The 215000-nt window shown below is 41.4% G+C and overlaps 10 protein-coding genes across 24 annotated transcripts; 5 read left to right on the top strand and 5 right to left on the bottom strand.

The window, feature by feature from the left end:
• Window positions 1-16007: 16007 nt before the first annotated feature.
• On the top strand, window positions 16008-23516 carry LOC111655477 (E3 SUMO-protein ligase CBX4-like). 2 transcript variants are annotated; one of them, XM_087174140.1, is made up of 6 exons: window positions 16008-16387; window positions 16428-16604; window positions 16809-16852; window positions 17402-17467; window positions 19481-19547; window positions 20751-23516. In XM_087174140.1, the coding sequence occupies exons 1-6, from the start codon at window positions 16064-16066 to the stop codon at window positions 22245-22247; spliced, it is 2175 nt and encodes a 724-aa protein (XP_087030266.1). In that variant the 5' UTR covers window positions 16008-16063; the 3' UTR covers window positions 22248-23516. The 2 variants fall into 2 exon arrangements, with proteins under 2 accessions (XP_087030266.1, XP_023262677.1); XM_023406909.2 differs by having other exon boundaries at window positions 16012-16604.
• Window positions 23517-29596: 6080 nt separating this feature from the next.
• On the top strand, window positions 29597-33497 carry cbx8b (chromobox homolog 8b). Its single transcript, XM_023406872.2, has 5 exons — window positions 29597-29769; window positions 29900-29943; window positions 30173-30238; window positions 30370-30436; window positions 31854-33497. The coding sequence occupies exons 1-5, from the start codon at window positions 29701-29703 to the stop codon at window positions 32730-32732; spliced, it is 1125 nt and encodes a 374-aa protein (XP_023262640.1). The 5' UTR covers window positions 29597-29700; the 3' UTR covers window positions 32733-33497.
• A 1265-nt stretch (window positions 33498-34762) lies between these two features.
• cunh17orf67 (chromosome unknown C17orf67 homolog) lies at window positions 34763-38709 on the bottom strand. The gene is made up of 4 exons (XM_023406882.2): window positions 38575-38709; window positions 37196-37296; window positions 35845-35975; window positions 34763-35026 (listed from the first exon to the last, which is right to left on the bottom strand). Exons 1-3 carry the CDS (start codon window positions 38627-38629, stop codon window positions 35859-35861), a joined length of 273 nt encoding a protein of 90 aa, XP_023262650.1. The 5' UTR covers window positions 38630-38709; the 3' UTR covers window positions 34763-35026; window positions 35845-35858.
• A 2635-nt stretch (window positions 38710-41344) lies between these two features.
• On the top strand, window positions 41345-50240 carry dgke (diacylglycerol kinase, epsilon). The gene is made up of 11 exons (XM_023406883.2): window positions 41345-42026; window positions 42524-42683; window positions 42787-42906; window positions 42995-43138; window positions 43503-43660; window positions 44177-44225; window positions 44350-44463; window positions 44637-44708; window positions 45403-45530; window positions 45739-45850; window positions 46484-50240. The coding sequence occupies exons 1-11, from the start codon at window positions 41575-41577 to the stop codon at window positions 46703-46705; spliced, it is 1731 nt and encodes a 576-aa protein (XP_023262651.1). The 5' UTR covers window positions 41345-41574; the 3' UTR covers window positions 46706-50240.
• LOC111655465 (E3 ubiquitin/ISG15 ligase TRIM25-like) lies at window positions 50055-58164 on the bottom strand. Of its 3 annotated transcripts, none has more exons than XM_087174137.1 (11): window positions 58044-58164; window positions 56848-57532; window positions 56163-56258; window positions 55806-56039; window positions 55116-55284; window positions 54995-55021; window positions 54831-54896; window positions 53837-54040; window positions 52324-52359; window positions 51783-51818; window positions 50055-50670 (listed from the first exon to the last, which is right to left on the bottom strand). In XM_087174137.1, the coding sequence occupies exons 2-11, from the start codon at window positions 57445-57447 to the stop codon at window positions 50534-50536; spliced, it is 1605 nt and encodes a 534-aa protein (XP_087030263.1). In that variant the 5' UTR covers window positions 57448-57532; window positions 58044-58164; the 3' UTR covers window positions 50055-50533. The 3 variants fall into 3 exon arrangements, with proteins under 3 accessions (XP_087030263.1, XP_087030264.1, XP_087030265.1); XM_087174138.1 differs by having other exon boundaries at window positions 56848-57529; window positions 58044-58153; XM_087174139.1 differs by having other exon boundaries at window positions 56848-57473; window positions 58044-58150.
• A 986-nt stretch (window positions 58165-59150) lies between these two features.
• trim25 (tripartite motif containing 25) lies at window positions 59151-68373 on the bottom strand. 10 transcript variants are annotated; one of them, XM_023406903.2, is made up of 12 exons: window positions 68235-68373; window positions 67355-67946; window positions 66693-66788; window positions 64892-65125; window positions 63845-64025; window positions 63730-63756; window positions 63303-63359; window positions 63104-63199; window positions 62915-62956; window positions 62573-62713; window positions 62378-62437; window positions 59151-62280 (listed from the first exon to the last, which is right to left on the bottom strand). In XM_023406903.2, exons 2-12 carry the CDS (start codon window positions 67937-67939, stop codon window positions 61748-61750), a joined length of 2052 nt encoding a protein of 683 aa, XP_023262671.1. In that variant the 5' UTR covers window positions 67940-67946; window positions 68235-68373; the 3' UTR covers window positions 59151-61747. The 10 variants fall into 10 exon arrangements, with proteins under 10 accessions (XP_023262671.1, XP_023262672.1, XP_023262674.1 ...); XM_023406904.2 differs by having other exon boundaries at window positions 63857-64025; XM_023406906.2 differs by lacking the exon at window positions 62915-62956.
• Window positions 68374-69449: 1076 nt separating this feature from the next.
• LOC147819095 (uncharacterized) lies at window positions 69450-72407 on the bottom strand. Its single transcript, XM_087174145.1, has 7 exons — window positions 72102-72407; window positions 71681-71733; window positions 71499-71585; window positions 71107-71263; window positions 70612-70719; window positions 70452-70500; window positions 69450-70081 (listed from the first exon to the last, which is right to left on the bottom strand). Exons 1-7 carry the CDS (start codon window positions 72405-72407, stop codon window positions 69660-69662), a joined length of 1182 nt encoding a protein of 393 aa, XP_087030271.1. The 3' UTR covers window positions 69450-69659.
• Window positions 72408-76155: 3748 nt separating this feature from the next.
• On the bottom strand, window positions 76156-88338 carry rasal3 (RAS protein activator like 3). The gene is made up of 19 exons (XM_023406873.2): window positions 87511-88338; window positions 85055-85197; window positions 84834-84912; window positions 83462-83529; window positions 83276-83349; window positions 82142-82271; window positions 81919-82017; window positions 81168-81842; window positions 80899-81043; window positions 80660-80804; window positions 80302-80538; window positions 79993-80194; window positions 79083-79171; window positions 78878-78991; window positions 77719-77905; window positions 77386-77496; window positions 77093-77283; window positions 76738-76822; window positions 76156-76534 (listed from the first exon to the last, which is right to left on the bottom strand). The coding sequence occupies exons 1-19, from the start codon at window positions 88127-88129 to the stop codon at window positions 76424-76426; spliced, it is 3504 nt and encodes a 1167-aa protein (XP_023262641.1). The 5' UTR covers window positions 88130-88338; the 3' UTR covers window positions 76156-76423.
• Window positions 88339-92984: 4646 nt separating this feature from the next.
• si:dkey-237i9.1 (SEC14-like protein 1) lies at window positions 92985-124594 on the top strand. Of its 2 annotated transcripts, XM_023406886.2 has the most exons (17): window positions 92985-93311; window positions 94903-94992; window positions 111101-111250; window positions 111483-111614; window positions 112790-112918; window positions 113428-113701; window positions 113944-114053; window positions 114273-114462; window positions 115087-115175; window positions 115469-115539; window positions 116673-116844; window positions 117187-117321; window positions 117467-117601; window positions 118275-118526; window positions 118631-118809; window positions 119261-119287; window positions 121657-124594. In XM_023406886.2, the coding sequence occupies exons 2-17, from the start codon at window positions 94930-94932 to the stop codon at window positions 121760-121762; spliced, it is 2214 nt and encodes a 737-aa protein (XP_023262654.1). In that variant the 5' UTR covers window positions 92985-93311; window positions 94903-94929; the 3' UTR covers window positions 121763-124594. The 2 variants fall into 2 exon arrangements, with proteins under 2 accessions (XP_023262654.1, XP_023262655.1); XM_023406887.2 differs by lacking the exon at window positions 119261-119287 and having other exon boundaries at window positions 92986-93311.
• A 1611-nt stretch (window positions 124595-126205) lies between these two features.
• Window positions 126206-189656, top strand: LOC111655461 (endonuclease V). 2 transcript variants are annotated; one of them, XM_087174131.1, is made up of 9 exons: window positions 126206-126353; window positions 129562-129733; window positions 133328-133462; window positions 135430-135469; window positions 135872-135984; window positions 142142-142210; window positions 142409-142537; window positions 159790-159859; window positions 189290-189428. In XM_087174131.1, the coding sequence occupies exons 1-8, from the start codon at window positions 126310-126312 to the stop codon at window positions 159856-159858; spliced, it is 771 nt and encodes a 256-aa protein (XP_087030257.1). In that variant the 5' UTR covers window positions 126206-126309; the 3' UTR covers window position 159859; window positions 189290-189428. The 2 variants fall into 2 exon arrangements, with proteins under 2 accessions (XP_087030257.1, XP_023262647.1); XM_023406879.2 differs by lacking the exon at window positions 159790-159859 and having other exon boundaries at window positions 189290-189656.
• Window positions 189657-215000: the final 25344 nt, after the last annotated feature.

Below are 215000 nucleotides of genomic sequence, written 5' to 3'. Positions count from 1 at the left end.
ATATACATACATACAGTACTCAAGTAAATATACTTTGTTACCGTCCACCGCCTGCAACAACATCATTTGAAAGAAGTGAAGACAGGTTTGAAACAAAGTCTCAGGTCAGTCAACCTTGTTTGGAACAAAGGCAAATGTTCACAGTCTATCACAGTTTAGGCACCAACTTTGGTTGTATTCACTGTTCGTTATACCTCAGAATCGTTGCCATGGTAAGAGTAATAAACCAACAGTTACGGTAGTAAAAAGGCCATTTGGTTAGAGATAGGGAAAGATCATGGTTTAGGTTAAAAATAAGTTCTTCCTTAACATTAGAAGACCTTTGTTGTCATGGTCACAATAATAATCAAGCAGTTAAGGTTGTAGAACAGTCATAGATAAATGTAACAATGGTTTTACATGTCTCCTGTGTGAAAGTCTTATTTTGTTGATTCATCAACCCCGACAGGATAGACTTTCAAAGTAAAAGATGGAAATAATCAACACTTTCACCCTCTATGTAAAGTATACACTCTACTTTTGGATAATATAATACATTCGTCACACACACTTTCCCTCAAACAACCTGAAACACACACACACACACACACACACACACACAGTGATCCGTCTCATAAATCAGCAGGCTCTCTGAGAGGGCCGGAAACCCAAGGACAGCTCAGACACGTGGAGCAGACACAGCCAAGACCTCCTGGTCCCACGCCACCCTCTCACTCACTGTGTGTGTGTTTGTGTGTCTGGTGTGGTGTTTGTGGTGTGTGCATGTGTGTGTGTTTGTGTGTGTGCATTAGAGAGTGAGAGAGTGTCTGTCCATATTTATGGCTGCCACTGAATGTTCATTCCCATGTGTGCTCTCACAAGCATGTGCACGTTTCTGTGTGTGTGTGTGTTTGTTTGTGTGTGTGTGTGTGTGTGTGTGTGTGTGTGTGTGTGTGTGTGTGTGTGTGTCCGGTGAATGTGTGCTGCTGTCTCTGCTGCCAGTTTGGCCTCTTGTCTTTCTCTCTCTGGGCTGTGTGGACTTGCACAAGGCCTCTAAGTTATGAATCTGCAGACGGCCCTCCCTCTCTGGCCCCTCACCAACTCTCCACTCCCCCACTTGGCTTTTGTACATGCAGAGTGTTCAGTCGTGTGTGTGTGTGTGTGTGTGTGTGTGTGTGTGTGTGTGTGTGTGTGTGTGTGTGTATAGATGCTTTTGTTTGTGTCCATATTTTGTCGTTCTTACACTTGTGTCTTAACTCAGATGTTTATATCTGCTGTTTTCCCTGCGCTCATCCCGTCTTTATGTTCCACAGCAACACATGCACTAAACTCACACTTAACGAGCTTTTGATCCCCAAATGAGCCTGACCCCCGTTAATGGCCACCTGTTCTGGGCCTATGGGGAACATGTTGTAGCCAAACACTGTGTTGTTTAACATGATTAACACGCAACAATATGAGGGGGGCGGATGACGGTGGGAACGTCAAAAGGAAGCTATTGGTTTTTAATGATGTTTTTCAGCCTCTAACTGACTCTATACCTCAGCACAGAGCAGAGAGCATTGAAATGAAACAGCAGCAGGAGAGCGTCTTGTTGTCTTTTGTGTGTGTGGATGGGACTGTGAGTTATTTATGGGGTCTTTAACACACTGAGGGGACAGGGAGGAGGGCTGGAGAGGTGAGCAGAGTGCTGGATGGAGAGGACGGCTCATTCAACAGTGTCGCTGCCAAAGCAGAGCAGCTTTTCTCCCTCTCTCTTTACAAAATTCCTTCTCATTCTTAGCTCTCTCCTCCTTTTTTTCATCCCCTTTTCTATTTCTCCAATACTTTCCACAGATCTGAGGGATAATTCCAATTTTTCCTCCCTCAGCCTCTGAATCAAATCTAATTTCTCTCAGGTACATTCCAGCTAATTTGGCATTAATGCTTCAATCCTGGCTCCTTCTCCTCCACCTTCGTCGTCTCTGCAGCTCCTTTACCGGAGTGAAATTCAAGTGTAATTTTAAAATCTCCCACTGAATCAAATCTAATTTTTCTCTCTGTCTCTCACACTAATGTATATTTAAAAAGATCTAATGCTGTATTTTCTCTCTGGTAATCTCTCTCTCTCTGGTTATCCATCCCTTTCTTCACCACGTCTTCATTCTGTTTCAACAGAAAATGCTGAGAGCAAGACTGAAAGAGGAATTTTCAACATGTTGTGAAGAAGAGGGAAATTTGTAGATCATTGCAGAAACATTTTATTCAATTCAACTGATTATTTTTGACATTACATTTTGAGACTAAGATTTTAATAGATTTCTAGACCTGTTTGAATTAATCTCTATTAATAATTTGTCTCAAAACAGATTCATTTTTTTCACCCTGTTAATCTCACTTTCTTCCTCTCTGTTGTTTCCCATCTCACTCTTTCTTTTCTGTCTCTTTCACTCTTTATCCCCCCCTCTCCCCCCACCATCATCTCCTCCAGTGTGTAACCAAGGGTGCGAGATGTCTGGTCAGAGAAAATGTTCCCACATATCAAAAGGCTCCTGGGTTCTGAGTGGAAGTGGCCAAGAGAAGGAAAAGGTCAAGTTGAATACAGTGGGTGAGGAGAAAGGGATGAGGGCAGAGCTGTGATTAATACCAGCAGCTCTGAAAGGGCACTGAGAGCGGGAACTATTACCACACTGCTCTGTCCTTTATTTCCTCTTGGAAATATCCTTTCATCATACTTGTCTTATCACTTCTCTTTCAATGTTTTGGCAACATATTCATTTTTATTACATCAATCATTTTGATGCTAAATCCCTGACATTAGAAATCAATGCACTGGGTGTAAATGCTTTGAATTAGTGTTTTTAATGAGTACCAAAACAAAGAAAGATTTTGTATTAATTAGCACAGAAAAACAGCTATATTCTGAACAGATAGTAGGATTCATTTTTTGTTTGTTGCAGACTTTTCATGTGATTTTTTTACAGCAAGAAAAATATAGAATCTTCAGACTTCACTATTTATGGAAAAAAAATATAGTCAATTCTTTGAGGAGAGCATAAGAACAATTTCTCCATTTGCAGTGGAGGAAATCTATTTATTTATTTTATTTGTGTGTTTATTTTATTTGTGTAAAATTTTCTCCATAAAATGGCTCTCAAAATAAATCCCTCTCAGTGGCAGCCATTTTCATTCTCTTGTTCAAATTCCTTGTCTTGTTCCTCTCCTTCTCTCCTCTCAGTCTCATTTCAGTTCCCCAAACCACGTAGCACCCTCCAAAAAATAATAATAATTAAAATTCAATCACAATAAGCAAATTTGCTCCCCCACAGAACATCAAGTGGTGCAAGGTACTCCAATCAATGGCCTTGTTCCCTCAACACAGGCCTGGAGCTCGTAATTTGCATGACATTGGACGAGTTAGTAGTCTCTCTCTTTCTCTCTCCCTCTCTCTCTCATACACAGCCACAAACACAATTGCATGCATATTATGATCACACACTTATTGCACTCCATAACAGACAAAAGACAAGGATATTCACACTGGCACAATGCAGGCACACACGTGAGAGAGAGAGAAAAAATGCAATAGAAAAAGAGGCATGTTGTTCTTATGACACATAAATGTGAAGTTTCCATTGAACATAAATCCAACTTACTGCAGCCCTCATGTGCTGTGGTTCCTGTCTGCTGCTGATGGTGAGCGGATGTTGGTTTGTTTATGAGTGTTGTGTAATTTATTGTTCGCTAAGCCCCTCCCGCAAACAGCAATTGTCCAATCATAGCTTAATGTCTGTAACCAGGCACTGTAACTAACAGGTCTGTTAAGCTGTGGAGTTTTCAGCAGGACAAAGCTGTGTGCATGGTGCTGTAGTGACAGTGATAGTTAATATGCAAAGAGTTTGCTATCTATTTAGCCTTTCCAAAACCCAAATCATAACACCAGAAGTGTAAGGAATGCATTAAACAGTGTGTTTATCATCTCAAGTGTAAGCTAACTGGCAAACTAGCTTACTAGCAACCTGGTGTTACTCCCAATATCAAGGGGTAGAATATCATTATATCATTATTCTACCTCTTGACAAAGGTTGGGCTTGTGAAGCAGAGAGGGGAGCAGCATTTTTTGGACATTTGCACATGTGTATCGAGGATAATCCTGTGATCTTTGACAAACGTGCGCTTGTCAAACTGTCCTTGACTCAGCTTTCATCAGTTATGATTATACACATGCGCAGGTGTGTGTGGAAACTACAGGATGATGAGCCAGGAAAGGTTAATAATACTGAGGCAGGAAAATACAGGATTCTGCCTTGTCACTGGAGTTTGTCATTGTCAGTTAATGGTAAGTATTTTGAAGATTACCATAGAAGTGATTTTAAGATATTTTCCTCTGTACGGCAAATTTGATATTTTTACTGTCTGTTCAAAGGAATAATCTTATTTCTTCTTTAGAAGGAGTGCAGAAAGGTGAAGATGTCCAGTCTGAGAGCAGCGAGATGCAGGAGAGAGACTTTCAGCACAGGAGAGACAGGCAGCACAAAATCATGAGACAGAACAGGCCCTGATCTTAAGAGAGATTTGCTGTGAAGGGTTCTGGTTGTAGTTGTTTGTTAGGCTCTGCTTGCCTCTCTGCAAAAGTCACCGCACGCCACCGCATCAAGGTCCTGTCAGTGTGAGGGATTAATAATGGGTGCAGGTATTTGGACGTGTGTCATATGCCAGCAGTGTGTTTTTGCACTTATTACAGGTTAAATATAAAAAGCCTAATTTGGGACAGGAGTTTAGACTTTAACAACATTAGCAGCTCTGTCCTGCACTTTATTGGATTTGGGGAATTTTCCCAAGACACGTTTGGTAAAACTAATCCGTTATATTATATTGCTTGAAAATACTTGGATATAACAATGAAGCATGCATTGAGGCTGTGTTGCTTCTCCAGGAGTTGCCTCTGTAGCATCAAAATGAAACAGTTTGCTCATGGAGTTAATGATAATTAGCCAAATATGGCTGGTAAAATCTGTCAGCAACAGTTGTAATCAGTCTGCAAAATCAACATTCACTGGCTACAAATGAGTTACAAGTTTGTTTTTGTCTGCCTCCGTCTGAAATGAAGGACCCACTGTCTAAACAAGTTACTATTGAATGATAAATCGACCACTGTTATTACCGTTAGCTGCATAGGAGCAATTCTAGAGAAGAAAGCTTGACAGGCCTAGCAACAGTAACCAAGGAAGGTGGGGCCTAGTAAATATTACAGATACACAATACACACACGCGCGCACACACACACACACACACACACACACACTCCTGTCTTCCTCCTGTTGTCTAGCAGGTGAAGAGCAGAGAAAGGGTTTTGTGCACACGGCAGCTAAGTGGCTCAATGTGCTATCGACTGGCTCACCGTGGCAACCTGCAGAATTCCGCCGCCTCCCCACGAGCCAGACAGACTATCTGTTCACCCTCCTTTCCCTCCTCCTTCCTTTCCTACCTCCCTCCCTCCTTTCCTCCCTCTACCCTCTCTCCCATCCCCCACTCCAGCAGCTCCAGGGAAGCAGTGACGTGGGGGCTCCCTGCTCTGAGAACAGAGAGAAAGAAGCACAGACAGAAAGCCTGGTAGAGAGTGAGGATGAGGTGAGAGAGAAAAGACTGAGCTGCAACGCCACAGAGGTGGGGGGGGGGGGCAGAAAAGAAAGGGGAAAAAAAAGATAAAGATCCTCCCTCTCCCAGCACTCGTTGACAATGACACTGGGAGAGTCATTTCGAAGCAATGAGCCAGAAAACGCAGAGCTGCTCTGCCATTCACCCTCCGAAGCACGACACTCAGTCACCACCACGCCACAGTCACATTCATCTCCGAGGGAAGAGCACTGGCTTAATAAAATGTATGGCAGAACACTCGTATTACAAAAACAGCCATTTTGAATGCAGTGACTCATATTCATAAAAAATAATAGAGAAATGGATTGGGATGGTGCAATAAGCCCGGGCAGAGCTCTCCTGCTTGACTTACTCTAAAACTGATTTATGAGGATGATATATTTGTGTTTATACAATTACTTTACAAAAAGATAAGAAATAATATGTCATGTACAATTAAGTGTAAGTGAAATTAGAGTATCCCAAATTTAAACAGAAATGCAATAATGATAAATAGAATAAGTGAATTAGTTGTACTCATAAATCAATCATTCAAGATATTGAATATAAAATTAGACAGAAATGACTACTTCTTCTTCTCCAAGTAGGACATCTTGTAATTGCCTGAAGTGAATATTCATGTCCCAGCTACCAGCCCTACTCCACTTTCTCTCCCTTTACAAATAATCAAAAATACCATTCCATTTCCACCAATCAGCCCCAGGTCATGTGCTGACGCTGAGATGGAAAACACAGCGTGTCGTTAAGCTGCCAGCTAATCAGCGTCGGCTAGTAATCCCCCCCTTTTCCGTCATGTCTTCCAAACAGGCCCCTTCTCTCCCTCCACCTTCACTGCTGCTGCTGCTGCTGCTGCTGTAGTCAGCCTGCGAGATGGATGGCACAGCGCTAATCACCCCCTGCAGTGCACTGTCGGCATGGCTGCAGGCCGCTCTTAACATTTACACCACATGAACACATACGTACTCACAATAAACACAAACCAATAAGTGAGAGAATCTACTCTCACTCCTTCTCCTTCTCTGTCTTCCCGCCCTTCAGCTTCCAGCACCCTCCCTCTGCCCAAGGCCCACCATGCACCACCACTTCTCTCCCTGTCACCTTGGACGGATTCAGTGGGATGCGGCTATGTCCGAGGGGTTGAGGGAGGCAGTCCTCCTCCTCCTCCTTCTCCTCCATCTTCTCCTCTTCTTCCGCCTCCCCACACAGCACCTTCCTGCTGTTATCTCAAGGCTGGAGTCTCATCAGCCTGCACAGTAGCTCTGGCTTCCAGCTGTCTCATAAGCAGCTCCAACAGGGGAGAAGCCTGCCAGAAGGAGGCCGCTCCTATATCAGCATCCTCTCATGTGGTCCGCTTCAAGGTTCCTCTCAGGCAAGCTTTCAGTCAAGTCTACATTGTAGCACACACACACACACACACACACACACACACAATGGTTGGTATTCATTTTAAGAGTCTCAGGTGCAGCTTTTAGCACCATTCACCATTTTAAAGGATGTCGTTGTTTGGTGATGTATTTTCCTTCAGGGCAAATGTGGACAGCATGAAGTGATACTAAGATCAATCTTGGGCAACTGCAGTTGAATGTGACTGCATGAAAATCTGAAAACAAACAAACAAACATTAGGTTTGGAGCTTCTTTCTACACCATCGCTTTGACCTTCAGCATTCAGACAGGGCCGCATCAGTCAACAGGAGTCGGATGAATTCATTCACAATGAGTTGCCTCAAGCGACCGTGTCCTGTATTTATCAAATTTCTAAAAGTGAAATTTTGAACATAGGTGAAAGATGAAAGTGAAAAGCCTTCCTGAAGATCTCTGCTGGTGCACGCTGAAGACAGGAGGAAGTGGGACTGGAGAGGTGTAAGACATGAAACATAAAAACTGTAGGGAGCAGTACATCAGTGAAACACCAAGAAACCTGAAGAGATTGAATAAACACCTGAAATACACATCGACCATCTTTGAACACCAGACCAGAACCAGCTGCAAGTGTTTTGCCCCGGGGCCCCTGACAGGTAAAATGGGCCCTGATCTAAGCTTGGGCTTGGAGACTACAAGTAGTTGATAGAAAGCCTGGATGGGTTGTTTGAAAGACAAGGGCATTTACCAGGGAGAGGAAGTCTAATGAAAGATGCTGTAAAGTTGCATTATGGGAATTGTAGGGTCCAGCATTTTGACCTAAGCTAGGGACTAAAGGTTAGGATATCTGGACCTCTGTTGTTTCAGTATTGACAGTTGTAAGTCCTGCAACTTTCAATCACTGGAGGACCCCATTGATTCAAGCAACACTCTCTACCATCTCTTTCACATTAAAACAGTTACTCTGGTTTGATGAGACTCTAATGTTGTGCTAATTAAATACTGTATTTACCTGCTCTGCCTCCCTAAACCTTCAGCTCTTAAACATTAAACTGACTCTGGGTTCGTTGCTTAAGGTTACGGTGATTGTACAATCACAAAACATTCTTAAGCTTATGAAGTGTTTAACTAAAGTGCTCATAGAAATTATTTGATGAAATGTAAATTTATGATTTACATTGTCGCAGGAGGCTCCAGAACCTTCAGAGGGAACCAAAGTTTTTGAGTTTTTCATAGTTTTTGCTGATTTTTATGTCATTTAGATTTATCATCAACACTGATATTCTTCATAAAGAGACGTGTGATTGAAGATGAGTGGTAGTGTTTAAATTATAAAATAAAATGAACACACATTAATTCAACAGCTCTTCTTGCTGAAGTGCCTCTTCACACATGAGATATTTTTTATCTTCTTTTTTTACAGTGAGTGTGTTGTTTGCCACACACTTATATACAGCAGGTCTAATACAGAAATCATGACAGAAACACATGTACAACAGGTGACGTGAATTTTTATTAAACTTATGGCAACGTCACTGTTTTGTTGTAGGTGTAATATGAGTTTAAGAGAAACATCTGCCTCCAGCAGCAGGTACAGCGATCAAAGATCACTCTTTAATCTGACGTCCGCACAGTAGCAGGCATCAGAAAGAGCAGCAAGGTGAAAGCTGTGCACAGTTCACTACGTTTCATTTCATACCCAACAATCCCAAGCATTTAACATTTCTTTGTTTCGCTTACAACACTTACACTTTGTGATGTGTGTTTTTTTTTATATATAACACAGCTTGTGGACAGTAAATATGTTACTTTAAAGTGTGTATCACCTTCAGCACCACAGATAGTCAATGTGTGTTAACGCGCTCTGAAGCACTGCTTTGGGAAACGCACATAGACACGGGGACCAGGTTTTTCAACACTACAGGTTCAACCAGCAAACCACAAAATACTCAATACTGCAGATCAACCACTCCAGACCATGATATATCCGACCACAAAGCAGCAACGCACATCGAAAAACATCCCCAAACTCTTTTCAGGATGTTTTTCTATAGGAGCCACGTAGGAGGCCTCATGTGAGGGGCAGTGCCTCCATCTATAACCATGCGTGGTTTATTGCATAGAGCGTGTGTGGAGGATATAAGACTGGATAAGTTTCTCCTGTCCGGGCATCTTGCCGCCACAGTGGTTATTGTTGTTACGACACCTGAGAGCCCCTCTGCTCCGCACTCGGCACGCTTCTCAGCAGCCAGCTCCTGTTTATAGCACTCTTTCTTTTCAGAGCTGCTTTTTTTTCCTCACTCTTTAGGGAGGGAAACTGTTGAAGGCTTCCTCTCTGCAGACAGATCTCTCTGGAAGCTGATGGTGGGCCTTTGCACGGGCCTCCAGTGGTTTTTTCCACCCTGCTGAGGTCCTTCTCTTTCACATGTAGCTGTTCCTCAATTCTTCCTCATCTCCTGTCTTTTCCAACAATGGCCTTCAACCTGCTGACCTTCACGAGGATGAACTGTTCTTCTTTCCTTTTTTTTCCCTTCCTTCTTTTTCTGGCACAGTTTCTGAAACTCTTCAGTCCAAATATTCTTGGTCCAAACTCCCTGAGAGTACAGATTTTCTTGAAGGGTGGAGATCTGTTCGTCTTCCTCCCTCACCTCCTGTCAAGTCTCTCTGCACTCAGCCTCCAGCACTTCAGAGAGTTTTATTTGCTTCAGTGGTTCAGTGGTCATGTCCTCCGTGGTTGTCTGACAGTCCTGCTAAAACAATAAAGAATCCACGTCATGGATAATGATAAGCATGGGCCCTATTTCATTTTATTATTTTTATGACATGCTGTAATCTTTTGCGGATCTTGAGTGAAAATAGACACACACACACACATACACACACACACACACACAAACTGCTTAAAATTCAAGTTCTTGTGTCTGTTTCACTTGGCACTTCCTCACGTGCCTTTATTTATTTTATTTTTTCCAGGAGTTCTGCCAGTGAAATGAATTCCCTTCCTGTTCTGCCTGTGCTCGTGTTTCTTGTGTGTGTGTTTGTCTGTATGATGCATATACATGTCTGCTCCTCTCTTGACCTGTTGACCCGGGCATCAAAAGAAACCATGTGTACCTCTCCACAGCCAGACTCCAGACTGTTGTCTCTGTCTCCCCTCCAGCCTCCCCACCAACAGCACTGATGTCGCCTCCACCGGTCCCTGCCAGATACATAATTACGCTGCTTTCCATTGGCACCTTTGGACAACCAGGAGGTACAATGCCACTACACAGAACTACATCTCCCAGGATTCAGTTGGTGTGATTAATACAAGCCAGTAAGTACCAGTTTGTGGTTCAACCTGTTTGTTTTCATTTTCTGTGCCGGGAACTGAGCTGGTAATGGAAACTGCGGCTGATTGATGTCATGAACCAAACGCTGAAGTCAATATTCACGTTCATGAGCTCACATTGTCCCACACAGCTGATAGTGAGTGAGTCAGGCAAAGGTGGGAAAGGCACTGTTCACCGCAGACTGAGAACATATCACTGGAAAATTTGGAAAATTCATAGATTTGATAAATAGTTTGAATGTGTGCGTGTTTGCTTGATTTAACCCACGTCACTATCAGCGTAAGATCCATTATGTAGACCTTTTATGCTGTGAGTCAACGAGCACAGCGGTCACTGCTCAGACAGTCGTGACTGCTACCTGCCTCTGACGTACACACACACACACACACACACATCAATTACACGTCTAGATGAGAGTCTGTGAGTCACTGTGATGCCAGGGCTCGTCTTTTCTCCTCTCACTCTAAATGCACAGGAGACGCAGGCAGCTTGTGTCGTGAGCACGGGCACTGTTGACGTAAGCAGGAGGACTCTTTAGAGAGCTCAAGCGAAACCTCCCATGAGACTCATTTCACCCATGAGTCATGTGCACCCATTAACTTCTACGTCATTACATTCCTGATAAAAATAACTTCAATATCAGGGACTGCGTCTTGAATCTCTAATTGCATGCTGGTGATTTATGAGCAGGGTTTGCTTTGCGCATCCCTAAAACCTTTTGAATTATACTCAGCGGATGAGATAATGAGTGTGACTTCATGAATCCCAAAGAATTGACTCTGTCACGTCGGCAGGTTAAAAACATTTGTCACACGCCAGCACGCAGTGGGAAATGCGTTTTGTTTTATGGCTCACACAAAGATAAATCTCGGAAGTGAGATGTTAGAGAAAAAAATCACATGATTAAGTTTCGTGCCATCAATCATTTTACAAATGTAGATGTCACATCTCCTTGATAAAAATCTGTGTTAAAATGTGATAAATATATGTGTTTAACAATTTAAAGTACCTCATTTCACAGTTTTAAGAGTAAAGTCTCTCTCTCTCTCCGCTACTTCTACCAGAGCCAATAAAACACGTCATGAGCGCAGGCTGAGCTGCTGTTAAAGGTGCTTTAAAACCTGCTGGTAATGCAGCGGTGACACACGTGTTTGATCTTCATTAAAAGGTAGAAACAGTCGTTGAGAGTCTCAGCTGAGAATAATAGAGCAGTGAAACAGAGTAATGACAGTTTGGCTTGTTCATCCGTGACCATCGAGGAAACACAACTGTAACCTTTGCTCTGATTACCCAGCTAACCCTGCTCTGCTCAAACTGTTTGATTCTCAGGAAGTGTTTGAGAACGGTCTTGTTCCCAGAAGAAACCTCAGGCGTTTTGAGTTTACTCAACGGGTTTTCAGTCAAATTTTCTTATGACAATAGAAGAGCATGTGAACTGTCAGCTCATGTTAAAATATGGAAATTTGTCAGTCTTTGAATTATTTGATTTATATAACTGACTCCATTATTTTAGGGACTCATTCAGACTGTTTTCCTGCCTTGTTATAGAAATGCCTACTATAAAGAAACCTTTCAATTATAAGCTTTTAGTTGCAGGACAGCATTTTCTTTCCCATTATTTAAAGTGATAGTTGGTTGTGCTTTATGCCCTTTGTTTGCAAGGAAAAAAAGTCCTTTAGGGAATTATAATTGAACTTTAATAACAGAAAGCCTTTTCATTTCAGATTGTTAAATACCAATTTAGTAAATTCAGTTCTTAATCATAAAGGTCAGAAACTTTCCAGAGGGAATTTCTTTAAACAGTCTAGGTAATTTGAAACTACAGATCTACTGTCCACTCCTCATGAGCAAGATGTGCACTGTTACTAATCACATCCTTTCCACTGGACTTTGCTTCATGACACCTCGTCTCCCCTCCATCCTGCTGTTTTCCCTCCGCTGTCATTCGATCTGTAGTCCGGCACTGTGACGCAGGCAGAGCGTCACTTCTTCCTATGTGGAAATGTCATCTTAATCAGACGTCCCCACTCGCAGAAAGAGCGGTGGCATCATCAGTTTCATGGATCCAAGGATTTAGGTGCATAAACATAAGCTCCGTCCTCACCTGGTGCTCCTCCTCCCCGTTTGTGCAGTAAAAATCCCCTTTAATAGCTCTTCTCTGGGATTTTCAGTTACTCTCTGTGTCTACTATGTACTTGTGTATTTTTCCAGCTCAACACATGGAGCTTGTTGTAAACTATGTGCGTCATGATGAGACTTATTAAAGTTCTCCTGAAAATTTTTAAGACAGCAAAAATTTAGATTTGTGTCTCACTCATCTTCTCAGTCATGTCATCAACAGCTTCTCTGCTCCCCTCATGTCACTGTTGAAAATAATCACTTTTCCCCTTCACACTTCTACTACCTAACTCATCTGAGGCACATGGTCGCTATGCAGGTCTAAGTCATTCAGGGAGAAGTGAGATAATGCATACCTCATTGACTTATCTGACTTGTACAAGGTGCAGATGTAGAGTAAAGTTTGCTTATTTAAGACTGAACAAATGACTGCAAACTGTTACAGAAGAGCTACATGTGAAACGTCCCTTGTTTAAGCAATGATGGTTTATATTCCAGTTATAACTTCCCAACAATTTCATATTAATGGCAGGATATACAGTGTGAATATATATATTTTTTCTCCATTTAAAATAATCTTTAGAATAAGCTCTTCTCTCTGTTATTTACTGTGGATTCCTCATGTGTTGTATTTACTGAGAGAAAGTTCTGTCATATTCTCTAATTGAGTCAGTTTCACCAATGTGGCAGCTTGCAGCCTGTGTAAAAGATAATTTCATGTCCCTAAATTGAAGGGTGAAAATAGGGAAGTTAGAAAAATCGTTATATATATATTTTCAATTTCTGAGAAAACCCACAGCGACTTCAACGCACCACTGAATTTCTATTTTTAAAAGAAGACCTAAGGAGGAGTTCAGAGATAAAGAGGAATGCGGTTTTATCAGCTGTGCTCAAGAAACACCAGACCTGTTTGTTCGCTTCTGCTTGTCACATTTTTTGGCATTTGTTTGCTTGTTTATAAATGATTTCCCCTTTACACGATGCTGCATTTTTCATTAGATGAACTGTGCTCGAAACAGCTGGAAACAAAAGGGCAGAGCGTCGGTGCCTGAGCTGCTTTTCGTTTGTTCCTTTCTTAAATGATCATGTATGATGATGCACTTAGTGGACTGTGAGCGGGACTGTGTGTTTGTGTGTGTGTGTGTGTGTGTGTGTGTGTGTGTGTGTGTGTGTGTGTGTGTGTGTGTGTGCCGCTGTTCAGGTGAAGTTTCTTTGCGCAGGCTAGCATTAATGACACGCACGTGCGGCATCACATTCCACCACCCCAGCAGCACGTGCCATGTTCCAAAGCTGTAGACAAATCTGTCGCATGGGCGCTGTGCGTATCAGCCTTTGGCATCATCGGCCATTGTTCTACTGTTGAAATATAATATCTAATCAACATAATATATCATATATCACGACTGATCGGTGCTGTGTGTGTGTGTGTGTGCGTGTGTGTGTGCGTGTGTGTTGGGTGAAGGTGCAGACAGGTGACATTAGGACGATCTAGTGGTCGCCCTGATAAAAGCTTCCTGACCAGTTTCCTTGGGAGTAACACTTTCAACCAAACCATTTAGCTTCTAATTGACGACCGTGTTTCTTCAGCTCGTCGTTCATTTAGGAATGACGCAGCTGAATTGTATGAAGTGTATGCATGGCGCTGTGCCCCTGTGCGCGCGCCGAGGCTGCTGCACGCACAAGCCCCGCGGTGCCGTAGGGAACGAGCCGGTGAAGAATAACGGATGTTCAGACTTTCACTGCGCTCGTGAGAGGCTGCTTGAAGCAAATAGACAAGTGTGAATAGTGCCATGGTCGTTCATTTCATGTGATATTTCACCGCCGATTTGCACTCATTGCCTTATAAGGACAGGCAGTCGTGCCTTTCTGTAATAGGCCGAGCGCTGCAGCCTGGGAACACTGCACTTTAACCCCTTCACTGCTGAATTTTATTTGGTCCAAGCGCCTGATACAATGCAAGGATGGCTGCCTGGGCACTTCGACGTTTTTTTATTTTAAAATAAATGCTTCAGAAATGGACTCCTACTAATAATTAACAATAAACAGCTGGATGCATGAGCCAGTGGCAGTTAACAGCTGGATGTGTGATTTACAGCCCTCTCTCTGTCCAGTTACATTAAAATTAATTCTCAGTGTTCACTTAGGTGTAACCTTGGGCACGGCCATTTTCCAGTAAAACCCCAGCTTAGGTGCCAGAGGTCGGCGTGTCCCTTCAGGCCTGAGCTGCTACAGAACGTATAGACCGCGAGCCAAGTGATAACGGGACCGGCTGGTGCCGCTCCTGTCGGGGCTCCGCAGTCAGAAATAACCCCGCTGGAGTTAAACCCGGCAGGGCTGAGGATGCTGACCTAAATCGGCTGCCACTCAACCGGGGGGGTATCTTTTGACACCGTAAAAATCCACCAGAAAATCCCCACGACGCGGTGCCGTCTGAAATGTCATCTCGACGTGTGACCTTGACTCAGAGAGGATATGGAAATCTATTCAATGTGATGCGCACAACAGCGACTGGGCTCTGGCCGCAATTTAACGTCACACAGGCAATGACACGTACCGCATTATCCCTCTCACAGACGGCTTTATCCTACACCACAAGAGCATCGCGGTGAATTTGTTTTTCTATTTCACCAGGATTCCCGTATAGAAGAGGCCTTGTTATGGTGGCGGTGATAAATCAATGTCAAACACACTGTGGCCTTGACGGTGGTCGGGCCTAGGTGGAGGAATTCGTTTACGAAATCGGTTGCCTTGTAACTGCACGTCAACCCAACTGTATCATGCGCCTCAGTTCATACTGTAGATGTTGGTAAAGGACTGAGGACGCACAGATGGAACAATAGCCACACATAACGACCCAGGCTGTGATGTGTTGTAATTGAAAACACAACAAGAAGCGACAGGCCTCTCCCAGCTGCTAAATTCATGTCGGTGAGCAGCACATTCAGGCCATCACGGCTGTGGATAACAACGCTATCCTCTTTCACAGCACCCTCTTGCAGTTAGATCTCGCTTCACATCCAGTGAAGGAGAGATGTTGCCTTCCGGGTCTCGTCTCAGCTCGTACTTTTGACAATTCCTGTCACGCCTTCATTTTGTCACAAATGTACTTGCTTTTGGTTGACATTATTAAGGATATTATGTATGATAATTATCTGTGTAGTAATGAGTGGCGCTGATTCCTGTACCACATGCTGGTTTACTTCTAATTGTATGGTTCAAGTCTGGGCACACTGTAGTCAAGGGCAAATTATTTTAACAAACGTAGGCTATTCTCTTATGGCCAGTGGTTCTGTGTGGGGACCCCCAGGGGTTCTTTAGGAGGTTTCTGGGGGTCCCCGGCAAAAAGGGGAATAATCTACTTTCACAATGATTCCATCCATAAGTAACATAATGACAGAATATGTGACTGTTTTGGTCCTGGGTTCCAAACACTTTCTGTAATAAAACATCTAAAAACAAAAATCTTATCAGTTAGGGTCCTTGATGTGAAAAAGTTTGAGAACTACTGTTGTGGGCTACTGCAGCAGTTCAGTAAGTGCTGATACCTTTTTTTAGACATAGTATGTATCAACGTGAATGTTTAATTTATGTGGAGAAACTGACTAAAGTGCAAAAGGCTACAAATATCCTACAAAAATGTCAAACTATAAATTAGGCCACAATAAAAAAAAATTCGGATTTCATTCGCCAGGTGTTGCCATGGTTTCCATAGTTTTCACTAAATGTTACACTCAATCACTTTTTCCACATCTACTTATTTATTATATGTTCTTAATGGGCCGAGGAGAACACTTTTTTCCGACAGCACCTGAAATCAGCACGGGAACAACCCCCTCCCCTATTACCTCCCCCTCGTCTGACGTCACGTCAACGGCTATTTGCATGAAGTGTTTTGTTGCTGCAGCTTCAACTCGCCTGCAGAGCGAGTCTCTCCGAGGGGAAAGCGAGGGAAGAGGCGCAGTGAAAATACGGGGAGCGCGGCTCTTGTGTTTCACATAAGGGGAGCAGAGGGGGGAAACGGCCTGAACGCGAGGATAAAGGTGTGAGATACCAAAAGAAGAGAGGGAAAAAAACAACAACAGAGGAGCTGCTTCTCTTGTATTGGAAAATGGAACTACCCGCCGCGGGAGAGCACGTCTTTGCGGTGGAGAGCATCGAGAAGAAGCGCAGCAGAAAGGTTTGTCACCACATCGCTGAAGGACATGTTTTACACACATGCACATGGGAATGAGTGTGATTTTTCGTTTGATTTTCTCCTCTCTGGTGGAATACATGTTTCGTTTTTCCACTAGATAATTTCTTAGATGACGGTGCAATGCAGAGTGCATTTTACTGCGTAAAGTAACGTTAAGCTGATTACCCCGTTTCTCTCCATTCACAGGGGAGGGTTGAGTATCTGGTCAAGTGGCGAGGATGGTCTCCAAAGTAAGTATCCCCGTACAGCATTGCAGAAAGGCTCACTTACGAAAATACAACATTGAAAATAGAAGTGTGTGTGTGTGTGTTGATGTGTGCATCCGTACGAGCGTGGACGCGCATATGGGCGGTCGCGCGTTCTTGCTTTAGGCGCTCGATGCGTTGGCCTCTATGATGGATGTGGTTTTACCATGTATGCAATCCCCAGTGTTCCAATTAAAGGGGGACATGTCTCTAATTGAACCGATGTTTAAGAAATGCCCATATATCCACAGTTGAGCGGAGGCTGGGCCATTGTATCCCCTCCCCCCTACACCCGTGCGTAAAAGTTACTCATGATTTATTACACGTGCATCCACGGGGAGTGCAAGTGTTTCAGTTTGTTATTCACACAAGTCACAGTACTAATATGAGGTGTGGGAGGATTAACAAGTTAAAGACAGTAGAGGGTCGTTTTGGAGCAGAAATCATCAGCTGTCCTAAGCCATTGCTTATTAATGTCACCCACTTTTGAAAGGCAAGTGTGTCCTCACTGATCACATTCTTCCCTCTGAACAGATACAACACGTGGGAACCAGAGGAAAACATCTTGGACCCGAGACTGCTCGATGCTTTCCAAGACAGGTGAGTGTAGAACTGGACAAACCAGCCTCACATGTGGTGACGTCCACTAAATGAATCCCAGAATAACAAAACCACACAGGTTTAAATTAAATATTTCTTAATTTCTTTTTTGTCCCAAGTAGGAACTCTCTGTATGTTTATAGTCAGGAAATATGCAGCCTGGTCACACTATGTGGATAATCCCATGTTGATAAACTGTCCACACAATGTGACAGTCAGAAATTCAGTGCCTGGGGGGGTTGGATTAGGATTAACACTGGTGACATCAGTGGGTCAAGTAAGGGTTAAACTCAGGGCAGGGTTACCAGAGCAAACCGTGACACTTTGTCGAGCATCTCCTTTTTGTCACCTGATAGTTATTTGAGTGTCAGCATCAGGTTATCATGCTGCAGTGCTGCCTGCTGTCCCACCATGTGTCATCTTCCACAGGACACGGCAGCCAGTCATATTAGCCAATAACCCAAGTACTATTGATTATGTAGTTTTGTATGGCTAATTTTTGATTTTTCTTCTTTTTTTTTTTTTATTTACTTATGTGCACTATTATTTTAGTAGATACAAACTTTAAGACCTCCTTCAGATAAAAACTTAATTTACTTTGTTGAAAATTAAAACTCCATTTACTCATCTCTAATTAAAAAAAATCCAGAGTCTATGAATATGAAAAAGTTTAACTGCTGGACACAAGATGTTTCCTACTTCACTGAAAAGTCCATTCTCAGTATTTGTGTGTTGGAGGCTCCAAGTTTCCACATCACCCTTGTGTAAATTGCACACTGTGCTGTGTTTGGCTTCTAACTCATGTGTGATATCATACATTTTTGGTTGCACCTGTGCATTTTAAACTGAGATTTAAGCACAAAGAAGTTTTCTTCCTTCAGCTGATGAATGTGAAAAGAGTCGTCTGCACATACATCATTCTGCACAGTGAAGGTCAAACATCCAAGTGAAGGGATTTAGATTATGGTGCTCATCTTTTATTAATCTGCTTATGATTCAGTGGAAAGACATGAGGAAATGATGATTAAAGTAAGCAGGGAACTAAACAGTAGCTTAGTAATTGCCATAAATCAGAGGTGCATGCACCGTCTCAAACTTTAAACCAGAGAAACTTCCTCGTGGTCTTTATTAGTGAAGGGCCCTGTGTCCATGGTTTTCCAAGTGGCTACCATGGTCAAATTAGCTGCTTGGCTAATTGTTAAATAGTCTGTTGAGTGACTGACCAGACAGCTCCACATGAAGGACAGTGTAATTGAATTTCTTAAAAGCATGGCGTGTTAAACTGTCACTGGCTTTTCTCTGAGCCTCCCTCAGCTTTTGCTTACAGCAGCCTTTCAGGCGCAGGTCACACGTTAAAGCAAAACATCGACATCACTCCGCGTCTGTTTTTGCAATTACCTCTTTCTCGAAAGGGGAGAGATTTTATTGAAACTAATTGCGTGTCTCTCCGGGGAGCCAAAACGTCTGAATGCCAGGCTATGAAAATACACTGAGTCGTCATTGTAATTAGATGTGAGGGAGGAGGGTGGGGGAGGGGACTGACATCACTCCTGTCTGCGGTATTGAGTTACTGCCTCAGAGAGACTTGCGTGGAGACTGAGGAAAGTCAGACAGGAGAGAGGCCTTTATCTTCTGCTGGACACGCAGACATTATATGTTATCCTGGTGTTATTTAGGGAGCAGGAAACCTCAGTTGTAGCCAGTGTTTAGCCTTTTGTAGCGGTGACGAAGAAATGTAATGTGCTGTAAAACATTTGATGCCCCGCAAAAAAAGGTTAGGATACTTGTGAGAAGATAAATACTTAATATTAATAATATAAAATTAATGCTTCTTTAATCTGTGTTGAATGAACGTCACTTTGCTTCAGGAAGTGTAACTCCAACCTGTAACATGGGCTCAGTGTTTTCTAACTGAGCCTGAGGAGGACACCCGTGACGTTGTGTTGCCATGCAACGGCGACTCATCTCTGCCAGATGGTTTCACTGATTGGCTGCTGTTTTCTTCTTCCACAGAGAACGTCAAGAGCAGCTGATGGGATATCGTAAAAGAGGACCCAAGCCCAAGCACCTTCTGGTTCAGGTAAGAAACCAAGGACACTGTATATTTCCCTGTCATTCCCTGCATAATTCCCTCTGAAATCCCAGGAAATCCAAGGAAGCAAAAGAAAAAACTTAATTTGGGAGTCAAATGGGAGCTCCGGGGATTTAATATTGCACGTCCATGAAGCTCAGGGCCTCAGAAGAGAGATTTAAAAAAAAATGATTGTCAAAATTAACTCAGCAAAAGTCCAATAATATCCTGACTCTGGAAATGCAGAGCCCTACATTTCCCATAATGCAACTCAAAATCATCTTTTGTTAGACCTTGGTAAGCACACGCACCATCTAAACTTAGCACCTCCAGTTCGTAAAGCTTTATGTTATAACTTAAACCCGAGCTGAGATCTTTAGGGGTTATTTTGTCAGACTGTAAACAGCTCCTTCCAAAATCCACAGAAGACATAATGTGACTGTTTTTACAGGCTAAGTAGGAAACACCACCCACCCCCGACCCCACGATGAGATAACTGATCTACATGTTTAAAATCCTCACAGTTCCCCTTTAATTTAGGTGTTGGAAGTGCTTGCACATTTACAATTAAAATATTTATTACAAACAATAAATTTTATTATCTGCATTAAATTTTATAGGGACCAGTTCCCTGACCTAACAGCTGTAGCTAAATGAGTGTGAATCGTACATTTAGCGCATCAATCAGCGGTCCAAAAGGCCAGGGGAATCCCTCAGAGGAGTGTTTTTGTTCCTCTCAGGAGGGTGTTGGTGCTAACACATGGGACAAAGTCAATGACGGGACACAAAGCAGCCAGTGACATTCCTCCGAGCTGAGGTCACAGCCACAGGAGACACTTGGAAATATCACCCTGATGCCCGGGCCTGTGACTGAAAGAGCTGCTCAGGAACTGTAGGAGGGCTGTGTGAACACGGGCCAAGGCCCCTGAAATAAACTGTGCTTGTTCAGGCCTCATAAGGGCCCCTTCACACATTCCAAGCACAGCTCACAGCTCAGCTCATGGGCCCCAATGAGCCGTGGCTTTTTGTTGTGGCTTGAAACAGACACATGTATAGGTACTGTAGGCAGTTGCACCATTAATCAAATTCCCCACCCAGAGGGATGTCTTTATTTTAAATACTGGTGTAAACAGCAGAAATCCCCTAATTCTTCATGTTATATTCATTGAGCTGTATTTTCATGCTTTTTCGAATCACTGTCTTGTTTCACAGGTTCCCTCATTTGCCCGGAGATCCAGTATCCTGGCCGACCTTCATGAAGCGTCCCTGGAAGAGGACGGCTGTCAGAAGTCCAGCGCAATCCAGATGCTCCGTCCCCAGGGCCAGCAGTACCAGCTGAACAGCAAGAAGCACCACCAGTACCAGCCACTGTGCAGGGAGCGCGAGGCCGAGCAGCAGACCAACGGCAAGAAGTTCTACTATCAACTCAACAGCAAGAAGCACCACCACTACCAGCCGGACCTCAAGGTGCACGAGCCCATATTTGTTAAACCCCGAGACATCAGGGCCCCGGAGCTGCCCAACAAAGGGTACAATGTGCCCCCCATGTTGCAGCAAAAGTGGGTTCGGGACAAAGACTCCGGCTGCCTGACCAAAGTGAAGGATATCACTATGGAGCTGAAGAAACTTCCAGCTGACCTCAATGGGCACAAAGAGCCAGACAAGGTAAAACCTAAAGAGGATGCTTTGCCACAGTCTAACGGAGTCAGCAGCAGCAAGCTAAAGATAGTGAAGAACAAAAACAAGAACGGGCGGATTGTTATTGTCATGAGCAAGTACATGGAAAACGGAATGCAAGCAGCTAAAATTAAAAACGGTGACTCTGAAACTCCTGAAAAGTCGCCAAAAGGAACTGATAACAGCGCAGAGAATGACCTGGAGAAGATGAAGCTTGTCAAGAAGCTCGGCCTCATGAATGGATTTGCAAAAAACCCCAAAGAAAAACCAACCATTCCAAGTTCTGGTTTTAACGTAGTTTGCCCCAAAGAAAAGGAACAGTCCCCCAAAATGGAGCCAACTGTGACGGAACAGGATAAACATGTCGAGGTCAGGGGTCAGGGGCAGCTTCCAGCGGATCAGCCTTTACAATTGACAACCAAGCCTAATCTGCTCTCCCTGCCTTTGGATAGGGGAGTTTCCTCCCCACTGGACAAAAGAGGAGCCCAAGGTGGATTTCAAGGACTAAAGCGACACCTCTCTGACACAGACTGTGACGAGCATGGGAGTAATAAGAGGTTTTTAAGCTCCAGGAGTATCAGTGTTCCTAATACGGTGTCTTCACCCAGCCAAAGCATCAGCATCGACCAAAACGGCCACCAGAGTCACACTGGACTGCAGCTCTGTGGGTACGCAGACCAAGAGGAACCCATTGACTTGAGTATTGTCAAGACCAGGCCTAAAGCTGCAGCTTCCACAGCAACCCAGCCTGAAAGACACACACAAGCTGAAACTCTAACACAAACACAGGATGAAACGCACACACAAGCCGAAACACACACACAAATGGACACACAAACGGAAGCACAGCCCCAGACTGAAACACAGAAATCTGCAGAGAAGGTGAAAGTTGACTCGTTGTCTGTTTCTAACAATGAAAAGAGAAAAGAGGAGACATTTCCCTCCTTCCAGCCTTTCCTTGGGAATATAGTGATCACAGACATTACCACGAACTGCCTCACCGTTACGTTCAAGGAATACGTGACGGTGTAACAGAGCTGGATATCAACCATGTAACTGTATAGATGTACATTAGATATATTTGATTTTCAGATGCTTGAATGTACAAATAAACCGTTGATGTTGCTTTCATTTTGTATAGTTGAGACAAAAGAGTTGATCTTTTATCGCATTATTTGCATATCTCTTCTTATAAGCTCTATCTGTTGTTACTTCTGGAGATTTTATCACATGCAGTATCTAATTTCAGCGATTTCAAACTTAGTTTAAAAAGCAAAATTAGATCAAATAGATGTCGGAACTTTAATTGAAAATGCACTTAACTCTTGTAAATACTCTTCACTTTTCTATGGATATAATTTGATTTATACACTCGACTGTCTACATCTCAGATAACGTTAAAAATGTAGGCTATATGGGAAATTTTGTAAGGAAGAAAAATTATATTGAATCATGGTAAATTACACTGTGTCTGTGTGTGTGAGTGTGTGTGTGTGTGTGTGTGTGTGCGTGAACAGATGGACAGGTTTAAACAAGGATGCATGCTGCTTGGACACATTATGCCGTTAGGCATGCTTAAACAAGCAGATAAAGAAAAATGAAGCGTCTCTCTGTCAATAAATGTGATTTGCGGAGAAAGGGAAAAGGTGTTTTTTAAAGACTGCTAATGGTTAATGTTTGTTATATGCTCCTATTATTCAAAGTTCCGAGTGTTTTTGAGTCATGCATCTCAAGATCTAATACCGAGCACAAATCACTTCCATCGAGACAGCTGATTCTCAACCATATGACCTTATTTATTTTAATGTTTTGCAGCAGTGCAGTGACTAAAATGGCTTTTTTTCATTATATTGAATTATATCAGTCACAGATCTGTGTTAACACTGCCAGTTGAGCTGCGTAATCCGACAGATCATTACCGGCAGCTGGGTGCTCCATGATTCAGCTTTTTTCCATTTTCTGACATGTGTAAGACACACAGTTATGTGAGGAGAGTAAATGCGATTTTCATAAGAAAATATAAAATATTTGTGTCATATTTTGTGTAAGTTTTGCAACAAATTAGTAATTAAAAGTCTGTAAAAGCACACCTTCTTGTCATAATCAGATCTGTTCCCTGGTCATACATAACTCCTCCTTTCTGAAGAAATCCCTTTGCAGCACCATGTGACCTGAGCTGCACTGACCTGCTCTATGAGAAGAACATTGATGAGATGCACTTTTCATGTTTTATCTGAAGGCAAAAAAAAAATGAAGGCTTCCTATGATGTGTTTTGCAATAATAAAATTGTTTGCAAGTGATATATGGAATGTGTCTCTTTTTATACTTATACTTTTACACTTACATTGAAGAGGAACCACATTGCTGGTGTCCTACGTCACACGTGACCCTGGCTTCCCGCGGGGAGCTGAAGATTTTAGCAGGAAAAGGCGGCTGCTATAATGCTCTTAAATGGCTAACCTTACCACAGAAGATGCTAAATCTGTACACGGCTCTATTTGTGGCTGTGCGTGTGTGTGTGTGTGTGTGTGTGTGTGTGTGTGTGTGTGTGTGTGTGTGTGTGTGTGTGTGTGTGTAGGCTGCGGACCATGAGGATTATTACAGAGCCTGTCAGTTTATTTTCAGATAGGCATCTCCAGGCTTTGCCCTGTGTGCACACTGCAGCTACGTGTCAGGCCTGGTCCACTGTAACATATTGAAAGCCGTGCGTTTCCATTCATTCATAGCATTTAATTCAAAAGGCCACGGACAAACGTCTATCTACTGTGACCTGGGATTTGCTTTATGGTTTAACCAACACTTACATGTGTCTTTGACGAGGATATTATTAGTTTAAGGCTCATGATTTTGACCTGAGCAGCTGTTCACGTCAGATGTTTCATGAATAAATCCTCCTGACACGCAGAGAGAGGCGCAGCATGAGGCGGCTGGTTCCTCTGTCTGACCAACAGGTTGAGTTTAAAATGACAGAACACCAGTCTGTGTTGTGTGGTGTGCCGCTGACACACTGAGACAGCCGGTTGCTGTTCCTGTGAGTAACTGATGGGCGCTTTGAATTAAAGATGTGCAGAGGAGCTCTGTCCTCACCTGCTTCAGAAACCCCCGTCTGTGAATGTAACCTGTGCCGGTTGCCTGTCGTGGTGACAAGTGGTTGATATTCGCCTGTTCCGACAGTGTAGACACACGACTGGTCTGCAGACGCGGTGTGACGCGACGGCTGAGATGAGAGCAGCTCTCGACCCTTCCCGCCAACGCACGGCGTTAATGTGAGCAACGACAGAGAAAATGGCTGTCCCCTCTTTGCTCCATCCACCCGCTCTCCTGTCGCCTCGCAGCTGCTGCAGCAGACAAATAAATGCAACATTATGCTTCAGTTATGGCGGGAAATTCCTATCAGGACTGAAGCCGACATTGTCATATCATATGGCTTGTTTCCTTGTATCTAAGCAAAAACAAAAACAAACAAAAAAAAAAACCCGCCAAACTCTGAACAAGCCGGTTACATAATCACTTTAATAAAACAAGAACTGTGTGAAATAGTGTGCTAACACGTCTTCTTGATGATCCTCCGTCTTTTCCTCTTCCTCTTCTCTGCCTGCTCATGTTGAATTCGTGCATGTGACTGAGTCAGGCCTGTAAACGCTCTCTTGACACAAGATAAACTCAAAATCACAGTTAGTTTCGGAGAATATTCAGACTGCAGCTTTTACATGGGCATTATGTAAATTTTGTGTACAGTAGGCCTGCAGGTGTTTCCCACAAACAGCCTGCATGCACAGAAATATAATGTGCACGCTCTGCAGATTTTAAACTGCATCAAAGATTGCTGTATAAGGACAAAGACTGAAACAATTTGCAACAGCTGCAATCTGCAGTACCTTATTTAATTATGGTTACACTCATTTTAACTGTCAAGAGCTGATCACAACAACAGCCTTTACCTCTGTGAAATGGTGACAACGCACAAGTGCAAAACAGCCTAAATTGTGAAGTCAGCTGTTTAAACCTCTTTTATTTTGTGAAAATTAATTCATTCTGTAAAAGAAAAAAAAAAACAGGATCGCTGCCACAAAAGAGCCATATAGGTTCACAGTGAGAAAATGACACAAAATGATCCCTTCAGATCCGTTAATAAGGTGTACTGTAATGTTACTACAAAACATGTAAAAAGCGCCCACACGGTTCCGTCTGTATTTTCAGCCTTGTCAGGAGGTGGACGGAGAAACACCTGGACATAACAAAAAGGTCTGTGCTCAAAGCTTCATTTACAGTTACTAACCTGCTGAGATCACTCAGATCTATCCAGTATAGTGACAAACAAACTATTCCAGCGGTGACTGACGCATCAGTGCTCAACATGATCCAGATGCAGTAAAGACACAGGTGAGGTCCCGGTTTAACACGGGCCTGTATGTGTCTCTCTGTGGGGACACGACCAGCCACAGTGCGTAGTTCACTGGAGACATGTGTCCTCACTGCTCATTCATTCACAGAACAGCCAGTTGTCTGGTGCGATTGGATTTGGTTAATACTGAGGAATGGGAGCCTAAATTTGATAGAAGCAATGGAGGGATTCTGGGAAAGAAATCCCTGCGTAAAACCAGTTGCAAACAGCCCGTGAAGCACATTGATTACCTGTGTTTATGATATGACACCCTGACAGGTAAAAGCGCCCTGTCTCACCTTTCCATTAGCCTAGTGTTTATTTCCTATAAATAAGGAAAATAAATGAAAGTCCCGAAGACAGAAAAAAAGAGGAATACCCTTTAATTTAGTCAGTAACTGTTAATTATCCATCTGTAACTACAACAATCGAATCAAACTGGCTTAATGTGGATGAAGAATGCTCCAGCCTCTCTCTATCTTTGTCTTTGCATAATACTGTTTGTGCTACGGCCGGGTTTTCCCGTTTTTTGCGCACACCGGGAAACCGCGTCTTGCCCGGATACAAGCCAACCAATAGTGTTTTAAGGGCGGCAGCACTGCTGCACTGCAGGCGCGCCGAGACCAATCGCATCCAGAGCGTGAGGTGCGCCCATCTTCCCTTTCTGTCTGTGCTGACTGCTTGTTCCGGCTGTGCACTGGAATACGCGGGAGGAAAAACAGAAGCATTGAAAGGTGGACAACCCTTAACTACACTATTATAAAACCATGTCGCACACGTCTTCTTTCATTAGGAAATAAACACCGCAGGCTTCTAAAAGCAATGATGTAGCTTGAGCTTGGCTCCTCTTAACAGATATCTGGCATCTGTTCTGACAGTCTGTAGCTACCTTTATTATTTCACTGTGAAACATTATAAAAATGTGAATCTTCCAAAAATTATGAGTTTACTCTCCTGTTCTGTGATATTTTGTGTTACAGACTAAAGTGACAGTCTGGATTATTTGGATTAATAGTCCAGTTTTCATGTAGGCTAAATCAGCAGGACTGTGATGACTGCAGGTACAGAGCAGGAGTTTTACCGGATCCGTCTTTATTAGAAACGGATGTTAAGACAAAAACACTAATATGAGATCAATAGTCGCGTCTAATTGAAGATTTCTGAGACCATTCAATTCACCATGCTACATTTTGCAATCTTCTCGCACAGCAATTCATTAAAACATAAACCCGCAAATGGCAAAGTCCCTGATGTCGTTTGCACTGCACCACCTTGATTTTATGATTAGGCCTATACAAGTGGATTAAAGATGAAAAGAGTTGTGAGTCTAATAAATCACTGACCCTCAGTTACCCCACCGTGTCAAATGGCATGGCCTCTTAATAGATTTTTTTTCTCAGTTGAATAAAAATAGAGGAGGCTGAGTCTGTCCGGGTGACAGGTTGTTCAAATTGGGCCAGTGTTGTCGGCCCGGATCAGCGCCAGTTGTTCTCTTGAATTTAATGTGAAATGAATTTCATTATCTTTAGCTTCATCAGGCCAAAGACTTTATCATTCAATGACGGGAGACATGTCATTGGTTCTCATAAAATGCTGTTAACATCCTCTTGACAAACGTCAGCAAAGACGAGTTGTAATTATTAAGATGTTTAGTCCATAAATCTGGAGGTGCTGCACTCTGGTCCTCGGTGACTGACTAGCAGAGTCACCCTCGCCACTCAGAGGGGAAAGGACTCAGACCATTTAAATAGACAGGTTTCAACTAGCGGTGTCTTATTCTGAATTATATGCTTCATGCATTCTTTCGTTGACACTCATTAGGCTCAGCAAGAGTCTAAAGAGTCATCTATATGCATTTCAATGCATTTCTGAATAAACCGTCATATGACCTAAATACAATACTAACCTGACTACCGCTTTTAATCTATAGGAAAATGGTAATAATAATGATAATGATGATATAATAATAATAATAATAATAATAATGATAATAATAATAATAAAATTAATAACAATAATAATAATGATAATAATCTTGTGAGCAATGAGGCTGGAAAAAATATTGCAAGTGGTCACTGCAAGTGACTGTAGTACAGGAAATAGGCTAGTATAAAATAACAGGCGTATTTGCATCTAAAACTGAGGCCAGATTTCATGAAGAAGGCGTTTAATTAAACTTGTTTTTTTTTTGGGGGGGGTTTTTTTGTCATCTGTTGTTTATTGAAATTAAGTTAACAAATAGTTTAATGATTTAACAAAGAGAAACGTTTTTTTTATCACCCACCCCCAATATGAACGAGTTGTATTGCCAGTCATTTGTTTTCTTCTTTGAGGAGCCTGATTATTTTTAAAAATGGCTTAAATAAATGAAAACTGCCAGTTTTAATAAAATGAATTTTAGTGACATTGAATAATAATAATAACAACAATAATAATAATTATTATTATTATTGTTATAATATTATTATTATTGTTGTGGTTGTTGTTGTTATTATCGTATTAATAATGATTATTATAATAATTTATTACCATCCTATAGGCCTATAACAGATTTATCTGGACTACTTAAAGGTGTTTTTTATTTTTATCTTTTTTTAATCCTTATTCCTAAACAGTTTAAAATTGACCTGTCGGCCTGTGAATTGCAGTCTGATCAAAGCAGTGAAGTGACGGCGGCGGTCTTTGCTTTTTTTTTTTTTTTTAAAGAGCCCCAAATAGAAAAAAAAATAAAGATGTAGGATTTTCATGTGCTTTTTTTGTTGTTGTATTCAATCTGCCTAGAAAGGTTGAATATGCTAATATAATATTTTCCTTTCTCTGGTGTTTAGTTGTATTCTTCTCATCTAAATGTTTTGGTTGGTGCATTAACACATTAGGCCCAATGAAAGCCTATGCACGTACGCAGGTCACTTTGGTCGAATGGGCCTGATGCCGCTGCTTTGGAAAAAAAACATACCGTTCTGTTTCCGGTGTGAATAGCTCAGATATGACATCAGCAAAGTAAAGTGGTCTTTCAGAGTGGCTGCAAAGGTGACAGGTCTTTGCCATAATGTCAAAAATATGAAAAGCTTTCCTCGGCGTTGCCAGATATCTACATGCATCAGCTGATCTTTTGCTCATTGAGGGTCATAACAACAGCTTCGTTTCCCTAACATTTTAAAAATCACATTCACTACACTGAACGTCTTGCATAATGGGCAGTGACAGTAATCCCCCGGACTGTCCTTCCACCTGACTAAAGATGTTTTTTTAAGTGAACACTGAGTTCACCTACATCTCTGTGGATAACAGGTCTTGGCCCAGTGCGAAGATATTTTAAACAACAAACCAGTAGTATTGGCAAAAAATAGATAGCTACATATGACTTAAAACTTTGCCTTCAAGGATAACACACACAGCTGTTTAAACGAAATAATATGAAAATAAATAGCTTATAAATTTGACTGACAGAAATAGTACATTGATCATCTGTCTTTGGCCTGACACAGCAAGGAAAATGATGGATGCAGGCAGAAGATAAATTTGTAACGACATTGCATAGACCGTCACAGGCTGTGTGCTTATGGACCATAACAATAAACTCTGCATCAGCTGATTAATACAGTGCTGGATAGACTAAACGAAAATGAGGAATGTCTCATGTGTCTCGACTGTTTCCCGAGTGGTCAAAATAAACTAAAGAAACATTGTTATGTCCTAGTTCTATACTTGTGTGGCGACACTGTCGCATGTATATAGCCAGACAACTTTTGATACCACGTGCATGTTTGAATGACTCACATAACTTGCGCGAAATGATTCACTCGCCGCGCGGGGAAAAAAGCCACCATTTTCCCCCCCGAAAGAATTCACACAGGCTCACGCTCCTCCCCTCACTTAGCAACCCGAGCACGTAGCAACGGCTGGACCAATGGGCGTTCTTCTAGAGGTTCCACCGACTGCGGTTCCTTAGCAACGCTGTAAAAAATTGCGCTGACGTCCATTCTGTACGGGAGTATTATGGTCTGTCGGGAATTCAGAGTGGCTGGGACTGGAGAAAAATATCTGCTCTGCTAACGTTAGCGTCCACCGAGCTAACGGTAGGTAGCACTGGAGTAAACATGGAGCTGTCTGCCGTCGGAGAGAGGGTGTTCGCTGCCGAGTCTATTATCAAACGGAGGATAAGGAAGGTAGGCGTGGGATGTAACGTGCCCCTTTTCTCCCAGAGCGTTGAATATAATGCACCACTACCGCACTCAAATACTACTGTTGCCCTGCAAGCTAACGAAGTAATTTCTGTTTGTTTCTGATGGCATGCAGGGTCGGATTGAATACCTTGTGAAATGGAAGGGCTGGTCTCCCAAGTAAGTGCTGCTTCATTGTGTCTCTTGCATGTTTTCAACCCGCGGCTGTGGTGTCTGTACTGTGTCGGCTGTGGCTGTCGTTAGCTCACCAAAGCTAGCGAGACAGCCGGATTAAAACTGAGGTGCACAGCACGATGGAGATTGTAGCTGGCAGGCTAACGCTATGGCCATCCACATACTGTGTGTCAGCGCTCGCTTCCTCAATCTGACTTAATGTTTTAATTGTCAGATACAGCACTTGGGAGCCAGAGGAGAATATTTTGGACTCCCGCCTGTTTGCCGCTTTTGAACAGAGGTAAGATGTCTGGGCTGGCCTGTATGGGCAGAGGCAGTGAATGTTAACATGTCCAATAAATATATGGTGTCCTCGTTGCACTTTGCTCCGTGACACTCAAAATGGGAGTCTGCTACTATATTTTTTCACAGGGAGCGTGAAAGGGAGCTCTATGGACCCAAAAAGAGAGGACCAAAACCCAAGACATTTCTGCTTAAGGTAAATTTAGCAGCTTTGTTTAGTGTTTTCGTAATGAATTACATGGTCACGGCTAATTATCACGTCAAATTCTTAAGCCTTTTTTGTGTATATAATGTGTGTTGTTGTTTGTTAACTGTCTTACTTAAACCTTTACAAATGAACTTCGGCCTCATTGTATTTCACAGATATGCGCAAGGCTCCTTAATTATGCTAATTATGCATATTCAAAGTAGCGTGTATTCAGCTTGTGTTTAAGCTAATGGGAACTGTTGACATATTTAAAATAGCTTAACAAACAAACAGCCAGTCTTGTGCAGACGCTGCTGTTGAAGCGACTTGCTCAAAGTCCTTAATCCTTGTTTAAAATCCGTTTTTGTTACTAAATCCTTTCATTAAATTCAGATGCCGAAATTTTACTGCCGTATGTGAATGAAATCGGTTGAGTAAAGTGTCATAGCCTGATGCAGTCAGAAATAGGGTTCAGCTTTTCAGGACAATGGACCGTGAAAATTGCTAAATGACCGGCAGTTCATCTTGAACTAAATACCAGAATCTCCGTTGACAGGGCTGTTGTTTGGAGTGAGGTAGAGGAATTTCACTAATAAATACTGTGACCTGACAGGAACTGTTTTCTGTTGTAGTTGTTAAAACTTATTAGTATATGTTTGCAACTCCATTTCACTCATTTCATGTGTAGATGTGTAGATAAACCTGTGTGTCAGGCATGGGCAGTGATTGAAACAATCAGTAAGCCTGTTTCATGGAGTTGGATAAGTGAGTAGGAAAAGCAGAGGTGTAAATGATGGATGAACTGCATTTAGCTGCCTCAGGTATTGGTATTGTGAATGGTGGCTCACTGTCACACTGATGGCTGTTGGGCTGAGCTATATGACCACTATCTCATATTCTTATATAGGTCATTTAATTTCCACATAACAATACACACAGCACATCTCTTTAAATTCAGTGAATGCAAAAGACCACATTGAAAGGCCTGTTTCTTACTATGTATTTGAATTATATACTCAACAAATAAATGGTACTCACTCTTGCATGAATATTTTCTTTTATTTAGAACCTGCAAATTTTCAATTAAGCAAACAAAATATAAAATATTAATGTATAAAATATAAATAGAAAACTCTTAGTTGCAAACAAAATAAATATAAAACTATGAAAACCAAACGTATAATATAGTATCATAATCAGTAGAACTAGCCCCCTTGACTCATCAGAGTCCTTCTCCTGTTTGTTTTTCCATCATCACACTATATTTATCATCAGACAAATCTAATGGCTGTTCGACTATGACAAGTCAAAATGTTTGCTGTGAAAAAGGCCTGTTAAGTTCATTAAGGAATAACAAAAATTGAAGTCATTGTTGTAACATTGTTTTGAATAATATTTTCCCTGTGATTTTGCTATTTTCTAATAGGCTCAGGCAAAAGTTAAAGCCAAGTCCTATGAGTTCAGGAGTGAGGCAGTCCGAGGGATGCACGTCACCTACCCAACTCCAGAGCCAGTTGTCACTCCCAGGGCTAGAGAGGGCCTGAGAGCTGTTGTTCCCACCATCTTCCCACCCAGCACTGTCAACCGTGGAGAAAGTGTACGAGTCCGACCACCAGAACTTAGCACCCGAGAGCACCAGCAGCCTTCCCTTCAGCACAATAGCCCAGATGGACTCCTTCATGTACCTAAAAAAAGAGGCCCGAAGCCTAAGCCCCGCTTCAAGGACAGCAGCTACAGCCCTGCAGCCCCTGAGCCCCACAAGAGGAGGGCAGAAGAGCAGTTGAGTCATGGTCCTCACAAACTGGCCAAGCTCCAGGGGGTTGAAGAGATGAGGCTGTTCAAAGTAGCCCACAGACATCCAGAGAACCATGGTCACAGCCATAAACACCACCATCACCATCACCACCACCACCATCATCACCATCACCAACAAAACAGGGAACTTTCCGGTGGAAGCTCCTACAAACAGCTCTACTCAGACCGCAGCCTGCACCCACACAGGATAGACATCGATACACACAGGACTAAGGAAGGATCCAGCTACCTGGCACCCGCACACTTCAAGCACCAGCCCAAAATGAGCCAGAGCGTTAATCGCCCCGCTGAGCTCCCACTGATGGAAAAACCTTACTTCTTGGACAGGCCCTCTCCGACCCGTCTTGATGACGACTTGGATGAAGTTTCGTGGAGGCCATCTCTCGGCAGCGTGGAAAAGGTCCTGGTGACAGATGTGACCACCAACTTCCTGACTGTCACCATCAAGGAGAGCAGCACTTCTAAAGGCTTCTTCAAAGACAAGAGATGATTGTTTGATAGATTTTTTTTTTTTTTTTTTTTTTTACTCCACACTTTGTTTTCTCTGACTTGCATCAGAATCATTCTCATGTTTATAAGACATAGTGTGATTATTAAGCAAAACAGATTTTGTATGTAATGTATAAAGGCAAATTACATAATGTGCATATGTGTATATATTATAAAGTTGGACATCTATTTAATGTATTGACCAAATCAAATGAAGTCCATTTTGCTTCATGCATTGGTTAACATGAATGAGTTGCATGTTTCCTTTGCAGCAGCTGGCTACTTTCTGTACAGAGCTTGTGAGTTTTACTATTTTGCAAATATAACAAACTAGAATGTATTTTTCTTCACTCTGTTTTCAGCCTGAGCTCACGCTAGTAAACTGTGTGAGGCAAGATATTAAATCCAGTCTGTGGATTGAATATTTCTCTATAATTTGAACTGATTAGACTGAAGTTACCTTGTTCAACTCAATAAGGTTTATATTTAAAAAATTTACTCAAGCACTTTGAATTCAAAAGTATTAAGAAATAATCCGTTTTGTAGTGTTTAAAGACCTCTCTAACATTTCTAATTGTAAGATAAATTAATAAATTCAACACAGACACTTTAAAGGTTTTCCCAAGGCGCATATTACTACATTACAGTACATAGTTTACATCTTCAGAGAAAACCTTCATGAAGCTTTGATGTAATAACGCAAATTACAAAGTTGGTGTCAAATTGCTTTTTAGACGCTTTTCAATAAATACGTTGAATTTTCTCATTTCGTTGTGTTTAAATGTCTGTCATTTCTCATCACCTCGCCGTTGGCCTTGAACGCAACAACTAAACCCAGAAATGAGATCCTGGATTTTGTCCAACCCGGTGACACCGTCAGGCTGTAAGGCCGCCGTCTAAATCATTAGGGTTATTTTTCTTGCTTAGATTTTAATTGCCTAAATTTCTGTTACAGGTCATTGGAAAATTATGAAAAGTTGCATTGTTTTTATTTCCAACAGGCGAAAACAAGAATCCCTTCTATTATTATTACAGTTGAAGTCAGAGGCCTCAGACTTGGACCAAAACGTGTATCGTAATTGAGCCAACGTGAGGCTGCGGCTGCTGCTGCGGCTGCTGGAGGCCTGCACGCATTTGTGCTCTAACACGAACAACACAACAGCCCATCAGCTCGTGGCCCTGCTGTGAACGGCCTATTTAATTTGAATGTATGCGTCGCAGACGTCACGTCTGATTTTTACAGGCCACTTTGAGTTAAGAGACGTTTGAATAAATGAAAAGATTGTAACTAAATGCAGCTATCCAATTTCACAGGCCCCAACTCTGTATCATTTCAGAACCAGCGGCGACCAGTCTTTTGATTTATTTAATGTTTATTTCTAGAGGATCACATATAAACGAACCAGAGCCACATACCACAGCATTTATAATCTAAACTGGTTTGCAATGCCAGACCCGATTAAAAAAACAATATATAGCCTAGACTATTTTAAAAGCCCGTCCAGGGTCGAAGTGCGCAGTCCGGTGGATCAACCTGTCACCGCTGTTTGAGGACGCAGATCTGCGCTGTTGATCCGTCACACCTCAGGTCTGTATGGGTCCAATAAGCTTCAGAGCCGATTTATTCATATAGCCTATGACATATCGTGTATACACAAGACTGCGTTCTTTCTGCTAAAAATTACATAAACGAAATCAAATGTTTACTGTGCTTGAACCTTTTTAATTAAAGACCCGATCCCGGTGTCCATATCTAAAAAATGTAGAGGCACAAATATGATCATAAATGAATAAATAAATAAAAGGGACGTTTTTTTTTTCTGGTTAGCTGATTACCAAGGGGTTAACTAAAGTCACAACATCCATCATAATCACATTCAGATTTGAGACGTAGACCCAGTTTGACTAAAACCAGGATCCATATACAGTGAACAGTGAGCGTGTGGAGCCCTCAACCTCGGATCACCCTCCTCTTTCTAATATCAACGAAAAAATTCAATTCAATAAATAAAACACCGCCATTACCCGGTACAGGCTTCATGCTTTTTTATTTATTTTTGATTCACTGTTCACAAACTTCAATCTGTGATGATACATGATATAAAACTTCAGAAACTACTGAAAACAGCAAAATACACAGCTGTGATACAATAAGATTATATATGAATACCCACTTATTCAGCATTCTGCACATGGTCATTATATCTCAGGAGGGAGAGAGAAAAAGTCTTTCCATTCTGTTTTTCAAGAGTTTTCTGCTGTCCTTGAGTCCACATTGTCACCTCTGGTCCTTTACTGTGGAAAGAGAAAAGTAAATAAACTCAAAGATTGGGAAATTATCAGGTAAAGTAGTATATTACATATGCAGAACATTTTAAAAATAATTCAGGGGTGTTGTAAACAGAAGAGTATTAGCAACACAAGACAAAACACATAGTATAATAGTGTGTATCTATAGTGTAGTATTTTACATTTTTTAAGTTATTTTCTTGGATTTATCCATGTAAATAACTTCATACTCCTAAACCCATAATTTAAGTTTAGTTTTAGATTGTAATGTGAAGATCTTCCTGCTTTATACAACAATACTTGTGTGTGTCACTTGTGGTTTTTCTTTTTCCAAACTGAAGATGTTTCAGTGTTAATGAGTGTGAATGAATTTTTCAGCGGACATTCAAGGCTCAACAGTGTTGGTGTGACTCACAACTACACCAAGACGTTGAACGAACTTTACTGTACTGCTGTATATGTTAGAAATATTATATGATATATATTATTTATTACACATGAGATGATATGAGCCCGACTCCGAAACTGTAAGACAGGTTTCTGTGGTTTTTACATTTAGCAGTTGTGATAAAATCACAAAAGAACAGGAAGAGAAATAACACAACAGCACTGAGACATTTCCAGAACAGAAACAATTAATTCAGTATGCAAAGGAGACAAATACATGTTTGTGTAAGAGTGCAAAAATGGGTTTGCACGCTGCTTGTTTGTAAAATCTGACTTCAATGAAAACTGATGGTTATGTTGCCGTGTGGGTGCACATCTTTGCATGCATGCACAGTGCACGTTTGGCCTTTGAGGTGGAAGTGGAGACTTGTGACAACCTTTGTCATCATCTTCACACAGGGTATCCATAGTTCCTGTCACAGCGAGGGTAGCAGTGAGGGTTCAACCAGTGCTCCAGGTTGGTCTCCTGGGCCCTCTGATCCAGAGCCTGCATGTGGAGCAGATGCTCCTGGAGAAAGATGTGCACAGTTGAATAAGGAGGAGACAAAGACACATGAAAATGAATTGAAAGAAACAGAAAAAGAAAGAGATGAAGAAGAAAGCTGATAAACATGGACACAGTTTGCTGCCCACATTTGCATAAATGAAAACGAACACTGAACGGGGAATCACCAAGTCAGAATAAAACTCCACCGGCTCACCATGACAACGCATTCAAAGTGAAATGACAGAGACGAGTAGAGATAAACAGAGGGAAACATGTTTGGACTTGAATGATGATGAATGTCTGCATTCAAAGCAGCACAATGCACAAATGCACGGAGGAAGATTAGTTTATAGGTACTGCTGCTTTACTTACATTTCCCCCAGGTCTGAAGAGAAATAGAAGAAATAGTGTCAAAGGCTGATCTGTCACATGTTATTCAGCTAAATTCAATTAGGTGGTTCAGATCGTCATTCAATAAAGACACATTACGTACTTAAAAGGGCCTGAGCAAAGTGTTAGGCTCTGCTGTGAGTCATGATGTTATCTCCAGGACGACAGCTAAATCCCCTTCAGTGATGGCAACAGATATCTAATTCGTTTAATATATTGATTTAAAATATTAATTATGTTTGTATTTAGTAAGAATTATTTTAACTTACTTATATATTACTAATTTTTTATCGGTCTTGCTGACTTTTGCTTCATTGTGTTGCTCAGCCCGATCTGATGTTGAATTTAATTTTTACATGTCAGCTGTAACTAATGTTTAAAAAGCTACTAATTTAGAATTTACAAAAGAATTAATGACAGATAAAATGATTAGATTAAATGTTTTTAATATATACTGAAGTAAGGTGTAAATAAATATTTTGTATAAACATTCACAACAATCAACATCATTTTAGCATTTAGAAACATTATATATACACTTAATAAGTTTTTATAATATGCTAACAGATATACTGCTAATTCATGTTTTTGTCAAAAGCTTGAACATAATTATGAACAGTTTTAAAACAGCCTGTAAATGTGTATAAACAATTAACAAATGCTTTATGAAACACTTGTGTACATATATATGAGTTATTAAGCATTTATTACCACCTCATACATTTCATATAAATAGAGGGGGTTAAAATAAAGTGCTGACCAGAAAGCTATAGATCTCAGTATGATCAATAGTAGCAGGTTAATCTCTGTATATCCATGTGTCTGTGCTCTTTGCTCTGGATGAACCTTACCCTCATTGGCTCATCAGGGTAGCCGGCCTTCATTGGCCGCTCCTGCCTCTTGCTGCGGAGAAGCTGCTTAGCAAAGCTCTCCTTGATGATAGGGCCTGCATCTGAGGGAGAGAGAGAGAGATAAGAGTTTGACTGCAAAGAGATAAAATGTTTAGTCATATCTCATGTGATACACACACACACACAAATAGATTTGATAAAGCTGATTCACTGCAAATAAAAAAGATAAAAGACTAATTTTGTTCTAGTCTTGTACATGTGAGTGTGTGTGTGTGTTGGCAGTTTCCTCTATTTTTACTTCCTCTTTACGAGAGAGTCAGGAACTGAGATCGTCTGCTCTGAGTTGGACCTCAGCTTGAGTTAATTTGTTTTTGTGAGGAACATAACAGCTGTTTGCTTGGTGGCTGGGAACTGGCTAATCAGGATAACATTCCTCTCACTGAAGGCTGTGTTCAGACCCATGAATAAACCCCTCACCACTATCTGCTGCTGGTGGGCTGTAGCTGACCTGATCTGTTTAGTTAGTCCATGTGAGGCTGTTTATTCCCAACGCCAGCCCCGAGGGAGCTGCTCGCTCTCCCTCTCACACACACACACACACACACACACACACTGGCCTCTGCAGAGCGAGGGCACTCTGTCTCTGTCTCCCTCTCTCTAACCCAGGCCTGTATTGGGAGGCAGGGTATTTGGTGGAAGGTAACAAAGTGCCCATTCATCCTCCTCGCTCCCCAGGGAGTCGGCCCGTGCAGCACGTGACCCCATCAGCAGGCAGCCTGGCTGGCTCTCTCTTCCTCTGCTGCCAGAGGGAGCTGCTGTGGAAATGAACCCAGCTCTGTCAGCACAAGGCCAGAGCTGCTCCTGCTGCTCCTGCTGCTCTGGCCCTCACAGCGACGTGGCAAAAAAACACCTAACAGTCTCCAGCTGTCTCATTACAAAAGATGTTTTTTTGATTTTCAGAATAATTTGTCACTGTGAAGATCTGTGCAGTTTCCTCTTGTGTTTGACACAAGTGCATGCTGAAAAAAAAGTCAGTTATACATCTAAATGCATTGGCTTTGGAATGAAATACTGGTGCAAAAGAATGGTTGCAAAATGCAGCAATCGTTAAAGTAAAAATAGTAAAGAAACACCATTTCAGCATCCGCAATCTAATATAGTCATGCAGCAAAAGAAAGATACACTAAATTCATGCAAAACTATCTTAAGTGAGACCACCTCCAGTCTTCACTTTTCCTCTCTATCTCTGTCCTTCTCTGGTCTAATGGAGCTAAATGTACAGACTCATTCACTGTCACAGAAACAGGGTGCAGAAAAAAATGCAAAAGCTTATTCTTCTGATTAAAATTTCACCCCTCAAATCCCTTAGAGGTTCCTACCTGTGTAAACAGTCAGCAGGACCAGGCAGAGCAAAAACACCACCAGCTTCTTCATCTTCTACACTTGTTTTTCCTGTGCTAGCCTTCTCTGCTCTGAGGTCCTGACCAGAGTCCAGTGGGGGTGAAGGGAAAAATTCTCCTCCTACCTCCTCCTGCACGTCACCCACAAACTGTCACATACCTGCTCAGGTTACTGAGGGCATATTGAAAATAAATGACTATCAGTGGTGATACATTGGTTTAAATAGAAGTATAATTCATATAAATACATATTATAAATTCTAAAGTTGAAAAATGAATGGGGGTGAAGAAAATTAGAGCAGCTACTGTGTGAGGTGTACTGAGGCAGGTAGCAGTCTGTCCACTAGATGGCAGTGCACACAGTCATTTAAAGATAGGGAATACTTGTGAGGCAGCACCTTTGTGAAATGGTCTATACGAGCAAAACACTGCAGCTCAAATAAAAAAAAAAAATCAAGGGATTCAACTGTTTTAGCTGGAGATCTATTTATCTGTCTAATAAACTTTACTGCCCCCTCCCCTTTCTGTGGCTGTCCTGCAGTCCTTTGGTAAACATTCCTCTGTGTGTGTATGTGTGTGTGTGTGTGTGTGTGTGTGTGTGTGTGTGTGTGTGTGTGTGTGTGTGTGCGCGTGTTTTTTAATAAACATCCTCAATATTGAGGATATTCCTGCATTGTGAGGTCATTTTGGCCGTCCCTTGGATGTTATAACTTGCTTCGAGTTACAATCAGGTTTAGGTTTAGGACCAGGACCAGGACCAGGGTTAGAGTTTAGGAGGGCTACAATAATGGCTGGGGTTTGGCATTTAGTTGTGCATAGCAGAGACACACAATATGTGTGTTTGGTCTGATGTGGTTATTAACTCCAAAATAAATACCACTCACACTCTTTTGCTAAACAACACAATGATCTAAATGCAGTCTAATTTAAAGGGAAATTCCACAAATTCTACACAGGAAGTTCAGTTTGCTTATCTAGAGGAAAACTACTCAGCCTGTGAAAACAGTGTTGGGAAGTTTTTTTAGTCTGAGAAAATAAACCAGGTGATGTCATTGGGGTAATCTTGGATTGGAATTGGTGACTACAAATCTGTTTTAAACTGGGGATATAGAGTTTAAAAGATGCAGATGCTAACCAGAGATGAGATGGATTATGGGAGAGACTAAATGGCAGGATATCTTATTGTTTGCTGCTTCGATTTTGACCATTCTTTTAAAGAAGCTCCCAGCTTCATGGGACTACAACAGTACATCACTGAATTACCCCTCTGACACTAAGAAGGCTCCCCGAATGTCATCTTTGCTTACAGCTCCCAAAAGGTCAGAGTAAAAAAATCAAATCTGAAATTTAATGAGTGAAAACAGTACTGGTGAGTTACCACATTAGCAGCCAAACTCTACAACTAACGCTATTCATTTTAAATATCAACATTGTTTTGATTTTAAAGTTTCTTTGATTGGTTAAACACATACTGCCAGAATATATTTGATCTCGTGATTTATTTATTTCTTTCATAAACGTACTGGCGGACTGCCAGTGACATCTGAGGGAATACGTCATCGTGCGTCATTCTTTCCGCTTCCGCTTCCTCCTATCCCTTGTGAAATAGGCGTGTGTCTCCATCACTGTGTAGATTTTAATAATAATTTCTGCTTTGATTAACTCCTGGGGCAGAGAAGGCTTTTGTTCCCTCGTGTGATTATTGAGGTTGTAATGCAGCGCATGGCGCATGCGCACTGAGAAGCAGCAGTCCGCACATCAAGTGCTCTGAAATCAGAGATGAGAAAAAATAGAGATTTAGCCTGTACGTACTTCCGTGTTCGCTGATGACGTTCGGCCCCTCGTCTTTTGCTCCTCAGAGAGAAGGCAGTCTGTGCGTTGCAGCTGAAAACATAAAGGCTGATCTGCAAAACATAATCACCGGCAGTTCAGTTGTACTGTCAAGGTAAACAAAGTGTAAGTGCATTCAGTCCTTGTACCAGCGGTGGAAACTAACTTCAAAATGCTGTACTGTACTTTGATGTACTTGTATTTCCATTTTACGCTACTCTATACTGCTACTGCACAACATGTCAGCGGGAATATTGCGCATTTTTACAAAGACGTCAAATTATCCAATTAAAAAAAAGAAGCAAATATTAAAGTGTAAAAACGGAAAACAGATTTGTGTGTCAGAACCATTCATCATCTGATGACCGCTCAGATTTACCTTGTTATACTTTGAAGGAGTCTGACTCCCATGGAACCACTGGATTAAACTACTTCTGTGGTTGACAGGCTACAGTAATAAACTGCTGCTTACACATCGATGCATCCGTAATAAGAAATCAAATAATGTCATATATAAAAATATTTCAGCGACAAGGGACATTTCCCTGCAACACAAATGCTTTTTTTGTGCAAAGTCTGTGCATTTAGCTGATAATTATTTTGCATTTTTATTTAAATTGCACTTAAATTATCTGAGTGTCTTCCAACACCGACAGACAGAGGTCCTTTCCTTTTCTGTGTGGATGTTGTTGCTAATTCGTCTGTAATTTTACTTAAGTCGTTTTTTTTTAATGCAGGACATTTACTTGTAGTGGAGTATTTATTATTGAGAGGTGTACATGTGTAGATGAAGTGAAAGGGTTAGAAGGATTTGAATACTTCTTCCACAGCTGGCTTCTGCGGCAGTGCAGCACTGTTGAGCGCCTGCGCATTTTCCCTGTGGGTGAATTATCTTCACATGTAAACACTCTCTGCTGAAGCTAAGTTAGCGAGGTAGCTCGTGGGTTCAACGTCACATCGCCGTCTCCTTGTTTACAGCTGGTTGTTCTTAATGTAAAATCTTAATATTTCAGTTCAGCTCAGCGGCAGCGTCCTGTTGGTGTGTGTGAACATGAGAGTCGCAGGGGAACCGTGGAGCGCGTGCTGTCTGCTGTCACTGTTGTTTACATTTTACTGATTTCCGCACATTAGCATCACCGTCCAGCAGCGATGTACAAGGAGGGGGACGAGGTGCAGGACGACTGCGGCTCCCGGGAGGAGTGGACGCTGCTGTTCTGGACCTCTCTGGCCGTCATCGTCCCGGTCATCATCACGCTGTGGTGCAGCGCGCAGCGCTCCAAGCGGAAAACGCACATGAAGGATTTCTTTCGCAAAAGCAAACACGGCTGGCACTACACAGACCTCTTCAACAAGCCGACCTACTGCTGCGTCTGTTCGCAGCACATCCTGCAAGGGGCTTTCTGCGACTGCTGCAGCGTGTGCGCCGACGAGCAGTGCCTGCGCCGGGCCGACCGGAGCCTACCCTGCAAGGAGATCATGGCCCCCTGCAGCCCCGATGGAGCCATGGAGCACCGCTGGGTCCGCGGAAACGTCCCCCTCGCTAGTTACTGTGCAGTGTGCAAACAGCAGTGTGGAACCCAGCCGAAGCTCTGCGACTTCAGGTAGCGTTCGTGGTTCTGCAGCTGCAGCCACAAGTGCGGAAGACCCACTTCAGTGTGTGTCCAGCAGATGTGACGCTGCTTTTGTGCGTAAAGAGATGTGGTTTTGGTGTTTTTGCTGCCTGATGAGCTCCATTCATAGAAGGTCACCTAAACACTGTCATACCTGTGAGATATAATAGAAATAATAATCCAGTTCCCTGCACGAAAGGCTGCTGCTCTGCACGTCACTACGTCATTTTAATCCGTCTTTAATTTACTCTAATGGACTGCTGCTGCTCTGTGGGAGTGCAGGCACTAGCTGGTATAATCTCACACTGTCAGATAAATTACTCTACTAATCCTAAATGACCCTTTCACCCCGCCCACCTTCACAGGTCAGAGGTCAGTGTCAGAGACAGACCAGCACCCCTGCAGCTAGCTTGCTCCCGTCAGCAGGACCTGCTTTGTGTGTTTTATTACATCTCTAACAGGCTGGTGTCCCTCTGCCCTTCCCTCAGGTGTGTGTGGTGTCAGACCACAGTGCACGACGACTGCATGGACAGCCTTGAGGACGCAGACCAGTGTGACCTGGGCGAGTTCCACAGCCTCATCATCCCTCCTCACTACCTCTACCGTGTCAACAAACTCCGCCGCAGGCACCCGGACGAGTACAGCAAGGTGCTGAGGGTCTGTCGGGGCTGTTTGGAGTCACAGTGTGTTTTCTGTGATGTCCCAGACCTGACATATGAAACGTTGGTGTTATGTGCTTTTGTTTCTGTAGCTGGCGTCTTCCTGCGGCAGTGGCTGGACTCCAATGTTGGTCTTGGCTAACACACGCAGTGGCAACAACATGGGGGAGGCTCTGCTTGGAGAATTTCGCACCCTCCTCAACCCAGTGCAGGTGAGTCTGCAGCTTATGTCGGTCACACTGACTTTTTTTCTGCATAAAACATGACTGAAACTGGTCTTTCCTCTCCTCTGTCTTCCAGGTGTTTGACCTGTCTGAGCTGAGCCCCTCCAAAGCCCTCCAGCTGTGCACCCTGCTCCCCCCCGGCAGTGTGCGGGTGGTGGTGTGTGGAGGTGACGGCACGGTTGGCTGGGTTCTGGATGCTATCGATACTATGAAGCTAAAGGTGAGATGGGGCTGTCTGTGTGCAATGAGAGGGATTTTTATTTAATTCTGTTTGAAATGTAGTATTGCCTCTTTCTTCATTTTTGGGTCTGTCTCATTATCCACACTTGAAGAATTAGAGAGTATTAAAGTGGCTGCTTGTGTGATGTATTTTCAGTAATTGCCAGAGTGCTCAAGCTCCCATGAAGCATGTGGAGGTTTATCAGAGCTCACTGGGGCACACTAGTCTGTTACCTGGAGGTGCGTGAACTCGCTCTTTAGTGCTCAATGCTGCAAGTGTGGGTGTTTGGGGCAGACTCATTGTCTCCACCTGTGTGTCACCACTTCTCTGTGTAAATAACTGCTCTTACGTTCTCCTGTGTCAGGGCCAAGACCAGTTTATTCCGAGGGTGACCATCCTGCCCCTGGGGACAGGAAATGACCTTTCCAACACTTTGGGCTGGGGTGCAGGTTATGCTGGAGAGATCCCTGTGGAACAGGTTCTCCGTAACATCCTCGATGCCGAGGTGGTCAAAATGGACAGGTGGGGCTTTGATAGTGTGATATTATTCCATCAGCTTATAAATTGTTCTGTTTCAGATGTGTTTTTATGCAGTGTTCCTCAGTCTGAAGCCTCAGAGGACCGTTTGACATGTCAACAGCTTCAGAGATCTTTTGTGATGAAATTCCTGCTGGCATTAAGTCTTGAGTTGAAGTTGGAGGAATTTGTGTGTGTATGTTCACGTCATCTGTGCTATTACCTTCATTTTTCTTCTTGGAATTTCTGTTTTTTTGGGTTCCAGTTAAACTTGGTGTAGTTCAATTTTACAGCAGTTAGACCTAGAGAAATAGAAGTCAGAGAAAATACAATTGAACTGAAAAACAATTAAATGAAAAATAAAATAAAATTTACATTTTTTACAGACTTAGTTTTTGCTGCCTGGTCATACATTTCTTTCCGAGGGGTCAGGGTTTCATTGGGTGACATGGACTCATGGCCTTGGTATTTCTAGATTGTGTTTCTTTTGTTCCTGCTAATTATCTACATCATTATTTTCAGATGGAAAGTGCAGGTGGCTTCAAAAGGCCTCTACTTTCGTAAACCAAAGGTGCGTTAGTCTCTGATGAGTTTTAGACTTTTCTTTTTAGTTGCTAGTAATTTATTATTGAAGTGATGACAATTTGCACATTTACACACTTAGTAACACACTGTCTACTCCATGTCTTCCTCAGGTTCTGTCCATGAACAACTACTTCTCTGTGGGACCAGACGCTCTGATGGCGCTGAACTTCCACACACACCGTGAGAAAACACCCTCCTTCTTCTCCAGCCGCATCATCAACAAGGTCTGAACCACTTCATTTGAAAACATGAATCATGTGCAAATTTTTACTGCATTGAGTTTGAATATTAATGCAAAGGCATGGCCTCTGAACGTGTCACCTGTCTGTTTCCTTTTGGTCAGAAACATCAGAGAAACAAAGTGCTTGTATTAATGTCTACGTTTCCCTTTCCCCAGGCTGTATATTTCCTGTACGGCACTAAAGACTGTTTAGTGCAGGAATGTAAGGATCTGGATAAGAGGATTGAGGTACAGTAGTTTTGTTCCTGCTAATTCTGTCATGGAAGCAGCCGACGTATGTGGTCTTCTTGGCTGAGAATCACTGACGTCTGCCCTGCGCTCTGCTTCTTACAGAGCTGTCACTCTGCAAGTGAATTTGTTGTTGCTTGACTTGTTTGGTTAAAAAATGCCATTAACAAACTACAGTAACAACATTGCATGTGTTTCCATTCTGTCTGGGCCTGCTCAGAAATGACAGTTACTCTTTTGTAGTTTCTGAAAATTGGGGCTGAACCATATGCAATAAGAATCATGTTGCAATTATTTTGGCATTTCATTTTCACTGAAAGAAATATAAAAATGATGATGATGTGATTTTTGTTGGTGCTCATACCAAAGAAGCATGTTCCGCAATGCTACATTTATGGTATGTTGTGACACATTTTACCTCTATCAAAAAAATTGCAGCGATTTGGATTTGGATATTGCTCTTGACTATATTGTGTTTTCAATAATATTTCGATTCATTTTTCTCATTTATTTGAAAAGGACAGTGCACATTAATTAACCTTTCTGTAAATGTGCCAGTGTTAGCCAACAGGCTAATTTTCAACTGCATTGTGCAGCCCTAATGAAAATGATCAGTAGTGTGTGTGTGGTTGTGTGTGTGTGTGTGTGTGTGTGTGTGTGTGTGTGTGTGTGTGTGTGTGTGTTCCCACCACAGTTGGAGTTGGATGGGGAGAGGGTGGCCCTCCCCAGTCTGGAGGGCATCATAGTTTGTAACATTGGCTACTGGGGTGGAGGCTGCAGACTCTGGGAGGGTATGGGGGATGAACCCTGCCCCCCCACACGGTAAGACCTGCACCTGCAGGACAACTGGAGAGAATAATACCGTGAGAATCAGTGTTTAGAGACAAAATCCCCATAGAAGCAAAAGATTATCTGTAGTTATGAATCTCTAATCTCTTACAATCCTTACTCAAATGTTTGTATCAAGTGCTCCAGGTTACCATAGCAACTAACAGTGAGCAGCAGTGTTGTTTCTGGTCTCACCCTGCAGACTGGACGACGGCCTGCTGGAGGTGGTGGGTGTGTTTGGCTCCTTCCACTGTGCACAGATCCAGGTCAAGCTGGCCAACCCTGTACGACTGGGACAGGCCCACACTGTCAGGGTGAGGCAATCACACACATGCACACATGCACGCACGCACGTACACAGAGCTGTGCTGCAATGCTTCCTGTTTACCTCAGTAAGTGGGTGTGGAAAAAGACAATGTGGGTTCAAATTAGTTTTCACTGCCATTACTTGAGAATCTAATTTGAGCTAATCTGATTAAGCACACACCACTCAGCTCCTGCATGTGCTCATATACTTTGCTTGCTGTAATCTTAAGCCCTTTAGGACAAAAATCACTCACTAAAAAAGTGTTTTTTACTATAAGGCTGCTTTTACCAGTTATAAATGGTATTAACTCATTAGTAAGATTAATGAGTAGTAAGCATTAACCTGATCTTGCCAAATAGTGAGCCTGCATCAATGTATGAAAACTGTATTATAACTTGTTTATTTATTAAATTAATAATAACCTAATTATAAACCATTTATAAATCCTTTATAAAGGTAGTCATATTGTAAAATGGTACTGTTGGATGTAGTTGTAGCCATGGCAACAGAAGTTTGTCCAGCTTTTGCAAATCAAAATACGGACCAGAGGCATCACATGAGGGAGAAATGTGGTGGTAACGGCTGACATAGTTGGTGAGACACTTAATGGTTTGGCATACTGTATGTCACTCCTCTCCAGCTGGTTCTCAAGAGCTCCAAGATGCCCATGCAGGTGGACGGTGAGCCGTGGGCGCAGGGCCCCTGCACCATCACCATCACCCATAAGACCCAGGCCCTCATGCTGTATCACAGCACAGAGCAGACGGACGACGACGACGACGAATCCAGCGCCTCTGAGACAGAGAGCCCCACCCCTCATGACTCGCCCAGGCCCCCAGGGCCGGCCTCCGCCTGTGCATGACCCACCCCACACATCATGTGGTCTGAAGCTCTTCTTATCTTAGGTTTCTGTCTTCTTTCTTCAGCCCAGTTTCTATTAATCCCTCATCTGCAATGGCACCTAGTCATCCTCCTCTAAGATTTCTGAACACACTTTTTCCTCAAATCATGTTGGTGAGAACAGGTTTTATTATTTTCTCCTGTGATTGTTTCAGATCTTTTCTGAGAGACTGCAGGGGTTAGACAGGTTCGTTTGTTATTGGGCTGGTGGGAGTTGTTTTCGGTCTTTTACCTCCACACTCCACATATATTGTAACCCAGAGCTCAGGCAGTTCGTCCCCCTCACGCGGGACGGTCAGGAGGAGGAGAATGTTATGGAGAAAGATTGCTGTTTATTTGCACTGATCCCTTGTGCCATAGATATCTTTACTCAACTATAATGTATTTATTACACTGTATTTACAATTGAATGCCTAGTGCAGCCCTGCAGGTATCAGTGAGCCATTTTTAACAAGTTGCCCAGGTTCAATTGAAAAAACCCCCTCAAAGCCATGTCTACACCAACAGCAGGTGGTGATGCTGTAACACAGGAGAGAACAGTACTGTACTGTTGAGTGTCAAGTGGACGCTACATGCAAAGCTTTATTGTCCATTAATGAAATTGCATTACACAAAAAGCACAAACAACACACAGCAAACACATTTTCTGGAAGCCAGTTATTGTGAGTGCTGGGTGAAAAGTTCAACTGCACAAAATATCTGTTAAATTCCACTTTCGGCCTCCTCATCAATGTTGGTAGTTTTTAGTGTCTCCTGCATTTGTCATCCAAAGTAAGACTTTGAAATGTGTACGTAGGCCAAAAGGTCTGAGAATCTCTATGGAGCAAGGGCTCCGTTACACCTGTAATGTTCTGTCAATCACTGGACGTTTGATGTTGGTTTGTTTACTTCATGATGCACTGTCTCGAGTAGCTCGCCAAACTACTGGATTGTACTAAGATACAGTCTTGAAGCTAAATTTAACTTTGCTGTAAGAGCCACAGGAAACACGCCGACTGGTTGAGGTTTATTTTGAAAGTTCTGCCAAGTATCTTGTTTAGAGGATCCTTTCTGTCTTTTCCCCTCTTCTTTCCTCCTGTTGACATAATTTGTGTTGCACTGTTTTGGCACTTACGCTGATAAATACCTTACACTGCATAGGATGTAGGTTACATACATGAAACCACAATGTTTCTACCGATAGTGATGACTGCTGATGAGATTATTCTGTGTCGTGTTATGTTAGTTTTCTTGCATTCGTGTTTTACCACAGTCACCACAAGGTGGCGACTAAAGACAGTGTTTTCTGCAGACATGTCAAGGAGAGTTGATCAACTGCTCAAACCTCTACTGCTACATATTAACACCATCACATGTATGTACTTTTATGTGTGGTGTTCGCGGGACATTGATCTACCTGTTGAGTTTTATTGGTTGCATATTTCCTGCATTCTACATAATGTGTGTAAGAGGTCATCTGTCTGTATGGAAGCTAATTTGCGATTTGAGGTGGTCCTGTTTATTGCAGAATTCCGTGTTGCTCACAGCCATATGAGAAAAGTCTGTAGAATGTAAGTTTATGCTTTCCAATGAACCTGCTGCTCATAAGGCTGAACAGGGATCAGTTTTTTTTTTTGCCGCGTGATGCCTATGCTTTTGAAATATGCACCTCCTTGGCAGGTAACCAAGCCACATGGTGTCATCACCCTCTGTTTGTTTGGTGAATGTCTTCTTGCTCAAGGACACCTGTTTGACCTGTTACCTTATCCTCTATCTTTACCAGACCTGTTTGTCTTGTGTTGTGTTGCACTGAATTTTCTTAAATGTAACTGGGGTTTATTGTCAGGTTCTTAGCCACGTTAGCCGCATGGCTCTAGGTCAAGACACTGTTGTAGAGTGAAATATGTCAGTAATTGCGGGAGTGATTGTTGTGCAGTTTGGTGCAGATACTGATGGTCCCTAGAGAATGAATCCTGATGATTTTTGTTGAATATTGAGTATTTTATTTGGGCTTATCAAACACTTCAGTTCAAGACATAATACTCCAAAACACAATTGCTCTCAGCCTCAGCTGTAGTTTGAGATTAATGCTAGATAACATGCTAATATGCTAAATTATTATCAGCATACTGCATCCCTTTCGGCACACAAGTCTGCAGCCGCTTAGAGCCAAACTTATAAATATTTTTAGGTTTGTATGTGTAATGTAATGTTGGTTGCTCATATTAATGAATCCAGAAAGAATTATCACTAACTTCAGATTCCCAGAGATCTTTAGCATCTGTCAACTGATTTTTTATAGCCTGCAACTTCTCTATATCTACTCTTATTAATCTTGTTTCCAGCAGCAGCAGCAGCAGCAGCACAGCAGCAGCAGCAGCAGCAGCAGCAGCAGCAGAAGATAACTGTTTAGGCAACCCTTAGGCAACAATATGCCCACCACAAATGGCACAAAGACAGAGTAGCTGTGTAGATCAGAGCCAGGGGATGATAGAGACCAAAATAGCTAGATAGAGATTTGTCAGATCGGCATGTTTCTGCCAATTCAAATCAATCAATCAAATGAATGCCAAAGATGCTTCTCATCTGCAGGTAGTGTGCAGGTTTTTGTTTGCTAATATATTCAGCAGAGCAACTTCATAAGGAATTCATATATTAAACCTAAGGAGTTATGCTCCATAGAAGTCAAATCAAAACCTGATGAAGACAGCTTTGAACTGTTGGAAGTTGACAGTGTACCGCTGTACCCTGACAAGCTGAGTGACATGTGCAAAAACACAGTGGATAACCTTTGTGACATTATGTAACATGGCTTTTTCTCTGGCACTGCCAGAGTGGTGATAAGGATTTAACAATACCAACACCGTGTCGTAAAACAAATATGTTGCTAGCGTGGCTAATGACTTCTACTTGTTTTACTGTGTGTGGTGGAGGCACGTGACCGAGATGTTATACGTGCTTTTGAATATTGTCAGTTTGTTACCTGTTAGACTGCGGCAGATATACAACTGTATTTCATAGACTCAATTTGGCAAGAGTGAGTGAAACTGTCACATTGTTATCCTTGACTGACATCAGACCATTAGCACTCGGCTTCTGCATTCAAAATCTAGTTGATCCTCACCTTTCACTATGTTGTGTGTACCAAAATGCTTTCATTATTACTAATATATATTTGAATACGCTTACTTTTTTTGTTGTCATATGTGTAAAAATAAGAACCCTGAAGGCTGATGAGAATGTGCAGGAAACATGATTTCATACGACATGGTCCTAAGAAGAAGCCTGATGTGGCCTCTGCTGAACTCAAAGGTAAATACAGAGGAACTGTGTCTGGGAGGAAATAAGCTTTTATTGGTAACAGTCATGTAAATCGAAGCTGTTTACAAAGATGGTGGGAAAGAGGGTTTTGGTGAATTTGCTACTGTAGGTGACAAAAACCGATTTTGATTGAACTGAATGTAATGAAGCAACATTTTGAATTTGAAGACATTCCCATAAATATTTTCATATATAAACCTCATGTCTCTGTTTTTAATTAAATTAATCATAAAGCCGTGACCCTGACGTAATTAAGGATGTGTTAATCATTTATCAATGTAACAAACACTGAGCACAAGAGAGCTGAATAATGGATGTTGTGTTCATTTCCAAAATAGAAAGTAATGCAAGTAAGTGCCAAAGGCTAGGTCGATGCATGCGTGTATACTGATGATTTAAGCAACAGGATAGTATCATTTCCTACTGTGTGATTGACTGATAATCTCTACATTTTTATGATGCACATATCTTACAGTCCCTCGTTTCAGGACTAATTTTTCTTGGGCCGTGGATGGTGTCCGGCTGGTTTCTGTGAAGGAGGATGACCTTTGGGATTATCTTTCCTGGCAGGTCCTGTTGCCCCTGGTTTATTTCCACCTGGAGTACCGGGTTTCTTTTTATCTTGCTCTGAAGGAAAAATATACAGAAAGGTTTCATTTATAGTTTGTCCTTATTCTAAGAGATATAAACTCGCCAACCTGACTTGAATTGTGCGCTCAAACTGAAGTGAATTCTATCAAGCTGAAGTAGAATTAGAACTATGGAAACACCTGAATTTGTGGTTATTACTGAAAGTTTTAAAGCCAGATCACTAACGCACCTCACCAGACAGCTTCAAAAGTTTGCCAACATCTGGCACAGGTAATGCAGGTAATGCAGGGTAATGACAAGCATAACAAGCTGTAGTTTTATAACTGGAAAGCTCCCTGTGAATTTCAGTCCATAACTCTACTGTTGTCCTAGGCGGGGCTGCAGACAGGCAGGTGCCAAACCTGTGACACATGGTAACTACCGGGCAAACTAAACTAATACAACATATTAATCTGAGAAACTCAGAACAACAACACACGTCAAACTAGCCAAACAGTTCAGAACACAAATTCAGAACAGGATTTGAATTGTTCTGGTGTGTTTCAACCAGTTGCTCAGTTTACAACAATCTGCCACCATTTAAGATTCATGGTAAACTAAGATAATCAGTTAAACTTACATACAGACAGATTTCGTTGTAGTGTTCGCTGTTAGCTTAACCAGCGCGATGTTGTGTAAAAGACACCAGGAGAATTCAGACAAGATGGATGAAAATATCTCTTTTCTGTTTGTTGCTTGTTGAACAGGTGATTTTGATAAAGTTCTTATTGGTCGTTTACTTTTCATTGCAGTGACAGCAAAGCTCAGTAGTAGTTGTTGTCGTGTTTGTGTGTGTGTGTGTGTGTGTGTGTGTGTGTGTGCGTGTGCAAGTGCACTGTGTACCTGCAGCCCCGCCTCTCCCAGAAAGCAGTGAGAGCAGAGGACAGAGAAGCAGTGTGGCCATAAATGACAAATAGAAAATAACATGGCGGTTAATAGTGGCTGGTCGCCACAAATAAATCAATGTATTTATGGGAATATAAAATATTTATTATGTCAATAAAGTCGGAGAAATACGTCGACCTTGCCTGGTGATGAGTGTGCATGACCAAAAGAAACTATATTCATGAAATAACATTTTCAAATGAACGTAAGGGTAAATGACTCACTGTGGGCCGGCTGGTGACTGCTGTCACTTTTTTTGCCTGTATGAGAGAAAAATGAAAACAGCAACACACATTTAAATACATGACTCACATTTGTTTGACTTAATACAAACAAAACATTTTAATGGGAGTTGGTAGTAGAAGCAGCTCACTGCGCTGCAGAACAGAGAGGTTCAGCAGATAATAGTTCAATAGTCCAGATACTCAGTATCAGGCTGTAGAACACCTCAGCCAAAGACAGTGACCCATGACCTGGACTACTGAACTATTATTGTTTATTATTAAATATTATTATTACTAGTAATGAGCCGCCGGACACTTCAATTTCCCCTAGGGGATAAATGAAGTATCTATCCATCTATCTGGTGTTATATAGAGCCTATTGTATTATTTGACAGATTGTAGTATGTCAGTATTGTAAAATCATTGAATCCATGTACACTTAAGATGTTGGTGATAAGTGTGCATGACCAAAAAGAAATATATTCATCACATAACATTTCAGAAGAAGGTTTGTAAAAGACTGTAAGGGTAAGTGACTCACCGTGGGGCGGCTGGTGACTGGTGTCACTTTTCTTGTCTGTATAAGAGAAAAATGAAAACAGCAACAAACATTTAAATACATGACACACACGTGTTTTACTTAAGCAAACAAAACATTTTTATGCTTCATGCTTTATTGAAGTCGCACTGCAGCTCTTTGAATGTGTTGGCGAGTCCATCATCTGTAGATCCAACACTTTGATCCAAAGTGAAATATTTGACTTAAAATCTGTCAGATTGAAATAAAGTTTGTTACTTATATGACTCCTGATGACTCAGAACATTTCCAGTAAAACAATGCACCTCAAACGAGCTCTGCACATCCTGCAGTGTGAGTATTGCACACGCTCACATCATGATGACGATACTGAAATTACATGTTGTGCAGACCTAGTTTACAGTGGCCTCTCGAACATCTCACTGGATAGAAAACAGATATTTATGATCTCAATTTCCAGGTGAGCTCAACGGTGACCGTCAAGAGATAATAAAAAATATATGGCAGGAGAAAGGAGTTCTCGTACCCCAACTTTAAAATTATAGTAATATAACATGAGTGACCGAAAAATGTACAACGTGAGCAATGGTATGAAACGGTTCAGTCACACCAACCAGTACGAGTCTCAAAGGACTTGTTTTCTGAGTGTGTGGCTCCTGTCTCCAGCCTCGTTCAGGATCATTAAAGAGCTTGCAGACGGTTTTCTCCTTTTTTTCCGGCTACGTTTTTCTTATGACTCCAATCACAAGAAGACTTTGAATTTTTTTTTAAAAGACTTAAGACTCACATCTAAAGACAATGTGTCATAACTAAATGAGTTTTTAGTCTCACACTCTAGGATTTTGTGAAGACTGGGGATCTTCCAGGATCACTATTTGCAAGACTAGATTACTTTGAGATTATTTCCCATCATGCTCCTCGTGGAAACCGTTTTCCCAAGACATTTTTGTTCTTTGATATTCTACATCATCATCATAATCATCATTATTATTATTATTGTTATTATATAAAGTTAGGAACTTTGTATTTATAATTTCCTGTTTTATTTTGAAATTATTTTCCTTGTATTAGATTACCCTCGACTCTCTTATGCGTTTAATGTCAGCCGTACACCAGATGACCCACATCTTCTCCAGAATTGCCTTCCTTGCTCACCATCAACCCAGTTTCCTGCTTCTTGTTTGGTGTTGCAGAAGTTGACCGTGTTCACACCATTGAACCACTATTTGTATGAACCAAGACTAATGACTTACAATAATATTAAACATATTTTATATATCATCAACATAAAATTAAGAAGTGACTGAAGACAGCTCTGCCGACCACCTTACACCAAACTGTCTAGATGACGGGAGTGAGCCGCAGCTCTAGCAGAACTTATGATTTTATTCTGAGATTATTCTGAGAGAAACTGAATAAACAGTCGTCTGGTGCGAGGCGGGCATTAGTAGTTTCTCCCTCCCAACTTCTGAGGGTCTGAAACTTGAGTATGATTGCAGTTTTTTATCTTACTTACGTGTCTTCTGTCCAGTCTTAAAGGGAGGAGCCCTATTAAAATTGGGTGCCATGCCATGTGAATACTGGGATTGATTCCAGCCTGGCTGTGAGCCCATATAGTTAAACATAGGTACAGGAACCGGCTGGAAGTATGGCTGAATGGGTGGACAACCTGGACTGTGGGACCTGGGTGGTCTTCTCTGCTCTGGAGGCTCTGATGGTTCTGAAGCAGAGAGGATGAAATAAGATGTTGTTTTGTACCATGGAGGGTCAATGACAAGAAATCACTTAATTTACACAAGACAAAACCTTTTCTACCGTCCAGCCATCATCAGTGTCACAATCATGTAGTACAGCTGCCATCTAAATAGCAAACACTCTCTTTAAGATAATTAGTGCTGTACCTGGCAAGACAATCAAATACATAACATTCTATGATCATCCAGTATTGGAACAAGAAAGAATGAAGAAACTAGTTCATTACAGAAAAATGTGGGGTCGGTTCAATGGATCCACCATCTATTTATTTATTTTTTTAACCTGTATAAATGTCAATAGGAATTCCAATGATAACAAGATACCACGGTTAAACCGCTAAAACATTGTCTCTACATATTTACATTAGAGTTTAAAGGAGAGAAGGACGTGCAACATCTACAGGCTCATAGTAGAAACTTCTAGGGTCTAGTAGGTACAAACAGGAGACATCAGGCGTGCAGCCGTTCATCTAACAGTGAACTGCTCTGTTTCCAAACAGTCTTGTGTCAGAAAATGCTTGTTTCACTTCTTTTTTTCCCCTATCAAAGCATGTAGGTGCTATGAAGGTATCTTATCCTCAATGATTCAGTATACACACTGATTAGTAGAGAGCTTTCTGGGATTTCAAAGCTACTCCATGTGAAGATACATGCATGAATGTTTATCATACACATATGATGTCACACAAACATCATTCAAATATTTATAGCTACTGAATTTTGATGTTTTGCTATAGTTCATAGAGATGAACGTACCATATTCTGGCTGAGATCCAGTTCTTCCATAACTTGCAGGTCCAGAGACTGGAGCTGGTTTTTCACCTGTGAATGGTAAATGGACTGTATTTACAGTATATAGCCCTTTAAAGTTCGCCATTCACACAAACACAAACACACACATACCCACAACACAAACTCACCAGATGCGTAGATGCCACTGTTCAGTTCTGCAACAAAATAGGACATGATTGGCTTTGTTATACTTTCATAATACATGTCCAAATGTAGAATCCCCCTCTAAAAATGTGCCTGCATATTCACCGGGTTTAATTATTGGCAGCCTGGCCTCAACGGGCTGTTTAAGGGTCTCTGTCAGATGCTCCTTCAGTGCAACAGCAAAGGCCTGTGTCGCTGTCACCTTCTTGGAGTCCAGGCTGATTCGGGGAATGTAAGGCTCAAACTTTACAACCCAGGGCAAGTCGAATGAAGCCTGTGAGGAACAAGGGGAAGGAAATAGTTTTGAATGGGGTGTGTTTTTGTTGGTTGGCTGTAACAGGTGTAGGGTAGAGCATCATCCATTGCTCTCCTCCTGTCTGTCTTCTGCCAAAGTCAGAAATGTTCAAATTAGAGCTACAATTAATGATTATTTTCAATAGTTCATTTCCTGATTCCTTTCTCAATCAATTAATTTGTAGATAAAAAAAAACAAACAATTTACTGATTATTAGCATAGTTGCCAATAAATTTTCTGTTGATCGACTGAGCAACAAATTGTTGCAGCTCTAGTTAAAATTCTACAAATTTGCTTTAATTTGAATTGTGGTGATGAAACATGACATACACCCAAATTACATAAAGGCCAATTCCTGTATTTTTTTAAGAGGGGCCCTTTAATCATTGACATCAGTTGTTATCTCTGTCTGCAAAGTTTATTCTGGGTCCTTTGTCTTTAGGCTAAACATTCTTTGTCCACTCTCTCCTCTTCTTCATCTCCGACAATGATCATTTCACCTGTAGAAAGGATGGCGTCTGGGACTGACTCAGCAGACCGTTGATATCTTCTCTGGCCTTTCTCATCTGTACAGCATTGTCAGTAAACTTCTTCATGAGGTCCTGAAGTTTTGCCTGACCAGTTTCCAGCTCACGGTCCACCTCATTTTGGGACTCCCGCTCCTCTTGGGCCAACATGTCCCGCATCTGCTGATACGCAGCCGCCAGTGCTGCCTTTCTTTTGGCTGCTCCATCCTAGGTAAGGAGAGGAGCCACAGACAAACACAGGGACAAGTCAACAGATAAGACAAACTGACATTATGTAAATGCCATCACACTTTTTAACTACTCTTATGAAACGAAATGTGTAAAAATTACCGTCAGCTTGCTCCGCATGTCATTCATTTGAAATGTAACGGTGTCAGTCTTCTCAATCTTCCCGTCCAGTAAACTCAACTTGTCTCTGAGTTCGGACTGCAAAGACGGATATAAAACACAGCTTCATTACATTGCTTTTTGAATTGCATGTACACCATCTGAATGCAACATACTCTCAGTTAACATGTTTTTATGTTGCTAAAATTGATTTAGAACAGCAGCCTAGTGTGAAAGTCTTCTGTGATGTCATCAGTGTGGATCTTGTTTTTGCATGAGCTGACCTTAACAAAGAACTTTTTCTTTCTGGATAAATCTACTTTTACAACCACTCCCTTTGGAGTGCTGCCTCTTCAATGCCTATGTAAATAGACAGTGGTGGATATGATGGAATCATAGTGAAAATAAATCATTCCCCTCTTTGCTGGGGACCTTCAGGAACCTCCTCAAGGAGTCAAGGGGGTCCCTGGACCCCACTTTAAGAACCACAGGTCTAATGTAAAAATTTATGTTAAGCTGATATCTTATTGTTCTAGGTTTATGTAGCAGCGGCAAACACTTAGCTTAGTTTAGCATAAGGACTGTATTTGTCAAAACTGTGTGACACCCATGACTCACACACACACACACACACACACACACACACACACACACACACACACACACACACACACACACACACAGAGACCTCTTTCAGGTTCCTCTGCTCCTCAGGGGAGATGAAGGAGCAGCCTTTGTGCACATTTTGGAGGCAGAGGCTGCAGATTGGACGGTCATGCTGGCTGCAGAAGAGCTCCATCAGCTTGTTGTGTTCCGGGCAGATGCGCTCCGACAGGTCACCGACGACATCGCTCAGCTGGTGGACAGCAAACTTTGGGTTTTCCCGGTGAGGACGAAGGTGCTCCTCGCAGAAAGAGGCCATGCAGGTGAAGCACGTCTGGGACGCCTCTGCTTCCATACATGTATCACACCGTATGACATCCTCCTTTTCCTCGGCTTCTTTCTCCTCTTTAATCAGGCTGTCTTCGGTCTTGTTCGAGCTCAAGTTGAAAGTCTCTACGACGGCGCTGAGGACCGTGTTTTTCTTCAGCTCCGGCTTGCTGGGGATGTGTGTCCGACACTGAGGACATCTTTGGGTCTCCTCCCAGGTGGCGAGCAGACAGTCCTGGCAGAAGTTGTGTCCGCAGGGGATGGTCACCGGACAGTCAAAGGTGCTCAGACAGATGCTGCAGGTCAGCTCATCCTCCAGACTCATCAGAGATAACGTAGTCTCCGCCACGTCGGCCATGATCAGATGAGGCCGTAAGGCTGCGACTGACAAAAACGAAACTTAACTGGAGAAGTGCGTGTTGCCACTGGATGTCAGCCCCCTTCTGGTTACAATTGGCGAAAAGCAGAAAAATTCAAACTCTCACAATTGAGCTTATTTTCTTATTAATACGACGCCATACCGTTCTGACCATAATGTATAATCCACTGCGCACGTACTTAGTGGAGTTTAAGTATAAAGCAGCACGAAATGTAATTACTCAAGTTGCATACAAGTACCTCAATATTATACTTAAATTCCTGAGCGAAAACAAAGGGGGTGACCTATTATAGAAACTAATATAAGGTAAAAAAAAAAAAAAAAGTAACTAAAGCAACACAGCCACTAAAGGACTATTAAAAAGAAATAAACTATATTGGTGTCAAAACTATCTAAACATTTTATTTTGGTAATGAAATCACAAGCCACTATTGGCAATGAAAGGGCGCGCTATCAGCTAGATAACATTAGTTAGCTAAACTGTGACTTAGAGCAAAAGTTAGAAACAAGCTAGAAACAAGCAAACATTACTTAGTTAAACTGTTACTTAAAATAAAAGTTAGAAACTAGCTTACATTGGCATTCATCCGTAGATACTTGTCCCAATCTAAATCAGAAACTTTTAAGGTAAGAAAGCAAAGTGTATCAAACTAGCTAGATATTTAACTGCTGCTACTTATGTTTACAGTGTCGTCATTACGTGAGTGTGGTAGGCAGAAGACGTGCAGCCAGAGACGGCAGAGAAACCGTAACCGTAGAAACTGAATAGAGGATCTTTGGTTCAGCTAACTTCAAGGTTTAGAAATAGTACGGTCCACTTTAGGAGTGTCTGGAATCCTTGTAGAAAGATCCACGCATGGATATGGTAATTATATCTTAATATTTACAATTACAGGCAAATAGGATAAATGTTTCAATCCGTCTGAACTGTTCCCTCTTTTTGGGCGGGCCAAGTCTTAATCAGGGGGGTCAGACCCCCCACCCCCATAATTTCAACCCTGGCTTGACCACGTCCAGGCTATTTGTCAGCCGAGTTCAGCACTTTATCTTTTTGGCTCTCTCCTCCTCTCTCTGCTCACATATATAGTATATTAAATACAGCTGTTCTTTCATTCATTAACATTTTTTTCTGTTTCTGTTGTCAGACAATAGAAAAAGTATGAAATAGTGACTGAAGGCAGCCAATTGAGACTACATCAAAGATCTTCTATACAGAAGATACCGCATTACAGGCAGCACCAATGGTATGAATTGGGACACAGTTCCGATATCCTAAGTAGGTGTTGTTCCTCAACCCCTCCCTCAAGCCAAGGCGACTGGCATGATTGAAAATCTATCCCTGTATAGACTTACCTCTCTGCGTCTTTTCGGGAAGAAAATACAGATCCGTTTTTCTTGTTATTACAGCCTATTGCTGCACAAAGCTCAGGCATTTTTAACACTAATTTATGGATTTCTTTTCCCTGCCAAAAGAATACAACAATAGACGATACAATACAAATTTGTGTGTGTGTGTGTGTGTGTGTGTGTCTCTCATCAGGCTGCAATGGAATCAGTTATCAGCTGCATTATGAGAGTTAATTTTGATGCTGTTACCTGTAGAAAAGAGGGCAAAAGAGAATATATCTTAAAATGTTTGAGAGCTCTGTAAACCACTTGTCCCTTAAAAAGAACACAGTATCTCAGAGAAAAGAACATTTATTAATAGAAGTCACATTAATTTGTAATAAACAGATATTAGTTATATTAAACATAATACCTATTAATTTTTTTTTTTAATTTTAAGACAGTCACACATATATTCACAAATTTAACCAATGTACTACACTGAAGACACAGATATGAAATAATCTATCAACTAGCACTTAGATTTACTTGTTTCACAAACTGAGCACAGGACAATTGAACAATGAATTGAACAATGAAGGATTATACAACAGCTGGTTCAACAAACAGCAGTTTGAGTAAAATTCAATGCACTGGAATGCTTGAAAATATTTGATGCAAAGAATAATGAACTACATTTCAGTTGAAGATCAGCACGGTACAATCAACAACAGATCAACAAAATCATGTGTGAGCCACTGAAGTCTGCGGTTGGTCCATGATACATTTTACGAGCCAAAAACAGAAGCAAGAAGCAATAACCAATAAAGACAAATGTTGCCAATAACACAACTCTTCCTTGATTTTACTGAGTACGGACACCACTATAGTATTATTTAGGACTCAACAAGTGTCAACACAATATCAGGACTTTGGCACTCGTTATGGTTTGGTAAAGCTCTCTCAATTGTGAAGATAAGCAACGGCAAATAGTAAAAACAGCGGAAATCACTGTTCAGGTTCAGACGTTCTGTGCAATAGTGCAACACTGCATAGTGCCTATTTAAACCAGCATGTAACCTCATACAAAAAAAGGCCCATACATGAAGTGCACTTGCAGAAATATCTCACAGAGATGTTTTCACTTAACCATCAGTTAACCGATGTCTGAACCTTCACCAGTTAAATCAGTTAAGTCACTCTGGACAACAGTGTCTTCTGTGCCTCTGAAATGCGGTGAAGTTGGTATTTAGACCGCCTTTGTCAAGACAACAAAGAGAACCATGTTCAAATGCCTAACTTTACTGTTCATGTACTATACACTGTGTAGACAGATCTATACTGCTTGACACCCATATGGTTTGTCATTTCACATCTTTTAGCACCTGCAAGACGAGCACGCTCACGTTACATCTGATTGAGAGTGATCACTATGGACACTGACCAACCACTTTACCACCTGATGGACTCCAGTGGTGCCACATCAGGAAATGAGCCGCGGTAACTGATGTCACCAAGGTTCAGCAAACACGTCTTACACGCCGGGGTAAACTTTGTATCAAGCAACAAATAATTTCCCCCTGTGAAACTACACAGTACATCTTACTACCTTCCCGCCACCTAACGAAAAGCCAACAGAGCATTCAGATGACTTCTTGTTTTTGTGTCCCTGCCACAGATATAATATGTACAGCTTGTTATTTGCATGGGTTATACCATGCAAATAACATCCCAAGTTCAAATCTGGCCTCGGAACATTTCTGCTTATCATCCTTTCCTATCTCCACCCATTATTTCCTGGATCAAACCTCCACCAATAAAGGCAAAACGCCATTAAAGTATAAAAGGAAAAAATAAGAGACTGTGAACTTGATACAAACAGAGTCTATGTGACGTCTGTTCTCTCATCCGCCAAACCAGTCAAAGAGTTCAGGAAGTAGGAATATAGGGCTGGGTGAAACAAACAATATATTCACTGATCGATATGATATAATGATTTGGTGATAAAATTATATGAAAATGAGACACTTCAATAGGTTGTCTGTGGGGAACACTGCTTGTGTACATTAGATAGCATCACAGAAACAGCGGATTTTCTATCCAATCACGTGGCAATCCTTTAGGAAAGGACAATTGCACAAACAGGGATAGATAAAGTATGATAGATGGAAAACATGAGCGCTCTTTCAGAGGAAACTTTTGAGTGTCAGCAGCTCCACAGCAAACAGGACTTCACATGCAGGATTTATAAGAATTTATACTGACAAGCTTTTTTTTTTTTGTTTGCTGTCCATTAGTCGTTTTCACAATCTGAATCTTTAAGGTCACCAGAAATGACTCATACCATGACACAATATCAAGAGTTACTGTGACAAATTATTTGCTGTATCGCCCAACCCTATAACTTTGATAGCCACACTAACTCCATAACAATCAGGATTTTTTCACATGCAGCCTTTATATCAAAACACGGTACTGATGTGTGTGATAACATTCACATCCATTACCATTCTACAGTGTATAATAGTCTGCACAGTTGATGCAGGGCACACACTGGCATAAACAGGCTGTACAGTAAGTGTACAGTGAGTTATGCGTGTTCTGTTAAACTGTAAGTGCATCACAGCCACTTGGGACGCAGTTTATGCAAGTTATTTTACCAGAGACGGACGCTCTGCCAGCTTTATTTTTGTGATCTCATAACCACAAATTCTGCCGGTGTAAATCACAGCTAGCATAGGTAGAGGTAATAGCTGTTGACATTGGCTCTGTTAACTCTTGACATCCATTTCAGCTGTGACACTCCAAGCTGTATGTGTCTTTTCAGAATAACCACTAACATATTCCTTTATTTTCTTGGTTCGTTGTGTGTGTGTGTGTGTGTGTGTGTGTGTGTGTGTGTGTGTGTGTGTGTGTGTGTGTGTGTGTGTGTAATTATATGTGCATATGCTCCTCATGCCTGCAGCTTGCACAAAGAAATGGATGAGCCACTTGAGAAAATCCAGAAAGCTGGATACACAGCTTCAGCAAAGGGGAACACAAAGGAGTGGAGGGGATACGCCCTGTCTGCCACGTTATAGAACGTAGCCATGCCCCCCTCACAATCCAACAGCACCCCTACACGCTTTGGACTGGGATTTTGCAGCACAGTCTCGCTGCTGTTATGCCAAGCTGACAGCTTGACGTTGAACCACTCAACACACCAGGACTGAGCGTTACGGCCCAGCCGACTGGTGGGACCTTTGCGGTCAATGCTACCATAAGCTAAACCTATGCCAATGAAGTTGTTGCTGCTCATACGGACTTCCCAGTAGTGGCGCCCTCTAGAGAAACCCTTGGAGGTGAGAACCTGGGAGCAGACAGCAAAGCGTTCAGGGCAGTTGGGGTAGTTTGCGTGCTCATCTGATACAGAGGCCTTCGTGAAGTCCTCACTCAGTATGATGCGTTTGTGGGCTGTCCTTGGATCCAAGGTGAGCACCGTTCCATCTAGAAGGTACAGAAGTAAGATAAAGACCATTCAAACAACAAACCTGGTTGCTACTAGCATATGAGACTAAGATACCTGCTACACTCAGACACTTACATTTCAGAAGCTCGGTTCTTTTTTCAGCAGATAGAATGTTTGGAGGAATGTCTGTAGTTTCTGCAACAGAAGACGACAAAAGAGCCATTTGTCAGCAGGCAAATGGAGTGCTGCTGCATATGTTAAAAAAAAAAATAAAAAATTAAATAAATAAAAAAAAAATTGTATGTTGTGGCTGCAACAGGAGCAACGTACCTGGTGTCTGATTGGGTTCACCTGGATGAGGACGGCCTCTGAGTTTGTCTTTCACACCAAAATCCCGCAGGTTTTCCATTGACTGGGCTAGTTTTTTTCTCTGGATGTCTTCAGCAGATTGTGGAGGTTTTTTGGTTTGTTCTAAAGAAAAAAAAACATTTGTTTTATAGCTGAAGAAAAAAATTCAGAGCTGTTAAAGCCTGTGAATACTTTATAACATTAAATATTCATAAGAAAATCAGCAACAATCAAACAAGCAAAAAAACAAAAACACTCTGCAAAGTCAGATTTGACGATCAAGACAAATTGTGGAAAAAGTGGAAAAACAAAAGCTGTTCTAACTTTGGAAGAGTGAGTTCATCTCCCATTGGTGTGAGTAGGAAGCTGATTGAGAAAGTAAATTATTCAAGTGTTACATGACAAATAACTGCAGCCTTCAAAGTGAACATAACGTAAATGAACTCCTCTCTACGACAAAAACTGAACAATAAACTGGTGATTGAGTTTCTTAAAAATTGGGCATTTCCTTACTTGGAGCTTTCTTCTTTGGGCCTGCTTTTGGTTGGGAACCTGGACCTGGAGTGTGGGACATGGGAAATCCAGGAAGCCCTGAAGGGCACTGAAACTCTGAAACAGGAACAGGCATTTTATGAAATGTCATATTTCATAAATCCTTGTCAGTTTTTTTTACACACATCATAGAGCATATGTGCTGGAAAGACAAACATACCAGGTTCCTGGTGACGTCCAGGGTTCCAAGGTGTAAATGCTGAGGCTGCTCTTTCACCTGAGAACATGCCAGACAGTGTCATTACAACTGTCTTTTTATTTATTTATTTTTTAAAGTATATTTTTTGGGGCTTTTGTGCCTTTATTGGACAGGATAGTAGAGAGAGACAGGAAATGGGGAGGCAGAGAGGGAGAATGACATGCAGCAAAGGCCGTCCGATGCAGGACTCGACACATGGGGCGCCTGCTTAGACCACTACGCCACACGACGCCCCTGTCTTTTTATTTTTTATCTTTATCCAAATGACTTTAAAACAGTTACCCCAATATCCCATCACCACCCAATTCAGCACCAATTTGAGAAATGTCTTTAGATTATTGTTTTGATTAGATTTCTGTTTTCACCAATTCTCGCATGACACACTCACCAGATGCAACAGTATCAATGTTAATTCCTGCAACAAAATTGAACATTATTGACTTCGCTATACTTTCTTGATGCATCTTCAACTGCTAAAACTTCTGCTTAATTGACAAATGTACCTGAATATTCACCTGGTTTAATCATTTGCACTCTGGCCTCAACAGGCTGTTTAAAGATCTCTGTCAGATAATCCTTCAGAGCAGCACCAGAGGCCTGTGTCGCCATCACCTTCTTGGAGTCCAGGTTGATTCTTGGGGTGTAAGGGTCAAAGTTTATGGCTGGGGGCATGGTAAATGAGGTCTGTGAGCAGAGGAACAAGATAAAGCTGTATTAATTTATAATGTGGAAGATGGCAAAAACTGTACGTTATCTCTCATTGGAATGATCAATGAAGTTGTCTGATTGAAGTTCTGTCTCATGTTTATTAATATGTTATTGCAGCCTTTAAAAAAAAATCTGTTTATTTTATCAGTAGACTTGAAAATCCTCCTTCTGACACATGTGATCTTGAATTCTCAACAACAGGTCAATTATGAATTAACTGAATTCATTAATAAATGCTTTCAATTACAACACAACAAAATGAGAGGAGTGACCAGTGTCAGTCTCTGACAAACTGTTTACATACAATATATAACTTGGCAAATTATTGAGACATGATGTTCTCTGTAGTCACAATATGCAGAGCTCAACTTATACTTAATGTAAAAGATAGTTTTGAAAACATGTGACCCTATCGATATTAATGTTTTTTACTCCAGTGCAAATTCTGAGATACTGCATGTATGTGTGTGCAGGCAAGTCTTGTTAGAGGAAGGCTGGCAAAAGAAGATCTCAGTGTTTTTGTTTTGTCTGTTATTTAGGGCAGGCAGGCAGAAAGAAATAGGAACAACTGGTGGATTAAGGTTGGACTCAGCTAGGAATGTAGTTTCATTTGTTAGACAACAATTCCTCACCTGTGCAGAGCATTTTATCACGTACTAGCTAACCTTGCTGTATTGTTCCACATTTACATGCGTTTTCCCTACTGTCTATGCAGCTTTCCGTTTCCATACTAAATTACTCAAATCAGCTTTCAGATATCTAAGATGAGGCAGATGAGGCATGTGGGCATCATGTCTGCTTTTACTGCTGACAAGTTATATAATCATTGTGTGGTAACTCACCTGTAGGAAGGCCAGTGTTTGGGACTGACTTAGAAGACTGTGGATATCTTCTTTAGCTTTGCTCATGTTGTCAATGTTCTCAGTGAACTTTTTCATGAGAGTCCTGAGTTTGGTCTGACCACTCTCCATCTCTCGATCGACTGCAATCAGACTATCGCGCTCCTCTCGGGTCAACATGTCCCGCATCTGCTGATAGTCAGCTGCCACAGCTTTCTTCCTGTTGGTTGCTGAGTCCTAGGGGAGAGGATCCATGAACAGATCAGTAATGAGACAGGTTCATACAGGGGCAACTTATTAAAATACAATAGCCTTGTAATAAAAAACATTTTTTAATGTTCAGCATGTCTCAGGTAGGGCTGCGTATGGTTTCAAAACTTTTTAAATGGGTTCCAATAAGAAACCTGGGTTTTTGTACCGATACCGTAACAATATTTTACATATATTCATATACAAGCACACAGCTCTGGTTTCAGCCCATCTCAGTGACCACCATGGACCAGCTGCATGCACAGTGGGGAGGCATTAAAAAGCCAAGAGAAATCAGCCTGCCACTGAATGTGCTTCTCTGGCTAACCAGAGCACTGTGGAAGGGCTGGTTGGGGTTGGGCAGCTTGTTTAATTACCTGCTCTCTGATACCATTGTGGGGGGGTCCAGCTCCATGCCAAGTACAGCACCGGCTTTCCTCACAAAAACTCATCATTGCACCCAAATATTTCATTGTTTCACCAATGGAGAATTCTGCCTAGATAAAATATAGTCTATAATTAAATATCTCTCCTAATTTAGATCATTGAATATGTGATAAAGGAATAGATTCTTTGACATGTTTACCTAACCAATTAGTCACCAACTAACGATACCCAGTGACAGCTTGGACTGACAGCTGACAGGCAGATTTTTTTTTATAAGGGAGTTTTCAAGGCAACATAATCATAGAATAAAAGGATATTTGCTTAATGACACCATACCACCTAAAATAAAGACCACCAAGGAGCTCGTGGTTGACCCTGTCACTATAATGATGGGTGTGGAAATGGTGGACACCTACAAGTTTCTATGAGTGAAACTCAACAATAAACTGGACTGGTCAGACAACACTGAGGCCCTCTACAGGAGAAGAGAGAGCAGACTGTTGTCTCTCAGGAGGCTTGGGTGTTTCACTGTGCTGTGAGTGAAATTTCCTCTATCTTATGAAAAAGGAAGAAACAACTGTAGCAGAGTGAGATTGATGAAATGCTCCTTTATTACTCTTTTTAACGTGCACACAGAGGATACTGTTACACACACAGCACATGTGCAAATGACTCTTATATACAGTCAACACCACCTTCTGGTAGAGACCAAATATGGTCTAACTGACACATCTTTCCCAGAACACTCGTCCCAGTTGTTACCCAAGAACCGGTTGCCACATCACATTAACCTCGCCACACTTGATTTGTCAAGGCTGACTTGATTCAGCCAGACAAATGTCCCTGCCAAAACATTCTTGGCTTACACACAAACATTGCACATGTGTTCACAGATAGATCTAATTTATTGTATATTCTATTCCTATTTTATCTTTTTTTAAACTCATTTCTAATGTATAAATATTTATGGACATTTTTTCCTTTAATTTAACAACATGCCCTTGTGCTCAAATTAAATTTAGCAAACGGGGGATCAATTAAGGTATATCTTAAGATATAAAGACATAATGTAATAATGTACGCTTTTGGGCTTTCAGGCCATTAATTTCCCATTGGTATTTATCTGGATTACAGTACAGTACATTTCAAAACAAATGGTGAGACTTACCTTCAACTTGTTCTGCATGTCCCTCATTTGATTTATAACAGTCTCATTCTTCACAATCTTCTCATCCAGCAAACCCAACTTGTCCCTCAGGTCAGACTATGAACACAGACACATGACACATTTAAGTTATTCTAACAGAGACACACAGTTCACAGGAGGTCATGGTCTATTTTCCACAGAGCCCTGTGAGATGATTGTGTTAAGTGGTAACTTTGAAAGTGAAAAATAAAGTTTAAGACCAGAGTGTGGGTGTCTGTCAGGCCTCAACAAACATCAAAAATCTTGACAAATCATTTTAAAATGCCACACTTGAGAAAAAATATTTCTATAATACTTTGAATGAGCAAGGCAAATACAAACAAACAGACATTTTGTTTCACAGTGAGTATTTTAGAAAAATAGTCCAAAAAGTGCTCTCAACAATATATTCTGCCCAGTTAGATCTGTGAATGGTTCTGTGGTTTAGTCAGAATATTAAACACTGTACCTGGAAAACAAGTTGTTATTGATTTTCTTAAAAACACAATTTTAAATGCCCTGAGCACAACAAACAAATCATTTTAGAACCCAAAGATGAATATGACAAAACGTAGGAAATTGTGCCAAAACTATCAGTATGGCTAGATACCACTACAGATAACCAAGTATTTTGACACACAGACCTCTTTCAGGTTCCTCTGCTCCTCAGGAGAGGTGAAGGAGCAGCCTTTGTGCACATGTTGAAGGCAGAGGCTGCAGATTGGACGGCCATGCTGGCTGCAGAAGAGCTCCATCAGCTTGTGGTGGTCCGGGCAGATGCGCTCCGACAGGTCACCGACAGGTTCGCTCAGCTGGTGGAGACGGAAAATTGGGTTTTCCCGGTGAGGACGCAGGTGCTCCTCGCAGAAAGAGGCCATGCAGGTAAGGCACGTCTGGGACGCCTCTGCTTCCATACATGTATCACACCGAATGACCATCTTCTCCTCGGGTTTTTTCTCCTCTTTAATCAGGCTTTCTTCGTTCTTGTTCAACCTTAGGTTGAAAGTCTCCACGACGGTGCTCAGGACCGTGTTTTTCTTCAGCTCCGGTTTGGTGGCGAAGTGGGTCCGACACTGAGGACAGCTGTACGTTTCCTTCCAGGTAGCGAGCAGACAGTCCTGGCAGAAGTTGTGTCCGCAGGGGGTGGTGACCGGACAGTCAAAGGTGCTCAGACAGATGCTGCATGTGAGCTCATCCTCCAGACTCATCAGAGAAACCATTTCGGCCATGATGAGGCTGCGAGAGAGAAACGAAACTTAACTTGTGAAATGCACGAAAACGAAACTACAGCGCTTCGAAATTAAAATGTACTGTTAATGTCGACGGTATTATTTAATTTTAGTGTATTTAACTGGCAAAATAGCAGTGTTGAATAAAAAATGTGTGTGTAAAATGTAAATAAACGTTTCTAAAGATTTGAACATTCAGTGCGACGCCGAGCCTGACGTTCATGTTGTGATCCACAACAATGACCAATGTTTCGGCAAGTAAAAAGATATATTTAAGACAAATGTCCCACAATACCTTGAGTCCTCAAGCGTGCAGTAAATGCAGGGTAAAGTAATCCGAGTCGCTTGGTATTGACCTACTTCAGCTTCCAACTATCTGTGGCGGTGCCGTGAAGTACAACCGTTGATATCAAGACTGATACCAAACGCGTCATCATTATTCAGGCAAAGGGGGCGTGGCGGGGCGTGACTCGCTAAATGTTTGATATCTGGATATCTAATCTTTGATATCTTTTTATATTCTTTTGTTATTTTATTTTACTTTACGACTATTCATTTCAAAATATGTAGTTTGAATGAATGAGTCAAACATGTTCTGATAAATGTCATAAATCATACTTTGATAAAGAAAGAGTCACACACTCCCTTTGCCTACAGTATTGGTTTCTTCCGCGGTTTCCTTCAAAAGTTGCAGCACTCGCGCAGCGATCTGTTTGAGCATCAGTACCGGAGGAGATGAGATGCAGGTAACAGACTGGCGGTAAGTTGTTGTCTGTGTTGTTGGGAGGCAGTGAACCACATGTAATTAACTTAACTACATTTTGCAGTAGCTAGTTTGGCGGTAGTTCAGATACATCCATAGAGATTCAAGTATTTTTTTGTGTAGTTAACTTGTGAAACTACAAATCACTTTGGGCCGAAATGTGCCCCAGAGTACTTTTGTGACTTTTAATTATCATCAAGTTTTCAGCCAAAGTGAAGTGCCTTAGAGTTTATTTCGCATCAACCCGTAAGAGACGCCAGCAGATAACACATCTGCCCATGCACGACCACCTGCAGAGAAGCCGACCAGAAATGTGAAGAAACATTTCAACCTCACTCTGCTGCCTAAAGGCTCTTTTACATAGACTGTGATTTTTAAGTTAATTCATTTGCATGTCATTTAAAAACATTTATCAAAATGTAACAACATATAAAAGGCTGCTGAAATCCAAGGGAGAGAAAATGGATAAATGACAAATACATAAATGACTTGGCTAGACTTGACATGTTTGTTGAAGATCCTACTCCTACAACGTAAGGAACATAATTGTTAGTCTTTACATTGTGTGAGTCTGAAAAACTCAAACTCACTCACATCAAGTCCAGTCAATATTAGAAGTTATCTCAGGGCACTTTTCATATAGAGCAGAGGCCTGTACTATGAAGCATGTTCAACATTCCCAGGATGACTTTTCATTATCTGGCTTAAAGAACCTAACATTTGCCATCCTGGATAACCTGCACTACAAGGCTGGTTATCAACTGGCTCAGTTAACCCTGGGATTACCTGTGTGGCCACGAGCACGTTCATGTGAAAGAGGCAGAGTTTTTAATTATAAGCAACATAGTCAGAACCATGAGTCAAGTGATTTGTGATTTGAGAAGAAATGCAGTAGTAGTATTAGTAGTAGTAGTAGTAGTAGTAGTAGTAGTAGTAGTAGTGGGGGGGTGGGGGTCTTCAGTCCAGATAGAAGAAGTGCAGAGGAGAGCAGCTGAAGCTGCGTAGTGAAGGGTGGGTTTGTTCAAGCTGCTCCATCATGAGTGTGTCCTCTTTTCCATCGCTGGCCGGGTGGGTGGACTCTTTACAGTACAGTGCTGAGGACATGCACGCTTCATACATCCTTAGCAGTTCATCAATGTCACACACAGGAACAGTCACTGGAGCCTCCATGTAAGGAAGCGTCACACTGACACTGTGACCTGTTGGCCTGTGAGGAGCCTCCGTCACCAGGACTGGATCCTCCTTCACTACTGCCTGTGTGTGTGGAGCTTCTTTCTGGGCTGTCTGGGTGGTAGAAGGCTCCATCACCGCTGGTTCCACTGGGGTCAAACACAGAGTCATGACTTGCTCCGTCACCTCCTCAGGTCTAGATGCAGATGCTGCAATAAAAACGAACCAAAAGACTGATCAGTCCATTGAGACTTCCAAAACTAGATGCTGCTTCTTAAACATGCGCTGACTAATATTTTGATTGATACCAATATCAATAAAGCTGCATTTAATTTCAAAACATCACAATTTTTGTTGTATTTCTTGCAAGTTATGAACTTGTTTGTAAAAATAAAAAAACAGCTCTTCAGCTGAAGATAAAAGGAAGTTCTGAACCTCACTGTTCTTCTTCGCTTTGTGGGGAAGTTGTTTTGTGGTGGTCATAACTTTAATTTTTAAGTCAATGTCAATGTCACGTAATTTAGTTTCCGTTGCATTTCACATGAAAACACACTGAGATCCACAGAAATATTGTCCTACCTTCAGCCGTGGTGGGAGCCTTCCTTCTGATCCTCTTCCTCTTTTTGCCCTACACAGAAGCAAACACATCAGACTTTCCATCTGATGTCGGTTGATAACTGCATCATCTAGTGAAATGATGTAACTATGTATGAGTTGTATGTGAGCATCGTGTGCGTACATAATTGGCGCTGCATGACCACTGAGGGAATTGCTGAGTGTGCAGCTGCTTCTCCTTAATTGCTTGTTCATAATATTTGGCCTGCTCCTCCTTCGACAGCGCCCTCCACTGTGGACACATGACAGCACACTGTCAGCACACTGTCAGCAGATAGCGACACACGATGATATCCAGCTACAGGCTGACTACAGCACTAACACAAGCATCAAACAATATCAACAGATACACACAGATCCACATTAATATGTGCAGGCCCAGCAATGCAAAGTCCCACAGTGTATTTGTGTCATAAAATGCTTGAAATCCTCTTATTTAAATTTACGTTTGTTCTCTGGTCATGTGACTTTAAATAAAAATCATTCTCTTTCACAGAAAGAACAAAAATGACTTTAGAAGGGTCTTTGTCTTAGACACTGCTCGATGCATGACTGCAGAAAACTTTGTTTGTGTGACACTGAGCATCTCTCAAGTGTCTCACAGAGCGAAGACACTTACCCTCTGTCCAAGGACAGTATTTACTGCTGCACTATCGCTGATGTTCAGTTCTGTGACAACGTTTGGCCTCTGCTCCTTCCTGAACAGCATGAAGGCGTTGGGCGGCTTCTTAACGTATGGCCAGCCATCACCTTGCTGGCTCTCACGCTTTCTCTTTCTATGGGAAACATTATAAGAGCATGTATCACCACTGTGTAAAACTGTGAGGAGACAAGTATTTTAGAAAACAGTCAGCTGGAATCTTGGTAGACAAATAACAGACACCTGAAATCAAACCCCAGCTGCAAGAAATGAAATATGAAGTGACTGTGATTTGATATGAATCTGGTATTGTTTTGGTCTCCCAGTTGGTGACAACTGCCACAGATCAAGAGCCAACCAGGCTGACTTACTGTGACACGGGTGTGTTACTTGGAGGAGCAGTTGAAACAGTAGGAAGCAGTCTCTCTGCTGGAATCCCATACATCAGCTCTCCATTGCTACATCAATAAAACCAAACAGATGCATCACAGAACTCAGGCTCATATATGTGTACACTCGTGTGTTTGTTTCTATTCATGTGCATGTTACTTACACTACTCCAACAGGAACCAGGCTCTCCATCATGCCTTGGGGGAGCCTGTCATTCTAGAGACACAAACACACACAGAGCAGGTGATCAGAGAAGCTGCATCATTAGCTGTGTCATCTGTCCACCGGGTGTCAGAGTTTCCCCTCCCTTTAACTTATAGCAACCTGTGGAGTAAAAACATAACACTTTCACAACAATGAGTAGCATAAATCATTACTTTTGAATTATGATTAATTGGCATTTATTGATAAGCAGAGCCTCACAGTATTGTTGCATAACTCAATACATTCAGCAACATCTGGAATAACAGAGTGGGCTTAGAATAGAATATTCTGTTGGCCTAAAGTTTCAACCATTAACAAGTATTTTTTTTATACACTTATTGGTAAATTCTAATTTATATCTAACCTATTCTTAGTAGTACCTGGCTGTAAGCACCTGTCTGGCTGTACAGGTGACCTGGTTGCATGGCATTTTGCTGGTACAGTGGATCCTGGTAAATAGTGGGAGCAGCCTGCCCAACATCTGCTCCCTGGAGGATGCACTCCCCGCATCCTCTTTGCACTGGCTGTGTGTGGGCGGCGTACACAAGCTCAGCAGGGACAGCGGGTGGAGGTGGAGGGTTGGGTGTATTTCCCAACATGTCACTTACCACCGTCTGGAAAGTGTCAATCACATCTTCCCACTCCATCCCCGCTACAATGTGTTCAAATGCTGCTCTGAGATCCATCCTCTTCACAGTCATCTGTGGCTCTGTCCCTAAAGCTTGTCCTCACTTGAACTCTGATGCTTTCTTACTGAGCTCCTGTGACACTGATAGGAAGCAGGTTTTGAGGCACTTTCACAGGGAATAGCATCAGGAATAAAATTACCAAGTGACAGTCAGAGAGCTAAAGTACTACTTACTTTGTAGGTAAATATTTTATGAAAATACACCTCAGAGTTAAAGATTAAACTATCCAATAATGTATAATAATTGGTTATAAGGATATATAACTTTAGATGAAGCCAGTAGTTAATTTTAAGCAATTTTGCTGTACCTTTAGTTCAGGAAAATTTTGATTTATTTGAAAAATATTTACATTGTGGTATTGGTAATTCTCATTGAGTAAAGGACCTGAATGACTGTATTAACCATCAGCCAATATCCCAATAAGCTGAGTTTTATATTGACAACTAATAAGCCATAGAGGTGTGTTTTTAGGGAGTCGAGTGCATTTAAGTTATGACTACTGAAAACTAGATAATTTTACTGTTTCTGCATTTGAAAACAATTAACACATGCAATGTTAGCAAAAAAAAAAAAAGCAACAAGCTATCTGAATACTTACCTTCTGCGTTCACTGACGGTTCAGAATGCAATCGACGTCTTTCTGTCTTTAAATGTAAAAGTTTGCACTTTTCTTCGAGAAGTGATGTTAACACTGTGGAGTCTACAGGTGAACTGAAGCAACATTCGTGTCACACAATATACTTATTGTGTGTCACGTTCTATAGAATGTCATCGTCATAGATGAATTTATATATTCTATTCCACGTGCAAATCATACAGGATCACTGCCTCACCCATAACCACTCCATAAAGTTTACTGATAACCATTACAACCTCTATCAAAGTCCATATCAAAATGTAACTAAGTACATTTACTAATTTTCGAGGGAACAATTTTGAAGTAGTCAAAGTAAAAGTATTAATACAATAATGTAAAAATAATCCTTTACAAGCCAAAGTCCTACATACAAAAAGAATTATCAGCTAAATGTATCAAAGGTATTGAAAACAAAAGTAGCTGTTGTGCAGTAAAATTCCCTCTGTGACTAATATATTTTTATACATGATAATATTAGATTGTTAATAGCTACTATGCAACAAGCAGCTCTTCACTGTTGTAGCTGGTTGAGGGAGAGTTAGTTGTAACTGTAAGGTAGTTTAGTCCAGGGGTTTCAATCTATATGGTCAGACACACCCAAAAGGTCACAAGATAAATGTGAGGGGTACTGAGATGATGAACTGGAGGATGAAAGAAGTATTTATACAGTGTTGGGGAATAGTGAACTACATGTCATTAAACCAGTTGCTTGATTGTAGTCCTCCCAGTGAAGCAGTTATTGTAAACACAACCAAAGCTGACATTCCAGCAATTTCCCATGAATAGGTTAGATTTTTCTTTCTTTAAATTATTATGACCTGTGAACAAGGAAGCGGTTTTTGCAATAAATTGGCTTGTGACTTCTTTGTATTATGCCAGGTTATTTCATTATAATTTTGTATCACATGTATATTTTCAATTTGATCATTGTTTTACAAAGTTGTTTGAACATTGTAAAGCTAAAGTAGCTTTACTCAACCTAACTAGTTTCTCCCTAGAGTAAAGCTTTGCAGTAGTTCAACTTCTTCCAGTGTAACGTAATTGGTAGCTTTCAAAGCTATAATTCCCCAACACTGGTTATCGCTTTTTCAAATGTGTGAAAATGAAATGCAACTAGTTATACACACTTAATTGCATTTGAGAAATGTAGACATCTTTGCAAGATAGTTGGACCTGCTAAAGTCAATGGCCATCACTCAGTCTAGTCATTTTGCATTCTAACTCACTAGTACTGAGTCTTGAATTGTGATAGCCTAGCATTTCATCGTATTTAATACTGGTACGGAGGATCAATGTGAATCTTATGGCGAGCTAGTTTTTACCACCACTATCACAGTTTATAGTTAGCAAAACACTCAATGCCATTTGATATCTCCAAGATGCAGAGTGAAATCTCATCATTCTTGAAAACAAACAAACAAACAAACAAAAAAAAACAACAACAAAAAGCCTCAGCCCTGTCCTCAGTCAGGAGGTTGATAGTGCAATAGGTATGTTATCTTAAGTGAGATTTATAGTGATAGGTTTCTCTCATGGAAGTGTATACAGATTTAATTGAAAGATGTCTTCCGTCTTTCATATGATAATTTCAGACCAATCAAGTGATGATGATGATGATGATGATGATGATGATGATGATGATGATGATGATGATGATAATGATGATGATGATCAAGCGGTTAAAGCTTCTGATCTGTGTGAAGCAAGTATGAAGATAAGTAAATAACCTAAAGGTGGTTCTCACCAGAACAACATGATGATTATCATCATTATTATGATAATACTAGTAATAATAATAATATTGTCAAAGTGCTGTGTTAGAGGCAGTCAATTAGTCTATTTGCCAGTAAGAGAAAAAAAGTCGTTTGATACACAAAAGCCACAAAAACAAAGACATTTTAGCAGCTAGAATTAGGGAAGGAATTTCACATGATTTAATGAAGGTTTTTCTCAGACTTTCAGATTGACAGAGAAACTGTTAAAGTCTTTGGGGATTCTTCATGTCCCTCCACAAATGCTAATCAGGGTCAAAACAGTGAGGCAAAGTAAAACTGTCAGGTAGAAGCCAGCACTGTTGTGACATAGTTTGATGCATGATGTACATTCTGCATATATTCTTTCTACTTTCTCAGGAAAATGCTGATTTTATTATTCCATGTAGGTGTATGGCAAGGACAGTTACACAAGGAGAGGGCCCATACAAACTGAAGAAGAAAGGTATCCAAAGACTTTAATTGGAAGTAACAATCAACAAAACATGGATAAAAAATGGTTTATCCATTTAGAGCTGAGACAATTAGTTAGCCAGTCAAATCAACTTTTGATTGTCAGTTAATCATCAAAGTCAGTTTTAAAAGCAAAGATGTAAAATGTTCTTTCCATGGGTCTGGCTGTAGCCAGAGTGTGTTGGTAAAGCTGTCCATGACTCAGCTTATATCGTTCTAAGATCAGTTATGATATTGCATGCATTATACACATGTGCAGATGCGTGTGGAAACTAAACTTGCGCATTAAGCTTAAGAGGCTGCAGTAACAAGTAAACAAGCAAATTACACAGATTTATCATCTCTTTGCAAGATCTGCTGTAAGTTTGAAAAGTTTGAGACAGAATATTGTTACAGGAGTAGAGCAGCTCCTTTCAGGAATAGCTCAGGACGTAGGATGTGTGCATAGAGAGAGAGAGAGAGGTGAGGCTGGCGACTTGAGCAGTTAGCAGTTAGCTAGCAGCTCTGAACTAGCAGTGCGATGTGTGAGCACTTTAGGCTGTTTGCCAGTAAATAAATGCTACAACTCAAGGCCCTGAGTTTAATGATTATCAGTGATTCATAATTAATATTTTATAAGCTGGTCATATGTTTTCATGTAAAATCTTAATTTGTGAAGTAATTATTGCTGCTAAGTAGATTTAGTCGAGTACAAAGTACATTTCCCTCTGAAATGTAGTGGGGTAGGAGCATAAAGCAGCTTATAGTGACAGCTCTCAATTAAAGTAGGTTACCTCAAAGTACCTCAAAGCCACACTTGAGTACAATGTTCGAGTAAATTCAAACACTTTCCACCATTGTTGCACTTATAATGACACACTATAGAAAGCACAGAGAGAAACACTTCAGGTTGTATTTCTTTTATTTATCAGAAAGGTTTTAAAGTGAAAAGCATCTGTAGCGGAGATACGTTAAAAGCTGAAATGCAGACAAATTCTGTAGTTTTCATGTTTACCTAAGCCGGAGTTTGCCCACTCACATCTATTTGGAATATGTTCTTAAAATAAACTTACATCTCATTAGGAAACCAAAATTGTAACTTCAGGCAGTGGTTTCTACATGAACATTATATATGTATTTATACAAAACTGTGAAGGTGAAGCTATCAGGGTTCAGTTGCTGTTGATGTGTGGCTTTTCAGGATGCTGTATGTTGTTTTGGCCACTGCTGTAGGCCTCACTGAGCTGGTGAAGGTCCTTCATAAGGCCTGCAAACTGCTCCTCCTGTGAGCACATAGAAAACAGTCATCAATATGTTTTATTCATCTCGTTCATATATGGAATTGAACACTTTCTTTGATGGTTCTACAAAGTTCAGTACAGTTTTGACTGAAATGAAGTTAAATAGATACATAAGTCCTTTAACAAAGCATTAGAAGTGCATTTCACTTCATCTCTGTTTGATAGTTGGCTTTCTGTTTTCTTACCAGTACGTTCATCCTGTCAGCTGCTGCAATGGCAACACTTAGCTTCCTCTCATCTTCCTCCCTTTCTTCCTCAATCACACCCAGCCTGTGACACAGATACAAGATATACCCATATAGACAACAACAGAACACTTAAGTTATAGATGAAAACATAAAATAATTTAATGATAATTAATAGTAACAATTTTAACACAGTCAAGCCCACTAATCTCTGCATCTTAACCAAAAGACATAATCAACAGTTTAATTAATTTTATGAGATTCATTAAAGTATACAGTTTGAAGTGCATAGAGTACTGAAAACATTAGCTGACAAATGGAGAGTGCACATTACTGTTAAACTGCACAATGTTACCTGAAGGTGGCACTGGCAAGCTGTTCTTCTCGCACAGCCAGCAGATTCCGGAGTTCAGTCACCTCAGCCTGCAGCAATGCATTCTGGTCCTGGCTTTGGTTAATGAAGTCCTCCAGGCGCTTTGCCATGTCCAGCTCACGCTCGGTCACCTGCTCTATCCCCAGACGAAGCTCTGACAGCTCTTGAGCGTGCTGGTGTGTAAATGACATTGACATTTTATGAAATGTGATAATGAAATCATGCACTATACAGCCAGATTTAGGTCATTTTAGTGGGTAGCAGGTTTGACATACCCTATCCAGTAAGTTGAACTCTGCGTTCTCAGTCTTCATCTCACTTGACTCTCTGTTGTGCATGTCTTTGATCCAGGGAACTATCGCAGGTGGACGTTTGATACTGGCACTCTGAATCAAGATGAAAGATTGTGTCCATTATTCCTTCTAATTAACTAGAGAAGGCCTTACTCTCTCTCTGTGTTCACAGTATTATGGATTTTAAAACATACAATATTTCAATATAGCCTACAAGAAAAAGGTGAAGTATTTACTTCAGTGGCATGAGCACATGACCTGCTGAGCGCAGTAGCCAAAATAGCTGAGCTAGACTCACAGATCCTTTGTACTCACAGTTTTTGGTGGTGAGATAAGTGGCTGGTTGCTCTCGAGCTCTTGCTCCGGGTCAGGTGTCGACAGAGCTTCAGAACTTGCCTGCCTCTTAATGGTATGTTTTGCATTACCGGGTCGTCTGTGTGGAACACTCTGAGCTCTGGCGACTGGTTTCCTCTCTCTCATACTCCTCCGAGTTTTGCCCTCCCTGTTGAATGAATAAATTTATTAATTATTAATGTGCCATACATCAAATGATGGCAACTGAAAAATCTGTAAATCATTTTAGCAGGTTAAAGAATCCTATCTCTGTGTTGTGTACTATGTGTATGTGTATATCCAGATCTGAGCAAAGGTACTTTCCAACCAGTGTTGTCTTCTAATAAAATGAGATAATATGATAATATGAGAGATTTATTGCAGGAAAACATAGTGAAATTATACTTTTTTTGCAGGGAGTCAAAATCCTTGACTGCTTGTGTGGTTTGGGATGAGGAACATCAAATTTATGTTATTGTTAGAGATTCAGAAACCAGCTAATGAATTGACAGTGCCTCTTGCCGGGATTAGCTAGCTGTGTTAAGATGAGAGAGTAACCAGGCTTTAAACAGCTCTCTCCTGTTTCATTATCGACACAACTATTTGTATCAATTTTCATGAGTACAGTGGGGTGCAAAACTAGGAATGCTTCCCAGGAGAGACTGTCTTATAATGTTCGCTGTTATCCACATATTTAAACAGATGAACTTATTGTGATTGAGCATGAACACATTCTTATATCGGCCTGTCTGAAGAGCCCTTAATTACCAGTTGATCTACTTCCAACCGCGACACAAGGTCATGAGCTCTGGGTAGTGACAAGAATATGGACCTGTGTGACTGGATAGAGTGAAGAACTCAGACATCCCGAATAAGCTACTCCTTGGCATTAAGAAGAACCAGTTAAGGTTATTTAAGACCCAGAATCTGCTAGAGGGAAAACATATCCCATTTGGCTTGGGACCACCTATGGATTTCCCAAAAGGATCTGGAGGACATATAGTAGCTGGAGGTCTAGCATCTATGTCTGTCTGGCCTAAAAGCAGAGGAACTTATGGGGCAGTCAGAAATCGCCTTCATGATTATTGACATCCAAAAAGCATCATTGACCAGTCCAGTAACACATATGCAACTATCATACTGTTCTCGGAGGCTTTTGGGATCCACAGGAAGCTGCTGGAGAGATGACTGGTGAGGGCTGAACTTGCTCAAGTCTTTTGGAGGAACATACACTGGCTTGGCTTGTCCCATTTGGCTGCAAGAAAGAGCCTGCTTAAGTAACATGTAACAACCCTTTTTATCACATTTTGCTGGCAAGTCAAATAAGATATAGGCCTTCAACATACCTAACTCTGATCCGAGTTGCTTCAGGGCCGAGCGACTCTGTAATCTGGTTCAGAATTGAAGGCAGAGGGTGAAGCTTGTCAATGGTGTTCTGAGGAAGAAACAAGCTGCATGTTAGGCCCCATTCATGACATGTCTTCAGCATCTTGATACCTTGTATGAATAAGAAAAACTGGCATTAATGAAAGCTGTAGCCTACATATGCAAACATCAGTCAGAATGTAATTAGCTGTTCCTAACTACAGCTAGAGCTGGTCTGGGAGGTTGAAATGAAAATGCCTAATTGCAAAGTAGGTCTTTGTCCAAATAATATCAAGACATTTTTAATATCAGGCGTAAGTTAGGCCTTTAAACAGGCAATAAATGTGTAGGGGTGTAATGGTACTCTACAATGTGTATTTGTATTTGTTTGGTACACCCTATGAACTGAACAAGTTCTGTCAACTTTGCCTTATACACTCTAACTAGGTCTATGTCTTATCACATGGAGATGGGAAAGTAAGCATGATTTCAATTCTATCTAGCTACCCTTTTTTAGCTTGTAACTAGCAGTGGCTGACACAAATTCTCGCTCTCTGTGCTGACAAGCTTACAGGTTTATTTAACCCCACCTGCCGTCCCCACAAGTTGACATGATTGGTTCTTTATGTTTGTTTCGTATGAATCCCTGGCTGTCTGAATCTGTTTTTATGAGTCATTGGTTCACTGCACTTCAAGGTGGAAACACTCATGGCGTTTACTGCTTATTTTGCTCATGATACTATATGTCTTGTATGATATAAAATGTCCACATGGACATGTTAACAAGATTAATAACTTGATTTTCGTCAGGGGGACTTTAAATTCAAGTACACATAAATTATTACATTTTCAACTAAGTACCAGAGTGGACTCATTGGTTTTCCATCCTACCTGGTCCCTCTGATGTATGATGTCTACCAGCAGGCCATGGAGCACAGCCAAGCGCAGAGGCAGATCCACATAGCCATCAAAGGAAGTCATTGGGATTTCGGCATCTAGACTGGACACTGTTTGTAGAAAACCCCTCATTCCATCCCAGTGCTGCTGCAGAAATTCATTCATAAAGAGCATGTACTCTTCCTTATCACCAAACCTGAATCAGAACAAAAAATTCAATTGTGTCAAAAAATATTTTGCCAAGGGTTCATTGCACAAAACTGATATATTCGACTTTGTGTATGCAGGTAAGAAGCTGCTCACAGGGTGAAATTGGCCAAATTCTGGATGACTTTGGCAGTTAAGGTGAGGGTACGCAGGGTGTTTGGCTCTGGATAAGGCTGTGTCAGACCAAAGAGAGAAGGACTTAGGATAGCAGGACATAAGAAGCGAAGGAAGAGGGAAGCGGAGATGAGACGCTGGCCAATCTCTGGTCTGTCCTGGTCCTCACACAGCTCCACCCAGCTGGAGAAAATCTTGTTTAACTCTTCAGGAAAGGGTCTGGAGGCAATAAAACATGTCAAGCATCAGCTCTGTGAATTCCACTCTTACACTACTGCTCACCTAAACATTTATCATTTGTTATTTCAAGTCTTTTACATGATACGCTCTCTTCTCTCACCCATGGATCTCAATAATCTTCTGCACCACTTCGTCACAGGCTTCCCTCAAGTGCTTCTGGTTGTTTGACAGGTCAGAGGCAGGGCATTTACGAGGATCAACTTCACAGTTCTCCACCGAGCCGTACAGACGGGTGATAAAGTTTCCTGCAGTGAAAAAGAAAAGCACAGAGTTTGGTAAAAACAAAGCACCAAATGATACCAATTACATCAAGCCATCTTTACCACTGAGTTACTTTACCTAGTGTGTCAATGAGGTACTTCTGACCAACGAGCTTCATATATTCATCTATGGCTTTAGTGGCCAGTGTGTTCTCTCTGAAGATCAGTGCCTCTTTCTCTCCAAGACGCTCCACCTCTGCACCACCCAAATCAATGAGGAACTCCTGAAGCACACACATTCAGTTAAGAAAACGTTATTATTCCTTATTATTATAATTTTTCCTTTTTGTTGTATTTTTACAGATTTGTGGGATTTCAAAATTATGATGCAGTTAGCTCATTTTTCACCTTGGCTTTGCCGATACTCTGCAGTACATGGACCAGAGCTCCTGCCAGCTCTTCCTTCTCCTTGACATTCAGAAGTGGCTCCAGATTTCTGCACATTTCCACATAATCCACCGTCACATACTCAGCAAACTCTTTGTATTTCTCCATGGGCAACACCCGCAGATTCTGAAGACGGGCCTTGATGCGGAGTGATGCTTGTGGCCCCAGCAGCTCTTTGTTCCCCGCTGTGCCTGAGGCCTTGTATGGAGTGATTGGATACCACTTCTCCTGGTAGGTCCTCCCTCGGATATCAGCTAAAGGTATAGCCACGCTGCCTAGTGGGTGCAGGCTGACCTCATCTCTGGAATAGCGCTTTTTCTTGGGGTCCTCTTCACGGAAGAGGTGCAAGGTGATTTGGGAGACAGATGGCAGGTTGTCTAGCTCAAAGAATTCACCCCAGAATAGTTGACACCCTCCAGCCACGCCTCCACTGGTTCCCAGGCCTCCTGAAGACCCAGTAGAGTTGTCCCCTGCCAGGCTGGAGCGGTTAGATTGCTTGCCAACAGCTCGGCTGCTTGTGCGGGCGAAGAGGGTCCCATCCAGGTGTACCTCGCAGTAATAACGCCGCTTGGGTGGCAGATCCTTAGCTTCATTTACCCACAGACTTAGGGAGTTCTCTGTACGCTCAATGTTATCCTGTGAAAATTGATGCCTTTAGCTCTTTTTGATTTTATATGAAACATTTTTAGAACAAATGGATAATAAGGCTTACCTTATTGGGCTGGGCAGCCCGTCTCAAGTCCTCAATCCAACGGTCACGTTCGGCAGCTGAGGAGCAGCCAAAGCAGTGGGTGTTCTCGGAGCTTATCACCTGTGAGTACATTTAAACCATCAGGATGCTGTGAGCCTTACTTGGATGGGAAGTTTCTTTTGTTTGACTCAATGGAGGACACCATATGATGCCCCCTAAGGAACTTGGAGGAGTGAAGATCTACCTCAAAGCAGTACTTCTCCCCCAAAATGGAGCTGTGGACCGGCCTGATGACAGTGCTGGTGTCTGCACTCAGATCTAGACTCCCCATTGCGCCAACTGGAATTGACACAGACTCCCGGGAACCATAGTGCCTTAAAAATAAACACAATGGAAATTATAAAAATGTTAAAACTCAATTTTTTACACTTTTCCTGTGTTTATTTGAAGTGTTGATCCATTAGAAGATATATTTGTGGTTTTAAGAACCAAAAACCATCTCAATCTTCTCTCTCAGGCTTCTTTCTGGAGCTCTAGTAACAACAGGTCAGTGAGCCAATCAGAGGAGAGGAGGCTCTGAGTATCTCTTCTGATTGGCTGACTGTTTTCTGAGTGATCGGATAAAAATATAGCAGATTTCAGGAAAACACTCAGAGAAACCAAATCCTGCAAGGTTGTATGGGCTTGGGACATGGCTGAGAGAGGTGACTGCTTTTGTTGTGACATCACTAAATTACAAAAGTCCTGACGGCTGGTTTCAAGGCTCACTTTCCGAATGCAGGCTGTGTACATTTCTCTGTGGTATGATTAATATAGTACCTGCTTTAAAATAAAAAAAGACATGGAACTCTCACTTTATACAATATGGGACCTTTAAGTGTCAAATGCAATGATTGTTAGAGTAACAATTTATTTAAACATTTTACTACCCATTTTTCCAACAATGGGACACCAGCACTATGGGGAACTCTCACAGACTATTGATACTATGACAGGTTACATGAATACATGTGCATGTGATAAATATGTACTGATAGATTAGAGTCTTCTTTCTTGTCATTGAGGTACTTTTCAAATCAAAGGAATTTTGGTATAGTCATTCAAGTTCCCCTCAGGGTGATTTGTGATAAGTTTGTTATTCCTCTGTTGTACTTTGTGTTTTGTGTGAATCAGTGAATGTTAGCATGCTAACAGATGTTGAACATTATACCAGATAAACATTAGAGTGTTAATGTAACGTCACTGTGAACATGTTAGCATGCAGGCATTAGCATTTAGCTCAGCGTCATTAATTGGTCCCCACCCCCAATTCATTTTAAATATTCCACGTCAGTACAGACTGTACTGTCCTTGTCTTTACATATACAACGTACTTTACCTGCTTCCTTTGGTTAGTGGGTGTATTTGGGTGGTGGTATTCTTGGCCTTCTCCAGACGTCGCCTGATCAGTCCCTAAGGGTGAAGAAGGCAACCATGGTGTTTGAGGGCAATTATGTGTTACATCAACAGGAAATGTGGAAGGCAAATAGAAAAGGCCGTTATCTCTTATGTGTAAAATACTCACCCTCACACCACCATCTTGGTTCTTTGGTCGTTGGCCACCTTGCAGGCCCACATGGTCGGGGCTACATTCTAAGTATCAGGACGAAACAAACAATTTGATATTGACAAGGAACTTAAAAAGTCACTTTTACGTCCATGTTTTCCAATATTTTAACACACGTTAGCTTTAGAAATATATTTTCTTTTTTTTTAGCGTTTGCTGTCCACATTTTGTATCTTACTATTACATTTTTCTGAGTAATTTGTTTCCAGGCGACTGTTTGATTTGCAATCCTTGACTTCAAATCTTTTCCTTAAACTTCCTAACTGCTCCAACTCCACTGGCAGCACTCATGTCTGCGCTTCAAGTGAAGAAAGATTAAACTCTCAAAATATTAGCCAAGACTGTAGTATTGGCAAATACAACCACATTAGCCCATACAGGATGTGGTTTTCAGCAGGAGCCTCAGCTATGTGAGTGAAGTTTACCAAGTCTACATACTTCAACAGCAGACATTCTCATGAGTGAAATCTATTTAAAATTTTGCAGAAAATAAACATAAAAAATCACAATCTGCCATAATTTCCCCTTGATTTGTGTCACTGGTTTTAACCCTCCAGTTCTAAGGTAAAGACAGTCAAAAATCTGAATGTACATGTTCACAACACAGAGCACTATCAGGTAGAGTCTCTCTCTTTTTTGCTTACCCAAAGCCCCACCACAAACAAACCAGCGTCTAAATCCCATCATTTAGTCTGCAGGTGTGCCACAGTCCTGTTACTTCGACCTCTGTCCCATTAACATTCCTCTCCTCTCTTCATTAACATATGTTGATGGTGACACCGAGCCAATCAGCCAAAATCTGTGCAGGGTCAGTCACTTCTACAGAGCAGCCTCTGAGCTTCTTCTGAGTTGAATGGAAGCAGATACTAACTGTGCTCTCTCTCTAGGAGCTTTCATTTGACTGGTAGAACACCCAGGCGTGATGCTATCTTCCTCAAAAAACGTAGAGGAAACAATTTGACAGTCACTCGCACGCATAAACATTCAGCTATTTCCTCTGTAGCTGTCTGCAGAATCATAGCTAGTATGGCTGTGGTGTCAGTAGCTGTTATACTGGTCATGCTTGTCCTGTTTCCTGGGGGTTTTTCCATAATGTGCACTCCATTTTAGAATACATACATTTGTTTTTTATTTTGCTTGATTTGGATGTATTCATACTTTGTGTGTGTGTGTGTGTGTGTGTGTGTGCGTGCGTGCGTGTGCGTGCGTGTGTGCGTGCGTGTGTGTGTGTGGGTGTGTGTGAGCGTGCGTGCGTGCGTGCGTGTGCGTGCGTGTGTGCGCGTGTGTGCGTGCGTGTGTGTGTGGGTGTGGGTGTGGTCGATTTATTAACCTGTGTCGATATCTACAAGGTTCTGCAGGCTGAGATTGGACAGGCAGCTGCTGACACGGTTTCGGGTCCACGTCATTGGCTGAGAAAAACACACACACACACACATTTATGTCACTCCATCAAAATAAAACAATTCTAAAGACTTGGTGGTAAAGGGGGAAATAGACTTTTAATGAACTGTGGGGAGCTGGTGAGTGGTGTGTACGTGTGAGTGTTGGTACCTCTTCCTCTGGGGATATGAGGATTTGTCCATCTTCAAGCATACAGTTGCTGATGTCCCATAAGGGGACCTCCTGAGGCGGGGCCCATTGCAGTCGGGGCAGTTCAGTGGGTACAGCTGATGCCACTTCAGCCTCTCCCACATCTGCCACACAAGCGGACATGTGCACACACATTACATTGATATTCATCACTTCACAGCTTACAGAGATGTGGCACTGCCGTAAGCTCTTTCTGCACAAAATGCAATTGCAAACCAAATACAGTCCATAAAATATATAATAAGAGAATGGTTTCTCTTACTCTGCAGAATCAACCATATCCTTTATAACATACGGATACTGCAGGAGTGTAATTGCAGGCACATGTTGGCCCTTGTTTGTTTTTTATATTTGGTAATTATGGCATGATGGCACTTATCTCCCGAAGCACTTGTCCACTTCCATTTGTGGAGTTGCTGAGGCTACAGATGCTATCACTCTCTTGTTATGACACAACATGAGCTGCGCACATCCTGTGGATTGTCCGTAGTTTGCTTGATGTACACGTCTTTCAACATGTATTTACACAGTGCTTCGGCTTTAAATTTTCTCCTTTTTAACAGGCTTCGCTGGCGTGGTATTCTATGGATTTTACAAACAGTTGAGGAAATTCAAGTAGAAATGAAATAAAACCTATGATCAATCGTTTTCTTCTGTAGGAGAGAGTAGGATAAATAGGTAATAAAATATTCTAACACTACAATATCCATTAGTCTAAAAGAAAAAATAAAGAGATGGCAGCAGGAAGTGACCTTTTCTATAATGTGCAGAGAAGAATCTCTCTTTTGCAGTCTCTCAGTCTGCATGTTGTCATTGTTTTTCTCTTTCTGTGGTTTCTTTGTGATAGTCTGTCATATACTGTCAGCTGACACCCAAATATGTAGCAAGTTTTTGTTGTGTGTGAACTTTTGCAAGACACAATTCTCTGTTGCTGTCCTTAAGTTTTCTGATGTCACTATACGACAGGTCAGCCAGTCTCAGTACCAGCAGGCTGAGTGAGCTCCTTTTTATTTTTAACCACTGTATTGGCGGCACAGGTATTTTTTAATTACTCTTTTATGAATACTTGAAAGCAAAGAATATCAAATTAATGTTTTCTTTTTCTTTGTACACCTGTGTAGGGTTTTCCTTGCATTTCTGCACCATTTTGAGTGGTCATTTTGTTATAAGAAGCCACACACCTCCATGCCATAACAGTGCAACGAACAAATTCATTTTTTCTAATCTGTATTGCTTTAGCTTTGAGCTCCTTCTCAGCAGAGCAGACGTTTCCCGTGGGAGTGGTTTGTAAATCTAGGTAATTGTGGGGGTTGGTTTGTTGTTGTTCATTTACGTCTACTTTAAATTTCTGGGTAATTTCTCTGCTGTTCTGACCTTTTTTGGAAAGTTACCTTGGGACTTTGTTCACTGTGATATTATAAAGTCTGGGTTTTGTTAAAATCTTTCAGATTACAGATTACAGTGGTTCAGATTACAACGGCTCAGATTACAGTGTTGCCTAATGAGCAAAATAAAAGCAGTTATTTTGTTTTATTTTGCTCATTATTTCTTACAGTACATATTAGGGTGAAAAATTAATGAGTTGAGCATATTAGTTATCAGCTTCATGAAGTTACCAAGTGCTCTGATTTGTTGTCAGATGTTATCACACTCTCACGCCAATTTACAGGGTCAACCCAAGCTATAATTCAATGACCCAGGCATGTCTGGTAACCTTTCTTTTTTTTTTTTATAGAATTCTTTAAAGGTTCTTTGCTTGAAAGTTTGAATTTTCTCCATTAGTTTCCATTAATTTTTGATTAGAACATACACCACACTGTAGCTTTTATTTGTAAATGAATGAATTCCACTTTTTCCAAAACGTAACCACAGAATTAGTTAATTGTAACTATTTCTGCACATGATGTGCTTTTTTGTTTCTTTTAATTTCGAATCCCTGCCAGCCTTCAAGTTCCCTTTTCGTGTTGTCTTATGTATGTTATATTTGTCGGTTTGTCTGATATGAGTCTAGACGCTGAAATACTCGTACAGTAATACATCTGTATTTGTCACGTGTCATTGTGGAGAATGTCACACATACCCCACCTACTCATGTGTGTCACTGATCCTTCAAACAGTAAAAGGGAATCATGCATGAACCACATGGAGTAACAAGTTTGATATGTGAAAACAAAAATGTTGCTCAGTGCATCTTATATGTTGGGATTCACATTTTACCATAATTTGATGTGTTTATCATATCAAAATATATCATTCCAAATATTGAAACCTTTGTATGAATGACGTTATTGTATCATCTCCCATTGTACAATGCAACTATTGTGCTAATCTCAAACATGAAAGTGGAAGACTGGGTAAATGAAATAATTAAATAAACCGAGTACACGTATAAGCACTGTCAGATTATGTGGCCTTACCTGACAGTAATGTCGGGGTGCTGCTCCGACTCTGCAGCTTGGGCCTCTTGAACTTCTGGGAAACGACCCTCATGTACTTTTTTAGGAGCGCCCCTCCCCCTCCTCTCTGTGAGGGGTCTGTGGAGGAGACCCCTGAGGCCTCTTCAGCAGCTGAGGATGAAGCTGCATTCGCTGAGCCGGCTGCACTGGAGGCAGAGGTCGAGGTTGCGAACAGTGACCCCGGAGGCTCGGACAGGGCCCTTCTGAAAGGGTTCTTCCTTGCTCCACCGGTGCCTTTATCCAGTTTGGCTCCCTCTCCACCTTTCCCTGGATTTTTATCTGCGGTCTCCTCACTCAGGGCTTTGCGCCAGTTATGCATCTTGTTCCATTTGTGAGTGGAGGCCTTCTGGATCTTATTGATTGTAGATGCGGAGGAAGCTGCTGATCCTCCTTCTTCTTTCACCTCATTGAGCGTTCCCTTGGAGCCGGTATGCCACTTGTACGTATTGAGGGGGTCGGTGGTCTCAGATGTTTGTCCTGGAGGTGGCTCCACAGAAGATTCCTTCTCCTTCTCTGGTGATCGCTGCTCCTTCGGTGCTTGTTGAGCTGGGGGCTCTGAATCTATCTCCTCAGTGCCCATTTCAGATTTTTCGGGTGTGACTCAAGTTTTGCCTCTTGTCTCTCAAGGATGCATCAAACAAACCTTATACCTATAATACCTTCGCAGGAAAGCTTGCGTGTTCCCCTTCTGATTTACCACTATCTTGGAGATTGTTGCCCGTCCTCAGGATGACAGGAGTCGTCTGTGCCTGCTCTGGCTCTGCCTCGCTGCTTCTCTAGTTTCCTGTCTTGCAAAACGTCATCCTGCAACAACATGCGACTCTGTCTGTGGTTACTCTGCTGCAGCGCCCAACTCCTCTTAACTCATAGGGTGTTTGCTTCCTCATTAGATGACAGAGAGAAGTTCACCCACAGTATTTACAGAAATCTCACTATTTCTGTCTCCTCTTAATGTTTTCACTTAATACTTCCCTTCTTCCTCACTTCCTGTTCTGCTTTTATGTCCAAGATTTTCCTCCAAAAGAAACTCTGTCTGATATATATTAGTATATATATATATATATATATATATATATATGACCCAACATTTCTTGAAGAAATCAGCCTGTTGGTTGAGCGTTAACTTAACTCAGAGTGCGATAAGATGGAGGCCTGCTGTAGGTAGTTATCAGTGCCACCTTTGCCTCAAAGGAAACCTGCTTGTCTGTCAGCTGAGTCACTTACTCTGTTGCAGTATGAGTATGAGAAATGTGGTTCTGCACTCTGAGTTAATTCAAATAATGGCGTTTAAGGGACTTGTTCTCGTTCTTCTCTTATTTAACAAGATACTTAATGATTGAAAGAATCTCGTAGATTAATCCTTCAAACACAGTAACTGACATTTATGTTCTATGTTTAGATGTGTGGTAGTTAGAATCACATCAAGAATCAGGGACAACATCTGTTTGTCTAACAAAAATAAAGGATGTGGAGTTTGACTATTACTGATATTAAGACCATGATTAATAAAGCAGAGTGACAGTGACAGTATCCATCTGTTATCAGCTACCTGTGGGAGTATGGACTGTTGACTGTTAAGATCAGTTTCCTGTCAAAGCGAGGCTGCACTTCCTGCTGAGTTTGGTTTTTCAGACTCTGAAAACCACTTCCTGCTCTCAGGCTGCTCTCTGTTTGTACGCACCTGCAGGATATTGCTGTGTCCCACTGGGGGAAAGATGTTACCAGTAGTGTCAGTCGTTCTGTGATGGTAAAATATAAGTGGACAGTGGGTTACTAATGCCACTGTAACACTCCGTATATTACATCTACTCTCTGGACATTCAGATGTAAAAGCAGAACTGTATACTACTTGTTTCAAAACTGCTTTTTGTGCCTTATCTGATATGCTTCTTGCTGTCAGAGAATATTGCTGTGAACATTCATATATTCATAAAAAAAATCAGTTGTATAAGGCTCTGGAAGTTAATCAGGGCCCTCTGGTGGCTGTGATGATATTGATATTGATAGTGATATTCAAATGATATTGAAAATGTAGAGCTGCAATGATTAATCAACAAATCGTTTACTCAGAAGAGAGAAAATGAATCTGATGTTGATGTTTTGTAGGCATAATGTTCATTGTGTTCTCCATTCTGGTTTAGGATGTTAGCATGCTGACATTTGTTAATTAGCAATAAACACAAAGCTAAGACAGGTGGAAATGTTACCAGTTTTGCAAGGTTTTGCTCATATGCACTAGACAAATAAAAAGTTTGGCCTGTCCTGCTAAAAAGTTAAAGGATCAACGCAGTGATTACAATTCATTCTTTGGGAGACAGGAATTTGATGGCGAACATCCGCTACTTGTTGAGACCTACAGCTCCACTAAAAACCAAAAGTGTCCGTCTGGGAACCATGAATGTCTTTTGTGTCAAAGCGTTTTTTTTCTGTTTCATCGCAGTTATGGACACAACTCACTGAAAATATCAACCTTTGTTGTAATATCACAGGAAAAGTCAGTGGATTACCGCGGTCCTTGGACCATAAACGTAGGAGTGTCATGGCAAATGGCAATCCATCCAATAGTTACTGAGATAGTTCAGTCTGAAGCAAAGTGGTGGAACGACTGGCCAACACTAGACCTGTGCCGCTAAAACATAAATTGGTTGATCTCTGAAGACTGAATGACAAAATACACACTGATATATTTTGTACCTTTATCTTTGCCACTACTGTAAGATATGAGTACACAGAAAAATATCTGCTTCGGTTTGTTATGATAGTGAAGATGGTGAGGAATGTCAGCTGGAAGGGAAAAGAGAATCATCTTTGTTTAGGAGAACAGGAACTGTAGCCGGTTCTACCTCTGCTGTGGAGAGAAAAGGGAAAGTTCATTATGCCCTGCCAACTAGTCAGTAAGAATGTGCTATATAACTTCTGATGCAGAAGGTTTCTGATTTGGCCTTGCTGAATGTTTTATAAAAACCACAGAAATTATTTGAAATAATTTTGTGTGTCTGGTTGCTCTGACTGTTAATAAGAAATCACCATGTCAGTCCTGTATGCTCTGGAGAAAACATGTTGTTGCTTAAACTTCAGCTTCGGCCACTGAATTAGCAACAGCTATGAACTCTTTGTGCAACATATTAGTTTCATGCCTTGTTTTGAAACAATGTTAAATTGCATTGTCCCTATCAAATAAATGAGTAAACTAAATTAAACATATGGAATAAATGTTCAATTAAAAGTGTTTAAATGAGGTGAAATGATAGTTTGCTTGCTTCATGACTCAGGCTCATTTGCCTCCTATTAAAACGTGTTGTAACTGCAGCTATTGCCCAGTAGAGGACACTGCATATCCATTGAAAATGTGCTCAACAAACATACAGTATTTTCTGTTATCTGCTCTTCAGTGATTGATCCAAGGTGGCGTATCAGCATGTGCATCAGATGCTACTGTCTTCAAACTCTGCACACAAAGTATCAGCAGTGGTTGCCTGTTTTCACCCCTGCTAGATTTGAATCCAGGACTTCACAGTAACAGCGCTGAGCCCACTGCACACCCCACTTAACAATGCCTTTGCTCTATTTTCACTCACTGAAGGTGGCGTTCACCCCTGCACTGAATAACACTCAACATGACGACCTTTTGCAATGACCTTGATGGAATCTGAATCAAAGCTGTGGTATTCACTGCTACATCCTGTTCTCATGGTAAGGCAATGAATGGTGTATTACTTTGTTGTTAATGGATTCACAATGGACCACACTCTCCATAAAAAAATTCTCCAGCCTGTTTGCCTTTTTAATGTAACTGCTGTTGTTCTTCAAAGTTTGGTGGAGAAGCAGATATTGGTGTAAGCTTCACAAACTTAACTAGCCTGCCCTTTGAAACACAATCGCCCTAATACAATCATCCACTGCCATCGCTGCTAAACCTCTTATATAATTAGGATGTGAGTGTATTTAACCCTGAGAAGTAAACAGAAGCTCATAGGCCACAGCAAAGTCCAGACATTTGTGCAACAACAGAGGAAATAAACACTGATTAGTGAAATACATGAGCTTGAAATGAAGATAATTTGTCAAAAAAATATTTTATTAAAACAAAAATTGTGTAAAATTAAGTATTTGTATATTTGATGGTTGTGATTGTTGTGAGTTCTGATTTTTTTTTAAATTTTGTGCCAGTTATTATCATACCATGTAAGAGTAACATTTACCGTAACATTTCACATTTAAACTCTGTTTAAATTTTTTACAACAGTAGGTGTTGCATTTCAAGTATGTCAAGTAGCCGGTTCATACTGTTTGTAGTATAGTACTTGTTTGCAAAGCTCATTTTACATGTCAGCGATTCTGTAACTATCAGATTCCAACAGCAGCAGCATTGATTACCGATGGCCTAAAATGGCTCACACTGTCTCCATGTACACAAGTTGTTTGGGGGTTTGGCACCTCGCCAAGGTCACACACTCCAGGGTGGATGAAACCAAAGACACTCTCCTGGGAAAGACATGCCACTCTGTTATTTTGAACAGCCAAAAGATAACACAGTGGTGTGTCTTAGATGTAACCCAGTGCACTTCATTATCTTATCAGCAATGGAAGCTTTAATCAAGACCTGCACAGATAAGGCGGTATCATATCATTTTTGAAAAATTGTACAACAACTTTACAAGTAAGGGTTAGTGGAGTAATAGTTAAAACCATTGTATAATGTCTTCTGTGGCTCTGAGGGAGCTTCCTGATGTCGGCACATGAGCTTTCCCCATACTCCCCACTCAAATTCAGTATCATTGATACTTCAATTCAGACTAAACTTTTCAAAATTTGACTCTTATGACTCTCCCAACTTTAGGAAAGTACAATACTATATTGCTGTGGTATCCTTGTGAGTAAGCAGGTTGACATCAAGTCATATACGCCTAATATTAATGCACAAACTGATAGTGTATGTATCTCAGTTCCAACATATAGTACCAGTCAAAGGTTTGGACACACTTTCCCATTCAAGTGGATGGGAAATGGGGTATATTTTTCCTCTGCTAATAATAAAAATATAGGCAAACACACTATATTGCACTAGAAAACATATGATATTAATCTGGTGACTGCTGCTGAGCTGGTTGCATAATAAAACTGCAAATAAGCTGTTCACTAGCCCCACTTATTTCTGCAGTGTATCATGGCAATTTCTTTTGAAATCAAACAGTAATGCCGTGACGTGAAGACTAGTTTTTGTTTCGGTATAATCATCTGCATTACTAACAGATGATGTTCCTCTGGTGTTTGGCCTTCACTTGAACAGCTGTGGTTAGGCAGCGGACAGTTCACAACGCAGCACTGCGCCGCCCTGAGAGGTGGAAAAAAACTGAGTTTAGGAAACGGGGAGGAGCAACGGCATCACAGGCATGACAGAGAGAGGAGGAGAGGACTGAGAGAGGGATACAGTCCTCCCCTGTCGACACTTCATCTGTCTTGGCGTGATTGAACAGTGGACTGTTTAGATATTCAGTGTATCGGTTCTTCTAGGCCCGTCGGTGTCTGGCTGTTAGACTTGTCCAACGGTTAGCTTGTCAGTTACTTACTCTGACTACATGGCCAGCTAGCACGATACAGCTAACTATTGTTAGCTACTGGCTTCAGCTCGACACCCGGACCCGGCGAAGTGAAGAGCCGAGGAGGGCAATGGCAAGAGTTCACTCGGATAGCCCTTTCAGAAGAAACAACGACTAACCAGACTGAACAAGTCCAGATTTCTTTAGTTCTTTGAGTCACCGGTAAGCACCAGTCATGAGATTTATGTTAAGTTAATAGCGATTTGTAAACTAAGCGCTAGCTTGCTGGCTAGTCTCAGTTAGCCAGTAATGTAGTGTAAGCTAACGTTAAGAAGTCGGCGTGGAAAATGTTAAACACTATGTAGCTGATTGTATTGAAATAACAATACCTGCTATAAAGAAACATTTGAAAATTTAATTTTAACCCGAACATAACAGTTGGTGATTCAGAACATTATATTTCTCCAGGTGTGGGTACGTTAAAACTGTAACGTTTCAGCCGAAATCCTGTTACAGGGACACCAAAACAATTCACTAAAGACGACAAGAAATTAAAAAAATGAAATTATTCAAAACGTCAGAGGTTGGCTAACTGATCCAGTGTGAAAAAAAAAAAGTGTACACTTAAACAGAAGGTAAACATGGACTGTTGAGAAGATAATTTGATGCGATTTTTAAATAGCAGTTTTCAATCATTTGTACTTGATCGTATTCATTACGATAGAAACTGCTGAAACATGTTTAGAAATGTCTTATCTTAAATGTATAAAACATTCTAAAATACTTTTCTTGTTTTGACGTGTTTTTGAACTTGCTGGCAGATCCTGAAGCATGACGGTAATTGTATATGACAGTAGAGATAGTTAGATATGTGTTGTTAAGAGAGGAATACTATGGCGACCTGTTTGTGCTCTGTCTGCCCTAGCCCGGTTATTATTAGTCTGCCTGCCCTGATCCCTCTCAAAGTAGTGCTGGGACGTTAGCTTACACCCCTCCTTGCAGCCTTGTTCTCATCACAGCATAGCAAGAGATACAAACATGTATCAGCATGCTGAACAAACACAGAACATGAAGTTCAAGCCACACATTGCACTCCTGCTAAATTACCTGGAATTAAGGAGTCTTTGTCCTGCATCACATTTTATTTGGTTCATGAAAACATATGTGCATTTGTCTTTTACTACTAGTAGTGGCTATAAGATTCCTTTTATTGATATGGTTTTACTGAGTCTCATCCTGTTTTCTAGCCTCTGCTCATATGCTCCACCACGTGGACTGTGCTGTTTACACTATAAAGAATGATGAACAGCACCTGCCTTTTTTATTGTTACGTGAAGTGACATTGTATATAGTCATGAATTGTGTTTCTGCTGAGACAATAGTTGAACTTAGTTTAGTTATTTTCACAATAGCTTGCAGGTAAAGTCATTGCAGTGATACAGTCTGTTTGATAAATGAGCAGGAAATGCTGCATCCACTGATCATTGAGATCCTCGGTCACGGCCCAGGAGAGCTCCCTTCTGTGGCCCATCACTATACATGGTTTTCTAATTGCCACCACACGAACGCACACACACCTGGTGTCATTCAAACATCATGTCAGCCAAAACACACCTTTACTTAATTACATGGTGACTCTCCTGGTGTGGGGCCAGATGCTGTTATAATTGTGTAATTTTGGCACTCGGCACACAGTTATTGTGATGATGCCAAGAGGGAATGAAATGCAACCGTATATCCCAGCTTTTCTGCCTTTCACAAATGCCTGTGATCATAGCTTACTTTTTTCTTTTCTGATTGATTTGTTCCTCAGGTTGTTGGTGTTACTGTAATCCCCATCATGGTGCAGAAGTACCAGTCACCCGTGCGGGTGTACAAGCATCCCTTTGAGCTGGTGATGGCGGTAAGTGTTCTTACCTTTACTTGCAATCAGCCCCTCTGTCTGTATGAATATTGCATGCCATAGATGCAGAGTTATGTAATGCTGGCTAGTGGGCGCTTCAGAGGTCACCGTCAGAGGGTAGTCATTGAATTACACACCTGGCTTGTTATTTGCTCACACATTCAAAATGCTATTGCTGAAAGCAGACTCCAATGTACACAGTTTAGACTATGTTCCCGCATCACCGTTGCACTATACGAGTCGTTTCTGACCAGCACTGCCAGCATAAACTTGTATTAATTAAAACAGCCATCACACGCACATATGTTTCATGTAGAAACTGAGTTGAAGTTGAATTTTTTTAGTTGCTTGCAGTGTGAACACACTTACATTAACTTAAAACCAGTGATTTACTAGCTGGAATGAGTTTATATCCCTGCGACACACACCACATTATCTCATGTCATATGGGCTATTGAAATGGCCTACTCCATCTAGCTTCCTGTCATCTTGAGGTTTAAGATCTCTTCGTTGTTCACTGAGGTGTTGAGCCATATTGCTGTACATCTGCACACTCAGTGTCTGAATATGCAACATGGCTGTGGCGTTATGTCAAACAGAGGTTCTGTCGCAGACTTGGCGGTGTTAGTCCACTTGCACTGTAAAAAATTCAGTGCCTAACATGGCTTTTTTTAGCGAGCGACAGCCTCGCTGCATGTTTTTGTTCACTTTCAGGCACGAGTGCCCGTGTCGTGTGCAGAGGGAGTGTGGATTTGCATGTTCCTCTCGTTTCCTTCTGCTCTGTTGTGAATGGCCCTTTTAGAAGTGTTCTGGCTGCCGTTTCTAACTGTGAATTTTGGATCTTGTGTTAGTTTCTGATTTTCTGTATCTACTTTACCATATGTAGCTGCCAGTCATTCTTTGCCACCGTGGTGCAGGATGTCAGAGAAGATACACTAGCTCAATGCTTTAGCAGCCATCACATGTAAAACACTAATTGATTCCCTGTAGTGTAGCGTCTCTGTATTGTGTGAAATCTATTTTCTTTTTAAAAACAGTGGTAGAAAAAGAAGCTATACCAAACTACACTTGGGGCTATGAACACAAATTGTGAATGGATGGTTTCATATTTTGACCTCAGCTGCTGTTTGTCAGTAATGTGGTGTTAGTACACGCCTGCAGAGTCCTGGCCTGATTATACAACCGTCAGTTTCAGCCAAACAGTTGCAGTAGTCAGAGATGCTTTATTGCTGCGCTGATCATTTCTGCAATGTATTCTTGCTTCCCTCGTTTAAATGACCTCCGATAACCAGGAAAGTTAGTTGGGAATTACTTTCTTTTAACACTGTGTCATGTCTTTTTAAGCCAACTTCCAGACAGGTGCTCTTTTCTTTAAATGGAAATCAGCTTTCTATACAAGCATGAAGGAGGACGCAGGAAGACTAAATCTCCTTAGCACAGACTGGATTGAGCACCGGGCAAACAGATGGTTATAAATAGAGGGCTGGTACCTACACCTGGGTCTACACATGCAGCCAAAGGGGGGGGGGGCATCCTGCTTACATGATTTGTAAGCAGGAGATGACCCACCTCATGGGCTTTTTGTAGATGGGACAGGTTTACTTTTGCAAAACTAATGGAGTTGCCCTGGGTGCTTTTAAACTAGGCCAGCGACAGATACGGAGGATGCGGAAAAAAATTTTTGCTTTTCATCTTATGGTGTAGTGGTTAAGATGCAAGCGATGAGGACAGAGTCTGTAGTGAATTTTTTGAATAAATAAGTGGCTAAAATGTACAGTTCAGTCTGTTTGAAGCTGAGTTTGGTGCATTCGGATTCATTTCCCTTTTTGTGACTGTTCCCTGCAGTGAGCATTTTTTGCAGACACTGCAGAGCAGACTTAATGGTGCGTCACAACACTTGCTGGCTCTTTTTTATTGAAAATCCAATGAAATATCTTCCCCTCTCACTTCCTCTACATCAGGTCTGTCACTATTGCAGTTTAGTAATGTTACAACATCCTGTGGCTGTGGGAAACCATCACGAAGCACTGATGCAGTCTACTGTTTATCTATCTGTGAACTGCTTCTGCTGCTTCTTTGTGTCAGTAATACTTTTAGCTTTCACTGTGAATAAGGTGTATATGTTGAGCTGACAGGGCTATGCATTATGCAAAGTAGTTCAAAATAATATGCACATTACTATACTTGGCCAGGGCTTAATTCAACCTTGTTATTCCCCTCTCCAGTTTCAGGTGTCGGAAATATTTGCCAGTAATGGCTTCTCCCTTTCGTCTATTGGGGGATCATATTTGATGTTTTTGGGGTTTTTGTTTGTTTGTTTTTGAGGCATTTGGTGCTCTCTCTCTACTTGACTCTGTTGTTTGCATACCATCAGTTCTTTGAAATACTCATTTACTCTTGTGAGGGTAAAAACCAAGGTTCAACATTCCTCTGTTCAAGCCTTTAAATGCATTCCTTTAGTGTAGATGAAATACAGCCTCTCCTCAGTTGGCCCCTAAGAGCCACTCGGCTCACTGACAGGTGCTATCAAAGTATTTCAACCTCTGGCTAACACTGTGGCTTGAATGTAGTGTTGCATAAGACAGGCCTGGATCTCAGATCCCCTTCAGCTGTTTTTGTTCTGCAGCAGTTACTGTACCAAGCTTTGAACATGGTTTTCTCAGTGTTCCTGTTTTTTTGGCAGATTTGACACTCCTCTCATGAATTGGCAGGAAGTTCAATCTAATGTTTTTAAAATCTGTGTTTCTTTTTATAGATATACCTGCTCTAGATAAGAGTCTACCAGTATAACTCTGAGTTTATGGTAATCACGTTTTATCGTTAAGAATGAAGTCACCTGTGTACCAAAATCCGGTCATCAATACCAAGAAAATACATTTAAAACATACTGTTAATAGAACATTGTGTATTGTTGGGTGTTGTCCTTTTACTTAATTTAACTTTGGCTTGATGATCACTTTGAGATTGCAACACTAATTAAGAGCTGTACAAGTAAACCCGACAGGACTAGACTTGACACAACTGAAAATTCTGCTGTAATGTTCCTGTAAGGGATTTATTGCATAAACGATGTTGAGGATTGCATGTCACAGACACCAGCTCCTGAAAGTACTGACGAGATTAGAGTGGCGCCAGAGTGAAACACACACCACGGCACCTTTAGTATGTACCCTAATAGGAAACCTCCTTTGGAGATGTACTGTAAGTAAGATAAGTAAATTCAGTCAGCAATACTCTGGAAGCTGTGCCTATTGGTTGCTGTGTGCCAACAACAGCTGACTGGGTTTGTTTGAGCTGCCCAAAAGCACACAATCACCCTTATGTATTCGTTCTGACCTTGATAGCCTTTTATCACTCCATAAAGTTGGTTACTTTTTTTTAGGGTTAGGGTGTATCACTGAAGTAAGGAAGTACAGCAGTAGTTTGTTTTTTTGTTTTTTTTCTTCAGCCACAGCGGTCCCTTGAGTCTGCTGCCACATATCAATAACAGGAAATGCTGCTGTTGCTGCTGTTATCGCAGCAGTCCAGTCTCAGAGCCTCTGTTATATCCGCGGGGAGTCACAGGAATGTCCAAAGCACAACACAATACCCCTCTCGCTGTTGTTTCAGGCCTGAAGGGAGAGTTGCATCTGGCACACATCCAATGATGAAGAATGACTTCAGTGGCCACAAGAGGAATAAAAACTTGGCTGACCCTGGAATAGTAAATAACTTAATGCTTTTTGTTACAGTTGAGCATAAAAGACAATAACTATTCCTAAAGCCTCAACTCTCAGATTAGAACAAATGCTACAGTGAGAGGGTATTAAGTGAGTCAAAGCCTAAACTGCTCCATGGAAACGTATGGGTCCGTACCTAATCCACAAGGACTAAGCGCTTTGGTCCTGCCCCTGTCCCAGTAGAGTTTCTACAAAGGAAGGAACAGGATGTGCCATGCTAGGGTAATGCTTGCTGAACTTGTAGGCACCATCAACGTCGGGGGACGCTTTCTTCTTTGTGACTGAATCCTTTTTATCAGTGGCAGGAACACAAGCGAAATACATAGACTTAAGATACTAAATGTTTGTATGGCAACAGACTTGAGTTTCACGAGCAAACTGGATTGTCTTGAAATAGTGATCAGAAATTTGTCGTTGGTTGGTAAAATGTTGACTGACTCAAGCAAGTAAAGACATACAGTGTGGTAAAAAGAACACTATTAAAAGGAATTGGTTAAAAGATGAGGAAACAGGGCTGTGTTCACCAGAACTCGCAGGTCTAAATGGAAATGCCACTAGGAGACATGCAGAAGGGAAGAGAATGAGAGGCAGAGCGAACCAGAATGTGTTAGGCTAAGTTATATCAGCCTATACATTAGCCTCTGGCCTACAAACGTGCAACATCAAATTCTCTGAATTTCACTTTCCCTTTCCATGGGGCCCACACACTGTTTAACTCAGTTGAAAGCAAAGGGTGAGTGAGTGCACTGCTCCACCTCCTTCTCAGACATATCCTTTCACAAAGGCAGACTGGAACCTGTTGTTTGCTCTTTAACAAGTGGTTACCAAAGGCTCATTAAACCTCAGTGTATTACTAAAATGAATTGCTTAATTGTCGAGCTCAGCTCAGGTGTCCTCTCTTCTTATTGCGTATGTACAGTGTTTTTTCAGGTGAATGAACCAGCACTGCAGCTCATTTAAAGTGTTTGAATATCGCTTGGCCAGCCTAATCAGATGAGTCCTCTTCACACGGACACCTGTGATAGTTGGCAGGGGGGGGCTCATCTTTGAACTGTTGTTACTGTGTTTAACTCCACCTCTGTGTCAAATCATGGCAAACATATTAATAGCTCCGCATTTGACTTCTATTGATGGTGTGCTAGCGATAGTGTGTTTTAGTTTAGTGTTTGTTTTTTTAGTCTTTGTCTCTATAGTCTCTCTCTCTCTCTCTCTCTCTCTCTCTCTCTCTCTCTCTCAAAAACTGGTTCATGTGTCATCCTCTGCCAACACGCCATGTGAGAGTAGCTTTCACACTGGATCATGGGGGACAACAGGAAATGTTTCAGAGCCAATCTGAGCCAATCCCTCATGCAAAATAGAAATAGGTTGGTGAGATAACGGCACCAAATTCCACCTGTTTAAAATATCAGAGCTCACTTCATGCTACAAAGAGCAAAGACTGTTTCCCACAGAATTAGATTCTAATTATGTTAGCTGACGCGGTGGAGGTTCATGTTAACATGCTACTGTTAACAGTAGCATAGCAACAATAGCTGTATTACACTGATTATTAAATCATACCATATATAAGATGTTCCACTGCAAACATTTTGTTTACCAAGTATTTTTCAACAAATAAATTACTGAACAACAAATGCAGCTCCACTGCTTCACATTGTGGTAAACAAATAATAAATCATGAGTGGCCATGTCCTGGCACATGCATGCACGCTCTCATGCACACCCAGGCACACCCAGGCTCACAGAGAGCGCCAGTAAAGAGACAGACAGGGACAGTAAAAAAAAACTTGAAGGATATTTTTGACGGTCCACCGGCCCACCATGCTCCTGATGGCCAGTCGTTTGTGACAGATTGTCTGTTGTCAATGTGTTTGTGAGCGGGTCAAAGAAAAGCAAATCAATGCTCTGCTCATGACTCTCTTAATAAATATATATATATAATATTTGCTGCTGCAGCAGTCAGGAAATCCAGTCATCTACAGTGTAAGTTACAGTGTTAATTTAGTCATCTTTTGCATCGTGAACTACTTTGAGCTCCTCGTGCCTCCTATATCAGTCCACATGTAGGTCATCACTAGCATGTTTTTCCAAGTGTCAGACCGCCAGCACATTGTTTTTGTGCCTGTTTACTGCCAGACAGTTTTTCTAAACATGGCTCATCCTGCTGCCCCCCTTCCCTGTGTCTAGCCTGGCTCAGTGTAAATCAGCTATGCCAGGATGACGTCCTGTCCCACCATGTCCTGACCCACTTCTGGCCAGGTTTGGTTAAGGCTTTTGCAGCCCAATTCTCTCGCGGCAAATTATCGCAGGCCTTACTCTATTGTTGTAATCTGTCAGTGAGCTGCTGGCTTGTCTGTCACTCATATATCACTTAATGGTCTCAGGTCTAGAAGTGTGAACTTAAACAAGCAAAAATTCTCCTTCAGAGAAATTGGGTCATCTTATTATTAGTTGTTTTTTGTCATTGTGGTCCATTGAAAAAGAGCACAGACAAATAGAATGAAACCTGATTCCACTTCATTCATATTCGTTATTCAGGCAAAGCTCTTCAGGGGTGAAATTTAGTATGCCTGCTCCAGTGAAATGTTTGCTGATTTAGCTGTTTATGTATGCTTTTCTCATTATCGTTTCTCAGCATTGCACCTGTCTGTTCTGATTCAGAGAATTCCCATCCACTCTTCTCAATGAGCCTGTCAGAGCTTTGCCTGCAGCGTCTAATTCACTTACTCGGCTAGATGCTATTTGCCAAAAAGAGAGGAGGGGGAGAGGAGTTTATCGTCCGGCGTGCTGCTTCAAATAGAGGACCGTACCTCCACCACCACGTGACTGTGGGAGCCTATGAGAAAATTCTGGAGCTGATTTCATTCACTGATCGCCAGGACACTCATTCACCCTCTTTGCTGCAGCAAGGTCGAGATGCTGCCCCAATAGCTCCCCTCCCCCACTCTGCTTCGCTCTGCCAGACACAGATGAATGTGTACACACATACTCTCTCCCAATGACCCTTTAGCGTATTTTACACTGCAATCGTGCTACAGTGGGTAGAGACTCACATCTATGCGGCAGCTACGTGACATGAAAAGGAATTGTATACAGTATATTGTGACAGTCTTTGCATGTATGTGTATGTTTGTCACCATGTTTTTCTACCAAGATGTGTTTGTGTTTTGGGCTGGTTAAAGCTAAAGTAGGTGAAATGAGCAGCAAGGCTAGAATGGCCTATTTTTGAGCGCAATTAATGGCAGAAAATGTATCACTCAGTCAGTCAGATTTATGATACAACCCACGTACAGCTTTATTATCCTTCCCTGTTACAAATCTGTTTCTTTTTTCTCCATACGCCCCATACTCGCTCATGGACACAACAGTCCAGCATCAGTGATCAGAAATGACCAGTGACTCCGACCCCCCCCCCCCCCCCCCCCCCCCCCCCCTCCCTTCAGCTGTCAGCTGAAAGAAATAAGATGCTGGGGAAGCTCCAGCTGTTTTTTTTTGTTTTTTCCGTAACCATTCAATAAGAGGTTCATCACAGTTGATAAGATAACTGAATCTTGTAAAGTGGTGGCAGAGCAGGCAGTGAATATGATGTGCCAGCACCTCTCTTTACTGTAAAGCAGCAAGTCAATAATACTGCAATTTCCTGTAACTTGTTGCTCATGAGGAGTAGTTGTATATGCAGAGGTTTGGTCCTGTGTAGAGAACAGGCAGTGATGAAAAATCTGTTACTAGGGGTGTAAGGACACAGAACACCCAGTCACTTACACTGTGTAGTAACATTTGTGTCATTTAATTTCCCTTTAAAATCAGAATTATTATTGTGGTATGCTATGTTTTGTAAGTTATTCTTCAACTAACTCCCTCCAAACTGCGTCCTCAGAAATTGGTCCATTGCATCACTTTGGAGCATGATTATCCCAGCTGTTTCTCTGTTTTTTAATGCGCTGACGGAGTAGGGCTTACTTTGACAGAGTAGTGTCTCAATAAGCCTTACACCAGCAGAAATGTGTATAGTCAGCATTTCTTGTTCTCATTGTGGTGACTTTTTGATGGCCAACAGATGGCCATCCTGCTGCTTTCTGTTCCCTGGTGCATACATATCCAGTCATGCATGCATAACCCAGCACTACAGTTTAGCATATTGCATGGCTGACCAAAAATTTAGGACATGACATTTACAGTGCATTCAAAAAGTATTCAGACAACTTCACTTTTTTTTCTTTTTTTAAAAAGAAAAACAACATTTTGTTATGTTGCAGGCATTTCTAATCCTTTTTTTTCTCTCATCAATTTACACTCAATACCCCATAATGACAAAGCAAATTGACAAAGCTCTGTCAAGTTGGATGGGCATCAGCCATTTGTGTTCAAGTGAGAGCCCTGAATGGGTTGCTCAAGGATATTCACAGAGTCGTCCCTAAGCTGCTTCTGCGTTGTCTTGGCTGTTTGCTTAGGGTCGTTGTCCTGTTGGAAGGTGAATCTTCGGCTCAGTCTGAGGTCCTAAGTGCTCTGGACCGAGTTTTCATTAAGGTTATCTCTGTACTTTAATCTGTTCAGCTTTCCGTCTACCCTGACCACTGTCCCTGTTGTCTTGTTGTGATGGGCTGTGCCTGGTTTCCTCCAGACATGATGCTTAGAATTGAGGCCAGTTCAATCTTGGTTTCATGAGACAAGAGAATCAACACAACTCTGTCTCTGAGCTCTGCAGGTAGTTACTTCTCCCCATGGCTTTGTTTTTGCTCTGATATGCATTGTCAGCTGTGAGACTGTCTATAGACAGGTGTGCGCCTCTCTAAATCATGTCCAATCAATTGAATTTACCACAGGTGAACTCAAGGTGTAGAAACATCTCAGAGATGACCTAGGCTAAATTTCAAGTGTCATATTTATGTCAGTGTGATGTTTCAGTTTTCTGAAATCATGTTTTCGCTTTGTTATTATGGTGTACTGAGTGTAGATTGATGAGGGAAGAATGAATTGAAATGATTCTAGCATAAGGCAGCAACATAACAGAGAGTGAAAAAAGTGAATGGGTCTGAATACTTTCTGAATGCACTGTATATAAGGTCTGTGTACTTGGCAGATTGCCCCCCTCCTCTCTCTGAGTTGGCCGTTCCAGGCGGTTCTGCCATTACAATGCACACTGTAGCAGTGAGATCAGTGGAAGGAGAGAAGTGGGTGGTATGGCATGCGGAGACCAAAGGCTCTATTGTTGCATCTTTTCAATCAGGAGATTGTTCTCTCTCCTACCCCATATCCAGTCTACACCTAAGCTCAGATGCTTTTGGACCTGATGGGTGGAGAAACTTATGTATGCTTGCCTGTCTTTCAGTGGTGTTGTGATCACCCTTGATTTTCCATGATGAACCTTTTTCATCCCACTAACCTATATCTTGAGTTCTCGCTCTTTAGGTATGACAGCGGCTCAAAACATTTACGTCTGTTTAAGTTGTTAAGCACTCTACAAATAGAATAGTATTAGGAGTACACCAACACGGCAGGCTGCAGTGTAAAGCTGTTTAACTGGTTGGCCCTGCTGTGGAGAACAGAAACATAAAAGTTCTTGATGCATTACAGGATCTTTTCCAAAGAGTGGTTTCACCCACTTTGGCTCACACGAGCGTCTCCCTATTCAAATACTCAGTCTGTACACATTGGATGAAATGATGAGTCATAGTGAAACTTGTCTCTTTCAAAACCCTATTGGACCAAAAACCAAGGCCCCTCCAACATTGTTTGTATCATATGACAAGGATAATTGCGTTACTTAATCAAAGTTAAGAATTTTACAGTCCAAAAATGTATTAAGTGACAATAAACAAAAAGGGCAAGCCGTAATTTACGTCAAGTAAAATGTTTCGTTATTATTCAAATACCCAATTTCCTCGGACTGGGGTGTGCTGTGTATTTTTTTTCTTTTAAATTGTGATTTTTCTTTTGGTGTCATTATTATACCACTAATGATGAGACTGTTTCATTCCTCTCGATCATCACCAGTACCCTGATAAACCAGAACAGCCTGTCTCAGTTGAAACCTGCCAGTTCTCATGTATAAAGATATTGTAAGCAGTGTTATTTTTTTCACACTTTGCCTTCGCACTTGAGTCAGAAACCCAGAATTTTTAAGCTCTCTTCTCAGTAACCTTGCTCCTGCTCTCCCCCCGTCCTCGTCAATGACCTAGTTTGGAGTTTATAGCTTAGCTCTCAGAAATGAAAACCAGGAGGAATTTTCCTCTCCATATGCCGTTCTCTATAGCTCATTCTCTGCTACCTCTTCACCTCAAATCATACAAAAAGATGCCAGCAAGGTTTTGTGCATCAGGACCATTATTTTCAGAAGTGTGGTGAAGAGTCGTTTCACTGCAACAACCAGTCTCATCAATGAATGTGACATCATCTGTCATTTGTTGTCCTACTGGTGGCCAGTTATAGCAAGAAGTGAATCACTAATCTGGAGGCCGAATAGTCTCAAATTTTTTTGTGACCCCAGTTGTCCACCAGACCAGACCAGCATCCTAATTGTTGCAAGCAACATCAAATGCGACCCAGTGGGGCCAATTAATTGTTGGCGTGCACAAGGTGGACAACAACAAAAGTACAAATATGTGACTGGGCTAGCGTGTGATCTCAACCTCTGTAATGACGTCCTCAACTGTTCAGGTCCCAGGACTGTGCGCGGTGGTGGGTGGGAACTCGTAATGATTTTTGCCACCAAGCATTGGCTAAATGACGTCACACTGCTGCCACTGGCGCTCACTCAAGCACTGTTTTGTTTGCATCTGATGTCAAGGGTGCTGTGTAGTCAATATACAATTTGTATTGGGTCCTTTAAGAGGAAACATTGGCGAACAGCCTCAGAGAAAGACTGAGGTGTGACGGCACTCCCGATACTGCAGCCTGTTGTTAGTTGTCTGTGGGCCTTATTTATCAGTGTAACTGAATGTGTGACTGAAAGATGCTAAATGATAGATGGAAAGATTTAGTGTCTCAGTCTGCACTTGCTGATTCATGCTGATAAATATTTGTGTACTCTACAGTGTGTGTATGCAGCTGATTTATGACTGAATCCAAATGTGTAAGTCATTCTGACTTTTTTTTTGTTACTAGAGATACACCAGATGTAGTTTTCTATTTATACATTGGTATGAATGAACCCTTGAATAGAACATCTCAACTCTTTTCTTATAGAGCACTGCCGTTAGTCACTTTTCTTCCTGTGAATTTCCTCTGAGTACTTACAAAATGCAGCATCTCAGGCCTCTGCGTACTTTGTGTGTTTACACTTCATCTCAAAACTGTCCTCATCAAGTATCTTAATCTTAAAAGTGCCCACGACCAAAATGTTCCCATTTTCCCAGCCACCAGAAAAGCCAGCTGATAAAAATAGCAGAGGTTGACCTCTGGGCGGCTGTCGTCTCTATTACGCAACCATTTTCATAAGCTCCAGAGATGTGACACTGCTACTGAGGAAGTCGGAGGTGTTCTCCGGTCAGTGTGTTGCACCCAGGGGACCTACAGACCAAGGATTTTTATCTTACCCCCAGCAGACTGACCCTTCTCTCACTTTCAGGATTGACTGCTTAAGCAAATGGTATTATCTAAGATGTAACACACCCAGGAAGTGGAACTAAAGGTTTTTTAAAGCCATATATTGTTTGGCAGCGACAGAGAATAGTTCAGTCAAAAGAAACAAAATAAAAAAACTGCTAAGTCTTTGTGACACTTTGTTCATGGTTGTTTCTCTGAAGTCTTGAAGGCTGTATAAAACTTGACATATTGGAACAGTCCACCTCCTGTATCCATCATTTCAATTTAAAAGTCCTCTGCTGAGTTGTGTAATTGCAGCTTCATGATATCGCGGCGTCGGCTATAATTTTGCAACAGCGGTCTGCCACTGCAAAAACACAGAAACACTGCTTCCAACTGCGTGTGTCACGTGACTATTTTTGGTCCACTCGTGATCAGGTAATCACTCCTGTGGTAAAGGTTAAGCTAATTTAATTAGCTCAAGATGGATAAGAACCCTGAGATTGCAGATCCGTACGAGCTCATTCAAATCAGCAGTGTGGCAATATTTTGGATTTTAAGACAGTTTTATGGCATGATTAGTTAGTTAGTATTAGTTTTAAATGATTTTTGCATCAATCTGATGATACCCTGATGTTTGGGCTGCAACTAACAATTATTTTCATAGTCATCAATTAACTGGTTGGTCTATTAAACCCAAAGAAGCCAAAAGTCCCAAACCAAAAGATACTAATTTTAGAATGATATATATAAGAGGTAGAAGCAAAAAATCCTGGAAGAGAAGCTGAGAAGCTGGAACCAGAGAATTTTTGACATTTCTCCTAGAAAAATGTTTTTAATAATTAATTGATCGTAAAAATAGCTGAAGGTTGATTTACTGCTGCTGTAGAGGTATGACACTCAAACTTAAAATAACAAGATAAAAAAAAAGCTTGTTATGTAGAGAGCACTGTTTCCTGTATTTGTTTGGACTGTGTTTGTAGCTATATTTAAGTTATTTTTTTTAATGCCAGAAGGTCAAACCAGATAATGGCTGGGCTGCCTGCCAGTACTCTTGTCTTCTTGCCCTGTAGTACGTTATACACGTATACAAATACCACACAGCCCTTTGTGGTCCTTAAGTGTATTATGTATCCCTCGGAACTACTGGATTTCCTGAATCTCCCTCCTGAGCAGAACAGATCTTATTTTCCAGACCCATGTCCTTATGCACTCTGCCTGTTGTTCCAGGGAAATGTTTCCTCCGTGTGCAGGAAGGGTTTAAGGAATCATGTATTGTTTTTATATTTTCTCTCATGCGCCCCTGGAAAGCACAAACTCTCTAGCCACATTCCAGAAACCATTACTCACGGCTTGGCCAGTTGAGGTGTGTCCGAACACGTCCTATCACCATAGCAACTGTAAGACGATGTTCTCCCAGTCTTTCTTAGACATGCACTGGTTTTTGAGCTAGACTGGAAACTGGGATCGGTTTTGTTTTGCTATATTTTTTTATTGTCTGTGTGCTGAAGTGTTCCAGGAAAGAGTTGAAGCAAGGGACAAATGAATATTTACTGTAGTGGAGCTTGGTTTCCATGGCTGTTTGGGTTGATGTGTCATCAATGCCTGTTCCTGATCCCAAAGACTAAATGAAAGGGTGGTGTCGTGAATAAACAGAAATGTTTGTTTTCAAACTGCTGCTTTGGTTGCCCACTGAGAAATTTCATGGAAATCTGGTTTAAATGTAAGAGAGAAGTGAATATATTATCAGAGTCAGGTGTCAGGTGTACAGCTTATTGTTGTGAAGCTATAGCTTGTTGTTTTTTTGGTGCACCTGTCTCGTAATGTTGGAACCATTATCTGGTGTTGAATTCAATAGATTCAAAAGCAGGTTCGAGGGCTGTATCCTGCCTTCCAAGTTATCAGTACCAGTTCTCTCTTTAATAGTGGGGAAGAGGAGGAAATAATGAAGAGACAGCAAACAGTGTGGAAGTGTAGGTCAATATAGACTGAAGTAATTAACTCAATGCCAGATGACCTAGATATTGTCTCAGTGTTATTTTACCCGTGTTTATCTGTGTATGGTAAGTCATGCCTGCAGAACACTCCATAACATGATGGATGACTGAATGAGATTCTTTATAGAGCGTCAAAGGACACGAATGTATTCACAATCCTGTTAGAGGTGTGTTGACACACCCTGGAAAGACTAGCTTCAACGTTTGTTAATTAACTTATCCAAACAGCCACTAATATACTGGTAGACCTTGACCCTTGGTTCCTTGGGATAAAAAAATTTAGGGTTAAAATTTCAGAGTTTGATGTGACAAAATTTGTATGATTGAGTAGTGTATATTTGCGAATGGACATTATTTTTCAATTATTGTAGGTTGTTTTCAATATTAGTATCATATGTTGTATAAAAGTCATTTATTGTATGTATGGATGCTACTTCCCTAATTGCAATGGATATTTAAAAAGCCTCAGACAAACAATTCATTCACAGTTAAACTTTGTTTATCAATGTTTTTTTTCACATAATGATCAAAATATTCAGTGTAATACAACTTTATTGGTAAGAGTGTGATCAAGTCAGATGATCAGATGATCAGATGATCAGATGTGGTCAGATTAGGTCTGGTTTCCTTTGAAAAACCTAGCAGCATGCCCTTACATTCCCTTTTTCAAGAATAACTTGGAATCATGACCTTCCCATTTCCTGTTTTTAATACCAAAACAGTCAGGCTGTTTTCTGTGCTCAAGGCCCAGATAAAAACTGTTTGTTTAGTTTCATCTGTTTTTTTTTTTTTTCATGAAGCAGAACAAGGCTCTGGTGATGTTTTTTTGTTCCTCTTAGAGGTTCATTACGACTCTAAAGCAAAGCCTGTGTTTTGAACAGTATCCAAGCCTATTGTTTGAGTGACGTGTCGTGGTGTTTTTGACGGGACGTGGCATTTGTGGTTGAGTTTTTGTTGACGCATGGTTGTTTTTAATGGGCGAAACTAATGTTTACAGTCAGTGCCATTGTGCTGACAGCAGTACAAAGCCTGCACCCAGTGTTCCAGAGCATCAGGGCTGAAAAACAGAGCACAGAATTCACTCAGTCAGTGGACAGTAGGCAGCGGAGTGGTTCAGCAGCCCCTGGCAGCGGTATGCCAGGAGCAGCTGAACCCCACTGACTCCCTATTCGGACACAAAACAATGGCTGCTGCTGCTCGACATGCTAAACGTTGTTTGTTTGTTTGTGTGGAAATGTTCTGAACGAGGCAATTTTGTCTGAACGAGTAATAAAGATTAAAAGCTTTTATTAATCGTAACATGCAGACGGATCAGTCATTTCACATGGCTCTGGTTAAGGACATCTAACTTCAATTTTGTTTTCGGATTTGTTGAATGTTGAGCCCCATCTTATTTCACACTGATCTCCTGTTTTCGTGGTTTTCAAAGGACCCTCAAGGACATGGATGGTCCTGTGCTCCACAGAACACAGCGCCTTTATCAGCAAGGCTCAGCTGACGCTAACTCCGCTAACCTCAAAAGTCTTGTGAGAGGCACTGCTCTTTCTTGCACAGCCTGTCCCCGCTGTTGCTCACGCTTAAATCTCAGCTGGCACTGTTATTGTCAGGCATACTGCATATTTCCAGTCTGTGTCCCCGTTGAAGAAGTGCAAGATCTGCAGCTGATAGTTTTGCTATGTGGCATTCCCTACAGTACATCTTGTCCAAGGAAGACTAGATGTACTGATGTGTCTCTGTTTGTGTCCGTCTTTGCTTCCCTGATCCTTTTTTTTTTTTTTGAATAATCTCTTTCTTCCTCTCATTTGCTTATTCACTCACAGATAAATGCATACCTACATATTCTGGAGACTCAAGTTACTCAAGAGGAAATATCCTGTTGGTTTATTCAGCAAGGATACATGACATAAGAGTCTCAGACGAGCTCAGTGTTATGACTAACTTTTATCATGAACATAACTCTGTTTAGACTTGCCAGTTATGCAGCCACGCCAGTCAGATCCAAGATAGGAGACTGGTGGCATCAAAAGAAGGAAGAGATGGGCGCTGCTGCTGCACATTGTGCCAGCCACAGCCTAGTTGCATAACCACTGGCTGGCCTCTGTACAAGTGCTGAGTTTGCCTATGTTTTCCATTTTATGAGAACACATAATTTGCAGTGTTGCCCCAGGGCACAAAGCCTGTTATTGTGTGTTGAGCCCTTTGTTGTAAAGGAATGAAAAAATACTTCTGCTGTGGCTTAACTCAAGTGAGAAGTTTCGATCGGAGCTTTTGTTTGACCTCACTTGTTTGCTGCGCAGAGTGATTCTCTTGGTACTTGCATTTTTAACTTTTTTTTCTAATGAATTTTATATAAGCTGGCACTTCAACACCCATTATAGCTGTGTGGTATTTTTTTTAAACAAAGCTGAATTTATCCTTTCAGTCATATTTATCAAACTAAACATTAGTGTAGTGTTTCTAAATAAAAGTTTTTCCAAATACTGAAAAGAGCCCTACACAAGAATACTATGATTATGATGCAGTTTAAAAAACTTTACTCCCTTCAGAAAAAGCCTTTAAAATTTGAAAGTGTATGGTTTTTTTTAATGGGACATCAACAGCTATATGATGTTAGTTACACAGTTCAGTTTTGTTTAGACCCAAGCATTTTCTTTGAAGAAAAGATTTAAACATTTTGTCACTTGCTTTATCTAAAACCCGTTAAACTACAGTCATGAATACACTGATACAAACGTCTTGTTTCACGATAACGGAAGACGGAACTTTCTCCTTTATTCTCCAGAATGAAACTTGAAACCTAAAAATATTTCTTCCCGGAGTGAAAACCACTGTGTTAACTGATCTTTATGTTCCTCTTTCCTCTTTCAGGCCTATGAGCGCAGATTCCCCACCTGTCACCTCATCCCCATGTTTGTGGCGAGTGACGTGGTGAATGAAGAGACCAGCGAAGACGAATCCACCCACAGGATCGAGCGCCGCTGCGCCCTGGATGTAGATGCCCCACGCCTGCTCAAAAGGGTATGTTCTTCATCAGATCTGCAGTTAATGTGTCGTGAATGTGACTATTATGATTTTTTTACCAGCTCCTTCTCATTGCTTGAGAGGATTAAATCGTTTTTTTTCATTTGTTTACAAATTTTTCAACAATATAATGAGCTGCAACGCTACATTTTAATGTGGTGTCTCATGTCAGTTTAGTTTCTTGTAATGTAAGTTGTTGTGTGTTGGTGTGTGTGTGTGTGGTTTCCAGATTGCGGGTGTGGACTACGTGTACTTCATCCAGAAAAACACACTGAACCGAAAGGAGAGGACACTGCACATTGAGTCTCATAATGAGACCTTCTCCAACAGGGTCATCATCCATGAGACCTGCTGCTATTCGGTCAGTTGCATACACACACCGCTGTGTTGTTAATGAAAAGCAGCTTATAACACACGAGTGTGTGTATTTTTAGCACAGGTGGCGCCAGAGCGGGAATCAAACCTTGATCCTGGTTGTTTATGTGACATGCCTTAACCCGCTGTGTAGTACAGTCACTTATCTAACGAGCAAACACTCGCACGCTGGTTGAAGCTGTTGTTTGGCTGCTGAATGGAAAGCTGTGGCCAGCACACACATGTTAATGTTTGTGCTTCCTATAATCTCTGCCCTGCTTCCTCACAGAAAAAGCCATGTTTAAACCAGCACTGAGCATACTGCCGGCTCTCGTAGCTCATATCTCTGTGAATTATTCAGTCCTCTACGCTCTGGCTGAATGCTCTCAAATACTGATCTGAAACCAGCATGTCTTCCTTTTTTCTACCAGCTCCACTTGTTTGCACTGCCTCCAGATCTGTCTATTCATGAATGGATGTGCTCTGAGTTAATGAGGTCAAGCACACTGTATTAGCCTCTAACCAGCTAGTGTGCTAATTTTAGGTTCTTATTGTGTGCTAACAGTGACCAGGATGGACAGCTCTGTTACATGGAGCTAATGGACCTGGCTAAAGCTGAAATATTTTGGTAGCCAGGGGTAATGAAGCTACCAGCACACTGGCTTTAACATGGATTTCACTATTTTTTATGCATAGAATATACCAAAATGAAAATGACAGTGTTCTTGTGTTGTTATATTTTCATGTCATGGGGGAGCTGCCACAGCAGTGCTAGAATCAGCTGTAATCGTGCTTTACAGTGCAGGTCACTGATGAGCTCCTTCAGTTTTGTCTGAAAGTGACTCTGCTCTGTGTTTGAGATTTGCCTTCCATAACCTTTACATCACTCCAAACTGATGATGTATCAAGAGCTGGCTAATTTTATATTCACAGACTGACATGCAGGCACGCACGCACACACACACACACACACACACACACACACACACACACACACACACACACACACACACACACAAACAAACACACTCCTACTTGACAGTGCACAGTGTGAAAATTGCTCTCTGCGTGCGTCATCATCTAGTGAAGCTGGGTGTGTGGTTGCCATAGTGACATGGTCATCTTGTTTCTGCATGTGTAAACAGTATAAAATACAGTATGTGCTTGTATGTGTTGCTACAGGTTCACCCAGAGAATGAGGACTGGACGTGCTTTGAGCAGACCGCCAGCCTGGACATCAAGTCATTCTTTGGCTTTGAGAGCACAGTGGAGAAGATTGCTATGAAGCAGTATGCCAGCAGTATCAACAAGGTGTGTGTGTGTGTGAGAGAGTTGTTGCATCTAATAATGACATGTACATATTCCTATGTACTTCCTCTGTATGCACAGAAACATGAGTTAACATCAGATTATTGGTTGTGAAGTGCAGCATGATGGGTGTTGCATGGATAATTATTATGTGAAATCTGGTGTTAAGAGGTTTCTGGAGCATGAGTCAGTCAGTCCAGTTCATGCTGTAACTGCAGAAAAATAAGCTTGCATAATCTCTTAGAGTCGACAGGGGTCTTCTATTATGGACCCAGTGAGTCATCCACCTTCATTTAGGATGGACGTGGGCCATGTTGAACGTATTCCTTTAATTTTCCTCCTCCGCTTCCATCACCTAGATTGAATAAAGTACAATGAAGATACAGTATCATGAGCACTGTTGATCTGTATTCCAAATTTCTCTGTTAAAACACATTTCCTTGAATTCACAGCCTTTTCTGCTTCGCTCGCCATGATTCTCACACCTCTTTCTTCACTTCTGTTCCTCACAGGGGAAAGAAATCATCGAGTACTACCTGAGGGAGCTAGAAGAAGAGGGGATCACCCGGGTACCCCGCTGGACTCCCTCATCCCTTTCCCTGCCTCCCCCCAGGCCAACCAGCCTCTCCACCAGCCCACCTGACCTCCCAAAGCTCGTGGTGACACCCGCCGTTTCTATTCCACTGCCTGCCAACGCCAGGGACGACATCTCTGAGGACGCCAAGCAAGACAGCAGCGTGCTTCAGGCAGACAGCCTAACTGAGATTCTGGCTGGTACACCTGAAGGTCTGTTCCTACAAATGATAGAAAAATGGATGCCAGCACTTGTTGTATAGTTACAGCGATCTTTGTAACAAAGCAAAAAGAGTAAACAATAAAACAGTGTTTAAAGAAATGGGCACAGAAACAACAGGATATTATTTGGTTTTGGTTTCATTAAGGGTGTGTGCCACATTATTTGACAGTGGTGACACATTGACGTTTGCCTGGATTATTTTAATTTGAGATGTTATGTTTTTGCCTTGCAGACAAGCTGGATGCAGACTATATCAAACGTTACCTAGGCGACCTGACCCCCATGCAGGAAAGCTGTCTGATCAGACTTCGCAAATGGCTGCAGGAGACGCACAAGGGGAAGGTGATGCACAATTTTTCCAGCGCCAAATTTGATCATTATCAGGGAGATCTGCAGAGCTATACAACACAAACATTCGGTTGTTTCAGATTTTGTGTCATATCTTAGACTGATTGCTACCAGCTACTTTTTTACAAACTGACAGTGACATTGGTAGTGTTGTAAAGGTTTTGTTTTTTTGTTGTATTTTCTTTTATTTAACGCTCTCCCCTTACCGCCCAGATCCCTAAGGACGAGCACATTTTGCGTTTCTTGCGGGCCAGGGACTTCAACATGGACAAGGCCCGTGAGATCCTGTGTCAGTCGCTGACCTGGAGGAAGCAGCACCAGGTGGACTACCTGCTGGAGACCTGGAGTTCACCGCAGGTCCTCCAGGACTACTACACTGGGGGCTGGCACCACCACGACAGAGGTAGGTTTGCATCTGCAGCCACACTCAATGACAGGTGAACAAGTTAACATGCTGCCAAGATGTGCACTTTTGATTTATGTAGGCCATCTTGGAGATTGCTATGCTTGTGCCGTTAACTAGAGGAAGATCTCAGTTCTCCAGTTTATTACGTTCTTAAGTTACACACACACACACACATACGCACCAAAGTAATTCTTAGTAACCCACAGCCTTCAGCCATGGACATGAATTAAACATGAGACCAATTTGCCGGCACTACTTGGTTACCCAAATAGCTTACACATACTCACACACAGTCATATTCTTCATTTGGATATATGCTGTGGATTCCTTATTTACAACAGAGGGTGACTGTTGACTAAATAAAATCAAATTTAAGTGGCTTTTATGTTCCCACATCAGTGAACAGTTAATCTTCTCATTTCAATCTCTCCACAAGTATTTACATGGGATCAACAGGACAGAACATGAAAGCATTTCTCAGTATACACAGTCACTTATTGTCTTACACAACAGAAGAACACACAGGCAAACAAGGCAGTGCAGACCCTTCCACTTAACACGCGGGCTTGCAGAATGTAAACAGTGTGATGGATCATGTAAATATTTGTTTTATTCCTCTAGATGGTCGTCCTTTGTACATCCTGAGGCTGGGCCAGATGGACACTAAAGGGCTGGTCCGCGCTCTCGGAGAGGAGTCTCTCCTCAGACATGTACGTGACACAAGCTGCAGCACACTTCAAGTTTGCATGTATCAATGTGGGTCAAAACATTTATAGGTCAGGCAGTTGGTGGTTGGATTACAGGTTAGGGAATTAATGTGCAGTGGCATGTCCTGACGAGTGTATTAACACCAGGATGTATACAGTATAGGACGTGTATAAATAGTGTGCTTATTTATAATGCTGCACTCACTGGAAGTCGCTGGTTGTGTGAGAGTGTCGGAGCCAAATGCTTGAAACGTAAAAACACAATAGACTGCTGAGTTCCTATTGTGTCATTTTAGGTGCTGTCTATCAATGAGGAGGGTCTGAGACGCTGTGAGGAGAACACCAAGGTGTTTGGTCGACCCATCAGGTAAACCTTCATTACTGGAGAGAGAAGGCGGTTCAGTGGATAGACTGAAAATGAAGCAGTAATTTTCCTAATCTGTTAATCAGTGAAGACATTTATCAATCAAAAAATGTCAACACTCTTTAATTGCACTTTCTCAGATTTGTGGATTTGCAACTGAATAGTTTTAGATTTTTGAACTGTGGGTTGGACAAAACGAGCTATTTGGAGACATCTGGGGCCCTGGGAACTATTTTTTGACATTTAATAATCTAAAATAAATTTAGTATTATTGTGTTTTGCTCTTGAGGCTGTAATAAAAAGGCAGAGTGAAGTAAAAAGAACAAATTGGAACAAGTGTAAAAATAAGCAAATGTACTGGAAGGAACAAATGATTCACAGAGGCCAGTGTGTCAGACAAGACAGAGGGAACAAAGTGACAATTAATCAACGATGATAAACCAAAGAAAACGTCTATCTAACAATCAATAATAAAAATTATCATCAGTTGTAGCAATAGATCAAAGCTAATTTCTCAGTAAAAATATATGAAAAGCTTTAAGTGTTTTTTTTTTTTTTTTTTTTGTTATCACAAAGCAGCACTTAAGCTATTTGGATATAGTTCAGCAGTTGTTGCCTGGACACAGGTGCTCACACACACACGCACGCACGCACGCACGCACGCACGCACGCACGCACACACACACACACACACACACACACACACACACGAGTGAGACCAGAGGAGTGTTATCAGCTCCAAAATGGAAAGAATGCGTGCGGCTTGTTTCTGAGTGCACTGATTCAGATGGCGAAGGACAGAGTGGGAGAGAGTGAACCAAGATGGAATCTGTCATCTGTTAGCCCTTTCAAACAGGAGGAAGTGGCTGGGATAAGAGCCACGCAGGAAGGCATGTGAACTATGAATTGATGTCACGTCACAGCTCTCAGCCAGAGCAGATAGAGTGAAAGGGAAGATGTGATGGGATCCAGAATTAGCAAGTTTTGCCTTCACCACTTAAGCTTCACTTCAAGGTGACAGGTGCTACATGGTCAGAAAGAGGCTGTAGCACAGTTGTGTGTGTGTGTGTGTGTGTGTGTGTGTATGTGTTTGTGGCGCGCATTTGTCCACACTTCTCTCGCTTCCTCTCCTGTAGTTGTTGGACGTGTCTGGTAGATCTGGAGGGGCTGAACATGCGTCACCTGTGGCGACCAGGAGTCAAGGCGCTGCTGAGGATCATCGAGGTTGTGGAGGCAAACTACCCAGAGACTCTGGGACGGCTGCTTATCCTGAGAGCGCCCAGGGTCTTCCCTGTCCTCTGGACACTGGTGAGAACCAGGAGGGACATGCACTAGCTCGAACAATACATTTCCCTCCTCTGACAGTACAATGTGGTCCATCCACATTTTCATACATGCAGAACATCATAAACGTCATCATATCACAGCACACTATAACAATCCCTATTGCCTTAAAAATAAACTCTCTCTGTGTCTCAGTGAGCATACACAAGCTTTACAAACCTAACTCTGTTTTTAACCACACAAAACACACACAGTCTGTTCTGCTCTTGTTATTACAGTAAATTCATATATTTTTGCCCTGTAATATTTAGGATCCAGCCATTTTTAATGTTACTGACCCATATCCACTTCTGCCACTGGCCATAGGTGAGTCCATTCATTGATGAAAACACCCGCAAAAAGTTCCTCATCTATGCAGGCAATGACTACCAGGGTCCTGGAGGTCTGGTAGACTACATCGACAAGGAGATCATCCCTGACTTCCTGGGAGGAGAGTGTATGGTGAGTATCTGATGAAGATTTAAACTTGTAGGTTATATTTTGAGAAAATGATTTAATTCTGAACTTTCTGGGACACGACACCACCCACACTGTGCTCTCCTTTACTGACCCAATTCGCATACGTGCACATGCTTTTTCTCTACAGTGTGAGGTACCCGAAGGCGGCCTGGTTCCCAAGTCGATGTACCGCACAGCTGAGGAGCTCGAGAACGAGGATGTCCGCCTGTGGACGGAGACAATCTACCAGAGCGCCAGCATCTTCAAGGGAGCTCCACATGAGGTGAGGCTGAACACAGTGCACCTAAGTGGGTGGTAAAGATGATCAGTATGTGGTGATGTTTTACATGGATGTAGGGCAGGAGAACAGAGAGCTGCCTGGTGTCTTTGATGGAAGTTTTGTTGAAAGGTCTGCCACCTAGTGGTTGTAACTTGTAGATGACTTAGTTTCTGAATTCAGATGTGGACCAAATGCAGCAGAGCTTTCAAACATAATCTGATGTTACTGTAACGTTACATAATTTATACCACAGGGAGAGATGCGTCGTCACATATAATGTATAATCACCCTTCTGGAAACAAGTTTTGATTTCATGGTAATAAGCCTGCAACCATCACAAATGGATGTTCACTGCTTTCTCACTGTTTTCCCTATTTCCCTCATTTCCCGGTACTTAAAAATGGAGTAACATGAAAATAATAAAACAGTATGAAGTTAATTTCTTCAAGTATACCTGAGCACTTTTTTAAATGACAGTGATACAGAGTGCAAGGTTGCCATAGTGCGTTGGCATTATTCCTGTCAAAGAAAAGATGTGTGTAAAGAAATATAAGAGAACAAGAGCTAAAGAGAAAATGTTTCTCTTTACTGTTGTTAAGTTCTTGTCTTTCTTTCCTGGAACATATCTTAATTACCGTTTCTGTCTTCCTTCCCTCTTCTCTCTCTTTCTAACCAGCTGCTGATAGAAATCATTGACGCCTCCTCAGTCATCACCTGGGACTTTGACGTGTGCAAAGGCGACGTCGTTTTCAACATCTACCACTCCAAGCGGGCCCCCCAGCCGCCACGTAAAGACCCCCTGGGAGCCCACGGCATCACCTCTCCGGGTGGCAACAACGTCCAGCTTATCGACAAGTCATGGACGCTGGGGCAAGACTACAGCATGGTGGAGTCCCCACTCACCTGCAAGGAGGGAGAGAGCGTGCAGGTGAGGATCCAGGATCATGAATAACATAAGATTTTTTCAAATATATTTTCCATTGTTTTGTTTTTGCTTGTCAGTCATTAACACTGTTGGCATCCTCTCCTCAGGGCTCCCACATAACACGATGGCCAGGCTTTTACATCCTCCAGTGGAAGTTCCACAACATGCCGGCCTGCTCGGCCACCAACCTGCCCCGGGTGGACGACGTGCTGGCCACCCTGCAGGTCTCCTCGCACAAGTGTAAAGTCATGTACTACACCGAGGTGCTGGGCTCTGAGGACTTCAGGTTGGTAAATCTGAGAGAGAGTGTCTGTGTGAGTTTGAGTGAAAGACAAAAACATACATTTGTGTCCATGCTAAATACATGTAGTGTGTACGTGTCCATATTTTTTGCTGTTTTTCAGGTGTTTTACCATGATGTTATAATTTCTGACATTATTCCTTTATGATTGCTCATTTTTCACTCCTGTCTTCTTTCAGTTTCCCCCTCTACAACCTACTACATAGTGACACGTATGACTTATGAATAAATACATAATGCTGCTAAAATGACCTTATGAAAAGCCTTAAGAGCATCATGAGTTGTTTAAGCCCAGAGATTTGAAATGAGGATGCTTCCCTGCCTGAGAAACTCCTTTAATCCACCTTTTTCTGTCCAATCCGCTCCTGTTCTATCTCTCACAACCCCCTCCTCCTCCTCCTCCTCCTCCTCCTCCTCTTGTCTTCTTCCTATGAAGAACCGCTTGCTGTGATGTGCAGAGTTTGTAAGTGGCTCAGTGTTTGCCCCTTTTCCTTTAGCACAGCCTCATCATCATTGCTGCTTTTGGCTGCTGAGCTGAATGGCGCCCTTCATGGCAGTCACGCTTCTAATGCAGCAAAGAGATGCTTGTTTGCGTCTGTTCTTGCTTAAATTTTGGCTAACCGGAAGTTGTTGCTTTATTCACACTGAAGAAAGTGTCCTTGCACTGAAACTACAGTCTAACTCACTGGCTTCAGTTACCCTGCTTGCATCACTAACAATATAAGAAATCTTAGATTGGGTTACGTTCAACACACTTGTGGTCAGCTGCTGTATATCCAAGTTTACGCACACACCCCAACATACCAACACATGCACCTGTTTACCCACCTCCAAAGACATTTCCCGGCATTGATATTTGTTTTTCAACACTCATCCATTTGTACTACCAAGCTACTGAATCTCACCCTTTTGTTCAGTTAACGTGCTGTTTCATTTTACTTTACCTTCTAAAACAGCCTTGAGGCGACCATCTAACTCATTCTTTTAGTATTTTACGGGATGTTTTGCTAATGGTTTAATATTTGGTTTAGATCTGAAAACCCAGCACCCAACAATTTAGGTAGCCCTTTCTTTTACCATGTCTGTAATTTATTATAGATGGCGGCATAGCAACCTATAAACATGAAATGCATTTTTTATGCAATACGACAGGGGTTCGTAACTTTTTTGTGCTCATGACCCCTTAAAACTTCTTGCATTAGTATGGACAAAGTTATGAGCTGTGCAATCTAAAAACTATTGAACTGTGTTATATATATGTATATATGAATTGTTAAATTTGAAGGATTGGATTGAAGGAAGGTAAAAGAATTGAAAAAAGTCTTAACTGAGGATTTAATATTATAGCAATACATACTGAAGCATTCAGTAACCCCCTAGGTGGCTCCCGGCCCCCTAGGTCAGAACGACTCCATCCACTCTAAGATTGCTAATAACAACAAAGCATTACAAATATGATCATAATACAACAATATACAACTGAAATGATGAGTCATATGACCTCAAAAAGTCATTTATGAAGCAAAAATGTATGTAAATGTACAAATATATTGGCAAGTTGCCGCTCTACGTACTACTGATAATACTTTCCAAGGTGAAGTATCACACTTGCTCATATTCACTTAAACTGTTTTTAAGTCACTTTAAAGTTTGTAAGGTCTTACAAACGTCATGCTGCTTTCTTTAAATATAATGAATGGAGAGTGTCTCTCCTGTAAGACTTAATAAACTTGAATAGAAAATATGGAAAGTTATAATACTGTTATATTGTAATATAAAAAATATTATTATATATTATATTATATATTATATATTAGTCATATTTGACTTTTTGAAGTATTATGATTATATTTGTGTTTCCTTTTAACTATTAATACAAGACATTCTAATGCATTATCATTTGTTGTCATGCATTATGTAGGTATACACTCAGTTAGCAGTTTATTAGGTACACCTGAATAAACCAAACAGAGTCTAATACAAGAGTCCTCCCTTCATGAGGATTATAAAGTTCAGTTTTCGTACTGTAAATTAAAAGAATGGAGTCTGCAGTTTGTGGTGTTGGTGTTGTTGAACTGTATTGCATTATACAGAGACATCCATATAAACGGGGTGGACAAAATAACACCTGTCCATGCAGTGCAATACAATTCAACAGCACCACAACCTGCAGCAGGACTGTTGTATCAGACTGCATTAGTTTTAGCTACGTGTATCTAATAAACCTGCAGCTGAGTATATATGATACATGGGCTTCAGAGATAGTCTTGTCAAAATGTACATGTTGACTTCATATTAACTTTTTGACTCAAACAAAAGCACCAAGCAGCCTCCTACTACATACTTTAATAATACTTGTTTTTACGTATTGATGCAGAAGTTGATACAAAAAAAGACACAAATTTTTTTTTTTTAAAAGTCCACGCTTTGCCATAGGCAGCTAAGCCTTTAAACATGCATGTGAGTGGATCTGCTTCTGTCCTCAACAAAACACCCTAAACTTCAAGAAGAACCATTTTCCCAGAAAGTTCTCCTGAAAAAAAGTTCACTGGAACAAGCAACAAGTATTTGGCATTTGAATATCCTGTCACACACATCCTAATTCTCTTTTCCACACACTCTTGGTTGGTGCAGCCTATGGCATAGCCTGAGAGATATGTGCCATAGTGTAAATTCATAGTCCTCCACTAGGTTTGATTTGGCTGCATGGTTCTGCATCATGAGCACGAGTTGTGCACTTATAATGCACTCAGTTAGCAATTAGCTGACGTGTGCCACCCCACCCACCCCCCCTGCCTCACATGTAATCTGGGTCTCTCTCTCTTCTCTCAGGGGTTCGATGACCAGCCTGGAGTCGAGCCACAGCGGCTTCTCTCAGCTCAGCGCCGCCACCACCTCCTCCAGCCAATCGCAGTCCAGCTCTATGATCTCCAGGTAGAGAACGGAAGGAGAGGATTTCAATCCCCCCCACTGCCTTTACCATCAACACTGAAGCCAACTCTTCTCCTGTCCCCCCTCCTCCTACTCCTCCTCCTTGTCTTTGGACTCTGTTCCTAATGCACAGCCAGTCTGTATGGAACTGAAGCATGCTTGCACAAACAGAAGACAAAGAATTAAACAAATCTGAGGCAAAAAGAAAAAAAAAACAGACTGTGTACAATTTAAAGGGCTGATTTTTTGCACAATGGTCATATATTTCTCGTGTCTGGCATCTCTGCCAGGCCGCAGTTTGAATCATCAAACATTAGCGGAATGTTTGTTTGCATCAGGTCGTGTGCAGGGTGGAAAGGTTAAAGGTCGAGGGCTGGGTTGAGGTGTCTTTGCGGCACTGGAAGCTGAAAGAAGCAATATTCTCATTCTGGGAGCGACGGGACCGGATGACGACACTGGAGGCCACTGTTACATTTATGCATTTACATGTACATCCACATAAACTGTACTGAGGCGACGCATACCTCATTCATGTGCGTTGGCCGAAAAGACTACATGTACTGTTACATACAACAAAACACCACCAACACAAAAACATACACCTGGACATTTAATGACTTGCAAAAATTTAAAGTGTTTGCCATATTGTTACCAGAGAGGTTTGTTCGATCTGGTGAACTGTTTATAGGTCAAGTGGGCGGGTGGGGGAAAATCTTCAGACCAGGGTCGAATATCGCCTGCAATTTCTTTTTTTCTTTTTTTCTTTTTTCTGTATGGAATTAACGGAGTGGGTGGAGCTCACTGAATCATGACAGTGCAGATGGTGTCAGCAAAGTTGCCAGTTGACAGGAAGATAGAGATGCGTTCCTGTGGCTGTGTGAGCTTTTTGGCATTCATGTTGTTGTCTTATGTGGCAAAGCCCACCCGTCTGTCTCACGAGGGCTTTATCACACCTTGAAAAGCATTTGACTATTTGACCTGGGTCTGACTCTTGGCGAAGTAATCCGCTAGAAGCAATAACACAAGTTTGACTTTCTACTGTGTGAAATATTTCTATTTATCATTCAGATGTATATGGAAGATCATGGGTGCTGATTGCAGATGACTATTTTGTTGTGTACAGGCAGACAAGTCAAACTGAGCCAGTAAACCGCTAAACTCTGTGGCATCAACATTATCACTGATAGTCTCCGTTACCATTATGGCAGGAGAGACACAAAAATAACTGGTCAGAGTTTCTGCTGGGCAGTTTATTATACTCTTACATTGAAAACTTCAGTAATCATTACCTGGAATGACCACACTTAGTTTGCTTTATGTCCCAGCGTCTGCACGATTGAGGACCTCGAGTCAAAATCAAGTCATCATGGACATGCCTTGTCACTGATTTGTGAATGTGCTACTGATTGGTTAGCACTCGCTAACCAATGAAATACCTGAATTTGGAGGGTTGTGGTGTAATTGGGCAGAACTGCCACCATTGTCTACTTCTTTTTCAGAGTGATGTCGATTTCAGTGTGCATTGGGGATGAATGTTAATTTGTGATTATCATTTGATGGCGCGCCAGTAGACAACATATTGAAACTGTACATGTGCTTGGTTGGAGTTTCTTACTGTTTTTCAGAGGAGTACTTGATGGGGTGAAGCAGTGTGGTGTGTTGCTGCATGCTCACGTGGTGATTGGGTTTACAGATTTATTATTTAAAAATTTTAAAAGATAGCCATTCTAAGAGCCATGTGTCAATAAATACCATTTTAGCCTTTGTAAGCATTACTTAGAAACGTACCTGCTTTTTTCAAGGTCACCACTGTAATAGATGAGCGATTGTGAATTGAATGAACATTTCTAAATGCAACACATCCATGCAACAGTTTTTTGTTTTGTTTTTTAATACAGTTTATTTGGTTAATAAGCATTGATGACTTCACATAGATCGGACTCCCTGTAGAGGGCAGAAATGATCACCATTGCCAAGAGTCATCGGGTGCTGTTGCCATGGTAAACGAGTGCAGCTGCCAGCAAAAAGAAACAAAATAAATGAAAAAAACACAGATAGGACGGAGGCTTTCTCCTGTAATTACTGGCCCTGCCTGATGTTGTTTTTTTGATACATGAAACTGCTTGTTTTTAACTGTAAATGAAAGGTCAAGGGTTAACATGTGGTAACTATTTGTCATTAACTGCAATAACATGAAATGCTTTATTGAGATAAAGGACCTCCTCAGATTGAGGGATATTAGGTGTGTATGATGGTGTAAAAGAATGAATGTTAGGAACAGTGGCATAAAAGAATTGCCTGTAAAATGTGTGTAAACACTCTCTCTGACCCTTAGGGCAGGTGTGTTTCTCTATTCTACTAGAACCACACAACTAACCTTTCTTCACCTGGTTATTTATTTCTCCAGTATACTTGATTTCCTTTTCTTCAATGGTTCAACTGATGAAACAACAAACAGCATCACTTCAGTCCGAACTACTCTTATACTTCCTTTTCTCTCTCTATCTACTCTTTATCACTTGTACACTCCGGTTTTGCAGTTTTGCTTTCAAACACCTCATTGTGTATATCTTAGAAAGCAGAGTGGACCTTTGATTGAAGCCATAGGCATAAACACTGACCACTTTTCATCAAGATCTCATTGACAAATGAGGGCTATAACTGTTCGTCTTGACTGGTCAACACATTTGTCTGTGTCCCTGCTTCCTTTTCCGACATCGTTGCATATCTTCTCTTTACCTTGATGTGAGAAATTATGTAAAAAGTACATGTTTGAATTAATGAGAATATGGCGCCTTTACATGTTTTGAAAACATTAAACTTGAATTATCAAAAAATACATGCGCTTGTGTCAAATTCATTCATGTTTTTACCTGTGACTTTGCTAGTTTTCATTATGTGATCATGAAGTAAGGTACATGTTATCTTTCAAAACATTGTATGCAAACTTTGAATGACCGCTAAAAGTAACACTGCACCGTTTACCAAATTTGGAATCTTATATTTTGCGTTGTTTAATGATATATTGTTGTTATATTGACATAAATTGGTCAATGTGTCCTACATTTTGTAACCACTATGCCACCGGCTGCATAAATTTTTTTTATGACTTGATGAGAATCTTCAGGTTTGCACTAATGCAATAATAATCTGTCCCCACTGACCTCAGTTTCTTCAGGTCACTTCAGGTCAAATCAGTGTTACTGTATGTAGGTTGACAAAAAGCATACCTGGTGATTTTCTGAAGTGCATATCAAAGGATGGAGAAGGACCAAAAGTAAGACTAAGGTTCTTGGCTGATAAACAGTAAGAAATACTATTATCTGATTAATAACCTGATTTTAAAGAATTTAGAAGCAGGAAGTTTTGTAATATCTGTTTTTTACAGCAGGCGGGCAAGCCTTGAATTTCCTATTATTGTTGCAATTATGAATATCATCGGTTTAGTTGAAATTTATTCCATAACTATGTATAATTTGGCCAAAAGGCGAGTTAAAAAGAAGAGCAGAGGACAGAAAACATACCCTGAGGTACACTGTATTACAGACATAATTAAGACGAAATATACCATGAAAATTTAACAGGTAAATTAAGTTTGTTGTAGTTTCTATGCTGTAGAAATGTAGTATTTGTTTAATCCTGCTGGTTTACACGCACATGTATTTACACATTTGCACATGTCTATCACAGATACATCATCTATGTATCTATCACACTGTTCCATTAGATCTGTCTGGGTTTTATCTTTAGGAGCTTGTTGCATCATGATTAGCCAGTATCCCGTCTCTGCTGGATTATTCTCATCAGTGGACATGTCAGTCTTGGTCCAGAATTGGTGCAGAATTCCTGTCTTGTTGCCGGGTAACTTTGGTATTCTCAGCATCCTCACCATTCACTTCATCTTCCTTTTTTAAAAATGTTAATTTTGATTTTCAACTCTTTGTGCTTAATTTGAAAAGACTGTAGATCATTCAGTTGAGATTTTATTTGCAGTGGAGTCAAGTGTAACATGTTCCATTGGTTCCATTTTTTTTTTGGCTGAAGCAGTATTATTATCTGTCTGTCCATGTTATCATCAGTCAGTGTCATCTGTCTATTATGACGAATTGCAGTGATCACTTATTTCTCTATATCCATGAAAGTTTCTCTATAACTCATTATGTTCTTGTTATCACAGATCAACCCAATGATCATATTTTGGAGACTTACTGGGACTGACTCTACTCCTGATCCAGATGACATCTTCCCCTTTTTTAAAATTAAAAATAATAAATAAATAAAATTAAATAAATAAACAAAATATACAGCAAGCTGCCTGTCAAAACTGCCAGTCAGTTTTGCTTATCGGTGTAATTTGCCCTTTGAACCACTAGATGACGGTATTTACCCTCATAACACCGCACTGACACAAGCGCAGGCCCCGCCTTCCCAGTGACGTCAGTACACGGAAGCAAAACAGCCTGTTTGGACTTCACGTTGCTTGTTTCAATTGAATTCCACTTAGAAAAACCATCTTTCTACGCTGAGAGCGTCTTCTCCACCAGGCCGACACTGATGTCTGCTCCCCCCGCAGAGGATCTGGTCAAACAATGGGAAAGGTCAGACGCTATTCTGTCGTTTATAGACCTCAACTTTATTCAGTAAACTACACACAGCACAGTTACTATCAATGGCACTTGTTTTCTACAGTGTAGCCCCTTGTTATCATTGGCTAATTTCAAACAGGAGCTTGTTATAAAACAAACCAGGGTCCATAAGGCGTTGACGGATGTTACTACAAAATAAAATATGTTTGTGACCCTGTGGCCCTGTTGTAACTCTGCCAGCAGCTCTGGACCTGCGCCACCACTCCTCAGCAGCCATTGATTTGTGAGTTTGTAATGACAAGGCCACTGATAACACCGTGATTCTGTATTATGTCCTCATGCCGCCTGCTATCTCCACCTCAGATTTGTTAGTGTGTGTGTGTGTGCGCGTGTGTGCGTGTGTGTGTGTGTGTCCACAGCAGTTGAGAGAGATATCATCAGTGTGTAAGCCATGAGCTTAGTTTATTTTACAGGTTTTGTCACCAACAATCTCATTGTCTACTTCATAATCCCTGGTCTCAGAGTGAAGTGGTCTAACTTTTGCGTGGAAGAAACCTTACACCTAAAACCTACTGTAAGAAAGTTTTAGCAAGAGTCTTTTTTACTCTTTATTACAGTTTTTCTCAGTCGCTTTGGTACATTTCTCGAATCATCCTCGACATTTGCAAAACAGTGAGTGAATTTCTCAAAACAATTCGTACAAATAGCCAAACACCATGGATTACCTGCAAAAGCCAGTCTCTTGCTCAAAATCCTTAGTTCATCTCTCAAAAGTAAATATCTGTGTCAATGAACATGTCACTGCCATCAGATGACAAGTCCTTGTGTTATTGTGTACGGATAAGAGTCAAATTGTTTAGTCGTGTTGTCAATATAACAGTTTACTCTGGAGGGATGTTCTGATGTAAACTATGGCTAAAGTTTTGGTGACAATTATTGTAAATTGTAAGTTACACCTTAGTGTATTGATTGCAAGAGACTGGACAAGATTCACATTTACGCTTTTACTGTTTGTACTGTAATTTGTTGACAGACCATGTCATTGCGATACAGAAAGGCCTCTTCTGCCTCTTCCTCTGTTTTGCCTCCCAACTCCTCCGCCACGCAGCCTCACTCCTCTTCCTCTTCTTCTTCTCTCTGGCTGTTGACCCCGTCCAATTCCTTGTTCTTCCATTTTCCATTGTCAGACATTGTAACATTGTGTTGTGCTCCGGCTATATATATATATATATATATATATATATATACTTGCCAGTTGGTTCATGAGATGCACCTTTGAGCTATTTCAGAAAACTGGTTGATCATTTGTTGATCTAATGCTTCACACATTTCTCTTCGTTAGAGAAAGTCAAGATTCACCTGGAAGCAATTTACCAATTCAGGACAGATTTAGAAAAAAAAAGTCTAATGGAAATGTATAGAGATATGCTTGACATATTATGACAACTCGTTCAACCATTTTGCATGTAAAGATTTATGCGATGAACTAATGCCTAAATGTTGTGGTGTAACATCCTCCTCATGTCATGACCTCGGTGTCATGAGTGGTAGCTACAGTGTTGTTTGACTTTTTAATGAAAAATCTACATGTAGTTTTTTTTCAGCGGACCATAATCACAGATCTGCAAATCTGCCCTGCTGTTGACTTTTATTAATATTACTGTGTAAACAAATCTCAAGTCAAGTCAGTTCTTATGTATAGAGCAGCAAATCACAACAGAAGTTATGCCAGGGCACTTTTCATAGAGAGCAGGTCTAGAACGAACTCTTTATAATACTGATTACAGAAACCATACAGTTCCCACCATGAGTCACATACAGTCACATAACCAGACTCCACAGCTCTGAAGACAGAAAGGCCTGCAGAGAGCAAACAGGACGAGAGAGACAACAAAGCACAGAACTACGAGAGAGAGAGAGAGAGAGAGCGATGAAAAGAGAGGACAAGAAGAGAGAGACAGGGACGAGAGAGAGAGGCACTCAGCCTGGGGACCCATGTGCTTGAGGGTGTAAACAAACAGTGATGCAGTGGTTTTCATAAAGTTAACAGTCATCATGTTGGCAGCACCACATGGACTATACTGTATGTACTTGGTGTAACTGATTCAGTGAGACGAAGCCGAGCCGCTGGTGCTGGAATGGTAACAGGTAAAAAGCCTGAAATAGTAGAAGAATAAGTTGCTAACTGAAAGTTAAGGCACAAAATAGAGTTTTAAATTTCAGTTTGAAGGCCTCGACAGAGTCATGTCAGCAGGGAGATTATTCCAGAGGAAGGAGGCCTTATAGGAAAAGGGTCTTTTTAACTCTGTGGACAGACAGGAGCTCTGTGTTTTGAGAACACATAGAACGGGATGGGATATATGGTTTAAGGAAATCAGACAGTTATGAAGGGGCCTGCCCATTTATGATTTGTATGTCATAAGAAGCACCTTAATGTCTGATCTGACAATGATAGGGAGTCAATGAAGGGAAGCTAAACTTAGTGTAATGAGGTCAAAATTTCTAGATTTAGTTAAAATTGCTGCTGCAACATTCTGAACCATTTGAAGACTTTTAGTACAATACTTTTCGAACACGTAGCAGGCCTGAAAACGAAACTTTACAATAATCCTGTCTGGTTGACACAAAGGTGTGAATTAGGATTTCAGCATCTGCCATAGACATAAAAAACAGAATTGTAGCTCTGTTACGTAGGTGAAAAAAAGTAATCTTGACGATATCGTTAATGTGCTGTTCAAACGAGAGGGTCAGAATATATGTGACACCCAGATTCTTGGCTGTCAGCCCGTGAGAAATCACACAGTTGTCGAGGGTTACTGTGTCTATGTCGGGCCAATGACCGGTATCTCAGTTTTATCTGAATTTAGGAGCAGAAAACAGACCTCTACCTTAATAATTCAAGAGCAGTTGTCAGCCTTCATAGACGCATACAGCTGGGTATCGTCAGTGAAAATTACTTCCATGAGGTGTCTTCAACCAAGTGAGAGACAACAAATTGGTTTTCCAATTGATCTAGGAGTATGCAGTGATCTATGGTATTGAAAGTGGAACTGAGGTCGAGTAAGAGAAGCACAGAGGTGGAATCCGAATCCATAGTAAGCAGAAGATCATTTGCCACTTAAGTAAGTGCCAAGGAGTATATTGTAGAATGTGTGTAAATTTGTACGTGCTTGTGTCCAGTGGCTGCACAATACTACTACAACTACTGGTGTTTGTGCAGTGAGCAGGCCCGTCTGAGACAGCAGGTGGTGGAGGAGGACACTGAGGACTGGCAGATAAGTCCAGACTTCTCCGGCCTGGAGAGAGTTGGTGGAGTGGATCTCTCCTTCATCAAAGGGGACGACATCAATGCCTGCGCCCAGCTTGTGGTACTCAGCTACCCCGACCTCGAGGTGAGCTATTACCTCACTGCAACCTGTAATTAAAAATGAACTAAGAGCTTTATTGACCTTTAGTGTTGACAGTGGAAACAGCAGCATCGTCATTTTATTTTGGCCATGGTCTGAGCAGAACAGGGGGATCAACAATATAGAATCAAGACAAATGTTCTTTCCATAACAGGTAGCAAGTATTAAGACATACAAATGCCAATTAGACTCTAATATTAGATCTCCCCTACAATAACATGAAGGAATTATGAAATATGAAATAATGGGAAAGAAGTTGCTTGTCAAACCAAACCAAAAAAGAAAAAAAAAAATCACCCTTTATCTTCATCTGTAATATCAAAATAGACTTTAGAATTGGTATTGGTTCATTTTATAAAACTATCCTCTAATCACTTAACTTGTGCCTCCTTTGACAGGTACAATAGATTTTAATATTCTATGCCAATAAAGTGGTGGATGTCTAAAATAGATTAAATTGTCAACCTAAGCACTAAGTGGACTTGTCAAGTATAGAAAGCGATGTCGATTCACAGCAGAGCTGTGGTTTAATCTACAAAACAGCTCAAGGTCGAGTGTTGTTAGAGCGGCTGTTGTCATAGTGACCTTGGCAGTCCCAATTTTCATTTCGTTTACTTCTCTGTGTAGCCTTTCACAAGCACTTCTCTTTCCTGCTGTTTATCTGTGCATTAACAAGGGCTGCTGGCACCCTGTTATTATATAACCCATTGTAATTAATGACATTTGTCAGTGCACGTTGTTGATACATGGACCCAACAAGGCTAATGAAATGTTGCTCAGAAATGCTGCCCAATAATGTGATTATGTTCCCTGCTTGCTTTCAGTTTACTCCAACACTGCCACCTAAGGCCATTTGTGACACAAAGTAATACTGGTAACATGATGCACATTTAGTTTGAGTGTCACTGCTACTGATGTCTTACAGAAAAAAGGCAAAAGTAGGGTCAAACAGAAGCTTATCATTTTTTAAAGTGTGAATTGTAATAAATATATTTTAAATGTGAACAGCCCTAGTTATAGAAATTCTTGGTGTCAATACTTTCCCACATAAGAGGCAATATTTTACCACTGCTATTTAGTAGAGAGGTCACAGCTGTCAAAAATACAACACTGACATATCCCTGAAAACCTTTACCTGAAAGGTAGTTAACATTTCTGATAGCTGGGTCTATTCAGAAAACATCCATGGGTCAAGACTCTGTGGGCTTGTTGCTTTGCACAGTCGAGATCTTATGCATGTTTTATTTGTAGCCACTGCTCGAAGCCTTGACAAAAGATGTTTGTGTCTAATGTTACATCATCTGAGACCGTGGAGCGTCCTTTCGCTGTGAGCACAAAAAGATTTTTCAAGCTGGTCAGAAAGTAGTTCAGCAACTTGAGCACAAGAATGTTGCAGCTTCTGGTCTCCTGAACCCTGTTAATACTCAGTGAGATACTGCAATGAGAAGGTCATCATGGGAGATGTGCTTACCTGTGATGGTGCACACCTAAAATAGATAAAGATGTTGTGTAAAATGTGCATGCAGCCTGTCAATGTGTATTAACTGTTAAAAACATTACTGTATAATTTCAGTAAAGCCAAGGAAAATTTAATCGTTTTAGGAATCCAGTTCATGAATCCAGTGAGAGTTTAAAATCTCCGTTTAAGACTCTTTATAACATTGGTTTTCATATTTAGAAAAAAGGAAACTGTTTACTCTTGTCATCATCTTACAAAATGCATGTACATATTCACAAACAGCAGGGCTGTGGACTGTGGTGCATTTGGCAGAGCAGACAAGCAGTAAACAGATGATATGTGAGGTATTAAGGCTATATCAAAAACATGTGGCTCAGAAATTACAATACAATCACAGGAACAAGGAAGAACATACAAGAACATACCTAGTCAGTGTTTAGTGTATTTGAGTATTTGAATAAACAAGAAAAAAAATTATAAATTTTAAATGGCAATAAATTTAGTGATAAGTACATACAGTAATGGCTTGTTTAGTATTTGAAACACACGACTTGCAAAGACTTCATAGCCAAGACTTAAGCCTCACTTGTGACTTGCAAAACAATTACTTTGTCCCACCTCAGTTGACTTCTACTATGCTCACAAATAGTATAATAGACATTTTGATTGCACGTACGACTAGGGCTGTCATGATATCAGATTTTAACAACACGATCATCATGACCAAGAGTCCAAAATAACAATATTATTGCATTATCAATAAAAAATGTGTAAAACAAGTGCTATCAGTCAAATTCAACTTTATCTTTGTTTATTTTCTGTTTTTTCTATTTTTTGTCAAATAAATTCGACTTAAATTTGAGTGTAGGGCGGTGGAGAAAGCGTATATAACCATAACACTTACACTTAATGGAGGAAGTCAGATGAACTGATGAACAAAATATCCACAAGGCCTATCATCTGCCATCATTTGTGTATTATTAACACAATATCAATATTTCATTTTTTAAATATTGTTATCCTCAATACCGGTATATTGTGACACCCCTGCTTACAACGCTACATGGATGCTGGCATTTGTTCTGTCTGTAGCTTGTAAAACCACGAGTACAACATACCAATGGACAGAGTCTTGTCAATCTGCCATTTGGATGATAAGATTTGAAAATGGAACTAGTGTTTTTGTTGATCTACTTTTAGTTGAAAATAATCTGCTAAGAATTTTTAAATGTGTTGTTAATATCTTTTGTTTCTGAAAGGAAAACGATGGAGATAGATCTCAGAAATGCTCATTTAGCCCTAAAGCCTCTTAGTGGGCGGGCCACTATAGGTGTTTGATTGACAGCTGAGCGAGCAGCGGCATTGGTGACACAATGTAATCAAATTCGTGCTTGCTAACTGTAGCTAAGGACAGACAGTGTTTTGTTAGCAGCAATGGTGATGAATGATAACGACCACACCCTTTAGCATCATTGAAACTCTACACTGACTGATGTTGACATTTGCAGGTTAGCTTTCACACTGTTCAATGTGCTTCACTGGATAGCAAGCAAAGATGCCACTTGAGACGTGTGTGTGCTTGTAGATGAGGAGATATTTATGCTGCAGCACACAAAAACCATGCAATTTAATCTCAGTTCAATATTAAAGCTGGATAACCTTAATTTGACAGTGTCCACTTCTGGAAACAGGAGGTAATCTAAATATATTAACTTTGTCTGATGTTCGGAATATGTTCATGGCCTTTAATCAAGTAACAGATGTTTCACTTTGTGCCAGATGGGGGATGTTAGTGACCATCTTAAACGGCTTGTGTATGCGTCTGTGGACTTGCCCTTACACATACACTGCGGTGCACGCATTTGTCCAAAGCATGCAGCCCCTGAAGCCAAACACTGTCACTGCCTGAGCTCCATTCAGGAACACACATTTTTGTATTCAAACTCAGTGCTGTCATTACAGTGAATTGACAGTTATTAAGGGTTTTACTCATGTGTGGTTTACAGGACACAGATGGATGTGGATGGACATGTGTAGAAATACAATTTTTTCATCAGCCACTGTGCTGCCCTGAAAAAAAGTCATAAACAAAACCCTGTGTTTGTGTCCCCTCCTGCCAGGTGCTGTATGAGGACAGTCAGATGGTGACCCTGACAGCCCCTTACATTGCTGGCTTCTTGGCCTTCAGAGAAACACCTTTCCTCCTGGAGGCTCTGCAGCGGCTTCAGAGGAACCAGCCCACACTTCTCCCTCAGGTCAGCTTCTGCACACATATATAAGTGGAGTGGAGTGGAGCCAACCGTAGCAGTGGCTGGAATACTGATTACACATGTAATGTGGATTAAAATATGACTTAATTGGAATAGTTCAAAATTTTGTAGAATCCATGTATTTGCTTTTTTCCCAAGAGAGAGATGAGAAGAATGATACTCTCATTTCTGTGAGTAAGCCTGACTTAGCATAAAGACTGGAGGCATATGGCTCAGAAATGCTGCAGTTAAAATCTATACCTAACTAATAAACATGCTATCTCAGTTGATTAATCTGTGCACAAACCTCAATGACAATTTGTACTTACAGACATATCTGGCGACCTGTGTTATAGCCGGAGAAGCTGCACAGACGTACTGGGTCTGCTAAATTGCTAGCTAAACTGTTGGCTACATGACGTAACACTTCTAATACTAACTAATCATTGTTAACCCCAGCTCCTGTCTTATGCTGAGTCATTATTAACTGTGGTACCACAGGAAAAGCCATGTTGTGTACTGTACTTGTATTAGTAGAACTAACATACCGACTGCAAGCATGCTAACGTTAAATGCTAAATTGAGTATTTGAAGCTTGCAATGCTAGTGTTAATCTTAAATTAATTTTGCTCATTCATTCTTGAGGTATCTGGGATAGACTGAGGAGACGAGTGAGTGGACATTTTGGACTTTGAGTTATAGGTTAGTTACACAGTGAACAAGTCTGATAACTTATTGACATTATTGTTTGTTTTAATGGTGTAAACCTTACTTTACTTCAGGCACATGTAAACACACTGAATGAATTGTAGTTACTGTGACAAAGCTCCTCTGTTCTATGTCCCACTGTTTCTCAAAAGTGAAGTTTACAAAGAAGTGCTTTGGCACGGCTGGCTGAGCGGAGCTATCCATGGTACTGAAATGGTGTTTATAATTCTGGCATCTGGACAAGGCATGGGAGTGAAAATGTCATGCTAGATATTATGAATTAAAGTTTTAAAAAATGAATGAAAGTTTTCCTGAAAACACAGTGTTTAAGTTCATGTTCTGAAATTGTTTTATTAAAGCTCATAATTATCCTGTAAATGTTACTTTAAGAGCTTCATAGTCTGTATAGACCCTCTGTGCTTCGTGATTTAGTTTCATGAATAAAAATGGTTCAAAAGCACTCGTGTGTGTGTGTGTGTGTGTGTGTTTGTGTGTGTGTGTTTGTGTGTTTGTGTGTTTGTGTGTTTGTGTGTTTGTTTGTGTGTGTGTGTGTGTGTGTGTGTGTGTGTGTGTGTGTGTGTGTGTGTGTGTGTGTGTGTGTGTGCAGGAACACACTTGCAGCCCTCCCCAAACACACACACACACACATACACACACACACACACTCAGTTTTACTTCAACTGCAGTCCCTTTATCTGAAACCTTTTGAAGTGAATTTTTCCTGTGACTTACGATTCACTGCAGGAAAAATGTCTGCAGAGTCCGCTTCAATGTCAAGAATTCATTAGTGTGTTGGAGCTAGAAGAGTTAGAGAATCAGTTTGAGGATCGTGTTTAACTTTTGAAGCTCAGGGTGAACGCTATCTCACTCTACATCTGCTACATCTGACATTTTATCAGTTGTAACAGTCTTAGTCGTGACCAACTTCAGCTTCAGACATTTTAACTTGTCATATTAGGGGGAGCGCAGGTGGGACTAACAACATTAACAATGCCTCTGCTCCACAGCCATCGTCAACATTATTCATCAACATTATTCATCAACATTATTCATCACCCCTGTGCTTTTCTTGCTATGACGTGTCAAAGTGTCTGCTGTACAAAGACCTGAAGTGTGGCACAACAGCTCAGGCCAGAGCTCACAGGGCTTTAGAAATACATATTTTACTTCACCTTTGTGATGTTTTAAAAATGAACAGGTAACAGCTTTTGTGCTATAGATAAATTAATTTAATCTATGTATGTGTTGTGTTTCCTGCCCTGTAGTTGGTGTTTGTAGATGGGAACGGTCTCTTCCACTACAGAGGTAAGTAAAGCTGGTCTATACTGACCTAAATGTTTATTAATCCGCAGCTGGTTCAAAACAAATGCACTAATGACTTGTGTTTGATTAATGCTTTTTAAAAACCACAAGCCCCATGAATTAATAGGCCCATTTATTTTTGAACAAATGAAACTATAACTGCACTGTGATGTCATTTGATTAAATCAGCTTGTTGAGCAAGAGATCAATTAAGAGCGAAGATTTCAAAGTGAGCCCAACAAGTTGTGTAGGTCAGTGGATACAGTTTGCCAGCTGTCTTGGTGTTCAGCAGAGGTGCACAGTCTAGTATCAGGTGGGTTGAACTGTAGCCTGCCTGGACTCAAATCTATTTTATATCAGTGCTGACTCCTTGTTTTTGTTCCTGTCACTGTTTGGCCCCCCCAGAGTTCGGCCTGGCGTGTCATCTGGGAGTGCTGTCAGGGCTGCCGTGTGTGGGTGTGGCCAAGAACCTGCTGCAGGTGCAGGGGGTGTACAAGAGTGAGGAGCACCAGTCACAGGTGAGACAGTCACTTCTTTGATGTTAAGGCGTTTACACACCTAAAGCTTGTTTGCTCTGGTCCAATTGAGTTGATGAGTTGGTAAACCTTATAGCATTTTCCCCTTGGTTTGGTTTGCTTTCACACAGAGAAAAATTCAATCGAACCCAAAATGCATCATTACAAACCACGTGAGAACGTTCACTCCTCTTGGCTGGAGCAGGACAGTAAACACAGGAAGAAGGTTATGGGAACCGTCTAGCTCAAACCTGTGAGTTCACCTGCTAGTGGGCTCAGATCCAGTTCAGAACTCTTTCACAGCAAAAACAAACGCTCCAGAGTTCATTTGGGACCGGACCAAGACCACCTCCTCAGAAGGGTCTTGGCGCGATCTCGAGTGAGATTACTGTTTTCACACAAACGAATCGTACCAAAGGGGAAAACGAACCAGGGTTTGGTTTAATTTGACTAAATAGTGCAGGTGTGGAAGCACCCTTAAACTACCCTTTGACCTGACTTGAACCAGCGCCTCCGCACTGGTAAAAGTTGTGGTCGTAGTCATTATGTTTTCGGGTTGTCTGTTCGTCGTATTCTTGTGAACACTTTGGGGGCATATCTTTAAATTAGGGGCAAAGATTAACTTGCTCTAAAGGATAAACTGATTAGATTTTGGTGGTCAGAGGTCAAAGGTCAAGGTCACTGTATCTGATGTTGAAAAGCTGTTGTGCTGCTGAGTGTTTCTTTCAGATGTGTACAAAAGCCTCTCCTGTAAGAGTCGCCAACCTTGACAAGAGTCAGTAGATTAATTATTTAAGTTTCTAAAGTGTGTAATCACTTTTTCCTGTTGTGTTTATTGCTCACTGTGTTCTTAAAAAAACAAAGAAATGTCAGAGAGGGACGAGGCAAAGGACAGAATCCTCAATTGCTTTTTAGTGTGTGTGTGTGTGTGTGTGTGTGTGTGTGTGTACACTGTTTTGACAGTGTGACTTTTATTGCAAGCCAAGGCCTCCTTGTGTAGCTAATGCTAATGTGACTTTTTGAATACAAATCAAGCTGGAACAAATACCTGTTGGTCAAAGTATACCTGTGGGACAACAGAATCTGGATGTCGTTAATATGCAAATGTTCAAGCTCTTTCAGTCTGGAGCCTAAGTGACCTGTTGAGGAAAGAACAAAAACAAGTGGAAGTTAAGTCGGCTGCCGTCTGAAACAGAAGGATAAACATAGTAAATATTGTTTTTTTATTTAGAAAGGCTTATAAGAAAAAACTAACAAAAGGACACATTACAATAAAACATGCGTAGTGTTATGCTCTGTCATGATATGCATCTGGATTATATTTCCACTTATGTCTTTGCTATACACATGAAAATCTGGACTGTCACACTCTCCATTTCTGAGCTGGATTTCTATTAAAAATATTTAAGAAAAGATTTGTACATTTACATAACTTCCACATGTGGACTGTAGATGCATTTACACGCAGTGGTGCTAATGCATGTGTCATCCCTCTGGAAGATGGTTAAAATGGGAATGTCAGTGTTTGGGGAATGTAACCTGAAGAAAACCTACACAAACATGGCTAATGCAGAAAAAGAGCCCTGTTTTTTTTTAATATGACAGTGATAATAATTGAGCTTAATTGCTTTTCAATATGCAAATTCTTTTTAGATGATGTTGTTCTGCGGCAGAACAGTGATGGGCACTTCCTGTAATGTTGATGACAAGTGCTTCTCAAAAGGGAACCAGAATGGAGGCTCTAGCAACCGTCTGATCCACTGCTAACTCAATTAGCAGGCCATACACCCTCTGTTTATAACCCCAACAGTCTTCATGTAGCCGTGTAACATGCTAATCAATTCTCTGCAGGAGTGTATCCATCTCCCTCAATTACTGTTTGTGGCTTAGCGTCAGAAAATTGTCTCCGCTGTGGGAAGATCTGATCTCTTTGTTCACGCAGAGCACGGTCACCTCTGACAACGCAGTCACACACATCTACTGATGCAATCAAGGACAAAATCCTAGCGGCTCGGACATGTCCATTTTAGGTATCAGGTAGCATCGGCATAACACGCCCATGCTGCGAGTCAAGCGATGGATCAGTTGCTGTGCATGAAATTTTAGAACTCCCTTCCCGTCCATATTGATGTAATTGTCACTCCCTGGTGCTCCGTCTAATTTGTCTACAGGCACGCAAAGACATGCGGCGCCTCGAGTCAACACCATCTTTGGCGTTTCATCGCTTGGTGGGAAATTAGTTTTGAAGTAATCTGCGGAAACACAAGCCATATCAGGCTCGCCACCAAATTTCTACAAAATCTGCCGTTTAGAAATAAGATTAGCCATAACCAGATCTACACGCAGACCGCCTCATACCACTGACAACTGATACGCTGCCACACTCAATTAGATGTCATCGAGTGTATCTGAAAACATTTCCAGCTCACTGGCAGATTTTAAAAACCAATATGCTGTCTGAGAAGTGTCTCTGAAAGTTTCAGACACAACTTTCCCACTTTTGTGGGAAAGTTGTGTAATTAAATGTGCAAGTCTCAAGAGTGAAAGTTTGTGTGTTTGTGTGTGTGTGTGTGTGTGTGTGTGTGTGTATGTGTGTGTACTTTTAAGCAAAAGTATTGTGTGGTTCTATATTACAAATACGCAATTTGTTGCTTGTCGTGTATTCTCCTGTATCCACAAAGTTACAGATACATTATGTGTGTATAAGACGTTGATCTTAGCAGCTAGTTTAAGAGATTCTTAAAAGAATAGCTCAGCATTTTAAGAAATACTCTTCTTCAAATGTCTGAGAGTGAGATGAGAAGATCGATATTAATCCAGACCTGGAGTCAGGAGGCAATAAGCAGTTAGCAAACAACAAACGGTGCTCAGAGACTCTCCCAGATCTTACAGTGAGGTTGCTGAGTACGTCAGAGATTGTATCTATACATTCGCTAATACTAATGTATAGGTATGTTTATGTGTGAAATAATAAAAATCCAATCCAATCCACTTTATTTATAAAGCACAATTTAAATAAACACAAAGGTTCCCAAAGTGCTGTACATTTAAATAGACATAGTGAAAGACAGAATCATTAAAAACACAATAAAACATAGTACAAAATGGCTAAATTATCTGTGCACATAAAATCAACAACCTAAGCAGTGTTAAAAGCCAAAGAAAAGAGGTGCGTTTTAAGAAGATATTTAAAATGGGACAATGAAGAGGCCTGCCTAATGTGCAGTGGCAGTTCGTTCCACAGTTTCGGGGCGGCAACAGAGAATGCTCGGTCCCCTCTGAGCTTCAGCCTGGTGGTGGGAACCCTCAGGAGCAGCTGGTCAGCTGACCTGAGAGATCGGCTAGGTGCATAGGGGTGCAGAAGCTCAGAGAGGTACATTGGGGCAAGACCATTTAAGGCTTTAAAAGCAAATAAAATGAGACCAAGTGTCTGTGTGTCATGCCTGTGCAGTAAGTTCGAAGCTGGAGTTGGGACGTACGAAGAGTCCCAACACATAATTCCCCAAACAAGATGCATCGCACTGATCGGTGAGCCTTAGAGGTGGGTAGGTTGGTGTATTTCTGAACTTTGAACAGAAACTTCCAGTCTCCACCACGTTCTGACTCTAGCTCTTCTGTAGCCTACTCGTGCTGCATCCCCACAGTGTTGGCAGAACGAGAGGAACAGGAACACATCCTGTTATTCAGGCGTGGGAATTTTCAAGCTTTCTGCCAGCCTTGTTGTCACATCATTTAAATAAATGAGCTAATTTAGCCTGAATTAACTAATTTTGCAGAATTACAGATTTGGAGCCGCTCTTTAACAAGTGAAAGTTGGTACTAACAAACAGTGTACTAATAGCTTCTTTCAAATGAACTGAGTCAATTGTACTAGTCTTACTATCCAACTCACAGACGAAAGACAAATGCAGCTTTAACGACAGATGTAAGAGCGGTTTTTATCTTCTCATCTCACTCTGGGAAAAAATAGTAACAAATGAATTTCACAAGATTCAAAGTATTCCTTTAAATGAGAAAAATGTAGCTGTAGTTTGTAGCTTGTGATGCCTGGAGTTAAAACTAAACAGGGTGAAATGGCGTTTAGCCACGATGCTGCTGACTGCTGGAACCAGCTCCCACTGGAGGTGACATCTGCCCAAACTGTAACTGGCTTTAAAAAAGAAGCTAAAAGCTGCACATTTGCCTTGCATGGCTTACTTTACCACAAAATAATGGACAAGATGCCTTGATAAGAGGAAACTTCTTTGCAGTGTATTCTCCTCAACAGCCAGTGTCTCCATTAAAAGACGAGCATGCATCCTTTTGAAGTGCCCTCGAACAAAAGCCTTCGTCTCTACCTGCTCTCCAGCCGCCCTCTCTTACTCGCAGCTGAATTCCCACAAGATGTAAATGTAATGTGTCTGTACTTGAGCAGAGACAGGGGAGTGCAGTGTGTTTTTGTCTGTGCCAAGTCTGAGACAAAACAAACAGTTTCCTGTTTGTCCTTGATTCAGTTTTAGAAAATTACACCCTTGTTGACGTTCCTCTCTTTTTACCTCCAGTGTCGCTCTCCTCCTCTCCTGCTCCATCCTCTTTCCTCCTCTCACTTACTTTTCCTCCCATCTCATCTCTTTTTCTTTTTTCCCCTCTCTGTTTCTCATTGTCTCTTTCTCTTTCTCACTGATAGTCTGGCTGTAACTCAAACTAGTGTGTTATTGATGACTTGCTCTGTGTTTCTGCTGTTCTGGCTTCAGTCCTACACTTGCTTCTTAGGAGCCAAATCTCTGGCACACACACACACACACACACACACACACACACACACACACGCTCTCGCACACTGTTGGCCTCCTCCCAGCCGGGATCAGAGGCCCTGTGCGGCCCCTCCTGTCTCCCTGCTGGCTGCTTGCTGTAATCAGTCATAGTAGAGTGGACACCCCATCCATCACAGAGGCTAAGCTCCCTTCATGGCTCTGGCCCATAACCCACAGCACACCTGTCAACAGCGGTCCACATCTCTGTGTCTGACTTTGCACTGTGTCTTCAAGTGTGAGAATAAAAGTTTAGTTCGTACAGAAGAAAATGAAGGGGTCATTTCAGAATAAAGTTACAGTGAGTTCATCATCCTCCAATCATAAGTATGAGGTATCAATCTTGTCTAGTTTGTGCTTTTATTAAATATCAAAGATTAGCCAGTCAGTTTATGTAGTGATAATATTTTGACATCAAATCTGAAACAGGTATTAGCATTGTGTCTATACTGTTAAAGTTGCCATATCTTTAGAAATATGTTGCATCCCTCTCTGAGAGTGTATACGATCTTTTCATTTGTATGTATTGTATGTGTTGTGTGAGCTATGAGGAGATGGGAATCTGTATATATATATATATATATATATATATGTTTGCATACTTTATTTAATCAGAAAGTCACACTGAGATAGAGATCTTGTTTTCAAATGAGACCTGAGAACAGAAAATAAAATAAATAACAAAAAGAAACACAATATTAATAGAAGGGATACAAAATGTCAGTGATTTAAGTATACATTCATATATGTAGCCTATTTATATAAACTACGATCAGAGTGTATATTTGAATGCATTTAAATATATTTGCATTCGAATACACAAGCATGTAGTCAATAAGATGACAGATTGTACACATAAGTGCATTCTGTAATAGTAGTTAAAAATAGATCATGTACAACAGTTACACCAAAAGGTCAGTAAGACTTCTAAGCAGATTTTTTGAATTGGCCTGTCAGTGTCAACGTGCCAACTCTCAGTCAGCTCTGTGAATTATTCCAGACAAATGTGGCGTGATATCTGAAGGCTGTCCCACCAACATACTGAGCCCTAAAGCAACACAACATCACACAGACAGAACACATGTATAATAAAAAAAAGATAAAAGTTGACAACATTTTGACTTTACTCTTGGAATCTACTCGGACAGTGAAAAAGACTGTTTGGATTAGAAGACTGGTTTGTTCCCATTTTAGAATTTCGAAACAGCTTCACTTGGACATGAAAGCCGAGACGCACAGAGGTCAAAGAGAAAGAAAAGAGAGTGTGAACCTCTCCAGCAGGTTAATAGTTTGTTTCAGTTTGCTGCTGTTTGCTCTGCCCTGCTGTACATCTCTTTTTGACTTTGATTTTTGTTTCTTTGCCTCCACAGATAGCTGCTCTGCAGAAAGGAGGAGACAGCTTCCCACTCACAGCCGCCTCAGGCAAAGTGCTCGGAAAGGTGCGGCAAAGGACAGACGCACAGAAATAGAAGCAAATAGTTTTCAGATCAGTGTTGTTTTGTTGCTGCTGACTTCAAAGAACGCACGCCGTGCTAAAAGTCAAACTCGACAAAATGTGTGTGACGATTACAATCAGGGAGAGAGAGAGAGAGATAGAGGTGGATGTTGAAAAGTTACCAGAGCTTCTTTGTGTCCAGGCGCTGCGGAGCTCTGACAGGAGCTCTAAGCCGGTGTACGTCTCCGTGGGCCACAAGATCAGTCTGGACACAGCTGTGCGCCTCACACACTCCTGCTGTCGCTACCGAGTCCCCGAGCCCATCAGACAGGTACATGCACACACACACACACACACACACACACACACAAACACACACTCCCACTACAGAGCTGCTGAAAGGAAGCTTGCCATAGCGAAAAAAGGCAAATTCAAAAGACTCTGTGATAAGATGTAACAAAAAGTTGAACTGTGAGGCAGAGCGCTGTGTTGGAGAGCGAGCAGTGATCATCACTTGTGTAACAGCGTCCTGCTGTGAGGCAGGGAGGTGTGATCATCACGCTGTGTGCGCTCTGCAGCAGAAGGGCCTGGGAGAAATGGAGGGAATAACATATGCAGTCAAATTAGGGATTTCTACCAGAACTAGCGCAGATAACCATGGAAACAGTTTTGGACAATAACATGATGTCAACTGTCAAGAACTGATCCAAGCAACAATGTGAGGATTTTTTTTCCAGCTCCATAGCAGAAAAACAATCCTTGTTCCTGCCGAGGAGTTTACTGGCTGTGCTGTATCTGTATCTGTATCTGTATCTGTATCTGCTGCTGCTGCTGCTGCTGCTGCTGCTGCTGCTGCTGTCATATTTAGATAAACTGTGTGGACAAGTGAAGGTTTCAGTTGATGAATTAGCCTGATTTTTCACACGATTGCAGCGCATATCTGTGAGCAAAATGCTAAAAAATCGCCAGTTATACATTTGCTTTGAGTGTTGCTTCGTGTGTATCATCCGTCATTGTTTAGGTCCACGTTTCTGCCATGCACAGTCAAATTTAAAAAGCCAACAGGCTGCAGGATAACAGAGCAGGATGATTGATGTTTCAGCAGGTCAGTGACAGTAAGCAGAGAACACAAACGTCCGCTGAGCACCCGGTAACTCGGAGGATGGAAGATACAGATAGGTGACAGATTAAAGGAAAAACCTGCATTAATGAGTGGAGAAACATGACAAATGCAGATCCTTCCAAACAAGACGTCAGGAGCTCACTGATGTTTGATGAGTGTTAAAAAGCATTGTCACCAGATGAGAGAATTGTCTTTTGGATGAATGCTGTTTCGCCACACAGTGGAGTTCAGTCCAGTGGACTGGGAGAATCTGCTCTGGAGGCTCGTGCTGGACCATCACTTTACTCACACACTGTATGAATCCATTTGAAAGTTTGTGGAATTATTTGAAAATCATATTGCTCTCTGAGGTTTAATCATGAGGTTAAAATCCTAAATAAAGTCAGGGAGGCTGAATAAGGCCTAGAAACAGACAAACCCATTCCTCCTTATCTTATATGTGAAGTAACTGAACAGCTGTCCAGAGTGAGTTAGATTGCAAAAATAGAATAAATAGGACATAACGTTACATTAGATATGAAAAAACTCTGTAGTTCTGAAGTAGAACAGGTGCATTTACTCTCATGCACCACTACACCACTTACATGAACAGATTTGTTTGCGGCACATGGTGCAAAACTTACGTTAATTTTACATTTTCTCATATTTAGAATTTTCTCTTAGTTATACAAAACTCATGAGTGGTCCAGGCACGTCACAGCTACAGCTAGTTTCCTAAATCTTGATGAATTGGGAGATTAAACTTGTAGCCAAAATCAGCAAGAAACAAAACTGACTGACTGCCATTGGAAATTTAACATTCTGTCCACTGTTCACAATGGGATGTCCATCATGGCTGCTGGACACAACATGTCTCCTACCTCACTGAGAAGCCCACTCTCAGTGTGTGTGTGTGTGTGTGTGTGTGCGCTGGAGGACTTGTGGACTTGTGTATGTTGCACACGGGACCATCGCTGGCTTCCAAACTATTGAACTCCACCAATTTTATTTATCAAAATATGTGTGCAGCAGAACTACTGCATATGTGAAAAGAAGTTGTGAAAAGACTTTTTGTCTCCAGAGGGATCTTTGTAAAAAATTTCAGAAGTGTCGGTTGGTGATGAAAAAAATCTGTGTGGAGTTAGAAAGAAGTGAGCTCACCCAAACTCTGTGGCCTGCTCTCAATTCTGCTTGAGGCTACTAGAAGCTCAAGGCTACGTTAGCCACTGCTAGCACAATACACCTGGTGTTGGTGGTTGAGTTGCATTTTGGATAATGTGGGTACCAGGTTTGACAAGGTAGAAGAGTGTGTGGAATAAAAACAATTGTGAGTGTGGTGGAAAAACTATTTTAAACTTAGATTCAAGGATGAATAAGAAAACAGCTGTGAGCGGAGGATTGATTTTCCTCGTCGTGTTCAAACATCACAGAAAAACATACCTAGGTTTAGCAAAGGAATATGGAGTAAAGTTGCTGTCCATTCTCTGTGTCTCTACTTTGTCAACAACAATATAGTATTGACCCAGAGATGGTGAATAAGATCACCATGACCTGTTGTCTCATGTTGTTCAGCCACAGCGTCGCCTTCCTGGGGTAGTGGGTATTGAAAAGTAATTTTACAGCCTTCACGAGACCTGTTAACGGAGTAATAGCTTTGACAGTGTTTTGCATGTTCTTTATAAAAAGTTGAGTCTTAAAACATAAAAAAAGAAAAACTTGACCTGAACCCGTCCTTCCTCCTCTTCCTCCCTCAGGCTCTTTTCTTCTCTGCCACTAGGCTGTGCTGTGCTTCTGCTTTTACTTCCACTGCACAGAAAACACACACACACAAACGCACACAAACACACACACAAATACACACACACACACACACACACACACACACACACACACACACACATCTCAAAATCAGTTTTTCACCAAGGGAGCTGCAGTAGCAGCGGCTTACTCATCCCCTCCTGTGTGTGTGTTTATTTCATCAAAGTGTGGTGCGATGTGTTTAGCTGGTGGGAGAAGGAGGAGGAGGCGGAGGAGGAGGAGGAGGAGGACGAAGCAGCAGGGACTGAATATGGACAGGGACACTCACCTTCCTCTGTCCAATCACTGACACCTCTCTCTTTATCTTTCTCTCTGTCCAACTCTTTTCCTTTTCTCCGACGTCCACATTCCCTCTTCACTCTTTCGCCCTGTCTTCTCTCTCTGTCTCTGTCTGTCCCACAGATCTTACCTATTCTCTTTATTGCTGACATCACACAAAAACACTCCTCACAGATCCAGTTCTGGTGAGTGTCATGTTCGGAGCTGAACTCTGCGTTTACGTCGCTCTTTCGCGGGCCGAGCGAGATCCGTGTCCCTCTGGCCTTTTGAAACCTCAGTCACAACTTGTGGAGAAAAATTCTCAAAAAGCCGTCGATCTGACAGGAAGACTCTGTGAATTACGTAACAGTCGTATTTTTGAAGTTTGAACACAGCAGAAAACAAGCTGCAGTATCCTCCCCTCTGTCCAGACACTCGCCGTGAACAACAACAGGAACAGGCCAGACAGGTCAAATTATAGATGCTCGAATACATAATATTGTCACATCTCTCTGTTGGTTGTACAGACACACACACACACACACACACACACACAAATACACTTGTACACACTTGGCCAGACTCAGCAGCTAAAGGTTGCCAGGGTGTCTGTGGCAGACATTGTGTTGCGGTTTGTGTCTAGTTGTGGTTCACTGCCGGGACACACACACACACACACACACACACACACACACACACACACACACAGAGCAGCGGTGGGGTTTGTCAGATAAGGGCACAGCTGACACATCAGACTGTGAAAAAGTACAAAACAAAAACACAAACACTCGTCTTGTTAATGTCCACAGACCGTCATCAGGTAACTCATACAGTGTGTTTCTAAATATGGTATATGTATGTGGTTTGTCTATATGGTTTTTACCTGATTGCGAAGGTTCAAAGATGAAACGTGAGAACCAGTACCAGAGTATATTCATGTTAAATTATCAATAACATGGAAGAAAGCAGCAAAATTTCATGTTTGACAAAGTAGGAAAATAAGAGAAAAGGGAGAAAAACATTAATCCTTTAAAAATGTTTTTTCATTGATCAGTGCTCAACTAATCATAATAATTATCTAAATCCAAAGCAATTATTTCAGATGAGGCCGTCTTAATATTCTACCATGGTGGACATTTATTAAATTTCAGTTGAAAAATGAGCAAAATCCAATTAGATATTGTAGAAGGTTTTGGATTAGCACATGGTGTCAGGTGTTACTTACAGTTTTAATAATCATGACTGACAAAGGTAAAGTGTCACAGCAGCTGGGTGTTCACCTCCGAAATCTATGAATTAACCCTTCACTCTGCCGTGTGTTCTTCCCTCATCCTCCGCCCCCCCCTCCTCCTCACCATCTAATAAGATCCTCTCACCTTACATCATGAGTCAAGTAAACCCCTCCTTCCACAGCCTGAGAGATTCAGAGAGAGGAAGATGAAAGGGAGAGATGACATCATGGTTGGATTCTGCGGAGAAGGCTGATGTGTGAATGCACTGCAGCAGAATCCTATGTACCACAATGGAAAAACTGAAACACACACACACACACACAAACGCAGAGAGAGAGAGAGAGAGAGGAGCTCAGACTAATTCGCGCCCCATCTCAGCCTTGCTTCCTAACACCATTAAATTCTCACACTCCTTCTGTGTCCCACGCTTCACTTGATAAAGCCTAAGAGAGCATGTGATGGGAAGTAGAAGGCGAGCAGATACCTGACTCTTTTATTGTACTCCGCGGTCACTGTGACAGTGAGCGAGGTTAGAGGGAGGGAGCTGACACATCAGGGGGATGTGTCATCAGTGACCCGAACACAAATCACTAATCTAATCCCTGTACAGGCATTTACCTGGTTTTGAGTCACTGTCTCAGAGTCATCTGGTGTTTGTCTTGGCCTGCTGCCATCATCTGAGGTGGAACTGACTCCTGTGTTGATGTATTAATTCTGATCAGAAGAGTTGACTTCAAGCTTAAAGCAGTGTTACCATACATTACCTCATATTGGCAGATTTAACTACAAGCTGCAGGACAATTGATGAAGTAAGGCTCAGTTGTTCTTGAGTTGCAGGAACAAACAACACAGAATACATGTATTGTTAAATCTGTTCAAGGGATTAATGTCTGTGCACTTTTGACTTTTAATTTATTAAGGTGCTCTTGTCTAAGCTGAGCTGTTTTCCTGCATGGCTCTGTTTTGACATTCACAGATCTTTGTGTACCTACTGTCGACCACTGAGCAGCTCCACAGTAACAATACACTGTATTTTACACGGCCATCATTTGCTAATAATCTCCTATGAAGTTTTATGGAAAGAACAACGTAACTCGGCACAAACTATTATAGGTAAAATCAGGACACTGTTCGACTGGAACTGTCCAGTTTGTCTATAGGCAGGCGTGCAGTTCACTGTATTACTGTATATGAAGGATAAAGTTTCCAACAACAAATTGATCAAAAATAACTTTTTACTTGGGCATAAATGGAGCCGTTTTCTGAAGGAAATTCCTCTGAATCACAGTGAAAAACCTCACCAGTGTTTACAGAGAAGCTGGATTAATTATCTAAAGAGAGGACGACAAAATATTTCCGTTTTCTCCTCCTTTAGTGTGGAGTTTGGAGCTGAAATGATAAGTCAGTCGAAAGGAAACTGGCAGCTATTATTGACGATGCTGTAGATGAAATGTTTAAATAATTTTTAAGCAAATGTCAAATATTTGCTGGTTCCAGCTTCTCCAGTGTAAAGAGCTGCTCTGCACGTCATTGTCAACTGAATGTCTTTGGGTTTGGTTGAACAAAACAATGACAAACTGGAATTCTTTCCACTATTGTCTGACATTTTATGGACCAAATGATTAATAAAGACAATAATTGGCAGATTAATGTATAGTAAAAATAATACAAGTCCTAATGGACTTATTCCATGGAAGGAAAGGGAGCGTGCACTCGTCAAATGATAAACAGTCGTCATTTGTTCAAGTCAAGTCAAGTCAATTTTTATTTGTATAGCGCCAACTCACAACATAAGTTATCTCAAGGCACTTTCCAAATAGAGCAGGTCTACACCTTCTCTTTATGATATTATTGACAGAGACCCAACAATTCCCACCAAGAGCAGCGCTAGGCGACAGTGGCAAGGAAAGAGACAGAAACTCATATGGATGTTATTGTAGTTCCTTATACTTATGGCTAATAAAGGCGAGATTGTAATTCATAATGAATATTTTTCCCTTGTTTACCTTTTGGGCTTTTCCAACCTTTTCAGCGTGATGTTATAAATATATACTGTGTATATATATATATATATATATAATACTGTGGTTGTGTGATAAGATGTTTCACCCAGCATTTATGTAAGAGACAGTCGTGATGCTTGTTCATGTTCTTTATGGAGGTCGTGTAGACCGAACCTTTAGAGGTAAATGTAGCAGCAGCAAAAATGTTCACCTTTATTCCGGTTGTGCTGCCGTCACAGCCACCTCACACATTCATGTTTTTTCTTGCTCTTTTTTTTTTTTTTCTTCCTCTAAAGAAATTCCTGTTAACTGAACTGTTCTATAACTATCAAAACTCAGAAATGTGTCTTTATTGCTCCTTTCAATCAGTAGCTGCCAAACCACTATATCTTTTCCTTGGAACTAGAAGAGAAATGATCAGGAAATAACAGATGGAAACGATGGATACAATAAAATACAAACAGAGCAACTTTCTCACTTCTCCCTCCCACATGTTCAGCTTTGAAACATGCAGCCCTGTGGTCAGAAGCTCACTCCTCTGACCTCTCAGCTCAGACATGCGGTGGCCTACACATATAAAAAAAACATGTGCACACACCGGCCACACACACACACACACACACACAGGCACATCCCCAGCTCCTGACTTCCTTTCCAGTAGTCAGTTAAAAGCGCTAATGGACAACAGTGGAACAGAAACCTAATTTTCCTCAAGCTAATGTTCCTTGACAAACGCAGTAGTATCCTGTCAGACCTGCTCACTTGGGATTAGCAGGCCTGTCTGTTGGCTCTTGATCAAATAGGTACAAAGAATTATAAGAAATAGAGTGGTCATGAAGGGTTGCAGTTTCAAGTTCTATAAAAAAAATGTCACTGTTTTACAGTGCATTTTATTTTGTAGTGCAAATATTAAGATGTATAATAAGACGTTTCATCAATCATTCGATGAACTGTTACAACAGTATCTCTACAACTGACTCATCACTACTATACGTCCTGTCATGTGGTTGACGCTTCATAGGCAAGTCTCATGCTTGTTTTCACTCAATAGGTTTATGCACATTGTTGTGTCATGTGTGTAGTCTTGGCCCATGTTCAGTCCAGATCCATTACTTCCCACCCCACCACCACCTCCTCCTCCTCCTCCTCCTCCTCCTCCTCCTCCACATACCCTGATGGGAAGACATCCACTGGTAATGGGACTCTGAGGAGCTGGCTGAGATGTACAGTAACAGCTTGTTTCCAGACCTCTGTCTGAGTGCTTTGCACAGAGAAGGAAGTCACTAATTACACTCCCTCTCCCTGTGCAGCAGTCACCTGGACACTGCTGACTCTCTCAGAGCCGCCCTGTACTGCAAAACCAAGTTCATGAAGGACTGTGAGAAGTCACAGTGCAGTCTAAAGTTTGTCTGGCTTTCTGGCAAACTGTTTCCTGGAAGTATCAAAGGGGTTTAACTTGTGTTTCTGTGCAGCCGACGTTTATCCGTTGTTACATAAAACAATCTCCTGCAGAGCCACGCATGCTAAAAACAACCTCCTTTACAATACTGTAGAGCTCTCTGGATATCGGATGTATACAATTTCCCTGCTAAGAGGCGATAAATGTGGCTCCATGTTCCAGTCTCCATTTTGTATCTCCAAGCCCCCCCCCATCCCCCCTCTGTAGGAAGACAGGAAATGTAAAAGCTCCACAGCTGCACTCCCAGATTGCAAAAACAGATGGAATTTCAATGTGAGTGATAGGCGATGGGGAGCCTGCATGCATAGCATAAAAGAGATTGAGCAATGCATTCTGTGTGTGGCTACGGAGGAGGAGGCATGCAGTGTGTCTGTGTGTATGAGCGGGAGATATTGCAGATGCATATTTTGTGTGCAGATATTGAAGACGAGGATATATTTCTGTAAGAAACAAGGACTTCTGTTTTTTGTTGTTTTGTTTTTAGTGTGACAGTATGCAGATGCAAGAGATCATCCTGTACAGCCGGCCAAAACAGAATGTATGTTGTCGTGTGTGTGTGTGTGTGTGTGTTTGTTCTCTCTTAAGTCACCAGCCCAGTCCGGTGTGTGTGACTTTCTTTTGATAAGTCCCCACTTTTTCAACTTTTTCTTTCAACTTTCAACCTCCTTGTTCTCCTCGACTTTGTTCGTCCTCACTGTTTTTCTCTTCTCTCGCCGCTGTCTCTCATCCATCCATCTATCTCCACCCAACCCCCCCGCTGCTCCGTCTCCACTCTTTGAATAATTCAGGCCTGCAGAGCTAGTGTATTTTTGGTTGTTGTCACCTCTGCAGTAACATAAACACAGCCCATATCAGTGAGCATACACACACACACACACACACACGCACGCACTCATGCACACGCACACACACACAGACACACACACACACACACACACACACACATGCAGCCCTGCACACGCAGAACGTCACAAAAATGAAGATGCCAACAGCAAAGAAAAAAAAAGAGTGTGTGAGCCTGCTGAGACTCACACCATCACTGTGCTCCGCCCCATCTCTGCTTCGCTATCCCAGCAGTGACTAATAATATGTCTCACTTTTCTGTGTCTTCCAGAGTTACACAAAGTTTGACTGGAGCAATGTCACATGGATCCTCCTTCACTTGTTTTCTTGCAAGGTCCTGAGTTTTGTGTTTGGACAGTTAATGGAGTAAATTGAGGAGTCATTATGAGCCACACTCTGGTTTTTATCAATTTAATCATCATTTCCCTTCATTATTCCTGTTGAGATCAAGAATCTATCATTAAACAACCTGTAAAATCTGCTGAAGACAGCAGCATATTTACATAGTAGTTAAAGGCCAGTTTTGAATCTGTAGACAACGCGAGGCTCCACTACATCCTCTGGGCATCATGCATCAACAAATGCTTCTTTTAAAGCTGCATAATTGATTTTTTTTTTTTTTTTTGGCCACTTGGGGACAGCAGAACCATCTGAAAACACAACACTGACCTCACATTATAAAGCTGTAATAGTGAAAATGTTCTAGAACACACAGAGCAACATTAGCACTCATTTGAAGTCGTGCTTTTGGTCGTCATGGTCCTGTTGTGTCTCGGGCGATCTGATCACAAGTGGTCAGTTCACACCTGGCATTAACATGCGTCTCCAATGCATCTCCAGTGACCACTTCCCCGCTCTATATGCAAATTAACACGAATGTGATGCTGTTTTTAGCCAGTCCGACAATGACAGACGAGTCCATTGTGTTTGTATGTGAGACAGCGAGAGAGAGAGGGAGAGGGAGATGGAAAGGCATGGAGGGGTTGAGCAAATCACTGAGCACAGCTGTATAATGAAATCAGGTTTTAGTCATTTGAAATAATAAAATGTTTTTGGTTGGTTATGAAACTGTGTTGGGGCTAATCAGACTGTGACAGAGGACGTCAGTAGAGTAGTTGGTCCTTGTGTCCACACTGTTAAAAGAATGTGGACATGTGGCTCAGAATGTGTGATTGGCTCTCGAATGCTTGGGTGTGTTCACACCTGAACTGAAAGCTGTACACCTGTGATCAGATCAGCTGAGATGGATGTTAATACCAGGTCTGAACAGGATCCATGATGCATATACATCTAATATTCACTCTCCTTTTAATTCTGTTTTGGTCTCCACCAACTTCTGAGGAAAATACCTGGCTCTTGAGCTGCTAAATGATTCACTTTAATCACGATGTCACAACTAATTACCTGGTTTCTTGTCTCTGCAATTTGATACTGGTAGGTAGCATACAGTCAGTTTATCACAGCTTATTAGGTGAAAGCAAGGTACCTGTTGCATCTGGAAACAGTGTTTATTAGAGCAGAGTTTGTGGCCCGGAGGCCAGGAAACCAAAACAATGAGCTAAAAGAGGCTGAAAGACTGAAGATCTGAGGGGAATTGCAGTCAGTCATTACACACAGTCAATTTATCCTTAGCTAATATAAAAATATATATGTGCACGGCAATGTGCGTATGTTTAGAAAGTTACTGATATTAAAAAAGTTCATGGCTCAATATAGAGTGGTTCATTCATTTAATAAGGTAGTTGATACTGGTTGTCTTCTGCTGTGTTGATTCATTAAAATAATAAAAGTGTAATTTATACGTGTAGGATACCAAGATATTGGATAAATGGAAATTTAGATTTGCTGGAAGCAATAGTAGAAAGGTCAGGAGATCACCAATGTCATTATGATTCCTCCTCTGTGACCAAATTTGTTGCCGATTCATCCAATATTTATGGAGATATTTCACTCCGGGCCGTGGTGGTGAACCGACTGTTTGACTGAACGACACGGCCCTCAGGCTCTCAAATGTGCTCTTCTTTTTTATATCTTTGTAAATTGAACATCTCTGGGTTTTGGACTGTTGGTCAGACAAAATGAGCAGTCACAGTACATCACCTTAGCTTCTGGGAAACTATTTTCTGACGTTTTCCAGAACCTCCGAATAGACATTCACAACTATCAACAGATTAATGAATAATGTAAATAACTGCTAACCACACTGATAGCAGTGATACACATCACTTCCCCATTTGTTCCTCTTTTAAAATAAAATTCTCTGGAGCGGCTTGAATGTCGCGTTGACTTGACAGTGATCGCAACACAACACAATGTGTTTAGTGAAATCTGAAGGATAGATGAGTCTTGTGAGAGAAAGACAAGGTTGCACAGTCATAAAACAGTCATGTTGTACAACTGACAGGCTAAAACATCGGTGAAGAGTGACACCGCTGCTCTGCTGGCGCCAGCTGTACCAGTAGGCTTGTGGAACTTTTCTGAATATGCCGAGAGGATGTGACTGATTTAAAGTGGAGCTCCCCTTTGGGCCCCGAGGCTGTGTAAATGTTAATATATGGCTGTCTGACATTCTAGTGCTGCTGCCACTGGACTCTGGACCTCCACAGAGAGATTGGAGGAAGGTTGGAGAAAGACGAAAGAGCAGCCCGTGGGTGGATATGAGAGATAGAGGTGTAGATGAGAGGTAAAACAGAGGTATGAGGAGGTAGGACAGAAAAGGAAGGAGGGAGATCTGGAGGAAAAAGTTTAATGATTAGAGTGATAAAAAGGATTTGGCTTGAAAAAAGTAGACTGGCATAGCTGCAGGGCTTAAGAGGCTTTGGGGGGCTGGAGGATAAAGACCTGCCCCAGGCCACTGGACCAAAGCCAGGACTCAGACTCCTCTCTCTGTATGTGCGTGCGTGTGTGTGCCTGTGTGTGTGTGTGTGGCCTGAATGTACCAAAAGCCGGCAGAGAGCGAGCCCTGCACATCTGTTCACCTGTGCATTCCCGCCCTGCCAGGGACTGTGGCCAGAGGAAACAAGATCTGAACTGATGGAAATTCAATGAAGGGTTTTCTTTGCTGTGCAGCAACACAACTGTCACTTTCTCCTCAGTTTGTCACATTTACTTTCCCTCTATTTTCTCTTTGTCAGGTACACACAGTGTGATAATTTATGGTGCTACAGACCAGAGTGGGAAAATGTCTTTACTGCATTTGTTTTACAACGCCTAATTACAAACCAACCAGGTTTGTAAATAAACGTCGTAAGGAGCTAAGAAGTAGCTGCTTTATTGGACAGATTTTTGTCGGCTTGCCAAGTAAGAGTATTTTGGTGAAAAGACAAGTCTAAACATTTGGGTTTTAAGTTTTAGGTTCCTCTTGTGCAGCTGCTTCAGTTATGTTCTCTCTTGCTTTAAAGGGTTGTTTTGACATTTTGGGATATTGGCTAATTTACTTTCTTACTGAGAGTTTTTAGAGAACATGAGACTGTATAACTTGCTGAAAAGTAGCCACAGTAGCTACATGTGACAATTACAATATAATGATAAATGAAAAAACATAATATACATAACGTATGACACAAATTCCGAGTGCACTGAATTGAGCAAGGGTGTATATTTATTTAATCGCTCATGAATTTAACTTTTCATTTGTAGCAGAAGAACAGAGTTATTTCTCATTTCAAAAACTACAAAATCTCACTTGAGAGAATTTGAGTTCAAGTTGACAAGCTAGGAGAGCTGTCAAAAAGTAGTGTACTAATGCCTTCAGCTGTCTCCGACTGTCACGTTCCCTCACCGTGCAGGTCATAGCAGTCTGTTGTGAGTCTCCCATCTCCCGCTATGATTGACACACCGTCCAGGAAGGGGATAAAATTTCAGAGTGAAGCTTTAGAAACACAATAGTCATGATTTAGCATGCTAGGATTTGCTAATTAGTAGTAAACGCAAAGTACAGCTGATGTTTATATGGCGGTAGTTTGTAGTATTTTTACTATTTGGTCATAAACCAAAGACATTAAAAATTTTACCTGATGATGTTAAATGAGAACTTAAGGGATCATCAAGTTTATTACAGTTCTGATTGGAACATGAATGTCTGCACAAAATGTCATGGTAATCCATCCGGGCGGCCTAATGACGAGATGGATGGCCCCGTGTTACTGTTGTTGTATCTGCTCTCTTTGTGTGTGCGTGTGTGTGTGTGTGTGTGTGTCTGCATGTAAACACAGCTCAAGCAGCATTGGGGACTTTTTTCTTTATGGCACTATGTAAATGAGGAGTCTCAAACCTGCTGTTCTGTTCTGTTCTGTTTTGAGGTTTTCAACATTTCTCCAGCTGTAGCTTCTGCCTGGATCTTCCTCTCCTCTCTCAACTTGAAGTATTTTTACCCACAGGGGAGGGAGCAGCGATCTGAGCAGGGACACAAAACACTACAGCAGGTTAGCTTGTTGGCCACTGCAGATTTAACATGGTTTGCTACGCTAATTCAGATCCCCACAGGCACTTTACATCAAGAAGCTTGAATGAAATATGCAGCGTAATGACCACGATTCAACATTCCCAGACAGAGATGAGCTGCTGCTGAAGTTAGTATCTCAAGCTTAAAAAAGCACTGACATCATACTTTAAAGTAGGTGTATATTAAATATGACTTTGGCTTCACCTTAAACATAAAGGTGTGTGTGTGTGTTTGTCTGTGTGTGTGTGTGTGTGTGTGTGTGTGTGCGTGCGTGCGTGCGTGCGTGCGTGCGAGTGCGTGCGTGCGTGCGAGTGTTGATTCGTATTTATTCTATCTGACATAGCAGCTAGCTTCATTGTGAAGTGTTGCTCTCTCATAACACAAATACTGTCATGGAGATGTGTGCAGACATTCGCACACATACTCTTCACACAGGCACACACACCCACAAACACACACACACACACACACACACACACACACACACACACACACACACATGGGTCCTTGCCAGCAATTCACATCTAAATTGCATAACTGGTATCAAATGACTGTGCAGCAGCAGAACAGTTTGATCAGTGGAGACCAGGTTTATGAACTCAAACAGCTTCACTGAACAAAGCATTGATCAAAAGCTGGTGGCAGAAATAATCAGACTGGGCCTTATTTCTTCAAGTATTTTTCATAATGACCTTTAATAGCATTTGCAGAGATTTGATTGATTGATTGATTTATGGCTCTTCAAAACACACAGATCCAAGGGATATTTGTTGAAGTGAGAACTCGGATCATCTGACTACAGTATTTAGTCAAGGCACTGTACATAAACACACACTTAAGGCATGCTGAGTATGGACCGTTGTTGTCTGTGAATGCAGACAGTCAAGGATATACCCAGTGATGATGATGTACATATGATGCAGCTTCTGTTGTTCTGCCCTGAGCCGTACAGGCAGCACTTCATCATCCTCACAACCAGCATGAGTTTGAGAAGATGCTTTCAGTAATTTTGCATCACCTGCAACTTGTTCCTAAATTTAAATGGTCAAACGATCATATCAAGTGGAATGGGCATAATCAAAATAAAGGATGGTTCTTACTTGAAATTGAAATGGAATGGTTTACTGGCACTCTTAGAAAATCCTGTTATTCCTGAATGTGCAGCAGATGACTGAGATACAATTTCAGTTCTGTAACACACAGATTCTAATGTTAATGTCTCTTGCAACATCCTCTTAGTTGCAAATATGAATGACTTAGTTATACCCAAATGCACTGAAAGCTAATTAGCTACGAGCCATTCTCTCCCACATCCTAATTCTGCAGTGATCTCATTCTTACTGATATCTTTCCCAGAAACCAGTAACAGAACCCATTCACCAGAAGCTCGCCTTTAACTGTGGTTCAGGGCTGTTGCCTAGGGCGCCACCAGCTGGAGGAGCCAGTTGGTAGAAAGCAAAATCCTGGAGTGACTGTTGAAAACGTCCACATGAGACAACCACTGCTGACAGTCAAAAAATGTCGCATTTTGTTAATAATGAGAGTCGAAATATGTGGAAACCCCACTTCTGCAACAGATTTACAACGGGTGACAGGTCTTGTATATGTGATAGATGTGTGGGATACAGCTTCAGTTCTGTGGCACAATTTTTTATGTGTTTGTCCTTTGCAGCTTCTTCTTAGTTGCAAGTAAGATTGAGTTTCTGGAATGACTGGTTCCTGAGTATTGGTAACTCCATGAATAGGATACAAAGCACTAAAGGACACTTTACAAAATATTATAGGAAGCCATCAAAGAAAAGCTGTGGGTGATATGGGTTATATTTTCTTAATGCAGAGCTATTAAGCTGTCAAACATCCAAGTTGCTTGAGTAATTTTAATGCGGGCCTAATGCATGCTAAATATGCACTGGAAGCTGTGTAATTTAAATAGAACTCCACAATATATTGGATAATAAAATACGACCAGGACATTTATAACTATAAATAAGTATAAATAAAAGAAAATACATGCATTTCAGGGCAGAAATGACAGAGAGTTGGTGTGTGAGTGAAATGACACACCTGCACACATGATCAGAAACTTAATATTAGAATATGAAAATCCAGGTTGCTTTTGTTCCATATCCCATCCCAGACATGATTAAAATCAGGATAAGAGATTACAGGGAGTAATGTGCATGTAAAGGCACTAATATGATGATGATAGGACACAGAACAGAGGTTGAGGTTGAAGCTAAATGAACTTGAAATAAACTAAAATGTGATTAAATTATTCTGCAGCGGTGGGTGTGCGGTGGCCTATAGGGCATCAAAATGATCAGAAACAGCCCTGCCTGTTATGGTATCTATGTGTCTCTCCCATACTGTTTCTGCTCTCCTATCTTGCCTTGTGTTACATATGTGTCTGCCTGGGCGTGGCCCTCCGGTCCCTTCCCCCACATGCTGCTCATCACCTCATTAACTCAACAAGCACCTGTAGTATTTAAACCCGGGCTGCGGTCAAAAAGTCAAAATAATCTCCTCTCTAACCACTTCTCCTCAACCTCGATGGAAAGTGTCATGAGGTCAAGGAAAGATGTGAAGGAGAATTCATAAGGACTTAGGAAAAGGCAATTGCGGTGCGGAGAGAATCCGACTGCATTTACACTAAGCTTCTTTTTTTTTTTAAACTAACTTGGAGGATAAATACTCCTTCCCTAACCACAAAAACTAAGCAAACAGGAATGAAATTTTAAAATAAGATGACATGAAAGAAATATACAAATATAGAAAGCTGTGTCAGTAAAATAATAATTAAATAGAAATAAGGGACTGAGCAAGAAATCTGAAGAAATTATATTCAGACATAAGTGTAAAGTTTCCTGGCATAGAAGCTTTTGACATTTCTATGCAATTGTTATAGAGAAAATTAATTTTTAGTGAATTCCTCAATGGGAGGGGATTTAGTGAAATGACATTTATGTTTAGGCTATAATGTTTTGTTATGATGATCATATTGTTAACTAGAAATTCAATATATTTGTTTTTCATGATGACTTCTAACTGGACAGATTTGAAAGAGAAGAGATATATTATACTATATTTATGGATTTCGGCTTCAGTCGATCAAACAAGGATTTCCATGATTGTGTCACAAACATAAAACAGCTGCTCTGTTGTTTCTACATGTGCATGGGTCTGACGAGGTGAAAATTCAATGGTGTATTGCTTTAAATGTTGCAGCTGCAAGGAATTATGGGACGGCATTTTATCCTTTCCTTTCATAAAGGAAAGTCCAGTGTTTCCTTTGCTAAAGGAGATAAGATAGGAAGTATTGAAGCTCCTTTCCTTATCACTGAGAGAATATGACCAGCTCTTATCATGGCTGCCGCTGAAATACTTCCAGGTCATTTCACTGAGTTGGGAACCTTCGTAAGTAAAAAAGACTTTTCGACCCAAACTCTTCCCTCCAGTCTTCAGCAAATTGCTTAGTTCATCTACGTGCTACAACTCTTCAGCCAACTTGTAGTTTTTCTCGCCTGAATACTCGTGTTGTCTTTTGAACCCAGTTTAGCTTTTGTCTGCTTGCATCTTTCAGCAGTTCACACCTCCTTTGATCCTTTTGGATCCTGAAAAACTTTCTAAATCATAACACTGCTGCAGCTGCCATGTAATTAATCTGTAAAGATAAGAGAGGCCCTAATATTGAGCCTTGAGGAACCCCACTAATATCCTTAGCCTTTGACACAGTCCCAGTCCCATAGTCCATGAATGATGATACAAACCAAAGTTGTACCAACTTCTTGAAATGACAGCTGATTGGATCATAAGCACCAAATGAACAGGTGAAGGGTTCATTCATGAGTACTCTCCATGACAGCAGGGGGTTTACCATCCCAGTCTTCATGTCATGTTGCCTTTATGGAGCCTCATCTTCACAGCATGAGTTTTGATTTGTTAGTACTATTTAGTGAGAGTAACCTACAGCAGCACTGTGATAAATAAATGGTAGATTTTAAGTCTTAAGAAGAGATCACAACAAAGAATATTTAAATGACCTGAGTATGGGTGCTGTAATATCCTAATGATGTTTAGATGGAAATATTGCTTAAGAGACATGTGTACAAACACCTCACAGATAATGATTTATGTTGTTTGTCAGATTTGGCACCAACCACAAGAGCTCAGTTTATTCTGTGTAACTTCAGCATCGAGGGACTTAATTTTCATTTCAAAGTTCAGAGGAGCTTGTTAGGTGTGTAAGGGCGTTCCTGCTCACCTCTGACAGCAGCTGAGCAACTGCAAACTGTTTGTGACAACTTGTTAAATGTGGAATCTCTCCCTCTTTTTCTCCCTTTTTTTCTCTCTGTGACTCTTACTGTCTGTCTCTCTCTTTCCCTTGTCCCTTCTTCTTCCTCTCTTCTTCCTTTCCTCTTCTGTAGGCCGACTGTCGCTCCAGAGAATACCTTTGCATACACTTCCCAGCTGCAGATACAGGAGTCAAAGAATGAGGCAAGTGACAAATAATATATATTAGACCTTTGTGTTCTCACACTCCAGTGCACACATTCGCACATGCAATTACACAAATAACTTGTTTGTGTGGTACCTTGGCACATGGTGAGAGGAGTGATTTACACAGTCTTAAAATAGGATTAAAAGCCACTGCAAGTGACTCATTGAGGAATTTCCCCAAATCCTAAAGTAAAGCCAAGTTTCTTGGTAGAAAGCTTAAACATTCTTATCTAATTTCCTGTTAAGCAAATTTATTGTAGAGGAGCATAAAAACTCTGGTAACTACAGAAAACTGTTTAGAATAGACAGACTCTGAAGAATTGTTTTTGATCAAAATATCTTCTTCTTGCCTTATTAGCAGGCACACATGTGGAGAAAAGGGAGTGAAGTCAAATTAAACCCATACATCAGATCCAGTGTGTGTGTGTACATGGCATGTTGGTATGGTAATTTCTTTTTAGCTTTATCTCGTGTCAGCAGGGAGGACTGAGGTCATGTATGAGCACTCCTGCAGCTAGTTGAGATTCCTCATTTTATTTTAAGATGAGAGCTTGAACCCAGGCTTCCTGTTTCAGTAATAGTACACAACTCTGCTGCAGAGGACGTGGAAAGTTTAAGAGTTTAAGAGCCTTTGACAGCTTCTCTGCATTTTCAGAGGGGTGTGGAAGGGGCAGAGGTGAGCCAAGGATGCCTGAGGTTAAGCAGAGACACACAGGCAGAAAAGGAGAAGTAACGATGAGCAGAGAAAAAGCCTTTGATCCTGTGATTCTCATCTGAAATAACAGGCAGCGCCGCTCAGTTTGGCCCTATCTTCCTCATTACCAGTCAAAGCTGCAGACCGTTAGCACACTAAGATGCTTCAGAAATGTATTTTCAAACATGCACAGAATTGAACATTCAGCACCCAAGTGCAGCTGCTTGTGTGAGCTGACACTTATATGTTCATTCACAGTGGCTCACACACAGGCACACTGGTGTGTGTGTGCACTCTAACATCCCTCAGTGTACCCCACTGGGAAACATAATGGGGTGTCCGTGCTGATCTGCTCAGAAGCTCCCTGACGTGGTGAATCCTCTGAGCGCGCCCCTCTCTTTGATCAGCCTCTCTACAAAGAGACTGAGACAGGGAGAGAGGCTTTGTGCTGAGTAGGCAGCGCTGTAGCAGGTTCCTCAAGGCCTTAACCCAGCTTTACCCTTTCACTCACTCAACAGGCTGCAGGCACATTCGATCAGACCTACTGTACATTAGCAGTTAGAGCTGGTGAGCTTTATGCTACAGACATGTGATCCCATCATTTCTAATATTTATGTTTTAACAGGACTATAATTTGTATCTGAACATCATTGGTGTTTGCTGTGGATTTGTTAGGAACATGATTATTCAGGTAGGCTTGTCTGTCTGTTCGCAGGATATCCCAAAAAACTACTTAAAGGAGCTATTTGTAAGTTTTGCTACAGCCAGCATTAGCATTAACAGATGTTCACATACCAGTCTAGAACAAACATGAGTTCAGCATCATACTTAATGCCTTTACTCAACAAGAGCTTTCCCCAGAGGTAGAAAGCAACTCTCTTGTTTTGGTTCTATTTCTCTCACTTATTTTCTTCTAATGAAGTTAGCATGCTAACCAGCTAGCCTTGGTCTGGTTGGACTGTCTCGTTATTCACTGATACTGAGTCACTGTAGTGTCCAGCCTGCCCTGAAGAAGTAGCGCTGCTCAGAGGATGTATTTTAACCTCTTGTACTATAAACAAAACGATGGCTGAAGCTCTTGCCAATACTGGTAAGTAAACAGCTGTTCATGCTAATGCTGGCCATGCAGCAATAGCAAAACTTACAAAGAGCTCCTTTCAGTTATTCAATGAAAAGTGAGCCCACGGGCCAAAGAAGATGTAATTAGATTTGTTGCAGGTGGTGCCAGCATGTGGTTATTTACAATGCGCTTAATGTTTTGACTTGTAATTCCTGAACCCTGCAGTAAATGCGATTGCTGTTAGTCATAGCTTAAGTGGTTAAAATAATAAGTTTCATTTAGGCACAATTATATAGTTTGTATGTATACATATATATGTGTGCACATATATACAATGTGAAATTCCACATTCTTGTTTGTGAACTGCTTTAAGTCTTAAAAATGCGCAGTTGTGACAAATTGTTCTGTTTCTACTCCAGGTGACCCTGCAGAATTTGAGTGCATTTCACCCATGCAAAAGCAACGTGGTAAATTTGAATTTCCATTACTCAGACGTCATGGCTTATTTTGAATATTGAATTATTCAGAAGAATGAAAAGCATGGGAAAACCTCCAAGTTTGTAGTGGTAACACATAATTGCCTTTGAGTTACACCAGATAAAGGGAAATGAAACCTGAAAGAGACATTTTTTTGCAAATTACATATTTCTAGTGGTCTGAAACCAGGTTTTTTCATTAGCTAAATAGATTGTGTCAGTGTTAATATGTTTTAGATATAGCTGCATCCAGTTTTGCCACCGATTTGCTTACAACACATGTACAAAAAATTCCTGATATCTTGGACCTAGACTTACAAAAGGATGAGGACATGAACAGTTTTCCCACTTGGTCGCTTACATTTGTGGACAGTGAGATTTGACATAAATGACAGGATTTTTGGTATTTTTTAAAAAGTCATATCCATCATCCAGCTAAGGTTTGTCTGTCACTTAATAGCCTACAGTCAGATGCAGATCCATCTTCACTTGCAGATTAATCATTTATCAACATTTTCTATCATCTGTGTTTTGTAGGCTGAGTGGCCTTGATGGAGACAATTCCTCCCTGAATGCTTTTTTAGTTTTCACATAATGTTGAGTGTGTGGTGTTTTAGAGACGTTCATGCCTCTTGTGCCCAAAGAAACTCAGCCTGCTACAGCAACGGTAAAATGATTTTGAAGGAGGATATTAGAGTCGCTACATGTCACATTCCTGGCATGCATCTAGAAGTATGTACGTTTGGTTTCTTTACTGTAAATTATTTTGTCTTTTGCTTTCGATTTCCCTAATGAGCTCTCTATATGCAAGCAGGCAATGATTGTTTGCATGTTATCACACAAATTGTTGTCTCATGTCAAGATAGTTTGATAGAAGACCCTGTTTTTGGACACAGATTAGTATCTCTATCTGATTTAAGACACATAATCTTGTCAAGACTGAATAAGAAGGTTGAAAATCAGCCTTTTGCTCCGAGTTCCTCAGTACGCAGCTGAACTCATTGCGGTGTTCAGCTGCAGATAGGCTCGGGGAGCGAGCGGCCTGACAGCGGACTGTGGTCCGTGTCCCTGGGTGGCAGAGGAAGAGAAATAAAGTTTCTGTCTCTGTCAAAGACAGAGGAGAGACACATGAAAGATGGAGCAGCAGGAGAGGAGATGAAGAGATCCCATGAGGAGGCAAACAACGGGGTTGCAGAGGGAGGGAGGGAAAGAGCAAGAGTGTGGAAAAATCAATGGCTGCGTGAGAGAGAAAAAGAAAGGAGTCAAGGCAAGAGGATAAAAAGCTATCAGTGGTTAGAGTGACAGAGTGATATGCTGGTTGTCTCTGGATTTAACTTCTTGTATGTACTGTTATTGATTGCTTTTATTGTTGTATGGTGATACAATATCTGAACTAAAGAATACTAGAATACTCAAACTGATCTGATTTCTTCTACATTAAAGCCAAGTGAGGCAATAATTGTTTTGGTGTCAATGGGCAGAAATCACCCATCAGCATATTGCATTTGAAGTGGTCTGAGAGTAAACCAGACGTGTGCACCCCCTCTTGGCTCCGTTTCAGGAAATCAAGCATGTGACCGGAGACTTTGGCCAATCACAGGTCTTTTCAGAGAGAGAGAGAGAGAGCGCTCCTATTGGCTGTTCTACTAATGCAGATGCATGTGCATTTTTGACATTTTTGCTTTTATTTGATTGAAGGATATTGTAATGTGACAGGAAACACAGGAAGAGCAACAATGACAATTATCAATGCTGCTATGTGTGAGTTATATTTAAGTTTTAGTACCATGGTAACACCGTGGTCCCAAACTATCAGCAAGCCATCAGGAAACTATTTAGTTTCGATTATGAAGATTGTTTCAATCAACTTCATGCTGTTATTCAAACTGTACTGCCCTTTTCAAAAACTAAAATGCCATGGAAAATGTTGTGGAAGCAGTCGGCCCAAGGTTGGACCAATGAGCTCTGTCGGGAGCAGCCGCTCTCATTAAAAAGTTATAGTGGTACAAGGACACAGCTTGTTGCTGGAGGTACTATTCAGTGTCAGTATTAACTGGAGGACTGAGCTGCAGAGGCAGTCATTGTTTCATCACCCTCCTCCGCCCCAGTCTCCATCTCAGAAACACCAATTCAACCGTATCACTGACTGTCGGCTTGACATTTTTTAAACACCATCACCCCAACTCACCTCGTTGTGGACTGATTCATACACAGTGTGATGCATATACATGTGTGCTGGTGTGTGTGTGTGTGTGTGTGTTAAAGGTCAAATGTCAGTTTGGACTACGGGCGGATTGTTCGGTCAAGAACAAAGTCGCTGTTCCCACTTTTATTTCTACAAAACCTTTTTTATACACATGCACACAAATGAGTAATTTGTATTCATCAATGCAGTTTTCGGGCAGTTTTCTTTTGATTTTGGACAAAGAATCATACATATATTTTTTTTTGTGTGTGCATGTGGTTTTGATTTGATTTATCATTTGGGATTTTGTTAAACTGATCCCATGTAACTTTTGCTGAACATTGGCACCTGTTGCAACAAGGAAAGTGGGATAATGCTAAAAGCTAAAATGCAGTTTTGTTTAAGTAGACTCAGCAGTCACAGGAGACAAAGTGAGGCTGTAGCAGTGTATTGAATTGAGTAATGGTGCGTTTTCTTGCTCATGTATTCGACTTTTATTTTTTAACGGTAAGAATGTGTTATGATATTAATCTGTTACAGTTAAAGAGTAAATATAGGTGGACATAATATATCAAACTCAAAGTTTGCTAACTCAATGTGTGCGTGCGTGCGTGCGTGCGTGCGTGCGTGCGTGCGTGCGTGCGTGCGTGCGTGTCCTGAAGGACTGTAGCCTCTGGCTGTGTGTATCAGGTGCTCGGCCCAGTCTGACCCAGACCGTGATGCAAACACTTCTGATGCCAACTCTGCTTCTAAGGGACAGCAAATAAAACATGTTAAGGTGACTCGAGGGCACAAAGCTTTAATGATATTTTTTTCTCTCCATCTGTCTCCAGCTCTCTCTCTCTCTCTCTCTCTCTCTCTGTTCTCGGCTCTTGTATTTTTCTCTCACACACATATATTTAGAATTCAGAAAATCAGTTATGTTAATGTGGAGAATTAAGATTAATTGATTTCTACAGGGTGGAGAAATATGAGGATATGTACAATGCCAAAATCTGCTAGTCCATTTACAGAGGTGCACACTGACTTGTATGACTTTGCCTCTTATTTAATACAATTAAAGAATAACACCAGGTTAATTGCTGAGATCTGGGAACATGGCAAAATCATTAGAAAGAAATCAGATGGGAAAGAAACATGAGCAGTGGGGCAGGTTTTAAACAAGCCCCCAGGTTAGTCAAATTTACTTGGAGGATATGCAACTATTAACACCATGATTCCAGGTGTCTGGTAGGTTTACTACCCGTCTGATGGTACGACTGCTGTTAGACCTTGCTGTACCACTGTAGCATTCAATATTTTTGTATTTCAACAATGTATAATGTAAAATGTGTCACTCTTGGCAACAACCATACAGGGATTTGTCATCCGACTCTGCCATTCCCGGCACCTCTGTGAGGCTGTTTAGCCTCTTTTAGCGCATTGTTTTGGTTTTATGGCCAGATAACCATTTTGATTGAAAGGCTCCCTCTGCGGGAACAAACAACAAACAGAAACAGAAAGGTTAGCCACTAGCTAATGAGCAAAGTGAAGATTTTTTAAAGATATTTCCCTCAGGGTGGGTGGTGGAAACAAAAAAATAGCTAAAAGCAGTGTGAATATTGGACTTAAATTCATCAGATGGTCAGAAACAACTTCTGCTGGATGTGTAAATAGTATAATAGTAGAAAGCCATACTGTGTCAAATGTGTGTGTGTGTGTGTGTGTGATGGTCAGCTTGTTGTGGAGCAGCCAAAAACACAGACTGATGCTGCTGTAAAATGTGTTTTAAAATGGGGCATTTGTGCCGTTGACGCTTGTTCTCTGGAAGTTCATGATTGTTGTAAATCAACTGATACTTTTGGCCAATAGTGGCAGGGACTTTGGTGCGTCTTCTGAATTCTTGCATCATAGACATTATTACATCCTGTTTGAGTGGGAAGTGCAAAGAATTTTTAATGTCACTGCGTCACTACTACTTGGACTGTTTCTTCCACAATTTGTCTCCTCCCTCTCTCTTTTGTGAGCACGAAGTATGAACCTAAAACAAAGAAAAGGCTCCCTGTTCAATTTGCTGTTGAAATCGGAGCTGGAGTTACAATAAAGCCATTTTGCTCCACTTAAGAATCTCTGAGGGCTTTACTTCTATTGTTCTCTTCTTTCCTCTTATCTGTCCTTGTTTCACCATTCTCGCGTATTGTTTCTTCATTATGCCTCCGTGCCGCCGACAGTCACAGCTGGAGACGTGATGTTTTCGGTCGTACATCTGTCCGTCCCATTCTCCTGAACATATCTCAGTAACGCCTTGACGGAACTTCAAATTTGGCACAAACATTCTCAAGGACTCAAGGATGCACTGATTAGAATTTGGTGGTCAAAGGTCAAAGGTCACTGTGACCTCCCAAAACACGTATTTGGTCATAATTCATTCTTATGCTGATTAGCACACAGTTTAAAACAAATGATGACATTTTCCAAATTTGTAGGGTTAGGGTTAAGTTAACCTTAACAAAGGTCAACTTCAGTGTGACATCATAATGCAAAAACACCTCTGCCCATTATTCAACGCTGTAACTCAGGAAGGGGAGATTGTGACCATATTTCCTGCAACTTGGCGGGTTGGCAGAGGCAAACAACTGCGAGGCAGTAATTCTAGTTTGTTACAGTTCCACTGGTTTGGCTTCGTGAAAATGAGTTTGCACTTCATATTCAACTCTCTCTAATCTGTTCTGTGTGACTCCTTCCTTATCTGGCATTAAGATGGAGGCACATTCTCCTTTTTGTTGACATATTAGCTGATGGAGTCATCAGTTATTTAGAGCAAGTGAAGGACAACTTTCAGTTGAGAGCTTTTGGTCTTTTTTTGCTTTTTTTTATCACTTGACCCTCCATCGCCTTTATGCCTCTTTCCCTCCCTGCATTCCTCCCAGTAGAGCGAGCTGCACAGCTGCAGGCATTCAGCGGCACCACAGCAGTGTATGTGTGTGTGTACAGTGTCTGTGTGTATTTGTGTGTTTATGCATTGAAGTGAGGCATTGGGGGGAAGAGATGATAGGGAAGGAGATAAATTGCGAAAAGGTCAGAAAGTGTAAGGGTGGCAAGGGGGTGTGTGTGTGTGTGTGTGCGTGTGCGTGTGTGTGTGTGTGTGTGTGTGTGTGTGTGTGTGTGTGTTTACATGCTGATTTAGGGGGTTGAGAGCAGAGATGACAGGGAGGAAGATAAATCAAGAGATGGTTTGAAAGTTAAAGGGTGGGAGGGAGCGAGAGGGAGAGTTGACGTGGCATCATTGGACTGTGAAAGAGTTTCTCTCCCTCTTCATCCTCTGTTTCTATCAGTATTCTGTCATCTGTTTCCACGCCAACAGAGATTTAGAAATTGCATAGGAAAAAGGGAAACAGAAAAAGTGTGCATTGCAAATTTGTAGAGCAAACCCTGAAAGACTGACTCCATGGGCCGGGAGGGGGAGGGCGGGGATGGGGATGATGTGGAGGGCGTTGCTGTGGGAGAAAAGCAAATGCTTGATGTGGAAGAGGAAGCCTGCAGATCGAGGAAAGACCCTTCCCTCTTCCCTCCCCTCTCTCTTTCTTTTCCTCTCTTCATCCATCCTCCCTCCTGTCTGTGTGATGCAGCAGAGGAGAAACCGCATCCATTTCATCATGCCCGGCCTCACACAGAAAACCCCTCAGTGTCGAGTTTTTTGCGCCGCCTCGCCTCGCCTCCCTCTGCCTCCCTCTGCCAGAGTGCCGCCATGTGCTGCACAAGTGTTGATGAATTGCCACCACCTGCCTCATTTTTCACCACCGCCATGTCGTCGTCAAACACACTGACACAAAACTACCGTGCACTCCTCAGCGATAACAAGAACAATCGCCGAGCCCCGGGAATGAGAGACGGGAAGACAGAGAGAAAGGGCAAATGAGCGAGTGGATAAGTGGGTGGGGTGTGGGGAGGGGGCAGATGAAGAAAACATTGCTTCATTTAGATTTTGACAGACAAGTAGGGATACAGTTTGCCAGTGACAAAAAAATCAGTGTGCTGAAGAGGAAGAAATCAGTTTGAACGAAGTTTGAACAAATATCAGTACTGTTACACTTATAGTTCACTGGCTGCACTGAATCCACACAATCCGGGATTTCAGTAAACCAGGGAAGCACTGACACAGGTATGAGAAGGTGGAAAGCAGGAGTGTTACAAAATCCCTTTAGCTGCTCAGCAGTTGTGTATTCTAACAACGTCACTGCATCAGGATGCTACAAACAACAGTTTCGTTACCTGCCAACACCCTAACGACACTGTCATTTCCAGCAGCTGTGTGACTGTAAATCACCCTGAGGTGGTTGAGTCGCGAGGGGTTGAATCCTGCCATTCACTGATGCAGGATACTGCTGCTGTACAGAGGGTACTACAGCAGGAGAAAGGTCTGGATGTGACTCAAACATGTGGACAGACACACGAGTTAATCAATAGAGTTTCCACTTGTCTGTTTCCATTTGCTCCCATCATGCTCTGACCTTTTCCTGCGACTGTTTCTTTTCTTGGTGGATGATGTTAGTGAGAAGCATCATAGTCTGAGGGTTTAATACACTGATGAACCTCTGACAAATCACCTGGTGGAAAGATCTTGTTTGTACGTTTGTTAGTAAAAAGGTGAATATGCAGTATCCTGAAGCCAGGTAGTGTTTTCAACCCATTTTTATGAGCATTTTCAATTTGTGCATAAAAGAAAACCTGAATACAAACCCAGGAAAATGAAGGGAATATTGCAAAAAGGGAATATTGCAAAAAAGTTTTTAAACCTAGCTGAGGTGGGAAAAAATGGTTTATAGACAGAGAGACAATGTGTTGAAGGAGGAGACCGTAAAAGATTTTTCAAACACACCTTCACATTCCAGTACCTGCGTCTGCTCACTGTACTGTAGACGCTCACTGTCAACTGCCTCCACTCCACCAGAGAGGGCGTAGAATAAAGAATCAAGTCCAAACAGGGGCTCTCGTTGTGTATCACATGGAGTGATAAAATCACTGGATGAAACACCATCTGAAGTGGGAAGCGGTGATGAAATATATCAGAATTACTGGTTATGTTACTAGTCACATGTTCTTGAATATATTTGTTTAGTTGATGGAAATGCTCTCATTCAGATTTTGTTGCTCTTGGTAAAGCTGGTTACGTCATGTCCATGTAAATATAACTACAGGCAATGTGAATATGGAAATGACAGTTTAACTTTATTATATGCGGAGGTGACGTGATTGTTATGTGTCCTGTTTTAAGGCTGTAACTGATGATTATTTTTGTAATTGATAATCTGTAACTTATTTTTTGATTAATTGTTTTGTTTATTTATTAATCAGAAAATTGTTGAAAAATATTTTCCACAGCTGAGAGCAGGAGGTGATATTGTGACATGACGTCTTGTTATGTCCAACTAACAGTCCAACACCTAAAAATATATAATCAACTTTAATGTTAAAACAAGGAAAAACAGAAAAAGTTCACAATTCAGAGGCTTAAACAAGAAAATGTTGGAGTTTCTAACTTTAAAAATGACTGGAATATTCATCTTTGTACATAAACTTACACTCATGCCTCTTTTCTTTTCATATGTTAAATTATTCATAAATAATGATACAGCTGAGAATGGGGAAAAAGCAGCAGGCGAAATTGTGAATACGATTGTATAAGTTGCTGAAACAGAAATAAAAGTTTAAGAAATTACTTGAATAATAAATTATCAAAACAGAATAAATTTTCCTGTCAGTCGACGAACTGATTAATCAACTAATTGTTTCAGCTCTAGTGCAGTTATATATAGTCTATATAGTCTTGACAGAAAACCTGCAATATAACCTGTGGGCATGGAGTTTATAGTGGCCAGAGAAGGTCTAATGAAATTTTATATCGAGTTGCATTATGGGAAATGTAGGTTCCAGTGTTTTGATACTTGACTCATACCTTCGAATTTGGCCATTTTTAAGATTGTTCACTTTGTGGATGTACAATACTAAATCACTGCAGTAACCTTTAAAAAGTTGCATTTACATTTTAGTTCATAATGATGGATGAGTCAGTGTGACATGTCACTGGGATTTTAGTTTTGAGAAAACGTCTAAACAGGAAAACACACAGGAACCGTGAGTGTTTTCTGTTTTGTATCTTTTCAAAAAAGTGACAAAAAGTGTCCCTGTGGCGAAGTCTTATCTCCACCATTGACAGCAGCCTCTTATTCTGTTGTGGCATCCTGGTGTGTGTGTGTGTGTGTGTGTGTGTGTGTGTGTGTGTGTGTGTGTGTGTGTGTGTGTGTGTGTGATTGATAGATGACTGGACCAACATCGCCTGGCACTTGAGTTAAAATGACAGATGAGCTGCTGCAGTATCAAACAAACGGCCTTGTTTATCTCCAGTAGAAGCTCTGGCGCCAAGCTCACCCTCACCCTCTCCCACTCACACCAACATCACGCATACACACCCGTGCGTCCCCACCCCTGCCCGGTCTCCAGCCGTCCGGGTGTCTTGCCATCAACCTCATCTCAAGCGCAAACTTCTCACAAGCCCTGGCTGTAAACCAGAAAATCAATTGGGCCTTTATTTTCCCCGAGGCTTCCAAAGACAAATCAATTGAGGCCGATCTATTGTAATAAGGATGCGTCAGCCTTGGACGAGGCAGAGGAGATGCTGCGAACATCGGTTATTAGATTTTCCAGCAAGGGGAAGAGAGGCTCAGCAGACAGGGCCGGGGCTTTTGTTTTCATTGAGTGGCTGTTATGTGAAGTCCACCCCTGCTTAGTAACTCCATCGTCGGTGCCAGCGGGCCGCTGCTTGTAAGGTGCTTCAGTCAGCAGCGATGCTCGACTTCGTCGGGAGTGGGATTAACACTCTCAGAAGCCTTTCCCACTGACTGGAGGCTTCAGACATTAATGAGATTCCCACCTCAGCTTTGTTGTGTAACATTGAACCCTGTGTTAAACTATTCAGGAGCTGTTTGCCAGATGTCGACTGGCTCCCTGATTAGAATGTTAACTTTATTGCCTGTTGTACATTGTGGACACTGTTTAACAAAAAAAAACCACACAATGACAGTCAGGCAGTCTGCTGAGTCGGTGCTTTGTCCCCATACCCTGCTGGGGGGTGTCTGGAGGAGAATAAACCCCCGAGCCTGTATCAACTCCCCTGTTTCTCCCCCTCTCTGACCCCATCATCAGAACACTGATATTTGACAATCATGCAAAACCCTAGATCCCCACCCTCAGGAAAACTCTCTTACTGCTTGTAAAACTCAGAGAAACTTGTCAGTGTGATGTTAGTTTCATCAAAATTTATATTGTGTTTTTTTTTTTTCTTCTTTTTTAATAAACATCACAATCCCAAGGGACTGTTAGCAACTCTAGCGGTGGTGTTGCTACACCCTCCCTCCCTCAAACTGCTTTCCTATTCCAGTGTACACCTTTCAAAATATTCAGACAACATGTTTCATTACTGTGGCTCAGACGTCATCTTCAAAGCTCTGTTTACTCTCTTTTTTTTTTCTGCTGGAAAAGTAATCAGCTTTTCTCTTAAACTCACAGACAGAGTGGAGGCTCTTCCACATCATCGCTGTGCTGAGATCTATGGAAATGATACCTGGAAAGATTGTTTTTGTGTGTGTGTTTAACTGTGCATACATTCATACGAATTTCCTTCTGTATTTGTGCAATTGATCAGTGTTGGCTGATGCTGATGAATATTAATAATCCTGCTGAGAGCATTGGATAGACGCTGCTCGGAGCATGTCAGCGCACCTCATCACAGTGAACTCAGCCAAGCGTCACTCACTGAATGAGGATCTGTCTGTCTGTTTTTCTTGCTACAGAGATTTCCCTCCATCTGTCTGTCAGTGCAGTCAGGCTTTCACCTGCTCAGAGAGTCGGTTGACTACGACAAACATTACTCGGTGCTGTGGGCAGAAGTCAATTACTTGTGGATTCTATGATTGTGAACCAACATCGGTTGAAGATTCAGTTACTGTTGGGACTAAAGCGACAGTGAAAGTAAAGTTAGCAAATAATGTAATACATCTCAACATTTTTCTGCACTGATTGCTGGGGAGATGGTTGAAACATGTATCTGCAGACAGTCGCACACGACTGTCTCCAAATTCTACTTTTAATGGAGCAAGACAAACTACCTCTCGTCCCTTGTGAATATAATTATGTTCTTGAGAAAACAATCTCCCTTTCCAGTAAGTGTTTTCCAAAATCCCCCCACACCCCCACACCAGAACTCTTGTCCCAGTCACGCTGACATCAGTTCAGGTCAGCAGTGTCAGCTCATTCTCAGTCCCTTTCCTACTAATGTTTTCCAAAGAAGTTACATACACAAGTACATACTGGGGAGATGGTTGAAACATGTATCTGCAGATAGTCGCACACGACTGTCCCCAAATCCTACTTTTAATGGAGCAAGACAAACAACCTCTCGTCCCTTGTGAATATAATTATGTTCTAAGTTCTTGAGAAAACAATCTCCCTTTCCAGTAACCTACAGTAAAAGAGCGCGTTGGTGAGTTTAATGGATTTGGACCAAGCTGTGTTAAAAGTGTTGCGGTGGACAGTGATGCCACTTCCTATTTAAAATTCCACCGTTTCCTTCAACATGAGAAAAAATGAAACATTCAAACTGTAATGAGCTGATTGAATTAAATATTCGCAATGAATAAATGCACCAAACCAAAGTAGTTTGCTTTGTGGTCCAAGAGATTGATCTATTAAAATACACTTTCAGCTTGACTTATTGCTGCCCTGTTGACCGGATCGATCGGTGAACCAAGCTATTAAATAAAAATGGAGACAAACGATCAGAAGCAAAATGAGCTGTATTTAAGTGAATTTGAACATGTTAGTTGAATTTGTTCTCAAGTTTTTATAAAGGACACAGCCCTGATGTTGGATGCCGAATTGTCTTAGTAAACCCAAAGAACACCCTTTATTTTTCCGAGTGGCAGATGAAAGAAATGCTGAATGAGAGATTGTTTTGCAGAGGTTAGTGGTCGTGACTTCAGCTCTCTATAGGTGTTGTAGCATATAACATTTAGCGACTGTATCTGTCTGACTGACTGTGTCTTTCTGGCTGGTTCTCCAACAAGCTTTGAGGTTGTGGATACTTTAGAGGAGTTTATATTTAGCACTATAAGTCATATTTAGTGGTATTAAGCGGTATTAATAGTGATGCTACATATATAAAATAAACATAAACAGGACGATATTTAGGTCCAGAAGGAAACAAGGACTCAGTGTGATGTACTGGGATTATTTTTCCTTCAGTTTGGTGAAGGCCTTTGAAACACCACTTGTGACCACGTTGGAAAATAAAACTATATACTTGAACAAATAACTGTACTGATAAAATGTTAAAAATCCAAATAGTTTGAACATTTTAGATATTTCTGGTGTCTGGTCAGGCCTTTGGAGGAAGTTGGACTCATGACTCAGAAGAAAACCTAGTTGTTGGTTTGTCTTGCTGTCTTGCTTTTCTAACTCTTATTAATTCACAGATTCACCCACACACTTCACTCTCTTCACTCGTTCTATGATGCATACGCCACCAATATGCTCTCAAACATAACCCCTGAGGAAATAACACAAGCAGCTCAAAGGTTTAAGCCCCTGAAATAATCACAGGCTGATCAGCAGCATCAACCTCTCATGTCAGCCCTGACGTCTCATCAGCAGCCTCAGCGCCGTTACCCCCTCTCTCACGTGTGCGTATTCACACACGTTCCACTCCGTTCAGCTGGGACTCTCTGCATGTATGTGTTTGTGCTCACAAGTATGAGTACATGTTTTGTGGGAAAACACACACACACACACACACACACACACACACACACACACACACACACACCTCCCCTCACTCACACACATCATTACTTACTGTAAAGAACCCCCAGCCCCTGCGGCTGTTGCACTGCAGCCCACCGTAAAGCCTCGTCTCCCGGGCCATTCATAAGCGGTAATGTACGTGTTGGTGCGGAGTAGATCAACATGAGTGGTGGCGCCTTGTATCGCCGGCGAGTTTCCTGAAGACACTACATCTAGCTCCACGCCTCACACCCACTACAGCTCATTTGCATCAGAGTAATATGGTGTTTTACTACAGGCGAGGCCGGAGTGTGATTTGTTGGCGAGATGAGCAGTGAATCAATGATGTGGATATTTGACTTCAAACTCAAATGTCACACAAATGTGTTTTTTTTTTCTCTCTCTCTCTGTGTGTGTGTGCCAACATCTGCTGTGTTCATAAATTTGTGAATGACGCACCGGCACATTACTACATAGTTACAGAACATATAGAACATACCGTGCGCGGTGGTAAATCATGGCTGTTTAAAGCCAGTGGTGCAGATTGTACTTTTTGTTATGTCAATTCTCTTCACAGACGGGGTCTAACAGAGAGACCCTTCACTCCTCCTCCTCCTCACCCCACCCCTCCCTGTCAAGGCTCAGCTGCCTTATAAAGCCTGTGCTTTAATGTCAGACAGGCAGCTTCAAACAGTCTGTCTTTCTCTTTCTACATTTCTCATTTCTGTTCTCACCTCGTCTCCCCCCTCCTCTGCCTTTTACGTCTCTGAACACCCCTTTCCTCTCTTTCCATTTTCCTCTCCTCCTCCACATTTGTCCAATATTTTCTGTCCTCACACCTTGCTCTTTTTTGTTCATCTGCCTCTACCTCCTTCTTTCTCATCCCTCCCTCCCAGAGACCGTCTCTCTACCTCTGCCTCCCCTCCATCAGCTTCTCACTCTGGTACACAGCTGTCAGACATGGCAGTGAATCGTATCGCACTGACCAAATCAGAATTCAGTATGAGCAGGCATCTCTTCAAAGCGATTGTGGGCCATTGGTGAGCAGCTGCTTTTGGAGGAGAAACCAGGGCCAGACAGGCAGACAGACAGACAGGCAGACAGACAGGCAGACAGACTGGAGGCAACAGGGACTGAACTTCTTACTGTTCACTGATTTCTCTCTGCTTGGAATTCCTGATTAGTGTGCGTGTTGTAGTTGTTTTTAAAGGAGCAGTTCACTCAAATGAGTGAGGCTGGGCGTCAAGCGTGTGGATGCCATCAGAGACGTGTCTGTGTGACGAAGGTTTGAGAGCAGGGAGGTTGATATCAAGGTTCAGATTGTATGAATGTCCAGAAACATCCATGGCATTATAAGCAAAATGTGTTGGAGCTCAGACCCCCGCTGTCTGTCAACCATCACAGTAGCAGACTGTTCCTTCTCACTTCCACAGGACAATATTACATTTGTGGTAAATACGTTCTACTTAGTTAAGGATGTAGTGGGCTTCAGCAGCCAGGTTGTTGATGAACGCTGTCAAAAGCTGTCTGTATCAAATACTATACAATCTCTTCAGGTGTTATTAATGACAGTCTTTTCCCCTGTGAATCTACCTGTTACTACTGCTATTGCTACTAGTGCTATTTTTTGCGACTACTATCTGTCAATCACTAACACTCGGGAGTACCCGTACTACAAACTCTTCCACCCACTACTATTGAGCAAGTTGATGCATCGTCTTGTCTTCTGCCTGTGATTCTCAGATATTTCCTCTTTTGCCACCGACAGGTTGATAATTTTTCTTTTCAGTGAAATATCTCAACAAGTATTGGCTCAGTTGCAGTGAAATTTATGTTCCCTTCAGGATGAATTTTAAGACCATTTGTAAGTAGTTAGACACTTTACTTCAGCAGCAAGAAAAACCACTGTGTCAAATATTCTATTACAGGCACACGTCCTGCTTTCAAAATTAGTCATAATATTATCAGCAGAATTTACCTTAAAGGTGTTTTTTGTAAGTTTTCTCTGCTGCCGAACGTGGTCTCTCTCCGGGAGCTAGTGGTGTTGATTGTAGTTTGACAAGAGCTTCAGTCATTGTTGTCTTTATAATGCAAGAAGTTACAATACGCCCTCTGAGCAGCGCTACATCTTCACAGCAGACTGGAGGCTGCAGTGAGTCGCTATCGGAAAGTGACGAGACTGGCCGGGGCTAGCTGTTTAGCGTGCTTACTTCAGTGGAAGAAACAACATGATAGAGACAAGAGTTAACATTGGTGTTGCTTTCCACCACTGGAGACAGCTGCTGGCGAGTAAAGGAATGAAGTTTGATGCTGAACTTGAAACGTTTTTTCTAGACTGGAAAGTAAACAGCTGTTAACGCTAATGTTGGCTATGTACCAATAGCAACACTTACAAAAAGCTCGGTCAAGTGTGTCCCAGAATGTCCCCTTTCAGGATGTTGCATTATTTGAATTATATTACTGCATTTGTTTCTCATTCATATGTTTTTATTATTTTGGCCGCCCCATTGCAATCAGTGTGGATAGACTAAATTTTAGAAACAGCATCACAAACTACAAGCTTTAAAATGACTTTAAGATTCAACATCTCTCTAAATTTCGACTAAAACCTCCATGAAGTAATGAAAATACTACTATGGATAAATCACTGTATATACAGGGAGACAGTTTAATCATATTTTTAAGATCATATTTTTTGATATATCAATCTACAAAATAACTAGTTACAATATCTGTCAAGTGCAGTGGAGTAAAAGTATAAAGTAGCATAAAATGTAAATACTCGTGAAGTACAAGTACCTCATACAGTACTAAAATTGTACTTCAGTGCACTTTATGTGTCTGTCATAAATATTTTGCAAAAATGTCACCTCCTATAAAATATGCTGTGGATGTCATTTTGAGTCATGAAGGTACCAGTTCTTAAAAACTCAGCCTCTGATCTTGACTTGCGGCCTGTCACTGCACCACAGATGTCACCCCCATAAATTCAGGTGTTTGTTTTTTTGTTTTTTTTTCTGTCCATAAGTCAGTCAGCGGTTTACGTAGGAAGTGAGCATCTCCTGGGGACTAGCTTGGTGGCAGGTGTCTCTGTCTCTGTCACGCTGCCATGTCCTCATCAGTCAGGTTACTGCTAACGTCACACAGTGTAGCTCTGAGACCTGATACTGCAACAGCTCACGTTTATTATACTCTTCCTCTTTATTTATTCATGAACAAACCAACAGCATGTTTGATGTTGTTCAGGGAGAATAAGACTAATAAGATTATGTTATTTTAAATTATTTTAAAAAATGTGAAAAGGTGTGATTTTGAGACCAAGCGATTCATCTTTTTTCTTTTTCATCAGATTCTTTTCAGATGAAGCCATGAGAGAATACTGAGCAGAGGAGGAGCTCAGTGTGATTTGAGTTAACATTACTCGTGTGGTTAGTTAAAGCTTGGATAAAAAACTTTGATGAAGTTAGAAAGCTTTGGGACTTGTGTAAAATCAAAAGACCTTGAGGCCAAATCTTGGCATGTGTGCACATTTTTAAAAGGTTTATATGAAGTCGTCGATTCAGACACACATGAATGCACAAATATGCATCTGCACATAAAGACATCTGCAGTACAAATTCATTTTTATATAAAATGAACCTGGTTGCATTTCAGTCATACACTAAATATTCTGACAGCAGCAGAGCAAAACTTATTGAATGACCCATGTAGTTAAAATTGGGAGTAAGAAAACAGTAATAATGATGTTAATTGATATTAATTAATATTGAGCTCTCAGGTGAACTTTAAAGTCCAATCCCCAGGAATCCTATTGTACTTCTAGTTCGAACAGCCATGAGTTTCAGCAGATTAGTCCTATTCCCACTAAATGGTTAATATATTGCACATGTAATTTTAGCCCCTGTTCTGTTTGTGTGTGGGTTGCAGAGACCATGCAAATACATTATACATCACAATCAATGCATTTCAATACAGTATTTTATTCTACGTTAATATCTGTAGTGTATTGTGGTTTTATGATAATGTAAACTGGCTTTTTTAATTACACTGTATACGTAAAAGCCCAACTAGGGACAAGAGTTGAAAATTAGCAATAAACAACAAACAATAAACTCTGTTTATTAGTTTCATGCATTGTATTGAAGTAAACTATATTAAATTGCATCACCCTTATTAAATAAATAAACTAAACTAAAGAATTACAGCAACAAAACATGCAATGATGTAAGGCTACTGAGCAGATATGAGAGTGGTATCAATATTCTCATCTAACTCACAAAAAAGCAAATAAACATATTTCCCGAAATGTCAATCTATTCTTTTCAGCAAGTCGGACTAGTTCTGTTCCCAAGAGATAGTCAATAGTTTTTGTATATCATCTGTTTTAGAAAAAGGGAAGTGTGTGTGGGTGGCAGAGACCACGACTGCAACGATACATACAGTCATGTAAACATAATTATGTAAGCAGCCGGGAGTAAACTTCTATTGTGTATAAATGCATTTCAATAAGGGAGATCAATATATTTGTTTTAAAATTTTCAAAAGTTTCATAGTCTTAGTATATCCTCTAAACTGGACCAAAGGAACAATGTTTGCGTCAGCCTGAAAAGGTGGTGGTTATAAATAAACCTCTGTGAATCCATGTAACCTGCATCATTGAAAACAGCTCTGCAACTGTTCTCTGCTGACAATATCTGAACTAGATCCCTGACCTCCCTCTGCCCCTCTGATTCCACACACACACACACACACACACACACACACACACACACACACACACACACACTGACAGACCATAACAGCCAGCCTTTGCATGGCCTGTCAGGGCCCCCTTCCCTCTCTCGCACACAGTGACCCCATCCACCATGATTCATCTCCCTGGCAGTGTGAAGTGTAAAGGAGATTATTACCAGTGAAGGGCTCAGCCCCCCCTGAAGATCTACTGCTCTCCTGTCTGCCCTGCAGAGGAAATGGGAAAATATTGCTAATGTTTACAGCCCTGAATGTGTATGTGAGTGTGTGTGTGTGTGTGTTTGTGTGTGTGTGTGGGGGTGGGTGGGTGGTCATGTTATGTGCACTGGTAATGCCTGAAGCCTGACCAGCATGGCTAAGCAGCTCTCAGGCTTGTTTAGCATCTAGAAATGTGCTGACTTCAGGGGGTTTCGTGTGCAAATGTTTCTGTATCCCTACGTCTCTCTCTCTCTTTGTGTGTGTGTGTGTGTGTGTGTGTGTGTGTGTGTGGGTATGTCATCATGTGTAAATTTATTTTTGCACATCAATAAATCCAGCAGGAGTCAGCTGTTGTTGAAGCCTGTGAGCTCCACAGTGTTTCTTTGTTTGCCTCACTTCTTCTGTTCTGACCAAAACAAGACTGAAGCCTATTAAAACTACAGTACCAAACAATCATCACGCTACTTTGATCAGTAAGTCTGCTAAGTGAGAGGGAAGCTGACTAATGTGCTATAAATGAAAACCTATTAGCACATATCATGTAAATTATAGGTCAGTCTCATTATTTGGTAATGAGTTGCAGGGTAGGGGGATTTTTATCGAGACTTCACTCAGTTCACCATTCTCCTTAAATTAACATAAAGATATCGAACAAGTACCTAGAGCAGTAGCTATGATTGCAGTGTGTGCATGTAAATGGTTCGAGCAGGGATGAGCAGAGTCCTCTCTCTGAGGGCGTTAATGTCACAGCCAGATTTGCATACATTCTTAAAGATGAAATCTGATGCAACTTAAGCACCAAAACATGAGGAGGTCGCCCTCCCAATGACATCTTACTGAGTACGGAAATGAACATTACATCCACTCATTATCAGCAGCGTAGTTAGATTTGAATTTCTCTGTGAAATTTGTGAAGGACCATTGTTAATAGATCAGTATCAAAGTAACCATATATCAAAAGATCAAAAACAAGATGAAAACCATTTCTTGGTTTTTCTTTCTTTCAGCTCGAGCTCAATGAACGGTGGTGTATGTTGCTTTGTTAGTGACCATTGGTTGTACACTACTTTTCACGATGCATTGCAGCATACTATACTGTACTTACTCTCACTATACATTCAGACAGCACTACAAAATGGCAAACTCACAATATAGTGGCAGCCTATGAGTGTGCAGCCTTTGAGGTTAAACTCTGAGCTAACAACAGTTAAGCTGAATTTATAATCAATGCAAGGGGTCAACAGGGGTCCTGCTGCCTGCTGTAGGTACATGACGCGTAGGTTTTGAGTTATAGTTGTGTTTATATTCCCCACAGAGGCTGTTTTTACATTCTTTCATTTACTCTGTGATGCAGCGCCATGGTGAGCCACACTTAGATTTATAGAACTGTAGTTACATTTAGGTCATTGCTGTATCTCATTTCTGAGATTTTAGAGAAGCAGCCAGAGTCCTGGCACAGAAGCTGAGCGATGCACAGCTGTGGGTAGGGCCACCAAAAAAACATGGGGTAGCCACTAAAAAAATGTCTTAAACTTATATCAGTTGAAGTGTGGTCTTTATTTGGAATATTTCCCCCTCTTTATCTTGCTGTCAAACAGCCCTTTCCTTTGGAACTACAGTTTGTGAAGCGTTGAACAACCGTATTACAATGTACAAGGGCACCTACAGCATGCACCGAATTACTCTGATGATCAGCTGTTGGAGTCAGACAGAGCTAAGCAACCCCAAATTTAATAACCCAAACTATCACTTTAATGTTGTCTTCATTCTCAACAAACTCCACCGGCATCAGAAACATGAAGGGGAAAACAAAGTGACTTTAAGCAGAATTATAGATCCAGGTTTATTCTCACAAATGTTAAAAATGTCAACCTCATGGTGGCGCTAGAGAGGAAAAGTTAGATGATCATCAAAGTCAGTGAGGATTCATCTTTTGGGAACCATGAATGTCTATACAATGTTTGGTGCCAGTCTGTCCAGTAGTGTATAGACTGCATTTCAGACTCTGGACCAACTGACCGACTGACATCGCCAACCCTAGATCCATGCTCTTGGATAAAGATAAAGAATTAAAAGGCATTATTAATCAAGGTGTTATAAACCCCAAATAGATAAAAGTATTGCTTATAAAACCTTTTCCAGTAGCTTTCAGTGATGCAGAGGTCCTCCCTCGCTCTCTGGTATATGTCTATATTGTGTGTCTGTCAGACAGTTTGACTGTGGCAGGCTGATGAAAGCGAAGCTGACCTTGGCTGTCCAGCACAGACACACAGGTCAGACAGATTAGCAGAGATGATAGTGCACCTGGCTGCTGCAGGTCAAAGGTCAACCCTTTCATTTCTTTCTCTCCCTCTGTAAGAGTCCAGAATTGTTTAATTGAAGTAAGCTCTAATCTTCCATGTGTTGGTCAGGATTAACACTGCCCTTAAATGTAAAATCATGTTCTCCTTGAAGTTAAAGAACTGTGATACAAATGCAGCTCAAAGCACACTGAAGGACAATAAAGCACTGAGCAGAACACAGGCTACAGAAACATGATGTACATGGACAACAATGCTGACAGCACTTTATGAGAACAAAATTAACTAAAATTACAGCCTCATGGTTGTCTGCCTCCGCCACTCAGACTAGTTTCAGGTTGCATCCCTGTTTATCCAGAGTCATATAAAATATGAACCATTTGTTTGAAATTTTGTCATAAAAGTCTTTAAAAAGTATTTTGTGAGGTCACACTGACCTGGAGTCAGAGTCAAAGTCTAATCCGTTCGTCTTTGAGTCCAAGTGAACATTTGTGCAAAATCCGAAGGGATTCCTTTGAGGAGCTCTGGAGATGTTGCGTTCACAAGGCCAAAACTGTCTTTTGTGAGGACAGCATGACCTTTGACCTTTGACCAACAAAATCTAATAATTTCATCCTTGGTTCTTAGTGAATGTTTGAGCCAAATTTGAAGAAGTTCTGTCAAGGCATTGCTGAGATATCATGTCCACAAGAATTGGACAGACACCCCGAAAACAATATGCCCCTGGCTCTGGCTGTCGCTGGTACGGAGGCATGAAAATGGTCATTTTAATAGAACATAACTTCAACATAAGACAAAACAAAATACATACAAACCAGCCTTTTATGGTGTAAAGCTCAGTCAAGAGGGGAGAAACTCAAACTCTTCATACAGAGAATCAAAAAGAACACATTTGAGCCTTTGAAACTGCTCTCTTGGAGAAAATGTGAGACATATGAGGCATTTTAATAGAGCCTGTTTCAGGTGCATAAATGCCTAATGTTCTCACCAGATTTGGAGAAAGCTCTAGGAAGATGAAGGACATATGTGCCTTAAGGGTTTAAACCAAAAGCACGTCTGAGATGTGGTGCAACGAAGAGGATCTTGAATACTGAAAGTAAAAGGTAGCCAACGCAGGTTTCTGAGGATAACTCTAAATGAGCTGCAGTCCATGAGTGGCTGTAATAGGAAAACCAATTAAAAGGGAAATGCAGTAAAACAGCTCATTCATAATCAGCATTCTGAGTTTTCATAGTCAGATGAGGACAGGGAACCATAAAACCTCTGATCTTCAGCAGAGGTTCTTGGCAGTGATGCTGTTAAAGTTCAGATCGACATCAGTAACAACCCTGAATTTGGTCATTTTTTACATTTTACTTCACTATGTTCTTTGAGTCTCTACAACCCCAACCTGATATCTAGTAGTACTTGATTCTTGTCATTAGCAGACGGTGAAATGGAAAGTTGAGTGATGTCAGCATAAGTATGACAGCCAAGGGTTAGCATGTATGAAGAAGTGCTGGGGTATGTGAAGGTTATGCTCTTCAGGTGTGTGAGTTTATCAAACTGCAACAGCCAGACTTGGATACTCTTTGTCATACTGCCAGCTGTTTGACATGCACAGAAACGTGTCAGTTTGTATGGGTGCTGGTAGCAGCAGCAGCCGAGTCCAGTCAAGCATACAGGTTTGTAGTGCTGAACGATCCCAGCAGCGAGTGTGCTCCACTACAGTGAGCCTTAAGGGAAGAGCTTGTCAGTCACCACCCACCCTGCTGAATGCAGGCTTAACTTTTCCACACAGTGCTCGAGTGAGTTTTAATAAGGTTTAAGGTTGTGTTTCATATTGTAACACATCATATTTATCAGACTAAAAGTCACAGAGTTTGATGATGGAGTTCCAGAGGAGACACAGGGGTAAAGAATATCTATTCCTTTTGTGTAAGTCTGTTTCATTTCACTTTTCAAATCGAACTTGGTCTTTGTAACGGTGATTGTGCTCCTTTTAATTTATTAGACAAAACACAAGCAAATTCAGAAAACATCCTCATCAATTTGACAACACGTGAGCTGCAAATACACACAACACAAAACCAAATATTACAAACGTGCTGCAAATAGCACAGACACAGGGGACACAAAAAAGTGATGAACCCAGCTGGAACGTACTTGTGTTTCAATGCTTTTTGACTTCTGAAGTTAAAAGGATTCAACGGTAAGTGTGAATGTATAACAACACATCCGTGCAGGTGCATCCCAGCTGGGTTCATCACCTTTGTGCTACTTGCATCGCTTTTCTGAATTTGCTTGTGTTTTGTCTGTTTGCATGTGTTTTCTTAAGCTGCAGTGCATTGACCTCTCAGGGCCACCGTACATATGCTATTGCACCTATCTTTTTGTTGCAAAAGCAAAGCTGCATGTTGAAGGTGATCATTTTTTAGATTTTTGCCAGCACAATGTGTGGCCCGGCTGTTTGGTATTTTTTGATCAGTTGTTTACTATTTCATTTCAGAGGTTACCAGTAGCATCATTGTTTCTGGACTCACTTCCTTCATCCGTTAAAGAACTAGAGGCCTTCCTTTTTGAAGAACGCTGCAGTATTGCTCGACACAGTTGTCTGACAGCAGAGCAAGGAGGACTGGAGCTGAGAAACCTGAGGCTGCTGACTGAATCTGAGCACGGTCTGACAGATGCCACACAGCATTTTCTACTGACTGTACTTCTTTATTAGGACTGAACATAAACCTCAATGTAACTAAAATTTTTAAATGTTAAGTTTGGAAATTTATAATATTTGGATATAATTATATAAATGAAAAAGTTCCCTATTTATAATTAGTGCCGGGTCCCTGTAATATCTCCCTCATGTATCATCAAGTCTTATATCTAATTATAAATGATGCATAATAGCCTATTAGAGTAACACTCCTCAACTCTAATTGCCTGAGTCATAAGCCATCAAAGCCTTACTATGCACTTTAAAAAGGTGTTACTTCCAGAAAACAACACTCGTCATGTGCCTTTTATCAACAGTAACCTTTTAGCAGAAACACACACAGTGTCAGACTGTGTCGCCTCAAGCATGTGTGTAAAGAAGAATGAGGCCACACTGACCAGCGAGGATGCTTTTACTGTAAGTAGTGTGTATTTTAAGAGACTAGATGGGATGGTGGGAAAATAGAAGAAGGAATGGGAATTGGTCCCTTTTTATTTTTTTCCACTTTTCAGTGTCAATTTGACGCTGAACATTTAAAGGCAATGATTTGAAATGTAGCGTGCCTCAGTCACTTTACCTCATAGACTGTGTATAAAGATAGACATAGCCTCTGTGACATCATCTATAGGTTTCTGAAGAGGTGTTTTGAAGCTCAGAGTGAACTGCTCTACTGTCGCCATCTTGGCAGTACCTGACTCCGCCTAACTCCCAGCTAATCCCAAAATGGGCAAAGAGGTGGGGCTTGTGTGGAGAGAGACTTCGGTGATTACCAGTTTGTGTCACTTATAGCGGCACACCCTCAGTTATGCATATATTTTAAGCCTTAATAAAATTCAAACTGGTGAGTTAAATAAACGTTCAGTTGTCATGAAGGAGGAAATTGGCTATAGAGACCAAAACAGTTTTTGTACCAGGCTGTAAACATGTTTGTTTCTACTGTAAAGTTGGCTGTTTTAACATGGGAGTCTATGGGGGTTGACTCACTGTTGGAGCCAGACTCCAGTGGTCATCCGAGGAACTGCAGTATTTGGCACTTCTGCTGGATTTTCAGTGTTCAAGTTGAAAAGCAAATGAAGAAATGCTGCTCCTCTATGAAATACAGATGTCTAAAAACATCCTTTTTTGTATCTACATTCATTGTCAAGTCGATACTTTGTAGAAGAGGGCTTTTTACTTTGTTTTCCTCCTGTTCTCTCACCTCCTGCAGGAAGCGCTTGGGGAACTGCAAAACAGTAATTCACCTCACTGCTACATCACTGTTAATAAGCTCTGAAGGAAGTTAAACTGTATACTAAGGCCTCTGAAAACTTCAAATGTTACATTGTTTTTTTATATTAACTATGAATTACTAAATAAGCATAAATCAGTGTTAAAATTTGGATTAAAAAAATCCATAAATATTTTCAAGAGTTTATTCTCATAAACTAAAGCTAATCTGCTTTATCAGGACTGTGTGGGTGTGGTCCAATCACATTTGATTGACAGTGACCTGGAAAAGTAAACAAACCACAGCACAACTGTCAACCGACTTTGACTGAAGCGGTACTAAGTCCAGAAACCCAGCACTAGTGCACAGAAATATGTAGCTCAACCTGTTTTCTATTTCATTTATGTCCAGATTAAATCAGTGAGAAGTGCACAGATAAAACAAAAAGTAACTAAAAAACACACCAAATCTCTCACATCAAACAACCCAGACTGTTCCAACTTTGGCAGAAAATGTTGTTTTCATGTGCTGCTCAAAACAATTTCATTGAGAAAATTGTTTTTAGTGCCTTCACTTTGAGAAATCCATTCTTTTCCATTTGCTCAAATGCTTCTCAAACGTGTGTTCTATTTAAAATCTGCCTGATTTTCTTTGCCCCATCTGATTTCCAGTTTCCAGTTTCCACAGCTCTCAGCAGGTATCCTGATGAGTACAATTTTATTACTACTGATACAAATGATCGCCAAAGCAAAAAAATAAGACCCAGGTTGCTGTAAACTGGAATTATAATTTAATCCTGGCGCTGATAGTACCCAGATCTACCAACTGTGCTGCATGGTGATACAAGGTGAGATGAAACAGTACTGATTATATGTTTAGAGCATAATCATTTTCTCTGCAAAGCGACTACTTGAAACAAAAGAGGAGAAACAAGCCCTCCTGCTTCACATTGTGCACTCAGGGGTGCTGTGTGTGTTAAATAGACGTCCACCTGCAAAGACGATTTTGTAGAAAACAATATGGTTCCTCGAGTCATCAAACACACGCACACTCACACACACACATTAAACCCCACCAGTAGAACTAATCATACCTCCTCGTAATCACTGGCCGTGACATAATGTGTCTACATCTAATAACTAATCTGTGCTGCAGTATATTAACATCAGGTCCTCTGAGAGCCCCCCTGCTGTTGACACAGCGGGGGCCTCATCTTCTTCCCTCTAACACTGACCCTGGGTCAGCCTTATGGAATGTCCACTCTCCTGCCATTACAACTCCATTATGCTGTCCTTTTATTGCCCATTCAGCACCTTGACCGGCTCTGTGGCCGCCTGTAACATGATAACAGCTCTCCTTCTTATTCTCCATCTGGCTCTCTCTCTTTTTCTTTTTATCCATCCGTCGTTCTCGCCCGGTCTCTGACTCTACTTTCTCTCCACTGCTCTGTCGCTCAGTGACACTCTCCCCCAGTTTATTTGCTGATGCTGATTGCCTCTGTAATGCACTGAAAATGTCCTGGGTGGATATTCAGAGCGAATTGCTTCATGTTGTGTTGCTGTAGGGCAAAAACTAACTGGACTGGGGAGGCAGGCTGAGGCCTCCACGGTGTGGGGGGAAAATAATGACGGAGGCTGCTAATGGGCCTCACTGTTAGGCTCCAGTTTTTGCTGTTACAGCACAGAAAAAGCTGTGGCATGATAGTATTATGTATTCAGTGCAGTGTGATGAAGCCCCTGGGTGTAAACTCACTTGTAAATTAAACTACCTCTTCAGATTCATCTGGATGGATCAGAGTCTCAGAGTCAGATATCACTGCAGACTACTGCCCAAAATGATCCCAGTGATACATTTCTGGTCCTACTTTTAGGGCTAGGAGTAAAAGGATTTTATCAACTCTCTTAAAGACGCCCTCCAATGTTTAACCTTGTTAACATCCATATGTTACAATACAAGACATATCATGACAAAAATAAACACACCACCATGACTGAGTGTTTCCACCTTGAACTGCAGTGAACCAATGACAGTCTCATAAAAACAGATTCAGACAGACGGGATTTCATACGTCACAAACCTAAGGAACCAATCCCGTCAACTTTCGGGGACAGCGGCAGGGCTGAATAAACCAACATTTTGTCAGTACAGAGAGTGAGAGTTGTGTCAGACATTGCTAGTTACATGCTACCACCCAACATAAACAAATAGAAGATGCTAACTCCGCTACCCATTCTGATACGTCTGCTAGTCACCGATTTTGGGGTAGAAGACACTCCTCATCTGAGTCTGGGTCTGACTCAGCACTGTGGCTGAGTGTAGCATCGTGATACTCTCTGCTCTTTCACTGGTCAACTTAGCGCAAGTAGTGGTGGTGGGCGTGGCACAAGGCCTGATCCCGATTTTTTATATTAGATTTTTTTCACTTTTTAGTGGGAAAACCATGTTAAAAATATTAATCATTTAACTTTACCTTTCGAAAATTACTCTTACCTCTGCTTATATGTAGGAATGTGCCAGAAGTCGAGAAGTGATTATTACAAATGTTCCTGTAAAGAGATGCCAGGAGCTTGAAGAGAGATTCAATGAGAGGACAGATGTTCTGAGATAGCTTGATGACAATAAGCTTATTGAACGATCATTTTTACATGAACGGAATAATATTTGAGACTGACCTTGTGTCAGGATAACAAATGCTGTCCCTGCATGTCCTCACGACGTTACACAACAGGGAAAATGCAGGTTTGCAACAGTGATGAGTCAGAGCCACAGTTTTGGCAGCAATAAATAAAACTTTGTGCCTATACGCGTCATAAAGATAATGTGCAGGGCGAAGGACAGGAGACTAAAACTTATTTGAACACAATCATGTCCCCCTGGCTGGATGTCAGCTGCATAATGACTCATGTCTCAACTCAATTACAGCAGGTAAAATGTTTTTATAAGGTATTATATCTTATTATTTTTTATTTAGGCTCTTTCAAATAATAGCTCAGGCTAATATGCACTATAAAATATATTTTTATATTGTTATGGTGTATTCCCCAGGACTATGTGACTACAGACAAAAATAAAAAGCTAGTACTGATGTACATGTCGGGCAGACAGTTAAGAAGGGGTGTAGCTGATAGGGGGATTGGAGGAGAAGTGTTCTTCATGGAGTTGTGCACCACAGCATACAGAAGATTTTCAACATGTGTCTGTGTAATGCATGTCTCACTCACCAAGAGCTGTCTCCAGTGGTGGAAAGGAACACCAATGTTAACTCTTGTCTCTATGATGTCTTTTCTTCTACTGCAGTTAGCATACTAAACAGCTAGCTCCAACCCGTCTCGTTACTTTCCAATAGTGACTCACTGTAGCCTCCGATCTGCCCTGAAGACGTAGCGCTGCTCAGCAGATGTATTATAACCCCCTTGTCTTGTAAACGCAATAATGGTCAAAGCTCTTGTCAAGTGACAATCACCACCACCCGCTTCCAGCAAGAAACCACATTCGGCGGCAGAGAAAACTTAAAAATAGCCCCCATGTGATTATACTGGCTTCATATTTTCGTATCTATAACCAAGTTATTTGCCTAAACATGTAAAACCTACACATAATAAAGTTGTGCTCATTATCTTATTGTCTTATTATCATAAAACATAATTTCTACTTTGCCGCTGTGAGTTTTGTAAAAGAGAGATGTCACACTCTCTCAGAGGAGTCGTCCTTCTCCTTGCCAACAGAAAGTGTAGGACGCTTCATAAATAACCCTCTGGGGTAAGAGTGTTGTTAGTCCTAGGTTAACTTTCAACGCAATTACTAGGAGTGACTGTGAGATGCCTGATAAATACCCAACTCAGGCTGGACTTCATGTATCTGCGGGGATTTTAGCAATTTGAGCTGAGAGCAGCTGCTGAATGCTAAAGGACTCTGACTTAAATGCTATAAAGCTTTGCAATGTTTTTGTTTTTCATGTTTGAAAAGTGGTGACGCAGCAATATAGGTGTTGTGCTATTTTTATTGCAATAAGAGGTTTGTTCTTTGTCTCCTCCTCTCTTGTTTCAGGTTGCAAATGATGCCAGAAAGGACCTGAAAACCCTCAAACACCAGCAACTACAGGAGACTCCTAAAACTCTTTCATCTGTGTGTGTGTGTGTGTGTGTGTGTGTGTGTGTGTGTGTGTGTGTGTGTGTTGGAGTGAGTGAGTGAGAGAGAAAAAGTGCAGTAACTTTCATGTGCTTTTAAAAGCACAGCTGTTTTAGTCTGGGCCAAGAAGACACCATCAGACTGACTGTATCTTTTTATGCACTCGCCCCATATTTAAACTGGATATGGGTCAGACTGGCTCTTTTTATATGCTGTTCTCATTACATTTTGGGTCACTCAGCTTTTTACACTGGGAGCTTTGTAAATAAATCATAAATGTCCCTGATCATGTCTTCTGTTAATTTCTGTGAGGTGTGTGAATTTTGCTTTATGTTGAATTATACTGTGAGCTCTTCCCATATGGCTGCGTGTGGGAACAGCAAACACTGTAACACAAAAACATACCCAGGCCTTGTGTACAATGTGTGGTCACTGAGCGTCTCTCTTTAAATGAGTCAGAGTTGGCAGAGGGCACCGCTGTGCCAGGCTGGTCCCAGCGAGGCGAACGGAAAAGAAGGGCAGGGGGGAAGGGGGCTGACTCTGCAGGGATGGTGGCCAGGAATAGAAGTGGTCAGATGGGGCAGTATTGATCAGCAGTAGGGGTCAGAGGATCAGCTGGTGGAGACCGCAGACTGAGCCCACGTCAGAGCGATGTACAGAGTATAGGACTAAAGTGCTGTAGATACAGTATGGACAGATTGTGAGGAAAGAGTGCAGGTCATCACGTGCTCACTCCATCAGTGTGCAGAAATCACGCAAGATGCTCGGTGACTGATGCTAAGTGGAAACTAAAATACTCGATCAAGTTATCCCTGATGTGATCAGGGATTAGGGAAACCTCTTAGCACCTTAAATGTTTAACATTACAGCAGCAGTTAGACATTTTTTATATTGAGTATATTAAAGGCCCCTCTGCTAAAACACACACCCAAAACTTGTAATCAAAAAATCATCAACATAACCATCATATAATCCCACAAACTAGTGTAGTCTTGATCTTGAAAGTAATACTCAGTTGCTACAAAGCAAGTTAGCCAGACATGCTAACAGTTGCAACTTCAAGGTCAGGTGAACCCAAATCTTTCTTTTTCCACTGTGCAAGATTTTTACAATCCCATGGAAACAAATTTTTTCAAGTTGGATTGTCAAAATTTTCTAGGTCATATCCTGTTTTTGATATAAAACCTTATACACATTGAAGTTGCAAGTCAGTTCCCATCTCCACGTCCTACCTCCTCACATTTCTAACTGCAACCACCATGAACACTTCTGCACTATTCATAACTATTCATAAAAATCTAATCATTAAGTAGAATTAATGCTACAGGGTTTTACATCATCATACATTACCTCTTCATTAGACCTTTCAGTTGGATCTCTGCTTTAATTATGTACCTCTGTGGTCTGTGAGGACCTGACACTCAGAGAAAGAATTTGACAGCTTCCTGCTCTGCAGTTTGCTCTCTTTACTCCACAGTTTTCCCATCTGCAATCCCTCTATCTTCTCTTCCATCACCCCTCTCACTCACTCAGTTTCAAAGGCCCTGAGCAGTTGAAACTTGGGTGGACATCTTTGCTTTTTCGTTATTTAGACCCTGTAGACTCTGACAGAGGGCAGCGATCCTGCTGTTCCTCCTCTGACAGCCCTGCCACTGTTCTCTCAGCAGCATTTGTCTTCTCCGTTCTCTCCCCTGTTCTGTTTGAAGAAAACCTGGCTTGTTTTGGCTCACCATCAACTATGACCTCCTTATATCTTCTTGTCTTTTTCCCCACATTTCATTTGGTGTTGAAAAATGTGATTTTTTTTTTTTTTTTACTTTAGTTGCTGATCATTTCCACTGTTGTATTTTACGGCTGTGCCCTGATCGCTCTAACTTACTGTGAAATACGTTTTATACAACTAGAATCAAAGGTTAGAGTTTTATTTGTTGGCTTTTGGAATTGAAAACACAGATATGATATTTATTAATTCTATAACAGTGAATTAAATTAGCAAAAGTTATCGTCAACGATACAAAATAATTCTAAATCTTCAGAAGCTTAAACTTAATTTTTACTAAATCATCGTTGCTTCTTAAGGGTCCTCTTCATTAAGTTACATATTTAAATACAAAACAAACTGATTGTTATTGGGAGAGGCACTGAAGCCGACCAAGGCAAAGAGAAAGGAGAGCATGAAAGAAGACCAAGAGTATAAAGTGTAGAAAACAGTGCAGTGAGGCACAATACATGTCTAAAAGGTGGGGAGCAGTGGCATCTGCTCCCTGTATCCCACCCCCACGTTGTGAGGAAAAACCAGCTGTGAAAGCCTGAAACAAGAATCACAGAAAAACTTAAGAAATGAATCATTCAAACTCTTGACGTTCTGACCAGGACTAATGAGAAGATGCCCTAAAGCATGGCTGTCCTTGAGACGTTCCTCTCAGCTGAACTGCATCAAAGCCAAAGGTCGGTGAGCAAGACAGTGGTGAGTGCTGTGGCAGTCAGTAAAGAGAAGAGCAAAGTGTTCAGTTCTCTTTTGATTGAAGTCGACAAGCTCCTGAGTCTGCAAAGGCGTCGGCAGAAGGCTGAGGAATTTTGTCTGAGAAACAGCAGTCATGTAGAGACGTGGTAAGCTGAAAAGAAATCCTCCAGAGCGGTGAATCACTGAAGGTATTTTGTAATCAATTTTGCAATTCACTTTCTTTGTGTACTAACTTGTCTCATCTATTTCTGCGTCAGTCTGTGATTTCTTACATTTCCCAGAATGAACTCTGGTGTCCCTTAGAAAACAAACTGTGTCTCAAATCGGATAGGTCAGTCAGTACACTACATGTAGTACACTGTGTGTGCCAGTATTCTGTGTAAACAGTGTACTAGTACACCTGTACACAGTATACTGGTGTAGTGCGTGAATTTCGACAGCGCAGTGTTGCTCCAAAAGCCACCATCAGTGCAGATGATGTGTCCTCCCATTCCTCAGTCGCATTTTTCTCAAATTTGAAAATATGTTGACGGTCCCTCCCTCTCCGATACGTGGCTAAGATGGCAGCTGTTGGGTGTGAGAAGTGTCCATCGTTTTACACTTAATTTTTTCCCCTGTTTTGAGTTCACCATCCGGGTACTTACGGTCTCAAAATAGCAAGTGTGACTATGGAAGAATGCAAATTGAGATGCAGCAATAGTTATTTAGTGGTTAGTGGTTAGCTAGTTCATGAATATTGTCTATCTGTCCTCAATTGCACAACACCAACGCAACAAGGGAATATTCACAGATAGCTTTTTCTTTTATACTTGAGTAATTTAGGGTGGAGAAGACCTTTTAATTATTGATCCAAATGGATGTTTCATTGTCAAAACAAGGGTCATATGTTTTACTGCCTCTTGCCTTCTAGTTAATCAAAAAAAAAAATCTTTTTTGATATTTGGATTTGTTTACTTTAAAAAATATCAGAGCCACTGACACTCGCTTTTATGTCTGCAGTTTGATTTTTCTTCCATATTTGCTGTTCATGAGGATTCTAAACCATTAAAAATATATCAAGAAGGATTAGAATGATTTAGCACTAAAGCTATGTTCAAGTTGAGTCACTGTCATATCTAAATTCAAATAACATCAGTTCATGTCACGTCTCACATCAGTCAACACAAGTTCAAGTCAAGTCCTAAGTCAGTCGACACTGGTTCAGGTCTAAATTAATTCAAAACAAGCCCAAGTCAAGTCACAAGTCAATTTATACCATCAGGCTGTTCAAGACAAGTCCAAGCAAGTCTCAGATCATTTGAAGTTAGTCCAAGTCAAGTCTGAAGTAATTTGAAAGTCGTGTCATGTTCAAGTCATTCAAGACAAATGGGGTGCCAAGTCATATGAGGCTAGTCCAAGTCGAGTCTTAAGTCATTCAATATCAAGTCAACATGCAATTTTTTAAAACTGAATAATGGCTATAAAATCCTGCAGTATTAGAACATTTTCCTTTCAAAAGTGTGTTTATGGTGCGGTTTACATAGCTATGAAAAGCTCTTTCAGCATACAAACGGCCTAATAGTTTAATATTCAAGCAGTGTGGATATGTAGGTCAGGCTGGCCTTGTTCCAAGCTTGATGTTTTTGCTATTATGTCAAGTCCTTAGGAAGCCTAAGCTCAGACAAGTCAGGTCTCCAAGCAGTCAAGTCCCAGTCAAGTTTCAAGTCCTCATTTTTGTGATTGAAATTTAACTCAAGCCCGAGTCTCAGGTCTGTACTTCTCTTTTGCACAATGTGAAACATATATTATGCAGCAGATGGGATTAATATGTTTAATATGTTTTATATCAAACACACAAACACAGCATCCTTCGTATGTTGGTGAGTATCTAAGCAGACCTGCTAATGCTTGGTTGCACAGAATCACAGGGATTTACACTTTGCTTTTTCTGTGGTCCAAAACGATCTCCAATTCTCTCAGATGAATGACTTCCAAGAGAAAGAAGAGATAAAGTGCTTTCAGTCCCTTTTATCCTGAGGGTTTCATCCAGTTGATTTCTCATCACTTGGTTTGACCATCAAACAGTGTTTCATGTGGTCCCCAGCTCTTCGTGAGCTGAAAATCTCTGCAGACATGAAATATTAACTGTCTGTCTGTGTCTCCCTCCTGGAACAGCTATGGTATACCTGGGCCTCGTGGTGGTGTTCAGCTGGCTGGAGATTAAAGGGGTAAGGACAGAAATCACGTCATACAGAGCTGCACAGAAGATCAGCAGAGCGAACACACCGCCTCCCTTTGTGCCTACTTGACTGAAGGTTACACTAATTTATGCATTAGGACACTGTGTGCTCAAGTACAGGTGAATATGCAAACACACACTAATATATGTATTAGTGTATGTGCTAGCAGCAGTTCACAATCCCCCAAAGTATCATGCAGGAGTCCTTGTAGGAAAATCTGTTTTGAGCAGGAGCTCCATCTCCATCGGGCCGACTCTGTCCTCTCCTTGCCCGCCTCCTGGTGGTCTCCTCCTTCACCTTCATACAGAAACAGAGTGATACTTCAAGGATGATCAAGCAGAACTGGAATTTGGGAATACCACCGGTATTTTTATGATTAATCACTTATTCATCAATCAAAGTCCTCGTCATTTGAAATTGCCCTGTGATGCCTTTTGGGAGGAGAGTATTGTCTGACCTGCCCAGTTTTACTAGAAATTACATCTATTACATACACCTCATGATTTGCCAATGCCAACATTACACACTAAGGAGGGAAGAAGTTTGGCCTTTATGTCGTCAAGCTAGGGGAATAGAGGTCAGAATGATCGATGGACCTGAGTTCATCTGAGTTTGAGGGGGCTATTTGTTAGTTTTCTCTGCTGCCGAACAAGATTTCGTGGTGGGAGCAGGTGATGATGATGATCGCTTGTCAAGAGCTTCAGCCATTGTTGTGTTTAAAATACAAGTGATTATAATACGCCCTCTGTGTAGCCTTACTTTTTCAGGGCAGACTGGACGCTGCAGTGTCAGAAAGTGACAGGAGACTGGGGCTAACTGTTTAGCATGCTAACTTCAGTAGAAGTGATAGAAGAGGCAAAACAACTGCTTTCCACCTGTGGAGACAGCTTTTTGTGAGTATAAGAATGAAGTCTGATGCTGAACTTGCAACGTATCTTCTTGACTGGTAAGTAAACAGCTGTTAATGCCAATGTTGACTATGTAGCAAAACTTACAAATAGCTCCTTGATTGTTTGTATCCTGTCACAAACAATGCAATTCACATTAACCTTTCTGTGTCCATAACCACAATTATTAACCAACCTTTACCAAGAACTACAGTTACCTAACTGTAATCATATCTTAACCATCGTTTATTAAACATTTCCCTAACCTCAACCAACTAGTGGCTTGAGAAAACATTCAGACCTCCTCACTTTATTGTGTTGTAAATTGTTGCCCATCAATCTAAACTCAATAAACTCTAATTGAAAAAATTAGCAAATTTACAAAAAATCCAAAAACCTAAATCTGTCATTTACAAGTGCTCATTACAAGGGAACCACAGACAACGGTCATAATTCACATGTATGCAAGAAGTTCTTCAGGTAAACATATACTATATGCGGGTTTAATTTAAGCCACAATTGCTGTTGTTTTTCTTGTGAGATCAATCTTAAAGTTAAACCTTGATTCAACAGGTCTTTTTCACAGCAGACAAAGCACAAGTCAAACTCATCACATTAAAAAGTGAAAAAAGACATCATAGATGCTCATTTTTGGGGGCATTAGTGAAGGGCAGGATTTTCTTGGTCAATGAAATCCTAAATTCAGAGTATTTTTGGCCAAGTTTAATATTTAAACCTGCCCTTCACTTGTTTTTCTCTTGGTTTCTTATTACACACATTACTTTTTAATACAGTTTCTCTTTCTCAGTGATCATGCTCATTCCTCCAAAAGAGTGCATTCAGCTGCATACTACATTTTCACTGCCAAGAAAGGAACATGACAAATGTGTCTGAACTGGTGGTGAACACTTTTCATATGTAGAGTTCTGTGCATGGTCATCCATGTGAAGGTCAGTCTGAGGCCCAGTTAAGTAGAAAATAGACGGGGGAAGAGATTCTCAGAGGTCTCTTAGGGGAGATGTACACATGAGAGAGGACCAGAGAAAGGGATTTTAATGAGTCTGTGAGCTACCTGTGTGTGGTTAGAGGGAGGCGAGGGATTTTTGCAGTGTGTGTGGGGCTCAAGTTGTCTTTCCTTGGGACTTCAGGGCAGTAATTGGTAAGGGGTACTGGGATAAACTGACAGGGAATTGCTTGTCCTTTACCCCATGTGGAGCTGTGTCCAGTTCATGACGTCATATTCAGCACAGCATCAAAACATTTCCATTTTCCCCCAAAGGACAACTACAGCAAGACTGGATGTTTCAGCTCATTTTTATGATTCCAGTCCCTTTTAATCTGAACCAGAGGTGGAAAGGTGGACATCTCCCCGAGGCCTGAGGTCTGTTTTGGCCGGCACCATGAACAGTCATCTTATCGATAAGATAACGAGCAGGAATGAGTTCATGGACGTTTTGTATCACCTCACCCGTGTTTGACGGCTGCCTGAACTGCTGCACCACGCAGTGTGTGCCCACACCGTTGCTGCTTGCCGTTTGCCTTTGATAATGGCCATCAATAATAATAATCCACTGTTGATGAGCGGTCTGAAAAGGGAAGACTTGTTACCAGCAAACAGTCGAGTGATTGCTGTTTATCCTTGATCTGATTAAGAGAGAGGGAGCACTGGAAAAATACTACCCATCACCTAATGTTCTGCTAACTTATCGACATAATTACAGCCAACATGGGGTTTCTGCTATGATTATATAGCACACATGAAGCCTCCACTTTCTCCTTTGATAACATCTAACTGCTAAAATGGTTTAAAAAAAATAATATTTAGAATTGAACATATTTTTTTTTATATTTAGACATACATCAGCATATAGGGTTAGCCTACAAAATTATTAGTTTGTGTGAAGGGGGTCTAGGGTGGAGTTATAATTAAATTAATAATTGTTTAAGTCTGCCCCTGATCTGAATACTTACCACAAATAAAACTATTTTTAAAATCACTTTTGTGACTTCAAACCTTTCACATTTAAAAAAAAAAAAAAACTCAATTTGACATGATGTACAGTACTAATGTGCTGATCAAGAACAATCAGAGTCATGCTGAGTGGGAGATCTCCTGTGTCCTGCATTTATGTTACTGTGATAGTGAGCAGACAGACCTGTCGAACTTGAAAAACACTGGTCTGCAAAGACTTTTCAGGTCCTTCTCCTCCCTCTAAATTACCACACACACCTGATCTCTGGCATAAATATTTGAACCAAAAGCAAGTTAGTCCGCTTCCTAGTGCCTTTCTCACTTCTCTATGTCGTATTCAGCCCTGAGCCCACAGGTTCCTATTAAAGACATAAATCTTCAAAATGTATAGCTTAATTTTCAAAAAGGGGATTAAGGATTTCCTTACACAGCCAGACGCTGTAATTTTTAGTAAACGTTAATCCTGGCGCCATAACCAGGTGCTGAAGGCCACAGCAGAGATCGTCAGTGCAGGGATCTCCACCAGCAGGCATAACAACCAGCAAGGCACACCATCACCTTTGTCAAAGCCACAACAGCACACAAGTCAAGTCGAGGGGGCTTCTGGTATCAGCATTGGACCGGCAGCTGAAGATCGACCAAGGCCGACAGCTCAGATTCCCAGACACCATCGCAGTGACCACGCTCAGGCCAGACATGGTTCTGGTGTCAGAGACAACGAAGCAGTGGTCCTGCTGGAGTTGACCGTCCCCTGGGAAGACCGGATGGAGGAGGACTTTGAGAGGAAGATCGCCAAGTATGAGGAGCTGGCAAGCGAATGCAGAAGCAGGGGGTAGAGGACCCGATGCAACGCCATCGGGGTCGGATGCAAAGGCTTCACAGGCCCGTCACTCTACAGAACTCTCAAGATGTTGGGTGTCAAGGGACTGCACAGCAGGAGAGCCATCAAGAACATCACTGATGCAGCAGAGAAGGCATCAAGATGACTGTGGATCAAACGGGGCGATCCGTGGACCACATAAGCTACTTAGACACAAGCTGGAGCCTGGGTGAGGGTGTTTGATGTTGAAAAGACCCGAAATACCCAATGACCCCAGGTTACATCACTGATGATGTGTCTAAGTCGCATCGAGAGATGTGTGTTAAAACCAGTGTCGGGCCCACCACTCCCCCCTGGTTGGCCTCCCTCCCTCTCCCTTTTTCAGATCGTAGACACAGTCAGTCACCTTCCAGCTATTAGTTATTCAGCAGTTCTCTAGTGTAGTAGTAGTGTAGTCTACTTGTCTTCCTCTTCCTGCACCATTCCCTGGTCTGACTCCTGCCTCCACCGCCTGAATCGCTGCCTGGATCCAGTCTTCCTCCCCAATCTCTGGACTCACTCTGCCCCGCTCCCCCTCTGTAAAGACCCCGACCTGCTCAGCTCTGCTCCCCAGCTCAAGCCTCCCTCCTTACCCCCTGACCTCCTGCTGCCTGCCTCTGCCCTTGCTCCTCGTCTCTCAGCCCCACATCCCCTCAAGCCATCCATTCCGCTCCGCTCATTCCCTGCCTCTAATACCAACCTGCTCATAAATAATTGGGTCTATATGTTCTGCACTTGGTTTCAGACTAGCCTGAAGAGTAAACAGTGAATTTGTTGGGACTATTTTCAGATGCGGATTAATACACATTTGATGGTCAAGTGAGTATTTATGGCAAAAGGTTGTTGTATGTTGGATCGACTTAAACTACAATGCACATGTTCAAGAATATGTCTCCCAGTGCGACAGAGTGACTCACTGATGACTTTTTAATAGTTACGGACAACAATGGAGCTCTATGGCACAGAGGAATAAGATATATCAGTCTTGTTAGTACTTAAACAACACTTGTTTAGGATCAATTCATTGTTGTTTTGGTCCTTTCATGGGAATATTGACAAAAGGCAGAATGTCTAATGTGATGTACACATTTATCTTAAAATTGCTATGCTTTTCTTTATGGTTAGAACAGTGGAATATGAGGTGATCGCTGTGAAATGCTTTAAAAAAGGTGCTGGAAAAAAAATATGACACAAGCTTCTTGCAAACGATTCACCCTATATCGCTACAGTGATGTGCTGTAAAGCAGTAAGGGAATGCAGTAAACCTAAAATAAAATTCCTCTAATCATTTCCCTTTCCATCACAAGACTGATTGGTTGCCTCTCTCTGCCTGTGTCAACTTGTCATCCACATGCAAGCCGCAGTCATGTTTACAGAATAGTATGAACAGGTGAAAACAGGACATCAGAAACATTTGAGTGTGCATTATCTTCTCCTGTATTCTCCGTCTTTGACTCTGCTCTTTTCTCCCACTTCCTCATCTCTGCGTTTCTCCTAGTTTTCTGTGCTCTTGTGTTCTATCAGTCTCTCAGCACCAACCTCATCTATCGAAGGTGAACCCGGGTCCTCTCCTCCTTGTTGCCTTGAAAGTCTTTTCTCTCTCTGCCTTGTCATCGTGAGCTTCGCAGCCACATGGCTTCTGTTTGGCTTTCACTCAGTTGCTGAATCATCGCTTTGATTCCCTTCTTTCTGTCTGTTTCCCTCCATCATCTGCCAGTTCTCAGTCCCCAGCCGCTGATCCAAGAAAAAGTTGCTCTGTGCTCGCTTATGTAATTCCAACTTATTTATATGTTATATTATGTAATGTTTTTTGCTGCAGTAGCAACACTCAAAACAATATCCTTGCCAGTGAGGCTTTATGCAGAGATGAATCATATTGAACCAAACAGTTGTCACGACTAATGAGCAGCATTGTGTTGGTTATTACCATGAGGGCTTTAGCGAAGCATTATTACGGCAGCGGCGTGCTAGCTAGCTCTCTTGGCCCTTGCTGTCTTGATTTAACTTGCTCGTATGCACTCAGACTTTTAGCAAAGCTCATTCAGCGGCTGAGATTTTGCTTTCAATTCCCTAATTGTTGGCTCTGCATGACCATTTAAATACTGATTTAGAGTTTTATCTGCTTTTGCAAATCTACATCTACTGCTTTTACATCTCATGTGGCCGCAGGGTTTAATGCTGCACCAGTTTAGATGCCCAAACTGGATTTATATTAGTGCTTGACTTCTGAGAAATTAACCCTGATGATGTCATCAGCCTTACAGACTGGGGCCATGGTGTTAAGACATGGCTGTTAAATAAGCAGGGAGGATTTAAGTGTGAGAAGCCATTAAGTCATCATGGGAAATGTAGGACCCAGATTTTGTGGAGCTCAGTCCAGATGGTTATTCTCTGCTGTACCGATATGACCTTTCTTTTTCCACAGCATTCACATGTTGTTAGGTTTTTCAGCTGTTTCAAACCTCGAGTGGCATTTGTAAGAGAAAGTGGTTGAAATCTTCTGTTGTCAATCCAAATGCAATCCTAGAATACATTGCTAGACACGACCACTGGCTGACTTCGAGCTTTGGAAACCAGAGACAGCCTGTTTCAAAAATAATGTCAGTGTCAGAAATTTAGGATACAACCAAAGCTTATTTACTTATTTTTTTGTTTTGTAGCATTAGCCATTCTTGCAGTGTGGCTCCAGGGGTGCCACTGTCGGCTGGTCATTTGGTTTACCACTTTAGTCCAGACTGAAATATTTAGGTAACTGTTTCATTAAGATTTTGTACAAACGTGGTCCCCATGTGATGAACCCTAATGACTCTGGTGATCTCTCAACTTTTTATTGGTTGACAAAAGTCAACCTCATGTTGGTTTTTTAGTGAAATGTTTAACTGTTAAATGGATTTTGAATTTTGTGGAGACATTCATGTTCCCTTCAGGAAGACTTGTGATTTCTTGACTTTTCATCCAGCACTCACAATTTCAATTCATCCAGTACTTTGTTTTATGACCAAATACCTTCAAAGCTAAAGACATTCCCATAAACATCTGCTGTACTAACATTAGTACAGAACAGTTAGTTTCAATTAGCTAATGTTAGCACTCTAAAACAGTGAACATGGCAAACATTACACCTGCAGGACATTAGCATGTTAGCATTGCAATTGTAAGCATGTTTGGATGCTGATGTTAGCATTTAGCTGATTTTAGCTTCACAGACTTTTAAACTTGTTAAAATATGAGAACAGCACACAAGCAAGTTATCACAAGTAGATATTGTGTTTTCTTTTCTTTATTTGTGGTGTTGCAATTCACCACTTATTAATGGCACAATCTGATACAGAGAGGACCAAGATCTCGCACAGTGTGTCATGCAAGGAAACTGCAAAAATGCTGATATCTTTCTTTAATTAAGCCCCAAACTTTATGGATGTTCAATTCTAAATTCTCTGAATAACCTTTTAAGACTTGTGGGCAATACTTTCTATTATGTGTTATAATGTGTGGGTGTTTATATGTGTGTGTTTATGCATGCACAAATGATTTGAATTGTATTTATATACTGTTTGTTTTCAGTCTATGCAGGTAATAATCTGGCATGCATTAAGTCTTACTGACAGGTGTGTAGGAAAAAAAACCCAAAGGATTGTGAAGAAACCAAAGAATCCTGCACTCCGTCGATCATTTGTTCTCACGTTCAATGAAGTTTTGGTCCTCTGACCTCCATCAAGTAAAACTCATACAGTCAAACAACAGATTTCAAAATGCATTCAGGTTATATCATGAAGGTGTGTGTGTACGTGTGTTTACTCTATACCTGTGAATATGCATTAAACAGTTTACAGTTGACCTAATTACTTTGTACATCCGTTGGCAGTATTCCCAGATGCAGGTAGGGTGAGTGGGCAGGTGTTTGTGTGTGTGCACGTGTGTGTGTGTGAGAGAGAGAGAGAGAGAGAGAGAGAGAAAGGGTACTAGCTTAATGTGTCACTTATGTTCCTTCTCTCCCAGGAGGCCACATGGAGGGGCGAGGAACCGGTGTCACTGACTGGCAGATTTGGGCCAATTAAGCTGGAACTGGAGCATTTAAACACAAATTCTCACACACCCACCAACACACACACACACATACACATGCTGTAGCTGGAGCTCTGGCCCGGCCTCACAACCCCTGCAGGTACACCCTCCTGCTCTTTCATACACAAACACATACGTTTTCCTTCTGTTCCACATCTCACAGGCACTTAAGCAGGTACACACACACACACACATGCACGCACACACACATACACACTGTATGCATACACATCCTGCAGTGTTTCTGTCCCTCCCTCACACACACACACACACACACACACACACACACACTCACACACACTGCAGCACTTCTGTCTCTTCTTTCCCCTCACATACAACACACATCCAAATCGACTGCAGTACATTCCTAACTTTTGTCCTCTACATGTGCTTTTTCTTTTTTCCCTCCGCTGGGAAAACTGATTGATCCAATCCTGCACAGATTCCCCTCCAGTAGAAATCTGCTCAGGAATATTAATATCAAACATCGCCTGTTCTCTCTCCCCTTCAGGCTCCACTCTTAGCTTCAGCTCAGTGTCATACAAGGCTGTGAAATGCTCGAGTACATCTGTAGCCGAATATTCTCCTTTACTCTCAAATCCCCACAGTGAGATGGCAAACCCAGGCCACTTCACTCTGAGCGCGAGCCACAGCCTTGTGCTTGAGACAGTGTGTTTGTGTGTCTTCAAGGTTATTCTCACATTTATACTGAAGTAAAGAGGACAGTCGGAGATTGTGTTTGTGTGTTTGTTGTTTTGTTTTTGTCATGAATGCCTTGCTGCCTGCCGCACCAGCGGACACAACCGCAACAGAAATTCTCAATCCCGATTCAGGCTCGTTCAATTATTCATACTGCTATTGCGGTGCTCTGGTACAGAGAGAGAGAGGGAGAGGGAGAAGGATGGAGGAGGAGTGAGGCAGCGTAGGAAGGGAGGGAGGGGGGGAAGAGTGAAGTGAGGGGTGGGGAGTTGGTGTTTCCTAAGAAAGGCAGCTCTGGAGATGGAATATGTATGTGAACGGAGTGGCAGCATCTACCCGTCCTGCCTCTCATAACCTCTACCGTCTCTTCTTCCTTTCTCCCTGTCTTTTTGTCTGCCTCTTTTTGCTCCATTTGATCTGTCCTCCTCTTTCACATCTGCTCATTTATTTCCTCTCCTTCTCCCTTTCCAGTCTCTTTCCTGTTCACTTCATCTGTCGCTTTCTATCTGCTTTATTTACTGATCTCTTTTCCTCTTTTTTCTCCTTCCTTGTGACACTGTATCTCCATCCCTCCTTGAGGTCCTGATCACAGGATGAGCCCGATCATTAGAGCCCCCAAAACTCCAGGGAGAGCTGAGGTAATTATCTCCATCAGGCAGCGAACTGTCGTGCCCATATAGCTGACCTTGAATATGTGATCACTCCCTATACTTTAACCCCCTGTGGGAGGTTACATCATCCTATTTACAGGTCACCCTTCACTCCACTGGCCCCTGCGGAGGGGAGCTGTAACAGACAAGTCCAGGACCTACAGTATATTCGGCCCAAATGGCTTTTTCAAACCTTTTGACCTGCTCGTCTCCAGACACCTCATTTTCCTCCTCTTGTCTTCGATGCTTTTACTTTTTCATCCTTTCTGTGATCCTCTCGTGCACACCCCTTTCTTCTAGTAGGTTTTCTCAATGCAGCAGACCACTGTGAGGCTCCCCCTACCCCCACCCCTCCCTCCCACCTCCCCCGTTATGGAAATCACTGGCCTCCTCTGGTGGATGGCCCGTTTCTGTGAGATATGGGGCTGTAACTGGTTCCCCAGAGAGACAGAGAGCAGGCACTGAGAGAGAGAGTGAGAGAGAGAGAGAGAGAGAGAGAAAAGAATTTGTGGGGAATGTGGGAGGGTGAACACGCAGGAGGAGAAAATAAGGCACGAGCGTATACGCCTGCTTAGCTGAGTTCACAGTGAGAGAAATAAAGATGATGGAGGAGGTAGAGAGGACTGGAGGGAAGAAAACGAGAGAGGCGGGTATATAAAGTCTGAAAGTACAAGGAACATTTGCAGCAACCAACAGCAGTGTGTCGTTAAAATGTACATTTACAAGTTCTGTACCACTTTCTAATGAGCCACCAGAACTCATAGTTTAATTATGGCTTCATCATTTACTGATCTTTATGGATCAGTTAAAAGCCTTTAAAGCCCCTAAAAATGTGGTTTTAAATCTAGCATTTTTCTAAAACATTAAATATTCAAGACTAAATAAACAACATCAAAGTGAAAAACAATGATCTTCAGATATTATTTAATGAGAGTTTAATAATCTAAATAAGTTAATCAGCTTCATCAGGCCTGGTTTTTATGACATTACCATTTCCCAACTGAGTCCCGCCCACTTTAAACCACTGAGAAAAAAACAGATTGAAAAACAAAAAGAAAGCAAAACAGTGAGGAAGGAAATAACACAGAAAAATAAAAGTAAACAAAACTTTTCTAACTTTGGCAGAGAATAAAAGGCTATATTTGTGTGGAATCACAAGCTGAAAAGTTTTCAGAGCCTTTAGTAAAAAGAACTTTTTTTAGTTGCCAGGCTGTGGTGAATTTCTTTTTCTTTCCTTTTATTCAGCTCTAAAATTCATCAGCAAAAACCTCTCCAACAACTTGTCGTCTGGACCTGCAAAATGAACAGATTGTTTTATCAATTACGTGATAAAACTGAAGACCTTGTTGCTTATTAGAAAATGAGACACTAGTGACCTTTACTCAATGACTTGCTAAACAGTAAATGGAGTGTTAGCAAGGCTGTTCTTATTAATGGTCAATATGTAAGAGTTGTAAGAGTCGCTTGCTCTTATAAATGTAATATGTACAATACTGTGTTTGAATGGCATTGCTGTGTGTTTTGTTAAAGCATCTTCTCTTTCTCAGTTGCTGCAGGCTGACACACAGAAAAGGTTAAGGGACCAAACGTGTCTCACAACATCCATGAAGAGAAATATTTTAGGCCTGGTCGCTGAGAGACTGATAAGGTAGACTATTCATTTATTTTTATTTTTAATAAAAAAAAAAGTTTCCAGATGCAAACCACTCCTGTTTCTGTCGTCTCCTCTGATTGATGCCTGCTCTGTCGTACTCTGCCTGCCTCACAGATCCTGATTCACCCGAGACAACCCTCTAAATGAGTTCAGGACTCCTGGCGATGGCGGCTCCTCCCCCTCACCTCCCCCGGCGTCCCTCCAGCTTCCTCTTTGACATCCTGTTGTCGTGCGTCACACATACATATTTCATTGAGGATTCAGCGAGGGGTAAGTGGCAGTAGGTTAGGGCTAGGCACATTAATAAATCAAAGCGGATCGGAAGTGGCGTGGTGGGATTTCATACAGAGCTGCTGCTGGTATGGCAGTGGGCATGTGTGCTGCAGTAATGGTTGTTTGGTTTCTTTTTGCTTGAACTGAAACTGTGTTTGTTTTATGACCCTTCAACATAAAAAAGAAAAAGAAACTGAATAAAAATTCAAAATCACCTAAGAAGAAAATAAACACTCATCCAAGAAAACAGACTAACTACCAAGAGGTCCAGTGACTGGGAGGAAACCTGGAATCACCTGGGAGGAACTCATAACAAACAGAGGGAGGAAACACCTGAGAGGCCCCAGAACCGCAGGCAAGAGCATCCATCTGTGGAGAGCCGAGGTATAACTCTGCAGGGCTTCAGATCAAACGCACACTTCAAAAGGCTTCGGCATCTCAAAGAACGGCCTGAATTGTCAGGATTGTCCAGACCTGTTTAGGAGGCAGACGGGCTCACACAGACACTCATGTCTCAAAGCAGAAGTTTTTATCTCTCATTCAGAAAGTTTGCTTGTGGATTACTAAATGAGGCGGGCAGAGACAGACCCTCCACAACATGTGTTAATGAGCAAAAACACAATCGGCTGCATGGGTACCGCCGTATGAAGTGTGAAGCTCGACCATAACAATCAAACAATGATAGAATTATAATGGTGCTGGGCACGTCGATAACAGCGAAGCTGCATGTAACTACAGTGCTGCTAGACAGAAACAACCTCCTGATGAGCTCAAACGTTCCTTAGATTGGAATCACTTTTAAATTTAAATGAAGCTCTCTGTTCTGCTCTATCAATATTTTTTTTTTTTTTCCATTGATTTTCCTGTTAATTGTGTGTTTAAATGATGTTTTAATACATTTCTATGATTTATGTTCCTAAGTAGCACGGCTGGATTACCCTGTTAGGAGGTGCTGGGGCAGAAATTTCCATTTGGGCTCCTGCAGCTTGTAAACACAATATAAAATAAACTAATAAAGCAGCAAGAACTAGTTTTGAGTCTACATTCCCACAAAGCAGTGCCATAAGACTGGTACACTTGGTTGATGTTGCATCATTGGGGTGCAAGTTCACCATGGTTTGAAATAACCAAAACAACAACTTACAAGATGTGAAACTAGGGTTTTTCTGCCCTTTAAGGGATCTTGAGACCTGGGGAAGTTGCACACTTTGCCCACTTGGTAACCCAGAGTTAGGACGGAGTGTTTTCTCTTCTCTGAGTTTAGCTTGGTGGCTTAAATCAGATCAACAGAAAAGATAAAATACAGATAAAAGCAGAGCTTCCAGATCAGAGCACTATGGGGCAACAATATAGTAATCTCTCAGCTAACCAGTAAACCTAAGACAATAATTCAGCCTAGAACCTGCAGGCTTTGCTAACACCTTGCTCTCACTGTCTCCTTTATAAGAGTACATGAGACTGAATTAATGAAACCATATTGGGAGAATTATCTGATGGCATATCAAGACTAGAAATCAAATCCTGAAATGCACCAGGGAACAGAACAGTATATCTTATCCCAGTGAGCTACTGTAACTGCTTTGCTGCAAGATTAATTAAGTAATTACTTGCATGCAGCCTTTAAATATTTATGGTTTTACATATTTATGGTACATCTGTGGTTTTCTGTATAAGTGGCTTTAATCAATACTTTAATATTAACAATGGATTTCAAGCAAACTTGTATATGAAAAGGGGTCACTTGTAGTAGTTGTAGACGTAAATACAGTCTCATAAAGACTTGAGCAACTCTAATGTCGGAGAGATGTCAAATTTTAGTTTGAAATTAAAATTGGGTTGACGTCAAAACCCAACGTGGACTAACTGACGTTTATCAGACATTAAATTTTGGTCACCATACCTGTAATATCTGTACTCCACAGCAGTCGTTAAGAGGACGTTTGCTTTTAGTTACTTAACAACACAACTTATAACCAACAAAATATACAGATGATTTTTGGTCACTGACGTCACAACCTACGTTCAACCAAATATCAGTGTCTAACGATGCTGGTGGTCAGCTGTGCGTCTGCTAAAGAGCCAGTGAAAGTCTCGTAGAAACGGACTTTGACAGCCAGGGTTTAAATATACCTAAGGAGCCAATCCTGTCAACTTTTAGGGACAGGGGGCAGGTGAAATAAACCGGAAACAATGCACAGTGCTAGAGTTTTCATCAGCACAACCACTAACACTGCATGAGCCAATGCTAGTTACAAGCTAACAAATAACATAAACAAATAAAAGATGCTGACTGCTGGTCTCTGATTCTGGTTACAACAGACTCCTCATCTGGGTCTGGGTCTGACTAGTGTATTTCCATGGCTCCCAAGTGGTCAACAAATCAGTTTATGCAGGTTTAAGAAGATTCATTTCACAAAGGCAGATTAAAGTAATTATATTGGGCTTAGTGCATCAAGTTTGTGTACAGTATATAATCCTGCTGCTGCACTTATTAGTTGTTACAAGTTTGTTTCTGTTTTTTTTCACTTCCTACGCTCAGCTTCTCCTCTATCTGTGGAGGAGACTTCTCTCTTTGATTTGTCTCTCCCAGGACTTCTCTCATTGTCACACATGCACTAAGTTTATTTTAGAGGGAAATTTCTCTTTGTTTTCTCTTGCTAGGTCGAGAAGTGTTTTTGTTGTTGTGGGCCTGTGAAACCCACTGAGACCTGTGATGTTCAGGCTCTGTATAGAGAGGAATAACACCTTAGTTGTTCAAAGTAGCTGGCTAAAGTAGGAGTGGGTCCACTCTGTACGGATCTAGACAAGTCTTCGTTTAGTGGAGAGTTTTTGTCCCACAGCGAGTCCTTACCAGTAGAGCTCACTCCTGGTATGGCCTACATCCACCTTGATCCCAGCCTGCACAGGAAGCCTCATTATCCTCCCTGCAGCCTTCCTGGAAGCTTCTGCTGATCAGTAAATGCCACAAGCTCCACTCCCTGCTGTCTCTTGGAGCTCTCACCACGCTAGGAGAACGGAGAGGAGGAAAGACGAGGAGGCGCCCTTTCCTTTCTCCCTTTCTCCCTCTCCTCTGAGGAGCTGGATGTCTGCTCTCCACTTTCAGGTATCTGCTGCTTTGGGGTTCGACATGAAACAGCTTCAGTGCAGAAATAAGCAGGTTGTCAAATGTCCAAATACTTCACCATTTTGCTGGTATTTGAAGGACCACACGCTCTTTGAGCAGATATTCTTCTCGGTTTAATTTGTTGAGCACAACGCCCCCAAAACTCTCATTACATGGTGCTGCTTTGTCACCCCAATGTTAACAAGAGCAATTGCTGCAGTTCTGAACTGAAGCATTATTCCTGTCTTGCCTGTGCCACGGGGGACAGCTTATGAATTAATGAGATGTCAGAAAAGATGTCACGTCTTTATCCACTCAATCTCTCCAAAAGAAAAAACAACCTCCACGGAGGAATAGATGTAACGTAGCACCATGAATCTTGTCTGTCTCGGGTGGCTTGACTCAGGAGACCTCATCTTTAAAAAACGCTGCCTCCTTCTGTTTTGTTATGACAGATATACATTTGGAGTAAAATGAAATGGAATAAATCAGTGGAAAACACTTATTTTATTACTGAAATCTAACCAATCCCTGATTCAGATTAGAATTTTTGTGTAACAGCTGATTGTGTAATTTTTTAGGGGTTGTGTTGTAATTTGACCTGTGCAGTGCATGTGGTTATAAAACCTGGCGTACTTGGCTGTTTTGTGAGTGCTGCATGTCTTCCCTTCTATTCATATATAGCAGGTAGTGGGAGATCCGTTCCAGGTCAACATGAGGTTTAGTCATGCGTACTTCCTGGTTTTAATTGGGGAAGGCTATATATCTACCCTGACGCTGCTGCTCTCTCTCTCTCTCTCTCTCTCTCTCTCTCTCTGCTGCCTGGTGGGCCTGTAGAGTGCTGTCTCTGCTCCATGTTTGTTCTGTTTGGTTATTTTGTCAGTTTAGTTATTGTCTGTTTAGTTCACAGTTTTTCTCAGTTTTGTTGTTTGATGCAGTGCATTGCACTTAGCCTTTAGTTCATTTGGTGTTTTCTGTTAGTTGTTTCTTTTGTTTTTACACTGTTGGCCCTCCTGGTATTGGTTTGGTTATTTCCCCCAAGAATGCATATCTTTCTGTCCCTGTACGAGTGCTGTAGGTGCGGCAGCGGGCGTGGCCGGCTCGACGGTGGAGGGTTTCGTGGTAGAGTTCCTCACCTGTGGTAAATTTTGCACTTCCTTCACTATGTGTGTAGGGCAGCGGAGTGTGGTGAGGTACTCTATCCCAGTGTGAATTTTTTCCCTTCCCTGTCTGCGGCCACAGCTTAAATAAATAAACTTTTGTTTTTATATATTGACCTTTTTAACCTTTTTTTTTTTGTTGAATAAATTTGTAATCTTGGGGGAAATCCTTGTGTCAGTCCATTTTCTTTTCGTCATCTGTATAATTAAGGGATCTGTGGACTAATTGGTTTTACTGGGGTATTAAAGTTCAGTGGCACCTAAATTTTCAGTTAACTCCGGGCCACACACAGTCTGGTTAACCTTCATGAGTCCATTATGGCTCTTACTGTTCGTGCTCATTGCGTGCATTTGGTTGTGTTGTGTGTATCTGCAGCGCATGTGTTGCCAAATTGATGAAGATGTTTCTGAATCTGCCTGTGTTGTGTCTATTTGCATGTGTTTTCTTAAGTTGCAGTGCATTGAGCTGTCAGGGCCACCGTACTCCAAATCCTTTAAACACATCAATGTGTTGCTCCATCTGGACTCACTGAATCGTATTCCCTCGTCTCACCAGGTCATTAAACAACACACCTACACTCCTATCGATGCAGCCCCCTGCACTGTTTTAAAGGCCCCGTATTCATTTTCAGTTCATCTCAGTGTAGCGTTACATCTCTATCACACTTCTCTTCAGAGCTCTAGCAAGAACAGGGTGCTTTGTGTCGGTCGGCCAATCGAGGCTCAGAGTTTCTTCTGTTTTCTAATGCTGTGTCTCAAAGCGGATACTTCAGTCAGTACACTCGCATGTAGTACACCGTGTACACAGTATACTCACTGGCGTAGTGTGTGAATTTCAACAGGGCAGAGTTAATCAAACACCGCTGTTGTGCACTCATGGGAAATGACGATTACAACACGTGGCCGCGATTGCTGAACATTTTACTTTCTTGTGTGCCTCCTGTGTCGTGTGACATGGAAGTTAGGCGGCCATCGCCACTGATAACGTGTCCTACTTCCTCGGTCGCTGTTTTCACAAGTTTGAAAAGAGGTTGTAGGTCCCTCGTTTTAGACTCAACCATCCAGGTACTTGCAAGTGCGAGTATGGAAGAATGTGAACTGAGACACAGCATAAGTGCCGCATGGCCAGGCCAACCACAGGCAAACGATTGTCACCTATTACTGTAGCTAGGTAAACTCACTGGTAATGCAAATGGCGACAGACAGTCAGCGCTGAAATTAGTCGAGCAGTCAAATTCAGTCTGAAATTCTCCAGCTGGACTTGGTGTGGAGTTATACACCGGTTCTGGTGCAAGTCCCTGCATCATCTTTTGGCGTTGGGGTGACCATCCATGGTGTTGCAGAGTCCAGGTCCAATGCAGGAGTGGTGCCCCCCCTCTCTCCTCCACTGCTACACCCTCCAGATGGACCTGTACAGTGCCAGTGGGCAGATTCCAAGTCCGTTGAGGACATCAGGGAGGTGGGTTATCGGGAAGACTGCATAAACAAAATATGCTTTTCCTGGGCAGCAGCTATGGAGACAAAGCCATCAAGCAGCTTATCCTTTTTTCCGGGGCACTCTGACGCCAGGCGATGGATCTCATCCCATAACTGTGAGTAAGCAAGTTTGCAATACACACACACGGCTGTAATGATAGCTGGTTTTCAGTTCAAGTGTAACTCATAAAACAGCATGACAGATAAGATGGGAAACTGAAAATGGCAAGATAAAAATAATCCAACGAACAATAGAAGAATTGGCGTTCGTGAGGCTGAACAAAACACTTCATAGAGATCGATCAAAAAGCAAAATAACGAATAAAAGTGAAGCAGATTTCAGAACCACATCCAGCATGGTCGGACAGTGAGTCTCAGTTTCTGAATACAGGCTGTGTGCATTTCTCTGTGGACTGAGCTGGTTGATACTTTCACAGGATTAATATAGAACCTAGACCTGCTTTATATTAAAGACGACAACATGGAAATCTCACTTTCTAAAATATGGAAACGCAGGGCTGTTGCTAAGTGTCTCACCAGTCAATAATGAGCGGTACCAAAGCACCAGTAAGTTATTTGATTATGGAGACTCTCTGAAAATGATATATTCCCTGAATATGAGGTTTCTGAAAAGCACTTTACCTAAAGATATAAAGATGTCTTAAAAAGTAAAGTAGGGCACCTTTTCCTAATCTCCTACACGAATCATAGCATCTGTTTACGTTGCCAGGTGAAGAGGTGCCCTAGAAGATGTGCTTTGCCAGCAAAACATTACGTAATGTGCTGAACCTCAGGAGCAGAGAATCACTAACAACACTCCAGAAGTTTCTCTGCACTTATTGTCCTTAAGTCATGTGGCCTCCTTAGTGATTATGTCAAGGCTTTATGGGGGTGTCACCTCAACCATTTCATCATGTAATGATGTCAGCAGAGATTGAGTTCATGTAAGAGGTTCATGTTTCTTATGTATACAGGATGTAAGATCATCATTTCAGGCCGCCTGGATCTATTTTCTCTCTGGATATACTTTCTGCACAAAGGTGTCTGCAGCAATAATGCAACTGCACTGAAGAGATGGATTCTGTCAGGGTTTAGCAGCATTACGCCGACAGGGTATTAGCTGAGTGTAGTAAGAAGACCTAGTGATTATGACTGTGTGCCCATTGATGGGTGCTGTTCGTGGCTTCAAAATTAGAGGCAGGCTTATCTGGCTGTGGTTCATGCCCCCCCCACCCCCACCCCCCGCTGAACCCTGCGGCTGGATTCACTCAGCATTCATGGAATAACCTCCTGGTCTAGATATTCTTTATTATGTGGTAACACAAAACAATGTTCGTCAAAATAGTTTAAAACTCTTATCTTATCTTTCAGTGTATGCTTCCATTTCTAATGGATGGGGCAGACAAAAAGTTTTTCCACAGAGACAACCACTTTGGCCACTACCCAGTCATCTTTCAGCTGTCCCGGTATTTTCTATAAATGTAATTGGCTGATAAACCTGAGTGTTTTTGGATCCATCTGCCAATGTGGCTAAGGGACAGAATAAATTGTTTTCTGCTGTGTGTGTGTGTGTGTATGTGTGTGTGTGTGTGTGTGTGTGTGTTTGCTAGTTTGTTAGTTTGTGTGTGTGTGTTTAATGCTGTGACAGGAATATGTTCCTTCTAATAATGCCTTGTCAACAGGCTCACGACCCTGGCTGATGGCTGCTGCGGGTCATGGAAGATTAAGGTGATGCAGCTTCTCAGCTCAAGAAAATCCACTTCAAGGTGAAACTTAAGACAAAAATGTATTGTACCCAAACCCCTGTGAAAACCTACAACTTTGTCTTAACCCAATATCATTTCAGTAAATTCACTCATGAGCTAACCACCCTGAGGAGTAGAAAAAACAACGTGATGAGTGAAAACGATTAATTTTCTGCACAGAAAAGTGTTTGATGTTTGAGAGCCTAAAAAGATAGAAATATTAGTTTCAGTTAGTCTTCTAAGCAGCTTTACTTTTAGTTTATATGTAAACTGACAGTTGCTGAAGTGTAAGAGCTGAACTGTTAATCCAGTCAACAAGAAGCAGCCGAAACGTAAACAATGAAAGTAATTGATATTTCAGGTGATGTTCAGGATAATTGGTGAGTGCACTGTAAATAATTAAAGTATCAGTTGTTATGTGAGCAGTGAGCAGCTGAACTGTCCAGTTTAAATCAATTGAAGTGTCAGTTGAAGCTGGACGTAGTTGAAATTGAAGTCGAAAGCAATGAAAGTGTTGGTTGAAATGTAAGAGCTGAAAGCTGTTGAAAAGGTTTCGCTGCAGACGGCAGCCCTGTAGAGAGGTGACGTACCATCTGAAGTGGAAACAATGAAAACAGTTGTTACAGTTGTAACGTCAGCTGAGCTGTAAACAATCAAAGGAATTAAAATTTCAGTTGAAGTTTGAGCGCCAGAGTTGAAGAATGTTCTTTGCTCTGTAAGCAGTTGAACTGTCAGTTGATGTGTACACACTGAAGTTGGAAATTAAAGTGTTGAATTATCAGTTGCAAGTGTTTTAAATGTCAGTTAAGGTGATGTATTTCTTCTAAAGAAAGTCCACTTTGAGGTTTCGTTACAGGCACTTCGAGTAGTGTTAGTGTCAGTTGACTTTGAAGCACTGAAAAGGTTTGAAGTGTTCGAGTTGAAAGCCAACTCTAATTAAATTTTAGTTTTATCTTTAAACCATGTAGGTGAGATTTTAATTTGTATGTAAGGAAACCTGAGGAAAGTCCACTTCAAGGTCAAGGAATTGAGCTTATTTAGGCAAAACTCTAGATAAATGTGTGATGTATAGAATCTGAAATGATTCAGCACGACATAACGATAAACGATAAACTTGACTTTGAGGACCTAGAGCTTCTTGATGAAACAAAACAAAAATGGAAAATAGCAGCTGTCCACCGTGAAGAGCTTCTCTGAAATGTCTCGTAGTAAAATCTCAAGGTGGTTTGAGAAAAAACAAATTGTGTTATTCTGATGTATTGCTTTCACCACTTGACCCATGAGTAACTGATTAAGTGTCTAATTTAAATGCAGGAGCTGTCACCAGATCCCAGATCCATCCCTTCGATTGAGATGTGTGGTGCTACGGCAACAGGTCATCTGACTGAACTGATAATTAAAGTCCAGCCTTAAGTGTTGTAGTTTTTACTTTAGGCTGCTCTCACTTGAAGCGAGCCACTGATAGGCTGATATGACGAGGCACTTTTCTCCTCGGAGAGCCTCGCTGGCTTCGGTGCAGCCACCGCATCTCACAGCGGGAACAACAAAGCAGCGAGTGGGCTATCCTCCGCAGTCAGCTTAAAAAGAAACACACAGGCACTCACACGGTCTGAAGCCCTGTCTGTGTGACCCTCACTGCCCTTGGATGTTTCACTTATCTCGCGATTAGCTCCCCCTCTTACTGTTTGACATGGTGGACATGTTATATTTGATCAGAGATTGTCTCTCCTGCACCGACTGTCGCCTCCCTTCACACTCCTTTCCCTCCGTTACAATCACACCTCTCGATGCACATAACCAAAGCCAGGAAAGCACTGTGACATTAAGTATCACAATTTTATTACAAAAATTAAATTCTTCATCTCTCAGTTTTGCCATGCTTGGAGCATATAACAATACAGTAAAAAACCCAGACCCAGAGAAGATAGTAAAGCAGATTTTCGACAATGCTTTCACAGCACTCTGTCATTCATGCTGTTACTATACAGATACTGTAACATTCCTAATACAGAGTAGTACAAACACCTGCCAAAACACATTATGTCAGATAACAAACTGTAAGTAAATTACATTTACCAGAGGAACAAGAAACTCAAACCAGCTCAGAAAAAACAAAACAAAAACAGAAACCAATAAACACTGAATTTGCAACTGAAAACATACTGAATGTGCTGAATATTTGTACCAGCCCAAGGCACCCAGGCTTTGTAGCAATGTTGGCAAGTTAACGACATTCTTACAGAAACACTTGAAGCGAACAACGAGAACAAATTGACTTGTACCACAGTCTGACTTTGCAGTGTCCTTCAACGTACCCTCCTCTCCTGGCGTTCTCTTCATCAGTCACAGTGCAAGTTCCGGAGGGGTGGGGGCAGAGTGAAGGAGGAGGGGGAGGAGGATGGGG

Source organism: Seriola lalandi, unplaced genomic scaffold (assembly GCF_002814215.2).
Source record: "Seriola lalandi dorsalis isolate HSWRI2012SDOR001 ecotype SW California unplaced genomic scaffold, Sedor1 jcf7180002054318, whole genome shotgun sequence".
Taxonomy (NCBI): Eukaryota; Metazoa; Chordata; class Actinopteri; order Carangiformes; family Carangidae; genus Seriola; species Seriola lalandi.
The sequence above is the reverse complement of the archived record's forward strand: the minus strand, read 5'-3'. Positions and strand labels throughout refer to the sequence as shown.

Coding starts and splice junctions, on each gene's coding strand:
- dgke (XM_023406883.2), top strand. CDS start 41,575: ATGTACAAGGAGGGGGACGAGGTGCAGGACGACTGCGGCTCCCGGGAG. Junction 42,684..42,786: donor ACCCGGACGAGTACAGCAAG/GTGCTGAGGGTC, acceptor TTGTTTCTGTAG/CTGGCGTCTTCCTGCGGCAG. Junction 42,907..42,994: donor CCCTCCTCAACCCAGTGCAG/GTGAGTCTGCAG, acceptor TCTGTCTTCCAG/GTGTTTGACCTGTCTGAGCT.
- trim25 (XM_023406903.2), bottom strand. CDS start 67,939: ATGGCCGAAATGGTTTCTCTGATGAGTCTGGAGGATGAGCTCACATGC. Junction 62,714..62,914: donor GATGAACTCACTCTTCCAAA/GTTAGAACAGCT, acceptor TTTTTTCTTTAG/AACAAACCAAAAAACCTCCA. Junction 62,281..62,377: donor AAGAACCGAGCTTCTGAAAT/GTAAGTGTCTGA, acceptor TGTACCTTCTAG/ATGGAACGGTGCTCACCTTG.
- rasal3 (XM_023406873.2), bottom strand. CDS start 88,129: ATGGGCACTGAGGAGATAGATTCAGAGCCCCCAGCTCAACAAGCACCG. Junction 85,198..87,510: donor CACCCCGACATTACTGTCAG/GTAAGGCCACAT, acceptor CTTGTGTGGCAG/ATGTGGGAGAGGCTGAAGTG. Junction 77,284..77,385: donor AGTTCAACTTACTGGATAGG/GTATGTCAAACC, acceptor TTTACACACCAG/CACGCTCAAGAGCTGTCAGA.
- LOC147819095 (XM_087174145.1), bottom strand. CDS start 72,407: ATGGATCTCAGAGCAGCATTTGAACACATTGTAGCGGGGATGGAGTGG. Junction 71,734..72,101: donor AGACAGGTGCTTACAGCCAG/GTACTACTAAGA, acceptor TTGTGTCTCTAG/AATGACAGGCTCCCCCAAGG. Junction 70,501..70,611: donor GGTCATGCAGCGCCAATTAT/GTACGCACACGA, acceptor GCTTCTGTGTAG/GGCAAAAAGAGGAAGAGGAT.
- LOC111655465 (XM_087174137.1), bottom strand. CDS start 57,447: ATGGCCGACGTGGCGGAGACTACGTTATCTCTGATGAGTCTGGAGGAT. Junction 51,819..52,323: donor CAGTCACCAGCCGCCCCACG/GTGAGTCACTTA, acceptor TCTCTCATACAG/GCAAAAAAAGTGACAGCAGT. Junction 50,671..51,782: donor CAGTCACCAGCCGGCCCACA/GTGAGTCATTTA, acceptor TTTTTCCTTCAG/AGCAAGATAAAAAGAAACCC.
- LOC111655477 (XM_087174140.1), top strand. CDS start 16,064: ATGTCAAACTATAAATTAGGCCACAATAAAAAAAAATTCGGATTTCAT. Junction 17,468..19,480: donor CTCGATGCTTTCCAAGACAG/GTGAGTGTAGAA, acceptor CTTCTTCCACAG/AGAACGTCAAGAGCAGCTGA. Junction 19,548..20,750: donor CCAAGCACCTTCTGGTTCAG/GTAAGAAACCAA, acceptor CTTGTTTCACAG/GTTCCCTCATTTGCCCGGAG.
- cunh17orf67 (XM_023406882.2), bottom strand. CDS start 38,629: ATGAAGAAGCTGGTGGTGTTTTTGCTCTGCCTGGTCCTGCTGACTGTT. Junction 37,297..38,574: donor CCTGCTGACTGTTTACACAG/GTAGGAACCTCT, acceptor TCTCTCCCTCAG/ATGCAGGCCCTATCATCAAG. Junction 35,976..37,195: donor ACCCTGATGAGCCAATGAGG/GTAAGGTTCATC, acceptor ATCTTTCTCCAG/GAGCATCTGCTCCACATGCA.
- LOC111655461 (XM_023406879.2), top strand. CDS start 126,310: ATGTCTGCTCCCCCCGCAGAGGATCTGGTCAAACAATGGGAAAG. Junction 126,354..129,561: donor CTGGTCAAACAATGGGAAAG/GTCAGACGCTAT, acceptor GTGTTTGTGCAG/TGAGCAGGCCCGTCTGAGAC. Junction 142,538..189,289: donor TCCCCGAGCCCATCAGACAG/GTACATGCACAC, acceptor CTCTTGTTTCAG/GTTGCAAATGATGCCAGAAA.
- si:dkey-237i9.1 (XM_023406886.2), top strand. CDS start 94,930: ATGGTGCAGAAGTACCAGTCACCCGTGCGGGTGTACAAGCATCCCTTT. Junction 112,919..113,427: donor ATGCCAGCAGTATCAACAAG/GTGTGTGTGTGT, acceptor TGTTCCTCACAG/GGGAAAGAAATCATCGAGTA. Junction 117,322..117,466: donor TCCTGGGAGGAGAGTGTATG/GTGAGTATCTGA, acceptor TTTTCTCTACAG/TGTGAGGTACCCGAAGGCGG.
- cbx8b (XM_023406872.2), top strand. CDS start 29,701: ATGGAGCTGTCTGCCGTCGGAGAGAGGGTGTTCGCTGCCGAGTCTATT. Junction 29,944..30,172: donor TGGAAGGGCTGGTCTCCCAA/GTAAGTGCTGCT, acceptor TTTAATTGTCAG/ATACAGCACTTGGGAGCCAG. Junction 30,437..31,853: donor CCAAGACATTTCTGCTTAAG/GTAAATTTAGCA, acceptor ATTTTCTAATAG/GCTCAGGCAAAAGTTAAAGC.